The sequence below is a fragment of the Mercenaria mercenaria genome, chromosome 8 (assembly GCF_021730395.1).
Source record: "Mercenaria mercenaria strain notata chromosome 8, MADL_Memer_1, whole genome shotgun sequence".
NCBI classification, from domain to species: domain Eukaryota; kingdom Metazoa; phylum Mollusca; class Bivalvia; order Venerida; family Veneridae; genus Mercenaria; species Mercenaria mercenaria.
In genome coordinates this window covers 52,254,202-52,528,450 of record NC_069368.1, presented here as the reverse complement: position 1 = coordinate 52,528,450, position 274,249 = coordinate 52,254,202, and the positions used below count along the sequence as shown (strand labels likewise).

Genomic DNA, 274,249 nt, shown 5'->3' with positions numbered 1-274,249 from the left:
AAAAATTTAGAGGAGACATTGCCAAGATGCTACATACAAAGTTTGATGTAATTATAGCCAGTAGTGTAAGTAAAAATGTTGATGAATACAAATTTTAAAAAGATGAAAATATTTTATCACTTGGTAATATTGCAAATATTTAGTATTTGCCTTTAGCCTGCTAAATTTAAAATGACTGGTCCATCATTCATGAGAATACCAATTTACTATTCAAAGGTTTCACTGACAAATTTACTAACTGAATAGCGAAGAGTGACAAAACAGATCAACTGCTCGATTGCAGATTTGTCTGCACGGGTCGCAAAGGAGAACGCTTGCGCAGTGCAAAGAATATGATCTTATATAAAATTATGCATGGTAACAACCCATCAGTAGCTACAATCGTTTTATTACTGTATTTATATTCAGTTCAATATGATGACAAAGATGACATCTGTTTCAAATCATTAAATTGTACATGCATATATCGTAGTCATGTATATGTTAATTATGTCCTTTAGTTGGTCTTAACATCTAAGCCTTTTGTTTTATGTAATATATTATAAAAAGCACGCTTCCTATGATCAAAAATAAAATATAGAAAATATGAAAGGTAATGGTAGATTTTACGAAAGCACAGAGCACCCCAAACACAGTCAGAGAACCATGCCTGCGACAAAAAATAAACTGTAGAATAGCAGGCGGGTTGTTTCATAAATTCAACAACAAGGACATTTTATTATATGTAAAATACATAAATTGGGGTAAGGGGTAGATAAAAGAGAGGGGATGATTGAGGAAGTCGAAAAAGCAAAGGTGAATATTCAACAGCGAACACCACGCACCCCTAACGCTGTCTCCATACCACCAAAACGCTGTCTCCCAATATCGCAAAGCACAGCAGACCAACACGTACGTGCACACATACACACACACACACACACTCACACATATATGCACACGCACACATGCACATGGAGAGAGACAGACAGACAGCAGACAGAGCAAACACACAATCAGGAAGAAACAACACAGTGGGCACCCCCAGGGACGGCCGTTGGCTAAAATTACTCACTCATATTTAAAGGAGAGTGGGCGTAAAGATATGGGGCGATTTTATTTTTGTTTTCTGTTTTTATCTTACTATGTGCTAATCAATTAATTTGTAAGTGGCCTGGATAAGCTTTAACATTAAAATCATAACTGGACAGATCCATCAGCATGTTGAAGTGTCAGAAAATGCTTTAGAATTGCAAGCGATTGCGTTCGTACTCCAATAACCTTATCTCCTTATCTCTATTAGAACGTTTTTGCCGAGTGATGAATAACTTTAACATCGCCACGGATAACACGGAAATCATTAAGTAGTCATTTTATTCTGTTAGATCTTGGATGAATTATTTCCTCTGATATTGCTTCACTAAAATGAAGTAACCGGGGTGGAAAGGAAATTCCTTCTAGTATGATGAAAATCAAAGATAGCAAGATTCGCTCGGTGAGCTATGCTAGGAGGTTAACCCGTGTATACCTCTTAATATCTAGCAGACATATTAGGGAATGTTTTTTATTTTAGCGGTCAAAACAGGTTGTTTTCATGTACTGCGCTTTTATTGCCATTGCGACCATAAAAATAAGCACAAGGAATAGATAGGCATAACCTTTTGACATTCCATTGGCTTTGTGTTTTTACACATCTCTGCTTTGCAAGATGTGATAACCAAGAGAGATTTCTGCGATCAAATTTTCCGCCGTGTACTGTTCGTTTGTTATGCCCTGACCCCCTTCAAAGATGTGGGGATTTATTCTTTGCATCTGTTAGTCTCATTACTATGAGTTTAATTCCTGTCTTTTAAGTGAAAACATAAACAACAACAATAATGAGGATTTAAATAGTTTGTTTTAATTAGAAAACAGTTGTAATAGAATAACCACGATATTTTTTTTAGAAAAAAACTACATGTATTTAAATATATGGACTGATAGGACGTATCTTTCTTCTTTAAATTACTGAAAATGTGAAGTCCATTTGAAAAAAAAACAATGCATCATATATGTTCATAAGTATTAATAACTGTGACATTATTCCTTTATTTTAGGATTTTATTTCATTTGAACATTTCCTTTGATACAAAAGCAGAATCATATAAAGATCTTAATGAAAAAGTAAAACACACATGAATACATTCCATTCTACATCTAAAACCAAATTAAACAAGAGCACCGCCTTGCGGGTGCTGACGCTCATCTGATTTTTTTGTATAATAGAAAAATTGTCCTACCCATGATTTTCTAAGTCCAAAAAGGGCCATAATTCTTGCAAAAAGCAGGATGGAGTTATGTTTCTGGATGCAAATAGTCAGCTTATGATGGTGAACAACTCTTGCAAGTTTCAAAGCAATAGCTTGAATAGTTTAGGAGAAAAGCTGACCTAAACATAAAACTTAACCAATAAATCTGATATTTTCGAAGTCCAAAAGGGGCAATAATTCTTAAAAAAAAGCAGGATGGAGTTATGTTTCTTGATGTACAGGGTCAGTATATGATGGTGAACAAGTGTTGCAAGTTTCAAAGCAATAGCTTTGATAGTTTAACAGAAAAAGTTGACCTAAACATAAAACTTAACCAAGAAATCTGATATTTTCTAAGTCCAAAAGAGGCCATAAATCTTGCAAAAAGCAGGATTGAGTTATGTTTCTTGCTGTACATGGTCAGCTTATGATGGTGAACAAGTGTTGAACCAAGAAAACTGATTTTCTAAGTCCAAAAGGGGCAATAATTTTTGCAAAAAGCAGGATGGAGTTATGTTTCTTGCTGTACAGGGTCAGCTTATAATGGTGAACAAGTGTTGCAAGTTTCAAAGCAATAGCTGTGATAATTTAAGAGAAAAGTTGACCTAAACATAAAACCTATCAAAGGAATCTGATATTTTCTAAGTACAAAAGGGGCCAAAAATCTTGCAAAAAGCAGGATGGAGTTATGTTTCTTGCTGTACAGGGTCAGCTTATGATGGTGAACAAGTGTTGTAAGTTTCAAAGCAATAGCTTTGATAGTTTAGGAGAAAAGCTGACCTAAACATAAAACTTAACCAGGCAACGCCGACGCAAACGCCGACGCCCACGCCCACGCCCACGCCGATCAAGTGATGACAATAACTCTAAAACTAATTATACATTTTCTATCTAATTGCTAACTATTTGGTAGAAATAGAATCTTTGGGATAATGTTAAAATAATCAGAAAGAAAGAATTTGTTCAGATAACAACAAAGTTTACAAAGCAAAATGTAATGGAAGGTTCTAATGCCTGTTTTTAATTCAATGTTTTCAAAAACGTAATTCATATAACTGTAATATGCTAACAAGCAATAACTTATTGGATATAGGGCCTCCATGGCTGAGTGATTAAGGCCGCTGGCTTCAAATCGATTGCCCCTCACTGTTGTGGGTTCAAGCCTCATTTTGGACGTTGGATTCTTCACGTGAGGAAGCCATCTAGCTGGCTTACAGAAGGTCGGTGGTTCTACCTAAGTGCTCGCCCATGATGAAATAATTCACGGAGGAGCACCTGGGGTCTTCCTCTTCTACCACCAAAAGGTGGAAAGTCGCCATATTACCTCTTATTGTGTCGGTGCGACGTTAAAGCCAACAAAAACAAAACTAATCTAATTGAACACACTATATAAATTCTAGATAATTATGAAAATTGTGTGTTAATAATTATATGCTGAGGTGCTAGCCATTTCTCCTTGTACGCAAGGTCCCCACTTTAAAGTGGTATTTTCATATTTTGTGTAGGCCAGTTGCTGTTTTATTCTATTATTGACATTTTTGTACCATTTTCAAGAAGATTGTTTCTTTTAGTATTTTGTGGAAGTGTAAGTATACAATATTTCTCCAATCCCTACTTGATCATTTATGAGCATAAGGTTAGTAATTCCTTCTTAAAATGATCCGGCCATGTGTGAGAGCTGTAACAATTTTTTTATCTTTATAGTTTTCAAGTTTATTTACTTTCTTTTAATGGCCGTAACAAAAGCGTAACTATTTTTTTAGTTCTGTACATCTAAAAATATTTTTGTTATTTTTCACTGTGAAGTTGTAATTGTAAGGTGTATTTTACCGTAATGTTTCAATAGTTAACTGAACAAGTTACATAGTACAAAAAGTAAGGCGGCAAATCGAAGTTAATTTACAAGACAGTGTCAGATGGTCTTGTATATGACAAATAACCTTGTCATGTTGATCAATCGTGATCGCATGTAGTTTGCTTACGTCAGGTGGGGTTTTTTTGCAATCAGAACTGTTTTCACAAACAATTTTAAAGGTGTATGCCTACAGATATGTATTCAAAATTTTCAAAACAGTAGATAACCCCTGTAAAGTGTTAGTTATAAAGATGTTATTAATGTCATAACAAGATGAATAATGGCAATGGCTGAAACGTTTGTTAAATAATGTAAACCAACAAAGACTCGGAAGTTAGATATGTTTCTGGCACGGAAGCTGCCCGAGTGAGACGTATAACTGATACTAATTAAAACACATTTTTTTTCATTATATCTTTACCTTCAAGTTTGTATTTTATGTGAAATATTTGATGAAATACGGAAGCACTACATTCGGATCTCTACAATAAGTTTGAATACATTCAACTGACGTCACTGATCACGTGTTTTAAATGATATATCATATACATAATGTGTTATGTTATAAAGGTTATGGCAGCTTTTCTTTATATTTAATAGTTCTTTTAATTGAAGTATAAACTGAAAACGTGTCCGTTTTTATCAAATATAACGTCATCAACTATCAAACAAATACTGCCCAAAATATCCATGGTTGAACATATCAAGGGGTCTCATTGAAACTTTGAATTTTTGTTTTCTAGGACACTTTAAATCATATGGCAATAACGTTTTTAAACCACATTTACCAAAACAATTATCAGTGTCTAAACTAACTTCATATAAACTATAAAGTACGAGTCACTTTAATTTTATTTACGTCGAGATAAGGATAGTCATTGAACAAGCTGTTGCACTTCAAACCATTGTATGACAAACAAAAAGTCACATCACGTTGTCTAAGTTTGTGTAATCGAAGATGCACATATGCGATGAAACTTAGCAAATAATTTTTTGATATTATTTTCTTTAAACAACGAAATTATTTCAATTTGTCAAAGGAAACTTACTGTATATATTGGACATTTTGTACTTTATACCTTCATTTACTCTCTTTCTACATTATTTGTTTTGGCGCATTGTAATTACTACATGTGATTTAAACCTAAAGTTTTATGTACATTTTTGTTCCAGATACAAGCAGTTTGTCCAGTGCGCAAGGTAAAAGTTAAGTTTCTTGTTTAACCTGGAAGGTCGACGAAAGTCCCCACCTGGAGTGGATGGAACAACATATTTCCAGCCGAGCCCATGGCAGACGTCATATTTACTTCCCCAGCATCCAGTCTAGGCCGATACTGCTGGAAACAGTACCAATTTAAGTAAATCATCAAGCACTGAACACTAGTCGGGATATCAGCCGCGACCGGGAATCGGACCCGGACCGCTTGCGTTGTAGTCCAACCTGCTAACCACTGCGCCACTGACTCCTTAACAATGATTTAGACAATACAATATGAGAAAACCCAAAACCCATGAAATAAATTTTGTTTTGGGCCAATGGAATACTGTTTATTTATTGATCATGTAACAAAAGGCTAGTAACCTATAACTTTTAAGAGTAGACGCAGTTATCCAGTGGTAACACTCACTGACTGTGAAACAAGTTGTCGGCATTTTCTTTCCATTCACTTTTATTCCTGAAACGTTTAGGTCCCCGTTTTTCTGAGGAGTTATCATCTGTCTGCATTTCTGTAGAAGATGAACCTGCACTCTCAACTGTTTGTCTCAATACAGACACAATGATACTTTCATTCGTACCATTATTTTATACATCATTGTTCACATGACAGTTCAATGTCTAAAATCACTATCTTCATTTACTTCACTACTTTGTACACAAATGTTTATTGGTCTCGTCTGTGTCTGAAATCAAATAATTTGACCGGTGTCACTTCTTTCTTCACCTCTATTTATTTTACCTGCCAGTACTAGTACCTGGACGTTATTACGTTCATGTGAGTCATCACTTTGTGCATGACTATCTTAGCTTGTTATTATTTGATCATTGTTGTTTTCATTTGTGACACTATTATTTGCATTTTTCTTTGAGGATAAATAATGAAATTGCTCTGATCATCATCTGATACTACTATTGTTATGTTGTCACCATCCATTTCATTACCTTCGGAGACGCCATAACTATCTGTTATATTCATATCCTGTAAATCGTCGTCCCTGTCTTGGGACTCTTCGTTGTCCGATTTCCCCACCTTATGTGATTATATCTACTGCAAACCATGTACCTTGTATTTCTAGACACGAAAAAGCAAACCGCAAGCATTCAAATGAAAAAATACAAAATATTAAATGTCAAAATAAAACTAGATCTATATGGAAATACTCTGATCAACTTAAATACAGGCGGTAGCTTTTCTGTATCACAAAACAGAAACAAAACATAATATTTCTACTTAGTCTGATAAATGTTCATAGCTTTTCAAAAATACTGTTCAAAAAGACTCTTCTGAGCACAAATAAATTAATTTTCTCAGAAATGACAAAAGATATTATGTAAATGTTTATATTCAAATATACTCATTAAAATAAAAGAAAAACAATACAATTTAAAGAAGGCTAAATGATCTTAAGTCAAATTTATGTCAAAGATCGACTTTTTTGCCTCAAGTTCATTACAACATAAGCAAACGCCAATGCCTTGTTCTGTCCCTGTGTAACACAAATTAGCACCGAACTAATCGGAACGAAAGAAATCTAATTGCGTATGTTTGGATTCAAACCTAGACTTATGCGGCGACATAATCTAGTGCTGCAACGTTTGTAAAGCAACCCATGCTCTGTCGCACACCACTCACTAAAAAGGGATGCACATAGAATTGTTGCATTAAACCCGTTACTCCCGCACCCGTTATTCTCACGATCATTATTTTTGATAGGTAGGAGCGGGTAGGCCGATTCACGTTTAGTAGCGTCAGAGTTACTTTAGTGCTAGCCGAAATACAACAAAATAATGTTCTTTTTGCCCTCTGCATAACACGCCTGGTGTCGTGAAAATATCTCAGGTATTTTTGTTATTATTGCAGGAGATGTATTTCGTGCATTTTTATTTTATCCTTCGTCAAAGCATATACAGCACTTGTCTTATCATCTCCTTACATTCTAGCTGCATGAAGGCATCTTAAGTGTTTTGTTGTTTTCGTATTATTCAGATTTTCCGAAGGAATAGACTGACGGCATGCAAACCTCAAGTTCCAACATAACGCTGAATTACAAAAGACATTCAAAGAGTGTAAGGCATTCAAACACGTGTTTACTAATGTAACATAAAATGATAAAACTATTCAATATCTACTATTCGGTAATCATTGCTATTTTTTGTTTGTTTTTGGTTTAACGCCGTTTTTCAACAGTATTTCAGTCATGTAACGGCGGGCAGTTAACCTAATCAGTGTTCATGGATTCTGTACCAGAACAAACCTGTTCTCCGCAAGTAACTGCCAACTTCCCCACATGAATCAAAGGTGGAGGACTAATGATTTCAGACACCATGTCGTTTATCAAATAGTCACGGAGAACATACGCCCAGCCCGAGAATCGAACTCACGACCCCGCGACCCGCAGGCTCTACCTACTGAGCTAAGCAGGCGGGACAATCATTGCTATATACTTAATGATATTGTATCATCATATAATCATATTGTAATATATTTTCTTTCAATGAATTAAGTTCTAAGAGTTAATGATTCATCATCGTAATATAAAATTGACAAGGATCTCAATAATAGCAGTAGATGTCAAATTGCACTCATCTATAAAAATGTTTGCTTTTTCCACTTCATGTGAAAAGCAAGTATAATAACTTGAGGTGGGTTTTGGCTTTCGTTATTAGTCTTTAAAAATGCCCTAGGGAAAGTTGAATATTTTCTGTGGTGAAATTTATCAACGATTGTTAAAAAGCTAAAATCCACAAAATTTAGCAAAGTGGGAAATATTAATAAAGATATTGATAGCAAGAGAACATACATATGCGTCAAAGAACACTATCTAGAAATATGCGAAAACTTTAGGATTTTTAGGTGTACGACTGTTTTATCCTATAATGCAGGTAATATAGATAGATAACTTTTGCACTGCATTAACACATCATAGATATGATAATGGTTAACGGTCTCTACTTAATACATCATATATTTCTGATTGATAAATGAGTTTTAGAAGACAAAACAAAGGAAAGGTCATATTAAATCTCTAAGACAAACTGGCAGCATTATAAATGGCATAAAATGGGCTATGATGTATTCAAGAATGACATAAGAACTTATTATTGCCTAAAGCATAAGTATCACGTGGAAAATGTGCATAGAATATCATCATGCAATAACCACTGTTTATAAATGAAAGTCATTGCAAATTACTGAAACGTTTGTGACCGAAAACAATACATTGTTACATATCGCATCATGATTTCAACACTGACAATTCTTCAATCATGTCAAAAGTATACAAGTGCTAATTTATTTGTGCAAAAAAAAAATGTGCCTTGTTTTTGACATCATGAGTATAATTGACAGTAACATACAAATGTGTTTTAATCGTGACATATATTTGTATATCAACTTAGCAAAATGTATAAACTATTATACTAGTATGCATCATAAGAAAAATCAGGGATGATCATCGGTGCTAATACATATTAGCCTCTCTTTACAACATGAATGTTAGCTATAAGCCTCCGCCATTTGCGACAGACCAGAAAGAAAATGCCACTGTACATGTTATACCCTACCCCAGGTATACAGCGATGAAAAATAATAAAGCAATGTGACCGGTGCACGATGGACAATAAATGATCACTTGTTCAATATGCATTGTACCCATTTACCGAACTGGGCGTTTTAGGTGAGAAATGCGCGATTTAATAGGTTTTTTTTCTGGTCTTGCGCCAGAGGCCTCAGCTGTCACTCACTATATGTAGTTATACTTGAGTGGTTTCGATGGCTTATCTAAAAAAAATGATTGTCCTGCAATCAAACAACATTCGTAGATTCATTTCAGGATATATTGTCCTGCTGTAAGAAGGTTTTACTACATTACATAATCATTTTGTTTCTAAAGTTATTAGACTGTTCCTTAAATATGCGTTTGCCGATTTCCATCAATCTTTTCTGTTATGAATGAACACTATAATAAATCCGAACATTTCGTTTTATTTTATTTTCTATCAGTCAGAAATATATGATATATGGAGTAGATACTTAACATGAACCCTCTTTACCCAAGGGAAACAACCCACTTATAGGATCAAACTGTTGTTTGAATACTGCTCGTAAATTATCATCCTATCCATGTTGTATTAATGCAGTGGAAAAATTATTTATGTACATTAGCTGTAATGTAGGATAAAAACAGTTATGCATTTAACAATCCTAAAATTGTATTCTTTGATTTTCTCATATTCTTAGATATTTTTCTCATAGTTTGACGCATGTTACTGTTCCTTCTCTTCTTTTGAGAAGGTATGTCATACTTGACTGAGCAACTGACCCCGTAACCTGTTGTCATTACGAGCTGACCAATCAAATTCCGTGACCTTAGAAATAACCTCTGACGTTAAAATTATTCCTTCCTAATTGAGGCGTCTCTGGTTGAACGCGCTCCGCGGAAGACACATTACTAAATCCGAGGATGGAAAAGTGGCGTTGTTGAAACATGCCAAATATCTTGTTTGTCACAAAGGTTAGAACATACGCTGTTACCTTCGAATGCATGTTCAATATGTGAAAATAAACCCCATTGCGACCCTCTCATTGTGCGCAACAAATTCACGCATCGAACCCGTATGTCACACACACGAGATTTAGGACAGATACTACTAAATTGTAGCCATGAATTACATGATCAATGACCACTAAGTTTGCTGTGTGCGAGGACATAGACTGTTAGTGCATCAAATCACTACATAATGATGTTAAACAAAAAAAAAAAGGTAGAATGGTCTTGTCCTTGTGTCCAATCCTGGGGTTCCACACACTAATGACTAATATTTAAAACAGACACTGCAACAAAAATTTACAAGCGGATCATTATTTTTATATAGATGTGCCCTAGAAGAACTTTTGCTATGCTTTAACTTATTCGCGCTCCATCATAGCTTTACCAACACCTCTCACCTAGTAAAATTTTGTGGGTTTTAACTTTAAAATGTCATCTGTTTCTAATAATCTCACGATATACGTTATCTGACTATCCCCAGGGAATTTCTTAAAGACATGCAGCTCTCAGATATATTACCAGATTTAAATATGACACTTTTCCTGATAAACACTTTCAAAGGCGCTTGATAAATTGCTTTTCACTGTGCTTATACGTGAATTACGCAGTTAAGAAATTGCCAACTAATCTTTCAGCCTAAACGAGTAAATAAATAGATGAACATTTCATCGAACTAAACCAAATCTGCTTGTCTTGCTTGGTGTATCTACATTTAATAACAAAGTTTCCATTAGGGCAAGATTGAAAATTCAGACGTTTTCTTCTGTAAGTGATATTATCGTGATAAGATTCCATTAGCTTTAGAGAAAATACACGTTTTCTGCAAATGACATAAACAAGGATTTATAAGAACTTTACTGAATCTGCAATATTTTTTGTACAGCAGATTTCCAGCAAACCTCTGGATATGCCAACGATCTGTGTTATCAACGAATAACCAGAGAATCATATATATGAGAAATACAGAGGCAGATCAAACATAACGTTTTGCTTTGTAAAGTTTATAATAAATACAAATACACACACTGTTCCCAATGTTGACAGAATGTAATAGTAAATTGAGTGATAGGTAAAATATTTAAACTACATTCAAATAATTATCTAAAATATGTCGTCATAACAATCCATCATACGAAATTATGCCTTATTTTTTACATAAATATCTTTGACTTTTGTGACGACATTGATGTTGAAGTAACCACATGTACAAAACGTGCTGTTTATTGTTGGTGACTTAGTAAAAAGGTGTATGTATCATTTATAGCAATATAATTTATTGTAATTAAGAATACATAATGATGTTAAACAAAAAAAAAAGGTAGAATGGTCTTGTCCTTGTGTCCAATCCTGGGGTTCCACACACTAATGACTAATATTTAAAACAGACACTGCAACAAAAAATTTACAAGCGGATCATTATATTTTTATATAGATGTGCCCTAGAAGGAACTTTTGCTATGCTTTAACTTATGTTCGCGCTCCATCAGTAGCTTTACCAACACCTCTCACCTAGTAAAATTTTGTGGGTTTTAACTTTTAAAATGTCATCTGTTTCTTAATAAATCTCACGATATACGTTATCTGACTATCCCCAGGGAATTTCTTAAAGACATGCAGCTCTCAGATATATTACCAGATTTAAATATGACACTTTTCCTGATAAACACTTTCAAAGGCGCTTGATAAATTGCTTTTCACTGTGCTTATACGTGAATTACGCAGTTAAGAAATTGCCAACTAATCTTTCAGCCTAAACGAGTAAATAAATAGATGAACATTTCATCGAACTAAACCAAATCTGCTTGTCTTGCTTGGTGTATCTACATTTAATAACAAAGTTTCCATTAGGGCAAGATTGAAAATTCAGACGTTTTCTTCTGTAAGTGATATTATCGTGATAAGATTCCATTCGCTTTAGAGAAAATACACATTTTCTGCAAATGACATAAACAAGGATTTATAAGAACTTACTGAATCTGCAATATTTTTTGTACAGCAGATTTCCAGCAAACCTCTGGATATGCCAACGATCTGTGTTATCAACGAATAACCAGAGAATCATATATATGAGAAATACAGAGGCAGATCAAACATAACGTTTTGCTTTGTAAAGTTTATAATAAATACAAATACACACACTGTTCCCAATGTTGACAGAATGTAATAGTAAATTGAGTGATAGGTAAAATATTTAAACTACATTCAAATAATTATCTAAAATATGTCGTCATAGCAATCCATCATACGAAATTATGCCTTATTTTTTACATAAATATCTTTGACTTTTGTGACGACATTGATGTTGAAGTAACCACATGTACAAAACGTGCTGTTTATTGTTGGTGACTTAGTAAAAAGGTGTATGTATCATTTATAGCAATATAATTTATTGTAATTTAGAAATATTTTGAAATGCAATTAACATTTTCAGCTAATACTGCATCTAATTACATAAGTTTTGGTATTTTTAAGTTTCAATTTCTAATGGATGTTTAATTAGTTTTTAATTATATTTTCGTTGGACTATTCTTCGAATAACTATTGCACTTACGCATACGTCGGCGTCCCGATTTGGTTAGTATCCACCTGAGAGTGCGCAGGTTTGTGAACTCTATTTGTTTCATTTTTAGAACGTTACGCCCCTTTTTTTACTTAGCAAATTTTGGTTAAGTTTTATATGTATATGTAAGCTGGTATCTCAGTATCCACGAATTGGAAGTGAATGAAACTTAACACTCTGATGATATGACATGAAGTGCAGTTGCCTCTTTTATATTTATTTATGTCTTTTTACATCGTTTTAACATTTTAGTGAGAGTTTATTAGTCGAGTGTTGATGTCTTGCGACAGCTCTTGTTACTTCATATCACTTGATAAAGAGTATGTGCAAGTTGTTTTGTTCTCTCAGTAGCTTTTCAATTTAAGCTTGCACATTATCCATTCATGTTTCTGCGTGTTGGTGAGAAATAATAGTGATACAAAATAATAAAACACATTATGGAAAATTGGAAATTAACAGAAAGTAACACCACACAATTTTACAGACAGAATAGTTGTGGAATACATCTATGGAGCAGCTCTGTAATGACAATTAGCATGGTACATCTAAAGTAAGCAGACATTTTAAATGAACTATACGTATTATATCCGCGAAGGTTATTCATTGACACAATTATTTTACTTTCAATCCCTCCTATAGATTCATTAATACCGGTTATTATGTTTGATGCAGGCGAGTTAAGTTAACGGAAGAAAAAAGATTACATTCAATTTCGAAGTCAACATATTTTTCGACCCATCTCACAATACAGAGAGACAGACTAACGATATGGAAGTGGATAATATATCGGCAAATAATCATTTTTGCATCCATTTCCATTTAAACGCGGTTCTAATATATATAGAAGAGAGTTAATAAATGTAAAGCAAGGACATAATGTTTCTACCAATAAATTAAAGTACCAAATTCTGCAAAATATACTTAAGTAAGAATTTGAGGTTTATGCACTCAGGAAGGATGTTAGTTTACTGAATTAAATAATTAAACTTTATTCTTGGAAGTATGCTTGTTTTCTTTTTATTTCTTCCGAAGTTTTAAAGTCATATTTTAGCAAGTAAAATCTGTTCACTACATTCGAAAAAAAAATCGAGTAGTGTAAAATGATGTTATTAATGGAACTATGTGAATTGATGAATATGCAAAACTGGTTAGCGAACTTTACGAATTTGAACAATGAATGTGACAATGATACTGACCTTCTGCAGAAGGCCTTTTGTATTCAAAGATTTTGAAACTGCTATAAAATTTAATAATAATTAGACCGTTTGCCGTTTTAGAACCATTGTGAAGGAATACTCGAATGCATATTTAAAGTAATATTATTTTGAAAAGTTTAATGCATTTGTCAACCGTGTCTAGATTTTTAGAACCTAAAGTGTAGGACTTTTGCAAAATACTTTTTTTCAGTGAACCCGTTTTCCATAAAATGACCTGATGGAAAGTGGTATCATTTCATAATTGTTTAATTTAAATTCTGATACGAAGACGACATTCACCGTTTTTCTAAGGACCAGTGTTATGTAAAAAAGTACATGTTCATCATTTCACATAGTTCCAAACTTTAGCGGGAGAAACCTTATGTAAAATCAGGTACTAATAGCTTCGCCACTTAGCGCTCAGCAGGATAATACTATGACTGGCCAGTCCGTTGTTTGTATAATGTGACAGGAATGGTTATTGGGTATCATGGTACGTGTCCACAGCGTGATATTCCAATGAAGCAACTAAAACGAAATGTCACAACATTAGCGGTCAAACCTACTCGAAGATAGAATATGATATGTTTATTAACAGCTATCCCATTTAATATCGATTCCATGCGTAAGTCTAAATGTATTACTCTTCATACAAAACAAAATGACCACTTAACTTATCTGTTACATATACTTCTTGGGAAATGAATTTCAAAAATTTTAAGTTTAACTCTCTCTAAACGCCGTAAAGTTAACAGTAATATAACATTTGTCGAGTTTTGTGTCAGTTACAGAAAAGAAAGAAAACCGTTCGAAAAAGTTTTTTAAGTTTTGTATAATTAAACTTTGTTTTCAAACCACAAACATTTAACCTTTCTTTGTTCAAATTTTGTTTACAAACCTTTGATTCTTTTGTATAAGACTGACATGTATTTTCCCCTGGGACACTGTTGAGTGCACATATATTGTATGTCATCATGTTGTGTTTTTTTTTTCAGCCTATTAGAAGTTATAAAGTTATCTATCAGTATTGTAACCAAGGTCTGGCCTGTCTAGTTTATTTGTTCGAATCAGATACAATAATACGGGCTTTGGAAAAGTACACAAACTCTTTCTTTAATATAAACACTGTTCACCTTCATTCTGCTATTCATGTCTTGTGTGTCGCTATGAAAATTCTCTAGGGTAGATGGCTCGAGTCCAGATAGTGGCTGAAGCACTTGATGCACGTCTAGCAAACAGCCAGCGGAAGCTGGAAGTATATTACGCAAGGGAGACTAGTTGGTACACTTACGTTGGTCTGTTGCTCCGAGAGGATCAAGTAGTTGACGGATGACCGTCCCATGTTTCCTAAACGGTGGTGGGCAGGTGGATCGAGGCTTCATTGACCATACCATATTTGTGTCTGGTCGTCTTGTATGAATGTCATAGTTCATGGCGTAGCTTACGAAACTCCCTCGGGTAGTCATAGAAGGTTCCGGTCAGTGCCCTTTAACTGTTTCAAACATTCGGTAAGTGTATGCGGGTTAACTACACGTAACCAATTTTGGACGATGGGGGCATACGCACAACTAACTTCACGTCTCCCAATGTGAAATGACTTTGTGATTGTGAATGTACGACTCTATATTAATTCGAAGTTTCAAATGAATAAGGCCCGTTAGTGTTGTTAGACAGTCGTTCACATCAAGTTCAGGGGGTGGCTTGAAATATAACATCAACACGCCGTTGACGGGCCTCCGTAACTTTGTTACGTCATGTACACCTATATGATAGTTCATTTTGCATGTTAATTAATACATTCTAGCGTAGTAAATTCAGTTCAATTCTACTTGCTTGTGACACAATTCAGTTAAGTGCGGGTTTATATGGAAAATATTCCAACGATATCACAATCACAGTTCTTTAAAAGGGTCCTAGTTATCACGAGTTATATGTTATTTTTGCCATAAATATGGGATCTGCACGGGTTAAATATTCAGTACGGAGAAAATAGAATCAGAATTTGACTCAACGTTCTTTGGCACTTGGATTTTGGAGCTAATGTTCAGGATGACCGGCACCACTGACAGTAAATTCAAGGAAAAGTCAGGATTTATTTGGAAACCAATTTCAGGGATATTTTAAACTTGATTTTTTTTAATAATGGTAAGTGCTGCAATAACAAATTTTAACATTACCCCATCATTTACATTTTAGAAGAAATCAATACACCTTAACTGAACACACATGTATAAATAACTCGTATTAATTTTATATTGAGTTAAAAACGTCACAAAATATTTCTTCAATTGAATACACTAAAACTACAACTTTATTTACTTCAATACACTGTCAATATTATTTGAAAAATTCCATATTTTTCGTAATGACTCTGCCCCTAAATCTTATCGTAAAACACCAAAATTCTCATTTATTCTTGAAGAAAGTCAAAAGTTTTTTAAAAATTCCCTAACTATACAAATAATTGCCACTACTACTGATGATTTAAAAATACTTAGATAAAGTGTCGAGTAATGAAAAATGAATAATGTAATTTCTGTCCTAAAATCCAATATGTCCGCCGAATGATTTTTTTCTGTAGTTTTTTTCTTCTGTTCATCTACATAGCATATTTTAATCTTATTATGTATTTTGCTGTAAAATTTGTACAAACTATATATTTTGTCTTTAGCCAAAGTTTAGGTATATAAGCTCCTATCAATACATCTTTCAAACTTTCAGAACTATTTACGCTTTGTGTATTTATGACAATTTTTTATGTCAAATTTCATTGAAAAAATTAAAATGACCCGCTAAAGAGGCTAGTATGGAAAGAAATGCATCACCGAAATAGTCAATTAGTTTATTAATGTCTCATCAATACACATCAGCTATAATACAGCACACATAATAAAAAAGTGCAATGCCATTCAAAATCGGAGTTACAGGAGACAACATGTTTAAGAGAAATTCTGTTAAAAGTTAATACAAAATAAGTCATAAATAAGTTATTCTTGTGTCTCTTGTTAATTCTATATTTCAATTTAGTAAGCGAATCTACATCTTTTCTTACCTCCGCGAAGCCTTTTCTTACCTCCGCGAAGTATTTTCCTACCTCCGCGAAGTATTTTCTTACCTCCGTAAAAATAGATTATATTAACAACTCAGGTTTTGTACAGTATCCTGTAAATATGCGAAATGTATTGATATCAAAAATATGTGACTTTTAATGTCTTTGAACTGTTAATGTCAATGCTATTTGCCAGAAATCTTAGGACCGGAGACAAGTACACCGAACCGCTTTATGAATGCGACGCGTAAAATATAGTTGGCTTCTAGTTTAGGTGTAGGTTTTGATTCTTATTTTGCAAAAATGTTGCACATTATAAAAATGCCAATCGCATGACTTTATGCTTTAAAAAACACTAAGTACAAAAATGAAAGTCACAGATTAACATAAAAGTTGTTAAAATATGGACTTCTGCCTGATATGCTGATCAAATCAGCAAATACTCTTCATCCAAATGATTTTAATGTATTCTTCATTGCCTTTTGAAATTTTTAAGATAAAACCAACCTGTTCTTATGCTTTTAAACGTCGAGTTTCGGGTATAAATCAAAGAACTCTATTTTTGTTTGTGTGGTATCTAAATGAAAAGATGTCTACAGTCTTTTAAAGAAAAAATATTGTTTTACGACCAGCTGTGTTAAAAATTAAGCGGATTTTTTCCCATTAATTACAAATATATAGCATAGAATTTATCGCAGGCCAGAAAACATAACACAAAACCTATGGATTTATTCAGTTTTCACGAAACGAATCATCAGAAATTACAAGCAACAGGTTTATATTTATTTTGTGATCATAATCATTGTATAGTTTTGGGATGAACGTCAAAGAGTGAACATTGCGATTTTATATCTGTTCAGTGAAGTATACAAATAATTATATGCTAACCTTTTACATTTAAATGGAAAAGGGTTGAAATTGTTCAGCCAATGAAAATTTCTATTGACTCCTACCAGGAAACTATTGCCGCCGGAAATCAAGATTAATGATTTTAATCCACTCTTATTTGAGTTAAATGTTATGAGTGTTACTTGCTTTGATTTGCTTCCGAATCAGATATGATACTTAAGTTTACTCAGGCGATAAGATATCTTTGACAATGTCACCAAGTGACGATATTCACGTATAGCAAATGTCTTTTAACTAGAATACTACAAATCCGCGCAGTCTGGTCAGGATCCATGCTGTTCGCTTTCAAAGCCTATTGCAATTAGAAAAACCATTAGCGAACAGCATGGATCCAGACCAGCCGGTCTGGTCTGGATCCATGCTGGTCGCAAAGCCACTATGTTGGTTTTCTCATGGCGTGACTCATATAACTCTACAGTAAAAACTGTTCTAATGTCCATGTTCTTTGCAACAATGACAACGTGCTGTAAGTGTACTAGACCCTTACCCTTCTAAATTTGTATAATGAATTTGTCAATCTTTCAGTTTTAACAGTACCATTGACTGTTAAAAAGGGTGCTTACCAAAAGGATACTGACCGAATGGCGAACTGTGTAGATCTTGATCAGACTGCACGGATGGACACACTGATCATTATCTAAACTGGTCGCAAAGGCAGATGCAATCGTGTCCTACACGATAAGGGATAAGTCAAACCAAAATAAAGGAATGACTGCAATCGGATCTTTCTATTCTTGTATATGAGCTTTACGTTTCGCCACGCATTTTTTAGTTGCACTTGAATAATAAATTTGGTGTTTCTGCTTGAAAATGAACAAAAGAGGGTTTTACACTCAATAAATAATATGCAATATTACCAAATGACCGTGCCAAGATAGCTGAAAAAATTTAACACAAGATTTTATATTACATGGGATAACAGCAGTAAGCTGTCGAGTTTGCTACTTCAGCCGATGACGCCTGTTCGTGCTTATGCTAATAAAATGTTTGTCCAGTTTTACAATTTTTATACGCAGCAGGGTATATTGTTAAGTGCATCATTGACAGGTTCAACTCCTTGGGTCATGCATCTCGCTCTTTCTTGCTTAAAAAGGTGCAATAACATAAAATTATAATAAAACTTGACTAAGATACAAGATTCTCAATGTGTAATAGAAAAGTATTCTCCCTAAACCTGGGTAAGTAACACCTGCATGTAATTAACTTGCTTAAAAACCATTACAAGATTATGTTTAAAAAAAATTGGTCTACAATTACAACCCTTCAAGCTGTATCTTACCTAATTAACAACAAAAAGAAACAGCTGTGTGTTCAAACTAAGGTCTATTGTAATATAGGTATGCTTTTCCCATGCCTAGAGGTACAAAAGCATAGTTCAAGGATACTTTAACCTTTTCGCCTACGATAATATCCTCCATATCAAAGTAGACAACTAGTATCTAAAAATAAGAAAATATCAACTTAAAAGGTTTGACCACTGACCGTTCCAAGGCGGTGCCCCATGGCGTTCCTTTATTTGTTACGTTTATTCGTGTGTTTGTTTTGTCTTTTCCTGCGCTTATGTGTGTGCGTGTGTGTGTGTGTGTTCGGGTTTAACGTCTTTTTCAACAATTTTTCAGTCATATAAACGACGGTGTCTTCTTGTAGCAGTGAGCACAATGCCCAACTTTATAGTGCTGCCTCACTAGAATATCACGCCGTAGACACGTGGCATGATACCCCACCCAGTCACATTATACTGACACCGGGCTTACCAGTCCTAGCACTATCCTCTTAATGCTGAGCGCCAAGCAAGGAAGCTACTAGTACCTTTTTTTACGTCTTTGGTATGACGCAGCTGGGGCTCGAACCTACGACTTCCCCCACTTGAAGCAGACGTTCTTCCACTAGGCTACCGAGGCGTTTTTTTTTTTTTTTTTTTTTTTTTTTTTTTTTTTTTTTTTTTTTTTTTTTTTTTTTTGTTGTTGTTGTTGTTGTTTTTTGACAAAGAATGTTTCATAAGGGTAAATAAACTATGATCGTGTTTTTCTTTCTTTAATAACATAATTCCTTGCAGGAAAATTGCAAATCAATTAGAGAATATTGGTGTTTGTTTTGTTCCGGATGCGTCTGCAGTTCGTATTATTGAATGCCGTAACAGCGCCACCACTACTGTATAGCGCCAGCACTACAGTTATAGCGCCACCACTTTTAAAAATACTGGTATATTTCTTCTAACCGGAGATTCTATTATTCATGGTGTGTGCGTATATGATTATTTATCATTTCTACACCTTTTGCATGTGCAGATATGTTCTTACAGTGTGTCTATTCATCAGAATGGTGCTCGAATACTGGCCGATATAAAAATGTGTCGATCACTGTCAGAATCGGGAGAAAAGCTCATGGCACCACAATTTGCATAATATTTTAATGAAATTACAGCCAGCCTGTAGTTAAAGTGTTGTTACACGGAACTACATTCTCTGATTTCCGAAAAAGTTCTATCAATAAAGATATAAGATAAAATTTAATTTTACTCACTTGTTTACAAGTAGAAACGGGCGATAGCTGCACCACGGAAATGTCGATAGCTCTTTTTCTTATCACCACAATTTGGTGGTGGCACTAGCGTTTAGTAGCCGTGTATATGCAGATTGGTTCTTAGGCAAAAGACAGTTTTGATTTACATGTTTATTTAATCTGTAAAGAACAGCTTTCTCAATAAGTTTTGATAGAAATGATAAATTACTCACAGACGACAATTGGAAAGCTCTAGTTCAAGACCTGCTTTTTAGCAGAGGTCTAACAACTGCTTGTTTGTATTTCACAGGGAAAACACCTTGTTGTAATGATAGATTCACCAATTTAGTGATACTAGAGAGATGTTCATCTACATGTAATTTCAGAATACGTGTTGGCAAAATAACTCTGAAGACGTAGTATTCAATTCATTGATGAGATTTTTCACTTCATTTTGGGTCAATTCAGTAAATTTGTTTAAATTTTGTTTATCCTTTACTTGCGGTTCAAAGTTTTGGTATTCACTTAGGGATTGACATATTTTTGAGATTTTCGCCATAAAAAAAGTCAGCAAATTTTTCGGCAAATGAATTATTGGACTCTCCTTGAGCATGGTTCAGATGGTACCAGTTTATACCATCAAGAGTCTTGGATCACCTCGTTTTCTATCTTTCCTAGTTTCTCTTTTGAGTTTATTCAATGTATTATTCTTACTGTTCAGATTGGTACCAGTTTTCAGTACCAACATACGAGTCTTGGAATCACCTTTAGCGTTTTCTATCTTTTCACTAAGTGTGTTTCTCTTTTGACGTTTGATTTCAAAATTGTATTCATTTCTTACTTGTTTATACGACTCAAACTGATCTGTTTTACCATAACGCCTCCATGTACGCTCGGACTTTCTAACTTGTTGCTTTAAATGTTGCAATTTTTTATTGAACCACGGTTTGGGTGCTCTCTGAATTATAGTGTTTTCTTTTAGGGGAGCTCGCTTATTCAGGACATCCTCTATTTCCGATTCAAACTATTTCACAAACTTGTCTATATTTTGTGAATCAACGTTTATTGCACTTAGGTCGCTGGAAAATTCTGATTCGTTCAAAGTTTCTAAATGACACGCTCCTGCTAGTAATAGTCTCTTTTTTAACATCTAAGAGAAACTTAACAACACAGTGATCTGATAAAAATGGTCCAGGCTCACATTTCTCTACATGAACATCATCATTGCAACAGCAGCAGCAGCAACAACAAAAACAACAAAAACTCACAAATATTAACATTTCAGAATCTTACCACTGCTCTGAGGCGTACACAAAGAATCAATATTACAAGAGATGTTTTTTTAAGGTTTTGATACAAGCTTCATAACTTTGTTATTACTGACTGGATAGCATGATGCAGTCGAATGCAATGGCCTTTATTTGTGCCACAGCACAGCTGTGAAATTGAACATATGTGGCTTTATATAACCAGTATGATTGCTTCTTATTTCACAAATTTCAAGCACTGAAATAAGATATTGATTTTTTCAAAACAATAACAACAGTGCCAAAATGTTCACGGTTTTATGTTCCCCGAAGGGATGAGGAGGTAGGTGAGGTGCATAAAGTCGCCACCTTGTTCGTCCGCCCGTCTGTCCGTCCGTCACACTTCTTGTCCAGAGGACAACTCAAAATGTATTGAAGATACCAAGTGGTAACTTTATACTGTGATAGAGCTCAATGGTGTAGAGAGGGAGTGCAGTGATAAGAAACATAAATCTAGGTGGTCCCATTTTTGAATTATCTCCCTTTTATGAAAACCTTGTCCGGGGCATAACTTTAATACTATTTAAGGTTTTGACTTCATACTTTAAAGTGGCCTTATGCGCATCTTACTGCACATAGTGTGTTTTTGGTGAATGTTTTATAAAAGCAATTTTCGGTTGCTGTGCATTTAAATGTGTTAAATTAACGATAATGCCGTGCAAGTATTTGAAGTTGATGCTGTAGAAATAAAGAAACTGGACTATAAAATAACAGTTCTTTTCTTCAATCTCTTACACAGTGATCTCCCTTACCTATAGATAGAGATTTCTGAAGTTGAAGGGAAGCAACTCCTGCGTGCAGTTTGACTTTTCTTAAAAAGACTGCCCCAGTCAAAATAATAAAAGCCATATTTGGAAACTTATTATTTCGTACTGGTTACAGGAAGAGTTTAGTATATTGGGTTAAAAACTATAATTTCCTCCACACTTTATACACACACATCTATTTCAGCTGGATTTTTACTTGAAAAATGCACATAATTCCACTTTAAATACTCATAAAGGTCAATGAGAGGGAGTACAGTAACAAGGATCTGTAACTCTAGTTTGTCCCATTTTCTAAGTATCTCCCATTTTTGACACTTCTTATCCGGTGGATAACTCAAAAAGAACTGAAGGTACCAAGTTGTAACTATATATAACTATATGATGATATAATGATAGACCTCAATGAGAGGAAGTGTAGTGACAAGGAACCATAACTCCATTTTTGAATTATCTCCAATATTTGGTGGTGCATAACTTATTTTATGTGGCAACGTCTTGTGCGAGTACAAAGTATGAATGGAAACTGAACCACCACGATAAGAAATTGTTTATTATAGTGACATGTGCATTCATAATACGATTATAACAAATATAAATATAAAAAAGCACTCGGTCCAATTAGCCTCTATAGGTCACCTTTAGGCATTTACAAAGTTTAACGTAATTTAATAAATTATAGATAAAAATATATGACAGACATTCAGTGTATGTTGATATGTATATATTCAAACAAAACACGAACCCACAAGTCCGGTCAAAGCACGAACAGTAAAAACAATTGTATTTACCAGGTATAACAGAACAGAACAGAAAAAAATTCCCAACATTTGAACAGACCGAATTAATCAGTATGATTCCTGTAAAGTACATCACAAAATGTTATAATTGCGGTTTGAGTGATTTCCATTTAGGTATCATACTATCATTCTTTAAACTGCATGGTTATGTTCAAAGTTTAATGCACAATAATAGACAGTTTGAGATTTCAAACTTCGCCTTCCCCTTCAACGTCTCTCATATATATTTTGAGTAAAACGTCACCGATATGCGTGTATTTTATTTATATCACACGTTGCTACTAAAGTTTTCCATGTAATATCATGTAAGCCTAAGACTTCTCTTTATTACTATGCGAAATAAAAAGCTTTGTTTCAGGATTTCTGCTTATTAAGTTATTTGATTATCCATATATATAATTGGACTAAATTTGATGCGAAACACTATCAATAGGTATAAAAATAATGAAGTTTTGTATGGCTAATCAGTTTAACTAAATACATTGAATTGAACCTGGAAGTATGAAGTTATCAACTGATTTTGAGAAACTTTGAGATTTTGTTCAAACTTTAACTTCTGCGGCATATTTGTGTCCCCAGGCGGTGCCGATTATACTAGATGGGCCTTTTCTACGTAAGAAATGAAGTTTTGAACGTCCGAAGATGTGATATCACGAAAGTCGAAACTTCATGCTTTTTACATCTACTCTGTCCACATACTCGGCATCAAAGACTGAAATCTGGATGGAGGCACATGGCATTTGAAAAATAAATAATTACGCGCGATTATCATTTGGTGGAACATTTTATTTTCACATCCAAATAAAATCAATCTGTTTCTGTCGGACACTTAATACGTCAATTGCGTTTTAATTATAAACATACAATGGTACTAGTAAGACGGAAAATACTTCTGTAGTATCAGAAAATTTCAGATCTATGATATCATGATGAGAGACGTTTCCTGTTAGCCGTATTGGATAACTCTATTCTTTAAATGCACGGAACCAGAGCCTGCCAGAGGGACATTGTGGGTTAATTCCCCCTTTGATTCTTACATTTTACAAAGAAAGTCGGTATTGAAACTCGATGCGATCCTACCCCTAACCCCAACGACCCCCCCCCCCCCCAACCCCGCTGAAATGGGTGACCCCCTCTTTAATATTGGTGTCCCTCTAACCATAATTCCTGGATCCGCAGATGCTTTACTTATAAAATAGTATATTAAAATCATATTGTGCTGTCTGAGAGTTTGGCATTATACAGAGTCATACAGAGTGATATTATCATTATAGGTTATTAAATTTGTATATGGATATATGCACGAGTTCTGCAGCGGTAATATTGCGCGACTTTAGGAACGCAATATTGTCCGCGAAAGAACGAGTGCATATATCCACATACAAAGTTGATAACCTTTTTATTACATATCCACTATCAAATGATTAATTTATATCTAAATTATCGTTCTGTCACGAAAGACAGGAAAAAAACGGGAAAAATTTCTCCGAAAACGCAATAAACAAATCAAACTGACGCGCATTAATATTTTCCGCGAAAATGACGTCAGCTTGTTGTCGCAACGTGCGCGTGGACGCCGTGGACGTCACGCGATTCTTTCCATTAAAACGTTAAGAAAACATTGCACGTCCTATATTAGTCCAACTTATGACGTAATTATAACTTTCAATTCATTTCTGTCTGATAAATTACTACGTGTCAGTATCTAATAGGTCAGATTAATCAAAGTGTTAAAGTAAACAAAATGTTGCATAAATTACAAATTAAACAAACACACAATAGCAACAAAAATCTAAAGAAATGAGATCCGCAATGGACAGACCGTCAGGGGAGGTAACTAGAGTCACGGATTGGGACTAGTCGATATGAAAGCGTTCAACGTCATGATATGGAAAAATATTGCACGATCGCGGTCTATTGAAACCCAATGGAAAATAATTTTAGGTATGTAATAATCATTTTTATTTCCTCTCATGTATGATTTACAACCGTGCATTGTATACTGACTATACTGACATAATTTTATATAAAACCTAAATGTTTAGAGCAACACTAACGAGTTTTTACATTGTTTTATCGTTTTATTTATTTATTTATTTATTTTTTTTTTTGATAATCGCTCTAATATCCATGCGATGATTATTTTAATTGAAATGTTTTTTTTTATTTAATTTTCACTTTTTCATTTTTAAAACCTCTTGTAAAAGTCCTGCCCTTTCGGACAATTGGTATCAAAATGCACGGAAAAAACGATCATAATTACGGATAAATTGAATGGGCGGATTAAAAGAAGTAAGGTTCATTCTAATGTTTGAAATCTCAAGGAATTTTAATCGAACTTCAACTTCATACCTTAACTTCGCAAGAGACGTTGAAGGGGAAGGCGAAGGTTGAAATCTCAAACTCTCTATTGTATTGGATCAACGTACTTTACACGCACGCTCATTTATTTCAGACCTAACTTGATTCATTTATTAGACGAAAATAATTATCAAAGGAAAAGAAATTTTACCATTTAGCACCCTTAAATGATGAATTCTCACTATTTACAGTGATATGCAACTGTATAGGTGAATAGAATATTGAACAAACAGTTAAGTGTTGGAATTTTAATGCAAAATGGGAGTTTTGACACAATAAAATAAACAGATACTACTCGTAAATAACATTTTTTGAGCATATGGAAAATGCAGACACTACGTAATATTTCAATGAACAGCAATGGTAGCTGCACTATACAGCATGATAGCTTGATCGTTAGAGAAGTTCATTTAACTTAAATCATAGTGTTCTTAGGTCCAGCGGCCGATCTTGATTTTCTCTCAGCCGTTTATTTTGAAGCTAAAAAATGTTGAGTAAAACTACATGAAATATGCCTGATTTAATATGTCGTATAGTTTACGTTTTAGACAACTTCCTAAATCTTGATTAAATTTCTTCCTATTGTAAAGTCCTTTTGTTGTTGATTTGCCATGAAATTGTTGTCCTTTGCAGGTGTACATTAACCTGTTGTTTTTTTAAAAATTAAAATCATGCCAATGGCATAGAGATTTAACATAGACCCTCTTTACCCAAGGAGTCTTTTTTCAAATTTCCATTTGAATGTTGTTGATTGCACACGTTCATTTGATTTTGTGGGTATTTAAAACAAAATGGATGTGCTATCCTGTATTACAGGGAACATAGATGGACAACATTTCAATTGACTGAATTGTCGAAAACAAAAACAACAACAACAGCAAGTGAAAACAGGTAAAGCCACGTTCCAAACTTGCAGCATCTCTAAAGCAACACCCACAGCACGAGGACGTGAACAAAACTAGCACACATAGACAAACACTCTCACGCACACACACACACACACACAAGAAAAAAAAAAGAGAACAAAATACTCACCGACCCTTGGGACTTTTGTAGTCTTAGTAAATATTTTCCTTTGTTTAAAATGAAGACGTTAGGGATGTTACATATATCTCATTTCAATTCATGTACGACCAAACCGAGTCTGCTGTCATGTTTGTCGGTTTCAGTCCATGCTTCCAAAACATCTTTTCACAAAATATATCACATTGTAAAGATAAATGATAATCTCAAGTGGCACCGCTAGACCGCTCAGGTAAATTGAAAGATCCACGTATTTACATTGTAACAGACAGAAATTTTACAATTAATTCAAGTCCTCGATTTCAACAACCATGAAAAACCCCGCTGTGGGATTTTCATACATTGAAATTGAATATATTAGCCACAACAACGCCACCACTACTGTATAACGCCACCACTAGAATGACAGCGCCACCACTTTCAAAAATAATGGTGTTTTTTCTTTTTACTGTGTTTTTCATAATTCTTTGGTGTGCGGGAATACGTGTAATTCTTTTCCACACCATTTGCATTCGCAGGTATGTTCTTACAGTGTGTCTATTCATCGGAATGGTGCTCGAATACTGACCGATATGAAAATGTGTCACTGTAAGATTCGGGAGAAAAGCTTCTGGCACCACAATCTGCATCATATTTTAATGAAATTACAGCCAACCTGCAGTTAAAGTGTTGTTACACGGAACTACATTCTTCGATTTTCGAAAAAAGTTCTATCAATAAAAATATAAAATAAAATATAAATTTTACTCACTTGTTTACAAGTAGAAACGGGCGATAGCTGCACCACGGAAATGTCGATAGCTCTTTTCCTTATCACAACAATTTGGTGGTGGCGCTAGCGTTTAGTAGCCGTGATATAGGAAATACCACTCCTGCGAATCTGCGCTACTTCGGTTGGTCAATGATCTTCTAAGTGGTATGGAGAAAAAGGAAGTCACGGCCCTTATTGCGATTGACTTAAGTGCGGCATTTGACACTGTCGACCACGACATTCTTCTAGATGTCCTAAAAGCACAATATGGCGTCTGTGATACAGCTCTTCAATGGGTAGACTTCTATTTAAGGCCTCGTACTTGTAGGATTAATATCAACAATGTATATTCATCAGACCGCAATCTTGAATGCAGTGTGCCTCAGGGCAGTTGTCTTGGTCCGTGGCCGTATCTCACCTATGCTGGAACTCTTTTTTTATGTCATTCCAAAATCAGTCTACGGTTTGCTGATGATCATATAGCAAATAAAAGCTTTCGTCCTACATCTGTTTCCGTAGAATCACAAGTGATCGGGGACCTTGAAAGGTGCGCAGTTATAATCAATGACTGGATGAATAAAAACAAACTGAATATGAACACTTCCAAAACTGAATTTATTATGTTTGGTAGCAGACCTCAATTGAACAAATGTTTTACAAATTCCATTACCATGATGATGTCAAACGTGAAAGCACAATTAGATATCTAGGTGCATTTCTTGACGAAACCTTGAACTTTAAAGATCATGTAAATTGCAAATGTCGTACAGCCATGTTGAATTACCTACGAATTAAGAACATCCGAAAATACTTAACAAAAGCAGCCACTGAAATTTTAGTTTTGTCTCTAGTTATTATCTGGATTACTGCAATGGCATACTGTATGGTGTAGCTAACTGTGAGATGCGTAAGATGCAACGTATTCAAAACATGTGCGCCAAACTTGTCCTTAAGTGGAGGAAATTTGACAGTTCTAAACAAGCATTGTATCACTTACATTGGTTGCCGGTGAAAGCAAGATTGAGTTCAAGATACTTTTATTTATGTAAAGCTGTCACACTGGCAGAGCACCTCTGTATTTAACAGAAATGCTTACAGAGTATATTCCTAGTAGACAAGGTTTGAGATCGTCTGAAAATTCTGAATGTCGTTATGTTGTTCCATACAACAAGTGCAAAACATTCAATGGTAGAAGTTTCTGTACTATTGGTCTAAAACTTTAGAATGAACTGCCGTTAGAACTTCGCAAAAGTAAATCACTTGACACATTCAAAACAAATCTTAAGACACTGTATTTCAGAGATTTCGAGGCATTGTTTTTAATTTTTTGATAACTGTTTATTATGCGAAAACAGCAGGTGATAGTTCTTAAATTTTTGTAAAAGGTTTTACATTTCAACATTTATATTTCCAAGGTTTGTTTAATTCCACGCACTTGTTGGTAAGGCTCTATGGGTAGGGTAGTGTGTAGCATTTCTTTCTTAAATAGTATATGATGGCACCATTAATCGGGGTGTTTGAACCTCTATATGCAGCTCGTCTGGGCGTACCATGTGATGCTTTAAGCACTGGTATTCGCAATAGGGGTAAAATGACCTCAAGGGGAGGGTTGCGGTCATGACTGTTTGTTACCATAAGACTGTTACATGTATTAATATTATTATTGTCATTAATAATATTGTTATAATTATTATTATTATTATGTACAACGCCATTGAATATATCATTGTATAAAAATAGGCGTTAAATCAAATTACTCAGTTTCAGTTTTGTTGCGTTTGTTGTTGAACGTATTTTCCCTTCTAAGGTCAAACAAATGAAACAATGTGTTTATATGACTGTGTTGATTAATTGTAAATCAATTCTTTGAGTGGTCATTCGGAAGCATATAACGCAACGAAGTAAAATATTGGCAACATGAACAAAAACAGAATACAATTTACAGTTAGGTAAAGTAACTTTCACAGTGTGTCAGTTCGGTTCTATGCAATTCCGTCTGTAGCTTGTTTTATTGTCGGACGAACGAATTTAGAAAGAAAATAAATGTTTACACTGGCGCGGCGACTCCTTATTTGATTTGATAATTACCTGCTCGGACGCTAGCATAGAAATAAACAAAATGTGTACGCAGTTCTTTAAAGAGTTACAAATTAAGGACAAAGTCAAAAGAGGGTAAACAACAGACCACCTTCGAGAAAGGGGTTGACAGTGTATTCATCTTCACAACAGTTGAAGAAACAGCAATCCCTTCATATGAAGAAAATTAGCGACTATTCGTTTCTCAGGTATATATAGAAACATGCATAAATCTGTTAATAAGTTCTTCTGATCTCATGCTGTCAACATATGTCTTACTATGAAAAACTTCTGCATTTTCTGGACTAATCTCCAAAAGGGGGCTATTTAACGTTCTGTCATGAATTTCGATATGGAGTGGAGGAAAGGATGGTCTAAATCAGATCCAAGTTTTAGACAAAATTTTGAGAATAGTTGCCGTGATCCTGGCGAAAAAAAATTAGATACGCCAAGAAGGATGACTCTTAGCTGTCAAACGGTCGCTGAAATTCAGAATTCTCGAGAGAAGAGACTGTGTACTCAACATGAATTATGTCTACAAGAAAATGATATTAGTCAAGGACTTCATGGAATGGACTTATTCTCAAACGGCCCAACAGAAAAAGGTCCCGAACATGAAACCACTTCATTAATACGAAATCCGCTAGAAAATTTTAAGCGTTTGCGAAACAAGTTAAATGCGGCAAGAAAAAGTGAAGTACTGTTGGGACAGGATTTGCGACCATTTGAAGTTACGGATACTGAAAACAAAAGACATATATCGAAAGAAGCGGAAGGCGTAAAATCTCTTCTCCGTGAACGTAGTTTTCGACAAAAGTTAAATGCGGAGAAAAAAATAATGAGGGATATGGTAAAGCATCCACGCGACGTTGCAAGTTCATCCAGTGCCAGAAAATCACTGCCTTGCATAAAAACTTATGAAAACAAGTATCCTAATTCGAACACCCGCCAATCTTTTTTCTCAGTCGCACACGGGATTGGCTCTAACCAAGGAAGATCAATGAATGCAATAGATGAGGCAAACTTAAATGAAAAGATGGGAACAGCTGAACTAGAATGTAAGCCTCATTTAAAAAAAGACAGTTTTCTACGGGAAAGAGCCTTCACTATGCCTTCCCTTTTTAGAAGGCCAGATGGTCAGAGATATCCTCCATATTACTGGTTGACGTGCACGTACAAGCTGGTTTCCTACGATGATAGCTTACACGTAACGGTAAGACAGACAGGTACTTTGCCGAAATTACAAGGAAAGCTTTGTGCGAAAATCTTCATTGAACAAGAAACTGAAACTTACCATGTGACACTTGCAGAGTCACAGAATGACAATTCATTTCGGTCTCACGAACTTATTTTTCAGAAACAGCGCGAAACTTTCGGGAAAATATTGGTTTTCAAACTGTATGACCACAGACGCGTCTTTGCCAAAACAGCTGTAGGGGACTGGAGAATTCCGTTAGATGACTGTTCAGAAAGAGAGAGGATAATGTGCGAAAAGTTTTGCAGTCGCAAACTGAATGATTAGACAATATCTTTGTAAATAGATTCCTACGTTATGTTCTTACAGAACAAGAAACCCTGGTTTCTCACTTTCGTTTATTTCTTACAGTATATTACTGTGCAATGATGCTAGTACAAAAACAAATCCTAACTAAGAAAAAAAGAAGTGATTTGTACATTGTAAAACAATAGCCTGTATTATGTAAAATTGTTGGTTAAACGGTAGAAATGCAACTGAAAGTGACAAAATTTACAAATTAAAATCGTCAATTATTTTTGTTACACTTTGCAAGTATAAGTTCGTTGGTGTTACCTATGGGATGGACTTTATTTGATATTTGACCAGAAGTGCTTAATTGTGTTGTCAGATTATATTTTTTGTAAGACTTTGTACATATTAACTGTAAATGCAAATCTTCACAATGTGTCTTTATGACTTTTATGACTATATTTTCGTCGTTTTGAACATTCTGCAGATATAACAGTTCGTAACTTTTGTCAAAGTGCCATTTTGTATAATAAGCCTTTTTTCTCAAAACTGTGGTCTATTTTAACAATTGCTTTTAATGAGGATCCACTTGTTCACTAAATATCGATAAACACTTATTTGCAAGTCCTCAAAACAAGACTGTATGTGTTAATTGTGTAAATATATTTCAAAGATCGTTGACATATGTCGAAATTTCTTAACTGAGAATATTGTAATCTTTTTATAATAAACACGCTATTTTAAAGCACTCGTTATCAAAAATTCCCCATCAGAAAACACATATGTAGCGGCCACACATACTAGTCGGGAGGCACTGGTTGATAAAACAAATTTCTTCCGTATAGACTGATATGCTTTTAGAATTTATATGTTATTTTGCCAAGCTTTTTCAAGGGGTATGTTTCATACTCAGTAGACATCATTATTGTTAAGAACACACCTTTTCTAAGATACCGGATTACATTACTAGTATACAGTTGTTGCCTTGGCTAGACTTTTGAATATAATGCTAAGAAAGTGAAACCACTACACTGGTCAGAGGGAATTAGCTAGGATGTGCGCATATACCTGCAGATAAATCATTTCTGAAAATTTTCACTATAACATGCTGTATTAAACACACACTCGTAAGGTCAAGAAATTCCCGTAATTCAAGCGGATTTTGTCTCGAAAGCATTTTGCCTTTTTGATGTTATCTTTTATTCAGACCGGGTAACTACATTGTCGTAGCAATGATTAAAGAGTTTAATTTGGAGCTGACTACTTTACAAAAAATGCCGCAATAATTTTTGCATGTGTCTCCCTTTGCTATGAATGAAGGATAGTACTCGAGTGTCTTTTCATAATGAATTTGTGTAACGATTTGAACATTTTTATGCAACGTGTTAAATAGATTTGATATAGAAAAAGACACAGATGTGATATCATTTTTATCACATGTTAGTTGTTTTACTGAAACATCGAATTTTCTTCATTCTTTGCCTACTATAGACAAAGTAAACTCGACCAACATCTTCTATAACTTAGACGATTTTAACGTTATTACACTTGTGGAATACCAAAAGTACGTAATGGCTTTACTGAACAATCTCAAAACCTGAAACATGTGACAAAGACGTCACCACAAACTGAACAACCAGAAGTGTTCGACAAATTATACAACTGGGTTTGTATTACTTTGTTGACAGTTCCTGTTTATTTTGATAAAATGATAATTTTCACTACCTTCATACTCCAGTCTTCACAAAAATTTCTAAAAATCGAAATAAATCAGCAGTTTTCTTTACAAATCGTTCACTTTTCAAATCGTATAATTATGACAGTCCTTTTATTCCAAAGTTGTTTCCTACGGAAACTCCTGTTTTCATATGCTTTCATGTTATAATACGAGATACCTACGTTTAGAGACAACGTCAGTTTTGGGAGGGCTTATTTCTTCATATATATACAAAGAATTCCAAAAGTAAAAAACATAGTAAGAATTACGAGACACAAATACATAATTCCACTTTTGATTATTATATTATGGAGTTCAACTACATTTTAAAGTCATCTTAACAAAGTGCCTGCACCAAATCAGCTGACAAATGAAAATTCCTTTATTTTTTTTAACCATATTTTATTGCTTATATGTATATGCAAGTAGATACATACAATACAAAAGTTAATGGCTACACAGCCATCCGGGATTATACAATGTTGTGCTCAATCTCTGAGGTCCCTCCAGGGGTATTCAGTGCCGGGCTCTGTGCCTCGACAGTGTCTACCCACAGCTACTTCATTCCACAACATGCAAAGAGAAGGAGGAACATACCAAGGAGAAGAACCAATCCGCATCAGACTTTCAGGTTGATGCAAAGTCAAAGTCAGAGGATACCAGTGTTTTCGCTGTGACAGAATTGGCAGACGAAAAGGAGGCATCATGACATTGGTCAGGAACAACATCAGCGCTGTCCAGACCAACACGCATATGGATGACTCCGAGTTTCAAGTTCTGAGCCTCAGAAAGAACGAGTTCACCTTGAAACTTGTGAATATATACTCTCCAAGTAACAAAGGTCTGTCCCTTGACAAAGTCACAACTGATGAAACCAGATTCATCATTGTAGGAGACTAACAGTCACTTACAAAGCTGGGGATATGACCATCTTGATAAACGTGGAGAGGAAGTGGAGACCCGGCAAGAGGATAACAAGCTTAACCTCATCAGCAAGCCAGATGATACCCCAACTTTTTACTCCATAATCTGACGAACAACATCAACCCCAGATCTTGCTTTATGTACTGATGACATAAATGGACATGTCAAGCAGGAAGTCGATGAACAACTAGGAGGTAGTGACCATCACCCAGTCTATCTTACAATGGACCGTATAGCCTCTACTTCGCCTGACATCCCCAGCTGGAACTACAAGAAGGTCAGATGGACCTTTTACAAAAGTCTGAGTGATGAGCTCTGTAAAGACATCAGAGTGAAGGTAGGGACATCAACTAGGTTGTCAAAGACTTCAACGCCAGTATACTAAGGGCTGCTTACAGCGCCATTCCAAGGGGAACAAGAAAGGACTATAAGCCCTACTGAGTGATGAGTTGGAGAAGCTACAGGCAAAGTGATCAGAAGCCAAGGAGGAAGCAGAAAACAATCCCTCACAAGAAGTAACCTCTCTCTACAGCGAGCCAAGGCCAAACTCCTCAGGCACAAACAAGAGGCACAGAGGAAGAGCTGGAGAAACAAAACAGCCTCGCTCAACCTAGAGCGAGATGGCCAAAAGCTGTAGCGATTGACGAGACAGCTGAACGATGAAGACACGGGAAGAGGCTCAGTAACTTTGGAAGAAACTGGTGAACTGTTGACGGGTAAACAAGAGGCAAACACTTTGCCTCTAACTACAAAGATGTTTCCAACATCCCCATCAACAGGGAACGGCAAAAGAAAGCCCGAAGAGAAAACAGGGAAAGGCAGACAAGCCAAGTGACACCAGAATGCATGAATCTTAAAGAGTCTTAAACTGCATGAGCTACAGACAGCTCTTAGGCAGTTGAAGACAAAGAAGTCTCCTGGCCCAGATGGAGTCACAAATGAAATGCTGACCCATCTAGGCACTGCAGCAATTTGCAAACTCCTGGAAATTTACAACTACAGCTGGACACAAGGACTGCTTCCACAGATATGGAAAGAGGCAGTCATGATCCCAATCCACAAGAAATGAGGATCCAGAGAAGGCTGCACGCTATCGCCCAATCAGCCTTACCAGCTGTGTTGGAAAGACCATGGAGAGTGAATGCACGCCTGAAGTGGTACATGGAGACTAACAACCTATTCGCAACGAAATAAGCTGGCTTCAGACAATTCCGCTCCACTGAGGAATAGACCACTTATCTATTGCAAGAGATAGAGGACGCTTTCCAAGAGCAGAAAGTCGTGCTTACAGCATGAATTGATCTGCAGAGAGCGTTTGACAAAGTCTGGACTGATGGACTTCTCGTCAAACTGAGGCAGAGTGGAATAGGAGGTCACATGCTGAGGTGGATTAAGCCTCTACAACGGGAGAGCAAGAGTCAGTTTAGAACATACCAGCAGCAGGAAGTTCCTGTTGCGTCATGGTGTCCCACAAGGCGGAGCCTTATTCCCTACACTCTTCCTGCTTTTCATCAATGATCTTGTGTCTGAACTACCGAAAGGAGTTAAGGCTGCACTCTACACTGACGATCTGGTGTTATGGTGTAAGGAAGAACATGCCACTACAGCCACATACAGGATGCAAGAAGCCATCAACAAGCTTTCAGCTTGGGCTGAAGATTGGTGTGTATTGATCACTACAGAGAAATCGTCCACCACACTATTCTCCCTGTCGTCAAAGCAGAGGGCGGGTAAAATCAAGATGGGAAATACTTCGCTGATTGAAGCAGACGAGTCGAAATACCTTGAAGTAACCTTTGACAAACGGCTAACCTGGAAGTCCCACATTAGTCAAGCAGAAGGGCAGGCCCGTGGGAAGCTTGCCATGATGCGCAAACTTGCTGAAACATCGTGGGGAGCAAATGAGCAAATACTTAAGACAGTATATCAAGGAAAAGTGAGACCCCATTTAGAGTATAGCTCAACTGCCTGGTCCACTACTGCCAAAACTAACCAACAGGCTCTAGACAAGGTTCAGAACCAAGCATTGCGGATCATGACAGGTACTACAAATCTACATCAATCTCCTTTATGGAGAAGCTAACAAGCACACAGCCATTACAAAACAGGAGACATACAAAGGTCCTGCTTCAAGCAGAGAAGTTCAGGTCTTTTCAAGACCATTCCATTAAACGCAAGCTAGATGGCTACACCAAAACTCGACTCAAACGTAGCAGCTTTGTTCATGAAGCAAAGAAACTCACCCGAGAGTTCAAAACTGAGCTGAAAATACCAACGACTCACGTAGGTAGTGAAGACATTATAAACCCACTAGCGAATGATCTGTCCTCAGTGACTGTGAGACTTGCTGTTCCTCGTCTTGATCGCGGAAAGCAAGAGGATGAAGGCATTCGGAAGAGCCTCACACTTGGTATGATCAATGAAGACTATCCTCCGGAATCATCGACTCATGTCTTTACAGACGATCAGTCATATGCGCCGTCAAAGATTGAGGAGCAGGAGTTTTCATTCAATACCCAACTGGCAAGAGAGAAACACTAATTGCAGCCACAGTAAAAAACTGCAGCAATTACTAGGCAGAGACTGAAGCACTCACGAAGGCCGTCTAAATGGTTGAAGACTCGACAGAAGAAAGCTCCTCAGTCGTCTTTCTCAAAGATGCACTGTCTGTCATGGAAGCTCTAATCAACAGCTAGCCAGAAGAATGCAGAGCCTGATTATAACCTGCAAAGTAGCACTTCAGTAGATTCCATCCCATTGTGGACTTGCAGGCAATGAAGAGGCAGACAAACAGGCTAAGCTAGGAGCCCAGTCAGAACAACCAAAAAAACCTGTGAGTTACAAGGAGAAAGTCACTATCACCAAGGCATTATCGAGACCAAGGATGGAGGAAGATGCTAGTTTTTGTTTGAATTTCTATGTTGATTTATGTTTGACATTTTGGTAGAATAAAATAGGAGAGAGCGGTTGTGTATTTTGTGAAGAAAAACTCAATTTTAGTACGCGAGGTAACATCATTGTCTATTTCTTGTGAGTTTGCAGTAGACGAATGTGACTAAAATATCTCAAGACCCCTAATTGTATCTTAATTTAATACTAGAAAAACTTAGTATCAGTTTTAAGAAAATTATTTAAGATGGCACTCTGAAATTGGACTACCTATACGTGTGGCAGCTGTGTAAACATTCTCCATTTCATGTAGAATACAGTAGAATACATAGGGAATAACATTTCTTCAATGTCATCACGGTGAAGATGTAGCATGCGAATGATGAGATGGTCTTTGGGGTTCATAGCGTATGCGCAAAAACTATCCTTTGGACTATAACAATTTGATATTTCAGGTTGTGACATCAGCGGCCCCTACTTGTGGAAGTTAGATGGAGAAAACAAGAGATCGAACAAACCCACGTCCACGCCCTCTCCGCTACCATTTCCGCACACACTGAGAGAAAGAGAGAGAGAGAGACTTTTTTAACTTACTGGCTTCTGCGATGAACGTTGCGAAAGGACTGAGTTGATAGTCATAGTTTGAGCCGACATAATCATGTCAGTAACGTGGATTTTGTTCCGTTTCCGAAAATCAGATCAAATGGAGCAATGAGGATGGTCTGTACGGTCACTTTGTTGTTGTAGTAATATACACGGATGCGGACATATTCGCCGTTCGCAACCGGAGATAGTATAGTTTAGTGTCTGCATGTAGGGAATTTTACTTCTCCAGCCTTATTTTGAAAGATGCATTGAAGTTACTGAAATATTTATAAATTGGATGTAACATTATTTAGTGTGCCAACTACGTGAAATTTAAGTCTGGATCCAAACCACAGCTGGTATTTCGGTGACTTTCATAAACATGCAATCATAAACATATGTAATGTAGTTTCCACTAAAAATGTTATAGACCTGCTCCAGCTTAGCATAACAGAACTTTTGTGGTACATTTTAACTTAACTAAAGTGTGTGGATTTCTTTAATAACGGGCGTATATCACAAAAATAAACGCTGGGGCCTATGCGTTTTATGTTACCATATCATAGAGGATATGTTTATTTATGACTGGTTTATTAAGGTTTCGATGGAGGCCTTGAGAAACAAAAATCAAACAACACCAAATCATAGAAAGAAAGAGTTGTTTGACATGAAAATTGAACAGCATGTAAAACATGTATATTACTTTACGAAACAAGTGTCAGTATACTGATATAAACACTGAATTCCGGAAAAGGGCTGCCTAAAGGGGTTCCACTTCCGGACAGTTAAACGCCTTTAAAAACTCACCATTTTCAAAGAACAGTTACACATGTTCGTTTTGATGCATTTGCAATAGCGTGCGAGTGGTGAAATTTCGCATAACAAGTTGGAACACAGTTTTCAGCAATTGTTTATCTTTATTTCTTTACAAATGACATTCATTTTCAAAGGGAGACAACTGTTCCCGATTATTTTAAGTACAGATGGCATTCATTTTCAAAGGGAAACAACTTTTTCCGATTATTTTAAGTAATCTTTGTGAAAAAGTTGTCTCCCTTTGAAAATGAATGCCATTTGTAAAGAAAAAAAGATAAACAATTGCTGAAAACTATGTTCCACCTTGTTACGTGAAATTTCACCACTCGCACGCTATTGCAAATGCATCAAAACAAACATGTGTAACAGTTCTTTGAAAATGATGAGTTTTAAAGGCGTTTAACTGTCCGGAAGTGGAGCCCCTTTAGGCAGCCCTTTTCCGGAATTCAATGTTTATATCAGTATACTGACACTTGTTTCGTAAAGTAATATACATGTTTTACATGCTGTTCAATTTTCATGTCAAACAACTCTTTCTTTCTAAGATTTGGTGTTGTTTGATTTTTGTTTCTCAAGGCCTCCATCGAAACCTTAAAAACATTGCGAAAAAACATCTATTTGCGAAAATGTCATCGAAATTGTGATTTTCCGATAGCTTACAATTATAGAAACCAGCTTGAGGGCCATAATTTTCAGATCACTATAGCAAAACCGGCCCTGTCTTTTTAATTTACCGAATTTTCTAAGTACATTCTAAGGTTTTCAAAAGTCAGGGTTTACTCAAAGTCTACATTGTAAAAAAGGTCTTTAGAAATTTTCTACACCAACCAACTTCAATATGGTATCACACTGTGTTTGTTTGGTACGTTTTGAATAAGGCTAAAAAGGAGTGTCTTCACCATACTATTGAGTGCTTATTTTACTGATAACATGACCTTAGTTAGACGGATGTTAAAATTTATAGCACTTACGTACTAATAGCTGTGGTGACACTGTCGCAGACAATAAGAGGTCGTCCTAGGGTTTGTTTATAGTCAAACGCTCGTCTAAAGGCAAACTGAGACAAGTTTTTGTATAAATTCCGTAATTTAAGTGTGATAAGGAAACCTGCAGTATTTTTAACATATTTGCAAAATACCAAATAGCGACTTAGGTGTTCTACAAAATAAATACGAGTATTAAATTAATATGTAATATTTTATCTATCAAAAGCTGAGCAGAGATTACTGCTCAAGAATAAAAAAAAATGATCGCATTAACACAAACATAGTAAGACGCATTTTAGCTTATACAATGATGTATAATTTGTCATAACCAAATGTGACAGCGGTGTAAAATATTTAGATACAAAGGGTTATACGTGGTTGAATAACTAAAGGTCGGACATTGGGTTTAACATACTAGTATTATATTTAGTAAACCCTTGCTTGAAGAATCCAGTCAGCTAATTTCCAAAATTGACCTTTCGTTGTAATTTAAACTTGGCTTAAGCAGACACTTGCCTCCATCAGCCAGCAATATTGCGTTGTGCCTCTGACCGATTGCTTAATACAGGTTTGGTAGAACAGTAGGCGTTAAACATTTAGATTATATGTTCGTTGTCCAGTCGAGCCAAATGTAAAATCCCCTTAATTCCAATGTCTTGACCTTTGTAAAGACTTGCTTTCGTAACAAAGTTACATCTTGTTATAAAACAGGCCAGGGATCTCATACAGTCAGACACGTGTCTATAGAAGCTCTCAAAACATCAGATCAAGATATAAAACCATCGCAAAATCACATTTGCTCTGTACTGATGTTTGCCCCTATTTTCAACTGGTTTTCTGTCTGTCTTGTATTGTCTGTTGCATATGTTTTCTTGTTTGTTGTATGCGTTTTTCCCTCCTCCTTATCCCCCCTATTTCCCCCTCCTTTCCCTTTGCATTTGCACTACTTTTTGCATCCCTCCCCCTTTACTTTGAGTTAGTTTTCGTGGCTCCCCTTTATTCAGGCTGACGGAATCCTAAGGAGGCATACAATTGTTTTTTCCTGCTAATATGAGTGCGTTTGTGTGATTGTGAGTCTAAGACGGTGCCCTACTGTTTTCTATGTTATTTAGTTGGGTATGGTTGTGTGTTTGAGTGTGGTACACGAGTGTCTGCGCTTACGTTGTAGTGTGACTGTTATTAAGGAATGTAGCATTCCCTTTGTATTTTCATCCTTGTTCTTCTATCCTCTTCAAATCCCTCCCCCCACCCCCACCCCCACACACCCCACCATTTTACCACTTCCTCACCCTCTATCTATATTTCACATTAAGTCATGTGTACTTGTTAGATGTTTGAAGCAACCCGTCTGTAATATTTTCCCATTACAGCTTCTTTTTGTTGTGGGCCTACTTTGCTAATGCGTGGCTCTGAGGCTGTGTTTTAGGTGCTCTGTGCTTCCGTGAAATCTACCCTTACCTATTATCTTTTGATACAACAGCATTTACATTAACATATTCTTGTCAATCATTATGATAATTTTCTTGTGTACATGCGTGTTCTGTGATAGATATGTTTACGGCAACTTTGCTTAATGCTTATGGTCATACGAAATGTATGTAACAAGTATAGAAGTAAGGCGGTCAGGAAGGCTTGCTGTATTTGAAAATACATACAATGCTCTTTGATAATATTTCCAACGTTGCTTTGGGAAATATGTTAAACCCAAATTATCATTATCATGTATAATCCTTTGGTAATGGAAACAGACCATGGACAGCAGAAACGCAATGTTATACAATCATATTTATAAGTTTTTATATTTCTTCCAGATAGTGTATGGGTAGTCAAAGTATGTGTTATGGTATGCAAATTAGATCTTTCAAACACGCCAACTTCACACAAGGCTTCTCCTACTTATCTTGGGCCTCCGTGGCCGAGTGGTAAAGGTTGCTGACTTCAAATCACTTGCCTCTCATTGATGTTGGTTCGAGCCTCACTCGGAACGTTGAATTCTTCATGTGAGGAAGCCATCCAGCTTGCTTACGAAAGGCCCGTGGTTCTACCCGGATCCCCGCTCGTGATGAAATAATGCACATAGGGGCACCCGGGGTCTTCCTCCACAATCAATGCTGGAAAGTCGCCGTATGACCTATAACTGTGTCGGTGCGACGTTAAACCCAGCAACATATCTACTTCTCTTGTACAATTTTGGTATCAATATACTGAACGACAATAGTATGCATTTTTGTATTAAGCACACAAGCTCACCACACAGCGTCAGCCTTAAAGGAAGTATATGTCCTTATTCCTTGCAAATGTAGCACTTGTTTAGCTTTGAGTTATTAAAATGTACTATTTATTATTTTTGTACGAGCATCTGTACTCCATATAGTTCGGTTTTGAGGTCAGCAATATTCTGTACTTTAAATATGGAACGGTCCGTTCTTTAGGTAATGTTATTCAATACTTAGTGGCTCTTACCTAAATCAGGTAAAGAAACTCATGCTGATTTCCCTTATCGGCAGACGAGTCTATAATCTGAACTCGCTAAAGTCAAAATCAAACTATGGTTCGGTGTATTTAAGTCCTTTCTTGTGTCCAGTTACGCATATGCACTTGTTTTAGTGTATTTATGAGAGTAGAGGTACACTTGACTGGTCAATTTTGTCTATGCTATGGATAACAGTTATAGTCGTACTAGCGTCTTTATTTTCCCTGGTAAAAGCAATCCCGTGCTATCCATACCATAAATATCATAAAAATCGTGACCATAACTTGATGCTACCTTTGGACATCTTTTTTAATTCATTTACGATAATCGCGAGAAGATGTACTATTTTATAAAATCTTTGTAGTCCGCATTTGCTTTAAAAGGACTTGCCTCCAGATCGTTCGACAACAACAAAAATATTTTTTAGATATCTGGAAGTAAATGCTGTATTTCTTAAGAAGGCTTTAAAACTTAATTACTGACAAAAAATAGTTTACGGAAACACACGATAATTTGTTGTTTTTACTACTTTTTACAATGAAAATCGAAAAGCATTTGTAACACTTTACTCCAAGTTAACTGTCTCGATTATAATTATCTATTTTTAAAGTCATAATTCACGAATTCCGCTATAGCGCTGTTGGTTACGACGACGGGAAAATGTTTTTATTGCCGCAGCGGTCCGGGGTTCAATTCCCGACGCGGTCACCTTTTTTTTCTTGATTTGCAATTTTAAAAAACTTTAGAAACAAAAACTCATGTTCTTATGATCATAATATGACCAAAATTCAACTTGAAAGAAAGATTATTTTTAGCCAAATCTGGAGGTCAGAGCCTTTAAATGTGTTGCAGTACAATTCATATTATACTACTTTTTTACTGTTTTAAGTTTCAGGCTTTTATTCACACTGTAAATGAATTAAAGACCCATAACAGAATATCTGTATTCTATTGTGATTATACATAACTTACACAGAATAAATGAGAAACACGAGTAATTACAGTAACGTTGGTTTTACAGTTACAAGTTTAGACCATACTTTGTTTCCATAGTGTCAGCATGCTGCTCAGATTTGTTGAACAATTTAATACTTTTAAAAGGGACTGACTGAAAAGAGCTAACAGATAAATTTGTGACAAGAAGGGTCTTAAATTGTCCGCCAGTCATCTTGTAGTATAGCTGTAAATGTTGTGCAGAAAGGTAAGATTACTAGTCTGTTGCCTCATATTCAAGTGCAACGATTGTTAAGTTTTATTTTGTAACAAAATATTATATAAAGGAAGTTAGAATCCATTTTAAACTTTTGGAAACTTTTGCATACGACAGGAGCGTGCCGTTTTAAAATTATTTAAGCAAAATTTCATATTTGTTGTGTAACTCCTTCGGCTGATCTTTGTCGAATCACGTTTTTCTGCGAAGAAGATAGCAAACACGTGACAGATGTGTATAAAAAGGACTTGAATTGAAGATAAATTTCGGTTTCTAATCATTTACAGTAAAATAATACGTCTGAAACATGAAAGTGTTTGGAATTATTTGTTTGTGGATAGTTGGCGTCTTCTGTCAAAGTCAGACGACAGTGCAGCGTTTAGTCGCAGACGGGAGGTTCACGACGCTAGTCAGCTACGTCACAAAGGCGGGACTTGTCGGCACATTAAACAGTGCTACGTTCACAATCTTTGCTCCAACTGATGCAGCTTTCAATAAACTCGATGCATCTATCAAAACAGCGCTTGAGAATGACAACTCCCTGCTTAAAGACGCTCTACTATACCACGTCATTTCCGGAAACGTACTGAGTTCAGCTGCATCAAACGAACTTAAATTAACAATGGCAGACGGCAAAGTCGCGCGCATGAATATTTATACTCACAACAACAAGACTACAGTCACCATCCAGGGCAACGTTATTTCACAGTTTGATTTGATGGCCACAAACGGGATAATTCACGTCATTGACGGCGTCATGTTGGCTCCTACAGGAGACCTCGTAGACTACGTTTCGGGCAATTCTGAACTCTCTACTCTTCTCAGTCTAGTTGTGAAAGCTAATCTCACTAATGCACTTAAAGGGGATGCTCTGACCCTTTTTGCTCCAACTAACGCCGCGTTTGCAAATATTCCACAAGCACAGTTGAATGCTATCAAAGGAGACCCGGCAAAACTTGCAGCTGTCTTAACATATCATGTTGTTGGCAGTACGCAATACTCTGCTGGACTATTTCAAAGGGAGCATCTACCCTCGCTTAACTCCAACGATGATCTTGTCATCCATTTCCGAAACCATCACACAGTCGTAAAGGTAGACAATGCCGCCGTGACGACACCAAATATAGGAGTAACTAACGGCGTTGTACACATCGTTGACCACGTACTCGTTCCACATGCAGACCCAATTGTTGGTTAAGTTTTTAAAAAGAACGTTTTCTCTATTGCATTACTTTTGTATTGTAACTTAATAAACACGATATCGTTATAATTCTAGTAATATCTATTCATTTAAGCAAGCTGGTTTGCTTAGCCGAGACGTTTATACATAGACAATGTTCTTATTTCTGAACGAGTATTCATTTTCTTAGTAAGATGACTTCCTATTACTGTAAGAAAAAAAAACAATATAAAAAGTCGTTTATGGTCAGTGGCATATGTTATATACCAAATTATTGCATAGTTTTTAAATCCATTTTATGCCACTCAATATCAAGATGGCGTCCAAAATGGCCGCTGTAGAGCGTTAAGCATGTATAACATTGGCAAAATAATAATTCGGGGACGATTATGATCAAAAGTAATTTGTTTGTTTGTTTGTTTTGGGTTTAACGCCGTTTTTCAACAGTATTTCAGTCATGTAACGGCGGGCAGTTAACCTAACCAGTGTTCCTGGATTCTGTACCAGTACAAACCTGTTCTCCGCAAGTAACTGCCAACTTCCCCACATGAATCAGAGGTGGAGGACTAATGATTTCAGACACAGTGTCGTTTATCAAATAGTCACGGAGAACATACGCCCAGCCCGAGGATCGAACTCACGACCCCGCGATCCGTAGACCGACGCTCTACCTACTGAGCTAAGCGGGCGGGTTTGATCAAAAGTAAGTTTCTTTAACCATAACCCTGCTAAATATTTAAAATGGACTGGTCCATTATTCAATTTGGGCAATACAATTTATTATTTGAAGGAATGTTTGCTGAAAATGTATTGACTGAATGGCATGATCAGCCTGCGCGGGTGCGCTCTGGTCGAAAAGGCAGAATCACTTGCCGGCAGCAGGCTAAAAGTTAGGAGTACGAGTTGTTTTGGTTCTGAATCCTTGAAAATGAATGCGTATTTTAAAGTCAACTTAAATTCTTCTCAGTTCTTCCGAAAACAAATCATTTTCACATAAAACTCATTATAAGAATCAAATCAAGTGCGTCAACAAAGACAATCTTCGCTTCTTGAAGTAAATTTCTGCACAAGAACTACAGTGACTTCATTTCAAAACTGTCTATATATTTGTAATCCAAAAAACCTAAAAATGTAGATAAAGTTCAAATTTGTTAAAACCTTTGCAACTCTTGACCTATTAAGCCATCATCATCATCATCATCGTCATCATCATCAGTATCATCATTATTTCATTTAGATTTATTATTATTATTATTATTATTATTACTATTATTATTATTATTTTCATTATTATTATTGCTACATTTTAGCACTCATTTAGCGTTCGAATGAGTTTTTAAGAAATTAACATAATGTCGTATATTATACAATTATTGCCTTTTGGTGAGGTCGATATGTGGATTATCGACCTACGCCCTCGGTCGATATCGCTTTTATCAGGTCGAAAATCCGCATATCGACCGAACCTAAAAGGCAATAACTGTTTTATTATTGAATTCAGCCTACTCATAAGTATAAACATTAAATACAAATATCTGCAGCCTTTTGCAATTTTTGTGGTAAATTGTGTACGATGTCGCATTGTTTTGACGTCAAACCGTGATGACGTCATGGCTGGAGGCCAATACATGTTTTTGGCTCCGCCTTCGAGTCAATACGACTTTTTATTATTGATCATGTGACTATATCTAGACCAGTGCCGTAGCCAGACACAAATTTTAACCGAGGCAATTTAGGGGGTGGGTGGACATCCACCCCCACCCCCGATTTTTTTCCACAGGACGTCCCTGGTGCGTTCTGGAGCACTCTCAGATTGTGTTATATCACGGTAAAAATCGTCCTTTCAGCCCTATTTATCACAGTTACTTTCATATTTTAAGAAAAAATTATATTGATAAAAATGATAATTGGGGATTTATCCTAGTCTAATAAAGTCAGAAACATGGAAATAAAAACCACCAGTAAAGACATACAACGAAATGCTACTTATCAGTTTACTACTAGTAGTTTATTAGTTTATAGCCCGAGAGGAGGTAGGCGTTGTAGCTCTGTCCGTGTTAGGGGGCGATGGGGATTGGTTTGGGTCAGGGGGTCCCCACTGGAAAGTTTATAAATACATATATGAAATGGTGGCCTCAGGTGTTTTCTTTTTAATTTTGAGGTACTGAATGGTAACCCCTTCTTTTTATGGGATGAGGGGGTGGGTGGGTGGGTGGTGGTGGTGGTGCTCTATTCCAGGGATTTTTTAAAATACAGATATGAAATGACGGCCTATGGCGCATGTTTTGTCTAATTTTTTAGGCGCTCTAAGGGGAACCTCCTCGTTATGGGGGTGGGGGTGTCAGGGGGCTCTCCCCCTGGAAAATTTTGAAATACAGGTACGAAAGGGTGACCTCGGGTTCATTATTGGTCTAAATTTTAAGGTATGGGGGGGGGTTCCCCGCTTATTTTTAGTGGATTCAGGGGGCTCTCCTTCCTGGAAATTTTGAAATACAGATACGAAATGTGGCCTATGGTACATTTCAAGGGGTCAGAGGGCTCTCCTCTGGAAAACTTTGAAATACGGGTATGAAAATGGTGACTTGGTCATTATTGGTCTAATTTTAAGGTATGGGGGGGGGTTCCTGGCTTATTTTGGGGGGGATTCAGTGGGCTTTCTTTCCTGGAAAATTTTGAAATACAGATACGAAATTTTGGGCCCTATGGTACAATTTTAAGGGGTAGAGGGCTCTCCCGCTGGAAAAAGGAAATGAGGCCCTCTGGTGAATTTTGGTATTAATTTTGATGTATGGGAGGGGGCCTCCCCCTCATTTAAGTGGGGTCAGGGGGCTGTTCCCCTGGAATTTTTTCGAAATATTGGTATGAAATAGTGGCCTCTGGTGGCTTTTGGGTTTTAAATTTTGATAATAATAAATAATAAATATTGGGTGAAACTTTGATGGGTATATTTTCATTCTCGCCAACCTTGGGGGTGGGGCACCGGCATTCTCGGCCAGACCCTGGCCCGGGCCTGGCAAGGCTGCTATGATTCTGCCTCACTTGCCATGAGGAAAATCATACTATGATATATCTAATGACATTAAAATACTTTTATTGAACTTTTATAACTGAATTTTCATCGTGTGATTGCCTACTTTTTACCCTTTTTGGCTCCTCAAATTTTAACCGAGGCAACTGCCTCGGTTTGCCTCAGTGTGGCTACGGCGCTGTAGACCAATGGAAAAGACTATATAAATATAGATTTTATAAAAATAAATAATATGAATAATGAATACAGGCATTATACTTTGGTTAATCGACTGTTTGTCAAGTGGTGCAAAGGTCAGTATATCGGTATCTCTGCTGTTGAATGGGAGTGCGGTTTTCCGTTAAAGCCCTTGTTGTTTCTCACATAGCCCGATAACACAACGTGTATAATTCAACGACAATCATTGAGTCTTGACTTATCCACTATCCTCGGCGTTTGCCGCAATATTGTTATGAGCTAAAAGTACAGACACGCATCGATGCATGAAGTTGATCTATAGACGCAATGATATTATGATGCGTTCCGAAGACGCAGTATTAAGATCGAACTACAATTGTACTTTTTACCTAAGGGCTATAACATTTTTCACAGGACCCGTTCAGCAATGCAATAATGATTGTGTTATACAGAAAACATATAAAGGTCTGTTGTTTTGTGATATACTACTAAACCTTATAAAGAATTCTATTTAAGAATGCCAATAAATTAAATTTTAAAAAATGCGTCTTAAATCCATATGACGTATTTCATATGCTTACACCACTGTATTGTATTGCTGAATAAATCAATAGTGTTATATTTCTAGTGTTTTGGTATCAAACAATCCAATAAAATGTTCAAGCCGGTGCCTTAGTGCAAAGTTATATACGTTCACTGAACACCCTATGAGAGGTTTTGAATCTTCAGAAGACATAACACAAGATTTGATTTTTGACAATTATTGACTACATGTATTTGTATTATGCTGAATCACAGTTTCTTTTGTGTTCATATAGTCCATTATGGCCAGTTATTAAACTTCTCTGATAAAGAAGTTGCGGTTTCAATACTTCTAGTGTCAAAAGTATGTCGGCTGCTTTTAACATAAATCGAGTTAACACTCTAAAACGCTTACATCTTTAGATGCTGGTTATGTTTACAAGTGTATACCTGAATGGATTAGCAAATAATTTACTTTGAATTTAAATATTTCAGTCAAATATTTAAACAGATGGAGAAAGTTTTAAACGTCTGGTACAGCTTAAGTTTTAAGATATATTTAATTTATTTAGTCTCTTAACTTGCGGATGTTAGATGGAGAAAAATGAGATAACAAACTCCATCTCTACTACCCTAACCGCACGCACTGAGAGAGGGGGAGAGAGAGAGAGACACACACACACACACACGTACACACACACACACACACACACACATTTTTAACTTCTGCGATGAGCGTTGTGAAAGGACTGAATTGAAAGTTTGAGCCGACATAATCATGTCAGTAACGTGGATTTTGTTCCGTTCTGACAATCAGATCAAATGGAGCAAAAAAGCTGGTATGGTAGGTCACTTTGTTGTTGTAGTAATATATACGGATGCGGGCTCCTTTGCCGTTCGCAGCCGGAGATAATATAGTTTTAGTCTGTATGTAGGGAATTTTCCTTCGCCTTATTTTAAAAGATGCATTGAAGTAACTGAAATATTTTTGGACTGGAAGTAACAATACTAGTATTTAGTGTGCATACAGGCCTTGTCTTACTACGTGAAATTTTAGTCGGGATCCTAACCACAGCTGGTATATCAGTGACTTTCATAAACATACAATAATAAACATAAGTAATGCAGTTTCCACTAAATATGTCATGTACCTGCTCCAGCTTAGCATAACACAACTTTTGTGATACACTTTTTTACTTGACTGAAGTGTTTGGAATTCTTTACTTACGGGTGTATATCTCAAAAATAAATACTGGGACCTATGTATTTTATGTTATCATATCATATATAGAGGATATGTTTATTCTTGACTGTGAGAAGTTTGGAAAAAAATCCATTAGCAAAAAAAACTAAGCGCACGACCCTGTCCTTTTATTTGCCAAATTTCTAAGTGCATTCTAAAGTTTTGAAACATCAGGGTTTAATCAAGTTCTACGTTGAAAAAAAAGGTTTTTATCCGAACGGTTAGCAAGTTTCACAAATTTCACCAACCAACCTCAATATGGTATCACACTCTGTGATTTTGAATAAGAATAAGGCTAAAAAGAGTGTCTTCATCATACCATTGTGTGCTTATTTTACTGATAACATTACCTTAGTTAGACATATTAAAATTTGTAGTACTTACATAATTCACCATTATCTAACAATTGTGGTGACACTGTCCCAGGCAGTAAGAGGTCGTCCTAGAGTTTGTTTATAGTTTATAGCCAGACGCTCGGCTTAAGGCAAACTGAGACCAGCTTTTGTATAAATTCCGTAATTTAAGTGTGATAAGGAAACTTGCAGTATTTCTATACGCCGAAGGGACGTATTATGTTATACCCCCGGTGCCCGTCTGTCCGTCTGTCCGACCGTTAGCAATTTCGTGTTCGCTCTGTAACTCTTGAACCCCTTGAAGGATTTCAAAGAAACTTGATACAAATGTTCGCCGCACCAAGACAACGTGCAGAACAATTGTTTCGGATGACTCCCTTCAAGGTCAAAGTCACACTTAGGGGTCAAAGGTCATTATGACTTTGCTTTATGTATATTGCTCTGCATTGCAGTGCTTTTGTTTTTATTTGGCAGATCCCTTTTTTGTTCAATTACAATAAAAAGATTGAATTACTTCCCTTTTATGTTACTATAAATAGCTTATTTTGAAACTGTTTTATAATTGGCCGTAGGCAAAACCCCAAGACCACTTTTCTGTGGTACAACATGGATGGTACCTTCATTTGTTAGGCGTATTTTGACATACCTATACCTGGTAAGGATTTTTTGTGGACTTTTTTTAATTTTCTTCCCTTTGTTTTCCTAACCTTTGGGCTTCAACAGTCAAGTTCTTTAAATTTAGCTCCCATCCTCTGATGTTACCCTTCGGGCGTATATTGCCCCGCTTGTCGGAGCTCTTGTTAAGATATTTGTAAAATACTAAATGGCGACTTAGCTGTTTAACAAAATAAATACGAGTATTACGATAGTCCCACTATACACATCCGCTCTGGTAATTAATACTGTTTGTATGTTATGTACGCCTTTTAGCTTATATAATGTTGTTTAATTTGTCATAACCAAATGTGACAACATTTTAGATACAAAGGGTTATACGTTGTTGAATAACTAAAAGTTTGAAGTGGAAATAGCGAATATTGGGTTTAACATACTCTATTCAGCAAATGCTGTTTAAATTTGCTGATTATTTTCTTCAAAATAAAATGATATGCTTTGATAAGAGACTGAGTGAAAAGAGCTAACTTATAACGTTGTGAATAGGAAGGGTCTTAAATTGTTCGCCAGTCATCTTGTAGTATAGCTGTATTCATGATGTAAATGTGGCGGAGAAAAGGTAAGATTACTAGTTTGTTGCGGATATTCAAGTGCAACGATTGTTTTGGAAACTTTTGCATATGACATGAGCGTGCCGTTTTAAAATTATTTCAGCAAAATTTGACATTTGTCGAATCACGTTTTTCTGCGAAGAAAATAGCAAACACGTGATGGATATGTATAAAAAGCAATCAAATTGAAGATAAACTTCGGTGTCTAATCATTTACAGTAAAATTATATGTCTGAAACATGAAAGTGTTTGGAATTATTTGCTTCTGCATAGTTTGCGTCTTCTGTCAAAGTCAGACGGCAGTGCAGCGTTTAGTCGCAGACGGGAGATTCACGACGCTAGACAGCTACGTCACAATGGCGGGGCTTGTCGGCACATAAAACAATGCTACGTTCATCATCTTTGCTCCAACTGATGCAGCTTTCAGAAAGCTCGAGAATGACAACTCCCTGCTTAAAGACGCTCTACTATACCACGTCATTCCCTGTAATGTAATGAGTTCAGATGCATCAAACGAACTTAAATTAACAATGACAAACGGCAAAGACGCACGCATCAATATTTATACTCACAACAACAAGACTACAGTCACCATCCAGGGCAACGTTATTTCACAGTTTGATATAATGGCCACCAACGGGATAATTCACGTCATTGACGGCGTCATGTTGGTTCCTAAAGGAGATCTCGTAGACTACGTATCGGGTAATTCTGAATTCTCTACTCTTCTCAGGCTAGTTGTGAAAGCCAATCTCACTAATGCACATAAAGGGGATGCTCTGACCCTTTTTGCTCCATCTAACGCAGCGTTTGCAAAGATTCCACAAGCACAGTTTGCTGCTATCACAGGAGACGCGGCAAAACTTGCAGCTTACTTAACATATCATGTTGTTGGCAGTACGCAGTACTCTGCTGGACTATATCAATGGGAGCATCTACCCTCGCTTAACTCCAACGACGATCTTGTCATCCACTTTCGACACCATCACGCAGACGTAAAGGTAGACACTGCCGCCGTGACGACACCAGATATAGGAGTAACTAACGGCGTTGTAGACATCGTTGACCACGTACTCGTTCCACATGCAGACCCAATTGTTGGTTAAGGTTTTACAAATAACGTTTTCTCTATTGCTTTACTTTTGTATTGTAGCTTAATAAACATGATATATTTGTATCCAATGCATTATAACTAATACTGATTATCTATTAATTCGAGCTATCTGATTTGCTTAGCCAAGACGTTTGCACATTGATAACTTTCTTATTTCTGAACAAGTATTCATTTTCTTTAGTTAGATTACTTGACTTTCTATTACTATAAGAAAAAAAAAACACCATTAACAGTCGCCTTTCGTCAGTCAGTGGCCCATCTAAAAGCACAAGCCATGTTATATACCAAATTGTCTAGTTTTCAAATCCATTTGATGCCACCGTGACTTAGTTAGTTCATAATGTCTAAAATATCTCTGTATATCTATCTACACACTTTCCCATCCCTAAATATGATAAAAGCAACGGAAAATGTATTTCAAAAGTACAAACGCTGTTAAAATTTAATGCTGCAGATTAAGCATATTTTTCTGATTAATTTAATGTATAGGTACAGGAATGTCACTAACAAACCTAATAAACACAATAATTAACAATCCTTGTTTATGTCGAGGCTTAATGTCGAAAAAATGCATTTGCTTCAATATAACTGTGAAATAAAATCAAGCGTTCTAAAAACCGGTAAAAGAGCATAAAAATCTTACAAAAAGTGTAAATAATGGTATTCGACTCGAAAATACCGACGAGAAAGTGCACATGCGAATTAACAAGCGAATGAAGTATTGCCATGCAATATAAAGTCCCAAACTGGAAGGCACCTAATTTTCTCTATTGTTATTGATAGATAGTAACAACAAGGAAGTTAACCCAAAAAAAATCTATATAAATAATCCACAAGAAACTCTTACCAGTACAGATAATCAAAATACACACAAAATTGGGTAACATGCATTTTGTCCACAAAAAATTTCTCATTTTTCCTACATCAGTAATAAAAAAAAACAATATAAGCTATTTAAGTAAACAAAGGAAGTAATTGTAAAACAAGGGTGCTCATGGTGGTGACCATTTGGCAAAGTACTCAAAATCCTCCATGCATAGAAAAATTTCCCTCCGGACAAAGTCATTCAAGAGAATTTGACATCAACCACTAATGTGACCTTGACCTTAGAACCTAGGGACCTGGTTCTTGCGCAGACACTCCGTCTCATAGTGGTGAACATTTGTGCCAAGTAATATTAAAATCCCTTTAAGGATTGTTGAGTTTCAAACTGGACCGGAAAATAGCCCTTTCGACATGTGGCTTCCAAGTGTGATCTTGACCTTTCAGCTAAGGGCCCGGATTCCCAACAGAACGTTGCTCTCCAGGGGATTATTGTGGCAACATATTTAAATCCTTTTTTACATGACAAAGTATAGACCGGACAAGAAAAAATCCTATCAGGGGCGTACCTGGGCATACGCCTATACGCCTGTGCATGCAATTCAAATTCGGCACCGTGAAAAGAAAAGGCTTAAAATGCTAAAAATGCAATAAAATGTAAAGCCTAAGTAGATTAGGTGGCTATTTAAAGTTCTTCATTTGAACAATACCATCTTTATTCTTAATGAGATTATCAAAATCGTTTTTGAAATATTAGACTGATTTGTGTTTTTTTGTTGTTTTTTATAATCGTAAATATAGAAAAAACATAAAAGGTAAGTGTAGATTTCCTGAAAGCATAAAGCACAGCAAACACAGCCAGAGACACAGATCGCCAAATAGGCCTGCCACAAATAGAAACACGCACATAAATTGACAGAGAGGACAAAACGAAATGATAAAGGAATACATTGGGCACTGCCCAGGAAGGGCCAGTGGCAACACATTCGCGCCATTTTTACCACCACCACCGCAAGAAAGGCAGCTTGTGCGCATACTATACTACTGATTTAAACATATTTTATTCCTTCCTTTTTTATAACAACATAATATATACAATGTACATATACAAAACATTCTAGGAAAGGTAAAAGGGTTGGACCACAAGTTCATATAACATTTAATTTAGTAATTCGGTCCGTCCCCGAAGGTATACTTAAAGGAAAATTTATATTATTGATTGCATTGCATCCTTGTGAAAAACAAGAGCACCGCCTTGCGGGTGCAGCCGCCCATCTGATTTTTTATCTCTGTATAATAGAAATATTGTCAAGTCCAAAAGGGACCATCATTCTTGCAAAAAAGCAATATAGAATTACGGTACTTGCTGTGCAGAGTCAGCTTTTAATGGCGAATAACTGCTCCAAGTTTCAAAGCATTATAGCTTTGACCGTTAAGGAGAAAAGTTGACCTAAACGCAAAACTTAACCAAGAAATCTGATATACTCTAAGTCCAAAAGGGGCCAGAATTCTTGCAAAAAGCAGGATGGAGTTATGTTTCTTGCTGTACAGAGTCAGCATTTGATGGTGAACAAGTGTTGCAAGTTTTAAGCAATAGCTTTGATAGTTAAGGAGAAAGGCTGACCAAAACACAAAACTTAAACAAGAAATCTGATTTTCTAAGTCCAAAAGGGGCCATAATTCTTGCAAAAAACAGGATGGAGTTATGTTTCTTGCTGTACAGAGTCAGCTTTTGATGGTGAACAAGTGTTGCAAGTTTTAAAGCAATTGCTTTGATAGTTTAGGAGAAAAGTTGATCTAAACATAAAACTAAACCAAGAAATCTGATATTTTCTAAGTCCAAAAGGGGCCATAATTCTTGCAAAATGCAGGATGGAGTTATGTTTCTTGCTGTACAAAGTCAGCTAATGATGGTGAACAAGTATTGAAAGTTTTAAAGCAATAACTGTGACAGTTTAGGAGAAAAGCTGACCTAAACATAAAACTTAACCAGGCAACGCCGACGCCGACGACGATCAAGTAATGACAATAACTCATCATTTTTCTTCAAAAAAATCAGATGAGCTAAAAAATGACAAAATGTATTTGGAAGAGTACGAAGCTAAGCGAAATGAGTAACAACAATTTTAGAGAAGAAATAGAAATGACCTAACTGAAGAAATTAAGAGAAAGCGAGATAAATGGAAAGATAGGAAGAGGGAGAGTCCGAAGTCCTCGGTCATTACATGGGGAGGTACAATTGCGTTAAGATAATAATTTGGCAGCAATCAGAGAACAATTTGTATGTTTGATATATTTTTGTACTTCTAAAAATATATGTGAATTTTCTTCTTCAGTATAATTTTCATCACCAAACAAAAGAGTACGCGTATTCAGTGGATGAAAAATACGTGTGGCGTTAAAAAACTGTATTCTTTGTAAAGCATAATATCTGCATTTAAAGAGAAAATGTTCAGCATCCTCAATAGCGTTACCGCAATCACATGCATCATCGTCTCTCAAGTGATTTCTATATTAATCAGCATTTAAATTACTGCATTTATTACGCATTTGAGCATGAAAAATCGGGTATTTCGCCAATATGAAAATAAATACTATACTACTCGTATCAGTTGATATTTTCATAGCCGGTTAGTTTCTGTGTCAAAGTGAAACCTTTCGAAATCTGCGTTAAATTTAATAGAGCGAATATTAACATAACCATACGGATATCTACATTAACATGAGTCGCATATTAATTTTGAGAAAATCGTTTGCGGTAACTGTGTGCATAGCTACTTTATTAACAATAAATACGTTATTCCACAATGATTCATCCCGGACGCCGGTTTTTAGAGAAAAACTTTTGGAAGTTTTTCATGTGGATCATTTTGTTCGGTGGTTCAATTCTTCAACCGAGAAGCTTACTGAAATGAAGGTTGTAAACAGATCATATCCGGAAATAGGCGAGTTAGAAGATTTCACTATGTATAGTCTCTTGGATCCCAAAGAGCAGTTTGAAACATCATTTAAGAAATTTGCAGAAAATGCCACATAAAAGGTACAGCTAATAATCAATATGCTATAGGATTTGAGAACGTAGTCACGACAAATGAAAAGTTTAAGACGTGTGAATACAACAACTGCATGATGACAAGCGACAAGTCTTACCTTAAAACGGCGATGCTCTTTTGGTTTTTTAATATGCAACAAAGGTATGGGATCTAAAAAACCACCGATGACAAGCAGAACAGAAATCCCAATCAGGCATGGATATTCAAGTGCGTGTGAAACGCCAATACATCATTGGTTAAATGATTATAAATCAGCTGCTTGGGATAACACAATGAATTGTCAATATTTACAGAATCGATTCAGAATGCCGCATCCTTATGGATATCTAAAACTCGGACAGTCCAAGAACATTGGAAATTAAAGAATCTATTTATCAAGCTAAAACAAAAAACCGCCCGTGGGTTGTTAGTAACGCTAATAACAAAGTGCACGTGATCAGGGATGTTGCTGAACTTCAGAAAATATGGAGTAGATGGGTTTATATTTACGGGCGATGTGGACCAAACCTCACATTGACAAAGACAATTTGAATAAGATAATGCTAAAATATAAGTTTTACCTTGGATTTGAGAAATCTTTATGCAACGATTATGTTACAGAAAAGTTTTTCTTTTATTACGACTTTTAATTGGATTGTTGTTGTCCGAGGTGGCGCCGACTACGATAATCTGCTACCGACGAAAACTTACATTAATACCGCCCACTTCTCAAATGTGTCACTCTTGGCCAAATACCTTTTGAATCTTGGAAATGACAAAGACAGATATATTGACTTCTTGCGGAAGAAAGATCGTTATGAACAAAAGTATGAATATGGTCATAAATATAGTATATGTGAAATCTGTAGAAGACTAAATAATGTTTCGAAATTTAAGAAGACATACAACAATATGCGTGATTATCTTGAAAATGGACAGTGTCGAGTGCCCACAGATGTCAGTTCTTCGACGAGTCATACGCGATATCAGAACTATGAGCGCGTTTTCAATCATGTTAAGTGATTAAACTGGTGAATGCAATGTCAGTTTCTTAACTGTTCTTGTACTAATTATGTAGGTTTATGTAGGTAAAAGAGTCACTTTTCTTCTAACTGTCCTCCTGCTCGAAACATGACATTAAAAAAACAGCTGTCACACGCTTTTAGATACAGCCAACCGTCTTCCAGCTTGTATAATTTCTTTTTATTTTTTCGAACACAGAAAATGTAAAACAAATCTGCCAATGTCTCATCTCCAACTACCAACATTTTCTAATGAAACTAATAATATTTGGTTGCAATTACTTTTTTTATCAACAATTTCAAAAATTTGTTTATATTTGTATTTTGGTATATGTAGCAGTTCACAGGGTTGGCATAATTAAAGGCATAATTAAGGAAAATTGAAAATGTATTCAATACGCCAGTGTTTTTATAGTTATAACACTTTTGAAATCTTAAACTGTGCTGTCGTCTTGTTGTAGAAAGGCACATTTCAAGTCATAAGTCAACTTGTAATTACATCAACTGAAAAATTGATTTAAGAAACAGTTGCTCAAACAGCAATATAAACCCATAAACTATATTGAACTTTCAGTTTTTCGAATAATCGGTATTATCGGTATACACGCAAAAGAAACAATAGATGACATTACTGTTCAGTCTTTTTCATTTATCAGTAAAGTAGGTAATAAATTTCCTTAGTGACCTCTGAGCTTGACCTTTAATGGGTAGTCAGATACTTAGACTTTGCCACATAACAGTTAGTCAGATGTCATGTTTAACAAATTAGCAGGAAAAAAGAAAAATAGCTGCATACAGGGGCGTACCTGGATGATAAGATATGAGCAGCATGAGTGTGGGGTAGGTGAGGGAGGGGGTCTCCATGGTTTTGGGCTTTTGGGGCCTCCCCCTGAAAATGTTGAAAAATTTTCGGCAAGAGATGCGTTCTCTTGCTATATTCTAGCGTTGATATATTTTGTTTGTCACATTTGTACTAAATATTACAAAGATAATCATATAAATTCATGATCAGCCGATGTCTCGGTTGAGTAAGAAAAAATTACACTAAATATAAACTCTTGGCGTGATACTGAAGATTTTTTAATGGTTGCAATTAAATCTATCAATCTATATCCAAATCTGAATACTGAAATACCATTTAAAAATTCACGCAGTTTGAATTTGCGTTTGCCAATATTAGAAGTTACGTTTCGCGTGAAAAAACTTGAAATATTTGCAATGTGTTGGTAGATAAATTTGTAAAAAAAAAAACCTGTTAAAATGCGGATGCAGAAGTCATGCATAATTAAGGTAGAACACGACACTTTGCGAACTTTTGAGTAGCGTCTTGAAATTTTGCATGTGTAAAGTTGACCATATTTCAAATAAGATACAGTTTATTTTATTCTTATAAAGCTAACCAGTTTTTGTAAACGAGACGTCAAAATTGACTACCAAAGCCCGTTTTTGAAACTGACGTTGCTTCGTATCCTTGGCAACTGTTACGGGTACTGCAACGGCACCAGCCAACAAATTTTCTTAAGTTATACACTATTCGACGAGAATTATTTTTTCCTTTATGGTGATGTAAAAATCATTGTTTTACACCGACAAATATTTGAAAAATGGAAAGAAAATCGCCGTTTTTTTACTAAAAATTGACGTTCAGTTTCGCAGCATTTTCGGCTTTAAATCAGCATATTAAAAAAATCCCTGAAATTTAAAAATTTTGATTGTTTTTTAATAAAAAGGAGTTTAAAATGTATACCGAGTCCAAATGACAAATAAAACTGGGGCGGTCACGACTAGTTTTTTTCTGTAGATGTGATTTTATTTCCCCACCCCCATGCGTAAATTTTGTACCAAAATCGACGTCTGCAGATACGTTCGAGACATAATTCAGCCATTCTGAAAATCGCTTTTAATATATTTTCTATATAATAATGATTATTTTTCATCTTTTTCTTATTCAAAAATACCAATTTACAAGTTTTCCCTTGTAAAACACTGCTGGAATGAAGAATTCATACATATGCAATTCTGTAGATAGTTCGGAGATTTCACATTTGAAACAAAAAGTTAAAGCATAATTCTTGTAAAATATCATAGATCAGTATTATACAGCAGTTTCATATATTTTTAAGTTTGCCCTCCATGAGAGTAAAGCTTAATAGTTTCGCGTTTTTCTTGATATCATCCCTATTCCTCCATAAGCACACACGCACGTACGCCCGCACATCTCAAACTCATACATTTTTACTCTTTCGTTTCTTACTTCTCCAGCCTAGTAGCATATGACAATTTAAGATTAGTTTCCATTGTCTCTTCCGGTTAATTATCCGCTCTACGCAAATGTTCACTTATTTTGACGGTGGGATTTGGTTTTACTAGTCAGAGTATTTTGAAATTTTATAGCAAAGGGCACTATTTGAGTTATTGAGTTCCAGGACAATCATAATATGGGCCGCGCCATGAGAAAACCAACATAGTGCATTTGCGACCAGCATGGATCCAGACCAGCCTGCGCATCCGCGCAGTCTGGTCAGGATCCGTGCTGTTCGCTTTCAAAGCATATTGTAATTAGAGAAACCCTTAGCGAACAGCATGGCTCTTGACCAGACTGCGCGGATGCGCAGGCTCGCCTGGATCCATGCTGGTCGCAAATGCACTATGTTGTTTTCCCATGGCACGGCTCAATAAGAAATTCGCTTTGAATACTATCCTAAAGTTACATTAACGCTTAAGCGTAGCTTTATAAAATTCTGATGAGTGAACTGCTAAATTGTTTGAAAATTGTTAAATTCTGAATGTTGACATCTCAGACGGCTTATTAAAATAAAAACAAATAAAAAATAAAATCTTACAAATATACATATACTCGTACAAATCCTAGTATCTCGTAAATACGAAACCAGGAATAGCAAGTTTGAGCCGTCGGTCCTACGTATAAAGTTATGATCCTTGAGTCGCTCATATAGATTATTACAACATAGAATCTGTTTTCTTTCTTTTACCCCATCCGCTTAGCTCAGTTCTATGAATCGCTTTTTCGACCCCTGAGTAGGACGTGAAAAATTTGGTAGAAGATCTGTCCGAAATCATTCGTCTTCACCTCCGATTTTATGTGGTGAAGTTGAAGTTACATGTTAGGAACACTGGTTTAGGTTAACCCCTTATCGTAACAGAAAACAGCGCTAAACCTAAAACAAACAAACAGTTTTCTTTCTATTTTTATTTTAATATGGAATATTTATCATATTTAGCAGAGTATTTACTCGAACTTGTTGTATTGGTCTCTAATATTAGGAAAATATTATATATGGAATATGTTTCTATTATGTGTCTATGAATACAAGAATAACCTTTCTTAAAAAAACTCTCTGGAGAGCTAAACCTCTTTGTAAAGCATGGTGTTTTATCTAGCGTTGTTAATAAATTTAACCCTTTTCAGAGCAATACCTCCGTACAATGAATATAAATTTTGTTTCCCCGTGGTTGCACTTTATTTGTCCAACTACTCTCGAAACAATCGAAATATTTCCAAAACGTAAAATTTATAATAAAGTTAAATAAATTTATGATGTTTATTCCAACATGATGACATAACGATATTAGGGCTTTTAATTTTTCTTATTATTTTTTTGTAAATGTTTACAATGTCGTATGTATCAATCATTTATAATCATGAACTTAAGAGGTAATTCAAGAAATCCTTGCAAAGTTGTTAAGGACTTTTTTACTAAATTCCCTTTTTAAAATATGTTAAAATTGATCACAAGACATACGAGAACCCGTTTAATTTACGTATTTTATCTGGGGTAGGGGTTTGGAGTATTTGTAATTCAGCGTAATAATTTCGCCCACGGTAACAGAGTTTTAAAGGCTATTTTGATCTAAAAGTAGAGTTTATCTTAAAACGAAGATTTACAAAAACAAATTCTCATTGCGATTAAATAAATTTTCATCATCATATTACTTTTGAGTCATTCAAATTATATTGTTTGGGTTTTACGTTAGACAAGATTAAAGCATATTTTTTATTCAAAACTCAACGTCATATTTGTCGCTCTAACGTAACTTTAACGTAAATATCGAGTCTAAGGTTTTAAATGATCACCACAAATTTTATACATTTAAATGCAGATACTTGTTTTACTGAACAGAACGATTTTCGAAAACAGTCTGACGGACGTGAAATCACGGTTCATCAAAAATGGACGTCTAAGGTTTGCGGAGAAAAAAAGTAAAGAAAATATAAAAAATGTAAAATACACATTATATAGGAAATGCTGGATTTTAAATTAAACAAAATGTCGAAACGGAACCGATTAAATCCTGAATTTAGGCGCATTCTACCTTAATTATAGCAAATAATGTCCACTTGACGAGATACCAAACGCTTCAGATTTTTTTTTTTTTTGCACCAGAGGCACGTTTTATTGAAATGTACTAAGATTTCACTTATTAATACGCTTTCATCATTGTTTATATATAAACGTTGCCAGAACAAAATGTTTGTTCTTGTTTTGTGATAAAGGTCTTTAAGAACCAGTAAAAATACGAAATGGGTGCAGCTGATAAGCTAAACACAATGGCCCGAATTATGAGTTTTCGAACGTATCTGCAGGGCGGCGAATTACGGTACAAAATTTACCCCATGGGGGTGGGGAAATAAAGTCACAAGTACAGAAAAAACTAAGTCGGTGACCCCCACCTTCCCCAGCCCCCACCCCAGTTTTATTTGTCATTTGGACTCGGTATACATTGTAAACACCGTTTATTGAAATAAAATCAAAAATTTAATTCAAGGATTTTTTAATATGCTGATTTAAAGCCGAAAAATGCTGCGAAACTGGACGTCAATTTTTAGTAAAAAACGGCGATTTTCTTTCCATTTTTCCCAAAAATTTGTCGGGTTTTAAAACAATGATTTTTACATCACCATAAAGGAAACATAATTCTCGTCGAATAGTGTTAACTTATTTAAAATTTGTTGGCTGGGGCCGTTGCAGTACCGTAACAGTTGCCAAGGATACGCGGCAACGTCAGTTTCAAAAACGGGCTTTTGGTGGTCAATTTTGACGTCTCGTTTACAAAAACTGGTTAGCTCTATAAGAATAAAATAAACTGTATCTTGTTTGAAATATGGTCAACTTTACACATGCAAAATTTCAAGACGCTACTCGAAAGTTCGCCAAGTGTCGTGTTCTACCTTAAGTTAAACATTGACGAAGATTTCAAAAATGATACCAACAAAAAACTAGTATATCCTTAATGACGCAAACATTTTGAAACTCATAACTATATATCTACTGTGACTGTTGATTTAAAGTTGTTGTGTCCTGGAGTGAATTGTATAGAGCATTTATAGTACTTACATAATTCACCATTATCTAACAATTGTGGTGACACTGTCCAAGACAGTAAGAGGTCGTCCTAGAGTTTGTTTATAGTTTATAGCCAGACGCTCGGCTTAAGGCAAACTGAGACCAGCTTTTGTATAAATTCCGTAATTTAAGTGTGATAAGGAAACTTGCAGTATTTCTATACGCCCGAAGGGTCGTATTATGTTATACCCCCGGTGTCCGTCTGTCCGTCTGTCCGACCGTTAGCATTTTCGTATTCGCTCTGTAACTCTTGAACCCCTTGAAGGATTTCAAAGAAACTTGACACAAATGTTCGCCACACCGAGACGACGTGCTGAGCGCATGTTTTGGATGTCTCACTTCAAGGTCAATGTCACTCTTAGGGATCAAAGGTCATATCAGCTTGTTTCGTGTCCGCTCTGTAACTCTTAAACTGCTTGAAGGATTTCAAAGAAACATGGCATAAATATTCACCACACCAAGACGACATGTTTCGGATGACTCCCTTCAAGGTCAAGGTCACACTTAGGGGTCAAAGGTCATATATGACTTTGCTTTGTGTATATTGCTCTGCATTGCAGTGCTCTTGTTTTTATTTGACAGATCCCTTTTTTGTTCACTTACAACAAAAAAATTGAATTACTTCCCTTTTATATTACTATAAATAGCTTATTTTGAAACTTTTTTATAATTGGCCGTAGGGAAAAACCCGAGACCACTTTTCTGTGGTACAACATGGATGGTACCTTCATTTGTTAGGTGTATTTTGACATACCTGTACCTGGTGAGGATTTTTTGTGGATCTTTTTTTTAATTTCTTCCCTTTCCTTTGTTTTCCTGTCCTTTGGACTTCAACAGTCAAGTTCTTTAAATTTAGCTCCCATCCTCTGATGTTACCCTTCGGGCGTATATTGCCCCGCTTGTCGGAGCTCTTGTTAAGATATTTGTAAAATACTAAATGGCGACTTAGCTGTTTTACAAAATAAATACGAGTATTACGATAGTCCCCCTATACACATCCGCTCTGGTAATTAATTTTTGTATTTTATGTAATACTAATGAGGTGCCTTTTAGCTTATATAATGAGGTTTAATTTGTCATAACCAAATGAGACAGCAGTGTAACATTTTTAGATACAACGAGTTATACGTGGTTGAATAACTAAAAGTTTGAAGCTGAAATAGCGAACATTGGGTTAAACACATTCTATTCAGCAAATGCTGCTTAAATTTGTTGACTTTTTTCTTCCAAAAAATGTTATGCTTTGATAAGAGAGAGACTGAGAGAAAAGAGCTAACTTATAACGTTGTGAAGAGGAAGGGTCTTAAATTGTTCGCCAGTCATCTTGTAATATAGCTGTATTACACCTGTATTATGAGTAGCTGTATTACCCCTGAATTATGAGAATGCTTTTCATGATGTAAATGTGGCGGAGAAGGGTAAGATTACTAGTGTGTTGCGGATATTCAAGTGTAACGATTGTTTTGGAAACTTTGGCATATGACATGAGCGTGCCGTTTTAAAATTATTTCAACAAAATATGACATTTGTCGAATCAAGTTTGCGTAGAAGATAGCAAACACGTGATGGATATGTATAAAAAGAAATCAAATTGAAGATAAACTTCGGTTTCTAATCATTAACAGTAAAATAATATGTCTGAAACATGAAAGTGTTTGCTTCTGCATAGTTGGCGTCAGACGACAATGCAGCGTTTAGTCGCAGACGGGAGATTCACGACGCCAGACAGCTACGTCACTAAGGCGGTACTTGTCGGCACATTAAACAATGCTACGTTCACCATCTTTGCTCCAACTGATACAGCTTTCAATAAGCTCGATGCATCTATCAAAACAGCACTTGAAAATGATAACTCCCTGCTTAAATACGCTCTACTAGGCCACGTCATTTCCGGAAATGTACTGAGTTCAGATGCATCAAACGAACTGAAATTAACAATGGCAGACGGCAAAGTCGCGCGCATGAATATTTATACTCACAACAACAAGACTACAGTCACCATCCAGGGCAACGTTATTTCACAGTTTGATTTGATGGCCACAAACGGGATAATTCACGTCATTGACAGCGTCATGTTGGCTCCCACAGGAGATCTCGTAGACTACGTTTCGGGCAATTCTGAACTCTCTACTCTTCTCAGGCTAGTTGTGAAAGCCAATCTCACTAATGCACTCAAAGGGGATGCTCTGACCCTTTTTGCTCCATCTAACGCAGCGTTTGCAAATATTCCACTAGCACAGGTTGGTGCTATCACAAAAGACCCGGCAAAACTTGCAGCTTACTTAACATATCATGTTGTTGGCAGTACGCAGTACTCTGCTGGGCTATATCAAAGGGAGCAACTACCCTCGCTTAACTCCAACGATGATCTTGTCATCCACTTTCGACACCATCACGCAGACGTAAAGGTAGACAATGCCGCCGTGACGACACCAGAGATATAGGAGTAACTAACGGCGTTGTACACATCGTTGACGACGCACTCGTTCCACATGCAGACCCAATTGTTGGTTAAGTTTTTACAAAGTTTTTCTCTATTGCATTACTATTGTATTGTAACTTAATAAACACGAGATATTTGTATCCAATGCGTTATAATTCTAATATCTTTTAATTCGAGCAATCTGGTTTGCTTAGCCGAGACGTTTGCACATTTCATTTTCTTAGTTAGATGACTTCCTATTACTATAAGAAAAAAAACACCATCAAAAAGTCGGCTAAGGTCAGTGGGCCAAAATCAGATCAAATGCGTTAACAAGGACAATCTTCACTTCTTGGAGTAAATTTCTGCAAACACTTTGTCTTAAAGAGAATCAAATATATCTGCTACATATGATTGAAAAACAAGAACTACTTCACTTCAAAACTATCGTTATATTTGTAATCCAAAAAAACCTTAAAATGTAAATAAACGTTCAAAGTTGTTAAAACCTGTTGCAACTCTTGAGCTATTAAGTCATCATCATCACCATCATCATCATCATCAACATCATCATCATCGTCATAATCATCATCGTCATCATCATTATCATCATCATTTCATTTATTATTATTATTATTATTATTATTATTATTATTGTTATTATTATTGCTAGATTTTTCCACTCATTTAGCGTTCGATTGAGTTAATAATACAGGCATTCTACGACTATTTGCAAAGTATTGCAAAAACAGTCAGTATATCGGCATCTCTGCTGCTGACTGGGAGTGATGTTTTCCGTTAAGGCCATCGTTGTTTCTCCCCTTCGCCCTGGCGGTAGTTCGATAACACAATGTGGAGACGCAATGGTATGATGCGAATGCGCAATAATACCATGCAAAAACGCGATAACACGGTCTAAACACGACCCGAAGACGCAATATTAAGATCGAACTATAATTGTACTTTTTACCTAAGGGCGATATTATATAAATATTGCATTCCTGAGACGGTGATGTAAAAATGTTCGAGATATATGAATCTCAACCGAGGCGTCATCCGAGGTCTATATTCATATTTCAATGGGTGAACATTTTTCACATGACCCTTTCAGCAATGCAATATAGACTTTTTAATACAGCAAACATATAAAGGTCAAAACATTTACCGGAAAATCAACAAATTACGGTAGCAGTCTCGGTTCGAATGGGTCTGTTAACGAGAGGTACACCATTTACGCCCCCACCTCCCCCACCCCACTAACGGCTTAAGCAAAATTCGTTATATTAAAATTCAAGACTACAAATTCCCGACGGACCATAAAATATAACAAAACTGAATCCATGCACGGTGAGACGTTTTACAGCTGCTTTATGGAACTTAAGGACTGATCTTGTGAAAGTGTACAAAATCTAGGAAAAGATACTTTGAAGGTAAAGAACGCAATAGCAGACATTATTTGATTAAGCCCTAGCCCGAGTACTGGTGCATGAAATGTGCAACATTAATATTGGCTTAAGCAGAATTCTCTTTAAGAATGCCAATAAATTAAATGTAAAAAAAAAAATGCGTCTAAAATCCATATGACGTATTCCATATCCTTACACCCCTGCATTGTATTGCTGAATAACTCAATAGTGTTGCAATATTTCTAGTGTTTTTGGGATCAAAGAATCAAATAAAATGCTCAAGCCGGAGCCTTGGTGCGTAAGAGTGTAACGCATTCTGTTAGAGTCATGAAAAAGTGTGTGTTTTTATTTTGCTTTGTATTGCGTCCTATGCTTCCAAAGGATCGATTTATATACTCAGTGTAACATTGTATTATTATAGTAACTTGTGTGCAATTACAAATACTTCCGGTTTCATTATCTGTAAATCAGGAAGTATCAAATTTAAGCTCCATGTTTAATTGTATTTAACATTATTTTGCCACATATACAATATCTGGTACTGCCCATATAAAGAAATAACGATGACGTCACTGTGTCCAAAATGGCTGCCGTTCCATTAATTGATAATATTTAAATTGCCATATCTTTTTTGTTTGTAGTCCGATTTTCATAATTTTTCGTCAGGTTATAGCATTCATTAAGTTCTTTCTAAATATATACATTGTCAAATGTTGAATAATCCCCTTTAATTTGCAAAGTACTGTTATATACGTTCAATGTACAAGGCTTATTTGAATCTTCAGAAGACATATCGCAAGATATAATTATTGACTATTATTCACTATTGTATTAAGTACCATGCAGTATGCCTACACAACCCACACAATTTGGTTACTACCGGCGATTTAGCATGAGTTTGTGCATTTCAGTTGACCTAAAGGTAGTTCAAAATCTGTAAAATATCTCTGTATATCAACACGCTGTATATAATAAAAACAACGGGAAATGTATTTCAAAAGTCCACATCGTATACCTGATGCTGTTAACATTTGAAATTGCAGATTAAGCATATTTTTCTGAACAATTTAATTCCATAGGTACAGGTAAGTGATCAACTAATAATATGTTTTCGGCGGCCATATTGGAGGCCATCTTGATTTATGAGGTTTTCGCTCCCAATACCCCCTCCCCGTTTGGTTAGGCGATGACATCAAATAGATATAAAATGTAAAGGTGCTCGACAACATTTTGGTATATAACTTAACTTATTCTATAGATTACCATATCCGATGCATCTTTCCCCCCCCCCCCCCCCCCCCCCCCCCCCCCACACACACACACAATCTCTCCCCTTCCCTCCAACCCATTTATCCGTCACTGAGTGATACCACATACTTTCGGAGAAAGTCACTAACAAACCTAATCAAATCCTAGTTTATGTCGAGGCTTTATGTCCAAAAACTGTATTTTATTCAATATAACTGGAATGAAGACAAGCGTTCTAAAAACCGGTAAAATAGCATAGATACAGATCTTAAAATAGTATTCGACCCGAAAATACTGACGAGAAAGTGCACGTGCGAATTAATAAACTTGTCATCTCAGCGAAATTCAAAGATGAACTGACTGGGCAGCATTTTTTTCAGCGAAATCAGGTAGAGCGGGGGAGGGTATTACCGAACACTTAAGCTTAAAATTGTACTGTTCGGTAATAGATCTTTACTTTATAGTTTAGACGACTGCTTCTTGCTAAATGAAGATTGGTGATAATTTTAGTGTAATAACGTCCTAAGTATCATACATACTAAAGAGGATACGACACTGTTATATCAGGTACACTACTACTTGCATTACCGAACAAAGCTTCTAAGTCCGATTACACCTGCTTCCTTTTTCCGAACACTTTTGTATTTTCAAAGTACATCATTTATGTCTTCCAAGGCAATATATTGATTTATAATGCATAATTTTAAGCACAGAGTTTAGTACTTTTATGCTTCAAGGGAAAGAAAAATGACAATTGCTTTAGCCAAAATCTATCCCTGTTTGAAGTAAGTCACAAAAAATCTTGAAAGTAATGTAATGTTTACCTTTCAGGTTATCAGATTCACAAGCAATGACAATTTAATTACCTTCCAATCAACAAAGTCTTTAGGCCTTTATTTCATTTTTCATGTCAATATGAGATAAGGTCGTCAAAGCATTATCGAAAGTAATTCAATTCTTGAATAGTCTTACTCTTAGTATTTAGGATAGGTATTCTAGAGCTTTAGAAAAAGGAAGTGGTCAAATGATGCGAATAATGTCGATGCGGTCGACAAAACATGCACAGCATGAATTACTGTATGCCGCTTTTTCCGAACACCTTCACAACTCAGACAAATTGAATCCAGATTGATTCAAGAGTTGTTTCACATGAATTTGTACATGTCCATAAGTTACAAATTTGGTATTTTCAAGTTATTTGTTGATTGGATATCATAGTACATACTGACATCCTTGCAAGTTTGGTCACCTAAGTTTTGAGATTTCGTAAAAATCACATGGTACTAATGCCACTAATATGATCTGGTCCATTACAATTTAACTATATATGCTACCCTGTTCTTTCTAATCTTGGACAGATCTGTCGAGAAACACGGATGCAAATTAATATTGCTTTTACGTGTACATTTTAATAAAATCTTGAAAAAAAGTGATCGGAATTACAAGCACCTTCGACAATACCCGTCTACCTTGATAGTTTCTCTCCGTTCCTTTTAGTATGTTTCTCGATTCAAAATACGTTATTTTACGCTAAGAACATACCGTTACGCTACAAACGATAAAACTAAAGTGGAACTTTGTTATTGTGCGTCACTGAAACGTAATGACGTCACTTCTGCTTACGGACGTTAATTTCCCGCGCTTTGTGTACATACTCTACTTTAAGAAAGAGTGCTACAATGAAAGTATTTCTATTTGCTTTATTTATTCTATTATTTGTAAAATATATGCAAGAAAAATAATTTGTCAGAATAAAAAGCTTATATGTATACGATATGCAAGAAAGATCATCAGTCATGTGTTTACGAATCGGATAGAAATGACCGTCCCTCGGCCACCTGCGCATGGGCGGTAACTCGGCAAGCCTCGTTAACGCCCAATGCGCAGGTGTCCTCGGGACGTATATTTCTATCCAATTCGTAAACATTTGACAGATATTATTATTTTTTTATCTTCAGATTATGGCCAGTTATTATACTTATCTGATAAAGAAGTTGCGGCTTCAATACGTGTACCCGTACTTCTAGTGTCATTAGTATGTCGGCTGCTTTCAACATAAATCGAGTTACTCCCTACAACGCGTACATAATCAGTTTTGCTGGTTTTGCATGGATTAGCAAATAATGTACTTTGAATTTAAATATTTTTATTTCATTTAAGAACTGGCCCCGGTTTCACAAAAAAACTTAAGTCTGTTGTAATGACTTAAACTCAATAGTGTACTCATCTTTTGACTTAAGTTGAGTAATTATTTGAGATGCGTTTCACGAACATTTTATTGACTCAACTCAAATCTCAAAGCTTGAGTTGAGTCTGTTAATTTGAGACAGCTCTAAGGCTTCCTCAAATCTATAATTATTACTCAAATATGGCGGATTTTGTTAACACGCTTAGAGCTGCATCGCCGATGTGAGTGGATCCTGACATGATAAACACGTTACAAGTCCTATCTAGGTGTGAAAACAGGGAGTGCGATAGGTGCCAACAGGAATTCGTAGGATCAAAAGTCTTTTTTGCTAAATATCATCATCATAATGCGTTGAATCGTCCAATATCTCGTCTCCCCGCTCCCCCACCCCACCCCCGGTCCGCCCCCTCTCCACCAAACACCATCTCTCAGGACTGATTACGCTCCATTGTGACAGCGAGCTCATTACATGTAGACATCCGTGGAGTTCGTCAGTGTCAGGGCTATTGCTAGAACAACAGCAGCTAGACACATTTCCTTGGAGCGAAAATGCAAGAAACACACGCACTCGGTGACTTCAACAATATCCAGATACACGATTGGTCTATAGCGTTTCCAATGTAAACATTTACAACTTGTTTACCCAAATCTACCGTAATGACCCACATGTGTTTTTATGTACAGTAATATCGGATGTATCTTAACGTGTCCGGACTTACATATAAATCTTGCCTTGCTATTGAGAACGTTACCGTAAGTGCATATATGGCCGGTTTTTGATCATGTGTTACGTAATTGTAGCTATTTCTACCCGTTTTCAAAAATGTAGTCTAATTTTATAAGTTTAGGTAAATTATCAAATGTGTTTTATCAAAAAATGAGTTGAAAAATTTGGTCGGTATTCCATCATCGCTGTCAGTAGTTTTCAATGTGCTTTCAACAAGTAGTGCAATGTCAAAAGTTAATTATTTTTAATGATATCCAATAACACAATTAGGCTTACATGTCGGATATTCCATGAAATGCAGTCCAGAATTTTTGGGCTTTTTTAGTACTTCTCTAAATCGTAAACTATTTCATTGCTAATATCAAACTGCATGCTTTTTTTATTTGTCCACACATTCGTCAATCACTTATATATAGCACTAGTACATATGGGCCTATATTTGAGCGAGGTTTGCAACATTTTGTTCTATATGCTCGCCAAATGTATGTAGACCTACATACAAGATTTTTTTCTTTTAGTGTGATGTCACCTTTGTGATAAGCTAATAAGTCAATGTTATGTATCTGTTATAGAAAAAAACTATTAACAAAGTATACATGTTCATTATCTATGTGTACCAAGTAGGCATTTCATGTAAATATGGATATAGAACTCGTCCAAGTGATCTTATATCACTAACGTATTTATCCAAAAGTTGAAGCAGTCTCCATTTTCCGGGAGAGGTGCATTTCATGAATACTTGCTCCAACATTTTAGCTCGACTATTTGAAAAAGCTATATATTGTACTCTCCGGCGTCGTCATGAACATGTTAAAATTTTATCGAAATTTTCCCAATTTCACTATATGCATGATTATCTTCTTTACCACTGCTCACTACTTCACGTAAGGATTGGTCTTGGCAAGGGGGCGACTTTTTCAACTGGTTTAAGGTTAGGCACCCCAAATATCAAGGTCAGTGTGATGTGTGTAAAACAGAGTAGGGTGTACTAATAGTTAGTGTGGAATATGTAACAAAAAATGTGAACGAAAATCATGAATGGTGGTTAATGGGGATTGGATACAAGTGAAAGTGAGAAATATGTTGTTGTTTTTTGAAGGGGAGGTGGGGGTGGATATGAGGAAATCTAAAGAATAATCAGTTTCTTTTTCTAGGGTGGGGTATGAGGGCTTCATTGAAACAATATAAGTAAATTTAAAATAAGAAAAAATGGTGGGATGGAGGTATATTGTCCGGTTACGATATAAGACGTAGGTGTGGAATATGTAAAACATATTTTGTTGCGATTGTGGTAGTAGCAGATGGGTGCAATTTGGTGGGACAGAGGTATGTGGGGATATGAGGTTTCTGATAAACAAAAAAGAGATATAAGATATTTGTTAAAATTTTATTGACAACTCACATGACTTGTTTGAAATTTTATTACATTTTTCTTCATAATTATAGATGTACAGGAACAGAATATTTATCAATTTTTTTTTTTCAATTTCAAAATATATAAGAATGTTATTATATGTATTTTAACATAATGAGTTAAAAGAATTATATATAAATGTATAGAATTGATAAACTAGTAAATTTCGTTATAAGCAAAAGAGATCATTTTAAAACTTAATCTAGAGATCACTTTCAGACAATGTCTGCTTCATTTATGCAATTTCTGAACAGAACACTGGCATAAAACCACATTTTCAGCCTTAAGTACAACCACTAGTAAAGTATTTATATACGCTTTCTATACACCAAGTTTGGTGACAATATTGATAATTAAGAAAAGTGTACTTAGTTTAAAAGCTGCAAAGGAAGCTATGGTTCTTACTCCTTACTAATTTAATGATAATTAAGACAAGTGTTACTGTGTATAAAGTTTAAAAGCTGTAACATTTTTAGTATTTGAAAAGTGAATCTAAACTAAAAATTTAACAAAAAAAATACATAAAGACCACAAAGGGTCATAACAAAATTCATCCACCTCATACTAACAAAATGCATGTCTGAGTAATGATTCTTGGTCTATTTACTCGCATAATGAGAAACAAATGTACAAATCTCTGATAGTATTAAATTAAAGTAGATCCAAACAATATTTTCAACAAAAAAAATCCCGAGTAAAAAAAGAGCCTAATATCAAAACAGAGTTATGGAACTTACACAGTGTTTGTCATGTCATCACAATTAACATGTGTGAAATTCAAATCATTCCCAGTAACGGTTACTAGATCTATACCAGCTTATTACAAAAACGTTACCAAACATTGCTACCTTGACCTTTGAGATAAGGGTCTGGGTTCTGCACATGACACCCTGAATATTTATAATATACTTCATGATCCATCCCGGGGACAATTACACTATTGTACAAATTTATATTACATTCTTTTCAGGGGAAATAAATATTTGATCACAACGCTAAAATGCGCACACAAATGTAGATACATATTATACCCTCGTTTTCAAATGGGAAAACTGATCACTTTAATTTATTGTTGTTTTTTTTATTTTTCTAACAGAAATAGCTGTTGGTCTTTGCTTTTCTTTTACTTAATGTCCTCTATTTCAAACAGCATCTTTTTCTTTCCAGAGCATAAACATCGTCCTTTTTATCATCTTTGATCTGTTTTGTAGACTTCTGTTTTCTCAATCTGTTCAGAAAAGGTCTTTGATCCGAGTCTATAAAGTTAAATGAAAATGTATGAATGTGTTATCTTACACAATTGTTGTCTACTGAATCATCGGATATGATGTAATTTTCTTGCCTACCTAGCGGGGGAAAGTATACATTTGTTCGGGCATATGCAAGGGATAGATTTTTCTATCTTTCCCTAAGTCTCCAAAATAAGGCAATCTTGAATGGAGTGAGTGATGAATATCACATCATATCCAATGGCTCAACAGACTGCAATTGTTTTATTAAAGTAACATTATCAGATCTGCCTGATCTAGCTTTTGTATATTTCTCCGCTTCTATTTTTCATCAATGATAATAAAATCAACTGACAATTGCTGGCATATCTTTCTATGTATAACATAATGCTTCAAGAAACAAGAGCTGTCCGTAAGACAGCGCACTCCACTATTCGGCGATTTGACTGTAAAATGAATTTATGTCTCATGTCATATCAGATGATGATTATAAGGAAATATCTTTAATTTCAAGTCATTATCTTGCCTAGTACCAAAGATATGTCTATAAACGAAGCTTTCGAAAAAATTCAACATGAAAATAATTCCAAGTATAACAACCTGGTGACCTTGACCTTGGGTATAATGGGTCCAGCCCCTGCACATACTTTGTTTGTATGCTGGACAATGTTTATGTGAGTTTACAGTAAGATATAAGCAATAGTAACAAAAATATGACAGAAAAACAAAGGTTGCCGAAAAACTTTAACCTTAAAAATAATGTAAGTATAACACCTTGGTGACCTTGACCTTGGGTATAATAGGCCTAGCCCCTGCGCATACTCTGTTTGTATGCTGGACAATGTTAATGTGAGCTTACAGTAAGATTTAAGCAACAGTAACAAAAATATGACAGAAAAACAAAGGTTGCTGAAAAACTTTAACCTTAAAAATAATGTAAGTATAACACCTTGGTGACCTTGACCTTGGGTATAATGGGCCCAGCCGCTGCACATACTTTGTTTGTGTGCTGGACAATGTTTATGTGAACACACAGTAAGATATAAGCGATAGTAACAAAGATATGACAGAAAAACAAAGGTTGCCGAAAAACTTTAACCTTAAAAATAATGTAAGTATAACACCTTGGTGACCTTGACCTTGGGTATAATAGGCCTAGCCCCTGCGCATACTCTGTTTGTATGCTGGACAATGTTAATGTGAGCTTACAGTAAGATTTAAGCAACAGTAACAAAAATATGACAGAAAAACCAAGGTTGCCGAAAAACTTTAACCTTAAAAATAACCCAAGTATAACACCTTGGTGACCCTGACCTTAGGTATAATGGGTCCAGCCCCTGCACATACTTTGTTTGTACGCTGGACAATGTTTATGTGAACTTACAGTAAGTTATAAGCAATAGTCACAAAGATATGACAGAAAAACAAAGGTTGCCGAAAAACTTTAACCTTAAAAATAACTTTGGTATAACACCTTCGTGACCTTGACCTTGGGTATAATGGGACCAGCCCCTGCAAATACTTTGTTTGCATGCTGAACAATGTAAATGTGAAGTTACAGTAAGATATAAGCAATAGTAACAAAGAAAGACAAAGACTGCCGAAAAACTTTAACCAAGAAAGCTCATGTTAACGCCGGGGCGGGTAGAATAGCACCCCTGTTCTCCGAATAGTGGAGCTAAAATGTTAAATAAATAATGATATTCAACAATGTTAAAATCACTGAGATCCAAACTGCAGACCAACCTCCTGGTTATGTTTTTAACATTTTATGACATGTGCAATTCTTGTTAAGCATGAAATAAATCTAGGTTGTACACAGTAGGAGTTAACACTGGTGTTCTTACCATTTACTTTTTCTTCTACTTCTCAAACTGACAACAATATTATCCCCTCCACCACCAATCAATGGAAAAATTCATAATTTTTTGTTGTTGTTGCTGAAATAAAATTAAAAAAATAATGCTTTTGAAGTTCATATTTTAAATAATTTAATCACAAGAATGAAAAATAGTTTCATAAAACTGTACCATAAAGGGAGGTAATCAGAAAGAACAGATTGAGCAACACTTTCTCCTATGTCAATCAATATTCAAACCTACATGGGAACACTTATCTAAAATTGGATTTAAAAAGAACTAATGTATAACATGCTCACAGCTAACAAGAGGGCCACGATGGCCCTAGATCGCTCACCTGACTTTCACAGATTGACTTAAAACTAAACACAACGCTTTTCAAAGTTTTCCATACAGCCAAACAGGGAAAACTGGTGACTATTTTAATCTAGGATATCCAGTTTCAAATTTGACCTAGAGTTTAATGAAAATCAAACATAGAATGTGGCCTCTAGATTGTTCACAAGGTTTTTATATGCTTTAACATTGGGAGCTAGTTTTTTTTACCTCAGATAATCTCGTTTCATCTTAACCTATATACAAAGTGACCCATATTCTGATAAAAATATATAATGAATATATCAAATGAAAAACGTGACCTCTAGAGTGTTAACAATATTATTCTATGATTTGACCTAGTGACATAGCTTCTAAGTCATGTAAGCCAGTTACAAAAGTTACTTAGATTTCATAGAGACACATAGTCTGGCAAAGTTTTAACTAGTGACCTAGTTTTTGACCCCATGTAACCCAATTTGGTACTGACCTAGACTTCACAGAGATAAATATTATGAAAAAAATGTATGATGATCAAGAGGAAAATGTGGCCTATATAGTGTTAAAAAGGTTTTTTCTGTGATTTGTCCCAGTAACATAGTTTAATACCTCAGGTATTTAAGTTTTGAAACTGACCTAGATTTCATAGAGACAAACATTTTTGCGAAGTTTTATGTAGATCAAGAAGAAAATGTGGCCCCTACAGAGTTAACAAGTTTTTCTATGATTTGACCTAATGATCTAGCTTTTGACTACAAATAACCAAGTTTCAAAGGGTGAAACCTGACCTAGGTTTTAGGAGACAAATGTTCTGACAAAGTCCTATGAAGATGAGGTAGACAATGTGGCCTTAAGTATTTACAAGATTTCCTATTAACTGACCTAGTAATCTAGTTTTTCACACAGATGACCCAGCAACAAACATGTCAGTGATTTTATTAGACTGTTGAAGACGGACGATGACAAACACAGAGTGATAACAATATCTCACCTTGAGCATTTTGTGCTCAGGGGAGCTAATATTAAATAGGATTTGAAAGTCCTGATAATATGCGCATATCAACTTCATATTGATGCTGTATACCAAGTTTCATCTAAATTTGATGGAAATAGTGATAGCAGAGTACACAAGGAATTGTGACAGACAGTCTTATAGTTTATACATTATATACACCTCCCATGTCTTTGACACCAGGGCTATTAAACTGAATCATTCATTGTCTTAGTATATAAATAAAATTTAATTTTCATTCAATAAAATGGAAGATTAAATTTTTAAAACTTAAATTCATAAAGCCTAATTATAGGCTAGAGTGTTTATTGAATCTACAATTTATTTCAGTAGCAATACCTGTCAATTATATTATTTCCTTATACCACTTCTGCCATATGCACAGTATAACGAAACAGAGCTGGGTTGGAAGTACTCCTTTCTTTACAGAAACTTCTTTGGTTGGGGTAGCTGGTAGACCTAAATTCAATAAATATTGATTTTAAAATCATACATGTTACATAATCTTTGAAAATCAGTCTTTTTTACAGATCAGTTAATATGAAATATGAAATAAAAACAAAGAGTCCTTGTGTGGAGTTGATTAGCACAAGGGGTAAGTCCTTATATATCTTTATATACTTCTGCATGAAAAATAATTTTGTATGGGATTATTTCTATCTACCAAAACAATGGCCTGTTTTGCAGCATACCAGTTTTCAGCCCAACCATTTTAGGAATCATTGTAAATATATAAAAACAATGGTTCTATCTAACAGTAATATTACACTTTAACTAGAAAATCAGCTATATTCATGTTGAGAATTGTTTAAATTTTTGCCATCCAATGTGCAGAAATTCTATTTTATGAAAGAAAGGGAAGTATAGCAAGAATTGTTGTTTCATGTGTGTTTACATTATTTGAAGTGGCAACTTACCTATAATAGAGTCTGTGCCATCATTGAAACCCTTCCTCTCAGTCTGTCTTTTTTTTGTTTTTCAAGAAGGTAATTTATGATGGGGTTAATGTCACTCTTGGACAACCAGCAGTCTTATTTTCCATTGCTATATAGTAAAAAAAGAACTGATATTTGATATTTTCATCAATGAATACTACAAGTATTAAAACTATTGATCTTGTTAGGTATCTTAATTAAAGTACTGTAGTATCAGTGAAGACTTGTGCAATGTTTTATCGATTTAAGCAATTATTACACATCAGAGACATACCACATCAAATGCTGATGCTGAGAAAAACTGCAGGTTTTCATTTTCATTTAACCCATCTTTTCAGATACGAAGTTTGCAGTTAATAGCCCATAAACAGTCGTAATACATTTTTAAGTAATAATGATCTTGTCACTATCACACTTCTGTAGAAACAACTTTTGTTGCTTAGTCAACATTTTCTCCCCCCTTGAGAACAAGCAAATACTGCTGTTTAAGTTAGGCAAGGATATTTACCACTTTTGGTTCAGTGTAGAAAACCAGTAAGTTTAGATTATTAAGTAATATAATTCAGTCTTTATCAACTGCAAATTTTTATCCAGTTTATTTTGTGGGTGTTTTATATGGCAGAGAATGACTTTCACAATATCTACATACACCCATTACATTCAAACAAATCCAGTAAAAGATTGCTTGAATTATTAGCTTGACTCATATTTCATAAAAACAAAATGGATAGAGTTAAATTTACAAATGTAGTAAGTAAATATGCTGAATTACATAAACTGAAAGAAGTCAATGGGACTAACCTGTATTTTGACTGTCATTTTTGATGTTCTCAAACATCTTCTTAATTTCAGTTGATGTGCAGAGAAGAAGCTTCTTCAGATCTATAAAATTAAATCAAATAAATAATATAAAGTATAAGCAAGTATCCAATAATTTCAAAACCAAAAATTTCACTTTAATACTTCAAGTGTCTAAATAGTTAATAGCAAACTGTTACCGGTTTAGCTGATTTAGTGATAACTTGTCAATAAATTGCTTATGTAAAATGCTAGGTGAAAATCTAATTCAATATCTAGGTAATGAATATCCACAGGGATTGTTCTGAATAAATTTTATTATCACTGTCAATCCAAGGTTTTTAAAAAGTCACATTCACAATATTTACATTGTGCATATATTGCAATTCTTCTTGCTAACAAGTATGTGAAATGGAATCACAGATTAAAAATACTTTCTGATAGCGATATTAAAACAGACTGATATGCAACAGAAATTTTAAACACAGAAATTCAAAATTACTTTGTCCTACAACACAGGGCAAACAGGACCATAGACTGCAACTTCATTTCCCCAAGTCCACCTTTCAGTTCCCTGTAAAAATAAATGACACAAAAACATTTTAATTCATATATATGTATTGGTTTATTACACTTTTATAATTTATGTTAATTTTTTGGTAAATATCAAATGGCAAATCTATTTTTAAAAATAGTTCTCACTTGTGTTGGAGATATGAAACTCTACCTGCGATTTCCGTTAGTCACCGTTATTTATTTTAGCAGTAAAACGAATTCATCAAATTATGAGCATAATCCAAATTTAAAATACTAAAGAAAAGCTTAATTTTATTTATTATTTTAATCATTCAATCCTGAGAAAAACAAGAAATTGATGAAAGATCCATTATTATGCACAAATGACTTAATTATTTTTAATAATTCATCAAATTCGCAATAGTGTTTTTCTCCGGGTTAAAGGATTACAAATTTTTTCAATGTTTTTAATACCATGAAAAAAAAAACTAGATCTATACAAAGAGCTCTGAATTTGGCTACCCCTATCAGGCCTCAGTCCGCTTGTCAATACATGCCATCAGCTGTTTAGATGGAATAGAAGCTATGACTAGAAAAAAACGACAGCAATATTTTGAAATCAACACATGTTTTGCTAGATAAATGAAAGTTTCCTCTCTGCAAACACTATTCATATTGATTACTGGGCCTCTAGACAGTCCTAAAAGGGTTGTGTAGGGGTACGATAACTTCCGGACCTCTAGACGGTTACTCAACCCCTAGCCACTGCCTAAGGCTAAATTCATCCGGTTACCGGATCCCTAGTCCAACTAATTTGACGTGATCCTAGGAAATATTGAGATTTTTTTTTTCCATATGGGCAATATCCCCACTCGCGTCAAACACTCAAAGGATCAAAATAGTTGAAGCAACTTCCGATGAAATTTTCATCGCTGCCGACGCTTTACATGCTATAGGTTTGAATACCGATTATGTCACGAACTGGCCATAAAATCAAATAATACTTACATGTATAGAAAGGGGATTCAATTCCTCATTGATTTATGTAAAAATTATCAAATAATATCCAAAATTACGAATTTTATGGTGATTTAAACCTATGTATGTACTGTACACGATTAACATTTATCGTGTCTACACGCCAATATGCGAAAGTGATAAAACCAATAACTTTACACGACCGTGTACTGTGATTTATCCTCTATTATTTTGGTCCTTCAAAGTTTTGACGTTTAGATTGCCCCGTCACAAATATAAAACAATCTAACTCGAATTATTTTGACTAGACGCTTTACATGATATAGGTTTAATTGCCGATTATTTCACGAATTGGCATAAATTCAAATAAAACTTACATGTATTGAAAGGGGATTCAATTCCTCATTGATTTATGCCAAAATTACCAAATAATATCCAAAATTACGAATTTTCTGGTGATTTAAACCTATGTATGTAGCCTGCTGTACACAATTAACATTTACCCTGTCTACAGAAGACTACACGCCAATACTCGCAAGCGATAAAACCAATATCTTTAAATGACTGTGTACTGTGATTTATCTTCCATTATTTTCGTCTTTCAAAGTTTGACGTTTTGATTGCCCGTCACAAATATAAAACAATCTGAACGTCGAATTATTTTGACTAACCGGATCCCCAGCCACTGCCAATAATGACATCAATGTAATCTAAAGTATGGGGTCACAATCATAGCAATAATGTTACAAATAATCAGTACCTGATGATGTGATCTGATAATGTTGTGTTTTTTTATCGAATTCATCCATACCGAAAATTATACATGAAAACTAACACAGGAAATGACGACAAGAGATAAAACTGTGTTCCCCGTACGTTACCGTATCGATTTTTCCGAAGTATTCTTAATTCTCTTATAGATGTATTTTAATTATTTTAAATATCCTGATACTGATAGTGATAACAAACTATGCACATTCAAAGAAGACTCTTTTGGCACATTCAATGATTCATAGCATTTTACAGAAACAGCTGATATACTCACGCATAACTGGTCGGCTATATCATGCTTCCTTCGCCCCTTGCGAAGCACCGTACGTAACATACTAGTATCACTCAGCGATGATCAGGATCTACGGGTACCGCTTTTGTTGTTTTGTGCAACGATATTTGACGGAGATGGTCGGTGTATTTTAGTAATTTTACTTCTTTTCTTCCTTCTGTTGCGCGAGGTCTGAAGAGCTATCGGAATTGTAGCTTATATCATTAAGAATATTGAAAGATTTGAGTCGAAAGTTTTCACTCAACTGAGCAATAACTTAAGATTTTTTGTGAAACGCTCTCAAACATAATCACTCAGCTGAGTCGTTTATCAGACTTAAGTTATAACTTGAGTTGAAATATGAGTAAAAACTTAAGTTTTTTTGTGAAACCGGGGCCTGGTTCTTGAAACAACACGACGGCACATCTCCCACGTTCAATATAAAGACATAAAATGCACTTTGTCCGTTCAATAGAACTGGGGACGAACTTTCAAATTGTCCTGGGCCCCCCTCGTTTACATAGCACCAGCCAGATTCATACCAAAAAACGTCCAAAAGTTTATGGAACTATTTCCTTCGGAAGTGGCACAAGTGCTGACAAATGTTGTTCATACGTGACAAGATAAATAACGAATAATTCCACGGCTTACCAAGAATGAAAATTTGGAATAATCGACTCACCATTCTGTACCGAGACTTACCTTATGATTTGTCAATCGCACGAGTTTGTCGTGATAACCACTCATGCGAACCCCCGTTAGACATGCAGATAGATCCTATTAGAAATGTATGTTTTGTTATAGTTTATGAAAATTGTAATTACATCCCTTTAACACGAAAGTATTCAAACATTCGAATATTTGTTTTCATTTTATTGTAACTTCTAAATTTACATTTGCATTTGACAGATATTGGAATAATTCAATAATAAGAACCAAAATATTATATCCTATCAACCTTGGTTGCACAGAGATCGGCCAAGGGAGGTGGCAATTATTTTGCAAACTTGCATTTCTGATGTTCTTATATTGAATATAGTCAGGCAAAATACCTTTATCACATAATAATTGCTCCTGACGATTCCATCAGAAAAGGCTTAATTATTGGTCTTGACTTTCGTGAAATGGGCTATTGAAGCTCTGTGCTGTATGTATCTAAGATAATATAGATTATAAAGCTTTGACATCGAATTCAGACAGTATAAGCAGGATCATTGCTCTTGCATTTGACAAAATGGCATTCATTATTCATAATAAAATAGTTGCCACATTTTAGCAGAATCAAAGTATTGCATGAATTTATATTTGTGAGTTGCAGTCATTTCTGTTGATTAAAAAAAATCAGAACAAATATGGCTGAACTCACAGATACGTACCATAAGCATGGCAATTGATTTTAACGGACTAGGCCTACTGTAATTTCAGCAGATTCCCTGTATCAAATCTGTAAATTCATATGTTTAAAATATCATTATGTAACTTTATAGCTTTTTACAGACCATATGTATTTCTACAACTTTCTTAGATCTGTATATTATTTTGAAATGTGCGATTAAAATGTAGATCTAAAAAATATCCCGCATGTTTAATAAAAAAAACTATGGATCAATGTAAGGGGAACAACTAGGTAGATCCTATTTTATGCACGACGCGTAGTATTCTCCTTTCATAAGTTTGAATATTGATCACGATCCACCCCTTTTTTTATTTCGTTTGATGACGACCTACTTCGAAGAATAAGACAGGTATATACAAACACATGTTGCCTGTGTTTATCAAAAGTAATAATTATGACAAATTATGTCTTGAATCTGGAACAGAACGTGCATTACACTGAATTACTATTGCGTCATTTTTGTGAAGAGAAGCATGTATCCTCAAATATGTCACACCAGTTATGTGTTTAACATTAAATACATACACCGCAAAATGTCACAGTAGAATGTTCAATATTAAATATATAGGCCTACAGTATAGTTATTATATTAGTAAAAACAAGCTACGTTAAGCACGTACGCCATAGACTAATGATCGATACAAGACTGCCTAAGAAATACACATGTATATGTCGATATTTGAAGTAAACACACAGCATTTTAACGCGCATACATATGATGTAATCCATGTGCAACATTTATATTAGACAAAAATATGGCGGACGGCGGACAACAGGTTGGACAGGTTGAGGTAATGGAAACAGAAAAACAGGCTGAAAAAAAAAAGAAAAGGAATGTTTTGATTGCAATTGATGGTAGTAAACATGCGGAAAATGCGTTCAAATGTAAGTAGGTTTTGAAATGTTTTTTTTAATAATTTAGTCATGTGTGTTGAATATTTCCCATATCTGTAGATTCTACCACGATCGTACAGTTTCACAAGTATTCATGATGATGTATTAATCAGAGACGTTGTGGGAGGGAGGGCGGATAGTGGGAGGAGCATATGTCTCCCCCTCCCTCTCTTCTCGCCCCCGACTCTTGACCTGACCTAAAAAAGCTTAAGGTAACTTGACATGAACAACCAAGATGGCGTCACGAAATTAGGGTTGGTCACATTATTTATCCCTATAGACAATATGCTGCTATATAGGTCTAAAGATGCATTTTAATCATTTAACACACACATAAACAATTGTAAAAATGCAATTAATTTATAAAATTATAAAATCAAATGTTCTGAAACTCACCATGAAAACTAGTCAATTTTTGTGCGCATTTTGCAGAAAAGTTAGGTATCCAAACTGAAAATAATTTATATCCTCATATCTTTGAATGTGTCCTTCAGGTGCTCCACCTATGAACAAAAGAACTTATCCACTGAGTTTTATGCTATTTGCTCTGGAATTTCATCAGTAAATTATAAATTTCAATATTTTGTTGCAAATAAATTCAGTAACAAGGGGCTATGCAGTTCCAAAAATATGTTTATTGTAAAACTCACCCAGTCCTATGAATGGAAAATGAACCTAAACATAGCTGATTTTGGGTATATTACATTATATTTTATTACCCTTTCATGTTCAAATGAAAAAAATCCTTATCTAAGCTGTCACTGTATTTTTTGGAGGCAACAGAAAATCAAGAAAATGTACTTTATCAATTACATTAAACATACATTAATTTAGTATGGCCTAAGATCCACACTTTCCATGAGATTTCCATGCAAGTCAGTAAAGTTTTGACATTGAGGGTTATTCAGACAGTAGCAAACACATTTTAACAAGGACACAGGTTGAAAAAATTGTAAACGTTTTATAAAATTTAAATACAAACAATGTAGAATTACTAAGAAATGAACACATCACTTAAAACTCTTAATATGTGAGGATGTAATGTCTCAGAAGTAAAGACAAAGTAAACTTACATGTACTTTGAATTTTTTTAACGACCCTCATACTGCAAGCAGGTTTCAACTTTTTAGGGTGTAAAATATAGAAATTTATATTTTACTGATGAAATTACAGAGCAAATAGCATAAAACTCAGTGGATAAGTTCTTTTGTTCATAGGTGGAGCACCTGAAGGACACATTCTAAGATATGAGGATATAATTTTTTTTCAGTTTGGATACATAACTTTTCTGCAAAATGCGCACAAAAATTGACTAGATTTCATGGTGAGTTTCAGAACATTTGATTTTATATTTTTATAAGTTAAATGCATTTTCACAAGTGTTTATGTGTGTGTTAAATGATTAAAATGCATCTTTAGACCCCTGTAGCAGCATATCGTCTATAAGAGTAAATAATGTGACCAACCTCATTTTCGTGACGCCATCTTGGTTTTACCTGTCAAGTTACCTTAATTTTACATCTAGAAATAGAAATCTAACAGTAAAAAACATTAGGGGAAGGGAGAGGAGTGGGTGCTCCTTGACTGAATGACATGAATCAGTTACCTCTCATCGGAAGACAATGTGGATTCGAAACCTCGTTAGGATAGTAGAATAATGCAGTGTCGGCCAAGAAACCGCTATGTTCATATGGAAGGGAATCTCCGCCAGGACATGCATGCTGCTAAATGACATTGCTATGTTATTTACTTACATATGCGTTCTGCAACATTGCAACTGCATTTTAGGGAATTTCCGCCAGGACATGCATGCTGCTAAATGACAAATGCATGTTGCCTTGTGTTATTCGTTTTAAACTAAATGCAACATCCATATGCGTCTTTGTGTTACCTTCCATCCGTTAGGCGTAAAAAAAAATTGTTTGTTTCCGGTATCCCGACCTACCCTAAATTTTTGGCCCGACCCTAAATGTTTTTATGGCCTTAGAGAATATTTTTTTCAACTTTTTAACAAAAAGATGCAAAACTGCACTTTTTATGCTTTAAACATGGCCAGTGATGTTAGAAATCAATTTACTGATGCTCTAAAGGCATAACCCCCTTATTTTTAATCATTTTTTGACAAAAAAAAATAATTTCCGAAGTCTCCCTTAATAAAAAAAAATGTCAAAAAAAAAAATATTTTCCGACCTACCTACCCTAATTTTTTTGAGCATGTTACCGGAAACAAAGAATTTTTTTTTAGGCCTTAATGGCACAAACCTTGCATCTTTCGTCACTGCATGTATGTAAAACGCATATTCTTGCGTGTAAATGGTAAATGCATCCATTTTGTGGCATATCAAAATGTTTATGTGAACAAATTCTAAGTGTTTTGTACGTTTTAATTTCTGAAATTGATTAAATCGTTCCTCCATTATTTAAAACTAACACATGCATGTTAACAAAATATTGCATGTAACATGTTTTTCCTCGATATTGTGAGTCATACAACAGTAAATTAGTCTGCTTCCTAGTAATGAGTCTCATTACTCTACGTAACAGAATGTAAATTAATCCATTTCTTGAATATGGTAGATCTAATACTATTATTGTTGTTAACCCCGATATTACATGAACAGGCCCGGATCCAGGACCGGGCCGAGGGGGGCCGTGCCCTCCCAGTTGGCTGAGAAACGACCTATACCCATCAAAGTTACACCTAACTATTTTGTCAAAGGAATAATATTTTCTCAAAATTCAGACCTAAATATGCACCAGAGGCCACCGCCGAAGGAAGTACCTCTCCAGTACCTCAAATCTAGACACAAAAAAATGCACCAGAGGCCACCATTTCACACCTGTATTTCAAAATTTTCCAGGGGGAGTGCCCCCTGTTCCTCCCTAAAATGACAGGGATACCCCCACCCATACATGAAAGTTTAGACCTAAAAATGCACCAGAGGCCACCATTTCATACCTGTATTTCAAAATTTTCCAGGGGGAGAGCCCCCTGATCCCCTCTAAAATGACAGGGATACCCATCACATACATCAAAGTTTAGACCTAAAAATGCACTAGAGCCCAGCATTTCATACATGTATATCAAAAACTTTCAGGGGTAGACCCCCCACTCTTCCCCCTAACACGGACAGAGGTCTCCCTCACGTACCTGCCACCTCTTGGCGCTATGCACCTCGCCGGTGATGCCTTTGTTCTAAATTTGTGCCCGCCCCCCCCCCCCCCCCCCCCCCCCCCCCCCCCCCCCCCCCCCCCCCCCCCCCCCCCCCCCCCCCCCCCCCCCCCCCCCCCCAAACACAGTCAAATATTTCTTGATTCGGGCCTGCTGAACAGATTCATTTACAAACTCAGTGTACTAGAGCTATGTGAAATAATAATGACCTTGAATAAGGAGTATGTAAACAGGAAAGCGAAAGAAGTAAACGGACTGGTCATACAGGACATGATTATATATTGCGGAAGGAAGCAGATACTATTTTCGGATTTTTCGCAAGCCGACCGTCTTCCTTAGATCCAGCAGAAATCACCTAAACACGGAAACCTGAAAGAAATAAAGCATATGTAGTTAAAGTTATCATTTTCTTAAAATACATAAACAACATCTACCAATCCCATTTATAACACATTGTACACAGCACACATAATTTATAGTGAAACCTCGGTCCGTGGAAGGCCATTATATTTGAAAGCAGGCATTTCTCCCGCACACCGTTTTCTTTTTTAAACAGATTTTTACCGTATTACAGGGTTTGCAGAGCACATCTATAACAAGGACACGGACAATGTGATGCTGGCTTTTTGCGCTGAAATGGATGCCAAATTACCAAGTAAGTTTTCTACATGTACACTGGTTAGTTGCCTGTCATGAAGTAAATCCTGTACGTAATTCTATGTAAATGATGTTTCCATTCATGTCAGTAGAAGTAAGGGTGCCCTTGAGGAATACACGATCCTGATCCGTTGGGATAGATGTGTTTTAGTGAGATTCAACTTTCCAGAATTTGTTAAAAAATAAATGAGAAACAATTTTAGAAAGACCCGTATACATAGAGTCTCATTATTGTTGTGGTTCAATAAATGTTTGCGATGAGGTGAAATAATTCATTTTGTCTCCCAACCCCCTCCACTGTCAAATCCTCAGCACTGGGTCCGCATGTATCGTCTGCTGTCCAACTATACGAAATACGAAGCGGTCTATACTCTGTGTTCATTGTGTCTCTCTGTGTTCATTGTGTCTGAAAGGGCGGATCGACCGTAGTTAAACTTTAACACTGACTGATTGACTGAAATACTAAAAGATGAGAATATGATTTATGAGACAGGTTGACACATAACCTATTGTTTCGAATTCAAAAAACAAAATTAGTACATTTATATTACATAGAGATTATTACATAGTTAAATGATAAAGTACTTGCAACAAGAATGTAATGTAAACAAGCACAGTTTAAGTTATTATAGATTTCTTATACTTTCCAATATAGCTTAAGTTTTAGACAAACCATTATTTCAATGAAATTGTAATGGTGCACGAACTTAGATAGCAGCAATAATTTTATTTAGCAAATTCTACAGTATAAATTTACATTTTTAAAAAGTACATGTATGCCCTTTTCTCGTTATTCCGAGCCCCTAAGCCGGTTTTTCAGTGCTGGTCAGTAATAGATTTAAGTTTCAAAAGAGTTTTTGCTATAGTTTGATACTCCAACATCTAAACTTATAAAATCCCCATGAAGAAAAACTCTAAGGACTTTTGTAAATGAATAATCCAAGCTTTCACATGATGACCCTAACCCTCTGAAACAGCCAGATTCTTTCTCGTTAAAACCGAGACTTGCAATCATTTGTACTAGCTCTGAAAAAATAAGGCTTTTTTTTGAAAAAGTTCTTTGTTAAAATTAAGAACAGATATATTATTGTGTTAGCGGACAAAAAAGTTTTAAAATAAGTGCTTTCTGTTTTCTGTAAGAAGGTTATATATTACCCCAATGATTTTAGATAAGCAGATTTTGTGCCAAAATTTTCTGTTGTGTATATTTCTATTTTAATGCAAGTAATTCTATTTTCTTTTTATTTTTGTTTAACTGTCATATGATTTGCTACAACATAGATAAAATTTAGAAACAGGAAATAGCTGCAAGTGCAAATTTTCCAAAGGCTCGGATCAATGAGAAGGCTCGGAATTACGAGAAAGAGGCATACATGAATTTTATTTATTTAATCTCATTTACAGACACAGATATTGACGCATGGGGATATGTTTGTTTTTTCATTCGGTTACGAGTCAGTAATTTTTGTAAAGATCTTACTGCAGAATTTTATCTTTCAAGGTCGTCTGTGTGCATACAATAAAATAGTTTATCGCTTTACAATCTCGGGTATTTTTTTATTTGAAGATTTAAACAGATTTAAAATACAGACTGTGCCGGGTTGTGACTTTATTGCGGACAAGAAAGGCGTTCAAGCGAATCCAGTTGCAAATAGGGCCATACCAAATTGATTAATAGTTCTTCGGAAAATTTTCAAAAAAAAACGGGAGCGAGCGAGCGAATTTTTTTTTTCTCTCAATTTTGATTTTTTCAGAGGCAGGTAGCTTTTACATGGAGCGAGCGGGTATTTTTTTTTTTTTGCAGTTAAAATAATACATGAAGTTAACATTTCTTTAAGAATAACACAGAACTTAAACATTTAAAATGTGACTAAGACAGTAGATAGCTTTTCTGTATGTTTTAAAGACTACATGAATGGTTTTGCAAATAAATTCTTGCTAAAACTCACTGAATCACTTTGTTTTTATTTTGTATTTATAATTACTGAGGGATGAGTGTCTTATTTTTAATTTTGATTGTTCTACATTAATCTGAAGGCGTGCCCTTTAACGGCAGAGGATGTGGAATATTTAAGACAAAACAGGCACCCAAGTGGAATAACATATCTTCTGAAACCCAGTTAGATGACTTCGACACATGAGCAACTTTGTGCCCCTAGTGTAACTCCAAATGGTAGAGGTGAGGGGAAAGTAATAAATCACTTGACCAATGAGACCAAACGGAGTTGGGCACACAAATGCTTCGACATTGCTCGAATCCTTTGGAATAATTTCTTAACAGATAAGCTTAGCTTAAGTTTTTGTGGTAGAGGTTCATTTCAGTCAAAAATGATAACAGACGGACAAAAAATGATCCCAATATGGCCACTCTTTAAAAGTGTCATTTGTTGTGCTTTGATTGACCAAGAAATTTTGAGTTGAGAAGGTTTGTTTTTTTTTTTCAGATTCTTTCTTTCAGTCAATTCACAGCCAATTAATATACAAACAGGGAAAATTGGGGTTACAATAGGACAGAAATTATTTTTTATATCTACACAAATTATTTGAAAAGCTAAACATTTTTTAAAAATGAATATATGCATTCTGATAGAATATCTGACTGCCGTACTAAAGAAGTTACGTTCAAAACGATTTGGGCCCCGAGACAATTAATGTGATGGATCAATCAGGATCTGTGAACAAACTTTTTTTTCAAGAAAGCACTGGCTTTGGCTCTAGATATAAAATATTTAACTAAACACACTGATAACAAATAGTTTGAAAACTTTATCTGAACAATATTTCTATGTTTAATCCAAATATTTTCAATTTGAATCCCCGTGGCCGTGCACGTCTTACAAGTCGGGCTTTGTTCTTTTCACTGTATAATTTGAACAATCGTAGAACGTGCCTACTTCATCACCTACCGGCACATCGAAGGCCCTGTGTGGCACTAGCACAGACACTTCAGATTTAAAACAAATGATGAACAACACCATAATTCCTGACTTTTTGAGTTTGTGTCATCAGCTACATGTATACTACGAACGCATGGATTCCGATCAATATCACTTTGACGCATTAAAACAGCGATAAAACCTGTTTACCGTTATCATTCCGGACCGCGTAATCAGAAAAAAAAAATTTTCGGCGATTTTTATGTACGTGCGGGCGGGTGATTTTTTTTTCTTTTTCTCGGGAATGAAATCATTGATGCGGTAGTTCCGACGAACGACAAATCAATTTGGTATGGCCTAGGAGTCTTGACAAACCTAATGCACGAAAAAGAGTAGTAAACACGTTTCAATCAAAATAAATTAAAATGCATATGATATCCCGTACTACAATGAGATTATACAGCGGTCGAATTGCAGCTATAGTTCTAGATAAACCACAGGGTATGCTTCACTTTTTACTTAAAAGGGTTCCGCGTGATGTCTGCCCCACACTTCCTATATAACCTCGCTCTCAAGGTTGAGCGTTGCGCCTTTCTTCGCTGTTCCGGTATAACCCCACTCTCAAGGTTGAGCTTGGCGTCTGTCCCCACTGTTCCTGTATAACCTCGCTCTCAAGCTTGAGCGTGGCGTCTGTCCCCACTGTTCCTATATAACCTTGCTCTCAAGGTTGAGCGTGGCGTCAGTCTCCACTGTACCTGTCCCTGTATGACTTCGCTCTCAAGGTTGAGCTAGGCGTCTGTCCCCACTGTTCCTGTATGACCTCGCTCTCAAGGTTGAGCTTTGCGTCTGTCCCCACTGTCCCTGTATAACCTCGCTCTCAAGGTTGAGCGTGCCGTCCGTCCCCACTGTCCCTGTATAACCTCGCTCTCAAGCTTGAGCGTGGCGTCAGTCCCCACTGTTCCTGTATAACCTCGCTCTCAAGGTTGAGCGTGCCGTCCGTCCCCACTGTTCCTGTATAACCTCGCTCTCAAGGTTGAGCGTGCGTCCGTTCCCACTGTCCCTGTATAACCTCGCTCTCAAGGTTGAGCGTGTCGTCCGTCCCCACTGTCCCTGTATAACCTCGCTCTCAAGGTTGAGCGTGGCGTCCGCCCCCACTGTCCCTGTATAACCTCGCTCTCAAGGTTGAGCGTGGCGTCCGCCCCCACTGTTCCTGTATAACCTCGCTCTCAAGGTTGAGCGTGGCGTCCGCCCCCACTGTCCCTGTATAACCTCGCTCTCAAGGTTGAGCGTGGCGTCCGTCCCCACTGTCCCTGTATAACCTCGCTCTCAAGGTTGAGCGTGGCGTCCGTCCCCACTGTCCCTGTATAACCTCGCTCTCAATGTTGAGCGTGCCGTCCGTTCCCACTGTTCCTGTATAACCTCGCTCTCAATGTTGAGCGTGCCGTCCATCTCCACTGTCCCTCTATAACCTCGCTCTCAATGTTGAGCGTGGCGTCCGTCCCCACTACCTCGCTCTCAAGGTTGAGCGTGGCGTCCGTCCCCACTACCTCGCTCTCAAGGTTGAGCGTGGCGTCAGTCCCCACTGTTCCTGAATAACCCCGCTCTCAAGGTTGAGCGTAGTATCTGTCCCCTCTGTTCCTATATAACATCGCTTTTTTATTGAGCGTATACGTGCTGTCCCAACTATTTCTATAGCACAGTTTCTATATAACCTCGCTCTCAGTGTTAAATGAGTCGTCTTTCCCACTGTCCTATATAACCTCGCTCTCAAGTTTGAGCATGTAGTCTGTCCGCACTGTTTCTGTATAACCTTGCTGTAAATTTTGAGCTTGGGTGTCTGTCCCCACTATTCCTATATAACATCACTCTCAAAGTGGAGCGTGGCGTCTGTCCGCACTGTTTCTGTATAACCTTGCTGTAAAGGTTGAGCTTGGTGTCTGTCCCCACTATTCCTATATAACATCACTCTCAAAGTGGAGCGTGGCGTCTGTCTGCACTGTCCCTGTATAACTTTGCTGTATTGTATAAGTTTTGACTCTTTGATGAATGAAAAGGATGAAAATACTCTTCATAAGTTAGGCAGTTTTTTAAATGTCGTTGTGAAACATTTTAAGAAACCACCCGGCAGACAACATACTTCTTAGTTTAACTTTTAATTTGAAATAGTGTAGCTCTACCAGTTTTCTATCTGTGTATATGTTAAGTGTTAACTTTTATTACCCTCTTTTTCAAACTGTATTATGTACAACCCGCAGCCTGGTAATATGTTTGTAATTAACTAATTATTGTATTATTATACCTCTTATCTCATTTTTAGCTCACCTGTCACAAAGTGACAAGTTGAGCTTTTGTGATCGCGCGGTGTCCGTCGTCCGTCCGTGCGTCCGTCTGTAAACTTTTGCTTGTGACCACTCTAAAGGTCACATTTTTCATGGGATCTTTATGAAAGTTGGTCAGAATGTTCATCTTGATGATATCTAGGTCAAGTTCGAAACTGGGTCACGTGCCGTCAAAAACTAGGTCAGTAGGTCTAAAAATAGAAAAACCTTGTGACCTCTCTAGAGGCCATATATTTCAAAAGATCTTCATAAAAATTGGTCAGAACGTTCACCTTGATGATATCTAGGTCAAGTTCGAAACTGGGTCAGGTGCCCTCAAAAACTAGGTCAGTAGGTCTAAAAATAGAAAAACCTTGTGAATTCTCTAGAGGCCATATATTTCAGAAGATCTTCATGAAAATTGGTCAGAACGTTCACCTTGATGATATCTAGGTCAAGTTTGAAACTGGGTCACGTGCCATCAAAAACTAGGTCAGTAGGTCTAAAAATAGAAAAACCTTGTGACCTCTCTAGAGGCCATATATTTCACAAGATTTTCATGAAAATTAGTCAGAACGTTCACCTTGATGATATCTAGGTCAAGTTTGAAACTGGGTCACCTGCCGTCAAAATCTAGGTCAGTAGGTCAAATAATAGAAAAACCTTGTGACCTCTCTAGAGGCCATATTTTTCATGGGATCTGTATGAAAATTGGTCTGAATGTTCATCTTGATGATATCAAGGTCAAGTTCGAAAGTGGGTCACATGCCGTCAAAAACTAGGTCAGTAGGTCAAATAATAGAAAAACCCTGTGACCTCTCTAGAGGCCATATTTTTCATGGGATCTGTATGAAAGTTAGTCTGAATGTTCATCTTGATGATATCTAGGTCAAGTTTGAAAGTGGGTCACGTGTCGTCAAAAACTAGGTCAGTAGGTCAAATAATAGAAAAACCTTGTGACCTCTCTAAAGGCAATATTTTTCATGGGATCTGTATGAAAGTTGGTCTGAATGTTCATCTTGATGATGTCTAGGTCAGGCTCGGAACAGGGTCATGTGCGGTCAAAAACTAGGTCAGTAGGTCTAAAAATAGAAAAACTTTGTGACCTCTCTAGAGGCCATACTTGTGAATGGATCTCCATAAAAATTGGCCAGAATGTACACCTTGATGATATCTAGGTCAAGTTTGAAACTGGATCACTTGCCTTAAAAAGCTAGGTCAGTAGGGCAAATAATAAAAAAAACCTTGTGACCTCTCTAGAGGCCATACTTTTCATGGGATCTGTATGAAAGTTGGTCTGAATGTTCATCTTGATGATATCTAGGTCAAGATTGAAACTGGGTCAGCTGCGGTCAAAAACTATATCAGTAGGTCTAAAATTATCAAAATCTTTTGACCTCTCTAGATGCCATATTTTTCAATGGATCTTCATGAAAATTGATCTGAATGTTCACCTTGATGATATCTAGGTCAGTTTCGAAACTGGGTCACGTGCAGTCAAAAACTAGGCCAATAGGTATAAAAATAGAAAAATCTTGTGACCTCTCTAGAGGCCATATTTTTAATGAGATCTTCATGAAAATTAGTGAGAATGTTTACCTTAATGATATCTAGGTAAAGTTTAAAACAGGATCACGTACCTTCGAAAACTAGGTCAATATGTCAAATAATAGAAAAACCTTGTGACCTCTCTAGAGACCATATTTTTCAATGGATTTTCATGAAAATTGGTCAGAATTTTTATCTTGATAATATCTAGGTCAAGTCCGAAATTGGGTCACATGAGCTCAAAAACTAGGTCACTATGTCAAATAATAGAAAAAACGATGTCATACTCAAAACTGGGTCATGTGGGAAGAGGTGAGCGATTCAGGACCATCATGGTCCTCTTGTTACATATGCTGAGTGTAATAATAAACTGTAAACTGTTCCTGTTTAACTGGCTCTCACGATTGTGCCTGGCATCTGTCCGCACTATTTCTATATAATAACCTCGCTGTGAAGTTTGGGCGTGGCCTCCTACACCAATGCTCCTGTGTAACCTCGCTGTCAAGGTTGAGCGTGGCGTCTGTCTTCATTGTTCCTATATAATCTCGCTGTCAAGGTTGAGAACTTCATATGAACAAACATTTGTATTATGCTCTTATTTAATTATTGATATCTTTAAAAGTTTTTTTTTTTCCACATATTGCTTTTTATTGATGTACTAGTATGATATAAACCTTCTATATTTGTGTTGATCCGTACAATAAAGCTGTTGAGTTTCGTTTATTGCTTTACCAGATGGAGTTTTGCTTCTATACCTGTTATTGTTTGCAGCGGCAGCACTGATGGGAAGTCCGGCTACCATCCATGCCTTGAGGGAAGAACACGAAAAGAGTGTGAAGAAAGTGTTCCAAACTTTTGAAAAACTTGCCAACGAATATAACGTGAGTTTGAATATCTGTTGATACAGTTGTCAATCATATGATAAATTCTCCTTACGAGTAGTTGGAGCTCTTATCAGAATGAACCTCTTGCATCTTTTAATCATAGATGTGTTTCAAACACTGTCTTCCCAAATTCTGGGTGGGGAGATGTGTTTTGGTCCAGTCTGTCTGCAACATGTGTCTTTCTGTCTGTTACAACATCCGCTCTATATCTCTAACCCATAAAAGATTTTCAGCTTTCTTGCCAAAAATGTTAAATTTATTGAGGCTATGTGCAATAGCAACTTTCGGTCGTGTCGGTTCAAGGTCAAGATGGCACGATGAGATCAAAGGTCAGACAAGGAATATTTCATGTCTGCTCTGTATCGATTTCCCAGACCCTGGAAGGGTTTTTAACAAGCTATAATGGGACGACATGCAGAATTCGTAGATGCCGGTACGAGGTATAATTGATTCGCATGGTGAAATCAATGGTCAAAAAGGGGTTCCGTGCATTGGCAAATTACTTTGTTTCAGTTTACCCTTTCATTTAAATGAACTGTATTAGGAAGACTTCTGTATTGCTCTCGTTCTTCCGTGACGACACAATTGAGAACGTTATTGTTTGGTTTCGTTAAAGTTTTATCCGAACATTGCATGTAACGCGTGATGTAAAGAATGATAAATCTGCCGGATGGTCCCTCATAAAGACATGTGATTTTGATATAAACTTCTTGTTCACTGTTCTCAAATGAAAATATTAATTACATTCAGGTCGAGCATAAACTAGAACGTGTAGACCACCCGCACAGACCGGGGGAGGCTATTATAAAAGCGGCTGAGCAACAGGACGTGCACCTGATTATAGCCGGAAGTCGAGGTTTGGGAACAGTAAGGCGTACCATTTTAGGCAGCGTCAGTGATTACATCATACACCATTCGCACGTGCCTGTCATCATCTGCAAACATGAAGATGAACACCATAGACTTAAATAATAATTTCATTGATGCACGTTAAGTATTTTTGTCATTATTGCAATGCTTCAGAGTTTTATCACCTGAACTAAATTGTTTTATGGATGCAACTTATACTTTTTGGCAGCCTTCTCTGTTTACAAGTTCAATTTATCGTTTGTATTTGTTTTAATAAATCATATTGAATGTGTTGAATGAATCAGCCACATGAATTTTTTGTTCGGGTTGACTATATTATAATCAGTATCATTTGTATTCAAGTATCTGCAGTTAAATGTAACATATGGCCTAGGTTAAGGGATTCAAATTTCAACATAATAATCATTAAATTCAAAACCGAGTAACACTTCAAAAATACATGTTTGTCAAATATAAAAAACTTCTGTTGGTAAATGTATTAACTGAGTGACATTGCAAAGTCTGAGCGTGAGTGGCTATGTATCGACCTGTTCCTGAGCACCTGTGGCTGTTTATTGACTTATTCTTGAAGCGAATCTCATGTATTTTTATGTATGTGTTTTATATGTTCATTTTTGTACTTTTCTCTAAGACCTGTCGGATTTGGAATGTTTGAAGTTATATGATAATGCACTTATAAGTAAGATTTTAAACAGTTTAATTCGTGTACAACATTGAACCTTACTGCCTGCATTCCATTATGGTTTGTACACATGTATTGAATAGGCTTTGTTTAAGCTGAATAAGTTTTTTTTTTTTGATAAAATTTTTCTATGTTTTTGATAGAGAAATTCATGCACAAAACTGAAAGATACAAGACTGATTCACCAGTTCTGACATTATACTTAATTATTGTTTGAAGACATAAGAGGTTTTATAGAATTTATAGACCAAATACTCAAATCTATCCATGTTTGTAAGAAGCGCTTTTGTTTTTCATTAAATTTGGACCATTAGTCTTGGGAACAGTTGATGGTTTTTATATTTTTTCTTTGCTTTCAAGCTTAAGATTTTAAGTTAAACAATTTTGACATCGTAATTCTTTCTAAATGTGCAGTTTATATCTAGACAAACATTGTTAGTTTGTCACATGCTTTAAACTACTTCGTCAGGAAAATAAGTGTTGTGTCGCTCTGAAATAAATTTTCATTTAAAATGAAAGAGAATTGTTCTGTTTTTATCATTATTTACTAGTTGATTTTGTCAACACCACAACTGCATAGATGTTGTGTTTTTAAGTAGATGAATACGTTGTATCTTGAAGCCTTAGTTGATAATACCCATAGAGGAGTATGTTGTATATTCAAGCCTTAACCTTCAGCCTGCTGGCAGCAAGTGATTTTGCCTTTGCGACCAGTGCAGACCAAAATCAACCTGCACGTCCGTAAAGTCAGTAAATTTTCAGTGAACACCCCAGTGGTACTGCCCAAACTGAATGGTGGACAAGTCCATTTTATAAATTCAGCAGGATAGGGTATCCCTAGATCAGCACATTCAGATGATAATATCCTGTCTCAAACAGCAGCTTAGTGTAGGGTGCCCGCTTCGAGTTCTGGAAGTCGTTTTTTCACACCTAGGCCTCGTCATAGCAGACGTGAAAATGGCACTAGCAGCTCCCCGCTTTGGCGCTTGGCATCAAGCCTGGTCAGCCCGGCGACTGGTGTCGTGTTAGTGTCTGTTGCACATGATAACGTAGATCTACCTGCCTCAAATAATAATCATTCATAGATAAGAACCCTTAATAAGTTTGCATCTTTAAATCGCCCATCAATGGGAGCGGTGGTCTAGTAGTTAAGGTATGGGCCGCTCAACCCGGAGGTGGTGGGTTCGAGCCCCTCTGGGGTCACTACCACGCCTTTTCATAGGACACCAGTACTGCTTTTTCCAGGAAGCGGACTCGAGATTGGTTCAAATCGAGCTAAAATAAATTAGTATAAACTTAAACTTAACTTAACCGCCCATAGGAAAAAATAAGAAAATAGATCGAGTTATAAAATACAACAGAAACTTCCAATATTTAAGACAATGTTACGTTAGGTATTCCCAACTTGACACTATATATATATATATAAAACACGTTTAAAAATAACCTGCTCGGCTACTGTTTTATATCTATTATTGTCCATGTTGATATTGAAAAATATATTACACATAACCTCCGCCCTGTCAATATTTATGTTTTGTATTTTATTGAAGTGTACATGTAATACATACAAGGGATTTGTTTGATACAATCTTTTTCTCCAAAGCAGTGTTACAACTGTATTGTAAAGATCTATAACCATTGATGAGACGCATATCTATCTTAGTTTAAAACGATATTACACAATATGGCAGACGTGGGTCAGGTAGAAGAAGAAAATGGAAAGAAAATTCTGATTGCAGTTGACGGAAGCAAGCATTCTATTTTTGCGTTTGAATGTAAGTTTTGATGTTTATTTATTACTTTTCATATATAAATATCTGGCATTGGTGACATTACACAATTGATATGCACTTACGGCCTTTTGTACGTCAATTTACAAAAACTGCATGCATATTTTAAGATTGATAAAACCAACAACAGGACGTTGTTTTAAGTTACATAGCCTAACCTGAAATAGGAGTGGATAACAGATTATGTAGTATTGCACAAAAAGAAGTTTATAAAAAAAGTTCAGACGATATTGATACTTTACATTTAAGTCAAACACCGAATTCTTTTGTCCTAATGTATAAGGAAAATAATGTGTGCAGATCTTGCAGGGATGATTAAACGAGACTTGTGCCTTTGTAAGTTTGTACACACAGAAATCATTGTGGACTCTCCCAAAAAGAATGAAAATACTCCACGTAGTGTTATAAGAAAATATTTAAGGTATAGGTCCATGTTTCGGAGAAAAAAGTTCGAACGTCATCAAATCAAAGAAAGAAAGCATTGTTTTACATGAAAATTTAACAGCGTATAAAACATTTATATCATTCTACAAAACCATTGTCAATTTACTGATATATATATATATATTGAATTCCGGAAAGGGAGTGCGTGAAGGGGCCACACTTCTGGACAGTTCAGCACCTTTAAAAACACCATTTTTTAAAAGCTGTTACACGTCTGCGTTTTTGATGCATTTGCAACATCGTGCAAGTGTTCAAACTTTACATAACTCTGTAAAACATCGTTTTTGACAATTGTTTACATTTATTTCTTTACAAATGGCATTCTTATTTAAAGGGGGACAACTCATTAAGAATATTTTAAGTATCCAACTCTGTGGGGCAGGACAGTAAAACATGTATTGGACAGATAAGTTGTGTATCAAGACGCTGTACATTCGTTAAAAAATCGTTGTTTTGTGATATACTGCTAAAACTTAATAAAACATTCAATTGCTCACATAAAAGACACATTAGAATTGAAATAATATATAGCAGAATCTTGTTTAACAAACCTCTACAATACGAATGGGTTATACGCCGAGAGTGCAATTCACCCGCTACGCCCTCGTCGTATTTTTATGTATAAACAAAGATTTAAAACCAAGGGTACAAGTAGTGTCAACATTCTATTTTTAATTATTCGCGAGGTTCTGTTCATGCATATGTTGGGCTATTTAACTTTTTGGCTAAAGGTATAGGTCCATGTTTGGGAGAAAAAAGTTCGAACGTCATCAAATCATAGAAAGAAAGCATTGTTTTAAATGAAAATGTAACAGCATATAAAACATTTATATTATTGTACAAAACCATTGTCAATTTATTCATATAGCCTATGTATTGAATTCCGGAAAAGGAGTACATGAAGGGGCCACACTTCTGGACAGTTCAGCGCCTTTAAAAACACCATTTTTAAAAAGCTGTTACATGTCTTCGTTTTGATGCATTTGCAACATCGTGCGAGTGTTTATACTTTACATAACTAGGTAAAACATCGTTTTAAAAATTGTTTACATTTATTTCTTTTCAAATGGCATTCTTATTTAAAGGGGGACAACACATTTAGAATATTTTGAGTATCCAACTCCGTGGGACAGAACAGTGAAACTTGTATTGAACAGATATAAAGTTGTGTGTCAAGATGCTATTCATCCGCTAAAAAATCTGTTGTTTGGTGATATACTGCTAAACCTTAAACGAAATTTGTTTTCTTGCAACACAAAAAGTAAATATTTGATATAGAGAAACCATGTAAATTTGCCTACTTGTTGTCTATTTCAGTTAGCGGGTTTTATTTGAATCAAACAGTATTCCGACAAGTACTGGTATACCAAGTATCCATAAAATACGTTGACTTGTCTTATGATAAAAAAATGTTTTGTTTTTTTGTGGGTTTTTTTACAGCAAACATGTTACCCGATGATAGATTCTATTACCTGATACATATTACCCGATAAAGAGTGCGGGGAACAGCGTAAGTTATGTTATACAGTATCATGTTTGTGATTACGGTCTAATATTTCAGGGTATGCTGACAAAATTCACGAGCCCACTGATGACGTCATTATTGGTTTCTGTTCTGAAATCGGCACTAACCTGCCATGTAAGTATATTGATAACCCATCTAAAGCCTGTGTGGTATATTTTTCACCATATTCCATAAAGAAAGTAACATTTATGTGCCAAAACAGACTTCTTTGTTTTTTGCTTATATTCTCGTAAATAGTTTCATTTGTAGCGCGACTAGACCTATACGAAATATGGAAAGCTGCCCTACTCGACCCGGCGTCGGCGTCCTTCCGCGTCCACACCTTTATTAAAGTTTTGATGCACTATCTCTTTATCCCTGTAATTACATGATAGATTTGTTTTAAACTTAAAGTAGTTATTTCTCTTTACTATCCGCATCATATTGCACAAGGGTCATAACTCTCGCACTAATATTTCATATTTTTTATCATCCCCCTTTTTACTTAGAATTTCAGGTTAAAGTGTTTTGGTACATTTTCACTCTATCTCGGTTATTATTAAATGGATTTGATTCAGACTTTAAACAGTTGTTCTACATCATCACCCACATCATATGGCACAAAGTCCAAACTCTTGCACCAATTTTTCACAAATTATGCCCCCTTTAAATTAGTAAGAATTAGGGTTAATTTTGATGCATTTTCATTATCTCTGTGTTATTATGGATACTAGGATTTGATTCAAACTTGAAGAAGTTGTTCCACATCATCGCTCACATCACATGACACAAGGGACATATTCCTACACCAGTATTTCATGAATTACACTTACTTTTTTACATAGAATTTCAGGTTAAAATTTTCAGGTTAAAGTTTTGGTGCACTTTCTATCTCTCTCAATTATTACTGAATGGATTTGATTCGGACTTAAGATAGTTGTTCCACATGATTATTCATATCACTTGACTCAAGAGCCATCACTTTGGCACCAATATTTTATGAATTATCCCCCTTTTTACTTAAAATTTCAGCTTAAAATTTTGGTGCTCAGTTATTACTAAATGGATTTGATTCAAAATTAAAAAATAGTTATTCCCGATTATTAGTCACATGATATGACACATGGTGCATTACTCTTGTAGAAATTCCCTATGAATGATGTTCCTTTTATATTGTAATTACTTAATACCGGTACATTTGATATAGACTTATCTTCTCTCTGTTATTACTTAATACTTTTGACGCAGATATTGTCCAATATCTTCATCCACATTTGAGTCATTAAACACTCCAGTGACAGCTCCAGCTTCCGCAGATGTGCCCAGTTTCACTATCAAGCATCGAAATAGTCGTGCGCGCTGTCTCCTGTGACAGCTCTTGTGACAGCTATTTATAATTTAAATAACAGTACATTTTCTGTTACCATGTAAGTAAATGAGAAGGAATGTTTTGTGAAATCCAATTTGGTCCGTAAAAGGTTCATTTAATCTTTAACCCTTATCATGCTGGACACGATTGATTCTGTCTTTGCGACCAGTGTAGATCATGATCAGCCTGCACAAACGTGCAGTCTGATCATGATCTGCACTGTTAGCTATTCAGTCAGTATTTTTTCGGTAAGCGCCCCTTTTAACAGTCAATGGTACTGTCCAAATTGAAAGACGGACAAGTTCATTATAGAAATTTAGCAGGGTAAGGGTTAAAAATAAGCAAATACAAAGATACTGAAACTTTTCTGCATTGTAATATGTCAACATATTGTAAAACTTAATTATCCAGATCTGATAATCATGATGCCCGTTTTGAAGGAAAGGGGACGGATTGCGGTAAAAGAGAATAAAATGTCACTTTCAAGAAATTTTGGTAAATGGCAACGATAGGAATTTCATGAATCATCTTTCAGCCTCACATATTTCATTGATTACTACATGGTCAATGTAAATGTTAAACTGTACTGGTGATAGATAGTTAAAATTCTCAAATGCTTATTCCTTTACTATAGCGAACGTGGCTCAGACCAGTCCAGCTACCCTGCATGCTCTGATAGAAAAGCATGAAGAGAAGACAAAGGAAATATTTTCAACTTTCGACAGTCTCGCCACCAAATATAATGTAAGTATATCCTGAATATAACAAACATTCAACACTCTAGCAACCAAATATGATGTATGTCCAGTATATCCTGAATTTAGCAAACATTCAACACTGTTGCGACCAAATATAATGTAAGTATATCCTGAATTTTAACATAAATTCAACACTCGCGACCAAATATGATGTAAGCACTTTCTGATTTTCAACTGTTTTGTCACAAGGACTTCAAATTAGGGGATGTTAGACCTATGTAATGAATCTTATTAAAGGTCATTTATAAATCTATATTCTATTCTTCTCTGCTAGTGTCACTATGGAAGGTGTGTATATTTATAACACAATTATCAGTTCTTTAAAAGTACAATATGTACTCATATTACGCCAAAAGTATTAAAATTCGTCTGTTTTTTTCAGGTACAGCATAAACTTGAACGATTGCACGACCCACCTGGACCCTCTATCGTGAAATACGCCTACGAAAACAATGTACAATTAATCGTGGTCGGAAGTCGTGGTCATGGAACTTTCAGACGCACCATTCTCGGCAGTGTTAGCGACTACATTGTGCACCACTCCCACGTTCCCGTCATCATCTGTAAACACCATGACGAACACCATAAATTTAAATGATCAATGTGCTCGGTGACATGCTTAAACAAAAAGTATTATACCTTAATAGACAGATTTTAATAGAATGATCAAATGTGAAAACGCGTTAAACCTGCGAATGTTACATTCTTATTTTTTGTTCTTTCGTACCAAATATACATTAGACACAAATTCGTATTTGAAAAAAAATCGGAAGAATACATGTTTTGCATATGTTTTGGTAAACGCAGTATTAAAGTGCACTACCATTCAAAAAAAGAAGTTTTTCAACGAGTGATTTTGTTTGAGTTGGCGGTATAATCATTGTCTTTTGTTTCCCAAGTCTGCAGTTACTAGTAAATGGGTAAAAGGATTCGCATTTATACGTAGAAATAATTAACACGTCGAAAATACATGATAGTAAATGCATTAAGTAACTGACATTGAAAAGTCTTAATGTCTGTTTCTGTTTATTGCCCTGTTCTGAAAAAAGAATCTCGTTGATAAAGGAATTCAAGCAAATCAAATTAGTAAATTTATTCAGCAGTTCTGAAATGATACTAGATTATTGTTTGAAGACATCAGAGCTGTATTTTATAGAAGAGTCACTGTATCAAAAACATGAACAAGAGGGCCACGATTGCCCTATATAGCTCACCAGAGTTGATCTGGCCTACTGACCAAATTTTTGATCCCACATGTCCCTGTTTCAAACTTGAGCTAGAGATCATCAAGACAAACATTCTGACCAAGTTTCATTTAGATAGAGTTAAAACTCTGGCCTCTAGGGTGTTAACAAGTTTTCCTTTGATTTGACTGAGTGACCAAGTTTTTGACCCCACATGACCCAGATTCGAACTTCTGAACAATTCTCATGAGTTTCAAACTTAAATTGTGGTATCTAGAGTGTTAACAAGATTTTCCTTTGATCTGGCCTAGTGACCTAGCTTTTGACCCAACATGACCCAGTTTCAAACTTGACCTAGAGATTATCAAAACAAACATTCTGTCATAAAGATAGGATCACAACTGTGGCCTCTAGAGTGTTAACAAGTTTTCCCTTTGATTTGAATGGGTGATCTAGTTTTTGACCTCACATGACCAAGATTCGAACTTGATTTAGAGGTAATCAAGACAAACATTATGATCAATTCTCATGAGTTTCAAATTCTCATGAGTTTCAAAGTTAAACCATGGACTCTAGAGTGTTAACAAGATTTTCCATTGGGCTTGCCTACTGACCTAGGTTTTGAGTCCACTTGACCCAGTTTCAAATTTGACCTAGAGATCATCAAGAAAAACATTTTCACCAAACTTCATACATACTGAGTCATAACTGTGGCCTCCAGAGTGTGCGCAAGCTTTTCCTTTGTTTTGACTGGGTGACCTACTTTCTGACCCCACATGATTCAGATTTAAACTTGACATAGAGGTCACCAAGACAAACATTCTGATTAATTCTCATGAGGTTCAAACTTATAAATTTGGTCTCTAGAGTGTTAACAAGATTTTCCTTTGATCTGGCCTAGTGATCTAGTTTTTGACTCCGCATGACCCAGTTTCAAACTTGACCTAGAGATCAACAAGACAAACATTCTGACTAATATTCAACATTTAAAGATTGAGTCGAAACTGTGGCCTCTATATTGTTTACAAGCTTTTCCTTTGATTTCACCGGGTGACCTAGTTTTTGACCTTACATGATCCAGATTCAAACTTAATCTAGAGATCGTCAAGGCAAACATTCTGATTAAGATTCATGAAGACTGAATTACAACTGTGGCCTCTAGAGTGTTCACAAGCTTTCCCTCTGATCTGGCCTACTGACCTAGTTTTGAACCCACATGACCCAGTTTCAAGCTTGTCCTAGAGATCATCTGATCAAGTTTCATTAAGATAGGATCACAACTGTGGCCTCTAGAATGTTCACAAGTTTTTCCTATGATTTGAATGAGTGACCTAGTTTCTGACCCCACATGAATCAGATTCAAACTTGACCTAGATATCACCAAGACAAACATTCTGACTAATTCTCATGAGTTTTAAACTTAAATTGTGGTATCCAAAGTGTTAACAAAACTTTCCTTTGATCTGGTCTAGTTACCTATAGTATGTGATCCCACATGACCCAGTTTCAAACTTGACCTAGAGATCATCAAAACAAACATTCTGACCAAGTTTCATAAAGATAGGGTCACAACTGTGGCCTCTAGAGTGTTAACAAGTTTTCCCTTTGATTTGAATGGGTGATCTAGTTTTTGACCTCACATGACCAAGATTCGAACTTGAAAACCTTAGATGATTTCAATTCCAAGCAAATAACAATTATAAAACCAATGCTATCATAAGAATTTGGTCATAAACTGTTGGCTGCCTCTACAGTGTGCACAAGCTCTTCCTTTGAGATTATCAGGTCAGACATTCTGAAAAAGGTTCATAAAGATTGAGTCATAACTGTGGCCTCTAGAGTGTTCACAAGCTTTTCCTTTGATCTGGGCTACTGATCTAGTTTTTGACCACACATGACCCAGTTTCTAATCTGACCTAGAGATCCTCAAGACAAACATTCTAACCAAGTTCCATAAATATTTGGTCACAACTGTGGCCTCTAGAGTGTTCACAAGGCAAGTGTTGACGGACGGTGCATGACGCACGACGGACGACGGACAATGACCGGTCACAATAGCTCACCTTGAGCACTTTTTGCTCTGATGAGCTAAATAGGCTGGTGTTGCTTTACATCTCACCATAGAGGCATGTGCGTTTAAGGGACGTAAATTCGAATTCATATGCTATTGATGTTTGTCATAAAATTTGGACCATTAGTCTCGTGAACAAGTTGATATTTTTATATTTTTATTTGCTTCATTGTATTTTATAAAAGTGTATTTACTATCTCAATTTGTCCCATGCTTAAAACTACTTCATCTTGAAAGTAAGAATTTTTGTCTCTCAGAAATAAATTTTCATTCAAAATGAAAGCGAATTGTTCTGTTTTTTACCATTTTTTTACAAGTTTTTTATTGAAAAATGCATAGCTGCTGTATTAAAGCCTAAAATGATAATGACCGCGGATGAACACGTTGTATCTTGAACCGACACATGTCAGTACGTTGTATACTGATGCCTTAAAATATAGTATCCTTTGTCTGAGGGACTTCCGAAACAGGATATACAAACATTTAAATTTTAAAGTTGAAGTGCTGTTAACAGTTTAAAAAGCTAAACATCTTGGATTTCTGATTCTGTTTCTGTTACTAGTAACTAACAGTCTAGGCTTAATGCGACTGTATCTAAGATAATATTTTCAGAATATTCATGTCCGCTGTTAAGGCTTGTATTATAGCAAAACGTCAGCGTAAACCTTACTTAATTTCCATAATAGGAAGACGTTGCATCTTAATGTTTGGGAGAAGGGGGATTGTATCTGTAAACCACTCATGGGAAAAAATAAGGAAATAAGAATGAGTTATAAAGCGTACCAAAAACTATATAAAACAAGTTCAAAAATTAGAAAAGTGTGTTTTTTTTAGCAATGGTTACGATGTTAGGCTGACCTACCCGATATCCTAAACATAACACTTAAGTAAACATTTATATATTTTAGGGACTTTCTCAAACCATTAAACGATATAAAATGTTACTTTCGATTGACATAAGCTACAGATATAACTGTACTGAGTACCATATTTTCAAGTTTCAGTTTCTCTAGAATTACCTTAACACTGATTCAAACGGTCGAATATTGCTTCATTTTGGCTCGTTTACATGTAATATACTTAAGAAATAATATAGAGCAGAACCATGTTAACAATACGATGAGGTTATACGCTTGCGGAATAACTTAACGAGGGCAGAGCCCGAGTGAATTATACACGCATCGTATAACTGATTCGTATTGTTGATGGTTTTGCTATATATTATTTTGATTCTAATATTTTTTTATGTAAACAAGTAGATGAAATAGGGGAGCACTATTTCATGGCGCTCGTATGGCGGCAAATAGAGTAGATCGACGTGACTGTGTTTTAACATTGGTAACATACGGGAAGTATCACGTCCTACGGAATAACGAAGTCTAATGAGTTATTTTTCGTGCAGTGTCTGCAAATTAAGTGTGACACCAGTCCATTATATCATTTCTATTCTAAAATGTCTTTTATATGAAATAGTAGATCAAATATAGTAGCACTCTTTCTCGGCACCTTTACGGTGCAAAATTATACGTCGACGTGACGTCAGATACTACTCCCGTGTTTAATTTTTATAAATGAAAATGTGCATATGGATTTTTTCATATAAGAATTAAGTAATAATGTTTAGAAAAAATCGTGTTTTTCATACTTGAAAAAAGAGGTTGTACGTCCGCGTCCACGACATACAAAAGAATTTGAAAAAAAAACACTCTCATTCTTTCTTTCTTTTTCTTTTTTGTTGGATTTAACGTCGCACCACCGACACATGATAGGTCATATGGCGACTTTCCAGCTTTAATGGTGGAGGAAGACCCCGGGTACCCCTCCGTGCATTATTTCATCACGAGCGGGCACCTGGGTAGAACCACCGGCCTTCCGTAAGCCAGCTGGATGGCTTCCTCACATGAAGAATTTTACGCCCCGAGTGAGGCTCGAACCCACATCGATGAGGGGCAAGTGATTTTAAGTCAGCGACCTTAACCACTCGTCCACGGAGGCCCCCACACTCTCATTCTGCATCTCAGAACGATAAAGTACAACTAGTTCTAGTGCAGATGGGAATTTCCGGCCTCGAGGGTAACTGTTCAGACGATAACGAGGCTCGTTGTTTTTTAATCGAGAAATATACTATCAAGAACAAAGAGGAACTGTCAAGGTATTGGATTTTTATACCGTTTTCCGAAATAAAATATAAATAACTACATAAAACTTAAACATATATGTAGTTCGTAATACGTCATTTACAGCACGAGAGTCATCTTATAACCTGGATTTTTCCAGCACCGGTAAAAATACCGGAAATCCCCGTCTGATATTCAAGAACATGTTAAACTGCTCTCTCTTTGTGATACTGCCAAGCAGTGATTCTTCGATAGGAACGCTGCCTTGTGTACTGACTTTCGGTAAAATGTAATGACCAAAACTTTTGTTTTGATTTGGAAAATCGAGTGATGCAGGATAAAACATTAAAATAAACCGATTAATTCAACTAAAATGTAAAATGATGTAAATAAAAATGAAAATGTCAGTTGTTATAATTATTAATATTCATAACGCGGCCTTATTTATCTGTATAGCTCAATAGGAGTGCGCAGATCAACGGATCGCAGGGTCGTGAGTTCGATCCCCGGACGAGGGCGTATGTTCTCCGTGGCGATTTGTTAAGCGGCATTTTATTTGTCTTCCACCTCTAATTCTTGTGGAGCAGTAGACATTTACTTGCGGAGAACAGGTTTGTACTGGTACAGATTTCAAGAACATAATTATATTAAGTTAGCTGCCCGCCGTTACATAACTGAAATACTGTTGAACGGCATTTAACCCCAAAACAAACAAATCTGAATAAAATCTATTGAAATTCTCCCTAAAACTCTGATAACGATCGGCATAAATCGACACTGGTTTAAAAATAACCTGATCTACTATTGTTTTATATATATTGCTATCAATTTCAATATAATAAACTTTCTGTCAACAGGTTATGTTTTGTGTATAAGTCAATGTAATACATGCACAGGGATTAATTTAATTTTTTTTTTAATTCCAAAGCAGTAATACAAGCGGGAAGTACAAATCTGTAACTGTTGATAAAAAGTATATAATATCTAAGTTTAGATCATTATTACACAATATGGCAGACGCGGGACAGGTAGAAGAAAAAACTGGAAAAAAAGTTCTGATTGCAGTTGACGGAAGCAAACATTCTATTTATGCTTTTGAATGTAAGTTTTGCTGTTTATTTTTTACTTTTCTGGTAAAAAATATTAAGTATTGGTGATACTACCCAAACAAAATGCATTCATGCAAAGAGCATGTTTAAGCCTGATAAAACAGAAAACAGTACATTGTTTAAATTACATGACCAAACTTGAAAAAAAAAGAGTTATTAGTTCCGTGTTGATGTTTATCGGCCCGAAAAGAACGTTTATCAAAAAGGATCAGACAATACTGACTCTACACGTTTATTACAGCAATGACATTCTTTTGTTCTATTGTACAAGGAAAATAATGTGTGCATGAGTTGTTAACGAGACTTGTTGTGAACTGCTCCAAAAAAGTTTTTTCTCTTTTAAAAAAATCTGCGTAAGTAGTATGAAATAAAACATTCTAATTATAAAAAAAAGCCATGCACATTTCCGTATAAACATGGAAATTTGACGCTGGGAAAGAGTGTTAATAAATTTACTTACCATTTTATATACAAGAAGTTTCAGGAACAAAATTACATAACAGAATGGTGTTACACTTAATTAACTCACAATACATGTTATTAGACGCAAAAAGTAACTCATAAGAGGTATACGCTCTCCATATATAGTTACGCGTTGACGTCACACCATTCTGCCATGTGTCATGAAACAGTTCTTCCCTGTTTCATTTACTAAAAGACACATTAGAATTGAAAACATGTTTAACAGACCTCAACTATACGAATGGGTTATATATCACTCGGTCTACGCCCCGCTCATCGTATTGTTTCAGTATGTTAAAACATGGTATGGGAAATCTTTGTGTATATCGATCTGTTACCCATAACTTTTTATCAAAGTTATAAAATGATATTTTACTCGTGGTTACAAGTAGTGTCAACATTCTGTTTTAACTTATTCACCAGGTTCTGTCCATGCATTTATTAAGCTGTTAATGTATCTCTGTCACTGATTATGTGGGCCAAAGTTGAACTCGAAATTTGTTTTCTTCCGGTCGCATTTAAAATTAACTGTTTAATGCTTAGAAGACATGTAAATTTGCCTGCTAATGATTTCATCACTCTTTTCGGGTGAGTTTAAGTGCTGTATACATGTTTGTTGTTTATTCATGGTGTCAATCCGTATTACTAAAAGGATACCTCGTAGCGCCTTTTTCCGTGCCCAGTACCTCGGAGCGCAGGACGCGGGTGTCTCACAGCTCAAAACAAACCTGTACATGAATTCCACCTTTAAAATGTCTATAAACAAGGGTAAAATTATGTAGGTATACGATTTATCAAGACTCTCATGAAACTTCTGGTACTTGGATATGCATTTGATGCAATGAAACGCATGGTAACGTTTCGTATTTAGAATAAATTACACAGATCACGGCGTATTATTTGTAACGGTGACAAATATTTGGAAAAAAAGTATGCTAGTTGCAGTAAAAGTAGAGTTTTATACAGTCTAAATGTTAAAAAAAATAGTTATGGAAATGATATACAGTTCACAACATGAGCTGTCTATATGTGCGAAAGCTAAGAAATGAGACATGCAGTATCAAGAGTACTTGTAAGACATAATTCCGCTTACAGAGTCCGGTGCTATAGGTTTTACAGGAGTCCTTTGCCATTTTCACTAGAATTGAGTTTGAGTGTTTCTGTAGCTTGGTTTAATTGTGTGCATTCAATTGTGTATTGTGTACATTGGTTTAATTGTGTGCATTCAATGCGCGTGTACATTCAATGTTGGAAAATTTGAGCCAACCGCAGTGTTTCATGAGGACTTACTTTTTCAGTTGCGAGGCCCCGGTTCCTACGTTTCGAGGTAAATTTCGCTTCGGTGTATTCTTTATGGATTGGCACCTTGTTATTTTCTGTAACGGGTTTCTATGAATTGAATAGTGTTCCGTAGACAAGTGACGTAATTGTAGACCAAGTGTCCATAGAGACTTGACTTATAATCAAAATGATAATGGTCTTATGTTCCAGGGTATGCTGACAACATCCACAAGACCACTGATGACGTCATTCTTGGTTTCTGTTCTGAACTCGGCACTCATCTGCCACGTAAGTGTACTGAAACTCAACTATGCAGCGGATAGTTAAAGCCTATGTATTTTTCGCCGGACTCTAAAAAGCAAATCAGTTATATGTGCCAAAATAGACTTCTTTGTATCACTAGCGTTCATTGAAATAACAAAGTTAGAAATACAATGCATTTTCTATTTTTCTATTTTATATTTCAGTTATGATATAAGTAATTGGGAAAGAATGTTTTGTGAAGTTTAATTTTGCCGTAATAGAATAGTCAGTTAAAATTAAGGAAATACAAACAGACTGACACTTATTTGCATTACAAAGTTACTGATTTACCTGCCTTCAGATTGTAAATAATATTCACCAAAATTTATTATACGCCCGCTTTGAAGCAAAATAGGGAACGGATTATGGTTTCCCGCTTTATAGGCGCGGTTTCCACTCAAAATCTAGAGCAGTTGTGTTTCAGGTTTAATGAGCAGCTGGTGTCCGGACACTGTGTATTAAAGCGAATGAAATGGTACTTGACATACGCATAGATAGCAATTTCAAGAATCGCAATTCAGCCTGACATAATTTATTTATTATTTCATGGTAAACGTTAAAAATAGTTAAAATGCACAATTACCTATTCCTCTATTATAGCGACCGCGGCACAAGTCAGCCCAGCTACCCTGCATGCTCTCATAGAAAAGCATAACGGAAAGGCAAAGGAAATATTTTCAACATTCGACAGTCTCGCCACCAAACATAATGTAAGCATATCCTGAATTAAACAACATTTGAAAGTCTCTCGACCAAATATAATGCAAGAATATCCTGAATTAAACAACATTTGAAAGTCTCTCGACCAAATATAATGTAAGCATATCCTGAATTAAACAACATTTGAAAGTCACTCAGCAAAATGTAATGTAAGTATATCCTGAACTTGACAAACATTCAACACTCTAGCGACCAAATGTAATGTAAGCATTTTCTGATTTTCAACAGTTCCGTCACAAGATATTATTAAGAATGACTTCTGATTAGCTTGTTTTATTGACTGTGATGTAAGACCTATGTAATGGATCTGAATGAAGGGCACATATCTATATTCTTCTGTTCTAGTGTTATAACAGATTGCATGTATATTCATATAAAACACAATTAACCTTAAAGCAGTTCTTTAAAACTAAAAGTATGTACTCATATTACGCCAAAGGTAATTAAAACCCGTCTGTTTTTTAGGTACAGCATAAACTTGAACGCTTGCGCGACCCACCTGGATCCTCTATCGTGAACTACGCCCATGAACACAATGTGCAATTAATCGTGGTCGGAAGTCGAGGGCATGGAACTATCAGACGCACCATTCTCGGCAGTGTTAGCGACTACGTTGTGCACCACACACACGTTCCCGTCATCATCTGTAAACATCATGATGAACATCATAAACTTAAGTGATCAATGTGTCAAAAGTATTATATTTTACGAGTTATAACAGTATAATCAAATGTAAAAGTAGGTTATACCTGCGAATACAATTTTTATTATTATCACATTTTTAATTTGTGTTCTTTCATATTAATAAATTCATATTTGAAAATAAAAGAACAATTACTAAAAATTTCTATGTAAACGTAAAATTAACATTAATTGTTTGTGTTTATAAATAGTACTCTGTGTTAGGTTTATAACAGTACGCCTTTAATGCATATGAATATATTATTATGTATAGCTAAACGAAGTATTAAAGTGAACTTCTACTGAAAAAAGGAAGCTTTTCAACAAAGTTACTGTTATACATTATTTATTGAATGTAGCTGTGCAAACACAGTTTATTTAATTAATGAACTTTTGAAGTTAAATTCATTTTTGAGGACTTTCTTCTCTCAAAAGTAGTATCTTAAAATAAACTACTTTAGTGAAAGATGCACATTTGACATTTTGAACCACAGTTACTCCATGACTGACATAGAAAACCCTGTCTATTTATTAACTATCTTTTGTTCAAACCCTACTATTACTAATATGGGCGTATAATGATAATAAGCTGGCTCTTAAACTGTAGTTTGAACAGAGTATAAAATTTATTAAATATATCAGATTCAGCATGAGAAGAGAACAATGTTTTATTATCACAGTACGATAACACCATTTCAACGGTGTTCAAGGGACCTTCGACCTAAACTTGACTGCATGTCGGAAACACTGAATTGTATTACTGATCGAGATAATAATATGTTCTTGTATTTTTGCATGTGTCCCGAGTTTCATAGCCCGAGTGTTTTCCTAATATTCGACATGACTAGATAGTGAATATAACGTGTATTAGATTGGATAGTGGTGAACTGAAGGATGACTTTCGCACTCGTGAATATTCATAATGTTTCCCTAAATTAATTTCCGGTATCGGATGACTATTGAAAAACCAATAATTATAGGTTATTAGCTTTATATCGAGAAATATGCACGAGTTCTGCAGCGGAAATACTGCACGACTTTGGGAGCGCAATATTCTTCCGCTAAAGAACGAGTGCATATTTTCCGAAGCAAAGATAGTAACCTTTTTTATTTCATACGTAATGTGATGTAAATATTATGAATTTGTTCAATAGTCTGGAAAAGATTGACAACACTAAATTAAATAAAAGAATTAATGCAATGGCACACATTACACTACACTACACTACACTATACTACATTACATTTCATTACATCAGGCACCCGAAATGAAAATTCAGGTGTCAGTGTATGGAAAAATATTAACTAACGGTGAATAGAAACGAGTATGTAATAATATACATTTCTTATACGTGCACATATAGTTGTGCGGACAAAGCCGGGATTGTAGGTTCGAATCCCCTATCTGATAAAATCAGGTTTTATTTCTATTTTGGGAAAGAAATTATATTTTACGTGGTATATTTATATTTGTGCTAGAAAAAAATATTCTTCCAGATTGAAAAGGTTAGGATTAACACATAAATATCAATACTTTTTTTTTTCTTTTAAAATAAAAACAAATACTGATCATTTAATATAATATTTAATATTACAAAAAAGGTACATTTTCTTTCAAAAGATGGTCTTCCCTGCCACCTTCCCGTTTCCACTGATAATATATGAGCCACGCCATGAGAAAACCAACATAGTGGGTTTGCGACCAGCATGGATCCAGACCAGCCTGCGCATCCGCGCAGTCTGGAGAGGATCCATGCTGTTCGCTAATGGTTTCTGTCATTGCAATAGGCTTTGAAAGCGAACAGCATGGATCCTGACCAGACTGCGCGGATGCGCAGGCTGGTCTGGATCCATGCTGGTCGCAAACCCACTATGTTGGTTTTCTCATGGCACGGCTCATTTTTTATGGTTATTCAAATAAAATCATTTGTGCCACAAAAACACGCTCCACCCCGCGCCCCTCGCTATTGGTTTGAGAATGAAAAAAAAATCGACATTCTTTTTAAAGATTTTTTCAGGACCAATAGAGAAGGGACTTTCATCATGATTATTGACCTTATGTATCATGGAGCGTCGGTCTACGGATCGTGGGGTCGCGAGTTCGATCCTGGGCGGGGCGTATGTTCTCCGTGACTATTTGATAAACGACAGTGTCTGAAATCATTAGTCCTCCACCATTGATTCATGTGGGGAAGTTGGCAGTTACTTGCGGAGAACAGGTTTGTACTGGTACAGAATCCAGGAACACTGGTTAGGTTAACTGCCCGCCGTTACATGACTGATATGGTAGATCACGATATTCTTTTGAACGTTTTGAAATGTCAGTATGGTGTCTCCGGTGTTGCATTGTACTGGCTGACCTCATATCTGAGGCCACGGAGCTGCCGCGTGAGTGTGAATCAAACAGTGTCATCAGCACGTGAGCTTACGTGTAGTGTCCCCCAGGGAAGCTGTTTAGGGTCGTGACTCTACCTCACATACGCAGGAACGATTTTTGACATTGTTCCCCCGTCCATTTCCGTCTATGGCTTTGCCGACGACCACACCGCAAGCACACGTTTTAAGCCCGAACCATCCATCGAGGCTAAATCCATTGGTGAACTGGAGGAGTTTGCTACAGATTCAAATGGGTGGATGAACAGTAACAAACTAAAAATGAATTCCTCAAAAACTGAACATATTGCCTTTGGAAGCGCCCCTCAGTTGAATAAGTTAAACATTCATGAGATAGATATTTGTGGTGATAAAATCAAGAGACAGAGTAACATCAGATATTTGGGGGCCTATTTGGACGAAACTTTAACTTTCAAAGAGCATATAAAAATAAAGTGTAGAACGACAATGTTGAACTTTTTCCGAATCAAAAACATTCGCAAATATTTGACTCAGGATGCAACTGAAACCTTTGTGCTATCGCTGGTTATTTCGCATTTAGACTACTGTAATGTTATTTTATACGGTATTTCTGATTGTGACATCGCAAAACTGCAACGCATTCAAAATATGTGTGCGAAGTTAGTTCTGAAAGTACTGGAAGTTTGTGAAAATACATTGAACACAAAAAATTAAGCTTTTGTATAAGGAAAAAACAGGTTTTTTACAATAACAGTGTTCTAAATAATGTTGAAGGGATGAGATTTTCTTTCTAACACACCAGGTTTGCTTAAACATGTAAAAATTTAACGCCACGTCAGTTCATCTCGGGATGGACGCCATATTTCTCATTGATAAAAAATGTAAACAAAAAAATCAGAGTGGGATTAGCATTGCAAGGGCATAACATGACATTCTACACAATGAATACCTTAGAACAGATATATAAGATGCTACACAGGTCAGGCGGGTTAAATGCATAATGTCGATCACTTGTAATTCATCTTGAAAAGGTGGTTAATTTTAGTTTGTTTACATGGTTTTTAATTTTCCCACGACTTCTCGGCGATTCACTGCAAATGTATTACTGCGCCGGACGAAAGGTAACTCTAATAAACAACGGGAGACAACTTAGGTGTCAGCACGTGTACGATTTTTAAAAAAACATGTCGATGATTATAATTTCTTATCAAATAATGAATCCTATTCAGATATTCGTTTTTAATATTAGAAAATTATTAATTTCTGTGGACATTTGTCAAAAAATATTACTTACAGTGGACTACTTTGCGCATCAAACTGGTTCCGCTTCATTTGTGAGGCATTTCCGTTATACTTTTTGACAACAATAACAAAACACAAAATGAATCAATAAAGTCACTTATAAACCGACTGCTACTTAAATCAGTGTAAGTAAAGTTGTTGTTACAACATTATACATGTTCGTTACGTTATGAGATAAAGTTTATCTTGAACTGCATAATCCATTAATTACGTTTAGATGATACTGCATTTACAACTTATTTGACCCCGTTTTTTTTTACGTGAATGACAGCATTCTCGTGCAATTCGTGCAAACAGAGTTATGAAAAGCATGGTGGAGAATTCAAGGACAAATTATAAATGACATTAAAGTGAGGATAACTGTATATTCGTCCAGTTTTGATCATTGACATTCCTGCTGTGTATTAGTAACTTTTGTGAACAAGATTAGAATGTTGCTTTTGCACATATACACATTGATTTGACCTCTCAACCAAATTTCATACCTTATTTTAGGGATTTTTAAGATAATACATTTTCAGAAGTTTGTTGAACGTGTTTTGATATTTAAGTGCATTGTAGTTCATGAATACCTTGAGTTAAAAATTAATAATGGCAACATTTCTAGGCCTTTATTGTAAGCCACTAGACTTCTGTAACGATAAATGTTTAATGTATTAAGGGGAATATACTCTTTTAGTTTTGGAATGTGGCATCCCTTGACCACCGTATCTTTTCTTATGTACTACTTTGTAAACAAACTAAATAATGTGTTTTAGCTCACATATGCGAAATGAAAAGCAAGACAGTGAACTTATTTCACATTCTTTCTTTAAATTAGAATCTGTAGGACATTGATAAATGTTTGGACAAAGTGAAACACTATTATTTTCGCACCAAAAAGTCTTAATTGTTGACTTTGAATGTACACAAGAAGTCTTATGTAATTCAACAATAACTTTCTTGTTTCAGTTTTTCTCATTTTTATTTTAGTGAGCAATCCTTTGTGTACTTGTAACAGTTGAAACAGTATTCATTTTATTTACCAAAACCTTGTACTTTTTTGCAGGTAAATTTTATAATACCCCACCCACATATTTCTAATTTCAAAGTATGCGTCCCCTTAATTACTCCGTTGTCACACGTGTATGAACTTCAAAATTAACAATAACGTTATGATTATTTTAATATCAAAACTGCTATTCAGAACGTCAAATTGTGTTGCATTTTTAAAACAGTTCAGAAATGGTATAATTCCACAATTCTTACAAATCTGGCCTGCCTATCCCTCTTACAGGAGGGGTACGCTTTTCCATCGCGTAATAGGCCCTCCCCACTTAATAAAACTCTTGTTCCGGGACTGCACATGTCTTTTGTGCCCGGTTCTTTTGTGCCCGGGTGACTCTTTTGATGATTTTTTTTCTTCCGCCTTTGTTTACCGTACATTTGATACGCAATATAGCCTATACACCGATAGTGTATCATCCGCTCGCTGTTTTCCGTTCAATAAAAACTTGCACGCGCTATCATATCGGCTGAATGTGTTAAATAATTTAGTCGTGTGTGTGTTGAGTAGTGCGGCATATCGAGAGGCAAAACCACCAATATGGCAGAATCTGGAAAATCCACAGAAGGAAAAAGGAATATAATGATAGCTATGGATTGTAGTAAACACGCTAACTACGCGTTTAAATGTAAGTGTGATTTTCCTGTTTTCTCATATAGATCTAATAACAGAATAGAAGAGCCTTGTCTACATACATAATAACAACATATTAAATTACAATAACATCAATATTGCACGTATGTTCGTATGCTGAATTCCTTAACATCGGCCACTCTACAGTTTGCATAATTTAAATTATGATGAAAAAGGTTGTACATATTGCACAAAAGCAATGCAGTAACCTAGCCAAGTTGTGCAGTGTGCAGTAGATCTACTTGTATTAGATTTTTTGTACACGTGTACAGGTAATATTTCTAGTTCTATTGTGCACTTGCATGGGTCAGAACTCGAGAACGTGTATATAGTATAATAAAAGCTTTCCGTGTCCTTGCTATTTGAATTAATTATTCTAGGCAATAAGCAGAAAGCTAATCAAAAAAAATGATAAACGGTAATAAACTGAAATTTCATCGCTTCTCTAATTACTTGGCAGTGCATGATAAACATCACTGATTTGAAAGGTGCAAGTCTCAGAATCGGTTACAGTTAGTTCCCAGCTATGTTCCCAGCTATACAAAAAATAGGTAGAACCTTTTTGTAAGCTGGTATCTCACCAAATGTATTGAAACTTCATGATGAACTGACATGCAGTCTACAGATTCCATAGCTGTGCTTTGCTTTTTAACTAAATTAAATCTACTGGTTCGAGTCGTAAATTCGGCCAGGTCGTAAATATTCGGCCCCCCACTTTAAAGCTTTTTTTCGAGCCAGATGCTCGAGAACGCATCTGTGTCATTACAAGCACTTGAGTTAGCAAGAAAGTCGGCAAAAAGCAACAAGTTCAGGTGAGTAGAAAAAAAGTTGTCTTTCCCTAAAGTTGTGTACTCTAAATAGCAAATATTTTGTCTCGCAGGTCGCGTGACGTCATTGCACGCGCTCGTTTATGCTGAGGCCCGGCAAGGGTTAATTCAAATCTAAACTTTATAACACAGAAAGAACATGCGCTAACTAGCATAAAACGCGTTAACACCAAGAAAATGAATACATTGTCCCTCAGCGTCGTTGAATTTCCATGTCTACGTTGTTTTTTTTTCACGTTGACGTCATTTCCTTTTGAATTATCCGTTTTGGGGCCGTAATACGTTTATGTTTTGCCACGGAACGCGCATATATAAAAAGGTGTTATAATAGCACGTGAGCGAGAGATTCTCTTTGCTCTCCTGCTCAAACACCCCGAAAAGTGACAAGAACAGCAGTTTTATGCTGGAATGTGTGATAAACAGTGACGTAAAACTTAAACTACGTCACGCTGGTGTGAGAAGGAGGATGACAGGTGCTTTTTAAATCTCTGTTTGCAAATATTTCCCACGAGGTATGCTATTGAAAATTGATTGCAGTTTGTTGAGAAAGGAACAATTCTGGTTGTAGCATCGATTTATTTCCAAGAAAATGTTGAAAATACAATCAACTTGAAGTTTAAAAAGTGGCCGAATATTTACAACCTCTATGGAAGGTAAAATGTGGAGGCTAAACCTGCCTGTTATTTTAAGCGCGGTTGTATTGTTTACCATATGTAAACGGCCATTAAGGGGACGCATATTGCTACATTCACAGTTCATACAGCAATGCAGAAGGGGTGCATATTCAAGAAATCGATGGTGGGAAAATAAAAAACATATTCCTAAACTGATATAATACTGATGGACACCTGTAATATTCAGTATTTAGTGGATAAGGATGTGGTACTATGAATGTAATAGGAAAACAGAGGTGTTTGTGAAAGTACATTCAACACAAAATATTAAGCTTTTGTATAAGGAAAAAAACAGGTCTTTTACAATAACAGTGTTCCAAATAATGTTGAAGGGATGAGATTTTCTTTCTAACACACCAGGTTTGCTTAAAGATGTAAAAATTTAACGCCACGTCAGTTCACCTCGGGATGGACGCCATATTTCTCATTGATAAAAAATGTAAACAAAAAAATCAGAGGGGGATTAGCATTGCAAGGGCATAACATGACATTCTACACAATGAATACCTTAGAACAGATATCTAAGATGCTACACAGGTCAGGCGGGTTAAATGCATAATGTCGATCACTTGAAATTCATCTTGAAAAGGTGGTTAATTTTAGTTTGTTTACATGGTTTTTAATTCTCCCACGACTTCTCGGCGATTCACTGCAAATGTATTACTGCGCCGGACGAAAGGTAACTCTAATAAACAACGGGAGACAACTTAGGTGTCAGCACGTGTACGATTTTTAAAAAAAATATGTCGATGATTATAATTTCTTATCAAATAATGAATCCTATTCAGATATTCATCTTTAATATTAGAAAATTATTAATTTCTGTGGACATTTGTCAAAAAATATTACCTACAGTGGACTACTTTGCGCATCAAACTGGTTTCCGCTTCAGTTGTGAGGCACTTCCGTTATACTTTTGACAACAATAACAAAACACAAAATGAATCAATAAAGTCACTTATAAACCGACTGCTACTTAAATCAGTGTAAGTAAAGTTGTTGTTACAACATTATACATGTTCGTTACGTTATGAGATAAAGTTTATCTTGAACTGCATAATCCATTAACTACGTTTACATGATATTACATTTACAACTTATTTGACCCCATTTTTTTACGTGAATGACAGCATTCTCGTGCAACTCGTGCAAACAGAGTTATGAAAAGTATGGTGGAGAATTCAAGGACAAATTATAAATGACATTAAAATGGAGATAACTGTATATTCGTCCAGTTTTGATCATTGACATTCCTGCTGTGTATTAGTAACTTTTGTGAACAAGATTAGAATGTTGCTTTTGCACATATACACATTGATTGGACCTCTCAACCAAATTTCATACCTTATTTTAGGGATTTTTAAGACAGTACATTTTCAAAAGTTTGTTGAATGTGTTTTGATATTTAAGTGCATTGCAGTTCATGAATACCAAGTTAAAAATTAATAATGGCAACATTTCTAGGCCTTTATTGTAAGCCACTAGACTTCTGTAATGATAAATGTTTAATGTATTAAGGGGAATATACTCTTTTAGTGTTGTAATGTGGCATTCCTTGACCACCGTATCTTTTCTTATGCACTACTTTGTAAACAAACTAAATAATGTGTTTTAGCTCACATATGCCAAATGAAAAGCTAGACAGTGAACTAATTTCACATTCTTTCTTTAAATTAGAATCTGTAGGACATTGATAAATGTTTGGACAAAGTGAAGCACTATTATTTTCGCACCAAAAAGTCTTAATTGTTGACTTTGAATGTACACAAGAAGTCTTATGTAATTCAACAATAACTTTCTTGTTTCAGTTTTTCACATTTTTATTTTAGTGACTCAATCCTTTGTGTACTTATAACAGTTGAAACAGTATTCATTTCATTTACCAAAACCTTGTACTTTTTTGCAGGTAAATTTTATAATACCCCACCCACTTTTTTCTAATTTCAAAGTATGCGTCCCCTTAATGATAATAATCAATGTTGCTTGTATCAAAGCACATATGGTAGAAATTTTGTACAAATCAATTGTAAAACGAAAGAATATTTATGAAAAGCCGCAAAAAGTGGCCGAATTTACGACTCGAACCAGTATGCGCCTTTTCTCTTTCTAGCAATTTTTGATTATGTTTTATATGTAAGCTGGTATCTCAGCACTTACTGTGACTAATGGGAATGGATTGAAACTTCACATACTTCAACGGTTGACTGTGATGTACTTTGATCTGATATGCAGTAGGCCTACACAGGTTTCATAAGTATATTTTGCGGGGGGGGTTGCAAAGTAGATTCTCTATTTCCTTTTTTAGTTTAAACATATTTATTCCCAAAATAAAGTACATGTACGTATATTGGTACATACGTCATACTTTGGCGAAAGCAACACGAATTGTTTTTGTATGTAGTCTGGTATCTCAGTACCCACAAATGGGAACAGACTGTAACTTCACACACCTATTCTGACATTCATTACACAGGGTCCATAACTCACTTTTACATAAGTATAAATTATGCTTCGTTTTCGATTTTTGTATTTATTCATTTAACCTTCTCTAGTGACAACGCTCATGTATAGTCAAGCGTTGCTGTCCGAGGACAGGTTCGGTGGGTTCAAATAACTACCCAGCGTTAACTTATTTATCACAAGGTCATTTGCTTTTACACTGAAGATGACCTATGTGCAAGCAATTCGCCTTCCCAAAGATGATGAATATATTAAAGTGAATATTGAATGACAGATTAGGCTGTATAATTTTTTAGATGAAATGGAAAAGATTAACATATAATATTTTTATGCTTGTTCTCGCCTTCCGAATAGGACAAAGAAAGTACATGTATAATGACTGATGTTATGTTTCAGGTTTTGTGGAGAACATTTACCGAGATGGGGACAATGTGATTATGGCCCACTGCGTCGAACATGGTGCCAACCTACCAAGTAATAGTTATTTATATGAAAATGATTTTAGATACTCGGAGACGGGGATGCACTAAACGTATATACATTTATAGTTAATTGATCTGAAGGTCATTGACTCGTTTTGTAATGTTATATATATTTGCCATCATTCGAGATAGACCTATCTTAGCTTAATTATAAGGCGTTTGTGAATATATAAATTTACTGCTGTTGACTGGACATTGGTTTTAGAATCAAACACTACAAAGATTATACGGTTTTCCTCATACTAATATTACTATACAAGGAAGTGAATTCGAGGGTTGCTTTGATTAAAGTACACGTAATTATTTGTTACACGTGTACTGATTACAATACTGATCTCACGATCTCATAATTGACTTTCTGTTTTACAGCAACAATGCTAAAGGCGGATAATGCAGACGAACTTGAATCTCTAATGAAAGAACATGAACAAAAGTTGACGGAAACTTTCAAAAGTATTGACGAGCTAGCCAACAGTCACAATGTAAGTTACCAGATCAATTCTTTTCTTTAAAGGTCGGATAGATTGATTACTTGCAAGTGTTGTCGTCTGCTTTTGCGACTTGCTTGTTCTTGCGTGATTGACATATTTGTGGTCAGTGAATTTAGCGTGCTATTCATTCTCACATAACAGGCCAGTGACATTTTATTAGTTTTATTTTAACATGTTTAAAGGTGGTTAGGTGGTTCTGATTCTGGTTCTTTATTACCTCCTCGTGGGAGAATGCCAGGTGCATATTACAACCATGATTAATAACAAACAAACATGCATATCAAAGGTAATGTATACAATTATGATGACATATCAACAGAAATGCCTTTATGTATGCAACTACATGTATATCATTTAAAAATACATATCAAGAAGCTAATCGGCTAATTCCTGTTCTGTGTTCTACTGCTTTTCCGTATCAGTTGTTTTGGGTTTTTTCTTTGTTTTTTTTTAACACTCGCCCAATATTATAATTCTCTGATATCAAAATCAAACAGTCTCTAATGTAATCAAAACGGTTTGATTTTGGTAACAGAGAATTAGAATATTGAGCGAGTGTTAAAAAAAACAAAGATTTGATCAAGTAACAAATTTGTTGGAATAGTTAACAGAATGATCACTTATTTGAGTATTTTCTCTGGCATTACTAGTATTCTAAAAAGTTGACTTTTCTGTTCTTGTTGCCCAGCTATTCTGAGATAGAGTAACTTTAGCATAATACATAAATTTAATAGACATACTTTGAAATGATTGATATAAATATCATATCTGTTGTCTAGTATTTGTCAAACATTTACATCAAAAATGTAAATTAAGCAGAAATTCATTAGAAATGCAAATTCGTAAAATTCTTATTATCTGGATGGACTTGATATATATATATATATATATATATATATATATATATATATATATATATATATATAGTATAAATGGATTCGAAATGTTGCATTGTTTAAAATCTTGCCTTATTGTTCAGGTTGTTGAAATATATCTGAATATCTGTCATGTTGAAAGCAAATGTAAACATAGAAGTTGTATTGAAATCAGGAGCAATAGTGCACTCTCATATTGAAGAGTAGTGATTACAAATTTCATATAAAATAATAAAACATACATTTCTAATCGGAATATAACTCTTCTCTTTGAAATAGGTCTTTTGTTCATTTAATAAATCTGTAACAGAATGCAGTAAAGTTAAAAATGTCATTAAATGTCGCATAGATATGATAGACCACCTTTAACACTTGATGTAAATGTTATTTAACATAGGTCAGTGAGCAAAAGTTTTCGGCCACTTAAATCGTACTGAAAGAACATGTCGTATGTTTTAACATACTGGCTAAAAGTATGGCATAGCGTAATTATTAGTGTACAGTCTTGCCAGTCTATAAAACACTTAATGGAAAGTTATTAAGAGCAGGTGTTTGATACCTTGTATTTTGTTATTATTTTATCTTTTTCGGCGACGCCGTCTAAATTGGTTTTCGTTACCTATGCCACGTGACTTCAGTTTGCAAGTCAAACTACTTGATAACGCATTATAGATAATTTATCAAAATGGAAGATTTATGCAACAGTCTGCCTGATTGGACGAGAGTGTCAATTTCTTTCACTCTGTTGATTGTGCTACGCTGAGTGAAATGTAGACAAAGCGTTTATCCTAAACGACGCTGTTCACAGTTTTAAAGCTAACTTTGGCTCAGTATATTTAGCAAGAATATTGATATATCTCAAAATGATAAGTAAGTTTAATAAATATGATAAAAACCTGTTCAAATATCAACATATATCAAATTAAAGAAAGAGCTGAATACAGTGTGCGTATCACATGAATAAGGGTGTGATAAGAGTCTTTTATGTAGAGAAGTGCTTTTTAAAAGATTATCCTTGTTACAATTCTCGTCTGTATATGAAAAGGTTTCTTGCTTTTGTGACTTATTCAGATTGCATATTAAAATGAGTACTTGTTTGCTTTGATATATTTGTTATGAATTATTTAACTGATTTATTATATATGAATATCTTTCTTTAGTATGGTATGCAAATATTGAACTCAAATGAAATCTGTTTCATTATATATATGCTATATAATGACTGAATCTCATTACACTGAAATGAAGGTACGCTGCATACAGTTTATCAATGTGTTATGACAATGACCGAACTTTGCTTATAAAACAGAAATATTGAAATAATTATATTTGTATGTTTTGCTTGACCTTCACTTTTTATAGGTGTGACGTCATTGTCCAAAGATTCATGAATAGCGAATATGCATTTGTTAAAGCGGGATCAGTAGGCCTATTTTAGAAATAAATAAAAATAATAAATAAAAAAATCCTTTAATTGATTTTTTCTCATGTATTCTAATCAAACTTGATTTGTAGCATCTTTATTAGGCCCGCAGCCAACTTTGTTCAGCTGGGACATTTGACCCCTTTTAGGGGCTGCTAGAGCTGAAACTAGAAATGCCTTTATACAGCGTCTCATGAACAGCTTGGTGGATCTTTGTCATACTTGGTCTGGAGCATCATTATAAGGTCCTCTTCCAAATTTATTTATATAGGAACTTGGGCCCTATTAGGTACCACTATAGCTAAAAGTAGATATGCCTTTCTTTGCATTAAGCACTAAAATGTAATGGATTTTTATCAAACTCGATGTGTAACAATATCGTAAAGTCTCCTGCTATTTTGTTACAAATAGGGATACGGACCAATTTAGCTAAAATATAAACACGTTAAATGACCTCTTCTCATGAACCGCTTCATGAATCTTCATCAAACTACTGCTGTAATTATTCGTCTAAGCATACACGAAACAAAATTGCAACCTTAGAAACCTTTGCGAAAAATTAAAAGAGAACCATTTAAATTGTTAAAGTGCGGTGTTTAGTTTTGCAATTTGAAAAATGTTAGATGAAAGATGAATGTTAGATGAAAAATTCATAAACTTCTTTCCTTATTACAATTCGCCGACCATCATTTTTAAAGATATTTCTTGTTAGAAAGTACAACAATTTTTTAGGGAGTAAAAAAGTGTTCTTTGTAAATAGATGGTCTCTCAAACGGGATGAAATACGGGAAGAGAAAATTGTTGTTATCCCGAGGTGGCCTTTAGTTAAGGTTTGACTGTATACTTAACATCACTTCTGCCTGTATTTCAGATTAAACATACGCTAGAGTGTATATATGGTTCTCCTGGCGAGGCGCTAGTGAAAGCAGCGGAACAACAAAATGTCGATATGATAATTGTAGGAAGTCGCGGTCACGGCACCATTCGCCGAACAGTAATGGGCTGCACGAGCGATTACATAGTACACCATGCACATGTTCCTGTAATGGTGTGTAAACACGAAGATGAACATCATAAACTGAAATAAGTTATCATGTCTTGCAAATTATTGCATTGCTATATTTAAAGTGGTGATACAATCTGTGATGGCAGACGCTATTAACATTAATTACATGTACATTAATTAAACTTACGTTTGTATTTTATGTTATCGTTTAGGAAATGAGTCAGGAATACCAGCATTGTTAGATGATGATCTGTAGATTTAAAATAAACATTTACGAGAAAGCACACATGATATTTATTGATCAAGATGGTTAACAATATGATTTTGTCACTTTTGAGTCACAATCAAATACAAAGTATTACATTAATTGCTTTAGTTGTATTTTTTCCATTTTTCCTTGGCTAGCTGTAAATACTGTTAATCGAGATTAAATGAAGCATTGCAAAACATGTTCTAGATCTTAAGATTTGTGTCAAGTAGATGCTTTAACATAATTAAAATACGCTTTATTTCTAACCGAACACTTTTTACAACGAATACAACAGTTATGTTCACGTTGTATGAAAACATTAAACTGGCATGAACTGATTATAAATTTGTCGGTTCTTTTACTCTTTGCTCATGTAGCTCGGCTAGCATATGGATGAGGTAACGGAATCTCATATGTTCTGTAGATTTAACCATATACTTTCAGTGCCGAGTCCGTCCGTCATCACACTTTCGTGTGTTGGTGTTCGTCGTTGGCTTGAATTAGACATGAATGTCATATCCGATTATCTGCCCCTTTTTATACTTAGTCTATATATAACCTTAGGACGGCCAGCACATATTTATGCAATCTCGCCAGGCATATGTATGTTTTTGACAACACAGAAAATGACGTGACTCGACCTTCAGCTATTTCCGGAAGTAAATAAAATGAAAGTAGAAATGCTAAACTTGAAAACGAAAGCCGCATTTTGATTCGTAGGTAGTCAGGGGTCACGCGCAGGGGTCAACCCGTCTAAATGTATGCGCGTGGACTTTTTTCTTTTTTCTTTTTTGCTATTGGGGAGCCAATTTTCAGCACTTTATTACGAATTGAAATTACCTGGGCTTTAGTACAGCATGTCAGCTTTTAATCTATGAAAAAATATTTGAGCTCTGGATAAACAGAAATCCCTAAGGGGTCCGTAACGGACCAAGGGTACATTGATAATTTTGGAACTTCATCAAATTGCTCAAAATCATGTCATTTTTGATGTTGTCTGAGAGTGTCAGTATATGACTCAGATGTAAGATGTAACCGTATTTGAGAGCTGCAGACCTAGACATTTCAGAAATATTTTCAAAATAAGTTTCGTGTAATAAATGTTGTTTCTACGGAAGCGTGAAAGGGCCATCAGACGCTAATACGTTTTAGTACGTTAAGCTGCGGAAAGGATATTAGACTCAACTTTTTTTCCTCAAGTGTCCATCCTTTTCAGTGAAACATCATCATTAAGGTCACATATGCATATTTCCGGGACAATTGCGGAACTGTCACATTTTATGGGTCTTTCTACAGATTTTATACTCCTATTTGTACTATCCAGTATTACAACTACATTCGTGTCTTGCATATTTATATTCTCGCACAGTTTCCACTAAATTAAATGAAACCGGGACTTTCATGTCCGACTTTTGTATTCTAAGTTATGCCGATTTCTTGGACAAGTCTGTATAAGAGCTGCATCTGTACCTTGTGTATTCTGCTTGTACAGCTCCCTGTCGGGACTTCATTATAGGTAGCCTTGTCGGTTGGTTGACCATTTGGTTTCTGATCGATAACTAGAAAATGCTTGGATTCGCAATGATCATACTGATAAATGCCTGTGGTCATTAGATGACCCTTATTTTTGTGGGATCATTAGACTAGAGGTCAAGGTCGCAAGTGTACGTAATCAGTATATAGCTCCTCCGGGGACACCCTCCCCTTTTTGTAGGGGTCAATAGGCCATATGGCATGGTCACAGTGCCTATGAGACTGAAACACGATTTCCGCTCTATAACTATAGAAAGCTTTTCCCAGCAGTCACCTAACTTCATGCCACGATTTCCTGTGGTCAGTAGTGTGCCCACATTGTCTTGGGTTCAACGAGTCAAAGGACAGGGTTACAATTACCTGACATTCAAAACGGCATCCGCTAAATAATTAAAACACGGTTTGACTGTCAGTCTTCAGAGGGAAGTTGCCTGTAGTCATTAAATGCCCCCTGTAAGGTCACAAAGTACGTACCTACTTGCCCTCGACAGGCCATAATGCGTTTGTTTAGTCTACTTATGGAATTTCCTTATGTCGGAAGTGTCTTCGATATAGGATGCATACTTGATTAAACCGTTTAAGTATCTAGCAATGCTGGAGTTTTAAGCAGAGACTATTGGCCTACCAGGATAGCCTAGTGGTAATGGCTCATCAATTTTACGGGAAAATAGTACGTATTTTAGTAAAGGGTAATTAAGTATTAACTTCTTCTGAAATACTGGAAGTGTTCTTCTCATGTTCACTAATAGTTTTTTGATATAGCAGCTTTTGCAGCACTATTGGGGTTATCTGTAAGCCTTTCGTATTAAAACCTGTAACTAAGTTGTCTGAAAACTTCATTTATTCATGGATTCATTAGCCGTTTGAGTAACAATGTTTTTTTAGCTCACCTTAGCACGAAGTGCTCAAAAGTGAGCTTTTGTGATCTCCCTGTGTCCGTCGTCGTCCGTCCGTCGTCCGTTGTCAACAATTTGACTTAACACACTAGACGTCACAATTTTGGCCCAATCTTAACGATACTTGGTTAGAATGTTACTCTCAATAAAATCTTGGCTTAGTTCGATATTGGGTCATCTGGGGTTAAAAACTAGGTCACCAGGTCAAATCAAAGGAAAAGCTTGTTGACACTCTAGAGGTCACAATTTTGGCCCAATCTCAATGAAACTTGGTCAGAATGTTACCCTCAATAAAATCTTGGACATGTTCGATATAGGGTCATCCGGGATAAAAAAAACTAGGTCACCAGGTCAAATCAGAGGAAAAGCTTGTTAACACTCTGAGGTCACAATTTTGACCCAATCTTAATGAAACTTGGAATGTTATTTTTAATAAAATCTTGGACGAGTTCGATATTGGGTCATCTGGGGTCAGAAACTAGGTCACCAGCTCAAATTAAAGGAAAAGCTTGTTAACACTCTGAGGTCACAATTTTGACCCAATCTTAATGAAACTTAGTCAGAATGTTAGCCTCAATAAAATCTTGGACGAGTTCGAATTTGGATCATCTGGGGTCAAAAACTAGTTCACCAGGTCAAATCATAGGAAAAGCTTGTTGACACTCTAGAGGTCACAATTTTGGCCCAATCTCAATGAAACTTGGTCAGAATGTTACCCTCAATAAAATCTTGGACAAGTTCGATATAGGGTCATCCGGGATAAAAAAACTAGGTCACCAGGTCAAATCAGAGGAAAAGCTTGTTAACACTCTGAGGTCACAATTTTGACCCAATCTTAATGAAACTTGGAATGTTATTTTTAATAAAATCTTGGACGAGTTCGATATTGGGTCATCTGGGGTCAGAAACTAGGTCACCAGCTCAAATTAAAGGAATAGCTTATTAACACTCTGAGGTCACAATTTTGACCCAATCTTAATGAAACTTAGTCAGAATGTTAGCCTCAAAGAAATCTTGGACGAGTTCGAATTTGGATCATCTGGGGTCAAAAACTAGTTCACCAGGTCAAATCATAGGAAAAGCTTGTTAACACGTTAGAGGTCACAATTTTGGCCCAATCTTAATGAAACTTGGTCAGAATGTTACCCTTAATAAAATCTTGGACAAGTTCGATATTGGGTCATCCGGGATAAAAAAACTAGGTCACTAGGTCAAATCAGAGGAAAAGCTTGTTAACACTCTGAGGTCACAATTTTGACCCAATCTTAATGAAACTTGGAATGTTATCTTTAATAAAATCTTGGACGAGTTTGATATTGGGTCATCTGGGGTCTAAAACTAGGTCACAAGCTCAAATTAAAGGAAAAGCTTGTTAACACATTAGAGGTCACAATTTAATCCAATCTTAATAAAACTTAGTCAGAATGTTAGCCTCAATAAAATCTTGAACGAGTTCGAATTTGGGTCATCTGGGGTCAAAAACTAGGTCAACAGGTCAAATCATAGGAAAAGCTTGTTAACACTCTAGAGGTCACAATTTTGGCCCAATCCTAATGAAACTTGGTCAGAACGTTACCCTCAATAAAATCTTGGATGAGTTCAAAATTGGGTCATCTGGGATTAAAAACTAGGTCACAAGGGCAAATGAAAGGAAAAACTTGTTAAAACAGTAGATGCCACATCTATGACTGTATCTTCATGAAAGTTAGTCAGAATGTTAATCTTGATGATCTCGAGGTCTAGTTTGAATCTGGGTCATGTAGAATCGAAAACTAGGTCTCCAGGTCAAATCAAAGGAAAAGCTGCTTAACACAGTAGAGGCCACATTTATGACTGTATCGTTATGAAACTTGGTCAGAATGTTAATCTTGATGATCGATAGGTCACATTCAAATCTGGCTCAGGTGGGTCAAAAACTAGTTCACTGGGTCAAATCAAATGAAAAGCTTGTTAACACTTCATGAAATGAAACTTAGTCAGAATGTTAATCTTGATGGTCTTTAGGTCAAGTTCAAAATCTGGGTCATGTGGGGCCAAAAACTAGGTCACTAGGTCAAATCAAAGGAAAATCTAGTTAACACTTTAGAGGCCACATTTATGACCATATGTTAATGAAAATTGGTCAGAATATTAATCTTGATGATCTTTAGGTCAATAGGTCAGGTGAGCGATACAGGGCTTTCATGGCCCTCTTGTTTCTTACATTGAACGTTCAGTATTTGTAATTTAATAGCTGTTGTCTATGATTTTTAACGCTTTTCGAAATATGAGCCGTGCCATGAGAAAACCAACATAGTGGGTGTGCGACCAGCATGGATCCAGACCAGCCTGCGCATCCGCGCAGTCTGGTCAGGCTCCATGCTGTTCGCTTTTAAAGCCTATTGGAATTGGAGAAACTGTTAGCGAACAGCATGGAGCCTGACCAGACTGCGCGGATGCGCAGGCTGGTCTGGATCCATGCTGGTCGCAAAGCCACTATGTTGGTTTTCTCATGGCACGGCTCATATGTTTACTTTTGTTAAGGTTATAACCTGTTCCTTAAAACGGAGTCTCGTACAGACCTTAATACTTCGTCAATATTTTCTTAGCCTTTGGACATAAACTTAAGCCAGTGCCTGAAGGAATATATGTACTACTCATTATTCAACATTCAGAAAACTAAATTTGATATCGTTTTCCTCCCTATCACGATCTGCTTGAGCTACATAATTATTTTTTTCACGTCTTTTTTCCCGACACTAGTTATACCGCTAGATTTGCCTCTCTTCCTTTGATGTATTACGAATGTTTTCACAATGTCTGCACTTTCTTCAGTTACTGGCAATTAATGTATGTTTTTTTTTGCCGCGTGTCGAGGGCTCTGTGCAACTGTTAGTTGTGCCCGCGGGTTTCTCGTTTTTCTTTAAAACAGTATTACATTCCTCGAGGGTCCTCATTCCGTGTTGATAAGAAATAGTATTAAAGAAATGCAGAAAATATATGCAATAAACAAATAATGTCCACCTACCAGAATAAGTAAATCTTTTTCCAATATATTTCATTAATTTTCCTCAAATTGCGATTGTATCATGAATGGTACAAGTTTATAACAAATTGAACTGTCAAAAACTTCCGCCATTTTGTTATGTTCCTAATTCCGGTGACGTCACGCAGGGGAAGTATGTGTTTTTATGGTCCATTGTCAAAATAGTTTAAACCTTCTAAGAACATGAAAATAAACTTTTAAACACTATAAATATGTAAACTTTAACAGTTTTATCTATGTACATAGTTTTTAAACAAGTTTATTGTGGGTATCGTTGTATTCTTCCTTGTCACAACATGGACAAAGGAAATAATCACTTCTTCTCAGAACGCGGACTGGTGTGCAGTATGACAAATGCACCCAGTGGTTGCATATTTTGCCCCTGATAACATTATCGCAACGTCCCCACTTGATATAAATGATAGAAATACTCCTGGAAACTTCCTCTAGTGTGTATCTCTTACACTGGCAGCATAATTCTTCTGCACTTCTTCATCAATCATTGATTCATCCGTATCGAAAATCAAAGGACCAGGCTTTGGGGGACACTGGTTCTGAAACTGCTTCATTTACTTTTTCTTTTTTTTTTTTTCATACTTTTCAGTTTATTATGCTTACTCTGGCTAGGTTTCATTTGGGTCTTCTCATGTTCACTCATTTTAGCAACTACTTCCTCAGTAATTTCCTTTCCAGCTACTATTTTACCCAATGTTTTCCTTTGTTTGTTTTTGTGTTCACCTTTGACCTTCTTCAGATCATTTTCTTTCGTTTCAAACTAGTCGGTAATAGTGTCCTCTTCAGTTCGCAACCGATCATCTATAATTCCACCTTCCACTGTTTCTGGGCTGTCAGCATCATTTATTGTGTCAGTCTCACTCTGAAATACTTCAGTGGCATCAGCTTCTCCTTTGGAACTGCATCAACATTGAAAAGGTAGATACCAGAGCGGCGAAAAGATGACTGAATGTTTTCAGATGAGAGAGCTTTATTGTATACCTGACAAGCAACTTCACAAATGTTGTATCGTGTTATGATTGTTAATGTCTGTCTGATTAGTTTGTGGCTTTGTGCGTCATAAATTTTTTGAAAGGGTCCAAAACATCCAACGTCCATTGGTTGTAAAATATGACTGCAGTGGGGAGGAAGAATGAATATGATGATTCAATACTGAAGAGCCCATTCAGACAAACCAACACTGACATGAGACTCGTGGCCATCAAGAATAAGAAGAACCTTATTTCCATTATGACCAGGAACAAATTTCAAGACATGATTTTCAATGTAGTGTCTGAAAATGGATGCGTTTGACCACCCAGATTCACTGATGGTGCCATCAGCTCCAGGAGAAGCTCCCTGTAACAGTTCTTCTCTCATGCGCTGTCCGGGGAAGACTAAGTACGGAGGGATATACTGCAGCACTCCCACAACCCAAAATGGTGACAGTCTTGCCTTTACCAGAGGTGACAGCTGATGGAGTATATGAAGAGCCAGCAACAGTGTAAAGTGGTTTATGTTCCATATAAATACCTTCTTCGTCGACATTGAAAATCATGTGGAGTTTGTTAGCCAAGTTATGTTTCCAAGGTAGATTTCATGTCCGAAAAATGGTTCAAAACTACTTCTTTTGAGGCCATGTTAGCCCTAGAAAATTCAAGACCCTTTGGCTTAAGTACTTTCAGTTCGGGTCAACGCTTCAAAAAAACCGCATCCATTTCATTGTAAATGGTTTATCTTTGTAACTGTACAGCAAAGTCACTTGCAATGTCTACACACTCCTGCCTGGTGTACCCATATCGGATAATCCAAATGCAGCCATCTTTTTAAAGTGATTAACTAGTTTCACTTCTTGAAATTGATCAAACAGAGGTGCATTTCCAGCAGAAGAGGTATCTGGATGCACATTCCCTAAAGTTCTATCTCTAAGAGTGGACCCCGGCACTGACTGACTGACACGTCGTCTTCCTTTACCAGTTTATATGCAGAAGTAAGGGTACTGGGTGAGTATAACTTGTTCTTTCTCATTATATGCTTGGGCTTAGCCTAAAATAAACACACAAAAAACATATAAGCAGTCATGACGATAACCCAACAATTAAAATATGTTTGGCCTACTTCAAGTTTAGCTCTGTCAAACAGGGCGTACAAACATGAAATTTCTGAAGGCAGTTTTGGGTTTCAAAATAGGGATTTTACAAAACATATTTTAGGGATTAGTAGAAAAGGTAATATAAGACCTATATGTAATATTTTTATAAATCTTACCTGTTTTGGACGCATTTTAGACAAGTTTTGCAGGTTGACAGTTGCGTTCGGTACTTGTAAATATTTACATCCGTGCACGTGTGTGACGTCATACGAACTCTTGCAATAAAGGAGGTAAATAAAAATCACCGGAATTAGGACTCTCACGGAATGAGGACCTCAAGGATATATTTCCGTTTATATGAACCGATAGTCCCTTTTCATTTTTGGTTCTTTCCTTCGTGCTCGGTCTTTTCTTTTTAGTTTCTACGTTCTTACTGTGGCAGTCACATACTTTTCTTTCTGTGATGTATCTGATAATTTTGATAATAGCACTGAAATATACTGATATACATTTTGTATAAATCTCATTAAAGCAGCGTCCTTCATATTAATCATATACCGAGTGCATGACCATGCACATACTTTAGTTGTTAATTTACATGTGTTCAGGTTGACGGAAGTTTCTAACATCAGAATTTATGTAGAAATGAGAAACGGATAGATTTTTAAGAAAATGTTTAGGACCGGTGAACATTCATTATAAAACTGATAAAATATTCGAATACACCTGTCAATAGTTTTAGGATAAGGAATTTGTGCCATGAATATAATAAGAAAACAAAAGGCTTTATGTACATACTATGCATTTGTTTGAGGAAAACCCAATGTAACAAACAATGTTATACTGTCGCATTTTTCTTTTTGTAAATATTATGTTTGCTTAAACATGTTAAACTTTAACGTCCCTTCATCTCAACATAAATGGTGAGAATGTAAACAAAAAATAGATGGGATTAGCATTATGAAGCGCAACACAAAATTCTAAGAAATGCATACCTTAGTATAAGTATATGCTACATTGCTCTGTTGGTTGTGACATTCACTTTAAATTGGTCCTGAAAAATGGGTAAGTTTTAGATTATTTGCAACCACCCCCACTGCCTCTCGGCGATGGACTATATACTGAACGAACTGTAACTTCTCATACAAAAACACAGTGGCAAAATAATTTCTGTTCCTTGTGCAGTTACTGAATGCATCAGGGGAGGGAGCTTTTGTCTTGTAACAATGAATTCCACTCAATATACAGTATCTGAAAACTATTACTTTTATTGACCTTTTAAAAACATCACTTACTCCAGACTACATTTGCAGATAAATTTTATCGTACGCTATCAACATTATTTCTAACTACAAAATCTACGTCTCTTTCACGTCTTTTGTTATTTTTAGAGTCTAAACACACAAAGAAACTCCTGGATCATTCTTTTCTTTTCCATTTATATTACTCACATAATTATATTTGGAAATATGAATTGCTTTTAAATACGATGTGTTTAGAGAGCTTGACAATGCATGTCTTAGGATCTAAAAGGAAAAGGCTGAGGAAAAGGCTGTTTTCCTAAAGATTTCTTTGTGAATTATCTAATCAGCGCACATAGTGCACGGCTAGATAAACTAAAGATACACGGCCATTGTTATCAGCGATGACAAACGGCAGTTTGTGTCAGTTTAAACAAAGGAGCATATACTTGGATATCAGTAGAAATCATCGCCGTTTTGAAAAACAGGGACGTATTATGGAAGGACGTTGCCCGTTCGCCCCCGACTCTTAAGTAAAAACTAATGATAGGTACAACTTCTCAACTTTACGTTGTTAGTTTAAGCACCATTTTAGGGGGGACCCTATTGTTTTAGGGATCCATAGGGCAAAGACACATTCACCTGAAAATTGAAAATAGTTTGCGCATTTTTAGTGATAAAGTATACGAGCTATTGATCGGCATTCAAACTTTACACAGTGACTAATAGGCCATTTAAGGGAACCGATTCCATTTTTCGTTTCGGAACGGCTAGTGCGCTTTCAAATATACGCCGAATCTTGAGCATGTAAGCAAAAAAAGTGTAGAAGCATAGCAAGAAAAAGGAAACTCATATGAAATAACCTATTAAGAGTGAAATAAGGATAAAATAACATATTAACCTATTTGAACGATTGGTGATAATGATAATTATGGTACTGCTTGGACATTAATCATGCAAAGGCGCTGAAGCCGACGACGGAGAATGAAATTCGTACATGTGGTTCATATGCAGAGAATCAAATTTTGAGAATACCACAAGCTTGAGGATCCTGTACTATATTTGACGGATTTTTGCAAAATTACTTTTCACTCTTTCGGAACGGATTTAGAACCCAGCTAGGATTTCAAGTCGTGCATATTTTCGGTTCGGTTTCTACTTAACTATTCGGTTCCGTTTCAAATGAGTCATTGATCAAAACGTATTCTAATACTTTTTTTCGGTTCGGTTTCGGTTCGGTTTCGGTTCGGGTTCGGAGTATATGTGAGAAGACCGTAAGTGCCACTTGTTTAGTAAAAAGATTAAATGACACAAAAGACAAACTGCACGTATTTTTTCCCCTTGCTGTGAGGTTTCAACCGCTTTCCAAAGTTGATTCGCCGTGTAAGTGTAGAAAGCCCGTCACTTCCTCTTTAAAAGTGGTAAGCTGCATTGACATAATAAGAAATAATGTGACGCGTCTCCAAACGGTATGTCCGGACCCCGCCTGGGGTCTACATATACACTCAAGGACTTTATAAATGCCCCATCTATGCATTTAGAAAGTTTTATCCAGACGGGTTTTGGTAATGCATATATATTTATGAAGTATGCATAATATTAAACGAAGTGTGACAACCGCATATGAAGCTACTATTCGGTTAAGTTTCATTCGGATACATGGAGCTTCGGTTGAAATAGCCGGATAAGAAAATCGAATATCCGTTTAAGAAGTAACATCGTTAAAAGATTAATAAATTGACCAATTTGTCCAATGATAAAAGGATTAATTGATTTTTTTGTTACAACACGCAAATGTTGGTGACGTTAACATAATTTATAACGTTCACGTGTTTGTGTCAAATGCAGAACCCTAGAGCCACAGCTGTCCACTTTAGTTTAGATGACTGTCCCAGACCAATGTACATTGTTAATGTTGGATATTTTCGCTTTATTACGTTTCAACAAAACATTTTGAGAAACGTCTACTTTGAGAAGAATAAACTTCAATACTTATCTTTAATTGATAAAAGTTGAGAATTTTATTAAGAATGTTGATCATGAGTTTGTAATCGGCTTTAACATGTAATAACAGTTAGATTTAAGAAATGCGCACTGTAAATTTTGTAAAACATAAATTTCAGTACGAGTTACACGTGCACAGGCGACACGGTCACGCTTAAAGTATCACAGAAGAAGTGACCATATCGGATCAGATTTAATTAGTAACAAGAGCTCGTCGAACACGAAATGCCCCCCTTGATGCATTCAGTAATTGCACAAGGAACAGAAATTATTTGCTCACCTCACTGTTAACAAAAGTTCTACTGTTCTGGTTCAATGTGACATTGACCTTTGACCTATTGACCTCAAAATCAATATGGGTCATCTGCTGGTCATGATAAAACTCCCTATTAAGTTTAGTGATCATAGGCCCAAGCTTTGTCGAGGTATCGTCTGGAAAGGGTTTAACTGTTCCAGGTCAATGTGACCTTGACCTTTAGCCTACTGACCTCAAAATCTATAGGGGTCATCTATAGGTCATGACCAACCTCCCTATCAAGTTTCATGATCCTAGGCCCAAGCGTTCTCAAGTTATTTTCTGGAAACGGTTTAAATGTTCCGGGTCACTGTAACCTTGACCTTTGACCTACTGACCTCAAAATCAATAAGGGTCATCTGCTGGTCATGAAGAACCTGTCTGTCATCTTTCATGACCCTTGGCCCTAGCGTTCTCAAGTTATCATCCGGAAACCGTTTAACTGTTCCTGGCCAATGTGACCTTGAACTTTGACCTAATGATCTCAAAATCAATATGAGTTATCTGCTGGTCATGATCAATCTCCCTATTAATTTTCCTGATCCTTGGCCCAAGCGTTCTTGAGTTATCGTCCGGAAACCGTTTTACTGTTCCTGGTCACTGTGACCTTGACCTTTGACCTACTGACCTCTAAATCAATAGGGATCATCTGCTGGTCATGACCAACCTCCTTATCAACTTTCACGATCCTAGGCCCAAGCAATCTTGAGTTATCATCCGGAAACCGTTTAACTGTTCCGGGTGACTGTGACCTTGATCTTTGATATACTGGCCTCAAAATCAATAGGGGTCATCTGCTGGTCATGACCAACCACCCTATCAACTTTCATGATCCTAAGCCCAAGCGTTCTTGAGTTATCGTCCGGAAACCGTTTAACTGTTCCGAGTCACCATGACCTTGACCTTTGAAATACAGATCTCAAAATCAATAGGGGTCATCTGCTGGTGATGTCCAACCTTCCTATTAACTTTCATGATCCTAGACCCAAGCATTCTTGAGTTATCATCTGGAAACGGATTGGTCTACATACAGACAGACCGACCGACATCTGCAAAACATACCCCTCCTTCTTCGAAGGGGTGGGGGTGCATAATAATAAGTTTGTTTGTTTGGGGTTAACGACGTTTTTCAACAGTATTTCAGTTTTGTAACGGCGAGCAGTTGTTTCTGGATTGTGTAGATCTACCAGTACAAACCTGTTCTCCGCAAGTAACTGCCAACTTCACCACATGAATTAGAGGTGGAGGACGAATGATTTCAGACACAATGTCTTTAACAAATCGTCACGGAGAACATACGCCTCGCCCAGGGCTTGAACTCAGTGTCACGACCCCGAGAGTAATAATAAGTGAATATAAAAGTAGATCTACTTGAATTGCTATAATGGAAAAGGCGTTTTTACAATCCTTGAGTGTAGATAATCTACATGATTTATTTAATAGTGATGGGTTTCGGAAGGTCAGAAAACCAGACTTGCTTAATACAAGACTCGTTACTGGATTCTAATATTAGTCTTATTATTAAACCAGTAGATATCTAGAATTTCATGTTATTATTAATATTTAACTTGATCGGTTTATAATATAAAAGTATAATTCATTAATTTGACAGCTTAGTAGTAATAAGTGAAAATAAAAAATAATAACACACATAATAAAACATAACCTATCACTGACCTGATATGACCTTAAAAAAATTAAGTTTAAATACACGACAATCTACCGTAATAAACAGCTTGGCCCTGAACTATATACTGGTATAAATATCTGTTTTTCAAACAACGTTCGTGTACACGTAGACAGTTTATTATCTGTAATGTAAATAGATCCATATAGATCTTACATGTGTATATGTTATCATAAAGTTCAAACTCCCGTTATGTGATGGCGTGTAATGTATAAATCTATTTCACTGTGTAAAGTAACAGTCGTGTTGTATTCCGAAATCGTGTAAAATAAAATATTTACGACAGTCATGGCTGAATCGGATAAGAAACCCGAAGAGGATAAGAAACCTGCAGCAGGAAGAAGAAATGTTATGATATCTATGGACGGAAGTAAAGGTGCCAAATATGCGTTTGACTGTAAGTACAGATTATTTTCCATGTATAGTGAAAATTTGCATCCCATGCATGTCAGTGGCTGTTTTCAATGGTGTTAGGGGATTTTTTCAACTTCCTCGTAAAATACTTTGAAGGTAAATAGGCGTAAGTCACAGACATTTAGGAGTCAAGCCCTCCGCCCAGTGTCAGATTTCAGCCAAATTTTTAGTCTTTTAAAACGCACTGCGCACATATCATAAACATTGTAATATATTCGTAGTACTTGTCAGATTGTTTTAAAATGCATCAAAAAGTATTCTGAGCATTGGCACGACATGTTGAAATTGTACAGAGTTTTGTGATCGGACTGTGTCGATGTTTAAAGAGGCGAATTGGCGAAGTTGGCGGGGGTGGGGTTGGGAGGGGTGCTGACCACCAAGTGTCTGTGGTGTAAGTAGGTAGAGTTGTTTGTTATCTGAAATGTTCGAGGGCTTCAAGTTACACGTTGTCGCCCTGTGTCTGATATCTAGTTCAGTCAATAAAACACGTTTGCTATTCATGAAAATATTCATTTTTTCAGGGTATGCCGAGAACGTTTACCAACCGACAGATAATGTTATTATGGCTTACTGTGCAGAACATGGCGTCAGTTTACCACGTAAGTCTCTCCTCATGGCGTTTAGCCCTTATGGGAAATAGTTAAGGACTAAAAAATAATGAGGGACATTTCGTTGAGAGTGATTAAGGCCACTGATTTAGAATCACTTGCTCCTACGGCTGTAGTTTGAAAGTCTTTTGTAATATAGAATTCTTCCATGTAAGCTGACTTACCGGAAGTCGGTGTTTCTACCCAGATCTGTATCCGTCCTTGTCTGAAATAATGCAAAGCATCAAGCCCAGGAAAGTTGTCATATCACCTAAAATCTAAAGTTTTGTGCATTTGCATTCGGTGAAATCTATGTGAAACTCGGGCGATTCAAAAAATGGAATTTATAGAAAACAAAAGATGCGGCTCATCATGGTTTAAGAGATTTACATGCGTTTTCATATTTAACCTTCGGTTTCACTACTTGAATCCCTATCTGCACCGAAATCCAGGCATACATGTATCTTATTACATGTGTAGGATATAAAATATATGATACGTGTGTTATTGGCAATAACAAGGTAATTAGAAATATCACGCAGTTTTATTTTCTAATTAGCCCATATCGCAATTTTGATACCAGAAGAATTTGCTTTATGTGTAGACACCATGCAAAGTAAGTCGTTCGGGTGACCCTGAAATGAGAAGGAAAAAACAAAATGACTTTGTTCGCAGCAAATAAAAAATGTTTTTAATCGTCACCTGCTTTAGAAGTGTGAACGTACAGAAAGCTTCCGATTTATGTTCCATTATTCAAAAATCTTCCAACGTCAACTTCATTGAGTGAATTATTTCCGTCGATCTCCATATGAAAAAGAATTTTCCAGATTTGGGCAAAAACTGATCTTTGATTCGGGCTAACTCTTTTCCTTTTTTTTCTTAACCAATTTAAAAGAAAAATTACATTTAATTTTTTAAATACAAATAGGAACGACTGAAAACATTCCTAATTAAAGACGTTTTCACACTACATAACTTCTTCATCAAGTACATGACACATTATAGTCGTGATTTATAAGCATTATTAGTATGTTGATCCCCTTGTTTAGAAGAAAATGTTGTATAGGCATATGATATCTTTTGTGATAAAAGTCCCTAAATTTTTTGTTTCAATTTTTTGTTTAAATTGTTTTGAAGTAATGAATCGTTTTGTGAAATGCAATCTATTGCTATTTTCAACAGCAACAGCTTTGATGGCGGGAAATCCAACTGTTATACAAGCCATGATGAAAGAAAAAGAGGAAGAAGTCATGAAAGTGTTCAAGACAATTGATGAGCTGGCTAACAAACATAATGTAAGTAAAAATAAAAACTCGGAAGTGTTCATTGCAATTGCAAGAGCTGGTGAACCAATGCATTTAGCCTTACCCTGCTAAATTTCTATAATGAACATGTCCATCTTTCAATTGGTAGTACTATTAACTGGTAAATGGGGTGACTACCAAAACAACTGGATATCGGACAGTGCAAATATTGATCAGACTGCATGGATGTACTGGCTGATCATGATCTACACTGGTCGCAGAGGCAGAATCAGTCCTGTCCAGCATGATAAGAGTTAATGTAAAATTGGTTTTAATGAGCAATACGCACGATTCAAGCAAAACTAAAAGTGGCCAGAACAATAGACGCCTTATGGATTTACTGGCGGACCAACACTGAGTAAAATCGAAAGTGAGAATTATGTTACCTGCCGTTAGATGTCGTCCCATATATAGAGTGAAAGCAATCGGCATAGTAATTACTGATAAACCCGGTTCTTACATGCAAAACCAACCAGCAATGTAAGACAGGGTATGTTTCATACTTGCCTAGTACTGCTTAAAGATAGCAAGTGGTCATTTTTCACTAAAATATTTTTAGAAATTTACTTCAAATATGTAAAATCCTCATCAAATGTATTTACTTTTACTAAATATATAGGATAAGTTTGCATATGGAGCTACATTCATAATAAAATGTCATGCAGTAATGTCAGTTGATTGTTTTAAAAGAAGCAGCCAGTTTTTAGTGGCAGTACACTGTGTTTATCCATTCCTGTATACAGATCCATTTCTGTATACAGATACATACCTGTATACAGTGAACCTAATGCTTAGTTAAACTTGTTAATTGTATGTTGACATAAACTATATGAAGTAATTGTTCATGTCTTTAAATATGGAATTTTGATCTAATATACATTTAACTGCTAAACTTTTATAGCGCGGACGCCGGCGCCGACATAAGGGCCGCAACAGAAGTTCTTCTATTTAAAAATACATATATTCGAGCTAAAATTATGTATCATTTCATTCACAGATTAAGCATACGTTGGAACGATTGGATGGACCGCCAGGCGAGTGTCTTATAAGAGCGGCGGAGCAACAGAATGTCACACTGATCGTTGCTGGGAGCAGAGGTCACGGAACCATTAGACGTACCATTATGGGAAGTACGAGTGATTATATCGTGCATCATTCGCACGTGCCAGTGTTGATTGTCAAACATGAGGATGACCATCAAAAGCTGAAATGAAAAAACAAAAACTCTTTGAATATTTGACTAACTTTTACTAAGGTGGTAGATCCGTGTTTGCACTCGGTAATTTCCGTGTTCTATCGTTTTCTGGTATGGCGCTTCGGCATTTTCCGGATGTAAATGTCGCGCAATTCCATAAAAAAGCAGATAATGCTGAAGTCTCAAATGAAGAATACACAGTTTACGTTATGTCATAACGGCACTGTTCAATTCTGTTATATCTGTTTTACTATTTACGACCGTATACATGTACTCGTATATATTCAGCTGTATATAGAGGGAAGTTATATAAAATAGTGTGAGATACTTTTTGTTGTATGAATGAAATTTAAGTTTAAAAAAAGTTCAGATGTTAAACATTTACAATAAAGGTATACTAAATGTATTTGCTTTTGGAATCATTCCCCCTGTCGATATCTTTTTCTTGCATGCTGGACATGATTTTCCCACGATTTTTGCCAGTGCTGGAAAAACTCGTCTTACACTCCGGGGTGTAAAATGAGTCGCATTTTGTAATTTATGAATGAACGCTAATAGAATAATGTTTTAAAGGAAAGTAGTCCTTTTATTTTATTTCTTCTATTATTTGAAGAGTACGTCATGCAAGCAGATATCTGACTTTGTTGTAACTCGGCAGAGTCCCGTTACCACCGAAACAGCTACTCTCGGGCCAGTTATTTCTATCCACACCTTCAACTAGTGAAAGATTCTGATATTATACCTTTATAAAGATCTGACCTGTATACATTTCTGCAGCTGTCTTTTGCACGTTTCGTAAATACGACGTTTTGTCGTCGTTAATCCGTGCACCCTTATCCCCGCAGACGATCCGCAGGTAATGTCTATGAACCGCCTAAATGAACTAATGTCAAGGGTAAAGTTACCTCGCATCACTTGCCCGTCATCGATGTGGGTTCAAGCCTCACTCCGGGCGTTGAATTCTTCATGTGAGGAAGCCATCCAGCCGGCTCACGGAAGGTCGGTGGTTCTACCCATGCAGGTGCTTGCTCGTGTTGAAATAATGCACGGAGGGTCTTCCTCCACAATCAAAGCTGGAAAGTCGCCATATGACCTAATTGTGTCGGTGCGACTTTAAACCCAACAAAATGAATAAATAGAAGTTAACTCGCGCTGATTAGAGGAACATACATCTACCACCAAAAAAAGTTACTTTGTCAGATTGGCTCGGATGATTATTTTAGGTTTTAATGATTAATCGTTCTTAATATTGATGTCGTATTTTTACTTGTTTGTTTGTTTTGTTGAGTTTAACGTCGCACCGACACAATTCTAGGTCATATGGCGACTTTCCAGCATTTGATGGAAGAAGACCCCACAGGTGCACCTCCGTGCACTATTTCATTACGGGCGGGCACCTGGGTAGAACCACTGACCTACCGTAAGCCAGCTAGATGGTTTCCTCACACGATGAATTCAACGCCTCAAGCGAGACTCGAACCCACACAGGTGAGAGGCAAGTGATTCGAAGTCAGGGACCTTAACCAGGTTCTATTTGTCTGTTTTCAAAAACAGGGACGAATTATGGAATGGTGTTGTCCGTCCGTCAGTATTTTCCATTTCCCGACTCTAAGTCAACAATTATGATAGCTATAGTTTTTCAACTTTACCTTGTCACTTAAAGCGATCCCTTTTGTTTTGGGGATCAATTTGTTAAAGTCACATTCACCTGAAAATTGATAGTTTCCGCATTCTAAGTTATAAGGTATAAGAGCTATTATTTTGAAGCACTGGAAATTTAAGTATTACTAGAAAAAGATTCAGCTAGTGGCTCGAAGGTCAAAGTCATAGGGGCCCGGTTTAATTTCTTGTTTATTTTTGTCGTCTCCGATGTCCAAGTTGGAAAGTTTATTAGCTACGGTTTTCAAACTTTACAGGATTACTAAGCACCACTTGAGGATCCCCATTGTTTTTGCGGTCATTAAGAGAAAGGTCAAGGTCACAGTAACTTGGATACTGAAAAGTATTTCTGTACTCTTAAGCCATACAGCATATAAGCTTGACTGTAAAACTTGATACAGTAACTATAGTAGGTATCACTAGCGGAAGACCTCTATCAATTTTGAGGTCAGCGGCTCGACGGTCAAGGCCACATGGACCTGACAATTTCTCGTAATTTCTCGTTGCTTTTTTTGCGGGTGGGGGAGCAGTATATCAAAGGTCAAGATCACAAAGTCCTTGAGACTGAAGATGGTTTTTGGACTCTAAAAGTATAAAGCTACGTCTTTTAAACTTAAGACAGTGACTAAGGCCATTTCACTTGCACACTGAACGACCGGTACCGATGCGGAGAATGAAGTGGGTGCATGTGGCCCATATGCAGAGAAACGAATTCGGAGAATATCGCAAGCTTGTTTAGTCTTGTACTATTTTTGACTGATTGTTTGCAAAATTACATTTCACTCTTCCAGACCGGATTTAGTAACCCAGCTAGGATTTCAAGTTGTGCATATTTTCGGATAGGTTTCTACTTACTATTTGGTTCCGTTTTAAATGAGCCATTGATCATAATGTATTATTTTTTTCGGTTCGGTTTCGGTCCCGGTTCGGAGTATATGTGAAGTGGCCTTAAGTGCCACTTGTTTAATAAAACGATTACTTTTTAGCTTGACAATTCGAAGAATATGGGAGCTATCCTACGCGCCCCGGCGTCGGCGTGAGCGTGAGCGTCACACAAATGTTAAAGTTTGCGTACCACCCCAAATATTTTCAAAGTCCATTGAGATATTGCTTTCATATTTTGCATACTTGTTTACCATCATAACCACAGTCTGTAAAAAAGGAGGAGGAAACTCTATCAAGCATTTTGACTGAATTATGGCCCCTTTTCGACTTAGAATAAATGTTAAAGTTTGCGTACCACCCCAAATATTTTCAAAGTCCATTGAGATATTGCTTTCATATTGTGCAAACTTGTTTACCATCACGACCCCAGTCTGTAAAAAGGAGAAGGCAACTCTATCAAGCATTTTGATTGAATTATGGCCCCTTTTCGACTTAGAATAAATGTTTAAGTTTGCGTACCACCCCAAATATTTTCAAAGTCCATTGAGATATTGCTTTCATATTTTGCAAACTTGTTTACCATCACGACCCCAGTCTGTAAAAAGGAGGAGGAAACTCTATCAAGTATTTTGACTGAATAATGGCCCCTTTTCGACTTAGAATAAATGTTAAAGTTTGCGTACCACCCCAAATATTTTCAAAGTCCATTGAGATATTGCTTTCATATTTTGCATACTTGTTAACCATCATGACCCCAGTCTGTAAAAAGGAGGAGGCAACTCTATCAAGCATTTTGACTGAATCATGGCCCCTTTTCGACTTAGAATAAATGTTAAAGTTTGCGTACCACCCCAAATATTTTCAAAGTCCATTGAGATATTGCTTTCATATTTTGCATACTTGTTTACCATCATAACCACAGTCTGTAAAAAAGGAGGAGGAAACTCTATCAAGCATTTTGACTGAATTATGGCCCCTTTTCGACTTAGAATTAATGTTAAAGTTTGCGTACCACCCCAAATATTTTCAAAGTCCATTGAGATATTGCTTTCATATTGTGCAAACTTGTTTACCATCACGACCCCAGTCTGTAAAAAGGAGAAGGCAACTCTATCAAGCATTTTGATTGAATTATGGCCCCTTTTCGACTTAGAATAAATGTTTAAGTTTGCGTACCACCCCAAATATTTTCAAAGTCCATTGAGATATTGCTTTCATATTTTGCAAACTTGTTTACCATCACGACCCCAGTCTGTAAAAAGGAGGAGGAAACTCTATCAAGTATTTTGACTGAATTATGGCCCCTTTTCGACTTAGAATAAATGTTAAAGTTTGCGTACCACCCCAAATATTTTCAAAGTCCATTGAGATATTGCTTTCATATTTTGCATACTTGTTAACCATCATGACCCCAGTCTGTAAAAAGGAGGAGGCAACTCTATCAAGCATTTTGACTGAATCATGGCCCCTTTTCGACTTAGAATAAATGTTAAAGTTTGCGTACCACCCCAAATATTTTCAAAGTCCATTGAGATATTGCTTTCATATTTTGCATACTAGTTTACCATCATGACCCCAGTCTGTAAAAAGGAGGAGGCAACTCTATCAATCATTTTGACTGAATTATGGCCCCTTTTCGACTTAGAATATGCTGATTGTAATATTAAAGTTTTACTCATTGCTTATATTATACTATCAAGCACTGAGAATAGTCGAGCATGCTGTCCACTGACAGCTCTTGTTAAATGATATAGAAGGCAAACTGTACGTGTTGTTCCTAACTTTCCCTAACGGTCACGCTTAAAGTATCACACAAGAAATGACCATATCGGATCAGATTTAATGAGTAGTGATAATGACTTATTAGCGATGGGTTTCGGAAGGTCGCTGTTTTGAGTGTCAGCATTATACCAGATGTCTTTCTGGCAATGAAAGTTGCTTGACTGGCATGATATACACATATAGACAAGACTTTGAACATACTGTTACTATTAGTCTTAAAGGGACTGGCCTCAAGATCGTTCGACAACAAAAAAAGATATTTTTTAAATATCTGTAAATAAATGCTATATTTCTAAAGAAGGCTTTAAACTGTATGTTACGGAAAACACATGTGAATTTACTGTTTTTGCTACTTTTAACGATGAAAATCAAAAAGCATTTGTAACGCTTTTCTCCAGATAAAATGTCTCGATTATAAATATCTATATTTTATAGTCATAATTCACTAATTCCGCTTTAGCTCTATTGGTTACAACGACGGGGGAATGTCTTTATTGTCGCCGCGGTCTAGGGTTCGATTCCCGACGCGGTCATCTTTTTTCTTGATTTGGAATTTTAGAAACAAAAACTCATATTCTAATGTTCATAATATGACCGAACTTCAATTTGAAAGAAAGATTATTTTTTAGCCAAATCTGGAGGTCAGTGCCTTTAACACTGAACAGTACAATTTCGTGTTATTATTTAACTTGATCAGTTTAGTATCTATAATATAAAAGTGTAATTCATTTATTCGACGTTTTAACAGGAGTGAAAATAAGCATAATAACACACACACACCCTATAAACGACTGTAGCCCCCTCTTCCTCTTGCGAGTGATCAAAACAATAAACTGACAGCTAAAAGTTAAAAAATAACATTTTAAAGTGACTGATTTGCTTTGAAGGTATGTGTATTTACATTTTATTGGAAGCTGAACATGATTTGTTTCTGTATATAATGTGTTAGTCTGATGACAGGTAGAATTATAGCAAAAAACTTGATTGATCACTGATTTTGTCCAGAATTATACATTGTCGGCGTCAAAAGTACTTATTTTCTTGCTTGAAGAATGACCTACATGTAAATTTCACTGTTTCATGGATGAAGAAACAATACTAGTTTGGTAAAATAAAATAAAATCATTGATAAATTCTCCAATATGTTCATACCCGTCAATGAAAGAAGATTCGGTGTTATTTCCTGATTGTATGCGTGCTTGCTTAAATGCTGTACAAGTCCTTGCGAGTTTCGTAAAAAGACTGTATGCCTGTTTGTGAGTGACTTCTTTATAAAATATCGGCGTTTCCTATGGTCCTGTAGTACTTCTTCATAATTATAACCCGCAAACAAAGTTTGAAGGAGGCTGGAATATAGCAGTCAACATGCGGTCTGTCTGTTCGGTCTGTTTGTATATGTGTCCTCATTTTTGGTTGTGCAATTACTTCAATGCTATTACACCTACCTCTCTCAAAGATTACGTACAACATCGGCAATATGTACTTAATGTCCATCTTATTATTTTCCTTTTCTTTTTAAAGTAACACCTAAAGGTGAAACATGGTCTGCTTTTTTTTTGTGTCAGTGCCGTAACTTCTTCATGCATTAAGGGATTTTGAAGTAACTTGGCACAAATGTTCACCATCATGAGACAATAATTAGACAATGTGTCGCATACAATTCTATACTTCTAGAATTTCAAACCATTGAAACCAGTATATAATCGCAACTACAATTAATAAGATGTGAAATATGAACAGTGAAGGGGGGTGATTTGGAGTGAAACGGCGACAGACTGAATCTACTAATCCTTTGTGAATCGCTTTCTTGTTTAGCGTCGCACAGTAAACAGCATTATTTTAGTTTGTCTTTGTATTTGCCATAAACACACGAACTTTAACATGAAAACTTGTCTTATTTTACTGAAAATACATTCTGCGAATGAAATAAGTTCCCATTTTACAAGCAGAAGTGCCATTAGAGGAAAACCTAACCTGAGCAAGAAGTGCTCAAGGTGAGCTTTTGTGATCACCCTGTGTGCGTCGTCTCGTCCGTCGTCAACAATTTGACTGTTAACACTGAGAGGTCACACTTTAGGTCCAATCTTAATGAAACTTGGTCATAATGTTACCATCAATAGAATCTTAGACGAGTTTGATATTGGGTAATCAGTGCTCAAAAACTAGGTCACCAGGTCAAATCCGCAAGGACAGATTCCTGACGTGTTACCACTATCAAATGTAAATTATTTCTAACCTGAGAAATAGCAGTAAATCTTGACAGGTAGTAATCACGACGGCTGTACTACTCGCGCACGGTATTTATAACGATAACATGTTTATGTTATTATTGAGGAAGGGGGACTCGGGTAGTTAAACCATTAGGCCATTCGTGACAAAATAGTTGTAATACTTTTGAATCATATTGACTGGTTTACCATGAAGTAAACTCTGAATTACTAATAAGGACTTAATCGACTTTCCCGGTAATGTTTTCGTTATCCTTTTCTATTTATACGTTTATTCGCAGGATACTTGCGGGTGAAATAGTTTTTTTTAAAAAATCAGAGGATCATTTTGTTGCAGACGGACAGATAGACGGGAGTCAACCTAAAGCCCCCTCCTGTCTCATCTCATATTTATTTTAAAATCGTCAGATAACCGTGATTTCCGTAGGGAATCGACGGTTTATTTCTTGCATGAAATAGTAGGGACCCTGTTTATACTTTCAGTTTCTAATTCGTATTTTATGATAGTATATGCTGTGACAGGATGGACGTACCGGGGACAATAACTATCAGAACAAATCAACACCCATTACAATATTTACAAATTTATTTACAGAAAATGATTATTTACAATGAATAAATGAAAAGTGAAACAAAAATCTTATTATAAGAAAGAAAGAAAAAAATCTGAGCTCAGTAACTCTTTTGTGAAGTGTAAAGTTCTAACACTGACTGTTCGTTGACACAGATGTTTCCGTTAACTTTGAACATTAAGTAGCACAAAAATACAAAATATCTTCAAATTAAGTCCCTTTAAACCGTGAATACGTTGACTCCGTTTTGGCTCCCTATGATGGTAGGTGATTGCATCCCTGAGCTGACTTCAGAGGATCACAAAAATCATCGTCTTTGCAGTTTACGGCACAACCTTGGGACAAAAGCTCTGCGCTGGGAAAATCACATCCAGGCGAGTGAAGACAAATGAACCTCGGGTATTGTACTTCCGGGTCGTGACAGCATCACCAGGTAAAAGTTGTCTGGTGGAAGAAGCTAAAATATATAACATATGGTAAGCACCATAGCAAAACAAATAAGTAAGGGCATAAAACTGCTCCTTTGGGTACACCATACCTCCATAGGCTCCCATAAATAATATATCAATTTGATGTAAATTCTTCTAATGTCGAAAGTGGTGTGCACTAGGCATATCTAGTCCAGTCTATTTGTAGGGTAATGTCCCGTCAAATACTAATTTTCATGGGACTCACGGCTTATGCGTGTACTCTGATTATTTGCATTTTCACGGGAATCACATTATAGCCGGGAAATTTGACTACTTTGGCGCGGATTGAAATTTACAATTTAAGGCCCGTTATAGTGGTTTTGGGGATAAAAACATAAGTTACTGAAGTTTATAAAATACCAACTTTCTTGTTACTGAACCGAATTTAATAAAATTTACATGGAAATTCAATTTATGAATACAGAAAAACATGAGAGGTATTTTATGCGTAAAATCTGACATTTACCTCAAAAACTCAAAAATTACAAAAAGATGATGCAATACCTGTATTTACATACAGATACATTGAGGCCCGTATGTCAGTTTGTGACACATGTGTGTAAAACCAACACCGAATACGTGCATGTAAACGACGCTGAAGCATTCAATTAATTATTTAATTAAGTAGGATAGCGAGTCACAGACACTCCATCCCCACCCCCAATGGATTAGTACAAGTATCGCACGAAGGGTTAGACATTAAGTGACATTATAAACATGACGACTGATCAAAAGAGACAATTTTGTTTGCATTTAAAATTTCATTGACGCCTTTAAAGGACATAAATCGCCTACTGTACTCGCAAGATGGAATACAGTATCACTCGCAAGTACGCGTTCAGATCAAATATCAAACTTGGCAAGTCGGCATACAGTTAATGTTTTTACACAGACTAGATAAAAAATCAATTTCATTCAAAAACGCAATAAATACGAAACATTTTATTTACATATATTTATGGAGTATGCATACATATTACAGAAAGCATCATGGATAATTGGATTACAAATCAATTTGTCGTAATCTTTATCAGTTTCGTGACTTGGTCGAGTGAATTTTCATGCAATGAGTGTGATTAGTCAACATTTTGTAAACATTACCTGTCAGTTTCATCTATTATTTCACCATATACACATATTTATGTTAGACTTATCGTTAAACTTTAATACACATACAGTGTAAAGCAAAATAATGAATTTGAAGACGATTCTTACCTTTCGCGTGTCTGTTTATTGTTTTGATCACTCGCAAGAGGAAGAGGGGGGCTACAGTCGTTTATAGGGTGTGACACAGATAAACATAGAATCTAGCTTATCACTGACCTGATATGACCTTATAAAAAAGTTTAACATAGGCGTAGGAGCAGGGGGGGGGGGGGGAGCGGGGGGCCAGGCCCCCCCAAAGCTAGGAGAGGGGGGGCCAAACAATAGATTGCCCCCCCCCCCCCCCCCCCCCCCCCCCCCCCCCCCCCCCCCCCCCCCCCCCCCCCCCCCCCCCCCCCCCCCCCCAATATTTTGGAAAAGAAATATAACTTGCAGTCTACTCTAATATAACATTTACTTAGCATCATATAATTCTTTTCAACCTAATTTCTGATTTGCATTTGGCCTGCCCTTCCCTTGTATTCTGGCTTGTCTCTTTCCGTAGTGTCAGTACTGAAATCTGTATACGCCACGCCAAGCATTGTTTGATTACATTTTATAAAAAATAATATATCATTGAGCGTAATCACTACAGTTCCGGTTTGAGCGTCTGCAAAATCTATGTAACTATTAAGCCTGTTTACGCATGTAAACGTTATGTATTTTTTTGTTTTTCATTGTCCATTAAAGGGAAATGATATTTCCACAACTTTATATCACAATAAGACAAATGCAGCGCTAATTGATTGTATGTCCAGGGCTTCAACAGAAGAATGTAAAAAAATGGCACACTTAATTAGAACAATACATAATATGACTGATTAAGACAGTTCAGTGCCTAGTCGTATGTGTATCATCAGAATAACTCAATGATTGCTAAACATAGAGGCTTGAGGGGGCCTATGGCCCATTTGGCCCCTGTAAAAGGCTTTGTCATAAAAAATGCACCGGTGATACCTTGTCGCACCCCCCCCCCGCCGGTCGAAAAGGTTTGCCCCCCCCCCCCCCCCCAAAGTTAAACTCGCTCCTACGCCCATGTTTAATCTATACATGACAATCTACCACTTACAAAACAACCCGGCCTTGAACTATAAATAAATCTGGTTTTACAAATACAACATTAGTGTACACGTAGACAGTTTATTTATCTATATGTAAATGGAAAACGTGTTAGATTTATATATACGTTATAGATCTTACATATGTTATCATAAAGTTCAAACTCCCATCATGTGATGGCGTGTAATGCATAAATCTAACTCACTGTAAGGTAACAGTTGTGTTGTGTTACGAAATCGTGTAAAATAAAATATTTACGACAGTCATGGCTGAATCGGATAAGAAACCCGAAGAGGATAAGAAACCCGAAGAAGGAAGAAGAAATGTAATGATATCTATGGACGGAAGTAAAGGTGCCAAATATGCATTTGACTGTAAGTACAGATTTTCCTTTTAAGTGAAAAACTTGCAGGTCAGTGGCGTTGCATTTTCAATGGTGTTAGGGGATTTTTTCAACTTCCTCCTAAAATACTTTGAGAGCAAATAAGTAGGCTTTCAACACCTTGTCAGACCAGTGTCAGATATCTGGTTCAGTCAATATAACATGTTCACGTTATTGTAGGTACTTAGGACCAAGAAAAAATGGAGAATCAACCTCGTTAAAATTAAAATTGCATTTGTCCGAAATGCCTGGCTGTGAATTATAGACTGGATTGTGTGGCAGCACACTTGGAGCTTTCGTAAATGAGAAGAGTTCAGCAGTACTAGTCAGTATTCAGCTTGTATGATAACGGTAGCAAGTCTTGAAATGTATCATGACAAGGTAAACACTGATTTTAACATTTTTACTGAAAATCTTTTTTTCAGGGTATGCCGAGAACGTTTACCAACCGACAGACAATGTTATTATGGCTTACTGTGCAGAGCATGGCGTCAATTTACCACGTAAGTCTCTCCTCTAGGTGTCGAGCCCATACAGAAATCGTTAGGGAATAAATATAATGTCAATGCCGGCTGATTTAGAATCACTTGCCCCTACCGCTGTAAATTTGAAGCCTCGCTTACAGTGTAGAAGTCTTCCATCTGGACGGGCTTTCGAAAAGTCGGTGTTTCTACCCAAATCTGCACCCGTCCTTTTCTGAAATAGTGCACAGCATCAAGCCCAAGAAAGTTGTCATATGACCTAAATCTTAAGTTTGGTGCATTTGCGTTCGGTGACATGTATGTAAAACTGGGACGATTTAGAAAAAAAATGCAATTTATAGAAAACAAGGTTTAAGTGATCTACATGCATTTTTTTTATTACCTTCGGCCTCACTACTTGAATCCCTATCTGACACTGAAATATGATACGCACTGCAGGTTTTGTGTTACTAGCAATATCAAGTTGAATAATGAAAATAATTAAATACCACGCTTATTCATTTTCTAATTAATATACGGCTCATATCACAATTTTTGTTACAATTTCTTGTTTAAATTGTTTTAAAGCGATGAATCATTATTTGAAATGAAATCTATTACTATTTTCAACAGCAACAGCTTTGATGGCGGGAAATCCAACTGTTATACAAGCCATGATAAAAGAAAAAGAGGAAGAAGTCATGAAAGTGTTCAAGACAATTGATGAGCTGGCTAACAAACATAATGTAAGTAAAACAAAAAACTCAGAAGTGTTCATTGCAATTGCAGAGCTGGTGAACCAATGCATTTAGCCCTTACCCAGCTAAATTTCTATAATGAACTTGTCCATTTTTCAATTTGGGCAGTACTATTAATTGATAAAATTGGTGACTACCAAAAAGAAATACTAACTGAACAGCGGACAGTGTAGATCTTGATCAGACTGCACGGATGTGCATGCTGATCATGATCTACACTGGTCGCAAAGGCAGAATCAGTCCTGTCCAGCATGATAAGGGTTAAATTTGTAAAATTGGTTTTAATGAGCAATACGCACGATGCAAGCAAAACTAAAAGTGGTCAGAACAATAGAGGACCTGACCTGTTCAGACTATGGAATTACTAGCGAACCAACACAATCTGAGTAAAATAACAAGTGAGAATTGAAGAATCAATACAACGTAGGTAAAAAAAAAAAACACTCGATTAAGTAAAGATTTTTAAAGCGTTCAGAAAATTTGATGAGTTGATGGACTTATGCATAGAAAGTAAAACTGTAGTTGAAATTGTTTTGAACAGTTACTGAGCTGACAAACTAACACTACGCAATCAAAGGATTGAGAAAATTTATAACCTGGCGTATAAACTAAACGTGAATGTGTTGACGTAACTTTCCTTTGAATGAGAACCTGCAGTCTTCCTCTGTCATTGTAGTTTGGAAAGCGACAAAAATATGTGTCTTAAGAGGAAGTAACAAGATATGATATCGCATTCAAAGCTTTACGAAACTTCTTTGGGCATACTATTAAACATTTTGTAAGATGTAGTTTTGAACCTGGCTCAGAGCGATAATTTCATGATGCCGAAGATTTATGTAGGGTTTGTAAGGATTCAGTACCAAAGTGTAGAAACCTGCACAACTTCCACCAAAATTTCCTAGTTTGAAAGGGGCATAGTTCTACCAAACTAAGCCGAAGTTGTTCTGAAACCTGTCATTCAAGGTCATCACAGGATGCGAAAGATGTGTATAAAATTATTTGAAAAAATTTTGTCTAGAAGTCCCTGAGAAATAATTTTATATGCAAAACTTCCATAAAATGTCTGTTAAAATTGTGCATATGTTTGATGAGCTTTATGCATTTTGTTTCTGAGATACCAGCTTACCTGTGTTAAAAAGGGGCATAATTTGACAAATAAAAGCTAGATTTATGTTACCTGCCTTTAGATGTCGTTCCATAAATGCAGTGAAAGCAGTAGTTCCTGAGACACCTGATTAACTGCAAAAAATGTTTGTGACGCGGAGGTCGGCGCCGAGAAAAGGATGACAGCAGAAATTCTACTATATTTGAAATAATATAGTAGAGCTAAAATCATATATCGTTTCATTCACAGATTAAGCATACGTTGGAACGACTGGATGGGCCGCCAGGCGAATGTCTTATAAAAGCGGCGGAGCAACAGAATGTCACATTGATTGTTGCTGGGAGTAGAGGTCACGGAACCATAAGACGTACCATTATGGGAAGTACAAGTGATTATATCGTGCATCATTCGCACGTGCCGGTGTTGATTGTCAAACACGAGGATGACCAGCAGAAACTGAAATGAAAAAACAAAAACTCTGAATATTTGAGTAACTTTTATTAAGGTGGTAGGTCCGTGTTGACACTCGGCAATTTCCGTGTTTTAGCGTTTTCTGGTATGACGCTTCGGCATTTTCCGGAGGTAAATGTCGCGCAATTCCATAATAAAGCAGATAATGTTGATATCGCAATCGAAGAATACGCAGTTTACCTTATGTCATAACGGATCTACTATCTTAACATTGTTCAGTTCTGTTATCTCAGTTCGTGTACTCGTATAATATATCCAACTGTATATAGAGGGAAGTTATATAAAATAGTGGGAGATACTTTTTGTTGTATGAATGGTTCATCTTGAAATGTACTGAAATTCAAATGTTTAACATTTAAAATAAAGGTGTACGAAATGTCTTTACTCTTGGAATCATTCCCCATGTCGATTTATTATTCTTTTATGCTGGACAAGATTTTCCCACGTTTTTTACCAGTGTTGGAAAAATTCCTCTTACACTCAGGGGTGTAAAAGAACTCGCATGCTGTAATTTATGAATAAACGCATAAATGCGTACGCTACTATAATGAAATAAGCATTCGTTTAATTTTTTTCTTCTATTAATTGAAAAGTACGGCATGCAAGCACTAGCTGAATTTACAGATGGAAACATCTGGCTTTTTGGTCACTCAGCAGAGCCTCGATACCGCCTAAACAGCTACCCTTGGGCAAAATATTTCCAGCCGCACCTTCAGCGAGTGAAAGATTCTGATATTATACCGATACTTTTATAAAGATCTGACCTGTCTACTTAGCTACAGCTGCCTTTGCACATATAAAACTGGCAGGTTTGTAAATACGACGCTGTGTCGTCGTTGATCCATGCACCGTTATCCCAGGTAATATCTATGAACCGACTAAATGACGTAAATTTCACAATCCAAGGGTAACATCCAAGTTTAAAAGGGGCGTTTCGGCTCTCGTTGATTAGAATGACACACATCTACCAAAAAACCTAACGCCTTGGCGAAGGGTTTGCCCGATTGCTTCGGACAGCCCATCTACAAACTGCTTAGGTTTTGATTGTTTTTAAGAATGATGTATTTTTACCTCAACAGAAAAGAGCATATCAGTTTTTGACTCTAAGCTGAACTGTGTGACCAGGTAATGCTACTGATTGGTCTGGTTTTTAAGCAGCATAAATGGATGAATCTTGTCAATAGTCTGCTCGGGCTCGGTATTTTTTTTTAAAAAAGCAGCACCTATATTTACAACTGATGTATCAAAAAAGGCATCTTAAAGCTGTATTCAGAAATTTCCTAATTCGGATATATATGTATAGCATCCCAATCAGTTTCAAAACCTACATACCATTATCAGACAGAAAAACAAACGTTACTCCCAGCTAGTTTTTACACCCGTGAAAACTATACCAGAATTTGTATATTTTTAGCAGCTGTAAAATTGTAAGTATTCACTAGTCGAAAATCTATTCTGGGGCAGGTAATCCGACATCAAGGTCAAGTTGTAAAAGGCGATCAACTTACTGTACTAACGTGTATCAAAATGTAATCTGTTGTTCTGTTTATTTTCACATATTTAGATTGCTAATTTCATATCATTCATTGATGCGATATGATAAACTTAGTACACTTAAGTCTATTTACTAAACATGTTTATCTAAATGAAACAATCTCCACCGATCCTCGTAAGAAGCAGTGTGTTATCTTAAAACAAATAGTGGAGTCTTCGAAACAACACTGTATTGTTAACATAATTATATAAAATTTGACAGTTTGGGTTTTGGTGTGTGCGTAATACTACTAGTAATTGAATTAAAAGTGAATGACATTAATGTACTGTAGACTGATTTTGAATGTATAGACTTATTTTGAATGTATATAGACTGAGTTTGACTGTATATAGACTGATTTTGAATGTATATAGACTGATTTTGAATGTAACGTAGACTGATTTTGAATGTATATAGACTGATTTTGAATGTATATAGACTGAGTTTGACTGTATATAGACTGATTTTGAATGTATATAGACTGATTTTGAATGTAACGTAGACTGATTTTGAATGCATATAGAATTTGAATGTATATAGACTGATTTTGAATGTATATAGATTGATTTTGACTGTATATAGACCGATTTTAAATGTATATAGACTGATTTTGAATGTAATGTAGGCTGATTTTGAATGTATATTGACTGATTTTGAATGTAACGTAGAATGATTCTGGATGTATATAGACTGATTTTGAATGTAACGTAGACTGATTGATTTTGCATGTCACATAGACTGATTTTGAATGTAACAAAGACCGATTTTGAATGTAATTTACGACAAAAATGAGTAACTAATACCAAGCACCTTCAGTTAAGCTATATTCTAACATGGCTCGATTTGATTTCCAGTTAAACAAAGAAGGAAATCAAGCTCTGTATATTCTGCGATAAACAACGGTTGACGCGCGGACCGGTAAGAGAGCATTATGACGTCCGATACATTACTCCTCGGGTAAATGAAGTTCAGCATAATATTTATTAAAATATGTCAATGAGCATGTCAGAATGAAAACAATCAAGGCCTTCTTGTGATTTATCGTCTAATTTACCACGGTTCATCGTTCAGATGCTTCAGTATTTAAACACTCGGGCTAACGCCCTCGTCGTTCAATTCCTACGCATCTGAACTCTGAACAGTGGTAAATTAGACGATAAACCACTCGAAGGCCTTGATTATTTGTTAAACAATTTTAAATCGTCAATATTTTGCACATCATTAGGCACGTGTCTTGTAGGGAAAACACTCTTGATACAATTGGACATTGCCCCGAACCTGTGTCATTTTCTTTATCAACCCTTTTTAGTAAAGCTGGATAGTCCATCGTTCTACGTATATTGTTTGTTGTCTACAATTAACTTAAACATCTTACAAATATACGGTCATCATCATATTTAATTTGGTCTGTACCATCCTATCAAGGTCCATTATCAGTTTGAACATGGTTACTCTTGACATTTATGGGCCGCCAGATAAACAAAGCAACAGATAATCCTTAAAACATCTCTTTTTTACAAACCGCACGAGAATTACACAAACTTGGTATGTAGCATTGTAATAAGGTCCTCTACTTATTCAAATGGTTTCGCTTTACTGATCTAAGGGGTCACCAGAGCCTAAACTTGCTGGAGGGCCTAGTCATAAGTAAAGCTATGATCCAGGGCTACCGTATTCAAAGCTACAAAAATCTTAACTTACTTTACTGTCGTAATTCCGGTGTGTTTTAATGACGCTTCTGTGACAAGATATATCACTACCAGACTTGTATGTGGATGCTATTTAGTATTTGACTCTTTTACAGTTGGACGACACGCTCTTCTCTTTGATTGCGTATGACGGGACAGATGGTGGACTTCATGTTCAGCAGCTTTAGCTTTTGTCGTCTGTCTTCTTGAGTTGGATCGTTAATGTTTTCTTTGTTGTTCTGTCATCTACAAAGGCTTTTGAGTGCATATGTAAATAGTTTGTCCGACTTTCCATTTATATATACTAGCATGTTTCACGTCTTGTTTCTTTTATTACTATACCAAGTATGTAAGGGATTCGCCTGATATTGATATTCCTGTTACCTTGTACCATAGTAATATAAAAGGGTTTGTGTGCAATGACCGGTTTTAACTTTAAGTGGTATGTTTGAATTTAATGTTTTTCACCACTGTGTTAGTTTATTCACTTTTAATCTATCCTTACTGTTTAAGCCTCAATGCTGCCTAAACAATTATCCTCGTGCCAGACCACTTCGTCTGCACAGGGGCTTCAACCAGTGAAAAGTTATTATAACCAATCACTGACACATGATAGAACAAATGTATGTTTTTAGGATAGGGGGCAAGCCTCCTTAACGCCTAAACAGTTCCCAGAAAGCCGGATATTTCCATCTACATCCTCAACCAGTTAAGGAATTATATATTCTTTTGCACACACTCAGCTTTCAGGTAAATTATTACTTGTACACCTAACATACAATAACGACACATGCGTATCTATGTCGCTCCTTATTTAAACAATATTTTTCAGTTTCATTCTCGCTCTCACTTTTACGTCCCTTTCATTAAAGAATTTTCCTTTTAGCTATACTTGCATTCTATCGGTGACGAGGCATTAAACCACTAAATCTTGAGGGTCACACTAAACTGCTTGCGACTTACCTGATTATATGCAAAGGTTTTGGAAAATGATGACCGAAAGAAAAAAACCGTTTTTAAACGGAAAAATGTTAAGGGACTAATATAAATTTCAAAACACGCCCAGGCAAAAAACCCTACATACATGAAGAGAAAAATTCAATCTCGGGTTTTTCGGGAAATTTAAACCACTGGGCGTCCCGATAACGTCACTAATCCAAGTGCGTACAGGGTTCGAAAAAAGTATTTTCCCATTTTTTCTAACACTGTGTTTCCCAAAGAAATTTTCGTTTTTAAAAATCGAAATAACAAGTTCCAAGTGTAATTTATCGAAAGGTTTAACCCGAGATTTTTGTTTTTTAAAGCGAAAAAATAAAAACACTCGGCCTAGGGTCTTCGTGATAAAATTTTTTACCATTAAGAACTCAAAACAGGGGGTATTCTATAAAACCCCCTTTGGGGGGAATTTTGCTATTTCTTAATTAAAAACGGAAAAAGACCATGCTTTGTATTTTGTACTGGGATAAATAACCCCTTTAAACAGACATTTAAAACAAAAACCCCAAACACAACGCCGCAATTCAAATTTTTGGGAATTTTCTTTGGGGGAGCCTGTCATTGTTACATTACAATAACTTTTGGGAAAATAACTCCCTGAGCCTTTTCATTGTTACAGTAAAATAATTAATTTTTTAAAACAAAACTATATATATTTTATTTTTTTTTCCTACGATTTTAAAATGCGGAATTCTCATTCCTAAAAAAACAATAAAAAATTTGTATAGAAAGCTAATTATTTTTAAACCCCAGGAAGCCCACAGAGACATGTAATTCTACAAGCTCGAAATACTTTGCCTCCGCCAAAAGGGAAAACGTAAATAAAAAAATTAAAAGGAGGAGTAATTTGTTTTTTAAGGGCTAAAACTTCTTTCTAAAAAAAAAAAAACAATTTTTTGTCTATTTTTCTTCAACACGCTGCTGCAGTCCCTTTTTCCTTTCTTCTGCAAGATAAAACCGCCCCTGTAATTTTTCGAAAATATTGTACCAAATTGATTTTTCACTTTGGCTATCGGTGACGATGTATACGACCCTTATATCCCAATTTTGTTAAAGCATGCTTTTAAAAAATTCCCCGGGGGAAAAATTTTGGGAACGAGGGTTATAAACCAAATATACTCATTAGGGAAAAGGCAGGCACGGGGGATTTTTCACGCGGCAATGTATGAAAAAAACATAGGGTCTTTTGGGTAAAAGCATGCATGATGACTTTTAAAACGGGGGGAAAAATTTGGGCCCCCAACACATCGTCACAATAGTTACTTGAATATCTTTAGTGTTTATTTTCTACGTAACTATTTTGGTCACACACATCGTCAAGTTTGCTCCCGGAAATATTTTTTACTGAAAAAATTCTAAAGTAGTTTTTTTTGGCACTTTACATCGTCACAGATAGCCCCGTAAAATATTTTTTCCCTGCAATTCTACTGTAAAGAATATTTGGTCACCACATCGCCCAAAATTTTGCTACTTAAAAATATTTTTAAACCTCCCAATACTTCCACAGCAAGTTTTTTGGGTTTCCACACACATCGTCACAGATCTCGTAAATACTTTTAGGGCATATTTACTGTGTGATTTTGGGGGGGGGGGGGGGCCATAAAACGTCACAGATATTTTCGTGAAAATTTTTAAACTCCCCACCTTTCTACTGAAAGGTATTATTTTGGTCACACACTTTGTCCAGTTTACCTACGTTAAATTTAACTTTACTGCATACTTCAACGTAAAATATTTGGTCCCCACACATCGCCACAGATAGCTACTGAAAATTTTTACGCTATTTTCTACGCGTAAATTTGGTGAACACTCGCACAGATACTACGTGAAAAAAATTTAGTCAAAATTCTACTGTGAGAAATTTTTGGGTTTCAAAAACATCGTCCAGATAGTACGTAAAAATATTTTTTCTGATACTTCTATGGGGTATTTTTGGTCACACCATCGTCACAATGCTACGTAAAAATATCTTTAGGGGATACTTCAAAACTGGATTTTTTTGGTCACACACATCGCCAGATAGCTACTGAAATATTTTTAACTCCCTCCTTTTTACTGGGGTATATTTGGTCACCACATCGTCCCGTTAGCTACTTGAAATTTTTTCGTTATGATACTTCTACTGGGAGAAATTTTTGGTCACCCCACATGTACAGATAGCAACGTGAAATATTTTTTACGCACCCTTTCAAACTGGGTTTTAAATTTGGTCAACACATCGTAAACAGATGGCTACTTTAAATATTTTTCATACTTCGAAAAAATGTTTTGGTCACACAGACATCGTCACAGTAGCTACGTGAAAAAATCTTTACAGCTACTTCTACTGAGAATATTTGGTCACACACTTTCGCACAGTTCCCTACGTAAATATCTTTTCTGCTTATTTCTACGGGTGGTAAAATTTGGGGACAAAACACATCGTTACGATAGCAAACGGGGAAAATTTCTTTACTGCTACTGCTCCCGTGAGTAAATCGGTCACATACATCGTGAGATAGTTTACGAGAAATATTTTAAAACTTCTATTAAGTTTTTTGGTCACCCCCACATCGTCAAGAAACTACGGGGAAATACCTTAGTCAACACTACAGAAAAGGACATTTAATCAAAAACGTCAAGATGGGCTACGTAAAAATATCTTTATCATACTTCTACTGTGGGAAAATTTTTTGGGGTCACACCCATGCCCACAGATAGCAACTTAAAATTTATATTTACTGCATACTTCAAACTGTGGGTATTTTTGGTCCCCACACATCCACAGATAGCTACGGAAATTTATTTACTAAAAAACTTTACTGGGGGTTATTTTGGTCACACACCCCGTCCAAAAAATTTACGAAAAATTTATTTCCCGGCATACATACTTTTGGGCAAAATTTTGGCCCCAACACATGGCACAGATAGCTACTGAAAAAACCTTTACTGCATATTTTTCAGAAATATTTTTGGGTCCCCACACACCCGCACGGGATAGCTACGTAAATATTTTTACTGCATATTTTTTTCTTTTTAGTATATTTGGTCACACCCCTCGTCCCCAAAATTGTTTACTTTGAAATATTTTTTAACGCAAACTTCTACACAAGTTTTTTTTGGGTTTACAAACTTTCGTCCAGATAGTCCGTAAAATATCTTTACTGCAAAAACTTCTACACAATATATTTGGTTACAAAAATTCACAGTTTGTACGTGAAAAAATATTTACTCCCTACTTCAAATGGAGTTTTTTTTGGTCCCAACTTTCGCCAGTTACAAACGTGAAATATCGTTACTGCACCCTTTTTACTGTGAGTAATTTGGTCACCCACATCGTCACGATAGTACGTGAAATATTTTTTTACTGAAACTTCTATTTTGTGAGTAAATTTGGTCAAAACACATCGTCAAGATAGTTTACTTTTGAAATTATCTTTACTGCATCCTTCTCGGTGAGTTTATTTTGGTCACACACCGTCACAGAAAAGCTACGTGAAAAAATTTTAGTGCATACTTATAACCCTATTTTTTGGTCAAACAAAATCTTCACAGATAGCTACTTTGGAAATTCTTTACTGCATACCTACGTGAGTTTTATTTTGTCACACATTTCTTTCACAGATAGTTTCGTAAAATTTTTTTTTACTGCAACTTCTCCCGTGACTATTTTTTTGGGTCACAAAAAACCCGAAAACAGAAAGTTTAGGGAAATATCTTTATTTAACTTTACTTTTTTCCATGACTATTTTTGGGTCAAACACAATCGTCACAGATAGAAACGTAAAAATATCTTTACGCATACTTTTTCTGTGGGGAAAATTTTTTGGGTCCCACCCCTCGTAAAGGGATAGCTACGTGAAATATCTGTAGTGCATACTTTACAGTAATATTTTTGGTCACACACATGTCCCCAGATAGCTCCTTAAATATTTTTAGTGCAAATTTTTCCTTTTTAAGTAAATTTGGTCCAACATCGTCACAGATATTTCGTAAAAATTTTTCTTTAGTGCTTTCCCTTCACCGTGCCCAATTTTTTTGGTCACACACATCGTCAAGATTGCTACGTAAAAATACTTTAGTGCTATTTCTACCGTGACAATTTTTGGGGGACAAAACATCGTCACAAAGCTACGTGAAATACTTTACTGCATACTTATACCGTGACAATTTGGTCAAAACAAATCGTCACAGAGAGCTACGTGAAATATCTTTACGCCTTTTTCTGTGAGTATATTTGGTCACAACATCGCACAGATACTAGGGTAAAAATACTTTACGGGCATATTTTTCTACTGTGAGTATATTTTGTCCCAACACATCGTCACAATAGTACGTAAAAATATCTTTACTGAAATATTTTAACCGTGTATTTTTTTGGTTTCACAACATCGTCACAGATACTTCGGGGAAAAAAATCTTTACTACATACTTCTCCCGTACTTTATTTGGTCACACACATCTCACAGTAGCTCCCTTGAAAATCTTTACTGCATACTTCTCCCGTAAAAAATTTTGGTCACCCAATCGTCACAGAAAAATTTACGTGAAATATTTTTACGATACTTCTACGTGAGTATATTTTGGTCACACACATCGTCCCCGATACCCTACGTGAATATCTTTACTGCATATTTTACGTGAGTATTTTTTGGCACACACACGCAAAATTTTGCTACGTAAAAATTTTTTTTCCCTGCATCCCTTCTACTTTTAAAAAAATTTTTGGCCCACACACATCGCCCACAGATAGCAACGTGAAATTTTTTTATCCCTCCTTCTCCTATGACTATTTTTGGGTAAACACAATCGTCACAGATACTAGGTGAAATATCTTTATCCCCTTTTCACAGAAAAGGAAATTTTTTGGTCACACACATCGCACAGATAGCTACGTGAAATATTTTTAGGCATCCCTTTACTGTAGTAAATTTGGTAACACCCATCGCCCAAGATACCCTACGTAAAATTATTTTTAACGGGCAAATTCTACCGTGACTATATTTGGTCCCCATATCGCACAGATAGCTACGTGAAATATCTTACTGCATACTTCTACTGTGACTAATTTGGTCAAAACAAATCGTCACAGATCTACGTAAAAATATTTTTAAACTGCAATTTTTACAGTAAGTATTTTTGGACACACACTCGTCACAGAAAGCACGGAAATATTTTTTAATGCATTTTTTCTACTGTAAATTTTATATTTGGTCACACACATGTCACGATAGTTTACGTGAAATTTTCTTTACGCATATTCTACAGTAAGTAAATTTGGACAAAACACTTCGTAAACAGAAAGCACGTGAAATATTTTTTACGCTATTCTACAGTAAGTAATTTAATCACACCCCACCCGTCTTAAAACCGTAAAATTTATCTTTAGTGCAAAACTTCTACTGTGGGTATATTTGGTTCAAACCATTAAACAGATAGCTACGTGAAAAAAATTTTATTTGAAAATTTTTATTTGCGATTTTTTTTGGTACAACATCGTCCCCAAAATAGCTACGGAAAAATTTTTAGTGCTATTTCTACAGTAAGAAAATTTGGTCACACCCCTCGTCACAGTTAGCTCCCGGTGAAATACTTTACTGCATATTTTTTACTGTGGGAAAATTTGGTCAAACACATCGTAAAGGGAAACAACAAAAAATTTATTTACTGCCTATTTCCTACTTTTAATTATTTTTTGGTCAAACCCCATCGTCACAGATAGCTCCCGTAAAATTTTTTTTACTCCTACTTCTACTGGGGGTTTAATTTGGTCACAGATAGCTACGGAAAAATATCCTTAAACGCTTACTTCTCCCAGTAAGTAAAATTTAATCACAACATGTCACAGAAAGCTCGTAAAATATCTTAGGCATACTTCTACGTAGGAAAATTTTTTTGTCACACACATCGCCCACAAAAGTTTCGTGAAATAATTTTACTGCTTTATTTCCTACTGTGGGTTATTTGGTCCACACATCGTCACGATACAAACGTGAAAACCCTTTACTGAATTCTAACAGCAAGTATTTTGGGGGTTCACACATCGTCACAGATACCCTACGTAAAAATATATTTACTGCATACTTCTATTTGGAAAATTTGGCACAAAATCGTCAAGAAAAGCTACGGGGGAAATATTTTTTACTGCATATTCCATGTGAGAATTTTTGGGCCCACACACTCGTCACAGATAGCTACGTGAAATATTTTACGGGCCATATTTCCACTGTAAATTATTTTTGGTAACCCACTTCGTCACAGATAGCTAGGGAAACCCTTTTCGGCTTTCTTCTATCTTTTTGTTTATTTGGCCCCAACACATCGTCACAGATAGTACGGGGAAATATTTTTAAACGCATATTTTTTCTCTGTAAGTATTTTTTGGTACACACTCGTCCAGATACCTAGTGAAATTTCTTTCCTGATATTTTTTTTGTGGGTATATTTGGTCACAGATAGCTAGGTGAAATATCCTTACTGAAATACTTTCTAAAAGTTTATTTAATCCCAACACATCGCCCACAAAAAAGCTACGTATAATATTTTTATGCAAAATTCTACTGTGGTAAAATTTTGTCACCCACATCGTAAACAGTAGCTACGTAAAAATATTTTTTTAACGCATCTTCAAACTTTTGGGTATTTTTGGGGGTCACACCCCATCGTCACAGATAGCTGGGTGAAATATTTTTAAAACTGCCCACTTCTACAGAAGAAAATTTTTTGGTTACGCACTCGTCACAGTTTGCCTGAAAAAAATTTTTACTGTTTTTACTTCAACTTGAAATATTTGGTCCCCCACACATCGTCACAGATAGCTCCGGGGAAATATTTTTTTTTTGCATACTTCCACTGTGAGTATTTTTTTGGTCACCAAAAATCGTCACAGAAGCTACGTGAAATATTTTTAAACTGCAAACTTCCACTGTGGGTAATATTTGGTCCCCAACTTTCGTCACGATAGAAGTAAAAACTTTACGGCATACTTCTACTGTGATTTTTATTTGGTCAACACATCGCACAGATGGGTTTTTACGTAAAAATATCTTTGGGGCATACTTCTACGGGTCATTTTAAAATTTGGTCACACCATCGTCACAGAAAAGCTACGTAAAAATATTTTTAAAGGGGCATACTTTTTAACAGTGGTATATTTGGTCAAACCCCATCGTCACAGATAGCTAGTGAAATATCTTTAGTGCATACTTCTACCTTTGACAATATTTGGTCACACACATCGCCCACAGTTTAGCTAGGGTGAAATATTTTTAGGGGAATACTTCTACCGTGACAATATTTGGTCACACACATCGTCACGATAGTACGTGAAATATCTTTACTTTTGGCTTTTCACCGTAAATATATTTTGGTCACACCCCATCCGCCTTTCACCATATACTTTGAAAAAACTTTACTGCAAAATTTTACCGCGATATATTTTGGCCCAAAACACATCGTCACAGTAGCTACGTGAAATTTTTTAAACTGAATACTTTTTACCGTGATATTTTTGGGGTCCCCCCCAATCGTACAGAAAAAGCTCGTGAAATATCGTTACTGAAAATTTTTTTCTACTGTGAGTATTTTTGGTCACACACATGACAAAAAGGATAGCACGTGAAAATTTTCCATCCCTACTTTTAAACTGTAAGTATATTTGGAAAAACAAAATCGTAACAAAAAAGCACTTGAAATATCTTTACGCATTCTCATAAGAAAAATTTAATCACCCCCAAAAAGCCCTAAAAAAGCTCCCTTTAAAAACTTTGTGCATACTTCTACTGTGGGTAAAATTTGGGTAACACCATCGTAAACAATAGCTACGTGAAATATCTTTACGGGCAAACTTCTACTGCGATTTTTATTTGGTCCCCTAAAACCGTCACAGATAGCTACTTTGAAATATCTTTAGTGCATACTTCGGCATAATTATTTTTGGTCACAAAACATCGCCCACGTTAGTTTCGTGAAATATCTTTATGCATACTTTTCCTGGGGGTTAAATTTTGGTTTTCCAAACACATCGTCACAGTAGTTTTTAGTGAATATATTTACGCATACTTTTAACGAAAGTAAATTTGGTCACACACATCGTCAAAGATAGCTACGTGAAAAAACTTTACGATACTTCTACTGGGGTAAATTTGGTCAAAGTAGCTATGAAATATTTTTACTGCAACTTTACTTTTGGGCTTTTTTTTGGGCCCACAAAAGCTAGGGAAAAAATATCTTTACTGCAAAATTCTACAAAAGGGATATTTAATCAAAACCCCAATCGTACAAAAAAATACGGATAATTTTTTTTGTGCATACTTTACTGGGGGTTTATATTTGGTCCCCCAATCTTAACAGAAGCTACGAAAAAAATTTTTTTTTCTGCATACTTCTACTGTGGGTAAATTTGGTCACACAAAATCGTCACAGATAGTTTACGTAAAATTTTCCCTTTACTGCTACTTCTACAGCAAGTAATTTGGTCCCCAACATCGTCACAGATAGCAACGTGAAATATATTTACTGCATATTCTACTGTGATATATTTGGTAAAAAACCCTCTTTAAACAAAATTTCTACAAAAATATCTTTAGTGCATATTTCTACGGGCAAAAATTTTTGGGGTTACACCATCGCCCAACAAAATAGCTACGTAAAATATTTTTTATGCATACTTTCTTTTGATTTATTTTTGGACCCCCACCCCCAAATCGTAAGATGGGAAAGTAAAATACTTTATGCATATTTTCTACTGCGGTATATTTGGTCACACAAAATGGGCAAGTTACTCGGGGAAATTTTTTTACTGCATACTTCTACAGCAAAGTATTTTGGGTTTCCCACACATGGGCCCACAATAGCTACGGAAATATATTTACGCATACTTCTACTGTATATTTTTGGTCCCCCACATCGCACAATGCTACGTAAAATATCTTTGTGAATACTTTTTTAAAATATTTTTGGTTATTCAATAAAAAAAGGATCCCCAAAAAAAAACAAGAGAAAGAAAAAAGGGACGCAAATGCAAAGGTTTAACGGAAAAAACAAAAGCCCATATGACCTTTGACTTCAAAATTTGTGCCCTTGACTTTTGAAGGGCCTCTGAAATATGCCTCGGGCATGTCTTTTCCCGATGAGGTGAAATTTGTCCCCGGGTTTCTCGAAATCCTTCAAGGGTTCAAGATTACAGAGTGGAAGGAAATTGTAACAAAGACATACAGACAGACGGACGCCAGGGGGAAAACATTAAAATTCCCCTTCGGGCATTAAAAAGGAATAAAATACAAGTTGTGTGAAAATTTTTGGTTAAAATAAAATCAAAATAAAAGCTGCTGTTGTGCAAAAAGGGTCAAAAAAGCAATTTTACCCTTTCGGGGGCCCTTAACTTTTGGAACCCCTTTAAATGGGATGGGGGTCATTTTTAAAAAAAGGGGAACCCAAAGATCTTACGGGGGACACAAGTTTTGTGCAAGTTTGTTTTAAAATAAAACCCAAAAGAAGCTGCTATTGTGCAGAACCCCCCAAATTCAAAAAAACTAATTTTTGCCCTTTCAGGGGCTTTTAACTCTGAACCCCCTTTATGGGGTCAGGGCGGTTTTAAGGAAGGAACCAAAATCCCTTTTAGTGAAACAGTTGGTGCATGTTTTGGTTTTAAAAAAATTGCCGAAAAGGGCAAAAAACTAATTTTGGCCCCTTTTAGGGGGAATAACTCTGGAACCCAAAGAGGGAAAAATTTTCCAGTTCCAAAAAAGGAAAATAAGAGCTTTCGGTGAAACAACTTGTGGCAAGTTTGGTTTAAAAATTTAAATCAAAAATGAAACTACTATTGTTTCGTCAAGGGGCAAAATAGCTAATTTTTGGCCCCTTTAGGGGGCCCTAAACTCGGGAAACCCTTATGGATCTGGCCCCGTTCAAGAAAAGAACCAAGATCTTATGGGGATACAAGTTGTGTTCCCAAATTTGGGGTTAAAAAAAAAATCAAAAAATGAAACCCACTTTTCCCCTGCCCGACAAGAAATTTTTTGACGCACAAAAAAAAGCAAATTTTTGGGGCCCCTTTTAAGGGGGAAAACTCTAGAACCCCTTTTTGGGATCTGGCCAGTTTTTGAAAGGAACTGAGATATCATGCCCCCTTCAAGTTTTTTAACCAAATTTGATCAGAATTGGGTTGCAAAATTTGGGCCTTTTATCTTTTTCACAAGAAATTGTTTGGCGGCATGACCCGGGTGATCACAAAAGCTCCCCCCGCACTACGTGACAGGTGAGCTAAAAATTCTAAGTTAAAAAAGGGGAAAAATTCTGTCAAAAATTTTCCCAAACCGAGGTTTTTGGAATTGTGTCTCCTGGTGAAAATTTTAACTGGGAAATAACTATTTTGGGGTTTCCAAATCAAAACTTTAAAAGGAAAAAGATATTTTTCTTTTATTTAAAAAAAATTTAAAAAAAATTTCTAAGTTTAAAAAAGGGGATAATTTTTTTCAAAATTTTAATTCAGTTTTTTGGGGATTATTTTCCTGGTGTTTAAATTTGGATAGTAAATAAGTATTTTTTAAATTTTAAGTCAATAGCTTTTTATATAACAGAGAAAATTTGACTTTTCAAAACCTTTTAAAAAACGGCGACGCCCACGCCGGGGGGGGGAGTTTTAAAAGCTCTACATTTTCCCTTTGAAAAGGGCGAGCAAAAAAAAGTGAAAAATTAAAAACCCCCATGGGGAACCCTTTTAAATTTTTATTTAGGGAAAAAAAATTTTCTTTTTTAAAAATTTGCTGAGAAATGCTTTTGAGAAAAACAAAGTCTTTCCCCCCAAAATGCCTAATATCCAGTCAGGGCCCTTTTTTAATGGGTTTTTCCCCTACAAAATTTACCTTTTGGGGGAGTAAATTTAAAGGGTGAATTTTGGGTAATTTCGAAGGGCCTGGGCTAATTGGGTAGCTCTCAAAATTGGCCCAGGACTTACTGGCAAACCAAAAAAATGTTTAAGCTGGGGAAATATGGATGAGAAAGCCCCAAATTAGAGCATGGGGCCCAAAAGTAAAAAAAAGGGTGGGGCTTTTTGGTCATTCAAAAGCAAAAATTTAGGGGGGGCCTGGGCCCATTTAAAGGGAGTTATTGAATTTGACTTATCGTCAAATACTTTTTTTTCAATTTGGTGAAGGGCAGGATAACAACTATTTGGCAAAGTAAAAGGCCCCCAATTTTTTTGGAAAATTTAAGGGGGCCCTAATTCCAAAGTGCCCCGGCCGTTTCAGCAATTTTTGGAAAAATTTTCCGAGTATGGTCATTTTGTTTTTTAGTTTTGGGGAAGAAACAGTTAAGGAATGTTTTTCATAGAGTGTGCACCAAGTTTTTTGACAAAACAGAACATGGAACATTCCCTATACAGATAGTAAATAAAAAAGAGGAAAAGTTTCCCGGGAAACGCTCACCTTTTTTCCCCCTGACCCAGTTTTGAGTATGGAAAGTTTTGGTTTTTTCTATTATTTGACAAAATGACCTAGTTCTTTTAGTCATGTACCCTTTTGAATTTTGGGCCCGGAAAATCATCTAAAAAAAATTCTGACCAATTTTTTATGAAATTCCCTTTAAAAAAAATGGGCCCATAGAGAGGCAACAGATTTTCTAATTTTAGACCTACTGACCCAGTTTTTGGGGCCCCCAGTTGGGCCCAGTTTTCAAAACTGACCTAGATATCAACAAAAATGAACATTCAGACCCAATTTCTACAGAAAACCATGAAAAAATAAAGGCCTCTAGAGAGGTTTACAAAGGTTTTTTTTTATTTGACCTAAATGACCTACTTTTTTTCGGGCACATGAAACCCCCTTTCTGACCAATTTTTATGAAGAAACATTTACAAGTATGGCCTCTAGAGAGGTCCGTTTTTCTATTTTAAGAAATACTGACTAATTTTTTCTGCACCCTGACCCTTTTTTGAAAATTGAAACCCAGATTCTTCAAGATGAAAAATCAGACCAACTTTATACAGATCCCAAAAAAAAAATGGCCCTTTTTAGGGGGTCACAAAGGGTTTTTTTATTATTTTTCCTATGACCCCCAGTTTTTTGACGGCCCGTGACCCACTTTCGAACTTGGAAACCAGATATCATCAAGGTGAACGTTCTTACCAATTTTCATTTAAGATCTTTTGAAATAATGGCCCCCTAGAGAGGTCCCAAGGGTTTTTTTTTATTTTTGACCAAATGACCTTTTTTTTTAAGGCACGTGCCCGTTTCGAAACCCGACCCAGATTCATCAAGGGGAACATTTTTTTGACCCAATTTTTATGAAAGATCTTGTGAAAAATTTGGGCTCTAGAGAGGTCACAAGGTTTTTCTATTTTTTCAGACCTACGGGCCCAGTTTTTGCGGCCCTGGGCCCGGGTTTTTTGAACCTTTTACCTAGAATTTTCAGGGTGAACCTTTTTGCCCAAATTTTATTTAAAAATCCCCTTTAAAAAAGTGGCCATAAGAGTGGTCACAAGCAAAAGGTTTTTGGAAAGGACGACGGACACCGCGCGATCACAAAAACCACCCGGGACTTTGTTTACAGGGGAGCTAAAAAAAAAGAGGGGATAAATTTCCAATAAAAAGAATGGCAGGAAATTTTTTTAAATTTTGCCCTGATCTACTGGGAAGTGGGAGGGTTCCCCCAAAATTTTTTGGGAAATAGTATTCCAAAAAAAGGGTTCCAGTTTCAGCCTACAAATTGCCTTTTATTATTTTTCGAATTTGCAAAATTTGTTCCCCCGAAAATTTTGCCGGAAACCCCCCAAAAATTTGAACTTTAGACCTAGGTTCCCCCAACCTTTCAGGAAACCCTTTGGTGCCAGCACACTGCCCAGTCCAAAATATTGCATTTGTACAATGCTCATTTCACTTTAACATTCAAAAAATTTTACATTTTAACATTCTACAGGTTTTCTTTTATTTTTAATATTGGATGCTTTCAATGGGACTTAGTACAGTATTTTCCCGTGGAGTTCCAATATTATTTTAATATTGGACTGTGTATTTAATACTGGGCTGCACGAAAGAAACCCTTTTTATACAAGAAACAATGTCTTCGAGTAGTTTAAAATATTTATCAAAACAATCATGTGTGTAATACCATAAAAAAAAATTGTAAACAAATGAAAGCATTCCCAAAATAATTAAAACAAGTACTGATTTAAAAAAAAAGGGAAAAATTAAAAATAAAAAGTTTTATGTATAGATTTTGATGCTTAAAATATATGGTAAAAATCCCCAAAATTTTTTAAAAAAAGCATTATACAAATTTTGCATGCGTCAACGTATCCTTTTCTCCCTAAACGAAAGATTCCTATGCAAAAATTTCCCCAATATTGTTCAAGTTTCCAGTTTTTTTTAAAATTTTCAAGAATTATTTTCTCTGTTTTAAAAAAAGCCCTTTTTTAAAAACCAATCCTGATAGTTCTTTGAGGGGCCCTACTGTTTTAAGCCTTTATGATTTTGTGAAGTTTAAATTTAAATGTCATAAATAAAAAATAAAGCTCCGGGCAAGATTATTTTTTTAATAAAGGGGGATAATTCCCAAAAATAGGGGAAGGTAGGTCAAGGGTTTTCTGACTGCTCTTTTTCTCAAGGCCTCTATAACTATGTGAAATTTTTTAAAAAAATTTTATTAATACTTTTTCAAAGTTTACAATTGGGCGGAAGGACAAAGGTCAACTATATGCCCTTTTTCCTTGGAAGCATAAAAATAAAAGTAATAATAATTTCGATTTTAAAAAAGTTAAGTGAAGCATTGCAAACCCGTAACATAGCTCATTTTTTTGTTTTGTCACAAACCACTTTTCCGAAAATTTTTCCCTAACATCTGTACTTAGAAAAAAAGGCTGTCCCTAAACAGGCGCTCCACTAAATTTGGGGGTTTGCAGTAAAAAAAAATATATTCTGAATAAAAAGACCCAGGGTCATTTTTTTAAAGGGATGGGTTCCATCAAATACACAAATCTGGTTATTTTGGGGTTTTTTTTACAAAAACATGCAGAAAAGATTATGATAAAGATTTATTTTTATTTTTAAATCATTATCTTATTTTGTACCAAAGTTTTTTTGTCCCAAAAAAAAAAAGTTTGTTTAAAAAAAAAAGTAAAAAAAGGGGATAAAATTTAGTCAAAAAAAAACAAAAACCCGAGTTTTGGGGGTTTTACCACATATGCAGTTTTGTGATAAAGAAACATTTTAAGGGTTTTAAAAAACTTTATCTTAAATGCAATTAAAATAAATATCCAAAAGCGAAAAATTGCAAAAAATTTAAGTACAAAAGGGGGATAATTCTTTTCAAAAAAAAAAATTAGAGTTATGGGGGATGTACCAACCTGGAATGATTTAAACAAAAAACTTTTAATTTCAAGTCTTTTTCCTTTTTTAAATACCAAAAATATGTTTTATAAACGAAGCTCTCAAAAATTTTTTAACATGAAAATAAAAAAAAAGTTTAACTTTTTGGGGGACCTAGACCTTGGGGATTTTGGGCCCCCAAACCCCGGGCCCTACTTTTTTTGTATGCTGGGAAATGTTTTTGTAAAGTTACAGTAACAACAAAAGTAACAAAGATATGACAGAAAAACAAAAGGTTGCCGAAAAACCCTTTTAACCTTTAAAAAAACCTAATTTTAAAACCTTGGGGGACGGAAACCCTTTATATAATGGGGGGGAGTCCCTATTTCATACTTTTTTTGTTGTGGACAATGTTTAAAGTGAAAGTTAAAGGTTAAAATATAAGCAATGTAACCAAAAAAATGAAAGAAAAAAAAAAAGGTTGCCCAAAAAAAATTTAACCTTTAAAAAAAACCTTTAAATTTTAACAGGGTGGTGATCTTGACCCCTTGGGGATAAAGGGGTCCCGCCCCTACAAAATACTTGTTTTTTATCCCCGGACAATGGTTTTTGTGAAGTTACAGTAAATATAAGCCCCAAAAGTAACAAAGATAATGACAGAAAAAAACAAAAGGGGGGCCCAAAAAAATTTAACCCAAAAAGGGGCCCCGCCCCCGCCCCATGCCAACACCGGGGCGAGTATTTAAAGGGCCCCCCGTTCTCCCCAATAGTGGAGCTAAAAAAAAAACAAATTTCTTATACGTCATGAATGTTCATGTAAACCCCCTGAAAATGATATGAGGGCGTCGTGAGAAAAAACCCACAGTGCGTTTGCAGGGGCCCTGGATCAAGACCAGCCTGCGCAACCGCGGAGTTGGTCAGAAACAAAATGCCGGGAAAAGTTTGTTTTAATTGCATTTGGGTTTGACTGCCCAAACATTGGGTCCGGGCCAGACTGCGCAGGCTGTTCGGGTCCATGCTGGTCGCTAAAAAAAAATACGTTGGTTTTCAAAATGGGGGCTCATAATGGGCTCAGCCCCTACACATACTTTGTTTGTTATGGACCAAAGTTTATTTGGGGGAAGTTACCCGTAAGAAAAAACAATGTAACAAAGAAAAAAGACAGAAAAAGAAAGGTTTCCGAAAAACTTTAACCTTTTAAAAATTTTAACCCAAAAATAACCCCCTTTGGGGACCTTGACCTTGGGGATAATGGGCTCAGCCCCCACCATAAATTTTTTGTTATAATGGACCCCCAAAGGGTTTTTGTGAAGTTACAGTAAGTATAACCAAAAGTAACAAAGAAAGAAAAGAAAAAACAAAGGTTGCCGAAAAACTTTAAAAACCCCGAAAAGGGGCACGCCACGCGATGGGCCAACACCCGGGGCGAGTAGTATACCCCCCATTCTCCCAATAAATGAGCTAAAAACCCCAAAAATGCTTATACGTTTATGAAAAGTTTAAAGTAAACCCCCCGAAAATAATAAGAGCCGCGTCGTGAAAAACCCCCACAGTGCGTTTGCAAGGGCCCGCATGGATCAAGAAACCCGCCTGCGCAAACCCCCGGAGTTGGTCAGGATTCAAACCCGGGTTCGGTTTAAAAGTTTTTTTCTAATTTTTCGTAGGGTTTGAAAATGCGAACGCATGGATCCCGAACCCAAAAACCGGAGGCCCCCCGTCCCGGGGTCCTTCTGGTTTGCAAAAACCAAAAGTTTGGTTTTTCCCTGGTGCAGCTCAAAATGGGCTCAGGGCCCCCACACATACTTTTTTTTGTTTTCTGGGGGCAATGTTATGTGAATTTTCAGTAAGATATAAGCAATAGTAAAAAAGTTTTAAAAGACAGAAAAAAAAAGGTTGCCCCCAAAAAATTAACCCTTTAAAAAATTCCTAAGAAAAACAGCCCGGTAACCCTTTACCCCTTTGGGGATAATGGGGTTTAGCCCCCTACACATAATTGTTTGTATACTGGACAATGGGTTTTTGTGAAGTTCATTTAAAAAAAGCAATAGTTTAAAAAAGATATGACAGAAAAACAAAGGTTTCCCAAAAACTTTAACCAAAGGGTCCGCCGACGCCGATGCCAACACCGGGGCGAAATAAATATAGCCCCCTTTTCTCCGAATAGTGGGGCTAAAAAAAAAACAAAAGTTATTCTTTTTGAATGGTTTATGTAAACCCCTGAAAATTCTATGGAACCGCGTCGGGGGAGAAAAAAAAAACAGTGCGTTTGCAGCCAGCATGGATCAAAACCCGTGGGCAGGCGATCTGGTCCATGTGATCGCTAATCCCAAAATGTTGGTTTTCCATGGAGGGAACTCCTATTTTTGTTGTGGGTACTGATCATTACAGGGTTTTTTGTTTTTTTTGAGTATTTTCATTTCCTTTTTGGGAAAAAAATGAAAAAAAAAACAGGATTTCCCTTTTAAAAAATATACTTTTATAGCACCCTTCGTAGAACAAATTTCCTTCATTTCTTGTGTTTGAAAACCAGTGTGAAACATTTGCTCACATTTATTCATCGGGGGGATTGCTTTTGAAAAGAAAAAAAACTGTAAAAATTGAAAATGTTTTGTAAAAAAGCCATGCTCCCCCAAAAGCAAAGTCCTTGACAAAAAAGTCAATAGGGTCAGGAGCGGGAAAAACAAAGAGACATGATTGGGTTGGTGCAAAAAAGGGTCATCTTCTTGGCATGTATATCCCTCCCGCAAAATTTTTAACACTCTTGGCCCAGTGGTTTCCCTCACTTTTTTTCGGGGCCCCGGGGACCCTTGACCTTTGAAACAAATTACCTCAAAATAAAAAGGGGGCATCTACTCTGCATGTCCAAAAAAACCTATTAAGTTTAACATTGTAGGTCAATGGGTTTTCAAGTTATTTTTCCCAAAAAAAGATTTTACATGAACAGGCCACTGTACCTTGACTTTTAAAACTGACTTCCAAAAAACAAAAGGGGTCACTACTCTGCATGTTCCCAAAATCCCATGAAGTTTCAAAAATTCTGGGTCAAATGGTTCTAAAATTATTGATCGGGAAAAAGGGTTTTCAATGTTCAGGCCCCCCGTGCCTTGACCTTTAACCCGGGGTGACCCAAAAAAAAATAGGGGGGATTTACTCTTTATGAACCCAAACATCCTATGAAGTTTCAACATTCGGGTCGAGGGTTCCAAGTTATTGATTGGGAAAAGGTTTTCAAATGTTTTAGGCCCCCGTGACCTTTACCCCTTTTACGGGGGTGACCCCAAAAAACAATAGGGGGGCATCTAATTTAAGACCAATCCCTATAATTTCAAAAAAATTTTGGGTGAAAGGTTCTCTATTACTGATTTAGAAATGGTTTTCAAAAGGTCAGGCCCCCGGGACCTTGATCTTTGTGACCTTGAACCCTTTTACGGATTTACCCCAAAAACAATAAAGGGGGCCAACTTTAAAAAAAAATCATCCAAAGAAGTTTCAAAAATTCGGGGTTTTAAATGGTTTTCCAGTTATTGCTCGGAAAGAAATGTGCGTACGAACGGACGGGCAGGGGCAAAAACAATATTTTTTCCTGGGGGGGACATAAATTTTGGGGGCCAAGACTTTTTCATGAACCTTTTGTTTTTTCCGAAATATCTTTTAATTTTGTAATTGTATATTCTATTTAATTTTTTGAAATTTTTTTTGAAAAATGAGAATTTTTGGAAAATAAAAACTAAAAAATTCAAAGTTTAATTTTTTCAAATATTTTTTCAATTTTTCCAGTTAGGAAAAACATTAAAAAACCATTGTGATAATAACTTAAAAAGGGGTTGCTTCGAGTGCAAAAAAAAAATTCATATTGAAAGCAATTTTCCTTAGTTTTTTGCTTCCGCCTGGCCCCTTATGCGCCCTGTTTTTAAAATAATAACCAGTTTTAAAGGAACAAATAATATTACAAGCTTTGAATGGTTTTTACTTACCAGTAGCGGGAAACCGATAATAAATTAAAAGTGTTTTGTTTGTAAGTCCCTTTTTGCACTAAATTTTAAGATTTTCGGGAAATTCATGTACACCCAACAAAAACTTTCATTGAACTAATAAATCCAACGTAAATTCCCGGGGTGGGAAACAAACAACCCATTTTCTCATTTGTGCACATGCGGCGATTTTCTCCAGCTGTCCGATTCCAACTACGCTTTTTTTGGTGAAACATTTTCCTTTAACCGCCTTTCCCCTTTTAAAAAAATTTAATTTGACGAAGAAAGTTTCCTTGTTTTACCCCTTAAATAAAAAAACTTTAAACACTTTAACCCCCTTTCCATGAATTAAAATAAATCCATTTTTTTTTTCTAAAATGTTTACAAAATTTTTTTCCCCCCTTAAGGAAATATTATTTCTTTCCGCGCACTTGCTGCATCATGCCGCGGGAAAACCAGCGAACAAGCCCGAAAACTTGCTGGATCAAGCCGCGAAAATCCCCGCGAACAAGCCGCGAAAACTTTCGGTAAATTGTTTTGGGGGGAAGTTCGTTTGGTGTTCCCTTTTCACTGCAAATTAGTTTTGCCGCGAAAAAGCTGCCACGAACTTCCCGTGAACAAGTGCTGTGAACTTTTCCCCCCCCAAAAAGTTGCTGTAATTCCCGCGGGAAATATTTCTGGGGAACAGCCCTGAACTAGCTGGGAAAACCCCCCCCTCCCGAAATTTTTGTCCCAAAAAAACGTACAGAAAAAGTGCAAAACCCCCCAAAAATTTGTAGAAATCAAGGGGTATAAATTTACTGGGAAAAAACTTGAAAACTGAGGTTGTAACGAATTTAAATTAACAATGTCTGAAACCTTTTTTAAAATTTATTTTGGAGCATTTTAAAAAAAGTTTTTAAATTTTAAAAAAAAGTTTTTAAATTTTTAATGTTCTTTCTTTCAATAACAGTGGCCGGTGCAAGTATTTTTTTTTTATTTCCCAAAGCTTTTCCCTTTACAAGTTTTTATGTTTTCACTACAAAAAAGTCATAGTTTTACATATTAGTTTTTTCAGACTTTTGAAATTAAAGGAAATTTTCAAAATAAAATAGTTTTATATTTCTTTTTAGATAAACTGTTTCACTCTGCAAAAGGGTTTAAGGCATATCTATTTCATTTTCAAAATTCCCCCTTAAAATTTAAATGAGATTATGAAATATAATTTAAAAATAAATTTTCTGAATTTCACAAAAAAGTATATTTTATTCCTATCAGCCCCTAAGAAACAAATTTTTGAAAACTGTCTGTAATGCACACAGATTTCCTTCTAAACATGTCCAGAATATCTGGTTGGAAAATTTAAATTAAACAGACTCATACTGTTAAACCCTTTCAGATAATTTTACCCAAAATTTAAATTTATCTACAATTACCCTTCCCCCTTTTTAAAAAGGGGGCTTCAGTAAAAGTTTCCCAAAAAAATTAAATTTCTATAAGTTCTTATCGCGAACAAAGCTGCATCCCTTTGGGCTTCCTGCAAAAAATTTGCGAACAAAATATAAACCAAACGGGGCAAGATCGCGGGGAGCAGCGAATATCCCCCCCGAAAAACTTCCGGAATAGGTTTTTTTGCGGGAAATTCGCAACCTTTTTGGGCCATTTCGTAAGGGTCCCCCCGCCCCCTTTTTTATAATACTACTACCTTTTTCCGTTCGTGTTAAAAACAATTAAAAAACCTCACGGGAATCCCCCCGGGGTAAAAAAAAAATCCAATATTACGAAAGGGGAGAAACCCGAGGGAAAAAAAGCAGTCGTGTAAAATTTTAATTTATGAGAAAAACGGGCGTAAAATAGTTAAGAGGCCCAAAAGAGTATTTCATTAAACTTTTAGCAATTGTTAATTAAAAGTGAAAAATGAATAAAAACCGAATTAATTTTAAGGAAAATTTTACGTCAAGGTTTATACGTAAATTTTTTATTGGTTATTCATAAAAATAAAATTTTTAAGGGACGATATAAGCCTCAAAAGATCCAATATGTAAAATAAAAAGGACGGTCCTCAGCGTTTAAAGCGCTTCGGACAGTCCGGGATTTTAAAATTTTTTATCGTTTCCTATACATATAAATTATATATTGTTAGGTGTATTTTTTTGGACCCCGTTTTTGGGTTTTCATGGCTGTGCCAGTTTTATCAGTGATGTATATGAACCGGCGGTTTCCCAAAATCTTTTTTTTTGTTTTTTTATCGCTAATCTGCTATTTGTTTCAGTAATGCAGCCTTAAAAAAGGGTCAATGCTGACCCCTAAACTATCACATTCCATTTTAGCCCTTCCCAAAAAGTTTAAAACTTGTTTTCTTGATCTTAATTTCCCAAGTTTCCCCCGCAATAAACTCATCGATGTCGTTTTCGATCTCCGGGAAAAATTCCCTTTCAAAGTAAATGTCTTTCAGGAACCCCGCCATTTTTTTTTTTGGTTTTCTGTTAACCCTTTACGAGAAAAATAAATCAAGGGAAAATAATTTCCAAATAAAATTTTGTGTATTTATACCTCGTCACGGGTAGTCCAAAAAAATTTTCCCCTGTATTGCTAAAAAAGGGGCAAAACCCTTTTATTAAAAAACCCGGAAGTATGAAGAGTTTCTTTTTAGATAATTTTTTTTACCACAGCCCGGGAAACAACGTTGACACTTTTCTAAGGGCTGTTTATAAATTTTAAACAGTTGGTTTTTAAAAAAAGTGATTCACATGGATAATTTTTTGTGGGGGGATTATGGGCAGAAGGTTTGCACCCCTTTTACAACCCCGTAAAAATTTATCCTTGATGATGAAAAATTTTGGGGAAAGGGTTAAAAAGGTTCGTTTTTCTGTTTGCTTTCCCCGAAAAGAGCCATTCAATTTATTTTATTAAAAATTTTAGTTGAACACGGTTTTTTTAAATTTTAAACGTCAGGAAAAAAACATTACCTTTTTTCATTCGGCATTGTTTCCAGTAAAAAAAACAAATACAGTATACCCTTATAATTTGATACAAGAAAAATCATATATTTAGCGTCAGAGTTGTGTGTGTGTGTTTTTTTTTGTTTTTTTTTAGAAAATTCTAGTATGTGATATTCTATATTACTGGCGCTTTGAATGAATAATTGATTTGCGTAATTTTGCGCTCGTTTACTACTTCTTATTCTTCTTTTTATATACATATTTTATGTACACATGCTTGGGTTGTTCACATCTATTTTATGTTCTATAATATCTCACCATTAATCAATGCACACCGCACCAAAACAGATTGAAACGTTTTAAACGATTATATATCTGGTTTCATCTCTATATTGTTTTAACGTTAAACATGAATGACTGCCACTCGAGCAATAAAACCTGTTTCCTTTACATTGCATAATATTTCATTTTCCTTCGGTATCTTCAGTCCCTTATATCATTTTAATTTCACACATCTGTATTAAACGGCTTATTTATTCAATTGTTGCATATTTGTGTTTTTAGAATACAATTACTGTACGAAGCATGGCCACTTTCAAGAATTAATGCAGACTGCAAGTGTGCCCTTTTTATATTTTTTGCTAAGAATCAATACCCAGCATGCTAGAAGATCTATAGAAATTGTTGATCTGTTCAAAATAATCGTTTTTTATTATGCTATTCCGTCATCGATCCTTATGTAAGTTATTTTTTAACAATGCCTTCAATGGTTTCTAACCCGTATCAGCTTCGATTGCAGTTGCATCAGGCTCAAAATGCCCACTGCGATCATGAAATACGGCTATACCAGAAGATACGGATTTATTATACTAAGCTTACTGGCTGTTCTGCCCATCCGTCCGTGTGTGAAGCCATATAAGAAATTTTGGAAGATATCCATACGTATCAAACGGTATGAAAAATATAATTGCACCGCACACCTTCCATGGACACATGCGAAAGGTCTATGTCTACATCACATCAAATGCTGTTGTTGGTTTTTTGTTTTTGTTTTTTTTTCTGTTTTTTTTTTGTTGTTGTTGTTGTTGTTGTTGTTGTTGTTGTTTTAAATCTGTATGAAGAGATTGCATTTGCCATGGCAAATCGGTAAAACTTAAGACTTTAGTGTTGTACATTTGTATATCAGATTTCTCAGTAAAAGGATCTTAAAAGGATCTTTCAAATACATTATTATTAATAAGACATTTATCAGCGTTCTTTCCATCCCTTATTGCACATGTTTTTTTTAACATAAGCGGTGTTTCACATACTAGTAGACTTTGCATACTTGTTGCTTTGCACAGTGTCTGACAGGGCAGTATTTTCCATATATATTCAAATCAGCGAGAAATGATAGACTGTTATAATATTGATTCTAGCCTGAGTTTTTATTCATTTAAAAACTCTTTATATTCTCTTATTGACTGAAGTGTTCCTGAATGGAAATTGTATTGCTGTTTGTTCAATAGCATTGATTTAAGTTTATTCTTCTTAATCTGCCAACAGTATTTATTTCCAAATATTTTTTTCAAGTTGCATGATCAAGGTCGTCGTGATCAGTCAAAATATGTAAAGGTTATAGATCGTCTATTGACAGTCTAAATTATTTTGCAATTAAGTTTGCCGAAACGTATATATAAATAGCCATGACTTAGTGCACCCTCCGGTCTATGCTGTTTTAAAGTGCAGAAATTACCTTGAACTACGAAAGTACAACTTGCATTGCATTTAAAAACACACACACACACACAATTTGTTTTTTATTTATTTAGTCCGTTCATTATATAGACACATTATTTCTTGTATGCAGTCCCTGTTTCGGCAGATGCTCCGCCTCCTCCGAATGTGGGAGACCCATAGTAAGCTCATTAATTTTGTACCACTTCATGATTGAAGCAGCATGCCTTCAGATTTGGCTAAAAATAATCTTTCTTTCATTTTGAAGTTTGATCATATTATGAACATTAGAATATGAATTTTTTCTTTGACATATTTTAAAAGTTCCAACTCAAGAAAAAAAGATGACCGCGTCGGGAATCGAATCCCGGACCGCCCGCGGCAATAAAGACATTTTCCCGTCGTCGTAACCAATAACTATAGCTGAAGTAGCGAATAATGACTTCAAAATATAGATATTTATAATCGAGACAGTTTACATGGAGTAAAAGCGTGACAAACGCTTTTCAATTTCCATCGTAAAAAGTAGCAAAAACAGCAAATTCTCAAGTGTTTCCGTAACAGAAAGTTTGCCAGTAATTAAGTTTTAAACCCTTCTTAAGAAATATAGCATTTATTTCGAGATATCTAAAAAGAAATATTTTTTTTTGTTGTCGAACGATCTGGAGGCATGCTGCTTTAAGTAATTATGAAATAATATGAAAATAAGTTGGTTTGAAAATCCTTCGCATGTCATTGGATAAAAAGATGTTTGAACTTTAAGTATATATATATATATATAAAGTAAAGTGTATAAGTTTGCAACTTTTTTTGTGTGTGTTTGCTTTTTTGTTGTTGTTGCTGTTTGTTTTTTGGGTTTTTTGTTGTTGTTTTTTTTTTTGGGGGGGGGGGGGGGTTTTTTTTTTTTTTTTTTTTTTTTTTGTTTTTTTTTTTTGGATTGGGTTTTCTTTTTGAAAATAAAATATTTACATGATTTAACATAACGTATTGACGTAACGTAACGGTTAAGAGATAGGCATCTGTTTCAGATCCGTCGCTTGCGTGAACTTTTTCACGGGAGATTCCCTGACAGTCAATGTGGGACCTTGCTCAGAAAATTTGACTGGGATTTACTAGAAACAGTCACGTTTGTGCTGGACGGTAAAATTGCACATTTGAGCCGAACCATGAGAATACCAACATAATGCGTTTGCAACCAGCATGGATCCACATCCGCGCAGTCTGGTCAGGATCCATGCTGTTCGCTTTCAAAGCTTATTGCAATTAGAGAAACCGTTAGCGAACAGCACGGATCCTGACCAGACTGTGCAGATGCGCAGGCTGGTCTGGATCCATGCTGGTCGCAAAGCCACTATGTTAGTTTTCTCATGGCGCGGCTCATTTTTATTTTTCAAATGTCTTAAGAGACGAAACAGATGAAAGATGAGGTAGTAGTTATACAAAAAAAAGCGTAGAAATTATTATGTATTTTATTAAGTTCCTGAAATACCAGTGCGCCTTATAAGCACTCTGCTTTGGTGAGCCTTTTATCTGTTTATATAAAACAACATCAGTTTTAGTGTCTGACATACCTTTGTACGATAATGCAAAATGTGTCTTCTTATTCTAGTCGCCTCATAGATCTTTCCAAAAATACTTTGATTGTTACAATAAGAACTTTTGTTAGCAATTTAAAAGTAACAATATTTTTGCAAAATGCGAGATGTGCAAAAAATGAAAGCGTAATGTCCTGTTCGACACAGTTCAGATATGAGCCGTGCCATGAGAAAACCAACATAGTGGGTATGCGACCAGCATGGATCCAGACCAGCCTGCGCATCCGCGCAGTCTGGTCAGGCTCCATGCTGTTCGCTTTTAAAGCCTATTGGAATTGGAGAAACTATTAGCGAACAGCATGGAGCCTGACCAGACTGCGCGGATGCGCAGGCTGGTCTGGATCCATGCTGGTCGCATACCCACTATGTTGGTTTTCCCATGGCACGGCTCATATACCTTTTTTCAGTTTTTTTTTAAACTATGGACAAAAAACTGTTATTTGATTATATTTCAAAACTGTTTTCAGAGGAGCCGAGTCAGATACGTGAAGCTCTTGGAGAAAACGAGGTACACAAGTTTTCATCGAAATTATTTGATTTTAAATAGTTTTGACTATATTTGAGGCACGAGTGTTTTGGGTTTTTTTTGTCGGGTGGGGAGTGGGTGTTGTTGTTGTTTTTTTGCTACAGAACGTCAATGTTTTGACCACAATTTGATGCATAATATTCTACCGTCAGCTATAAATACCAGATAAGAAAAAAAATAAGATACATTTGTGTTTTGACACCATTAAACAAATTCGAAAAATTCAGTTATTAACTTAAATAAGTAACATTTTTCATGCAGTTTCGGATGATTTATTATGATAGTAGGTTGATTGATTTCTTATCAGCCTATGCGCCAGAGACGGCAGCATGACCTCTTATTCTGTTACATTACAAAATTTTCGAGTAATGAATACCACGTTTTCATAAATTCATTTTCTCAAACACTTGTTTTGAATAGAAAATTAGGGATTCATTATATTTCATCACTCTGAAAAAATGGGCAGTAATGAGCCAACCCTATCTTCATTGTTTTGTTTACAGTGGCAAATTGTTAGTACTGTCCGGCAGAATAATGTTATACGAGACCTTGCAAGACGCAACGAAGTAGGGGCCGAAATAAGACAGTTTGGATGCAAAAATTGTGACAATATGTGGTGGCGAAAAGTGCCTAAAAGAAAACCTGTACGTTTTTAATTTGCTCATTATCACTTTATTAGACTCTGTTTTGTTTGTTTGTTTTTCTCAGCATACTTAGCCGGTTAAATGCGTGTGATTATGCATACTATATTGAATAATATATACCATTCTCATATGCGCTCATTTGATTGGTCGAAAAGTGTGCACGCGCGGGTCCGCAAAAAGCGATATTGACCCGCAAAAGTGATAATGACTCTTGTGATATCACTTTTCTTATATGTGTGAAATATGGGCCAGTCAGATGAGTGCATTTGAGAAGGGCATATAATATAACAATTATAGACTTATGTTTCGGTCAATATGTGTTTTTACGGACCTGTAAAAATGATATTGACCGAGGACGCGGTCAGTATGTGCTTTTACGGACCTGTAAAATGATATTGACCGAGGACGCAGTCCGAGGTCAATATAATTTTTACAGGTCCGTAAAAGCACATATTGACCTCAGCATAAGTCAATAACTGTATACAACATAACATTACGTCTAAACAGAAACTTACGATAAAACCTTCTTACTTGTTATCGAGTTATGGAATACAAGTACTCTTTATTCAGATTCTTTTGAATGACTGTGTTTAAACTGAGATTGAAAGAACTTTTTAAAGTTCCAGTTGTTTTCCACGCTTTTTTTACTTTGAGAAAGATTATTACTCTAGATCTGTTCTATTTATCCAATCATGAAAGTTTATTTGCAACATGTGACCGTACAGTATATACCAGTATTGGACGCATGTGCGTACAAAAAAAAAAACCTGTATTTTTTCCGTATTTGGACGGTTCAACATGTTAAACAGTTAAACATACGATAAAGCCCGAAATGCGTGACTTCTCATATGACACCAGTACTGTTTTTTCAGGAAGCGGACTCGAAAGTGGTGGTTCTAATAAGCTTGAAGCTTTCATCACAATCGAGATAAAACAAATTAGTATAAACTAATACTACAAAAATATTACAGAGTGCCTCGATGCTACCTAATAATGTATACATTCTATACATGTAACTGTTTTTCTGGGGACTATGTTGGAAAGTCTCTGTCCCAACTTATTTGCTTGCGTTTCTTTCTGTACTATATTTACATGAGTAATAATAAGTCGAAGTGGAATTTATCGCATTTCCTTTCGATTATCCACCTGAAATGAGCTGTAGATGTTTTGATTGGTATTAATTTTATCTCAAAACTTGAATTAACGACCGCAACGTTATCAGCAACGACAAAAGCTAATACAATTGTATGTGACGTACAGTAAACTTGAATAAGTTTGTCTATGTACGGATACATTTTTATATACGGATACATTTTATGACAAAACAAAGTGTGTTCTACTCCAACATCCACCATGCGCGATGTAACGCTCGTTCATATGACACGCCTTCGCGTTTTATCCCTCAGATGTGAGCGTAAAGTGACCTGAATGTTCTTTTAATTTCAATACAGGTATCCAGATGCAAGGGATGTAAAAGAAAACGTGATCCATATCCAGAAGATAATGAGTATGGATGGGCAAAGTTCGAGTGCGAATGCTCCAATGAATTCAAGTGAGTTGGTTATGTTTTGTTTTTGAAAAATTTTACACAAAGTGCACCAAACGATAATGACAATGATCTGTGCCATAACTATACTGAGGCACACTGAGCCGCCTGTCTCGATGTGTGTGTTTTAATCAAATTGCATTTTTTTTTATACTTTAAGCATGATTCAGTGTTCCTATAAAAAGCAACTGAACTGTTTAAACAAAGACAAAAAACACTGATGTGAAATAAAGCGTTCATAAGAAGACCGGAACTGATTTTGGCCAAACCATACGAAAATTCCTCACTAGTTATAAGCCTAATGAGCCAACGAAGAAAATGTTTTTGATCATTTGTTCAAATCTACCTTGTTTTGTAGCTGTACTTTTGTAATTAATATTTCTTTGTCTTCTGTATAAATGTGTGTGTATTGCAATCTCAGAGTTAAAATGTGACATTTTTAAGATATGTTCCAATCTATATATTTCCATTAACATGGTGTCTTGGCCTTAAATTGTTTTCACTGAAATAGTTACTAAATTAATTTGTTGTGTCCATTATGTGGTAGTAGAATCAAAAAGTTAGCATCTTTCGTAAACATTTCTTTTTCTGAAGCACTAATATTTACTTGTTGTATTGCTAACAATTTCGTGTCTGAAATGGCTTTAAATTGCACCATTTGCCTAGTAGAATTTTTTGCAAACTTTCGAAATTAATCGTGAATCGGTCCATTTGTACTCAAATCGTTAATGTTAGTAGTGTGTACATTTTAGCCGGATTTCTTCAGGCCTTTTTGTCTGAAATACTAGTAGCTTGAAAATGTACCTCTTTGTTTTTATAGAATTTATAAATTTGTCGATAAGAACTTCCGAAACACTTACATGCAATTACTGTCGTTTCCAGCATGATTTGAAAAGGAAGGATTTCAAAGTCTCGAGGAGGATCCCGAATCGTTATTGCTACATGCTCAACAATTCTCCAGTCTGTACTAGTCAATTCCGTTTTCTTAGACATTCTTGCCCGAAATTGCGTTAAAATACACCAATTTCTCATGTAGAACTTACCAGTTATATTCGGAGGGACTCCTGTATCCCTATTCCACCTACTAGTATACCGTAATTAATTAGGTTAGTAGATGGTTAAATCTGGAATAGCTTTTAAAAGCACCATTCGTCTGGCAGATGTTCAGAATTTCTTAGGGAGGACTCTGAACCCCTGTTCATATATGTACCCTAATTAGCGTTTTCGTCAGCATTATTTGCCCAGATCTTATTGCCTGAAAGGACTTTAATAAGCACCATTTCGTCTTGAAGAATTTACAGTTTTCTTGGTGGACCCCAAACCTTTTCCTACCTAAACCTAGACATTTAGGTAGATAGTACTTGTCAATATTATGTTCTCAGATTTTTTTTCCTATAGTAGCTTGAAAATGCACCATTCGTTTGATAGATTCAAAGTTTCCCAAAAGTTTTAGAGGGCCCTGAACCACCTCAAATTATTGAAATAATTCAGACTAGAAGGGTGTACTAAACAAGCTGATTTGCTTTTTTTTTTTGTCTGAAATGGACCTATAATGTACTATTTTATCTGGAAGGATTTCAAATTCCCCGGGCGAACCCATGAACCCCTCCTCTACTTGAACTACAAAAGTGGTGTACGTTCAATCATAACTTACTGAAATTGTGTTGTCTAAAATGGCAAGAAAACGCACCATTTGTCTTGGACGATTTCAAATTTTATCGTAAAGGAACGCTGGTCTCCCATCCCTACATGTGCTCCTGTTATCCGGGCTTATAGGCTGTAGCCTACTTGATGGCCACATTTACTCAGATTTTTTGTCTGGAATGGCTTTAAACTTCACCTTTCCTGTTATTTAATTTCAGAACGTCTTGGGAAGAACCTCTGACTCCCCGTCTTTACATAGTCACAATGCTATATGCTCCTAGATCATGCTCGGTGTAACTTTATATATATGGAAAAGTGTTCAAAATTAAGTAATGTTGTACATAAGCCTATGTACCTCCACAAACTCCCTGCCTCTTGGTTACGGCATTGATGATAAAGAAATCAAAATTAATATTCTGTTTGAAGCGGGTCATTTTCACGGTCAATTTAAATACGTCATATATCATATATATAAAGAATGATACCAACTTTATAATAAACATGTTTGTAATGCTAGCAATAGCACAGCTGTTTGCTTTAAAAAGACCAGAAAGGTCAAGATACCTGTAGAGCGAATTACTTGATTTGCCGACCAGTAACACACATATTAACGTGTTTTCTACAGTGCATTTGGAATGATGGAGCTTGCTGTTTTAGACATAGGGCTGACAGGAAAGAGCAAATCTTTGTGCTGGCGGTGTAGGGTACGTCTCTGTGAGCCTCTCTACATTCACAAGCCAGTGCAAACTGAGCTGGACGGGCGGGGCGGACGGGGCGGGCGGGGCAGGCACGGCCGGCCGCTTCACGAGTGTACGGCATATAACTGTTATAGACGATGCCCACAGAGACAACGTGAGTATTATATCTACCATGGTTTGATTTCTCTGTAAGTTTAACAAAGGAAGAGGTCAAACCTCGTATATTCTGCAATAAACAAAGGTTTACACGCGAACGGGTGAGAGAACATTATGACTTCAATTATGACGTCAAATGTCTACATGCCGTCTTGTCCATTATTACTCTGATGAATAGAGTGTGAACCTCGTTATGTTAATACACAGGCAGGCATAGAACAATTAATTATTTAGGAGCACGTGTAAGTTTAGTAGTTCCATACAAACCATTTTATCATATTACTCATTAAGAAAATATTGACATTTGATCTACTTACAGATTATAGAAGGAATGATAGATGTGTTTATAATAATACACGTGCTTATAACTGTTTTCTCAGCTGCCAAGTTTTCCTAAATGTTTTATACAAATCTTATTTGATGTTAGAATCGAAATAGATCTAATACATCTCAAACAGTGAATTTCTCGTGAATAAAATCATTGTCGTTTAGATGCGTATTATTAATTCATTTGAACAATGATTTTATTCAACGATAAAATTAATCACTGTTTGGATATGAAATTTCTTAAATCACGAAACAATGATGATGAAAACGAGATGTTGTTACACGTTCTCATTATCGTGGTTTCGACTTTCATCATCGTGGTTTCGACTTCCATATTTTGTAGCAATGCATTTTGAACATTGTCCACAGGTATCAGAGATTCCTTAAAATCCCATAGTAGACCTCTGGCATATGAGAAAAGTGTCTAATTTATGTTAATTTAAATGGCATTTTCAAGGGTTTTTGGCGTAAAGAAGACAGCCATGAAGCCCGTGCCAGTTCTAACTGCAATACTGGTATGCAAATTTAATTGCACTCATGTAGGCCTATATGGGGCCTCCGTGGCAGTGTGGTTAAGGTCGCTGACTTCAAATCACTTGTCCCTCATCTATGTGGGTCCGACCCTCACTCGGGGGATTGAATTCTTTATGTGAGGAAGCCATCCAACAGGTTTACGAAGGTCGGTGGTTCTACCCAGGTACCCGCTCGTGATGAAATAATGCACGGAGGGGCACCTGGGGTCTTCCTCTTCCATTAAAAGCTGGAAAGTCGCCATACAATCTAACTAAAATACATCTCCTATTACGCTACGCTTAGGATCTGAGAACGAGCTATTGATAGCCTCGTTCTGACGATCCTTTCGCTAGCCAATCAGAGCTTAACTTAACATTTTGCAAATCTGTAGTTAGCCTTGATTTTTGATATTTACAATTCTTATGTCGTACTGTGTCAGATAGCCGGTTAGCTCAGTCATTAGGCCACTTGCTCTGTAAGCGAGGGGTCACGGGTTCGAGCCCTGGTTTGACTGCACACTTTTTTACTCTTTGACATTCGAACAAGTCGTCTGATTGGTTCAAGGTCATAATTAGGTAAATAGTTTTCCCTATATATTCTATATAAAACTGAACTTTTTTAAAGAGCTACCAAACATAGCTAGACCCATTTCAGAGAACAAATCCTTACCTCATTTTAAAGAGTTATGATAAAACTGATATAAAATGAAGAGAAAAGTAGAGGTCATGTATCTTCTAAGAGAGATTTCTCTGGTCACATTTGCTTACTGTAAACTGACATCAAAATCACACTGCTGTGACCTGGAAGTACTACTTATACTAAAATTGAGCTTGACTTCACCAAATACAACCTGTTCTCCCATTTTTCCTACCAAAATGTCAAAAATACATCCACAATGAAATTTAAACAGAAATTAGCTTCAATTTAGACCTCTGTTGCCATGCCAGTTGAAAAATTAGTGTTCAAATACCTGGCAGCCATTACGCGACCAGATGGCTCCCACGCTGGTTCCTTTAGTTTAGTTAGGCCTCAAATAAACAAGAGCTGTCCGTAAGACAGCCAAACTCGACTATTCGAAATATTGTCCCAGAGGCAGGAAAATATTACCTAAAAAGGTTAAATATCAAAAGAGTTTTAAGTTCAAAAGGGGGAATAATTTGACCAAAATGCATATCAGTTATGGGACTTGCTGCTATCAACTAGTTTTATAACCCCTAAGGCACATGTGAAGTTTCAATTCAATATCTGCATTAGTTTTGGAGATAGAAACTCGCATGTAAAACTTTAACCAGAATTTTCAAAGTCCAAAAGGGAGCATGATTTGCCCAAAATACATGCCAGAGTTATGGAACTTGATCCAGTGAGGTTAGTAATTGATCTTGAAAAAGAAAAAATAAGTTTCAAATCTATATGCCTTTTAGTAATAGCTGTATGTACTTGCAAGCAAAACTTTAACCAGAATTTGCTAAGTCCAAAAGGGGGCATAATTTGGCCAAAATGAAGGTCAGAGTTATGGGACTTGCTGCTATCAACTAGTTTTATAACCCCGAAGACACATGTGAAGTTTCAAATCAATATCTGTATTAGTTTTGGAGATAATAACTTGCATGTAAAACTTTAACCAAAATTTTCTAAGTCTAAAAGGGGGCATAATTTGCTCAAAAACATGTCAGAGTTATGGAACTTGGCCCAATAAGGTTGGTAATTGATGTAGAAAAAGAAAAAATAAGTTTCAAATCTATATGCCTTTTAGAAATAGCTGTATGTACTTGCACGCAAAACTTTAACCAGAATTTTCTAAGTCAAAAAGGGGGCATAATTTGGCCAAAATGAAGGTCAGAGTTATGGGACTTGCTGCTATCAACTAGTTTTATAACCCCGAAGACACATGTGAAGTTTCAAATCAATATCTGCATTAGTTTTGGAGATAATAACTTGCATGTAAAACTTTAACCAAAATTTTCTAAGTCTAAAAGGGGGCATAATTTGCTCAAAATACATGTCAGAGTTATGGGTCTTGACCCAGTGAGGTTGGTAATTGATCTAGAAAAAGAAAAAATAAGTTTCAAATCTATATGCCTTTTAGAAATAGCTGTATGTACTTGCACGCAAAACTTTAACCAGAATTTTCTAAGTCCAAAAGGGGGCATAATTTGGCCAAAATGAAAGTCAGAGTTATGGGACTTGCTGCTATCAACTAGTTTTATAACCCCGAAGACACATGTGAAGTTTCAAATCAATATCTGCATTAGTTTTGGAGGTAGTAACTTGCATGTAAAACTTTAACCAAAATTTTCTAAGTCCAAAAGGGGGCATAATTTGCTCAAAATACATGTCAGAGTTATGGGACTTGACCCAGAGAGGTTGGTAATTGACCTAGAAAAAGAAAAAATAAGTTTCAAAGCTATATGCCTTTAATTGATGGCTGTATGTACTTGCATGCAAAAACTTAACCAAGGTGTGACGCCGACGCCGACGCCGACGCCGACGCCGACGCCAGGGTGAGTAGAATAGCTAGACTATTCTTTGAATAGTCGAGCTAAAAATAGATTTGCGAAAATAAAAATAGCAATATTGGAAATCCAAAATATACAAAGACGAATGTGAATGGGTCATTCTCAGATCTTCGTTTAGAAGATCAAGAACTTTAGTCAGACTGGTCGCCATATGACCTATAATTGTGTCAGTGCGACGTTAAACCCATTTTTTTTTCTTCAGCTAATGAGCCCATTGTTCCGTACTGTGTGCATCCGATGTCACTACAATTCCATGTACCTGGTGAAGGTAGTGCCAGTCATGTTAGCACCGGATCCACGGTGAAAACCTTTCTGACCCAAGATGAATTAAGTCCCCCACATGGGCCTTACGAACCAAGTCTCGCGGATATAGACGAGAATTGGAGCGGGAGTAGCGACCACAGCGACAGAAACCGGGAAGGCGACAATATTTGAGAAAAAAATATGACTTTCCTTTTCATTCTGTTTTTCAATAAATCCTCCTCTTTGTAGGAAATGAATCCTAAATCATGATATTGTATATAGGTCTAGATTTATTTTTGATGTAAATTTTATTGTGTGCTATGCATTTATTTATCGTAGGTACGGAATCCTGTTAGGGCCATATCGTATATTGTCCGTCGCGCTTTGAGGTTGACGCACGACAATGCGGCACGACATCGCGACAATGTGAAGCGACGAAAGACAATATCGTAGTGTCTTCGTGTCGCATTTGTCGCCTTTCAAAAGCGCGATAGTTCGCATTTTCATCGCATTGTCGTGTCGCATTGTCGCGAAGTCGTGTCGCATTTTCGTGAGTCGACCTCAAAGCGCGACGGACGACATACGACATGGTCCTAATAGGATTACGTACGTAGGCCTACTGGGTAAAGTTTTGCTAATATAATCTACTTACTTAAAATGTCATTATTTTAATAAATTTGCTTCATGTGATATAGATTTAAATGTATTGTTTTTATTTGTTTGTTTTGCTTATTCAATAGATTAGTAATAAAACTGCTTAAATAACTTTTTATCGGTACATTACCTAAATTAAACTTTCTCACGTGGCATCTATGTTGTTTTCAAAGCATGCACCATCCGACCTGATCAATATTGTACAAAATCTGATTTTTGTTTCAACATAGACATTGCCGTTATAAGTATTCCAGTGCGGGAGGTCGTGGGTTCGATCCCCGGCCGCGTCATACCAAAGACGTAAAAAATGGTACTAGCAGCTTCCTCGCTTGGCGCTCAGCATTAAGGGGATAGTGCTAGGACCGGTCAGTCCGGTGTCAGTATAATGTGACTGGGTGGGGTATCATGCCACGTGTCTACGGCGTGATATTCCAGTGTGGCAGCACTATAAAGTTGGGCATTGTGCTCACTGCTACAAGTAGACACCGTCGTTTATATGACTGAAAAATTGTTGAAAAAAGACGTTAAACCCGAACACACACACACACACATATGTAATGACTATAAGAATTGTCTGAAACGGAAGCCAGGAATTAAATCCCCATCGACATGTCGCCGTGATAATGGTACAAAACGATGAAAATAGTGATAATAAAGCGGCATGGGAGGAGATGAATAATGTTAACAATGACTTTATAGAGGATAACATATTTGATCATGTGTTAGTCTAACATGGTCCTCGAATAATAAACATGCTTTGCCCAAATACAATTGAAGCGGATATGAGGTTTCCTTTAAAATTATATTTATTGATGTACCCAATCTTCGGATATTGCTCAATTTACGGATCCCAAAATGCGTGCGCAGTTATTTCTGTTACAAGAACATTTTTGAGTTTTACATCTCGTGTCTTTTATTATCGAATAGTGTGTAAGGAATTTTCCTGAAGTTACTGAATGACTGACTTTTATTTACGCTGTCTTGTAGCTTTGGAATCTTTTTTAATTAAGAGTTAGGGCCGATGTTTTGAGTGTGTGTGTTTTTAGTGGGGGTGGGGGGCATATTGATTTAGTGCTGCCCGTCTGTCTGTTAGTCTGTCCGTCTTTCTGTATGTCTCAAAGTTTGTCCACCCAGCTCCTCCGACACCATCAGATGAATTTACACTAAACTTCACATGAGTGATCATTGCCAAGCCTAGTTGTGCACATCGGCAGCATTTTCTGATTGGATGATTTCAGTGGAGTTATAGTTCTCGATTCATGAAATTTTATGATATTTTTGGCGACTTGTCATGCAGTTGGGCAGATTTCCACCAAACCTTGCAGGCGTAATCAGTGCCAAGCCTCATTATGCATACTGGTGGCATTTTTCGGTTCTACGTTTTTCAGCGGAGTAATGGCAAATTGATTTATTATTTGGCCACTTCTCTTATATATATTCCACCGACCCTTACAGGAGATATCAGTTATAAGCCTAGTTAAACATATCATTGGCATTTTCCAGTTCAGTGATTTTCAACGAATTTATGGTCCTCAGATTTTACCTTGTCCAGGCAATTGCTCAGATAGAACCAGGAGGAGTTAAACTAAACTTCAAAAAAAGTGATCACTGCCATAAGTAAGTATAGACTGTTTGATGTTGAAGTTCAGAAGAAGGTCACATAAGACGGGTTCTATAATACCTTTAAAAGTATATGCAATGTACACATGCAACCTTTATCCACCAATAATCTTTAGAATATTTCAATGTTGTTTAATATGGTGAAATACAATTAAATAATCCAACCCGGTAGTGAATTTGATTCCTACCGATTAATTTATTCACCGAGAGATACCGAGGTTGGTCGAGCAAATATCAGGCACTCGTATTTTTGTATACCGAACACAATTTTCTCGTACTTTCACCTAGTGCTGGAAAAACTGTTCGTACACCTGCCGTTGGGCTGAATGCACAAATGTACGCTCCTAAAGTGTTACATCTGTCATAAAGTTAAGGTTCAGTGACATATTTTGTTGAGAGCCTGTCTATTACTCGACTAAACGTTGGTACTTTGGAAACATGAGCCTTATTATTATTATAACTGAATATTCAGGATAAATACTTTATGTGACTTGGAACGTGAACCACATTAGGACCTCCAAGGAGATTTTAGCTGAACTATTTCAAATTTTCCAAAGAGATGAGCTGTTGTCACCCTTTCGGTGGCGTTGGTGCCAGCGTCCAAGTTGACGTCCGCTTATAGAGTTACATGTAAACAGTTTTATCAGAAACTACTGGACCAAATGCTTTCAAACTCGAGAAAAGTTTGCAACATGAGATGTCTTCACATGACAGGTAACATAAATCTTGCTTACATTTTGTCAAAATTATGCCCCTTTTTAAATTAGATATTTTGGTAGATGTTTGTATATAAGCAGGCTGGACCGAATGCTTTAAAAAATGAAAATGAAAAATAATAGTTTTTGAATACAAATCACTCCGAACCCCCGAACCCACTATTTTAATAGGAGACATTCCCTCTTTTGTGCGTAGTGTAAAAAAGGAGCACAGTCCCTGAAGTAGAAAAAAAGAACTACCAAAAATACGTTCCATTCCATGATCCTTAACACATCATATGTACCCTCGCAACGAATTTATCGCTACCAAAAGTCGGTCGAATTTTGGCGGTGACTTCCAAAATGCGTTGCTACCATTTTGAGGTGTAGCACAGCTTGGTACTAGGGGACAACCAGATTTATTAGATATTTTAGTAGATTTTGGTAGCATTATAAATTCTGCTCAACATTCTACTTACATTGATCATAAAATGGCATTAAAACACGACAGATTAAAACGATCACTTTTACTCAACAGATATAACACAAGTACATAAGTAGTCATAGTCTAACAATGCTGAACTAAATAAACCATACACAAAATAATGGTCAATGAAATATTTTAGTAATAACTTTACATATTAAGAAAAAATATCATGTAAAACTGATGTTTCATAAATATAAATATAAATATAACACGACTATTGTCAAGCAATAAAAGTCCCCTAAAGGGAGTGGGAGGGGTGCATTTGTCATATTTATTGCTATGGGAACAACAGTCGTATGTTGAAACTTAGAGAACCTGTTTATTCTCCAAATACACCACGACTCGTAAGTCAAGTTTCGTGCTTGTACTTTGAAGTTAAAAACGGATTTATCTTTGTCACCTGAGGGATGAGCATTGACAAGACAAACCGACAAACAGACAACTATGATCTGTATATTCTACATATTGATTTCTACCAAAGTCCGGGGTTATCAAAAAAATCTCTTCTACTTTTAATATTATGATAGAATCAACTATTTGTGACTAATAGAAGGACGTACAGATTGACGGGCGGACGGACTAACCAAGGAAATATTCTCCATATTGTCTTCTACTAATTTTACCAAATTTCATGAAATAATCTTTCTTGTATTTTAAGTTATCGCAGAATCAACTTTTTCGTTATATTTATGGACTGTTTGTTGCCATAGCAACGACTTTTTTGGCATAGCAACAAAATGAAAGGACAGACATATTCTCCATTTTGCCATCTATTCATGTATAACGTTTCATAAAAAAAGATATGAGCCGCACCGTGAGAAAACCAACATAGTGCGTTTGCGACCAGCATGGATCTAGACCAGCCTGCGCATCCATGCTGTTCGCTTTCAATGCCTATTGCAATTAGAGAAACTGTTAGCGAACAGCATGGATCCTGACCAGACTGCGCGGATGCGCAGGTTGGTCTGGATCCATGCTGGTCGCAAATGCACTATGTTGGTTTTCTCATGGTGCGGCGGCTCATAATTATCTTCTACTGCTCAAGGATCCCACTTTGAGCGAATTACCGACAGACGGACGGCGGGGAACAAACCATAGTCCCCTCCGGTGAAACTCCGGCAGGGGACTGATAAAAGAAAACACTAAATTATTTTGGACCTAATCCGTTGCCAAACCGGTAAATGCCAGATTTAGTACCCATAGATGTCCTAACGTAAATTTAGACATTAAACAGAACAATGTTACAGATTACAATATAAAGTTATACCGAAAATGTCCAATGAGTCTGTCTAAATACCACACGTTGTAAAACTGAAATATGTGGTTGCGAATTTCTGCCATTTCTTTCTGACGAGTTGGCGCCTTTCATAGGACACAAGAACAACTGTTCTTACCATACTGACGCGTTCATTTGTTGTCCTGATGCTCTGTTCAAACGGTAACTATGAATTTGGCGTGATGACGTGCTGGGGCGTTTGAACAAGCAAGAACAAAGATAAGCGTGCTGACATGACAAATGAGGTATTTGCCGCGTATGCACTGTTCAGACTCTCCAAAAATGACAAAAATCAGCCACTAAATAACTCCACAAATGTTATCTACAGTGTTAAGGTTGTTCTGCACGTTTGATGAACCGGAAGTAATGACGTAACGTCATTTATCCGGATTACGTAGAATAAAGTCTGCACACGGCATACGGAAATAAAAATTGTCATAAGAATTAATGGTAATCCTTTAGTAAATTGATAAAAACGGCAACGTTACTATCTTTCTAAAGGAAATTAAACATGCTATTACAACATTTGACACGTTAAATAATACCAAATAATGCCTTAAAATATGCGCGAATTGTGCGGGTATCCATAGTCATGGGTAAATATCTCAAAAACAACCGCATAGAGCTATACATTATATCTCATCATATTGTAGACCACATTTTTATGTACAACTGTGAGAAGAGTCTTTAAAATTTATATTGTAGATTAATTCTGTTAGAGAAAATATTACCAAACTTGCGGTTTTCCCAAAGACGCCCATTATGAAAACTCGTATGAGGTCCAAGTTTTTCAAATCAGTCTAGCAAAAAAATCAAGCAGACGACCCTATCTTTTTAATTTTTAATTTTCAAAGTATATTCCGGAGTTTTGAAAAGTCAAGGTTTAATCAAATTCTACATTGTAGAAAAAAAAATCAACCAAACGTGCAGAACTACCTTAAGCATACAAGCAGTATACGGATAGCCGTTTTATTTTCTCCGTGTTTTATCTGCCGACAAAGCACGCAAAACTAAAATCTATTTCCCAAATACAGTTGACTTCCATACTTAAGGAAACACTAATACTGGAAATATGACATTAAAGCCATTTTACGTTTCTTGACATTTTGACGATTCCGCTGATAATTTCAACGAGGACGTACGGCTGTTACCTTGACGACTTTTGGGATTTTTTGCGCGACATTCGCTGAAACACAAGAGTTCTTTCACCCTACCTCGAAATGCACTTGAACAGAGAACATAGAAGAAGAAATTCACAGCATAATTGATTTGTTCCAGCATCTGTGCAACTTCCCGGTAGATGAAGAAACCGTAACTGTTTTCGTCGAAAGCACTTACTCCAGCGGCAAACGAGTACAGATGTACGGTGGTGATTGGGATAATCAGGACGATGTACGCGATCATGACTCCAAGAACCATAATACTTGCACGCATCATCTCCTCCTCTTGCTTGCTGCGAGACGACACTGTGGCATTGACCGAAGTCTTCATCGATTTCGATGTAGATGCCACTTTAGACAGTTGACGGCGAAATTTTGCCTGCCGGACCAATCTGACGATGATCTGTGGCGTGAAAATGATTAACAGCACAGTTGGGATGAATGAGTAAAATGTACATCCGATTATTACGAAGTATTTGTGTCTCAGGCTCGGTAGATCCGGCTTACAGATTCCGCCAACCACCCCTGATGAAAAGGACCATACAGAATTGTAGACAAAGTTGGCAATATAGTCAGCGGCAACGGCAGGCAAAAGGAATCGTTTCCTAATGATAGTTTTCGCTTTGAGAGGGAATACAACAGCGACAAATCGTTCAAAACATAGCATGACTACCAACCAGGAGGATGTCATTTTTGCTGAACGGAAAATGACAAAGAACGCTTTACATGAAGCGGTAGAAAGTGCTCGAAGGTCGGTCCCAAGAAGTTTGATGACCCATAGTTTGTTGAACGGCTGTGTAATAAGAAGGACTGTATCGGAGATAGCCAAAAAGATAAGGATGTATCTCGAGGTCAGATGCTGGAACCGACGAGATGCCATGGTAACGATTGTAAACGTGTTTCCAAACAGTCCCGTGATGAGGAAAAACGGCAAGAGAACATACTGAATGTTGAACATGATGTTCTTCGCTTTTTCCAGTCTGTCGTCGACATAGGGAACCGATGTTGTAAAGAATGTTGTATTGTTGGTGCTGTTTATAAACGACTGACTGCCATTTGATGGAACTGAAAGGTTGCTCATGGCCGAGATAGTGTCCATCGTATCTGTTTAATCTGAAATGTGAATGAATTGTATGTGTGCGTTTTCATTTTTCTAAAAAATAAACGGGATATTACACGTGTTGGTTTTTTTTTTGGGGGGGGGGGGGGGGGGGAGTCATATTGAATTTATTAAACGAGTTGAATAAAATAATAAAATTCGAGGCTCTTCCGAGCATTTTATCGTTTTTATTCATTGAGTTTTAAAAACATCAATAATGTAATATCCTTTTTATCGCATGTAAGCTATTCCTGTGGAAACATCAAATTTCCACATTCCTTTACCTATTATAGACCAAACGTCTCCCATACGGATGCAGGATCAATTTTGTTCTACCACTAAGATTTTTTCATACTCTGTGAGCTTGAAGAAAATTTGTTGTAAGACATTTAATCATAGAAAAAGCACAGATCACCGCACTCATTTTTATTCTATAGGGCATTTCCTTCACCCGCTGTTTAAGCATTTTCTAAAATTTAATAAAAATTGATTTTTTTTTTTTTTGTAGAACATAATATCCCACTTCATGTTACAGGGATTTCGGGTATCTCTGTTCTTGCAGGCTACTATGAATGCAAGGTGATATCAGTATTATATAAGTATATATGTCACTAACAAATATCTTACACTTTACATGTTGTCATAATTACCCCATCCACACTTTTAATGGAAAAATATCATGCACACTATTAATATATAACTTTACAAAAAAATAATGGAATCATATAAACATTACAAGATAAATCATAAAATATTGGATGAACTTACCACTTTGAAATTCCCTAGACCTTCCAAAAACCAGGTGCCCACGAAATGTCGGAAAATGTGGTTATCAGCATATATTATACATTATATACTTGCGCACTTATTTGTTGTTCGCACTACATTCGTTATACAACCGTATATTTTTGATAGACACACGAACATTTATTATCATTTTCTCACATTGATTTCAACAGGACCAATGGAAAAGTAAGTTAATTCTTACTTTCATTTAATTGGCCTACCAGTAGAACACTGGTATAAAATTGCTTCATTAGCGGCCTATTGCCGATGCTTGCGGATGTCGTTAATTGTCATAAGTTCCCTGTGAATTGTAGAATCAATTGTGAGAGAAGTGTAAATGTTTTCTATTGTTACATTGTAATGGAGTTAGCACTGCCCCTGCCTAGTGATGATTATTTAATATATGTGGGTAGGGAACTTGCATAATACACGATTGTTTAACAAAATGTTATATTTTTTTTGTATTTCAACAGTCCCTTTCTTCGAAAAAAAAGATATTAAAAAGAGCAGTGTAAAGATCAGCAAACATTGCAAAACCACTAAGCCATCTAATCGGGAGCACGACAAAACATCGACAGACAAAACATCGACACGACAATTCATCGACACGACAGAACATCGACCCGACTACATACCGAAAGACAGTTGGTCGAAATGTCGTGTCGATCACCTGTCGCGGAATAACTAAGTTGTTGATTGATAATCCGATGTCATTAAAATCAGATCATCTTAAAAGACTGAGTTCATATGGACTACGTGCAATTTAATGAAAGGCTATATATAATTATCTGTCTTTCTTATTTATCGTTCTGATCATAATGAGCAGTGAAGCAGCATCTCTTTGCGTTTGAACTTAGCAGCTTTTAAAGGGACTAACCCGCATATTTTAGACGAAAAATTATTTTCTCTCAAAAATCCATAAAAAATGAGTACTCTCAGCCTGAAAGTGACAAGTGGTACAAATTTACTGCCATCAGATTTTTGTAAGATATTTTTATAAATAACCAAACATATTGTGTAGAAGGTAGTACTTCTTGCATTTTTACCAATATCTTACTTTTATTATCACCCATTTTATCATTTTTCAGTGTCATATATACATTTTATGCCAAACTTGGTGGAAAAGTACATGCTGAAAAAATTCACCTAAACTGTGAACAGCGAGTAGCTTTAAATAACTATTGTATACTTAGTACTGATGCGCAAATGACTCGGTGTCTGTCAGTGTTTTTCTGGCCACACGTTCATTAACAAACATATTCAGTCTAATGAAATTTCATTTGTCATTTATACCTAATTTTCATGTTTAAAATAAATATCTGGCCTACATTTGACCAAGACTATTTTGACCATACTCATCTAAATCGGGTACACAGTGCGACATCTAGGGTTTGGGTTAGCGTTAGTATGATCTGAGGCTAGTGACCTCGTTTTCAACCCAAGTTGCTTATAAAGGAATAGTAAAAATGAGACACACTGACCAGATCAATAATTTCAGACTGGAGTGGTATCATTACTCCTGGATCAAACAGGCATATTTACAAGCAGGACTTGAGGCAATAAACAAAAGGAAACATTTCAATATCATCTAGAAAAAAAAGTCGAAGAAAATAAACACTACATTACAATAAATTTTATTAACAAAAAATATCATGGTAAACAATGTCAACAAAAATATTAATTACTTGTTTGTTTGTAGTTAAACTTAATTACAAACGCCACTGGAAACACATATGTCGGCGACTCCTACATATGAATGTCAGTAATTTACGTGGGAGGATTGTGCAAGTTACAGAGGAAGTTCCGATTTCAGAATTTCCTGGTTCTTTCGCGGTGTAAGGACTCTTATTCTACTGTTAGTGATATCTAATTAAAACAGCAAGGGTTCGAACTCACGAACCCTAGCTTAATATCAAGACAGTGTTACCATTTTATCAACGCGTATATCCGTTTCAAATGATCACACCTTCAGTTTATCTCAAGTTATACCGATTTTTACTAGTACTATCATTATTGTTTGAAAATGAAAACTATACTTGGAGGACCTTGTCCGTCAAATCATTTTTCAATGTTTAACTGGTAATCGTTTTAATAACATACTGCTATCGAAGTTTTCTCTATAAAGTTCATAACCAACTAAAGTCATGATGGACCAAAATAACAAATGGGAATGACAGACGAAATAATTATGGTTCATGCACTTTTCAATGCCCCCTATTAATGTATGAATGCAACTTAAATCTCTTTAATAATACTTCGGTTGTCTTTCATAAAACAATTAATGTCACAAAAGGACATCATTCAAACATGGGGTATGTATGAACCATACTCATTCACTGCATTTCTTAAGTCTATAATGAGAACATTATAGGATGGGATATTAACTGAAACACAGAAAAAAGCAGAGTTAGTATAGCTATGGTTCTCCAAACCCTCCCCTTTATTGTCGTCTTTCCTTGTATTTAGTTTGAAAACTTTTAAGTTTTCCGTGGACTATTAAAAATGTAAAATTGGATTAAGGGAGGTAATTCAAAAATAACAAGTAACAAGAGCCATGTCAGACATGGCTAATCCCCCCACCGGGCATATCATAATTGAAGGATGTGGTCCGCATCAGGGGTTTTAAGATGTGGAAGAAAGAATAAGTCAGTAGTGAGGTGGTTTACTGCTAAATTTTATTAATTTTCATGAAGAGTATAACTATGATGTTTTTCTATATGGCTACTGTAAAAAGAAGGAATGGAAAGCTAACAGGGAACAAGAGTGCCAGAATGTCACAATATATGCCCGTCAAAGCAAATTTCTTTACTCTAGCAGCTGTATTTGCAAATGGAATGTTAATTTTGTGGTTGTTTAGTAATCATTGTAAGTCTTTTGTTTTTTAAAGTCCACAAAAAAACTCCTTACTAGGTAGAGATACCTTATATATAATAAAATTAATAAAATACACCTAAAACTGGAGAGTAACATCCATGCTGTACCACAGAAAAGTGGTCTTGTTTTTTCCCTAGGGTCAATTATAAAAATGTTACAATATAAGTTATTTATAGTAACAACTAAGGGAAGTTAATCTTTATAAAAAAAAAAAAAAAAAAAAAAAAAAATTGCAAGTCCACACAAAAATCTTCATCAGGAAGAGACTGGTCAAAATACACCTCAAAATTGGATTTAGCATGTTTGTTGTACTACAGAAAAGTGGTCTCGATTTTTCCCTACGACTAGTAATGAAAAAGTTACAATAAAAGCTATTTAAAGTAACAACAAAGGGAAGTAATTCTAAAGAAGGGAACTGCGCATGACACTTCGTCTCATGATGGTGTATAAATTGTGCCAAGTTACATCAAAATCCCTCCATGCATGAAGAAGAAATGCTTCGGACAAAGTCATTCTTGTATCTGACCTTTGGCCTCTAAGTGTGACCTTGACCTTAGGCCTAGTGACCTGGATCTTGCGCATGACACTCCGTCTCGTGGTGGTAAACATTTGTGCCAAGTTATATCAAAATCCCTCAATGCATGAAGAAGAAATGCTCCGGACAAGGTTTTTATTCTTGTATCCTTTGACCTCTAAGTGTGACCTTGACCTTAGACCTAGGGACCTAGTTCTTGCGTATGACACTCTGCATCGTGGTGGTAAACATTTGTGCCAAGATATATCAAAATCCCTCCATGCATGAAGAAGATATGCTCCGGACAAAGTTCTTTAAGAAAATATGATAAAGGGGAATAACTCAAAAAATAGGCAAGGTAGAGTTATTGTTCTTGCACACTGCACTTCCTCCCAATGTGTTCTATCAGTGTATGAAGTTTGAAGAAAATCCCTCCAGTACTTTTTGGGTTATGCTCCGGACAAAATGTTTTAAGAAAATATGATAAAGGGGAATAACTCAAAAAATAGGCAAGGTAGAGTTATTGTTCTTGCACACTGCACTTCCTCCCAATGTGTTCTATCAGTGTATGAAGTTTGAAGAAAATCCCTCCAGTACTTTTGGAGTTATGCTCCGGACAAATTTTTTTAAGAAAATAAGATAAAGGGGAATAACTCAAAAAATAGGCAAGGTAGAGTTATTGTTCTTGCACACTGCACTTCCTCCCAATGTGTTCTATCAGTGTATGAAGTTTGAAGAAAATCCCTCAAGTACTTTTGGAGTTATGCTCCGGACAAATATCGTTGCGGACGCACGGACGGACGGACGGACGACAGACGGACGCACGGACGGAGAGCATTTCTAATATCCCCTTCACCTTTGGTGGGGGGATAAATAAATACAGAGTTATGGTTCTTGTACAATGCACTTCCTGACTATATCCTCTATCATTGTGTAATAGTGGGGGATAGAGTGGGCGTTAACACCAATTTTCAACAGTATTTCATATTTAATATAGAATAGGGTTTTCACAGCAGTACCTTAATCTACACTGTTGTATTTTGGGCAGGTCCAGAAAAAAAGGCACTTGCGCCTTGTATGGTATGGCCTGGCAAAACCCATGAGAGCCAAATACAAGATTACAGATCAAGGCACTGTTTAAATGACCCTTCAGTAAGATATAAGCAATAGTAACAAAGATATGACAGAAAAACAAAGGTTGCCGAAAAACTTTAACCCTAAAAATAACCCAAGTATAACACCTTGGTGACCTTGATCTGGGTATAATGGACCCAGCCCCTGCACATACTTTGTTTGCATGCTGAACAATGTTAATGTGAAGTTACAGCAAGATATAAGCAATAGTAACAAAGAACAAGAGGGCCATGAATTGGCTCTATATCGCTCACCTGTTATCATTGCACTTGAGGACAAGAAGGTCCTCAGAAAAAATATATAAGTCCAAAGGACAGGAACAACAAAGAGAAGAAATTAAACCAAAAAGAAAAAAAAAATTCTTACAAGGTACAGATATGTCAAAATACACCTAAAAATTGGAGGTACCATCCATGTTGTACCACAGAAAAGTGGTCTCGGGTTTTCCCTACGGCCAATAATAAAAAAGTTACTAAAAACAAGCTATTTATAGTAACGTAAAAGGGAAGTAATTAAAAAAACAAAATGATTGTCAGTTAACAAAAGAAGGATCTGCCAAATAAATCTGTTGACATAAATGAAATTTCAGATCAGTATCTTCATTAGTTACAGAGATATACCAATTTTAATTTGAAATAAAGGGAGGTAATTTGACATAAAATCAGTCCATAGTTATCTACCCTCATTGGCTCAGTCTAACTAATGACAATAATGAAATTTCAAATAAGTCCTATAAGTACTTACTGATATAAATCCATTTTGATTACGATCAGGGGAGGTAATCAGATATAAAATAACTCTGGAACCTACGAATGGATCTGATTTGTCATGGAATCCAACATTTATTGTTGTTGAAGATATTTTGGAAGTTTGTATCAAACAAGAGCTGTCCATAAGACAGCCAAGCTCGACTATTTGAAATATTGTCACAGAAGCAGGAAATTATTACTCAAAAGAGTTTTGAGTTCGAAAGGGGACATAATTTGACCAAAATGCATATCAGAGTTATGGGACTTGATGCTATCAACTAGTTTTATAACCCCGAAGAAACATGTTAAGTTTCAATTCAATATCTGCATTAGTTTTGGAGATAGTAACTTGCATGTAAAACTTTAACCAGAATTTTCTAAGTCCAAAAGGGGGCATAATTTGCTCAAAATACATGTTAAGAGTTATGGAACTTGACCCAGTGAGGTTGGTAATTGACCTAGAAAAAGAATAAATAAGTTTCAAAGCTATATGCCTTTTGGTAATAGCTGTATGTACTTGCATGCAAAACTTTAACCAGGATTTTCTAAGTCCAAAAGGGGGCATAATTTGCCCAAAATACATGTCAGAGTTATGGGACTTGATTCTATCAACTAGTTTTATAACCCCGAAGACACATGTTAAGTTTCAATTTAATATCTGCATTAGTTTTGGGGATAGTAACTTGCATGTAAAACTTTAACCAGGATTTTCTAAGTCCAAAAGGGGGCATAATTTGGCCAAAATACATGTCAGAGTTATGGGACTTGACCCAGTGAGGTAGGTAATTGATCTAGAAAAAGAAAAAATAAGTTTCAAATCTATATGCCTTTAAATGATAGCTGTATGTACTTGCACGCAAAACTTTAACCAGAATTTTCTAAGTCCAAAAGGGGGCATAATTTGGCCAAAATGAAGGTCAGAGTTATGGGACTTGGTGCTATCAACTAGTTTTATAACCCTGAAGACACATGTGAAGTTTCAATTCAATATCTGCATTAGTTTTGGAGACAGTAACTTGCATGTTAAACTTCAACCAGAATTTTCTAGGTCCAAAAGGGGGCATAATTTGCTCAAAATACATGTTAGGGTTATGGAACTTGACCCAGTGAGGTTGGTAATTGACCTAGAAAAAGAATAAATAAGTTTCAAAGCTATATGCCTTTAAATGATAGCTGTATGTACTTGCATGCAAAAACTTAACCAAGGTGTGACACCGACGCCGACACCGACGCCGACACCGACGCCAGGGTGAGTAGAATAGCTAGACTATTCTTCGAATAGTCGAGCTAATAAAACCATAAATGAAGTCTCTATATGGCTGCAAAAGCCAAAATAGCCAATTTTGGACCTTTAAGGGGCCATAACTCTGGAACCCATGAAGGAATCTGGCCAGTTCAAGAAAGGAACCAAGATCTTGTGATGATACAAGTTTTGTGCAAGACTGGTTAAAATCAAGTCATAAATGAAGCTGCTATTGTGCAGACAAGGTCAAAATAGCTAATTTTGGCCCTTTCAGGGGCCATAACTCTGGAATCCATTACGGGATCTGGCCGGTTCAAGAAAGCAACCGAGATCTTATGGTGGCACAAGTTTTGTGCAAGTTTGATTAAATTCAAATCATAAATGAAGCTGCTATTGTGCAGACAAGGTCAAAATAGCTAATTCTGGCCCTTTCAGGGGCCATAACTCTGGAACCCATAATGGAATCTGGCCAGCTCAAGAAAGGAACCAAGATCATATGGTGATACAACTTATGTACAAGTTTGGTTAAAATAAAATCATAAATGAAGCTGCTATTGTGCAGACAAGGTCAAAATAGCTAATTCTGGCCCTTTCAGGGGCCATAACTCTGGAACCCATAATGGAAACTGACCAGTTCAAGAAAGGAACCAAGATCTTATGGTGATACAAGTTGTGTGCCAGTTTGGTAAAAATCAAATCATAAATAAAGCTGCAATTGTGCAGACAATGTCAAAATAGCTAATTTTGGCCCTTTCAGGGGCCATAACTCTGAAACCTATAATGGGATCTGGCCAGTTTAAGAAAGGAACCGAGAACTTATGGTGATACAAGTTGTGTGCAAGTTTGGTTAAAATAAAATCATAAATGAAACCATTATCGTGCAGACAAGAAATTGTGGACGCACGGACGCACGAGACGGACGGACTGACGCACGGACGACGGACGAAGGTTGATCACAAAAGCTCACCTTGTCACTATGTGACAGGTGAGCTAAAAACAAAGGTTGACGAAAAACTTTAACCAAGAAAGCTCACGCCCACGCCCGGGGCGAGTAGAATAGCACCCCTATTCTCCGAATAGTGGAGCTAAAAGGTTAACAAAGAATGTAGAGGGTGTCACAATATTTCAACCATAAAATAACCGAAGTGTATATACATCAGCAAAAAATAGAATAATTCCAGGCTATAATGATTTCTGAAACTGTTAAACAGATTTAACAAACATAAAAATATATAAAACATCTTTTGATAAGAGCAAAAAAACAACAGTTTCAAAGAACATGCTGCTTTTATCCTGAATGTTTTATAAAAATCAAATAATTGAAAGAAATATTCAATTTCATTTCAAACTGACACTTCCACGACAGGATATCGTGGCCACTAAATGCTTAAAACAGGAGCTCAATTAAGGCTTATTAAATGCTGATCAGTGACTGATTGTTGTGTCAACATATCATTGTAGAATATGCTCACAGGACTTATAAATGAATACTGTCTTCAGTGTGTCTTCCCACTTTATATAACGGGAGAAGTGTAACAAAGTGTAATTAAATTTATGATATTCTGGAGTTTACAACATTTATACTACATAGTTTCAAAAGAACACAAATACTGCATTGAAAGAAATGAGATTTCGGTGATAAAATATATACCGTAAATCATTTAATTTTGTGGGCCAAAAATTTTGTAGTTTCTGCAAAATCAACCTATTTTCTGAAACCACAAATCTTTGGATTTCGATTTTTTAGCATATAATCAAGGGAAAATTTTCCCATTAATAAAGATTTAATTTCGTGATATGATGAACTAAGAAATCCATGAAAAGAGTCCCCCACGAATTTTAACCATTAGCCTGCTGGCAAGTGATTCTGTCTTTGCGACTAGTGCAGACCAATATCAGTCTGCACATCCATGCATGCTGATCATGGTCTGCACTGTTCGCTATTCAGTCAGTAAATTTTTAGTGAACACCCCTTTGAATAATAAATGGTACTGCCCAAATTGAATGATGGACTAGTCCATTTTAGATATTTAGCAGGGTAAAGGTTAATAACTTCATAGTATCAATGCCATATATCAATTACTTCTACAGAATTGAAACTTGTATCCTTTTCTTCATCAAGCCAGTCAGCAACACTTTTTAAATGAGAAGCATGACTTTCTTCTTTGGACAGTAACATGAGTTACTGTAAAATTATTTAATTTTGGGCATGAAATTTCGTGGTTTTGGTCAAAATGGCAATTTCGAGGGGATATGAATTCGTGGATTTCAACTTTTGAACATAAAATGAATAGGAATTTTACTTGTTTGTTGGGATTAAATTTCGTGGATTGACTCAACCACGAAATCCACGAAAATTAATCCCCCGTGGATATTAATGATTTCACGGTATCCTGTTGTCTGAATTTTACAAAATTTCTTCTCTGGACAGTGAGTAACAAGAGTTATCCTGTGGTCTGAATTCTAAAAAAATTTCTTCTTTGGACAGTAACAGGAGTTATCCTGTGGTCTGAATTCTAAAATTCTTCTTTGGACAGTAACATGAGTTATCCTGTGGTCTGAATTCTAAAAAAATTCTTCTTTGGACAGTAACATGAGTTATCCTGTGGTCTGAATTCTACAAACTTTCTTCTTCGGACAGTAGCAGCAGGCCCTGTAACAAATAGAACATTTACCTATAATGGTGTATTATACACATATACCTATATTTCAGATAATTATTTCTAAATAAAATGTTTTGCAAAAAACATATGCAAACAGCAATTCTATAATGAGTCATGTAAGGCATAAAAAAAAAATTGTTTGTTTCCGGTATCCCGACCTACCCTAAATTTTTGGCCCGACCCTAAATGTTTTTATGGCCTTGGAGAATATTTTTTTCAACTTTTTAACAAAATGATGCAAAACTGCACTTTTTATGCGTTAAACATGGCCAGTGATGTTAGAAATCAACTTACTGATGCTCTAAAGGCATATCCCCCTTATTAGTAATCATTTTTTTACAAAAAAGAAAAAAAAAAAAATTAAAAAAATAAGCCCGCCCGCTTAGCTCAGTAGGTAAGAGCGTTGGTCTACAGATCGCGGGGTCGTGAGTTCGATCCTTGGGCGGGGCGTATGTTCTCCGTGACTATTTGATAAACGACATTAGGTCTGAAATCATTAGTCCTCCACCTCTGATTTATGTGGGGAAGTTGGCAGTTACTTGCGGAGAACAGGTTTGTACTGGTATAGATTCCAGGAACACTGGTTAGGTTAACTGCCCGCCGTTACATGACTGAAATACTGTTGAAAAACGCGGTTAAACCCAAAACAAAACAAACAAAATACAAAAAAATAATTTCCGAAAAGTCTCCCTTAAAAACAATTTCCAAAAAAAAAAAAAATTCCGACCTACCTACCCTAATTTTTTTGAGCATGTTACTGGAAACAAAGAATTTTTTTTTAGGCCTAATTAACTGAATAGAATTTACAATTGCATTTAGCTGAAACAACCTTATACAGTGAATGCAATGTCAGTAATACCTAGGGATATGTTAGTTCTTACTACTGCATCACAGATCAGCAAGAGACCAGCATAGTCAGCCATCTGAAAATCAAATTACTCAAAACGATCAACAGTATTATTATACCAGGGTCACCAACTCCGCAAACTAACTAATACTTCTTCAGACAAAAGCCTGACATGTAAGGCTTTACACCTGCCAAAGAAATGTGTGGAGTGAGGAGAATCTACTGTATCATTCACTACATGACTTGTATTCTTCTGTAAAACTCATCACCATCGTAACCACAGGTTGCTAGAAATAATCTAGAGGCATATACACAAATTACTTACCAGTTTGGTTGATGCTGCATTATATAAGGTACCACATCATGCCCTAAAATACAAACAGAAATACTAAATACATGTTGTACATTTTAAATACTATTCTGTGGGGACATGAGCTCATGGATGTCAAATTTATAAGCAAAAATAATAGGAAATCTTCATTGTTAAGGATTTAATTTTATGGAAATGATGCAACCACAGAAAATATTTTCTTCTTGTGAATATTAATAATTTTATTGTATTTTACATAAATATTAATAATTTTACAGTATTTTACATGAATTTTAATAATTTTACACTATTTTACATGAATATTAATAAGTTTACAGTATTTTACATGAATATTAATAATTTTACAGTATTTTACATGAATTTTAATCATTCTACAATATTTTACACAAATGTTACAGTGTGATTACAAAGCTGAGAGTCACAAACTACGTTGGTATCTTAATGTGTAATAACTGTCTAGAAGAAGTCAGTGAATCACTTTTGCTTTTACAATTCATTTACAACAACTCAAAAAAATAAAATACTTTCAAAGTTTTTGACTAAGTCTTGAAATGTGCCCCTTTATAATACCTCATTTATTTTACCTACCTGAGTGACAAACTTCCATACATGACCTACATATCCCTGCAGAATAAAGGAAAACAAAATATCAACACAAGAAAATAAAATTACTGAAATGATTTTCTTCCCCATGTAAAAACATAAGATTCTTTCACTGGTTGTGATGCAGATGGGAATTTCTAGCCTCAAGGGTAACTGTTTAGGTGGTAACAAGGCTCTTGCCGAGTTACCGCGTAAACAGGTACAGGCCGAGAGCTGGATATTCCCATCTGCACCTACAACTAGTAAAAGAATCTTTTTCTTGCATACCATTTTCAAGAAATAATAATAAAAATAAAATCAATTGAACAGCTTTCTTTTTAGAACTATTTCTTATAGTAGCGTAATTAAACAAAGTGCGGGAAACTAACGTCTGTAAACATGAAAGACATCATGACGTTTCAAAGACAAATAACAATGTTTAGTTCTAGTTTTGTTTTATCAGTTGCAGCGTAACGTTATGAATTTTTGATAAAATAATGTTTTTTGAATCGAGAAATATGCTATCAGGAACAAATAGGAACTATCTAGGTATTGGATTTTTATTACAATTTTGAAATAAAATATAAATTACTACATAAATCTTCTACATATAAGTAGTTCGTAATATGTCATTTACAGCACGAGAGTTATCTTACACCCCATGGTGTAAGATGGATCTTTCCAGCACCAGGAAAAATATCCTTCTGGTATGCAAGAACTTTAATTCTAACACAAACCACCTTATATTCCTATTAAACAAAAGAGTACTGGAACTGTGTGTTATCATGCAACAAAATCACTATTTCAGCCACGCCATGGGAAAACCAACATAGTGGGTTTGCGACCAGCATGGATCCAGACCAGCATGCACATCCGCGCAGTCTGGTCAGGATCCATGCTGTTCGCTAACAGTTTCTCTAATTTCAATAGACTTTGAAAGCGAACAGCATGGATCCTGACCAGGCTGCGTGGATGCGCAGGCTGGTCTGGATCCATGCTGGTCGCAAAGCCACTATGTTGGTTTTCTCATGGCGCGGCTCATTTGTACATTACAGCTGACATAAAACAGGCAAATATTTGGTGGATGTCATTAAATATGTAGATCATTATTCTTGACATCTTGTTATAATTAAAATACATATCTGTATAACACCAACCTTCTCTTCAATCAAGTCAGATTTTCTCTTCAATAAAGTCAATGTCATAAAGTTAATTCCATTTCATACTGGCTAATATATGAAATTTATTTTTCAGCATAACTGATAAATTTCATCAAAGAAATATACAGTTCTCAAAAATGTAAACAAATCAGAAAATGATCAATTTATAAATATGCATCATTTTTGTTAGTACTGTAGCAGTTCTCGTATCAGGTGGCCTCCGTAGCTCAATTGGTAGAGCGTTGGCATGGTAAGCCAAAGGTCCGAGGTTCAAGTCCCGGTCAAGGCTGCACATTTTTCCTGAGACTGTTGGAGGTTCCACCGAGATGTTCACCCTTGGAGCCCATGCGAGGCGAAGCAGTTTGGCTCGGGTGTGCATCTGAATTCGTTTAACAGTCTGTGGCAGATATTGGCCATGTCTCGCAATAAGAGGGAAGGTGTATAGCAGTTCTTGTATCGGGTGGCCTCAGTAGCTCAATTGGAAGAGCGTTGGCATGGTAAACGGAAGGTCCGAGGTTCGAGGCTGCACATTTTTCCTGAGACTGTTACCGTACAATGGTAACAGACAAATTAAGCATTTTATCATTCGCTCATGTTTTTTGCATGCATTTTTTTCATAAAATGGCTATTTTATGGGAACGTGTATTTGTAGAATATAAAATGAATGGGAATTTTACTTGTCTGTTGGTCTTTAATTTTGTGTATTGGATCAACCACAAAAATTCCCACACAAATTTGTTTGCTTCGGGTTAAACGCCATTTTTCAACAATATTTCGGTTATATAAGTGCGGGCAGTAAACCTAACCAATGTTCCTGGATTCTGTAATGGTACAAACCAGTTCTCTGCAAGTAACTGCCAACTTCCTAACATGATCAAACGTGGAGGACAAATGATTTCAGACACAATGTCTCCCAAACAAATGTTACTGATTTTACAGTACATGTAATAATTAAATAACTTACATTTAAATGAGCAATTATTACATGAGAAGTAGTCTACCCGTTGACTTGTATCACCTTTCTTGAATACCTCAACAAAACATTTCTTTGGTAGATCACTTTCCAACTTCACTGTTCCATATATCAGTATCACACTTCCTGGTTTCTATAAATATAAAACATTAAAACAATGTGAAACAAATGTTTCATTAACTAGAATATAAAGTTATTTTACATAAATTATCCAGTAATTCTTGTCAGATTTTACTGTGTCTTCAAATCCATTTTGTCAGTCATAATCATAAACATTACCCTAGAACCCTAGATATTTATACCTCAACAGTTTTGAATTTGAAAAATGGTGGAGTCTTTAGATGTCATTTAGGGGTTATTTTCAGCAGCTAGTTGACATGAACAATGGACCCCCACCTCCTGACATAGTATCCCCTGCTGAATTTTTTACAAAGGAAGTCAAAATCAGCCCTTCGATTTTGTAAATAAAAACCTTAAAATTTGACAATGAGCAAGATGAATTGAAAAATAATCATTTAAAGGTGATAATTATAAATTTCTGAACAAAATAAATTAAAATTTCATATGGAGGCTTCGTCCCCGCAGGTCAAACTTTTCAAGGAAGATTTTGTTCGTATTCCAGTGGAAACTTTCAAGGTATTAAATTCTAGGGTTGATTTCTGGAATTATTATAATTTTTATACCAGTATTAACAAATCTTCAAGTTTCTGCGAATAAGTAGATCTGGTGCCACATCATGACAAGTTTTAAACTGCTCAGCCAACAGGTAACAAGTATGATTCACAATACAATGACTAGATAACCAAATTTTCTTTCTACTGATTGGGTATGATTGTAATTGGTTTATTTTATAAATATTTCAGACAAATAACATTTTATTTCAAAGCATTATATCAGTATTCAAGATCCCATCTGTCAGCAGCAACATTGCTATGATAAGAAACTCGTACCCCCACCTTCCTGCCCTCCTGCTCCTGTCATTCCCCACCTTCCTTCCCCACATGCTCCCTCCTGCTCCTGCCATTCCCCACCTTCCTGCCCTCTTGCTCCTGCTATTCCTGAACTTCCTGCCCTCCTGCTCCTGTCATTCCCCACCTTCCTTCCCCCCTGCTCCTGCCATTCCCCACCTTCCTGCCCTCTTGCTCCTGCCATTCCCCAACTTCCTGCCCTCTTGCTCCTGCCATTCCCCACCTTCCTGCCTTCCTGCTCCTGCCATTCCCTACCTTCCTGCCCTCTTGCTCCTGCCATTTCCACCTTCCTGCCCTCCTGCTCCTGCCATTCCCCACCTTCCTGCCCTCCTGCTCCTGTTATTCCCCAACTTCCTGCTCTCCTACTCCTGCCATTCCCCACCTTCCTGCCCTCCTCCTCCTGCTATTCCCCACCTTCCTGCCCTCCTGCTCCTGCCATTCCCCACCTTCCTGCCCTCCTGCTCCTGCTATTCCCCACCTTCCTGCCCTCCTGCTCCTGCCATTCCCCACCTTCCTGCCCTCCTGCTCCTGCTATTCCCCACCTTCCTGCCCTCCTGCTCCTGCCATTCCCCACCTTCCTGCCCCCCTGCTCCTGCTATTCCCCACCTTCCTGCCCTCCTGCTCCTGCCATTCCCCAACTTCCTGCCCTCCTGCTCCTGCTATTCCCCACTTTCCTGCCCTCCTGCTCCTGCCTTTCCCACCTTCTGCCCTCCTGCTCTGCTATTCCCACCTTCCTGCTCTCCTGCTCCTGCCATTCCCCACCTTCCTGCCCCCTGCTCCTGCTATTCCCCACCTTCCTGCCCTCCTGCCATTCCCCACCTTCCTGCCCTCTTGCTCCTGCCATTCCCCAACTTCCTGCCCTCTTGCTCCTGCCATCCCCCACCTTCCTGCCCTCCTGCTCCTGCTATTCCCCACCTTCCTGCCCTCCTACTCCTGCCATTCCCCACCTTCCTGCCCTCCTGCTCCTGCTATTCCCCACCGTCCTGCCCTCCTGCTCCTGCCATTCCCCACCTTCCTGCCCTCCTGCTCCTGCTATTGCCCATCTTCCTGCTCTCCTGCTCCTGCCATTCCCCACCTTCCTGCCCTCCTGCTCCTGCCATTCCCTACCTTCCTGCCCTCCTGTTCCTGCCATTCCCCACCTTCCTGCCCTCCTGCTCCTGCCATTCCCCACCTTCCTGCCCTCCTGCTCCTGCTATTCCCCACCTTCCTGCCCTCCTGCTCCTGCCATTCCCCACCTTCCTGCCCTCCTGCTCCTGCTATTCCCCACCTTCCTGCTCCTGCCATTCCCCACCTTCCTGCCCTCCTGCTCCTGCCATCTCCCACTTTCTTAAAGGCGAGTAAAGTAAAAAAAAAATACCACCCATGACCCTGGTACATATTTAATACAATACATTAAAAGAAAGATTTACAAACTCATTTTTCTAAACTGGAAATACTAAAATAAATTTTAAGGCAGTATAACATACCATTGCATATTGTAGGCCCAGCATACATCCTTCAGTTATCACCTGTACATCTTGTATTAGTACACCTGTGGTGAGATAGTCATTTACAATCTTCTCCATCTCACATTCACTACATTTTGCAAATGGCCTACATGAAAACAAAAAAACAATGCACGCTGCAAAAAGCTTTTCTGGAAAGTAAATAAGTGTATGTTTCTTTTGTTTGTTTTAAGGCACACCAACAAAAATTAGGTCAATGACAATTTTTTTCCAGCTTTTCATGGTGCATGAAAAGCCGAGCCTCCTCGCAGGGCATTATTCCAGGCATGGGTGGGCACCTGGATAGAACAACAGATTTTTCCAAACAAGCTGGGTTGCTTTTTTTATACAAAAATATTCTAAATCCATTGCAGGGTATCCAACCAGCCAGGGTGGGGGAGGGTGGTGGGGGTGTTGGTGAGGCAGAGCAAGTGACCTGAAGTATGCAACCTTGACAACTTGGCCATGGAGGCCACTGCAAAAATGTGTATGATTTATAAAAACAGGTATTTATGCTGCAGTAAAGCATGATCTTTAATACCATAATATGGAATTCTGTTCACAATATCTCTTTCAAAACTACTTTAAATTATTCATTATTCAGGATTACTTTATTTTAGCCAATATTCCTGAGTATCGTCAATCTTGAATTTGAATATTTTGTGAAAAATCTGACAAAAACACCATCTATCTCAGGGCATTTCAGGTTTTATTTCTAAACCATTAAGAGTTCAAAATACAACAAATCCAAGCAAATGTACAACAAGAGGGCCATGAAGGCCCTGTATCGCTCACCTGACCTATTGACCTAAAGATCATCAAGATAGTTTCATCAAGATATGGTCATAAATGCGGCCTCTAAAGTGTTAACTAGCTTTTCTTTTGATCTGACCCAGTGATCTAGTTTTTGACCCCACATGACCCAGATTCAAACTTGGCCTAAAGATCATCAAGATTTACATTCTGACTCAGTTTCATGACGATACAGTCATAAATGTGGCCTCTAAAGTTTTAACAAGCTTTTCCTTTGATTTGACCCGGTGACCTAGCTTTTGATCCCACCTGACCCAGATTTGATCTTGACCTATACATCATCAAGATTAACATTCTGACTGAGTTTAATTAAAATATGGTCATAAAAGTGGCCTCTAGAGTGGTAACTAGCCTTTCCTTTGATCTGACCTTGTGACCTAGTTTTTGATCCTACATGACCCATATTCAAACTGGACTTAGAGATCATCATGAGTAACATTCTGACCAAGATTCATGAAGATGCAGTCATGAATGTGGCCTCTACAGTGTTAACAAGCTTTTCCTTTGATTTGATCTGGTGACCTTGTTTTTGACCCCAGATGACCCAAAATCGAAATCGTGCAAGATTTTATTAAGGGTAACATTCGGACCAAGTTTCATTAAGATTGGGCCAAAATTGTGACCTCTAGAGTGTTAACAAGCTTTTCCTTTGATTTGACCCGGTGACCTAGTTTTTGACCCCAGATGACCCAATATTGAACTTGCCCAAGATTTTACTGAGGGTAACATTCTGACCAAGTTTTATTAGGATTGGGCCAAAATTTTGACTTCTAGAGTGTTAACAAGCTTTTCCTTTGATTTGACCTGGTGACCTAGTTTTTGACCCCAGAAAACCCAATATCAAATTCATCCAAGATTTTATTGAGGTTAACATTCTGACCAAGATTCATTAAGACTGGGCCAAAATCGTGACCTCTAGAGTGTTAACAAGCTTTTCATTTGATTTGACCTGGTGACCTAGCTTTTGACCCCAGATGACCCAATATCGAACTTATCCAAGATTTTATTGAGGGTAACATTCTGACCAAGTTTCATTAAGATTAGGCCAAAATTGTGACCTCTAGAGTGTTAACAGTCAAATTGTTGACGACAACGGACGACTGACAACGGAAGGACGACGGACGACAACGGACTACGGACATAGGGCGATCACAAAAGCTCACCTTGAGCACTTTGTGCTCAGGTGAGCTAAAAATAAGTCTCTCATAGATTACAAGTGTTTTACAGTAGCTTTAAAGTCATTTTCTATATTCCACTGAGCACTCTTTTTCAAAGTTGACACTACTGTTAACTTACAGACCCTAAACCCAGTATCTACATTATAGTAAACATGTTGAGCAGTCTAACATATCTTGAAAACAATGAAACCTTGTGAGGTATAATGTATAAAATTACCCAAATAAGAACATTCTCACATCTTGCTGCCATTCATGTACTGGATTGTGTTTCTTTATCATGGCTGATTCAACATTGTCTCGTACCTGCTTCAAGCTGTGAAAACAAGTACATTTTTATTAAGTGCATAAATGTCCTTCATAAAAAAGTTACAAAACAGATAACATTTAAGTATTGTCAGGACATTTCTAGGGTTCTTAGAAACTTACCTATCTTTTTACATACAGTGAAAATAATTTGAGTTATTTTGGTTCATAACTTACCAAAGGAGGCCTTATTGAGAGATTTGATCTGATGTCACAGTTGTTGTTTTTTAAGAGCCTGAGAAACAGGCACTCAAGAGTTCTAACCGCACTAACATGTTCAAGATGTTGTGACCAGGTTATAAGATTACATATTTGTTTGCTTGTTTGCATAAGACAGGGTTTGGAAACAGTTGTCCTTCATAAATGAACTATAAATAGCACAGACAAATAGATTTTTTTGGGTATTTCTGGAAACGATGCATAACAAACGTCACAAACTGATACAACATTTGGTGTACGAACTTCAGTCAATATTTTTCTTAAGGAATGTAGCCTGATAAAAGTCTTAGCAGACCGAAACCAGTAGATCAAATAATAGTCTATTAACTATCCCAGTGTTCAACGTGTTGTTCCCCCCTCACTTGTTTTTTTATTGATGCATAGACATGATAACAAAATCTGACTAGTTTTTCTAATGTCACTTTTTTTATTTAAGTGCCCCTATTTTAGACATGGTATTTCCTTAGGGAAGACAGGAGTATCTATCCCCAGCACAATATTGAATAATTTTAACTCTCACCTCTATACAGTCAAGAATATAGTTTTACTAAGAATCAATGTTTCTTATATCAGTATACAATAAAATGTGGAAGCTGTTTATTAAGAAGTTTAACCCTTGGCCTGCTTGCGGTAAGTGATTTTGCCTTTGCGATCAGTGCAAACCAAGATCAGCCTGCACGAATGTGCGGGCTGATCATGGTCTGCACTATTAGTATTTGTTATTCAGTCAGTAAATTTTCAATGAACACCCCTTTAAATAATAAATGATGCCGCCCAAATCGAATGATGGACTAGTCCATTTTAGAAATTTAGCAGGGTAAGGGTTAAGCTTTTCTCATCATAATATTGTGTTACATCAGAAAAGAATTTTCTAGTTCTTTTTTCTGCTTTTGGAAAAAAAGGAAAATACCTGTCAGTTGGATCGAAGACAATGTCTGGTATTTGAATATTTTTACTGGCCAATATCACAGTAGCTTTTACAGGTAGTACATCAAGACTTGGAATGTGGCTTGACAGATACCTGAAATTATAAAAATGAAAAATTTTACGTTTTTTTTCTACTATGCTTGTAATATACAATTCATCAATGCACTTCAGTAAAAAATGTAGACATACTCTGAAACATGCAAATTTTGTGTTAGTTAGAACTTTTTTGTCAAGATATAAAGTTAAAACTCGGTATCTCAAATTCTAAGGGATCAAGCCTATTACTTTGAGATTACCGAATTTAGACTTTATTATATTCTGTGCACGTGTTTTCCACACGGGACTTGAAAATGCCTTCGAGATAGCCGTAATTTTGAGATTAGCGAGTTCGAGATATGAAGTTTCAACTAGAGTGATGGAACCTATGCTCACGGTATTTTGTACATATATTATCTTTTTTGAGAAACAAGAAAAAAATATTATTTCGTTTTGCCTATACAAAAATATAAAGTTATCCTCCTATTATCGAAACATATTATTGATGTGCGTCATCACGTGACTTAGTCGTCTCGTGAGCTATCGACACAGCATACGTGAAAAGGTGAAAATTCGCCCTGAAGGGAACCTATGCTGGCGGTATGTTATATCTGTTAAACTAATGGCGAAAAAAGAATTCAGCAGGCTAAAAATGAACAAACAAGCATATGCGAATATAATATTTAGAACATTACTCATGTATTAAGTGAAAAACAAAAGAAATGAGGATAAAATTTAGTATGTGCTTCTATGTGTATATTTCCCTTACAGAAATGGAGTCACTATTAGAACAAAGCTTAAAAACGTATAATAATGTTATATAAAAACAGAATGTTCAAGTATTAATGATTCAAACAATGGCCGTGAATAACTCACTAATGTTTCCGACACTTCTTTTGTGTGCAGTAAAATTACTCCTCCCTACATCTCAGAAAGAGCCATTTGGACTTTGTCAAAATACTAAGATCAACATCAATCTTTTCATGGTTCGACAGGCACTCGTAGTGTAGCCAGGCGTCACATTCATCACATCTTGCTCTTAAATGTATTTTACATCTGACTGTAATGCACTATTTCTAAAAACCTAACTTTAGTTGGGTTATTTTGACATATTTGTCTGAGATTTGTGCGACGGATACAGATTGCGTAAAATGTATCGGCTGCTGTATACGTCACGTGAGCGGCACGTGCGGCTATCGCTACGTTTTTTGTAAAGGCATTTCACCACTGGTCGGTGTTGAACAGAGCATGATGAAATATTTTTATCTGTGCTTCTGCAGAGAGCGTATTCATCGAAATACCGCGAGCATAGGAATACCGCGAGCATAGGTTCCACCACTCTATAATTTATTCACTACAACTATAAACATTACTGCAAAGTTTCAGCAGTAAAGGTCCATTTTATTCTTGGCTTTTTTCAGTAAGTCTAAATTTTAGACTAAAAACTGTAATGAAAACAAGCACTGATCTAACTTAGCTTTGTAAAATTGCTGATGTGCAAACTTCACTTATGATTAAGTTTGTTTTCATCAGTATTGCATTTATGCAACGGCAGTCAATCATCTGGAAGACATTTTTATTGGCAAATATAGAAGCAGCTTCAACAGGTATCAAACACATGAAATAAAAATATTGCTTGTTTGCCTTCCCATAACCTACCCATAAAAAGTAACCTAAACAAAAATATTAATCAATATTATTTTAAGGATAAGTTCAAGAAGACTCCTGTATTACTAAACCTACATTAACTTTGTCTTTACTAAAGTACTTTTTGATGAAAGTTTCTATACATTTATAATTCATATTATATAGCTCTGTACCACTGGAAATTATAGTTGAACTTCTCATTGTCTGAAACAACTGTTTATATGGTGATGATCTATTTATGTTTCAGTAATCTACTGAAATGAATGAAATTAAAGCAGTTAATCTTTCAGCCACAATACACCAACATAATTAAAATTTGTCACAATGAATTTTTTTCTAGGAATTCCTTGACACACAAAAATAAAAACACAAATAAAAAGCAAGCAGACATTTAATTGTAACAGTATAGAAACATGTAAAGCAAATAGTATATATACTTACTGAATGACTTACTGGCCGATAGTTTTGACAACTGACTGGCAAGTCATTCAATAAGTATTTTATTACACAACATTAGAAACATTAGAAATAATCTTTTACATTTTTTTATTCAAGTTTTTCACTTTAGCCCAGCAAAATTTAGAACATTTTGTTGAACTTTAGGTTGGCCTAAAGCACAAAGTATGGGCCAGCAATGCAGAGTCACTCAATACTTGTTCATATCAACAGAAATAAGTCCTACTTATCATATGTCTCGGCAACCATTTGAGCACATCTATCTAACTCTCTATGTAATTCTTCTTTCTGTCTCTGTAGCGTGATCCTCAGATCCTGAGTCTGCAGGGTCACCTCTGAAACATCAACAATACTTCTACATTTCTCTTATATCATAATGAACACCATTATATATTTTAAACAGATCTGAATCAGGCTGGACAAGGCACAAACTAAATTTTAAATTATTTTTTTAGTCAGTTTTTAAGTAAGTTTTGAGTAAAACAGAATATTGCAGCCTTTATTGTAATGCTGTCAGTAAACAAAGTTCAAATACTAGTACTTGAAATATATGCTTGATCTTTTACAAACTATCAGACCTATATTGTGAATCCTAATGTGGGAAATATTGTGTGAAGTTTCAATCTAATACGTGAAGTTGTTAATTAGCTATTTGCATGCAAAACTTTCGCCAAACTTCTGAAGTCATAACGAAACATAATTTGTATTTAATTCAACAAAAAGATGTCTAACCTGGTAATCTAAGTAGGTTTCATGACTTGGAAACCATGTGTGAAGTTTCAATTCAATACATGCAAAGGATACTGAGATATGAACTGGCACACAAAAAGAACATTAAAGGTCCAATACTAAGGAAAGTGAACATTTTAATTTCTTTTAAAAAGCACAGAAACTATTTCATTTATTGGAAAATGAAAGTTGGTACATAGAAATTCGAAATAAATCGCAGTATATGTACAATTATTTTTCTATGAAGTATGAAGAAAGTTAAAAAGACCTGGGGGGTCATTCTGTCGATTCATTGAAATTTCAACATAATACACATACATTTCTTTGAGTTCCAAAGACCTTCTGTAAATTTTGACCTGCCAATCTTCATTATTTAGTGTCTTCTAGAAGTCTATGCATTGGCTATGAAAAAAATTGCCAACTCACTTTCCCTTAGTAATGGACCTTTAAGGATGTCACAAATGCTGATGCCGAGAATGAGGAGTAGAATGACTCTCACTATTCCTCAAATAGTCCAGCTAACAATGATAACTCAGACATATACCGATATTTAAAGAAAAGAATATGCACAAACCAAACCTTGATCAGAAAGGCCATGAGAACTCAGTTCCATGACAGCTTTCTCTGTTGTAGTCTCCAGTACCGTCATCTTCGTCTCAAATGACTTCTTCAATGTCTGTGCAAATATTAAAGCAATCTAGTTACTAGCAATTAAACTCAAACTGATTTTTTTCTCTAATTTATTTCTTTCTCTAACTTCAACTTTTTACAAGGTTTACAAAACTAAATTAAAGCTAGATAAACAGGTCATACTCCTTAAATTGCCACACAAGAGTCTCGATGGACCATTGTTTGCTTGTTTGTTTTCTGGTTTAAAGCCGTTTTTCAACAGTATTTCAGTTATGTTACTGCAGGCAGTTAACCTTACCAGTGTTCCTGGATTCTGTACCAATACAAATCTGTTCTCCGCAAGTAACTGCCAACTTCCTCACATGAATCAGAGGAGGAGAATGAATGATTTCAGACACAATGTCTTTTATCATCAAATTGTCATGAAGAACATATGCACTGCCAGGGATCAAACTCATGACCCCACCATCCATAGATGTGCACTGTCCCTATTAAGTTAAGTGGGCAGGCTAGAGTCTGAACCAGGGTAATATGACTAAGGTTCTGTATTCTATCTTTTTAAAGTCAAAAATAAAAATGCAGTTGTCTGCAGACATACTGCCTACACTGATACTATGCAAATTGAAAACCCTTGAGAATAGGGAAAAGTTTAGTTTTTAAGGGTGTCTAGTTTAGTGGGGTTCAAACATGTTCTTGACAATTACTATGAATATTATCTTAGTTTGGAGTGGCTTCTACATTTCTGGTTCCTGTTTACAAGGACCCCAATGCTCACTAAGAGTAACACAATGGCATACACATGTACGTACTGTCTAAAGGATGTGCAGTAATCTGAACAAAACTGAGTGCAGTAAAATCATTTAATTTCGTGGGCATGAAATTTCGTGGTTTTGGTCAAAATGGCAATTTCGTAGGGATATGAATTTGTGGATTTTAACTTTTGAACATAAAATGAATGGGAATTTTACTTGTTTGTTGGGATTAAATTTCGTGGATTGACTCAACCACGAAATCCACAAAAAGTAGTCCCCCACAAATATTAATGATTTCACAGTAATTGTAAAGTATGCATTTAAGGACATAGAAATCCACAATACCTGAAAGTAATTTTCATGTTCCATCAGACCCTTCTTCAAATGTTCTGCAAATCAAATAAACATACAGGATGGTAAAATTAATCAAAGGTCATTGAACATTGTATTACAAAATGGAGGAAAAATCGTCTTAAACTAATCTAAACATTTTTTTTTCCGAGCTCCCAATTGGGATAACCACATTTATTTTTGTAAGGTATGAACGTTTACAAAACAATAGCCATAAAAGAAGACATTAAAAACCATTTTCTCTTATTGAATTCTTGAAATTATACATGAATATGTCTAATAATTGCCGGTATCCCTGTTCAAGTTTGTATAGAATGGACCAGACCCATCAGAATTCTCATACTTGTCCTAGGCTCTCCAAGGACAATCAACATATTTCTGTGCCCTATTGTATTCTTTGAATGCTATATTTTGGCATCGTTTTGCCATAACAGAAACTTCTTTATAATAATCAGAGAATGCAGAAGTCACACATGGCAAATAAGTAATGGAACTGAAAATGCTGAGTGTCATTATGGGTCCAATAAATTAACACAAAAAATCTATACAGGTATAACAAGCTGTTGAACCCAACAATGCAAACTCATTCCTTAGTTGCAAGTAGCAAACAACTTCACCATTTGAAGAAAAAATGGTTAGATAAATAGTGCTGTAGGCTCTGGTTTACCAGATGCAAAGATCTTTTTTGTAGTGCATATGTCCAAAAGCAGCATCCATCTATGACACTTGCTCAAATAAAATCTTTATCTAAGATAGTTATTATGTAACTGCTATTGCAGATACTTCTGACAGGGGCTATGAATACAATGTTGTTTTGTGGTTAAAAACTGCATCCAGACATATGCTGATAAGTATTTCTAGGCCATGCGTAAATAATTATCACAAAGGCCAAAACAAGTCTTTTTAAAGAAATTAAATGTCTTACCTTTAAGTACAGCTTCTACAGGTGTCATGTTTCTACTGGATCCTCCTTCAGGCATTGCAGCTGAAACATATTTATGTACCGCGGTATTACTGTTGCAACCCAGCTTCTAATTTTAAAAAATATAATATTATAATAAAAGCTTATTATAATTTTTTGTATCTGTTAGTTTATAGTAATTAATTTTAGCTTGATCATGAAGAAAGCTTCAAGCATATTTGAATCACTCTCAAATAACACTGTTGTATGAGAAAGTGTAATCGTGACTACAATGGGACACCAACAAAAGACTTCCAGGTTGAGTTCCAACAACTTTACCACTAGACCACCTTTAATATCTGTTTTCACCTTTGTGAAGTTTCACTTCCAATCATGGATTGACAAAATAAGTGACAGGATTGCAAGCAGCGCTGAAAAATCTTAAATCAGCTACGCTTTTGTTGACACACAAACTCAGTCAGTCAAACATTTCAGTCAATTAACGAATAGCTGCATACAAAATTAATCAAAGTTACCTCACTGGCAAGACTTTTAAAATAAGGGCCTGTGTCCTTTGACAATACTCTGATTCACTGCTGCCAATTAAATAAAGAATGCTCAATGCATGTCAAAGTAATAAACTAGATGACCTCTGAGCCCTGCAGCCCGCTTCCACCCCCCCCCCCCCCCCCCCCCCCCCCCAACACCAGTGTCACCTTGACCTTTAAGATAGTGACCTGGGGATTTACATCTAAATACACTATCTCATTGTGGCAAACATTTCTGGTGACAAAACGATTTCTCTAAGTATGTGAAAGTTACATCCTGGAAAAGCTTTATAAAATTATCTCTGACTCCCATAAGTGTGACCTAAGGGTCTGAAATTTGCACGACACACTCAGATTCACTGAGATAAACATTAATGCAAAATAAAAAAGATTGCTCCATGCAAGCCAAAGTTATTGTCCAAACAAAATCCAAAATCAGATGGAGGCATGCATGCACATGCAAATACATCAAACAGTCATTTTGATGACTATGTCAAGACTTAGTCCACCACAAGCTGGCTAATTGAAAATATAGAGAAATGGTGTAAATAGCCATGGGGCATCTAAGTAGTGTTTTATGCCTGGTCTGGTTACACATTTTGCTCACCCTTAGATGCAGTGCTGAAACTGTTTATGGTACAAGATTGTGTTTACCTAGAATTCTATCACATACTCCAATAAGAATGTCACAGAATAAAACATCATCGTAAAAAATCGAAGAAATTTTCGAAATCAGGCCAGTGGCACAGTTTTTTGGAGCATCAGCTCTGTGTTCTGGGCCAATGGGTTCCAGTTCAGGCAGGGTTGCTAATTATGTTCATCATGTAAAACATAACATTTTACAAAAGACAAATAATCATACCTTCTGTGATAAGGTTCTCAAAGTATTTAGATTCAGCCTTCTCTTTTTCACCTCCTATTGTACCTGCAAAACAACGTGAACACATGTGTACATTCTGGTTCAGAGCATTTTTTTCAAATACTTTACAACACAACCCAAAGTTAAGTGAACATTGCTGTACTATTATGACTTTTTTTAAATTGTTCAATATAATACAACTATATAATTTTACCCGTACTGATTCAAACAGCTGAGATGCAACTCTAATATCATATGTTTTTGCGATGAGTTCAAGTTTATACAAATATATTCCATACTGAACAGGACAATGTTAAATAATCACTGCAAAGAAAAAAATAATCAAAACAGACAGACATGATTACATCTACAAAACATATATAATATGGTTATTATTATAGTTACTCAATCTGAGATGCTGTATTCGGCTCAAGTGGATTTTTGCCAGATCAGATCTCACGAGGCACGCAAGCGCCAAGTGTGATCCAACCTTGCAAAATCCAGAGAGCCTAATACAAAATCTCAGATCTAGCTATTGTTATAATGACTGTTTTATTATATACCTCCACCTTTTTGTTTTATTGTTTTGTTATTTAACAAAATCTTCAATGTTTACCAATGTTAAAATGGAACTTAGTGAAGTTTTTATGTGCACTATTTATAGAACGTTGTCAGGTCATGCAAAATAATTAATAGTCCGGCAACATGTATACAATACAAAAGGTACAATATAGAATTTCTTTCTGCCTGTTCATATTTACTTATGAAATACAAGCTGATTTTTTTTACAGAATTTATATAGGTATATAATAAATAAACATACCAGAATTCAATTTCATACAAATACTATTATTGGTTGATACATCATCCAATATGGAATATATTGTATCCAATACAGACATATGTTGAAAGGTCAATCTGTGAAATTTAAAATCGCTGATTGGATGAGTAAAATAAGTACAGATTCAAAAAACACTACTTACTGATTAAGCTATCAAACTGATGATCCTTTATCAGCTGACTTGTTGTGAGTGGATGATTACAGCATGGACATTTATGTTGTCTGTTCACCCACTCTGAGATACATTTCTCACAGTACCTATGTCCGCATACAGTCATTGTTGAAACTGTTAGATTGCACATACATATTGAACATTGGAAGTAATCATTCAATGGCGCTAGCTGAAGAAAAAAGTGATATATATATATATATATATATAAGTTTGCTTGAACTCGAATAATTCGAACACAACCCTTTGCTCAAACTCATTATTAGGTCCTGCCAAAATCCATAAATTATGTTGTATACTGGTTGGGAACCATTTTCCGGACAGGACCAGTTTCCGGACAAATGTAATATCCGCTTTATTTCGTTGTTATTCATGTAATTGTTTCATCTAGATCATTTAGATATTTGTTCTTCACCTCTACAACAAACCACTATTTTATAAGGCTGTATAATGTTTTGATTTTTGATAATAACTCACCTGCGTTTAAAAAACAACTTTCTGTCTTAACGGGGCATGAAGATAGCATTGCGCATGCGCAGTAGTTCACATATGCCGAGGTATCAAGTGGGGAAGAAATAATCAAACTACATAATGACTGTCTGCTGATAACATGTTCTACTTTTAATTTCACGCTAAAAGTTACGTAAGATGCAGGGCTGTCGATTTTTGTTTTTATTCTATATCTATTGGAACTATCAAGAATTCGTATAAGACGTAATTCGAGTTTTTTTATAGTCAACCTAGGTTTGCTTTCGTAGCTGCTATTGAACGTCGGGTTATTTTTCATGTGCAATTTTGAAGAGATGAATGATAAAGAAATGTGTAGAAATAGTTTAATTACTAATTTTGATATCAAATTAAGAACAAAACACCGTCAAAATATTTGTCCGGATACTGGTTTATCTGACGGGAAAAATAACTTATTTTAGTGACCCCATTTGAGGCCCCATGGAACCCATATTTTACGTCACAACGCGATGCTGATTACAACATCGGATGTGGAAGGAGCTGAAGTTTGTGCAATGTGGGTTTCATTTATGTCAAATATTTTTTTAGGGAATAATGCAGCCGAAATATGAAAATGTGTCCGGAAAATGGTTCCCAACCAGTATATTGTGGCTAAATTTACCTATAACTCGAACAAAATTTGTTGGTCCCATTGATTCAATTGTATAAAATATTTTGCTGAAGCACCTAAGGAAGGCTTGCAATGAAAATTTAGGTGACTACAAAATACAATATAACAAGAGCGCCGCCAAGCGGGGCAATATACGCCCGAAGGCTTACATCATAGAATGGGAGCAAAATTGTAAGAACTTGACTGTTGTAGCCCCAAAGGACTGGAACAACAAAAGGAAAACTTCAAAAAACAAATCTAAGTCCACAAAAAAATATTCAACAAAAAAAATATTCAAAGTCTACAAAAAAATCCTTATCAGGTACAAGTATATAAAAATACACCTTAAAATTAGAGGTACCATCCATGTTGTACCACAGAAAAGTGGTCTCGGTTTTTCCCTACGGCCAATAATAAAAAAGTTTTAAAATAAGCTATTTATAGTAACATAAAAGGGAAGTAATTCAAAAAAAAATTATTGTAAGTACAAAAATGAGATCTGCCAAATAAAAACAAGAGCACTGCAATGCAGAGCAATATACACAAAGCAAAGTCATATATGACCTTTGACCCTTAAGTGTGACCTTGACCTTGAAGCAAGTCATCCGGAGCATGCGCTCTGCACATTGTTACAATGTGGTGAACATTTCTGCCAAGTTTCTTTGAAATCCTTCCAGCAGTTCAAGAGTTACAGAGCGGACACGAAACAAATTGATATGACTTTTGACCCCTAAGTGTGACCTTGACCTTGAAGCAAGTCATCCCGAACATGTGCTCTGCACGTCGTCTTGGTGTGGTGAACATTTGTGTCAAGTTTCTTTGAAATCCTTCAAGGGGTTCAAGAGTTACAGAGCGGACACGAAACAAACTGATATGACTTTTGACCCCTAAGTGTGACCTTGACCTTGAAGCAAGTCATCCGGAACATGCGCTCTGCACGTCGTCTTGGTGTGGTGAACATTTGTGTCAAGTTTCTTTGAAATCCTTCAAGGGGTTCAAGAGTTACAGAGCGGACACGAAACAAACTGATATGACCTTTGACTCCTAAGTGTGACCTTGACCTTGAAGCGAGACATCCAAAACATGCGCTCTGCACATCGTCTCAGTGTGGTGAACATTTGTGTAAAGTTTCCTTGAAATCCTTCAAGGGGTTCAAGAGTTACAGAGCGGACACAAAATTGCTAACGGACAGACACAAAATTGCTAACGGACAGACGGACACCAGCGTCATAACATAATACGTCCCTTCGGGCGTATAAAAATTACTCTTTCATGAGAAATTAATTAAGCTACAGATGAAAGTGACAGGGAAGATCACTTGCATTGAAATACAATATCCAGCAATCTTTCACATGAAAAAGTTTGCACTTTCTTATATAAAAAAAAAGAGTTCAAAGCAAACAGTTTCGTCTTATCAAGAAGTCATCTGACTGAAATGTTTAAGTAATTATTTGATCTCAACAAGCAATGCTTTTTAAAGGGATACATTAGGGATGTAAAAGAGTTTGCAAAAGTCTAATATTTCAACACCAAATTACAAATGAAAATAAGGTGATGTCTAGCCATCCAGGAACCAGATTGCTAGCTTTCATTCTAATATACTGTCCTGTAACTGGACACCTAGCTGGTTTCTAGGTCACAGTAGGTGTCCACTGTGGTCCAGTAACTGGACAGCAAGACAGTTCCTAAATAGATTAATGGAAATGAATCAGACTAACTCAATAGCACTATCTCCACTACTATTTTCACTTGCACTTATAAAGATACTATTAGACTAAAGTAGGCCATGTCTTAGTAATAATTTAATTTTAGTCCCGTAAGAATAGCCTAACAGGCTATTCCTACGGCTCTCCCATAAGGTCAGAGACCACCAATTCAACAAGAGCTGTCGGAGGACAGCAACGCTCGACTATTCAACAGCCTTGTCGACTGAATGAATACGAAAGTCGAAAAAGGGGCATAATTTAAAAAAAGCAAAATAGGGTTATGGAACCTGCATAGTGCTTATCAGCTCATGACAGTGGACAAGTGTGTGAAGTTTCAATCCATTCCCATTAGAGGGTACTGAGATACCAGCTTACATATAAGAATTTAACCCAAAACTCCTAAGTTTAACCCTTAGCCTGCTGCAGGCGAATTTAACAGCCTTTGCAAACAGCTTGGAACCAGATCAGACGCCGATTAAATCGGCGTCTGATCAGGTTCCAAGCTGTTTGCTACTCTGACAATATTTCTTCCAGTTTTGGAGCAAATTGAATGAACTTTACAATTTTAGCAGACGACATTTCCAGCAGACGACAATTTATCTAGCATGCTAAAGGTTAAAAAGGTGCATAATTTTCTAAAATGCAAAGTTGAGTTATTGACCCTTTGCACTGCATGTCATATCATGACAGTGAACAAGTGTGTGAAGTTTCAATCCTTTCCCATTAGTGGATACTGAGATACCAGCTTACATACAAAACCTTAACCAAAAATTTCTAAGTCGAAAAAGGGGCATAATTTTGTAAAAAAGCAAAATAGAGTTATGGAACCTGCTTTGTGCATGTCAGATCATGACAGTGAACAAGTGTGTGAAGTTTCAATCCATTCCAATTAGTGAGTACTGAGATACCAGCTTACATACAAAACCTTAACCAAAAAATTCTAAGTCGAAAAAGGGGCATAATTTTGTAAAAAAGCAAAATAGAGTTATGGACCTGTGCAGTGTAAGTCAGTTTATCACAGTGAATAAGTGTGTGAAGTTTCAATCCATTCCCACAAGTGGTTACTGAGATACCAGCTTACATACAAAACCTTAACCAAAAATTTCTAAGTCAAAAAAGGGGCATAATTTTGTAAAAAAGCAAAATAGAGTTATGGGACCTGTGCAATGTAAGTCAGTTTATCACAGTGAATAAGTGTGTGAAGTTTCAATCCATTCCCACATGTGGTTGCTGAGATACCAGCTTACATACAAAACTTAACCAAATCGGGACGCGGACGCGGATGCAGACGCCGACGCCGACGCCGACGCATGGGCGAGTCCAATAGCTCTACTATTCTATGAATAGTCGAGCTAAAAAAGGACAGGGAACTTACTGGGAATGAGGTAAGCGTATACCTGGGAATAAGGTAGCATCTGTGCGTTCTGATTGGTCAGTCATGTAAACAAACCCAAGAAGTGATTATTTTTTTCAAAATGGAATATTTTTACTGCATTTACAGTATTTCATTATACATTTTGACAAAATTTGCTACATTTTATGTGTATTGAAAAAAAGTTTCATCAAATGAATTTCTCCCGCCATGACAACGATGTAAACAGGGGGTCATCTCATTCACACGAAAATTACTTAAATAAAGTATCACTATTCATACGTTTTTTTCGTCCGATATTTTGGTGGAACTAAGATAGTTCTTGAAAAAAATGTGATTGGATATACATGTTTCGATATATGGAAGGCCGTACACGCCATAATGTTATAATGAAAGTCTATGGGAAAACAATTGGTGTTCTCTACCCATAAGAGTAGTGAAATAGCACTCAGGTGGCAATTCCTACGGCTCTAAAGACAGTTTTGTATGTCCATCTTGAATTGCATTGTACTGAATTAATTCAAATGGTATATTTTCGGACAAATTGTTTACTTTTCAGTATCACATCGAGATAACAGGAAGTGATTTCGAATATTTGAAAAGGCTAATTCATGTCTATGTGTAACCTTCTTGTCATCGAATGATATATATATATAGATACAGGGCTTTTTCAAGGGGTTTTGGGAAAAAGGCCCCTGGTCATATAGGAAATTTTTAACGCGGTATATTGTCAAATTTGGGAAAATATATTGACAAATCAAGTTAGTTTTTAATTAATATAGATTAGTTTAAATCTTCAGTTTCAAATTTTACTGGTAAACAGTATCCTGGCACAACCAGTTTTCGACTGCTTAACAAGTTTCCTGTCCAGTTTTGTACAAATGCATGTCCAAATCTTTGGTTTATTGTTTCACACTTTATATCAGCATAAGTGCTATAAAAGCATACCATTTAAGTTTCAAGTTTCTTACTGATCAAATCCCTGGCATGATGATTTTGAAAGCCGTCAGTAGGAAGTCATGCTGAAAATTTACAACCTAAATCCGACCACAGGTGGTATTTTCCTTCCAACAAAAAGAAACAGCACTAAACTTCTACTGTAGTTTCATTACACAATCCCAAACTTAGAACACTCACAAATCAAGTCTGGCAACAAACATCAAAATCAACATTGCAGATCAATATACTGTAGGTACACTTGCCTAAATTGGCAGCTAGACTACAGGGGGTAGGGTAAATTAAATGGAAGACAAAAGTTAGTGTATTATCTAAAAAACTATATTATGTGCTTAATAACTCTAGAGAACCAGGGTATCATATCTGCTACATTGATAACTGTCACATATAAAATTGTTTTATATCATTGCTAAGCTTTTGACACTCCGAATATTTCACTACAACAGTCAGGGGTGTAACTGTTTTAAGTTATGTAACCTATTTCAGTTACCTTTTCAAGCATTTTATAACCTGTATTAGTTATAAAATATATGTTAACCCAGGTAAGTTATTCAAAAAAAGTCTTTTTGCTGTTCTCACAAAGTGACCTATACAGTGAAATAAGTAGCAATCTGTGTTTAATCAAATTCTCTTTTAGTCTGATCATGACCTAATAAGCATAATGGGATGCTAAGAGTTTTATAGCTTTAAACCTTTTGCGTAAAACTTTATCAGCCTTGCGTAAAAAAATTTACTGCATAGCTGGAAAGATAAGAATTCAAGGATTCAGGAAATAATTTCATTAGCCACATTCAAAATGAGGAATTGTCACAGGAGGGCTTTGTAATATTTTATGATAACTGAAACAAGTTATGAAGATATAAGCAATAACTCAAATGGGTTATAAACTGTGATAACTTGAGACAGTACACCCCTGACTGTACAATGCAATTCAACTTGATTTCAAGATGGACATACAAAACTGTCTTTAAATAGAGCCGTAGGAATAGCCACCTGCAGGCTATTTCACTATTCTTATGGGATAGGAGAGCCGTAGGAAAAGCCTGTGAGGCTATTCTTACGGGACCGTAGGAATAGCCATTTCCTTAATTTTATTTTTTCAGCCATATGATATATTCACCGATATTACAAGAAATGACTTGATACTGCCAAGTAAAAACGATCCTGTAATTCAAAAAGTCTCCGAAATTCTTCAAAATGCCTCTACACGCCTAATAACATTTAAATTGATGAATAAGTACATATAATTAGTTATAAATAATAAGGATATAATTTATAAACATATCCGAAAACAGGTACACATATCACTTGTCAGATTCTGTGTTAAACAAATTATATGGTACACTAAAATTTTCGTAAATCATAACATGGTAAAATAATACATACAGGTACGAATAAAGGTAAATCACTTTCTGTCCCTTCCATGCTTTCTCTCTATTTTTGGTCAATATTATTTTTGACTACCGTTTTCTATTTTTAGAAATCAGGTATTTCCTAATATAAAAATGATGTCACGCACGGTGGGTTATTAATAAAACCCGGCCTAGCCCGGACCGGCCCAGCCCGGACCGGCCCAAAGAACGGAAATAGATAATCGCTGTTTGTAGTAGAGAAACACATTGGAAAGAACCGGAAACTGTCGCAGGCTTGCTGGATAGCTTCTTTAAAAAATAATTTCACAAGGCCGAGCCCGGGCTCAAACTGACAACTTTGCCGAGGTAGGCGAGATCGTCTATATATTTGACGGGGAACTGTTAACGAAAGTTTAAGACAATGATTTTCGACAGGCGATTGGGTGGGGCACAACGAGACTTCCACACAGGGAGCACCTTACCCGATCATAACAAGATATTTATAAGGGATATGTCTGTGAATTATAGTGATATCTCTGTAACACAAACGTTGTAAAGATATGTCTTTATGCGTCCTTAAGCCAGGTTCAATTTTTTTTTTATCTCATAATTAGGATTTCATTTTACAAGTTTGTATAATCTACTGTTTTAATTAATTTACTATAGAATGTACAAATATAGCTTTTGGACATAGTCTCTTATAATTCTGTATAAAATGACAACATGCTTTGAATGGTTTTATATGGTGTGTAAAAATTACTACAAATTTACCTGTACCCGTTAAGAAGACCTTTCCCGTTTGACGCTTTGCCCGCGTTTCAATTTGAACAACTTCAAACAAAAACAGCAATAGTTTGATATTGTCACAATACAGACGTCACAGTTATTCTTGTAGGCCAATATAAAAATTAGTTACGTGTTTTAATTTATGTGTTGGTTTCTAATCATATTCAACATTTCTACCGAACTAAAATTAAGGCCTATGTTATTTTGAAATTATGAATTAGGTGGGCGGGGTACATGATATTATTTCTGAGGAATTTCGAAGTTATTGTAAAACAAATTTTATTCCAGTGTAACAATACATTAAAACCATGCAGTGCTGAACTCTTACTTTAGTTAAAAGACTGAACACCCTTGCTACCCGGATAATACAAAATGATATGATAATTCCAAAATACTACTAACTGGATAAACTGTCAAACTTGATAAGGGCATTGTTTATTTCAATATTTTCTAATTACTCATTCTGATCGTTTAAAGTGTTATAACTGATTCAAAATAGTTTACAAGCTGTACTATTTGCACTAAACAATTTGCATATGGGACATATTATTCACTTTGGAAACCCTTTCTTTAACAATGTTTACATTTTGCTTTTGAGAACGAGTTTGGCGATTCAAACCGTTGTCAACCTCATTTAATGGACTTTTGGTAATGAATGTTATATTGTAATTTTCAGTTATTATATAAACAATGCAGGGCGCATAATTCATCCTCTACTAGTACAGACACAGAGCGATCTGACCAGAGGGACAGAGTGACACAAAGCCCCCACGACAGAGAGATCAGAAATAAGATACAGGCTTGTCCGGCTAACTTAGCCTAGCTCGTTGCGAATAGACAGCCTGGTTCTTTAACGTGCCCAGTGTATAGCACTTATACACGCAAGGATTGCCTGGGTTCCTGACCAGTACACCTCTAGTTGGGTGGGAAACACTGAAAAGCGTTTCTGAAAATTCCCGAGTAGCTGCCGGGGATCGAACTCCCGACCTACTGAGCTATCCGTCCACATGGGATGTCAATTAAAAAAATCAATTTTGGCTATTATCCATTTTCAAAGACAACGCATGTAGGGCATTATCCATGGTCATTTTTGGCTATTATCCATTTTTCATACACAGATCAATATAAATGGTTTTGACATTAAAACGGCAAAAGTAAACAACTTACTGTAAACGATGTCAGATAGTGAAATGGTAGAGTCGTATATACAGTGAATTACAAGCATGAAAAACAATTCTTAATATTTTTTTATGACTTTTCAAACTAAACTTTCATGGTTTTTGTAAACTATTTAACATATTGTGTATTGTATTTACAAAAATACAGTAAAATAGTTTGAGTTCCATGGAAAAAAATCGCCATTCGTTCTTTTTGCAACACCTGGGGGGTTAAAATCTATTATCAAGCCACAGCAACTTACCGAAAAACGTGAAATTTTCAAAATCGTTCATCGGCCATTTGATAGCATGTTGGAGTTATCATATCATTTTGTATTATCCGGGTAACAAGGGTGTGAAGTGGGAAAAGTTATAAGTATGTTCGGGTCACAATTTTCGGCGTAAGTATTCTATATCATCAAGCATAAATGCGAAAAAATATAACATACATAGTAAAGCTGAACTATCCGTGTAAATGAACTGAGAGATATTTTTCTATTTTCAGTTTAAAAACTTATTACTTTTCTAAAAAAACCACATTACAATTAAACAGTTGTCGGTAAAATTTGTCATTTTTGTGCGCATGCCTTTACACATCAAAGAAGTCCGAACTATAGGTATGGTGTGTGAGAAGGGCCTGAGCGCTTACGTAGTACGCATTTACAGGGAGTGTACTGCTCAGATTGATATATGCTCCAGATTAAATATATGAGCCGTGCCATGGGAAAACCAACATAGTGGGTGTGCGACCAGCATGGATCCAGACCAGCCTGCGCATCCGCGCAGTCTGGTCAGGATCCATACTGTTCGCTAACAGTTTCTCCAATTCCAATAGGCTTTAAAAGCGAACAGCATGGAGCCTGACCAGACTGCGCGGATGCGCAGGCTGGTATGGATCCATGCTGGTCACACACCCACTATGTTGGTTTTCCCATGGCACGGCTCATATATTTCACTTTATCGTAAGTCCGCAAAGTGCACCAAAAAATAGCAGTATTAATTTTGTAATAATATTATTTATTTACAAGCGTAGCCTATCTCTGACAAATGACATCGAGGATTCTAACTAGCCTTTTAGAAAGCTGCATTTTCAAGTACCTGATATTTTCCACTTTGGTTAAAAAACATTTTTACAATATATTTTTGTAGATAATGACTGACTACAGAAGGAATATCACGGTAATAAAAATAAGCTGGACCTACAGAATGCTAAAACCTACTAAACTTCAAAGTTTAAGTTTTTGCTTTAATAAAAGGTGAAAAATAAACTAGAACTCTATGATAAAAATCAAATAGATCGTTTCGGACGTGTTAGAGAGTGAGAAAGCAAATATATCCTACGTATTATTTAGCATAGATGATTTTGCACTGGGATCATGGGACTCGTTCCGAAAAGGCCGGTTCGTTAGCCGCGAGCTAGTTAAATGAATGGTTACAGACTTCTATCCGCATGGCGCCTGGCATAGTGGTAGGAGTTGGGAGGTAGTTGGCAAGCACAATAAAGGTGTCTCATAAGCCAATTTGGCTGAACCCTTTCAAGAAGGGTGACACTATAATAAAAGAGACCTTTACCTTTATACAGTAGGGATATGTTTGTTTTACATGTAACATCAAAGCATTAACCCCTCGTGAAAATATTATGCATGTGGCGTTCACTGTTTATGTATAATTGTAATATTATATTTTGACGTTACACTGAAACAAACAAAAACCGTTTTGCATATTCATTTATATAAAAATAAAAACAAGCACAGAAACAAACAAACAACAACGGGAAAAATGTTTATCTATTTTATTTTGTTGGGTTTAGAGAACATCAAAACGAACTTTAAACTTTTCCCTTTTTTAACCTCCAGGGCCCCCCCAAACATTTTTGGGGGCTCATTGAGTACCTAGAAAGACAAGACCTTCAAAAAGTCAGCCGGTGACTTCCTTCTGAAGAATTTTACACCTAAAGTAAATTTTCGATCCTATCGGGGGAAAGGAATTCGAAGTCAGCGACCTTTGGGGCCATCCGGTCAAATTACGTTTGAAATAAATTTTACCATTATGAAATTCTTACGCATTTCATTCCTGTGAATGAAAAGTATGTCATTTTTTTTCTTTTGCAATATAAATTTATATATTAAATTTAAATTTCGACAACATAAATGATACTTCAATGCTATTTACCGCCAAAATTACAAATATTGCGAATACACCATACTTTTTTACAAAAGTTTACACCCATGGGGGTCGGAAAGCACGAAATTTCGTTCTTGAACGTAATTGAAACGTCATGCTTAAAAATTTAAAAAAAAGGAAAAAACAGTCAAAGGGAAATCTTGGTCAGTACAGAAAATATCGGGTTTGGGCTGCCCAGCCTGTTTGTCTTCTTATCACGCAAGCAACTGCCACAGTAATTTGCCCAACAATGGAGCGATATAATGTTGAACTTTTAGTAAACTGTAATCTAAAAATCTTAACACAATCATTTATTTTTTTTCTGGATCAAAACTTAAAACCCCTTTTGCGAGAAAATTAAAATGGTATGTTATTCCCCCAGATGCACATTTTAAAAACAGGAGCTTCCAAGCATGTCTAAAAACACAAAAAAGACAGCATTCGGGAAGCACCACACAAAAAGGCTCAGACGAAGCACCTCTGAAAAAACCCCTAATTCTTCAAATTTTACTAAATTGATTAGGAAAGGGGCATTTTTACACGACCTACAATTTAGTGCAAATAGGTAAATGTTCATTTAGGACATACTAGACAGAGGGAAGGGGGGGGGGCTTAGACCAGGCTGGGGGGGATGTTATTTTTCCCCCCTTCTCAAAACAAGTTTATGTTAATATGTGAAGCCGCATCTAAATTTTTTACTAATTTCATATGTGTTTAATTTAATTTTTATTATAAGTTTGCCCCATTTTTCCAGACCAATTTTTTCCCTTTTCCCGACCCCATACAAAGACTCCCTGCCTTCTTGTTAATGCCCTTCGTGGATGTAGTATTAACAATTACATAATTAATATTACAAATTGTATCTATGTAATTGTTAGGTTTTATTAATTTATTTTACCCCAATTGTGAAGAAAGCTTGTAGCTTATTATAAGTCACTCGCAGTCCCTTCCTAAAAGAAAAACAGTACTTTGTCTTTTGATGAGATGCAACACAACTGTTGGGGTTAAAACTGCAACTCACGGTAGCGGCGACACCTTATTCCCTACACCACTGCCCCTCCCCCCTTCACACACCCCTTAATATAGTTTGATGTCATGCTACTGATTTAAAGAGAATATTTTAAAACGTAAACAAGTCATGATCGCACGTGTTGCAATTCATAGAAAAAGTTTTCAATTAAACCCCTAAAACAATAAATGGTACGTCAACATTAAAAGATGGCAAGTTTATTTTGAGAAACTAGCTATACATATTTTAGAGTTAAAGCTCAAAAGATTCGAATAAAAATGTTAAAAATCATGATCTTTAATATTCTACATTTGAATACAGAAAAAAAATTTTTTGTGTTGGCAATTTTTAAAAACAATTTAATTATCATGTTATTTACGGGATGTTTAAAATTTAGTCGACCAGGAGACCAAGAACATAAAAATTCATTTTTCTCGTCTGAGTTATACATGTAAAAGAAATAAACATTACACCTTTTTATTGTGCCTATACAAATGTATTTATATCAGATTAATTTTTTGCAAAACTACATTTTAAATTAAAAACTATAACTATTCAGGCTTTTGATTTTTTAGCATTTTTACCTATATTAAACATTGAAAAAAAAAATTAAATTAAACTATAATAAATAAAAATGGTAATTTAAAAATACTTTGATTTTGACACCCTATTTTTAAGCATCAAAATCTTTTATTCCCAAAAAACTGATAAAAAGAGCAATCTTCAAATAAAAAACCATGAGATAATTGTTGCAAACTGAGTAAAAAATTACGCCCTTTGGTCTTCTTTAATATTTTTTTAGCTTCTCGTGTGCTTGAAATTTTTTTATCACCCCCACTCTAACCCTCAAATGCTGACCACCACTAACTGCAGGGTAATTAGACAAAGGGTCTGTAGAGAATTTAACTGTATTCCTGCTGAGGTGTACGCTCAAGCTGACAGTTTCTTGTCAAGTTTCCCTTAACTGAAAATAATTTTTACATGTTCGTGAAAAATCGAACTGGATTGCGAGCCCCCGATAAAGAATAACAGAACATATAACACCGTTCCTCTTATGGGCCTCAAGAACGAGTAACGAGAAAAGTTTTTTTTTAAAATTGATTTGCTGGTAACCCTAAACTGTTTTTCGAGACAAGCCGTTTTTTTTGAACAACAGTCGGGGGCGGAAAAAGAAGGTCCAAAATTTAAACAAAAGCTTTATTGCATAAATAACTTTTTGTTATTTCTTGCATACAATTTCGGTTCAATTTCGTTAGAATATCAGAAAATTACGGGGAAATAAAACAAATTTTTAAAACCTTCCATTGCAAAAATATGTTGGAAGGTACAACAACTTTTTTGTTTTTGATTTTGTACACACACAATTTTTGTTTTTTGATTGTTCTACCGATTTTTTCAATCCAATAAAAAGATTGGCAATTAAAAATATTTAAGCATATTTTAAATCCAAAGACTATAAAACGAATATTTTATAGTTTCTTTGAAAATACTAAATCAAAATGTGACTCACCGATACAGTGAAAGAACAAAAATATTATGCATTTCTCTATACTTTTCGTACATATTTAATTCTCATATTGAAGACATTAACTACGTCGCCTTTTTCACCATATTTTCTAAGTGTTTTTTTTTTCTAAATTTTCTATACGTATATCTCCAAAAATGTATCAATTTTATGTCCCTATATTTTCTAACAAACCACTGCGTCATCTTTTCAATTGCGAAAAATGACGTGCCTTTTTAAATTAATTAAATTTTGTTTTTCTTCTATTCGAATAAAAAATATAAAAAAAATTAAATGCATTCATAGATTCTCTTTCCAAATACTTTAAAAACCAAGTTGCTAAATGCGGCGCCTGCCAACCAAAACGGGGGGCCTCCGGGCCAAGTAAATTTGGGTCACTGATTTTCAACATTTCCCAACCCCAAATTAGTCGAGCCTCACTCAAGCTTTTGTTCTTATTTTAGCAAGCTTTTTATTTTTACGTAGATCAACGGTTTTTTTTTCCCAAATCATAATTTTGTACTTTTATATTAAAGGGGGTTTTAACTAAAACCCCGGGTGTTAGTTTTTAGAACATGCCCCTGCGTAAAAATAAATTTGCAAAGCGTCAAGGCGGGTGGGGGAAAAACCTATGGAAAAAACCAAGGGGGTTTAGATCCCCCCCTTAATTTGGCAAAGCCGTCAAGGGGGGTAGGGGAACAAACTCTTAAAAAAAAAAAGCAAGGTCGGTTAGGGGCCCTCCCCTTAATTTTGCAAATGGCGTCAAGGCGGTAGGGAAGAAACCCTTTTAAGGAAAAAGCCAAGGGGGTTAAGTGCCCCCCCTTTAATTTTGCAAAGGGCGTAAAGGCGGTAGGAATAAACTTAATGGGAAAAAAACGGATCAGTTAGAGTGACCCCCCTTTAAATTTTTTTTTTGCAAAGGGCGTCAAGGGGGGTAGGGGAAGAACCTTAAGGGAAAAAACCCAAAGGTCGGTAAGATGACTTCCCCTAATTTGCAAATGGGTAAAGGCGGGTGGGGGAAGCAACTTTTTCGTGGAAAATAAAAACCAGTTCGAAAGAGTGACCCCCCCTTTAAATTTTTGCAAATGGCTCAAGGGGGGTGGGGGAAGCAACTCTTAATGAAAAAACCGGGGTCAGTAGAGTAACCTCTCCTTTTTTTTTGGCAAATGGGCAAGGGGGGTAGGGAAGAAACCCTTTTAAGGGAAAAAAAAAACCCAATTGGGTAAATGACCTCCCCTTAATTTGCAAATGCGCCCAAAGGGCAGGCGGGGGAAGTAACTCAATGAAATAAAACCGAGTCAGTTAGAGACCTTCCCTTAATTGTGCAAAGGGCTAAGGGGGGTAGGGAAGAAAACACTTCACAAAAAAAACCAAGGTTGGTTAAGTACCCCCCTTTAATTTGCAAAGGCCCTCGGACGGTAGGGGAAGTAACTCGTAATGGAAAAAAAAAAGGTCGTTAGAGTGACCTCCCCTTAATTTTGCAAATGGCGTCAAACTTTTAGGGCAAGTAACTCTTAAGGCAAAAACCGGGTCAGTTAAGTGACCCCCCCTTAATTTTGCAATGGCGTCAAGGGGTGGGGGGAAATAAATCTTATGGAATAAAACCAAGGCCTTTGATACCTCCCCTTTAAATTTTTTGCAAAGGGCGCAAGACGGGGGGGGGAAGTAACTTTTAACGCAAAAACCGGGGTCGGTTGATGACCTCCCCTTAATTTTGAAAAGGCTAAAGCGGTAGGGGAAGTAACACTTAATGGAAAAAAACCAAGGTCATTTAAGTACCCCCCCTTAAAATTTTAAAAAGGGCGTCAAAGGGGTGGGAAGTAACTCGAAATGGAAAAACCCAAGGTCGGTCAGAGTGACCCCCCTTAATTTTTGCAAACGGCGTAAAGGGGGGGTAGTGGAAGCAATTCTAAGGGGAAAAAAACCAAAGATCATTTAAGTGACACCCCTTATTTTGCAAATCATCAAGGCGGGTGGGGGAAAAACCTTTAATAAAAAAAAAAGGCCCGGTTTAGAGTGACCCCCCCCAATTTTGAAAATGGCGCAAGCGGTGGGGAAAAGAAACACTTAATGAAATAAAACCGGTCAATTAGAGTGCCCTCCCCTTAATTTTGCAAATGGCGTAAATCGGGTAGGGGAATAACCTTATGGAAAAAAAACAAGGTCACTAGAGTGACCCCCCCTTAAAATTTTGCAAAGGGCGTCAAGGGGGGTGGGGGGAAGTTACTTGAAGGAAAAAGCAAAGGTGGGTTTTAAGTGACCTTCCCTTAATTTTGCAAAGGCGTCAAGCGGTGGGGGAATAACACTAATAAAAAAAACAAAGGGTCAGTTAAGTGACCCCCCTTAATTTTGCAAAGGCGCAAGGCGGGTGGGGGAATAACACTTAAGGGAAAAAAAAAACGGTCAGCAGAGGACCCCCCTTAAATTTTTGCAAGGGCGTCAAGGGGGGTAGGGAAGTTACTTGAAATGGAAAAAAAAAGGTGGGTTAGATGCCCTTTCCCCTTTTAATTTTGCAATGGCGTCAAGGCGGGTGGGGGAATAACATTTAAGGGAAAAAAACTAAGGTCAGTTAAGTGACCCCCCTTAAATTTTTCAAAGGGGCGTCAAGGCGGGGGGGGAAGTAACCTTAAGGAAAAAAACAAGGTCATTTAGAGGACCCCCCCTTAATTTTGAAAAATGGCGTCAAAAAAGGGTAGGGGAAGTAACTCGTAAGGAAAAAAACAAGTGGGTTATATGACCCCCCCTTAAATTTTGCAAATGCGTCAAGACGGGTATGGGAAGTAACTCGAAGGAAAAAACCCAAAGGGTGGGTTTTAAGGACCTCCCTTAATTTTTAAAAAGGCGCAAGGGGGGTGGGGGAAGAAATTTCTAAGGAAAAAAACCGGGTCATTAAGTGACACCCTTTTCATTTTGCAAATGGCATCAAGGGGGTGGGGGAAAAACCTTAATAAAAAAAGCAAAGGGGTGGGTTTTAGAGTACCCCCCTTAATTTTGCAAATGGCGTCAAGGGGGTGGGGGAAGAAACCCTTTAAGGAATAAACCGGTCAATTAGGTGCCCTCCCCTTTAAAAATTTTGAAAAGGGCAAAAAGGGCGGGTAGTGAAGTAACTCATGAAATAAAACCGGGTCTAAGTCCTTCCCTAATTTTGCAAGTGGCGTCAAGGGGGGTGGGGGGAAGTAACACTTCATCAAAAAACCAAGGTGGTTGATGACCTCCTGCAAATGGTCAAGACAGTAGGGCAAGTAACTCTTAATGGCAAAAAACCCGGTCCGTTAAGTGAGCCCCCTAATTTTGCAAATGGCGTCAAGGCGGGGGGGGAAATAACTCTAATAAATAAAAAAGGGTGGGTTAGAGTGACCTCCTTAATTTTTGCAAATGGCGAAAAGGGCGGGGGGGGAAATAACACTTAAGGGAAAAAACCCAAAGTCAGTTAAGTGACCCCCCCTTTAATTTTGCAAAGGGCGTCAAGACGGGTGGGGGAAGAACTCCTAAGGAAAATAAAACGGGGGTCTTTAGGGACCCCCTTAATTTTAAAATTTTGGCGTCAAGGCGGGAAGTGAAGTATTCTTTAAGGGAAAAAAACGGGTCATGTGTGCCCCCTAATTTTGCAAATGACGTCAAGGGGGGAGGGAAGTATTCTTTAATGGGAAAAACCATGTCGGTAAGTGACCTTCCCCTAATTTAACAAATGGTTTCAAGGCGGGAAGGGGGAAGTCATCTTAAATGGAAAAAAAACAAGGTCGGTACTTGACCTCCCCTTAATTTAGCAAATGGCGTCAAGGGGGAGGGAAGTAACTTAATGGAAAAAGAACTGGTCTTTTAGTGCCCTCCCCTAATTTAAAAATGGCGTCAAGGCGGGTAGGTGAATTTTATCTTTAATTGAAAAACCGGGTCGGTTAGTGACCTCCCCAAAAATTTTTGAAAACGGCGACAGAGTGGTAGGGAAGTCTTTTCTAAAAAAAAACATTTTTTCAAACAAGAGGATAGGAAAGTAACTTTGCATGGAAAAAGGGGTTTTAGGGCAACCTCTATTAGGAAGGGCGTCTTTTGGGGAAAGGGGAAGAAATTTTGGAAATAAAAGTGTAAGTCAGTTAACCTCCCCTTTATGGGAATAATGTAACAGTAACTCCCCTAGATTTGCAAATGCAGACAAAAAATTTCCCCACAAATTACTGGGGGGAAAACAAAGAAGCGTGGATAAAAAAGGTGGGTTTAATAAATAAAAATATAACCTCCCCTAAATTTTATAAAAATCTTAATTAAAAAGTAGTTATTTAACCTTTCGTTTTAATGCAAAGGCGCAAAGGGTAGGTAGACATAAAATGGAGTATTTGCAAGGGCCCAAATTGGAAGGGAAAGAAACTGAGACAGGGGCGATCGGGGTAACCTGACATACAAGGTAACAATTGTAAACCGCATTTTACAAATGGCGCCAAAGAAAAAGGGGAACAAATTTAGACAAAGCCAGCTGTAAGGATACTCCTTTTTTTGTTCATGATTTTTCAAATGACAAGGGAAATTGACCCAATTTAACACACCGCAATGGTATGAAGGAAATAAACCCATTTAAAAGGGAAAGGGAAAATCAATAACAAACAACTTATGTCCATTTTTTTTAAACAAAATAAACAACACAAATTAGGATTTTATTCTTTTGAACGCAATAAATACCCGTATCACAAAGACTTGTAAAGAAAAATCAAATGAAAATATTTAACTGAAGAAGTTTTAAAATTTAATACATGTACAAAAAATCATTGCTTTGAACATGCTTTTGTTTAAAAAACGTAAAACTCCGTCAATAATAGTTTTTACGTCATTTAAAAACACCACAAGCAAAACAGAAATGTCAAAGGGGTGACAAACCCCCCACAATACGGTCTTGCACAAAAAAGGCAAACATAAAAAAAATGGGCCAAAAAAGGTGCAACTTTAATCGAACTTGACGATTTTATATGTTACAAACCCGTGTACCAAAAACATTTATACATGTCAAAACTTGTCACTGAAATGTTTGATTTTACTCTAAGGGTGAGAAAATTGCACAATAGCCAGTCTTGTTTTAAAAAAAATAAGTTATAAGAGAGGTACGGGAAAGTGCATGAAAACACTTTTAATATTTCAACCAAAAAGGGGGGAAATTCAGGAAATATTGGGGCAAGAGTTATGCACCTTTTGCATAGAAATTTTTGGGGATATGTGGAACAACTACTTCAAATTTGAATCAAATCATTTCCCAAAACTGAGATTAGTGAAATGCATCAAAATTGTATTTTTTGATGTTCACCCGGTATCAAAAACATTTTAAAACTGTCCAAGAACCAATGAGTGTTTAATGACTCCAATGGTGGGGAAATTGTTTCACAAACTTGAGTCTGTGTTTAAAAAACATCAAAATTAAAAAAGAGGGCAGATAACTTTACAAAACAAAAATAAGTAAAAAATTTTTCCAAAAAGGGGCAAATTCAGGAAATAAACCCGTGTCATATAATGTCGGTGATGAGGGAACGACACTTTTTAAATTTGAATCAAATCCATTAAGAATAAACCCTTTCCCCACAGAAAAAAAATATATAGAATAGTAAAAAAGCACAATCAGAATTTAAACCTTTAAAAAACCAAAAAAAGGGACTAATTTATAAAAATTTGTGTCAGACATGCGCCTTGTGTCACATGATTGGTTGATAAGGGGAAAAACTATTTTAAAATTTAAATCAAATCCATTAGTAATAACTAAAATATTGTGGAAAAGCACAAAATTTAAACCCTTAAAAACAATAAAAGGGGGCAAAATTTATGAAAAATTGGGGGCAGAGAAGCACCTTTGGGCACATGATGTGGTTGATAAAGTGGAACTCATTTTAAAATTTGAATCAAAACCATTTAGTAAAACCGAGAGTGAAAGTGTATAAAAACTTTTAAACCCTTTAAATTTTTAGGGAAAAATGGGGGGGGGGGGGGGGTCATAAGTTATGAAAATATTGGTCAAGAGTTATGGGCTTTGGTCAATGTTAAAAAACTTTAAAATTTTTTAAAATTAAACCTTAATAATAAAAAACCCTTCCGGGACAGATTTTATGGAACAAAAACCAAACATCTGACCTTTGACCTTGAATTGTGACCTTTGGGCCTTTTACCATCGCAAGGGATGTTTCAACAGTCATTTGGGAATGAGGAATATAAGTTAAAAATTTTTTTTCACGGGGAAAATCTTTGGGAACAAAAAAAAAAAATTTTCTAAAACAGTTAAAAGAATTTTGGGGCCTAGTTTTTTTAACCATTTTTAAGCATAACTCCAAAAAATATTTATGTTTTTTTCCACTAGCTGTAAAAATAAAAAAATGGGCATGTGGGCTTCCGATAAAATCAAATTTCTTTCACCAAAAAAACTGAAAAAGGGGTCCCATGAAAGTAAATTGGGATTTTCGGAAAATTATTTATGTTATTATTATTTTTATTATTTTAATTTTAATTACATATTTTAATCATTATACCCGATTTATATATATAGCATTGCACGTTTTTTTTTATTCTAATTTTTTAAATTTAATTGAAAAACTTATCTATTAACACACATCATCATCATCATTATTTTTTTTATTAAATTTTTTTATTATTTTACCAATTTTATATTATTCACGTTCATTGTAAATTGTTAATTTTTAAAAAATTTAAAAACTCATATGTTTATTTTTACCGCTTTATATCTTGCAGAGTTAAAAAAAATTATCTCATGTTATCTTACTCAACCGGCTGAGACCTGCGCCATGCTAACGCAGGGTATATTTCATGACGTCACAACCGTTGGGAAAAATTAAATATGTCACGCGAAAACATTTTCTTTAGATTTTTAAATTTTTTGGCGGTATTATTTTAGGGGTTTTTTTTTGTAAGCAGTATTAACATCTTTTTTTCTATTTAAAGCAAAAAACTAGTCCTTACATACAATTCATATCCTTTTGCGTTCAAGTGTTTGTTCCGTACAGTGAAAAACAATTTGGATTTTTTCTCCGTTTAAACAAGAGTTTATCGTGTTATAACTAACGTTATATTCCAGTAATTATTTAAAGCAAGGGCTAAAAACCCCAAAAGTTTTTCCCAAAAATTCTACTGAATATTTTATCACTAATCTTTCTACCCCTCGTTTTTAAAGATTTACCAGTTTTAACACATTGTTGGTCTCTGATAAAACAGACAGAGTTTTCTTTAAAAATCTTTTAAAACCCACGAGTTAATGTTTTGCATAAAGTTAGGTGTCGTATGAGTATACCAAAAAGTGTAAAATTTAGTGAACAAGAAATGGGCTAAAAATTACTTAAACCAACCAACAAAGGCAGTAGAAGTGGTTTTGAATAAATAAAAGAGCTATGATTTATCGCTACATTTTTTTATTTTTTTTTTTAATTCTTGCCAAAATTTTTAGATATTGTTGAAAAAAAACGCAGGTTTACCCTGATAAACCCACTGTTTTTAGAAGTAAAAAATCCAAATACATTTTCACTGGCACGCAACATCAATTTAAACCCAAAAAAATACGTATGAATTATAAAGTTGCGCGTTGGGGGAGTTTTATACTTAAAAATGTTAAAAAATTTTGTAACAAATATTTTTATTGCATAATTAAAATTTCTTTGATTTAAGTACCATAAATTTTTTAAATTCATAATTAAATTTCTTTGATTATAGACACAAATTTAATTGCATACACTAAAATTTTTTTGATTTAAAGTACACATATATTTAATTGCTAATATAAAATGTCTTTGATTTAAAAAACACATACATTAAAATGCATAAAAAAATTTTTTTGATTAAATACACATAAATTTTTAAATTTCATAGAAAAAATTTCTTTATTTATAGTAAATCGATTTTTTTTCACGCTGAACACAGAGTTTAATTTTCGCGAGATGTATTTTGAATGATTTGATCGATCTTACCGAAACAAACAAAATCCCCTCCTAAAATCAATTATAAAATGGCATCTAAAGACAGCTAAAAACCCCCGCCACGAATGGATATGAAAGGGTAACTTAAACTTCTGACCTTAGCTGTGACATTAACCTTGAACGACATGACTGACTTTTGAAATTTTTGCACATCATCTTATGAGTTGATCATTTGACCAAAATTTCCTAAAAACCTTCAAGGGGTTTAAATACAGACTCAACCTTTGACCTTGAGTTGTGACCTACCTTGATTGACAAGCTAAATCATGATTCTTGATTGGTAATCATTTGGCCCCCGTTTTAAAGAAAACCTTCAAGGGGGTTTAAAGATCAGAGGGACACAAAAAAGGAAGGCCAAGCCTTGTCCCCAAATTGTGGCCTTGACCTTGAGCCAACATGGCTGACTCATATTCTACACATCGTCTTTTATAAATGATAATTTTAAACCCCAAATTTTCATAAAACTTTCAAGGGTTTAGGAGATAAAAGCGGATACAAAAAGAAAGGGTCAAACCTTTAAACCCCAAGTTGGACCTTGACCTTGACCCCATCTGACTCATAATCGGCACATCCTCTTTATAGGGGATCATTTACCCAGTTTTTTAAAAAAATTTCCCTTTAAGAGGTTTAGGAAATAGAAAGGACACGAAATGGGGAAGGGTAAAAACCCCCTTTTACCTTGGTTTTGACCTTGACCTTGAGCCGACTGGGAAAATCAAAAGTTCTGCACATCGTCTTTATTTTATCATTTTACCCAAGTTTCAAAAACCCTTTAAGTGGTTTAGGAGATAACCGACACGAAAGTTTACGGGCAGGGAGAGGACGGCAGACGGACCATTCCTATACACCCCCACCCCCACCCCAATAAAGCAAATGTTCAATTTATGCCACTTCACCTGATCAACTGAGGGCATCACTGAAGCGATTAAACCCCAGACCTCATTTTATAAAGGGGGGAAGGGAAAAAATTGTCATCATGCTTTTTATTTTTAGGTTGCCTTGACCTGGACCTATGAAACAGTTTAATTTTTTTGCCGACTATAAAAAATTTTTAAAAAATTGTTATAAAAAGAAGTATGTGTGGGGGATCGAAAAGGGTATTTTATCCTTTTATGGGAGGGGTTTGGGGCGAGGGTAAAGGTTTTTTTGGGGGAAGGGGGGGAGGTGGTAGGGGAAACAGCGGGGTAGGGAGTTGATGGGAAAAAAAATATAAAAATTTTTGTATGGAACGCATTTTTGGTGGGTGCCGGGAGGAACGTATAGAAGTGGGGTATAGCAAAAAAAGGGGTAGGACATGAGGGGTACCAGTTTTTAAAAAATTAAAATATAATCAAATTGAGAAATGTGCCGAAGACTTTAACCAAAACGTTACAAAATCGGACCCCAAAACCCCTTTACCTTTGAGAAAACCCGACCCTAAACAAAAAGAATTCTGCTAGTTCTAAGATCAATCCTTATGTTAGGTTATATTTTAAATTTAACTTATCAGAAACTTTAACCAGCACATCCAATATTTAAGCCATGACTTCGAATTTTAAAGGATAATTGTTTCTAAACTAATACATGTAGAGTCTTCTCTTTCCAAGACCAACACTTATTAAATTTGATGTTAAAAAAAGGCGGTAGTAAAAGAAAAAATGTGACCGAGAAACGGTCTCTCAATGCAACGGTACAGGGCACGGGGGCCAAGGGGAAAATACAGTAACCTCCTTTTTCTTCAAACAGTCAAGCTAAAATTTTTAAAGCCGTTTAGACAAATAGAGCGGACTAACAAGGGATTTTTCCTTGACCCCACAGAACCTTGACCTTGGGCCTTGTGACCTGGGTTTAGCCCTCTGTACATCGCTTGATGTGGTTTATAAATTTTTTTTATTTTATGAAAAACACCCACGGCCATGGGGGGACAAAGAACGGGCGGGCGGATTTGGAACTACAACTGCCCCAAATAACCCAACAACTTTTAAGTTGGGGGTAATTATTGATACTGTACTTTTGCCCCAATTTTTTTAAAAAAGCTTTTTTCATGAAGGCTGTAGTGGTTCATCCAAAATTTTTGCCAGGGCGTCGTGGGTTTACATACTTTGGGTTTTTTCTTTTGCAATTTTCTCAATAGAGTGTTTTTAAACTCTGAAAATGTGACAAAAAAAAAGATAAAAATACTTTTAAGATTAACTTTAAAAAGGAAAATCAACTTAAACCAAAACTTCCTTTTTTTCTTCTCAAATAATCATAGAACTACACTAACACCCCCTTCCTTTCGGGGAAAAGAAAAAAAACTGCCCAAAGCGTCACGGGGACAGCACGCTCGACTATTTTGATGCGAATTGAAACGGGGGACATCGAGGAAGCGGGCTGTCACGGGGTTTAAAAGACTCCAAATGGTGAGTAGAATGCACAATAGCTTGAGTCTTGCAAAATACAAATTAAAGAAAAATAAAAAAAAAGTTTACAAACAAAATAAGTATAATTCAAAAATACTGGGGCAAGAGTTATCACCTGTGCCAATATGGGTGATGTGTTTACATCTACTTAAGTCGAATCAAATCCATTAGTAATAACGGAGAAGGGGGAAAGTGTACCAAAACATTAACCGAAATTCTAAGTGAAAAGGGGAATAATTTAAGAAAACTGGGGTTAGAGTTATGCACCTTTTGGGCAATATGTGGGTGATAAGGTGAACAGCATTTTTAATTTAATCAAATCGTTTAGTAATAACGAGAAGAGCAATATCACCAAAACTTTAACCTAAATCTGTAACAAGACTTTCCGTAAAAAGCGGCTCGAAATTTTTGTGCTTACCTGAATAAGCTTTGCCATAAAAAAGACTTGTTAAATAACTATTTTTTAGTTTCAAGTCCCAAAAAATTTAAAATAAAGAGATATTGACTTTATCAAAAACTTCAACCAAAAAATTTAAGTTTTAAAAAAAGGGATAATCTGTCAAAATTCAAATAAGATTTTTGGGAATTGTCTCCGGGGTAATTTTAAAAAAAATAAATATTTTTAAGTTTTAATCAAAGCTTTGAAGTAAAAAGATATTTTACTTTATCAAAAAAAAAAAAAACCAAAGGGGAGCCGACGCCGGGGCGGTGCAAAAGCCACTTTTTTCCTTTAAAAAAAACGAGCAAAAAAAGGGGGGATAATTCATAAAAACTGGGCAAGAGTTAAGGGTCTTGTGTCATAGAGTGGGTGATGATGCGAACAACTACTTAAAGTTTAAATTAAATCCATTTAGTAATAACAAAAATATAGTAGAAAAACATAAAAATTAAACCTTTAAAATTTCTAAGTAAAGGGGGAAAATTCATAAAAAAGATGCCAGGTTATGCAGTTTGTGTCAACGAGGGGGAGATAAGGTAAAACAACTACTTTAAGTTTGAATCAAATCCTTTTAGTAATAACTGAGTGAGCAAAAAAATTTTTTACTAAAATTAAGTAAAAGGGGGGGATAATTCAGTAAATATTGGACCAGAGTTATGGCCCTTGTGTCATATGATTTGGGATGATGTGGGACAACTGCTTTCAGTCTGAATAAATAAATGAATAAGATTAAGATAAGGGGAAAGTGCTCAAAACTTTAATTTCTAAATAAAAGGGGGGGGGGGGGGGTTTAAATTCTTTAAATATTGGTGTGAGAGTTATGGCCCTTGTGCCAATGATGTGGGTGATGATTGGGAAAACTATGTTAAGTTTGAAAAAAATCGATCATGTATTACAGTAAAAAAGGTAAAAGGATAATGTAAAAAAACTTTAAAAAAGGGGGGGACGCGGAAGGACCCCGACGGGGGTTAGTGGCCTCTTCATATACTTCGTATAGTCGAGCTAAAAGTGGGGATAGAATTTTGACAAAAGTCGCATATTAAAAACAAAAAAATTTGACAAAAAGAAAGCAAAACAATAGATCGAAAATGTGTTTAAATGCATGTGCTACTTTTTTAAAAGCTCTGACGTACTTTTAAATATTTTCAATAGTAAAGTTGCGAAATATTTTAAAAAGACCTCAAAAAAAATAAAACACAGATTTGGAAACAAGAATTCCCAAACCCCAAAATTTTAAACCCCTCCACCTTGGGAAAGGGGATAAAAAACAAGAGCTGTTGGGACAGCGAGTTATCTCTTAACAGCCTTTCACAAAAGAAAAGGGGTAATGTTGTCCTAACCACTCTTTTGGTTACACGCTTGTTGAACATTTTTGGAAGAAAATAACACAAGGAAATGTCTGTGAAATTTTTAAAAAATAGTATATTTGTAAAATTTTTTCGTAAAGGGTCAGCAGTTTCTGACAATGATTTGAATTTGGGTCTGCTTTTTCTGAAAAAGATTTTTGATGAATAAAAATTTAAATTAATTGAACCTCTTGGAGAAAGTCACACAAGGCCCATTTGTGTAAATTTTTTAAAAATGCCCTTTTTCTATGCTACATACTTGGGGAAAAGTACCATCCCCCTGGCGCCATGTTTTTAAGGAAATCGAAAATTTTGAAAATTTTGGGTTTAGAGGATACAAAAGGCCCCATTTGTGTGAATTTCTTTCAAAATCAACCAGCGGTTTGGGGGGATTTCGTTTGAGTTTATTCTATGTTATCTCTTTACTACGTTAACTTAGGGAACCCTTTGAACAATTTGGGAAAAAAGAACTAAGCAAGAAACATCCGGGCAAGTTACATCAAAAAACCAATTTAGTGGGTTTTTGGGGAAAATATGCATTATTTTATGAGCGGGCACCTGGGGTAGAACCCCTGACCTTCCAAGCAGTGGAGGCTACCTCACATAAAGTTTCAAGCCCCCAGTAAGCTCGAACCAACATTTTTATAAGCGGCAAAAATGGACAAAATATAATGCAAGAAAAAAATAAAAAAAAAAAAAATCACATACCCACAAAAGACATACAGTTTTTGTTTAAATTTATATAGAAGGTACAGTGTAATACATATATTATGAAAACAAAAAAAAAATATATATATAAATAATCCCCCTAAAAACAGATGTAATTATGCGCACGTACCTTCGGTTGAGAGAAAAATCAAGTTGTATTTAAGTTGGGTGGAATAGGATATTTGAATACCCATTTTCAAAAGTAGTAAACTGTATGTTAAAACAAGTGGCCGACTAAAAACATTTATGGACATTTAAAAAGCGGGGCAGAAAAAAAAGCACTAACCTTCATGTTTAATTTTGGAAATGTACCCAAATTTTTTTTTGAAATGAATGGAAAGGAAAGAAGAGTTGAATGCTCAAAACTTGTACTGTATATTGTTAAACTCCAACACGTCTCATTATGGTGAAAATTTATGCCCAAATAATTTTAAATCCCTTCATGAATGGCGAGGTATGGACGGACACGAAACTCCCTTTAACTTTTCTTGTAAATGGGACCTTGACCTTGGGGTAGGGGTTAGGTCTTGCGCAGGGCACGTGTCTCTTATGGTAAACATTTTTTGCCAATTTCTTTTAAAATCCCTTCAGGGGTGGGAAGAGTTCAGCCCGGACAAGAATTTACCGGACGCACCCACGCATGGACGGACGGACGGACAGTGCGATTTTAATATGCCCACCTTCGGGGCATAAAAAGGAGCATAAGTATGGACAACATAAAAGTCCTATAATGCACGCGGGGTGCTTTAATGTTGATGAATACTGGGTTTCATCTGAATTGGTACACAAGATACAGACGTAGTTGTCATTGTGAAGTCCAAAAAGTTTCATTTGTATTCGAAGGGAACTGCAGGAGGAGGTAAAATCTCAAGAAAGTGTGACATACGGACAGTTCAAATCATATCTGCCTCCCGGGTCTTCGACAGATGGGGCACAAGAATAATTAACTTAAACGATGAGAGCATGTATGTCGGATAAGTGCCAGGACCTTATGATGTGATGTTTTAGGTTTGAGTCACAAATGAGATAACGTGAACAAGAGCTGACCGTAAGACAGCGCGCTCCACTATTCGGCGATTTGATAGTAAAATGAATATATGTCTCAATAAGAGACCTCTACTTTAAAAGGAAGATACACCAAGGGGCATAATTCTGTCAAGAACACAAACTAGAGTTACTGGGATTGTTACCACACATGCAGATGATGATGTAAAAATACATTTTGAGTTTCAAGTCATTATCTTATATAGTATCAAAGTTATGCCCAGAAAACGAAGATTGTCAAAAAAAAAGTATGAAAGGGGCATGATTTGGTCAAAAATACAAATCACAGTTATGGGGATTGTTACCACTCATGCAGATGATGATGATAAAGACAAATTTCAAGTTTCAAGTCTTTATCTTATATTGTACTAAAGTAACATCAAGAAAGCGAAGATTGCCAAACAAAATAAGTATGAAAGGGGCATAATTCTGTAAAAAATACAATTAGAGTTATGGGCATTGTAACACACATTATAAAGAAATATTTTTAATTTCAAGTAATTATTTTTTAAAGAACCAAACGGATATGTCTAGAAACAAAGCTTTCAAAAAAATTAACATGGAAATAATTCCAAGTATAACAACTTTGTGACCTTGACTTTGCGTACAATGGGCCCAGCCCCTGCACTTATTTTGTTTGTATGTTGGACAATGTTTATGTGAACTTACAGTAAGATATAAGCAATAGTAACACAGATATGACATGAAAAACAAAGGTTGCCGAAAAATTTTAACCTTAAAAATAACCTGAATATAACACCTTGATGACATTGATCTTGGGTATTATGGGCCCAGTCCCTGCACATACTTTGTTTGTATGCTGGACAATGTTTATATAAGCAATAGTAACAAAGATATGACAGAAAAACAAACGTTGCCGAAAAACTTTAACCAAGAAAGCTCAAGCCGACGCCGACGCCAGGGCGAGTAGAATAGCCCTCTATTCTCCGAATAGTGAAGCTAAAAATGAAAAAACTTTTGCCAAGAAACTAGCAGAATGGCCACGGATGCCGAGTAGGATAGCTCTCTACATAATTTGTAAAATTGTGTTTAAAACAAGCTATTTCAGAATAAATGGTACAAAATTAATCATAAATTTCTTACAGATAGTATCTGGCATGCACCGGACTCTCCCCTCAACTGTCGAAAACAACAAACACAGGACGGCACGTTCTGGAATCGATTCTTTTTCTTTGTCTTTCAACAATGTAAAACACTGTCTTCCTGTCGTTTTAAACCTGAAAAAATATCATACTTATAACAGTAACAAGCGAAATTCATGCAATTCAATGAAAATATGCTACATATCGCTAAATAATTGGCAATTGCACATATCTGCGTAGGTTCAAGTCTCGTTCGAGGTCGTTGAATTCTTTCACTTCAAGGAAACTGTTTTGCTGAAAGTTGGTGGCCAATATTTAAACTTAATGACTTGAGCAATAAGCGGGTGGGGGGGGGGGGGGTTATAACATTGTTTATACAAAATAAAATGGCCTATATAGCAGGTCAGAAATTCTAACTGACTACATTTTCCAGTTTTTTTCAATGAACATGTAGTGACTCGCAGTAATTTAGAAATCAAGTTTAGTTTTCAATCTCACATGTCTTTGAGGATGCTAAAACGAAAACATTTTAAAATTTAATTTGAATACTATATTACTTTTATTTAAAATAAAATTTGAGGTTTTAAACAGGGGTTCTGTGATAAAGTCCGAGTAAAGTGATAACCCGACGGAAACGAGTACCATTTCGCAATGTTACTGTGAACTACTAGTATTCACGCCAAACTATGCCTTGTGCAAAAAGTGTGCTTTATCTCTTGACATGGAGTAAAGATGCATCATTACAAAATGCAGAATTTCTTAAGACCACCCGAATCAATGTCTTTAAAACTGTGTAAAAAATCAAACAATGAAACAGTATAAATGTATCAAGATAAAATTTCTGTCGTCAGTAAATGTCTAAAGAGAACAAAAATTGATGTCCAAATTGTATGACACATGACCCCTGAAAATATTCGATAGAATAATGCTAAGAATTTAAAAAGAGGCAAAACTCAAAAAAACATCGGACAACAAATTCCAGAAAAAAGCAAATGTCTTCTTCAAGCTAATGTTTACAAAGTTTCATTTGAGCTGTGGGACTCAAGTACATAATTTGTTCTGATGTAGTTGTAAAATTTCGACGTCCGAGAACGGGTCATAACTCATCAGAAAATCAGACATGGAAGTTTCGATAATACACATGTTCACTTCATGTTGCGTTTAAATTGGGTAGAAACTGTTTGAGAATTTGGGTACACAATGTTCTGATAATTATAGATGTAACATTTCAAAGTCCGTAAAAGGGCCATTACCCCAAAAGAATATTACATGAAAATTCCCACACTATGCGCACTTCAATGTAAACGGTGTATACTAAGTATATTTCAGTTACATATAAACTGTAAGAGCAGTTGAGTATACAAGAAATGTGACTTACGGACTGACGAACGGACAGATATTTTAAACGCTATCTTTGACACCGTGGTAATAAAATATATCTAATAATTTAAGTCGTATCATAGTTTACCTATAATGCAGGCAAAAAAGATTATTTTCTAAGTCCATCTGAAAGTTCTTAGAGGTGAACAATTTGCAAATAACAATGTGTATATTTCTTGGACATCCGTTGGTGACATAAATACAAATAAGGTCTGAATTTCAGAGTGACGTGCTCGCTAATTTTAAATACATTTAGTTGAAACAGAATTCATTTAACAGATTCATAGAAAGTAGTTTTTGAAATCATGTTTATTTTCATGATTTTGCTAGCTGGTTTCTAACTAGTACCCGCACCTCATCAAAAACTGCGGTCAAAGTTCTGTCAAATCGGGATTTGAATCAGCGACTCAAAACAAGGAGTCTAATGATCTACTATTATAGCCGGGTGAGCACACCATGTCACGAATTTATGTGGCAAATTTAATTATAAAGTACATACATGCCAGAAGAATTGTTTTCCGCTATGCCATGTTTATGGAACCTAATTTCATCATCTGCATACAAAGCAGATAAAATAACTTTCAAACTAATAGAAAAAAACGTTATGAAGTACAATTTCTCTTTAATAAATTCGTCGCCTACCTCGCGGATTCTGATATGTGCACGAGGTGTGGAAGAGCTCTCTACCATCACCAGGACATGCAAATACAGACGATATGACCATCAAGTGCTGAATTCCACTAAAACCACTCTATCTTGACCAATCGAACAATGCTGAAATTTTTTATTACATACTCAATTACATACTCGGTTAATAAACGTCAATATTTTTACATTTCACGCCGGATGGTAGCGTCATTTGTGATGTAATTTTTACGTATGTCATCGCATTTGAAATGTCTTTAACGACGATAAGATTAATTTTGCTCATGTTAAAAACTAATTCATATCGTTTATATAACTATTATTACTTTAGATGCGTATGTTATATAGAGATTATTAGATTTGCATCGATAATATGCACTCGTTCTTTCTCGATGCAAATCTAACCACCTGTAAGTCCTACATTTATAAGTTTTTTTTGCACTATTAGAAATGACAGTATATGCTAATAATTATTTATCAAGTCAGTTAATCTTGTGAAACAGTCGATCCGTGATTTGCAAAGTTATACACTCTTCAGTTTAAGGTTGTTTTTTTTTTTTTCATTTCCGGAACAAACGCATCATAAATGCATCGTCTTTAGGGTCTGCAAGTTATACAAGCCAGTATCAGTGTACATAATGACGACAATATAAAAGTTAAATTATTTTATGAAAGTTTTATACTGGAAAGTATGACGACAAACAAATTCAAATATTTTACCAAAATTTTATACTGCAAAGTTACTCCAGGCATCGGGTCCCTTCTTCCGCCACTGGCTTCATCTGGTAGAAGCAGCAAGTGTCGTCAGCTAGATATAATTGGCAACTAACTGTCATGTTATAAATTCTCTTATTACATATGGATATATAATCCTTAAGTTAAGTTACCGAAATTGTTATTTTGTAAAATTTAAATAACTACCAGCGATTACATAACTTGACAAATCTCTCAATATGTTCAGGAAAAAAGGAAAGTTATGTCACAGAACCAGATGTCAGCCTATATCAACAATAGCTTTTCGCTGTGCCTGTCACATTTAACATTGTTTCAGATAAGTCAGAAACCGTAGGTGTAATACGAACTGTGGCTCGAACTCGCGTCACGTAAATAGCAATTCTAAAGTGATTTAGTAGCCTACCTTGTTGAGAACAGTTGATTACTATGTTGACATAAGGGATGCAGAACACCTCTGATGAGCAAATTCGATTGGTTACCAGTGCCCCTCTGGTTATTGGCATCTTTTTAGTACCAGCAAGGCAATTCTACGACAACTGTAGTACCATCAACTAAATTTTTCTTCCTGTTAATACAATAAATTAAACAGCCACACTGTTTTTCAGAAACCAACACTTACACCAAAGTCACATATGAAAAGATAGTTATATCCCCGTTTTCTTTTTACTGACAGAAAACAAAAGTTTGTTATAAAATCTTTGATACGGTTTAAAGAAGAAAATGGGTTTCAAACTTACACACGCTTGCCTGTTCAGCCCGCAACACAGCAATGAGCCCGACGTACAATCACACCAATCATGAAAACCTACTTGGTGTAATTAAACTGATTTACCGACCTATATTCAAAGTGCAATATAAATTATAAGCAAGTCCTTACGTGTATGGTACAAGAAACTGCATCTTGTCGGATAGTTCGGGTTCCTCGTCTGATAGCCTGAGTTTCTCATCGAATAGGTTTGAGTTTCTTGTCCGATACTTCGAGTTTTACTTTTACCATAGCCAGAAGTTGAATGCATATTCCTACGCTCCAGAATTACTACGAGAAAAATAGTTCTTTGCTTTCTAAAGGTTTAAAGTTATGCACTGCTTAACTGAATACTGGTAGTCATTATCTAACAATTAACAGTAATGAGTTAAAAATACAAGAGCACCGCCTTGCGGGTGCCGGCGCTCATCTGATTTGTTTGTATAATAGAAATATTGTCCTACCCATGATTTTCTAAGTCTTGCAAAAAGCTGGATAGAGTTATGTTTCTTGATATACAGCGTCCGCTTATGATGGTGAAAAACTGTTGCAAGTTTTAAAGCAATAGCTTTGATAGTTTATGAGAAAAGCTGACTTAAACATAATACTCAACCATGAAAACTGATTTTCTAAGTCCAAAAGGGGCAATAATTCTTGCAAAAAGCAGGATGGAGTTATGTTTCTTGATGTACAGGGTCAGCTTATGACGGTGAACAAATTCTGCAAGTTTGAAAGCAATAGCTTTGATAGTATAAGAGAAAAAGTTGACCTAAACATAAAACTTAGCCAAGAAATCTGATATTTTCTCAGTACAAAAGGGGCCATAAATCTTGCAAAAAGCTAGATAGAGTTATGTTTCTTGATATATAGCGTCCGCTTATGATGGTGAAAAACTATTGCGAGTTTTAAAGCAATAGCTTTGATAGTTTATGAGAAAAGCTGACAAACATAATACTCAACCATGAAAACTGATTTTCTAAGTCCAAAAGGGGCAATAATTCTTGCAAAAAGCAGGATGGAGTTATGTTTCTTGCTTTACAGGGTCAGCTTATGATGATGAACATGTGTTGTAAGTTTCAAAGCAATAGCTTTGATAGTTTAGGAGAAAAGCTGACATAAACATAAAACTTAACCAGGCAACACCGACGCCGGTCAAGTGATGACAATAACTCATCTTTTTTTTTCAAAAAATCAGATGAGCTAAAAAAAAAAAAGAATTAAAACCATGTACAACCATACGATAACCAGAAAATATAAAATTTATAGAAAATTTATTAAAATGAAAATGAATGTGCGGGATGAAAACTACAAAAAAAAGCTATCAAACGAAATTATCTAATTGTACCTGTCAGAAAAATTACATACCTTAGAAAAGGGATCAAGTTGCAGCATCCATCCACTTAACCACTGTGAAATCTACAACATGACGTCCACGCACGTGCTTGTAGTCAATATCATGTACCATAGCTGCACCATCCACTAAACCACTGCATTGTCTACAACATAATATACTCACACGTGCTTGTAAACATCAGCCACCAGGTTAAAAAAAAGCATACAAAAAAGGATAACATAAGTAGCAATACACATACCTGTTCATCACAAAGAGAAACGCACATTTTGCTTGGTCTGCATCTCCATGTCCGTCTGCGTCTTTTTCTTCAAGTATACATACCCCAGCATTCTAGTAGAAAAAAAGATATGCAAAACTAAAAGAGTAAAACGCAGAAATAAAATAAAACGCGCGCGTTCAACCCAGATCTCGTCTGCACCGCATGTCTTTCGTCTGCATATTTCATGGCATGTCTTCGCAACTTTCGATCTCGCCTGCACCCTATATCTGTCGTCTGCAAATTTCATGACATGTCGTTGCAGCTATCTAAAACTAATGGAAAACGTAAAACAAATTAATCACAGCGCAATATTTGTGTACATCAATAAATCTAGTTATAATGTATTGCTAATGGCAGAAAAAAATCACCTTGTAACGGAACGAACGATGAAGAACCAAATGCGACATAAAATTCGCACCAAACGCCCTTTTAACAAAACAACACAAACATGATCGAATACAACCGAGAAGACCACATGAAAGACACCAAAAACACAACAAACACCAAAACACCACCACAAACACCACAACAAACACCCAAACCACCACAAACACCATCAAATAGCCAAACAAATCCCTGACAAAACAGCAAACACCGAACACCAAGAATTATGCAACAAGACACATGCAAGGTAGATTGAGTTTTCAATAACCGCACAAATTATCCAGATGTTTGTTTATATTCAAGTTTTGCCTGAATTCATTTACGGGTCCTAGCAAAGCTTAGACTATTTAAAGCTAAGCGTTTGTCACGTGATCGTTATCGGTCGCAGGATTTCTCTCACTGCTGTTTGTAGATTTGGACGTCGTCATCCTTTTATACCTTTGCCTACATGTAGAAGTTAGTTTCCATGGTAATCCTGTTGTGTTTATAGATACAGAGGCATGTGTAAAATGAAAAACAAATATATCAAAGTGACATCACAAAAAAGAAAAAGTAAACATACACACCTTATATGCTCTAAAATCTGCTGTATGACTTTGTACATCTGAACGTTGCCCATCCAATATACCATTGCCTAGATATGTTTCTATGGTAACCCTGTTAAAATTGAATGTATAAATACAGAAAGGCATGTGTAAAAACAAAAACAACTGCATCAAAGCGTTGCCATATAAAAGGAAAAGTAGACATATATGTACTAACCGTATATGCTCTAAAATCTGCTCATCTGAACGTCAGTCATTGTCTCGTGTGTTTGTGGCGGTACGTTCCCATGGTGACCCTGTTGCGTGTATACATACAGAGAGGCATGTGTAAAAAAAGAAAAAAATATATCAAAGTGTTGCCATATGTAAGAAAAAGTAAACATACACACCCTATATGCTCCAAAATCGTCGTAACGCGTAAATCTTTGTACATCTAAACTACGGTCATCCATATATACCATTGTCAAGATGTGGTGGTAAGTGTTCACGGTAACACTGTTAAATGTATAGATACAGGGAGGCATGTGTAAAAAGAGAAACAAGTATATCAAATTTGTTGCCACAAAAAATAACAAGAGGGCCATGATGGCCCTATATCGCTCACCTGGTTAAATGGTTGCTATGAAGATTTGCTTTTAAGCTTGACCCCGGGGTCATGATTTGAACAAACTTGGTAGAGATCCACTAGGCAATGCTACACACCAAATATCTAAGCTCTAAGCCTTCTAGTTTATTTCTAGACATTTTGGAAAGATTTTCCTATGTACAATCAAGTAACCCCTATGGAGGGGCCAATTTGATGCCGGGGGTCATGATTTGAACAAATTTTGTAGAGGTCCTCTAGGTAATGCTACATGTCAAATATCTAAGCTCTAGGCCTTCTGGTTTATTTTTAGAATTTTTTTGAAGATTTGTCGATGTACAACTAAGTTACCGCTGGGGCGGGGTCAATTTTACCCCGAGGGTCATGATTTGAACAAAGTTTGTAGAAGTCTACTAGGCAATGTTACATATCAAATATCTAAGATCTAGGCCTTCTGATTTATCTTTAGCAAATTTATGAAGATTTCCCTATTTACAATCAAGTAACCTCTGGGGCTGGGTCAATTTCACCCTGAGGGTCAAGATTTGAAAAAAAATTTGTAGAGGTCCACTAGTCAATGCTACAAGTCAAATATCTAAGCTCTAGGCCTTCTGGTTTATTTTTAGAAAATTTTGAAGAATTTTCTATGTACAATCAAGTAACGCCATGGGGCGGGGTCAATTTGACCCCGGGGGTCATGATTTGAACAAATTTTGTAGAAGTCTATTAGGCAATGCTACATGTCAAATATCTAAGATCTAGGCCTTCTGGTTTATTTTCAGAACATTTTTAAAGATTTTCTTATGTGAAATCAAGTGACCCCTGGGGCGGGGTCAATTTTGACCCCGGGGGTCATGATTTGAACAAATTTTGTAGAGATCTACTAGGCAATGCTACACTTTAAATATCTAAGCTCTAGGCATTCTGGTTTATTTTTAGAAAAATTTTGAAGATTTTCCTATATAAAATCAAGTGACCCCTGGGGCGGGGTCAATTTTGACCCCGGGGGTCATGATTTGAACAAATTTTGTAGAGGTCCACTATGCAATGCTACATATCAAATATCTAAGCTCTAGGCCTTCTGGTTTATTTTTTAATTTTTTTTAAAGATTTTTCTATAGAAATCTATGTAAAATCAAGTGCCCGCTGGGGCGGGGTCAATTTTACCCCGGGGGTCATGATTTGAACAAAGTTTGTAGAAGTCTACTAGGCAATGTTACATATCAAATATCTAAGATCTAGGCCTCCTGGTTTATTTTTAGCAAATTTATGAAGATTTCCCTATGTACAATCAAGTAACCTCTGGGGCTGGGTCAATTTGACCCTGGGGGTCAAGATTTGAACAAATTTTGTAGAAGTCTACTAGCCAATGCTACAGGTCAAATATCTAAGATCTAGGCCTTCCGGTTTATTTTTAGAACATTTTTGAAGATTTTCCTATGTAAAATCAAGTGACCCCTGGGGCGGGGTCAATTTTGACCCCGGGGTCATGACTTGAACAAACTTGGTAGAGGTCTACTAGGCAATGCTTCAGACCAAATATCTAAGCTCCAGGGCTTCTAGTTTTTGAGAAGAAGATTTTTAAAGTTTTTCCTTTCGGTTGCCATGGCAACCAGAGTTCTGCATGGAATTCAATTCTTTGAACAATTTTGTAGAGCTTCACCCAAGGAACATTCCTGTGAAGTTTGGATGAAATTGGCCTAGCGGTGTATGAGGAGATGTCGTTTAAAGTAAAAGTTTACGGACGACGGACGTTGGACGGTGAGTGATCACAATAGCCTCTGGCTCAGGTGAGCTAAAAAGTAAACATACCCACCCTATATGTTCCAAACTCTGAACGTTGGTCACCCATTATACCAATGCCAGACGTAGAGACACGTTTCCATGGAGCCCCTGTTGAAGTTGTGTGTACAGATACAAAAGGCATGTGTAAAACAAATGTATCAGTGTTGCCACAAAAAAGAAAAAGTAAACATACATGTACACTCCCTGTATTTTCCAAAATCTGCTGTATAACAGTGTACATCTGAACTGCTGCCATCTACTTATTTCATTGCCTAGACGTATGTTTCCATGGCTACCCATTTTAGTATTTAGGAAAACAACAGAAAGATATGTGTAAAACAGAAACCTATATTAATTCAAGGGGTACATTAGACATTCCAGACAAAGAAAATATGAAAACATACACACCATTTATGCTCCAGATCTGACATTACTGTATGTACTAGCCTAGTATGTACACACGGTCACCTAATGATGATAAACAAATGTGAAAAGATTCAAAGCTGTAGCTCGTATAGTTTTAAGAAAAGGTGGACCTAAACAAAAGTTTTAACCAAGAAACTCAAATTTTCGAAGTACAAAAAAGGCCATAAATGTGACAAAATGCATATCAGAGTTATGTTATGATTCTTGGCCTACATACAGTCACCTAATGATGATAAACAAGTGTGCAAAGATTCAAAGCTGTAGTTCGTACAGTTTTAAGAAAAGGGGGACCGAAACAAAACATTTAACCAAGAAATTCAAATTTTCTAAGTACAAAAAGGGCCATAATTTTGACAAAATGCATAGCACAGCTGTGGTTCTTGGCCTACACAGTCACCTAATGATGACAAACAAGTACGCAAAGTTTCAAAGCTGTAGCTCTTATGGTTTACCAGAAAAGGCGGACCTAAACAAAAAAGTTAACAAACGCCGACGCCGACGATCAAGTGACGACAATACCGCGTAGACTTTTTCTCAAAAATCCGACGAGCTAAAAACTTCAAACAAAAAGGAAAAAATACACACCCTTCCTGCTCCAAATCTGAAACCACGTCAGTCGATGTTGTGTATGAATCATGGATGATCTCTCATCTATGCAATAATGCCACCATAGCAACCTCGAAAACTGCAAAAAATAAAACATGATTTGTTAATCGTAAATGCCTCATTTGCTGTTAAAGCTATGAAAGCAATTTTAAAATATTTTTTATCATACTTTGCAATCGAAAGAAAGACCACCAGAATCTGTATTTCAGGATATGATTAACGTTAAAAGTTGGTCCTAAAATAAACCAATTAACGATTATTTATCTTTAATGGTTTGACAACATATGGTGTAATAGAACAGTATATAACTTTATTTTAAATCAATATTTTCAAATTAATTTTCAATTTAAATGGTAGAGCGGAGTCTGTTGTAAGCCATGCCATGCGTCCCTTTTTGCACAATTTTTCATGGATGCCAAGTTGTTGTCACAGTCAAATAAATAAGACTTAAATCATGTTCCCAGTAAAAACTAGTGCACAATACATAATTTGATTGTTTCCATAGCAACCGTTTACTTCAGGCAATAGCAAAAAATACATGTACAGGCGAAAATTCCATCATACCTATGTAGTTTGTGCATAATAATGGTATCGGTCCCTATACGGAATGAATGCGTGCTGAAAAAATCTCGAGAACGACTGGCTTTTCACTCCCAGTATTTAAAATACATTAAAGCTAATGAATATTCTTTGGAATCAATCTTTAAAACCAGTGTAAAGAAAACAAACTGTTGTATTAGATATTTCTCTAGAAGTAGTTTCTTGCGTTTACAGGAATTTGAATGATAATCACAGGTGAAGATGGGCGAAAACCACAAAATGAATCATTTACAAGTTTAACGGAAGAAATGAGACTGAAAGAAATAACGACATCAATAGAAAGAAAATAGAAAAGAAAACAGAGAATAAAAAAAAATACATACCATTTTGTTGACTCGCCTCTCTGAAAACCCGGACTTGCTATAACAATATGTTGTTACGAAAGTCACGTGCTAAGTGAACTGAGCATAAACAGTGCCTTGGGAAAAACGCGTTGATTAAACCACAAAGGTTGAGTGAATTGTGTAAGACTGTGTCAAACATGTTTTGTACGAGTTCATTTAAGTTGCCGGATCATTGCGCCGCACTATTGTTCTGTGTAGCAATATATGATATACATTCCGAAATGAGATCAAGTTGAGATCTTTGCATGTAACATTATTTTTTTGGGAAAGCTCACACAAATGCTGATTAAATCCCATGACTGATAGACCTTGACCATTAGTTCCGCTTCGGACCCATTTGCTGTATCTCATATGACGATACCTTTGACCTGTGCCGGCGGCATAGATACACTAAAAGCTGTTCTTTCGCGGATATTTTCCGGCTATTAATTACTTTAAATTAACGCAAAGAAGTATAAAATACATTTATTTCTATAGGTCTTTGATTAACGCAACTGCATTTGCCAGGACCACAGCGGTCTCTATCAGTTCAAGTTGTTAAAAGGTAAAGGTAAAGGTAAAGGTAATATATACCGTCGCTTTGTGAAACAATTAACAAAAGAACATAAGCTCTGTAGAGCTTTTGAGCGGCCCTATTTTAAGAACAGTTAAACCAATTATACCTTAATTATACCCAATTAAGTTGCTGCAATTATTCTTCATTATTCTTAAAACAAACTAATGACCATGATTACCCAGCAAACCCTGCCAATAACTGCCCACAAAGTAGCTTTTCTAAAAGGAGTACAGAAATCAAGTAAATACATAGAAATTTTTAACATAAATTTAAGATGACGATCGATCTTACTGATCAAATGTCGCAATTTTTTATGCCGTGATGCTTGGTTTAAGGTAATACAAAGTTCTGGTAAATCTCTCATGGAGACAACGTTTTCACTTTAGTGATCAAACTTGGCTATTTTTTTATTTTTTTTGTGAATACAGAGTTCCTTTTCACCTGTTCGTGAATATTCTGATTTAGCTGCAGAAATCTAAGCAACAGATACGTCCGATACATTTTTAATTGCCTGAATTATTGTCAGTAGAGGTTCGAAGTTACAGCAATTTAATGTTTTATAAAAATGAATCATATTTGCTTATATTTATTTTAATAAATAAATTTTGTAACCACACGTACTGAAAAATCTTCGTACCCTTGAACGGCAATAAGTACATCTGAAGTATAGATATCTGTACTAAGCATGAGAATCGTATTGCGCGAGAATCAAAAATAACCTATTCAATACATACTTTGACCTTACAGATATTACCCGTCAAGAGAAAATGCTGCGAACAATATACGAAAAAAGCACAACTCTTCCAAAGTCTTAAGGAGGAATAAATCATGATCATTGGTCTTGCCCGTGAACTGATATCAAATCAATCGCGGTAGACGAACATCCCACGTCACGTGATTTGCCTGATGGCAGGGATAGTTGTACTCCTGACGTGGGTTAATACTTGCCCGAAAAAATCATATTTCCTAGACGCATTTTCATACAATTTTCAGTGTAAATCATACGTGTAGATCCGTCATACAATACAAATTATTATAACTTAACTTAGTTGAGACATCACCACTTCCGACCGGAAGTGCGACGTTCGGTGATCCTACCCTGGAAATTCGACACTAATGGCAACAAGAGGGCCAAGATTCCTAGGTCGCTCACCTGAGAAACACCATAACAATGTTTGACCTAGTGAATTAATGGAAACAAATATTCTGGCCAATTTTCATTAGGATTTGACCAAAAATGTGGTCTCTTGAGTTTAAATAAGTATTTTCTTTGATATGACCTAGTGACCTAGTTTTAGGCCCCAGATGACCCATATTCAAATCTGACCTAGATTTCATCAAGGCAATCATTATGACCAAATTTTATAAAGATCAATTGAAAAATACAGCCTCTATCGCATACACAAGGTATTTCTTTGATTTGATCTAGTGACCTAGTTTTTGACCTTAGATGACCCATAACCAAACTCGACCTAGATTTTATCAAGACAATCATTCTGACAAAATATCATGAAGATCAATTGAAAAATACAGCCTCTATCGCATACACAATGTTTTTCTTTGATTTGACCTAGTGACCTATTTTTTGACCCCAGATGATCCATATTCAAACTCGACCTAGATTTCATCAAGGCAATCATTCTGACCAAATTTCATGAAGATCAATTGAAAAATACAGCCTCTATCGCATACACAAGGTTTTTTTATTTGGCCTAGTTTTTGACCCCAGATGACCTATATTCGAACTTGACCTAGATTTTATCAAGGCAATCATTTTGACCAAATTTCATGAAGATCAATTGAAAAATACAGCCTCTATCGCATACACAAGCTTAATGTTGACAGACGACAGACGGACGCCGGACATCGAGCGATCACAATAACTCACCTGAGCATTGCTCAGGTGAGCTAATGATGTCCAGAGGGGTAACAGTGGTTTTCTTCCGCAATTTAAGTCGGCTAACAGGCACACATTGGACATGGGCGCCACTGAAGGACAGAAAAGGTTGATAAATATGGCTTGATGGCGGTAGTTTCGCTGCCATTGATATGTTTAAAGTTTTACGTGTTTTTCGCTTTAAACTAGAAACAGCAAGTGAGTAAGAAGCCTAAATTATGTTCTCTTCCAGCCACAAGCACTCTATGCCGTAACTGCAAACACTTTTATACAGTAGGTGAACAAGGGAATGCCATATCATTAGTTTTAATTTAACAAGGGTTTTCCATCATTTGGTTCAATCAGAGCTATAAAAATACTTCTTTGGTTCAATGACCAAGATTTTAACCCCAGATGAGCCAGTTCCAGCCTATTATGTCTACGAAGTCTGCAGTTTTTACAAGGTTTTTACTATGAACTTGATGACCCCTTTTTTGCAGATAACCAAGTCTTTAACTTGACCCAATTTCCTAAATACAACCATACTGACTAGATTTTGTTGTAATGTATCTATTTATGTCCCTGAGTTTATGTACATAAGGCAGAAAATGCAGAATCTACAGTATTTACATTGGGTTTTCTATTATTTAACCTAGTGGTCTAGTTTTTTTTATTTAATCCAAAATAACACAGCTTTGAACTACAATTCATTAAAAACATTCTGACTGCGTATCATGTTTACCAAGTGAGGTTTCCAGCCAACACTGGCAAGGGGCAAGTGATTTCAAGGCAGCAACCATAACCACTTGGCCACGGGGACGCAAGATAACACAGTTTCAAACTTGACAAAGTTCCAAGTAATGGTCAAAATAACTGACCTCTAGTGTTTAAAGTAAAACTGCCGATTAGGAACAACACTGCCAGACTCAGTGTGGTCACAATATACATTTTTAAATTTACCAATGGTTCACTCTTGGTTATAAGAAAACTAAGAAATAACATAACTTTCAATCAGCTTTAATAAAGATGCATGCATTTAACAGTTACAGACACAAAATAATGATTATGTAAAAATAAATACATTGCTTTCCTATAAACATCACATAACTTTGGAATTTAAAATCATAAATAAAGCACAAATGTATAATACAAGCACTGATATGGGTCTTCTTTATTCCTGTCACCTAATATGTTTGTCTAGAACATCTATTCAAATGCGAAAATGTAAAGCAAAACTCAAATTTAGAAATTCACAAATATTTCATCAAGAGTTACAAAGAGAAAATTGTTCATTTCACAACTCTCTATAATCAAAGTAAGTTATTAGGTTTCCAGTGCGTGCCCTGTTTTTCAATTTACACAACTTGCAAAATGTTTCTGGGTATAGATATGCAAAGGCAAAAGTTGTTATTGAATCCAGTATAATAAATCAACTGTAGAACATCAGGCATGACACAAAAGTCAAATATAACTGTGAAGTCATTTTAATTCATGGGCATGAAATTTTGCGGATTTGGCAAAAACGGTTATTCCGTGGGAATATTAACTTGCGGATCTCAAGTCTGGTACAAACAATCAACACTTTCGTTTAAAATGTCCAAAAAAGCTGCATCATATGCAGATACTCATTATCACAAGGTTCGTTAAAATCTCCTGCATTTCGAAGACAAATCTCCTGCAAAGCAATGTCAAAAGGTTGGCATGTCTCATTATGTCAATTACGACTTCCAGCTTTGGCAAGATGAAACTGAGCAGTCTTATTGGTCTATTTCATCTGCATCATATAATTCACAAAATTTTTTGTTTGAGAATACAGCATGACCAATTAAAGAAACTATTAAGTAAACATTTTACAAGTTTTCCTGAATCTAAACACAAGTATGTGAGCTCCTACTACCTTTACACAATAACATCTTTACACTCTATGTAATAAAATTGTGTTAATTTTAATATTTCATAAAATTTCAAGGTTGTTATTAATAACTTCCTCTTCAGTCTTTAAACCTTTAATTAACAAAAATATGTATTTTTGCCATGTTAACACAGTTTAACTTCATCTGAAACCTTGTAGCACTGTCTGAAAAAAGTACAGCTGCTTCGTAATGCCAAAATGAAGTTTGGAAAAATGTGGAATGTTGTTTTATCATTGTAACACTAGTGGGCTAGATATATTCTAACCTTAAACTTAAGTATGTACAATAACTTTTTTGTCCAGAAATATTTAAGTGAGTACTGCTTTTCATATTTAGTGCAACAAAAATCTAAATTTTATAAAAATGCATATTTTTGACAAAAGTCAAGGGTCGTAACTCTGGTCTGGCTACATGTATGTGAAATCCCAAATAAAACACCAGGTGAGCAATTTAAAATGCTGAATAACAATCTTGTGAGGTTTGATGACTCTATGTCAAATGGTTTTTGAGATATGCACAATATTGATTCAGAAAGTGGGACAGATGGGCATACAAAGGCAAATCTATTTGTGTGTGTGGGTGTGGGTGGGGGGGGGGGGAGGGTAGGGGTTTAGTGGGGGGGGGGACACAAAAGTGTTGCCAAATTGAAACAAAGGTATCAGAATCCCATCACTGTCATGAAAACTGTCAAAACAACTACAAACTTGTTCATCTCAAATTCTCAAAATAACTTACTGCTTGTAACTACTAAAATAACAACAAAACAAGAGGGTCATTGACCCTAAAGCGCTCACCTGTGTACAAGGCTTCAAGTGTGTTTTTATAAGTACAGAGTTAGGTTTCTTCTATGTTAGCCTATATTATATTCATGTCACACACACACTTTTGAACCTAGGGTAGTAATTTGAACAATTATGGTAGACATTACAAATCAATATAATTTGAACACTCTTGGTAGAGAGTGACATAAGGACCATTTGTGTGAAATTATTTCAAAATTGGACTATCGGTTTAGGAGATGTCATTTGAAGTTTTTTCTATTTTTAGCTCTGGCAGCCACTATGTGCAACAAAGCGGAACCGTCTGAACAATTTTGGTAGAGGACCACCCAAGAAACATCAAGGCAAAGTTTCATCAAAATCCATTCATTGGTTTTGGAAGAGATGTCATTTAAAACACAAATGTTAATGACGGATGGACAACATGACGGGCGCACACACAATGGACACAGCGTGATCACAATAGCTCACCATGAGCACTTTGTGTTCAGGTGAGCTAAAAACTTTGTCAACAGCAAACAGAAAGAATAAAGACCTGTAAATCCGATAATTTTGTCTTACAAAATGAAATTTCTCAAATTTTAGACATTTCAGTTTAAAAAGTGGGTGTGCATTTTTTTACATCCACATTGCCCACATTGCTTTAAAATGTCATTTTAATTTGTTCACTTTTACTAAGGACAATGTAAGATGGAGTTATGACAGTCTGATTTTTTTTAATGGACATGCTACATGGACCTTCACAGCAAAGTTTCCTGGATCTATTTCTTGAAGAAAACAAGAGGACCATGATGGTCCTGAATCGCTCACCTCTTCCAACATGACCCAGTTTTGAGTATGACCTCGTTTTTTCTATTATTTGACATAGTGACCTAGTTTTTGAGCTCATGTGAACCGGTTTTGAACTTGACCTAGATATTATCAAGATAAAAATTCTGATCAATTTTCATGAAAATCCACTGAAAAATATGGTCTCTAGAGAGGTCACAAGGTTTTTCTATTATTTGACCTACTGACCTGTTTTTGAAGGTACGTGATCCTGTATTGAACTCTACCTAGATATCATCAAGGTGAACATTCTCACTAATTTTCACGAAGATCTCATGAAAAATATGGCCTCTAGAGAGGTCACAAGGATTTTCTATTTTTATACCTACTGGCCTAGTTTTTGACCGCACGTGACCCAGTTTCGAAACTGACCTAGATATCATCAAGGTGAACATTCAGATCAATTTTCATGAAGATCCATTGAAAAATATGGCCTCTAGAGAGGTCAAAAGATTTTAATAATTTTAGACCTACTGACCTAGTTTTTGACCACAGTTGACCCAGTTTCAAACATGACCTAGATATCATCAAGATGAACATTCAGACCAACTTTCATACAGATCCCATGAAAAGTATGGCCTCTAGAGAGGTCACAAGGTTTTTTTATTATTTGCCCTACTGACCTAGTTTTTTAAGGCACGTGACCCAGTTTCAAACTTGACCTAGATATCATCATGGCGAACATTCTGACCAATTTTTATGGAGATCCATTCACAAGTATGGCCTCTAGAGAGGTCAAAAAGTTTTTCTATCTTTAGATCTACTGACCTAGTTTTTGACCGCACATGAACCTGTTCCGAACTTGACCTAGATATCATCAAGATGAACATTCTGATCAACTTTCATACAGATCCCATGAAAAATATGGCCTTTAGAGAGGTCAGAAGGTTAATCTATTATTTGACCTACTGACCTAGTTTTTGATGACACGTGACCCACTTTCAAACTTGACCTAGATATCATCAAGATGAACATTCAGACCAACTTTCATAAAGATCCCATGATAAATATGGCCTCTAGAGAGGTCACAAGGTTTTTCTATTATTTGACCTACTGACCTAATTTTTGATGGCATGTGACCCACTTTCGAACTTGACCTTGATATCATCAAGGTGAACATTCTGACCAATTTTCATAAAGACCTCATGACATATTTGGCCTCTAGAGAGGTCACAAGGTTTTTCTATTTTTACACCTACTGACCTAGTTTTTGACCGCATGTGACCCAGTTTCAAACTTGACCTAGATATCATCAAGATGAACATTCAGATCAACTTTCATACAGATCCGATGAAAAATATGGCCTTTAGAGAGGTCACAAGGTTTTTTTATTGTTAGATCTACTGACCTGGATTTTGACGGCATGTGACCCAGTTTCGAATCTGATCTAGATATCATCAAGGTGAATGTTCTGACCAATTTTCATGAAGATCTTGTGAAATATATGGCCTCTAGAGAGGTCACAAGGTTTTTCTATTTTTAGACCTACTGACCTAGATTTGACCGCACGTGACCCAGTTTCAAACTTGACCTAGATATCATCAAGGTGAACATTCAGACCAACTTTCATACAGATCCCATGAAAAATATGGCCTTTAGAGAGGTCACAAGGTTTTTCTATTATTTCACCTACTGACCTAGATTTTGACGGCACGTGACCCAGTTTCAACCTTGACCTAGATATCATCAAGGTGAACGTTCTGACCAATTTTCATGAAGATCTTGTGAAATATATGGCCTCTAGAGAGGTCACAAGGTTTTTCTATTTTTAGACCTACTGACCTAGTTTTTGAAGGCACGTGACCCAGTTTCTAACTTGACCTAGATATCATCAAGGTGAACGTTCTGACCAATTTTCATGAAGATCTTGTGAAATATATGGCCTCTAGAGAGGTCACAAGGTTTTTCTATTTTTAGACCTACTGACCTAGTTTTTGATGGCACGTGACCCAGTTTCGAACTTGACCTAGATATCATCAAGGTGAACGTTCTGATCAATTTTCATGAAGATCTTTTGAAATGTATGGCCTCTAGAGAGGTCACAAGGTTTTTCTATTTTTAGACCTACTGACCTACTTTTTGATGGCACATGACCCAGTTTCGAACTTGACCTAGATATCATCAAGATGAACATTCTGACCAACTTTCATAAAGATCCCATGAAAAATGTGACCTCTAGAGTGGTCACAAGCAAAAGTTTACGGACGCACGCACGCACGGACGCATGACGGACGACGGACACCGCGCGATCACAAAAGCTCACCTTGTCACTTTGTGACAGGTGAGCTAAAAAACACTTGAATATACCTCATAAATTCACAAAGAAACAGAAATTTTGGGTCTAAGAAAGTCCTGAAGTGCTATTTTCTACAAAACTGAAATTTCAGATACATGAACAGGATAAACAAAACAAAAACTCTAAAATACGAGGCTAAATATGAAGCCTTCAGTTATTATTCTTATACCAATACATATCAATGCAATTTAGTTAACAGTTCAGACAGGCAAAATCAAAGCTGATACAGCATCATCAATACAAATGAGCCGCGTCATGAGAAAACCAACAGTGTGTTTGCCACCAGCATTGATCAGACCAGCCTGTGCATCTGCGCAGTCTGGTCAGGGTCCATGCTGTTCGCTTTCAAGGACTATTGCAATTAGAGAAACTGTTAGCGAACAGCATGCTGGTTGCAAAGCCTCTATGTTGGTTTTCTCATGGCGCAGCTCAAACAAAGAGTGAAAGCAACCGATTCCACTTTTTTTGGAAACAAAAAACACCTCATATTTATTTCAATTTTTCACTCTCCGCCATCAAAAGCACACATACACATGAACACATGAAAATAATAGCCATGCTAAAACCTGACTTGACGCAACAAATATATGGTAATTTTTCTCATTTTTTTTTTTAAATCCATCAATGCATACATATTAGAGGATAACTCTGCAACATGAAAATTTCTGCAATTTTTGCAAATGAATAATTGCAATGTCAAAGTTACATATAAATGAACACCAGATATGAAATTAAAATCCAAGAATTGTTGCTTCTGGCACTTCAAAGCCAAAAATTAATATATTACATCAGTGCAAGCAACAAAAAACAAGAGGGCCAAGATGGCCCTAGGTCGCTCACCTAAGAAACACTCCATAACAGTGTAAAACATGTTTGACCTAGTGATTTCATGGAAACAAATATTCTGACCAATTTTCATTAAGATTGGACCAAAAAATTGGTCTCTTGCGATAAAACAAGCATTTTCTTAGATATGACCTAGTTTTTGACCCTAGATGACCCATGTTCAAACTCGACCTAGATTTTATCAAGGCAATCATTCTGACCAAAATTCATGAAGATCAACTGAAAAATACAGCCTCTATCACATACAGAAGTTTTTTCTTTGATTTGACCAAGTGACCTAGTTTTTGACCTCAGATGACCCATATTCAAATTCGACCTAGATTTCATTAAGGCAATCAACCTGACCAAATTTCATAAAAATCAATTGAAAAAAAACAGTCTCTATCGCATACACAAGATTTTTCTTTAATTTGACCTAGTGACCTAGTTTTTGACCTCAGAAAACCAATATTCAAAATCGACCTAGATTTCATCAAGGCAATCACTCTGACCAAATTTCATGAAGATCAATTGAAAAATACATCCTCTATTGCATACACAATGTTTTTCTTCGATTTGACCTAGTGACCTAGTTTTTGACCCCAGATGACCCATTTTCGAACTCGGCCTAGATTTCATCAAGGTTATCATTCTGGCTAAATTTCATGAAGATCAGTTGAAAAATACAGCCTCTATTGCATACACAAGGTTTTTCTTTGATTTGACCTAGTGACCTAGTTTTTGACCCCAGATGACCCATTTTCGAACTTGGTCTAAATTTCATCAAGGTAATCATTCTGACCAAAATTCATGAAGATCAATTGAAAAATACAGCCTCTATCGCATACACAAGGTTTTTACGTGATATGACCTAGTGACCTAGTTTTTGACCCCAGATGACCCATTTTCGA

General features: G+C 35.9%; 9 protein-coding genes, 2 long non-coding RNA genes and 1 pseudogene across 17 annotated transcripts; 7 read left to right on the top strand and 5 right to left on the bottom strand.

Annotated features, from left to right (window-relative positions):
• Positions 1 to 33,624: 33,624 nt before the first annotated feature.
• Positions 33,625 to 63,919, top strand: LOC123565336 (transforming growth factor-beta-induced protein ig-h3-like; annotated as a pseudogene).
• Positions 63,920 to 70,722: 6,803 nt separating this feature from the next.
• On the bottom strand, positions 70,723 to 79,829 carry LOC123527304 (uncharacterized). Of its 4 annotated transcripts, none has more exons than XR_008372057.1 (7): positions 79,453 to 79,829; positions 77,416 to 77,487; positions 76,917 to 76,997; positions 76,098 to 76,224; positions 75,520 to 75,639; positions 73,842 to 73,934; positions 70,723 to 72,021 (listed from the first exon to the last, which is right to left on the bottom strand). It is a non-coding gene; the product is annotated as an uncharacterized LOC123527304 (long non-coding RNA). The 4 variants fall into 4 exon arrangements; XR_008372056.1 differs by lacking the exon at positions 79,453 to 79,829 and adding an exon at positions 79,168 to 79,434; XR_008372058.1 differs by lacking the exon at positions 79,453 to 79,829 and adding an exon at positions 78,785 to 79,139.
• Positions 79,830 to 81,368: 1,539 nt separating this feature from the next.
• On the top strand, positions 81,369 to 111,318 carry LOC123566333 (universal stress protein Slr1101-like). Of its 3 annotated transcripts, none has more exons than XM_045360313.2 (4): positions 81,369 to 81,730; positions 109,049 to 109,126; positions 109,742 to 109,851; positions 110,327 to 111,318. In XM_045360313.2, exons 1-4 carry the CDS (start codon positions 81,601 to 81,603, stop codon positions 110,540 to 110,542), a joined length of 534 nt encoding a protein of 177 aa, XP_045216248.2. In that variant the 5' UTR covers positions 81,369 to 81,600; the 3' UTR covers positions 110,543 to 111,318. The 3 variants fall into 3 exon arrangements, with proteins under 3 accessions (XP_045216248.2, XP_045216247.2, XP_045216249.2); XM_045360312.2 differs by lacking the exons at positions 109,049 to 109,126; positions 109,742 to 109,851; positions 110,327 to 111,318 and adding exons at positions 85,486 to 85,566; positions 93,082 to 93,191; positions 93,945 to 95,269 and having other exon boundaries at positions 81,465 to 81,730; XM_045360314.2 differs by lacking the exon at positions 81,369 to 81,730 and adding an exon at positions 106,763 to 107,087.
• On the top strand, positions 96,273 to 101,613 carry LOC123566334 (universal stress protein YxiE-like). Its single transcript, XM_045360315.2, has 4 exons — positions 96,273 to 96,524; positions 98,545 to 98,622; positions 100,491 to 100,600; positions 100,997 to 101,613. Exons 1-4 carry the CDS (start codon positions 96,434 to 96,436, stop codon positions 101,210 to 101,212), a joined length of 495 nt encoding a protein of 164 aa, XP_045216250.2. The 5' UTR covers positions 96,273 to 96,433; the 3' UTR covers positions 101,213 to 101,613.
• Positions 111,319 to 115,643: 4,325 nt separating the features above from the next.
• On the top strand, positions 115,644 to 124,482 carry LOC123566335 (universal stress protein Slr1101-like). Its single transcript, XM_045360316.2, has 4 exons — positions 115,644 to 115,872; positions 120,235 to 120,312; positions 120,690 to 120,802; positions 123,981 to 124,482. The coding sequence occupies exons 1-4, from the start codon at positions 115,785 to 115,787 to the stop codon at positions 124,194 to 124,196; spliced, it is 495 nt and encodes a 164-aa protein (XP_045216251.1). The 5' UTR covers positions 115,644 to 115,784; the 3' UTR covers positions 124,197 to 124,482.
• Positions 124,483 to 125,558: 1,076 nt separating this feature from the next.
• Positions 125,559 to 191,932, top strand: LOC123566336 (shiftless antiviral inhibitor of ribosomal frameshifting protein homolog). The gene is made up of 7 exons (XM_045360318.2): positions 125,559 to 126,568; positions 181,744 to 181,855; positions 182,778 to 182,818; positions 183,340 to 183,480; positions 184,932 to 185,032; positions 187,296 to 187,522; positions 191,083 to 191,932. Exons 1-7 carry the CDS (start codon positions 126,542 to 126,544, stop codon positions 191,313 to 191,315), a joined length of 882 nt encoding a protein of 293 aa, XP_045216253.2. The 5' UTR covers positions 125,559 to 126,541; the 3' UTR covers positions 191,316 to 191,932.
• On the top strand, positions 137,249 to 141,038 carry LOC123566338 (uncharacterized). The gene is made up of 4 exons (XM_045360319.2): positions 137,249 to 137,529; positions 138,068 to 138,145; positions 139,316 to 139,428; positions 140,435 to 141,038. Exons 1-4 carry the CDS (start codon positions 137,421 to 137,423, stop codon positions 140,648 to 140,650), a joined length of 516 nt encoding a protein of 171 aa, XP_045216254.2. The 5' UTR covers positions 137,249 to 137,420; the 3' UTR covers positions 140,651 to 141,038.
• On the top strand, positions 150,508 to 153,987 carry LOC123566339 (uncharacterized). The gene is made up of 4 exons (XM_045360320.2): positions 150,508 to 150,804; positions 151,238 to 151,315; positions 151,907 to 152,019; positions 153,386 to 153,987. Exons 1-4 carry the CDS (start codon positions 150,696 to 150,698, stop codon positions 153,599 to 153,601), a joined length of 516 nt encoding a protein of 171 aa, XP_045216255.2. The 5' UTR covers positions 150,508 to 150,695; the 3' UTR covers positions 153,602 to 153,987.
• A 5,012-nt stretch (positions 191,933 to 196,944) lies between the features above and the next one.
• On the bottom strand, positions 196,945 to 198,114 carry LOC123565735 (leukotriene B4 receptor 1-like). Its single transcript, XM_045359532.2, has one exon. It carries the CDS (start codon positions 198,112 to 198,114, stop codon positions 196,945 to 196,947), a length of 1,170 nt encoding a protein of 389 aa, XP_045215467.2.
• A 2,399-nt stretch (positions 198,115 to 200,513) lies between these two features.
• On the bottom strand, positions 200,514 to 232,438 carry LOC123566340 (E3 ubiquitin-protein ligase trul-1-like). Its single transcript, XM_045360321.2, has 14 exons — positions 232,320 to 232,438; positions 225,755 to 225,953; positions 224,775 to 224,837; positions 223,389 to 223,448; positions 222,458 to 222,501; positions 221,310 to 221,406; positions 220,228 to 220,336; positions 217,846 to 217,956; positions 216,631 to 216,726; positions 214,405 to 214,531; positions 211,962 to 212,103; positions 209,844 to 209,879; positions 209,250 to 209,292; positions 200,514 to 208,067 (listed from the first exon to the last, which is right to left on the bottom strand). Exons 1-14 carry the CDS (start codon positions 232,356 to 232,358, stop codon positions 208,013 to 208,015), a joined length of 1,221 nt encoding a protein of 406 aa, XP_045216256.2. The 5' UTR covers positions 232,359 to 232,438; the 3' UTR covers positions 200,514 to 208,012.
• A 21,436-nt stretch (positions 232,439 to 253,874) lies between these two features.
• On the bottom strand, positions 253,875 to 256,762 carry LOC128559043 (uncharacterized). Its single transcript, XR_008372055.1, has 3 exons — positions 256,620 to 256,762; positions 255,897 to 256,028; positions 253,875 to 254,009 (listed from the first exon to the last, which is right to left on the bottom strand). It is a non-coding gene; the product is annotated as an uncharacterized LOC128559043 (long non-coding RNA).
• A 281-nt stretch (positions 256,763 to 257,043) lies between these two features.
• On the bottom strand, positions 257,044 to 260,946 carry LOC123565736 (uncharacterized). Of its 2 annotated transcripts, XR_008372054.1 has the most exons (4): positions 259,361 to 260,946; positions 258,972 to 259,063; positions 257,512 to 257,670; positions 257,044 to 257,199 (listed from the first exon to the last, which is right to left on the bottom strand). XR_008372054.1 is itself a non-coding variant. In XM_053549984.1 (3 exons), the coding sequence occupies exons 1-3, from the start codon at positions 259,547 to 259,549 to the stop codon at positions 258,758 to 258,760; spliced, it is 399 nt and encodes a 132-aa protein (XP_053405959.1). In that variant the 5' UTR covers positions 259,550 to 260,946; the 3' UTR covers positions 258,351 to 258,757. The 2 variants fall into 2 exon arrangements, 1 of the variants encoding a protein (XP_053405959.1); XM_053549984.1 differs by lacking the exons at positions 257,044 to 257,199; positions 257,512 to 257,670 and adding an exon at positions 258,351 to 258,875.
• Between the last annotated feature and the right edge of the window lie 13,303 nt (positions 260,947 to 274,249).

What these genes read in the sequence shown, in the direction of transcription:
- LOC123565735 (XM_045359532.2), bottom strand. Translation starts at nt 198,114, where the DNA reads ATGGACACTATCTCGGCCATGAGCAACCTTTCAGTTCCATCAAATGGC.
- LOC123566336 (XM_045360318.2), top strand. Translation starts at nt 126,542, where the DNA reads ATGGCTCATCAATTTTACGGGAAAATA. An exon ending in AAGCTCTTGGAGAAAACGAG is followed by an intron (nt 182,819 to 183,339) that starts GTACACAAGTTT and finishes TTTTGTTTACAG; the next exon opens with TGGCAAATTGTTAGTACTGT. An exon ending in AAGTGCCTAAAAGAAAACCT is followed by an intron (nt 183,481 to 184,931) that starts GTACGTTTTTAA and finishes ATTTCAATACAG; the next exon opens with GTATCCAGATGCAAGGGATG.
- LOC123566334 (XM_045360315.2), top strand. Translation starts at nt 96,434, where the DNA reads ATGGCAGACGTGGGTCAGGTAGAAGAAGAAAATGGAAAGAAAATTCTG. An exon ending in AATCGGCACTAACCTGCCAT is followed by an intron (nt 98,623 to 100,490) that starts GTAAGTATATTG and finishes CCTTTACTATAG; the next exon opens with CGAACGTGGCTCAGACCAGT. An exon ending in GTCTCGCCACCAAATATAAT is followed by an intron (nt 100,601 to 100,996) that starts GTAAGTATATCC and finishes TGTTTTTTTCAG; the next exon opens with GTACAGCATAAACTTGAACG.
- LOC123566339 (XM_045360320.2), top strand. Translation starts at nt 150,696, where the DNA reads ATGGCTGAATCGGATAAGAAACCCGAAGAGGATAAGAAACCCGAAGAA. An exon ending in TGCCAAATATGCATTTGACT is followed by an intron (nt 150,805 to 151,237) that starts GTAAGTACAGAT and finishes TCTTTTTTTCAG; the next exon opens with GGTATGCCGAGAACGTTTAC. An exon ending in AGCTGGCTAACAAACATAAT is followed by an intron (nt 152,020 to 153,385) that starts GTAAGTAAAACA and finishes TTTCATTCACAG; the next exon opens with ATTAAGCATACGTTGGAACG.
- LOC123566338 (XM_045360319.2), top strand. Translation starts at nt 137,421, where the DNA reads ATGGCTGAATCGGATAAGAAACCCGAAGAGGATAAGAAACCTGCAGCA. An exon ending in TGCCAAATATGCGTTTGACT is followed by an intron (nt 137,530 to 138,067) that starts GTAAGTACAGAT and finishes TCATTTTTTCAG; the next exon opens with GGTATGCCGAGAACGTTTAC. An exon ending in AGCTGGCTAACAAACATAAT is followed by an intron (nt 139,429 to 140,434) that starts GTAAGTAAAAAT and finishes TTTCATTCACAG; the next exon opens with ATTAAGCATACGTTGGAACG.
- LOC123566340 (XM_045360321.2), bottom strand. Translation starts at nt 232,358, where the DNA reads ATGGAAGGGACAGAAAGTGATTTACCTTTATTCGTACCT. An exon ending in GTCTTCGATCCAACTGACAG is followed by an intron (nt 216,727 to 217,845) that starts GTATTTTCCTTT and finishes TTGTTTTCACAG; the next exon opens with CTTGAAGCAGGTACGAGACA. An exon ending in TGGGCCTACAATATGCAATG is followed by an intron (nt 212,104 to 214,404) that starts GTATGTTATACT and finishes TTATATTTATAG; the next exon opens with AAACCAGGAAGTGTGATACT.
- LOC123566335 (XM_045360316.2), top strand. Translation starts at nt 115,785, where the DNA reads ATGGCAGAATCTGGAAAATCCACAGAAGGAAAAAGGAATATAATGATA. An exon ending in ACATGGTGCCAACCTACCAA is followed by an intron (nt 120,313 to 120,689) that starts GTAATAGTTATT and finishes TCTGTTTTACAG; the next exon opens with CAACAATGCTAAAGGCGGAT. An exon ending in AGCTAGCCAACAGTCACAAT is followed by an intron (nt 120,803 to 123,980) that starts GTAAGTTACCAG and finishes CCTGTATTTCAG; the next exon opens with ATTAAACATACGCTAGAGTG.
- LOC123565736 (XM_053549984.1), bottom strand. Translation starts at nt 259,549, where the DNA reads ATGGTGTTTGTGGTGGTTTGGGTGTTTGTTGTGGTGTTTGTGGTGGTG. An exon ending in ATCGTTCGTTCCGTTACAAG is followed by an intron (nt 259,064 to 259,360) that starts GTGATTTTTTTC and finishes TTTTTCTACTAG; the next exon opens with AATGCTGGGGTATGTATACT. An exon ending in TTTCTCTTTGTGATGAACAG is followed by an intron (nt 258,876 to 258,971) that starts GTATGTGTATTG and finishes ATTATGTTGTAG; the next exon opens with ACAATGCAGTGGTTTAGTGG.
- LOC123566333 (XM_045360312.2), top strand. Translation starts at nt 81,601, where the DNA reads ATGGCGGACGGCGGACAACAGGTTGGACAGGTTGAGGTAATGGAAACA. An exon ending in AATGGATGCCAAATTACCAA is followed by an intron (nt 85,567 to 93,081) that starts GTAAGTTTTCTA and finishes TATTGTTTGCAG; the next exon opens with CGGCAGCACTGATGGGAAGT. An exon ending in AACTTGCCAACGAATATAAC is followed by an intron (nt 93,192 to 93,944) that starts GTGAGTTTGAAT and finishes AATTACATTCAG; the next exon opens with GTCGAGCATAAACTAGAACG.